General features: G+C 47.7%; 1 protein-coding gene across 4 annotated transcripts; it reads right to left on the bottom strand.

The window, feature by feature from the left end:
• Window positions 1–64,772: 64,772 nt before the first annotated feature.
• Window positions 64,773–174,703, bottom strand: IGSF9B (immunoglobulin superfamily member 9B). Of its 4 annotated transcripts, XR_012231200.1 has the most exons (21): window positions 174,410–174,703; window positions 160,367–160,558; window positions 160,139–160,285; window positions 159,241–159,392; window positions 155,713–155,830; window positions 155,322–155,463; window positions 154,524–154,669; window positions 154,174–154,316; window positions 153,324–153,464; window positions 152,227–152,343; window positions 126,151–126,301; window positions 125,718–125,841; window positions 125,095–125,270; window positions 122,880–123,106; window positions 121,798–121,882; window positions 121,465–121,626; window positions 94,234–94,279; window positions 92,049–93,536; window positions 89,043–89,085; window positions 82,416–82,522; window positions 71,227–71,242 (listed from the first exon to the last, which is right to left on the bottom strand). XR_012231200.1 is itself a non-coding variant. In XM_073570026.1 (20 exons), the coding sequence occupies exons 1-20, from the start codon at window positions 174,471–174,473 to the stop codon at window positions 71,028–71,030; spliced, it is 4,143 nt and encodes a 1,380-aa protein (XP_073426127.1). In that variant the 5' UTR covers window positions 174,474–174,703; the 3' UTR covers window positions 64,773–71,027. The 4 variants fall into 4 exon arrangements, 3 of the variants coding, with proteins under 3 accessions (XP_073426127.1, XP_073426128.1, XP_073426129.1); XM_073570026.1 differs by lacking the exon at window positions 89,043–89,085 and having other exon boundaries at window positions 64,773–71,242; XM_073570027.1 differs by lacking the exon at window positions 89,043–89,085 and having other exon boundaries at window positions 64,773–71,242; window positions 125,730–125,841; window positions 174,410–174,702.
• Between the last annotated feature and the right edge of the window lie 113,655 nt (window positions 174,704–288,358).

Below are 288,358 nucleotides of genomic sequence, written 5' to 3'. Positions count from 1 at the left end.
GGAGATAGCAAACCGCAGCGGAATCCGCAGAAAGAATTGACATGAAAAATCCGCACCGTCTGCACTGCGTTTTTTTATTCCCATAGGGAATAATGGTACTGTACACCGCTGCGGACCCGCAGCGGCCAAATATGCTGCGGAACCGCAGCAGAATCCACAGCGTGTGCACACAGCCTTAGGCTATGTGCACACACTGCGGAATCACCTGCGGGTTTTTCCCCGCGGAACCGCAGGTAAAATGACCTGCGGTTTTCCTGCGGTTTCACACCTCTACTATGTTAAAGGTGTGAAACCGCTGCGGAATCCGCAGAAACAATTGACATGCTGCGGTTTATAAACCACAGCAAAACCGCGCGGAAAAAACCGCAGCATGAGCACTGCAGTTTTGAAAACCCATAGGGTTACATAGTACTGTACCATGTCTGCGGAACTGCTGCGGTTCCACAGGGCCAAAACCACAGCGGAACCACAGCAAAAACCGCAGCGTGTGCACATAGCCTTAGGTCACACGACTACACCTATATACATCCCCTGTACACAATGTATGCATTCCTTATACACAATGTATACATCTCCTATACAGGGACGGTTTTAAGCAAAGTTTAAAATGGGGCCCCAAGGTCCTCAGTCCTTGCTACAACTGAGTGTTAACACACTCCACCGTCTCGCCACCACCCCACATAGAGCGACCGCTCTGACCCTGGCTAACCTAAAGGCATAAGTGACCATTACCTAATTCAGGAGAGCCCTTAGTTCAGAACTACTATGGCGACTTATGTGATCAAGGTCTTGAATGACCGAAACGTCATTCTGTCGCAATCACTATAAGAGCACTTGTTTTCAATAAATTTCACTAATAAGCAAATACTCCTTAAGTGTATGTGTGCAGTGATTCTAATAGACATATAGTATAATATACTCCCTATAGTCCTCCATATAATATGATGTGCCCATGGTCCTCCATATATAAAAATACACTGCTCAGTCCTCCATATAGTATAATACACTCCTCGTAGTGCTCCATATAGTATAATACACTGCCAGTCATCCATGTAGTACAATTCACTTCCCATAGTATAATGCACCCCATAGTTCTTCACATTGTATAATGTATTCCCCATAGTCCTTGATACAGTATAATGCAGCCCACATATAGTATAATGCAGCCACCCCACAGAGTATAATGCAGCCCCACCATACAATATAATGTAACCCCCATAGAATATAATGCAGTCCCCCTCTTATAGTGTAAAGCAGCCACCCCTTATAGTATAATGCAGCCACTCCACAGAATATAATGTAACCCTCCATAGAATATAATGCAGCCCCTCCATAGACTATATGGCAGCCCCCTCATAGAGAATAATACAGCCCCCCATAGAATATAATGTACCCCCCCATGGTATATAACACAGCCACATAGTATATAACACAGCCGCATAGTATATAACACAGCCCACATAGTATATAACACAGCCCACACAGTATATAGAACAGCCGCATAGTATATAACACAACCCACATAGTATATAACAGCCCATATAGTATATAACACAGCCCCACATGGTACAGTATATAGCACAGCCCACATGGTATATAGCACAGCAGCACATGATATAGAGCACAGCCCCACATGTATATAGCACAGCACCACATGGTATATATCTCAGCCCCACATGGTATATAGCACAGCCGCACATGGTATACAGCACAGCGCCACATGGTATATAGCACAGCCCCTCCCCCCGAGAATGGCCCCACAGTCCAGTACTCACTGTTACATTAAAAAACACTATCCTCACCTCTCCTCGTGCCCGCGCTACTCCCGGCTCCTGTCTCAGCCTGCTCTGCCTGGTACACAGTGAGTGCGCAATGACATCATCGCGCACCCGCAGTGTCAGAGGCAGAGCGGGGAATGATGGGAGAGAAACTAGGTCAGAGCTGAAAAAGTAAATTAATGTGTATGCAAAATGTAAATGCATATAAACACATGACCTTTACACAGAGAAAACAAAACACAAAAAAATCCTAAAGTAAAAAATAAATAGCAAAAATTGCATGAAGGTAGTAATAATAATAAGGGTATTTAGTAAACATAATTTTGATCAAAAGAATGTACAAGCCATCCTGCCACGTCAAGGCAACCCTTGTGGGACAGTCCTAACTCTTGTATTTAAAACCTTTCCACTTGTCAAGTGACATAAATGTGAACAAGGACCGAGGGACTGAACAACCAGTAAAGCATAGGCCATACAGGATGGATTTTCCAACTCAGAAACAGGGCGGTCAAACCCTTATATGCACAGAATGCACGTTGAACTAAATGAGAAACTAGGTCTGAGCTGAAAAAGTAAATTAATGTGTATGCAAAATGTAAATGCATATAAACACATGACCTTTACACAGAGAAAACCAAAAAAACAAATATCCTAAAATAAAAAAGTAAAAAATAAATTGCAAACATTGCATGAAGGTAGTAATAATAATAAGGGTATTTAGTAAACATAATTTTGATCAAAAGAATGTACAAGCCATCCTGCTACGTCAAGGCAACCCTTGTGGGACAGTCCTAACTCTTGTATTTAAAACCTTTCCACTTGTCAAGTGACATAAATGTGACAAGGACCGAGGGACTGAACCACCAGTAAAGCATAGGCCAGACAGGATGGATTTTCCAACTCAGAAATAGGGCGGTGTGATGCAGTGACCACTCTGACAGCTAGGGGGCGCTGTATGGGACATGCATGCAGGCGTTTCTTCATTGTAATAGGGAAAATGGTGAGATGGGTGGGACCAGTCACCTACAAGTCCTCCCAGGGGCGTGTGTCTGAACGCCCAGGATAAAGCCTGTGTGTGTGGCTGTGTGAAATAGAACCTTTAGTGAGGTCATAACCATGTGATCCCTACTGTACCTCTCCTGTGGGTGTGGTTATGGACCATATAATGTGCCTGAGGTCTGGTCACATGGGGGAGAGTGTATGGACCTGATTGGTTCATGTGGAAGGTCCTGGAATTATTACTACCTTCATGCAATTTTTGCAATTTATTTTTTACTTTAGGATTTTTTTGGTTTTTGTTTTCTCAATTGGAGGAGAGGGAGCGTCAGCTGACGCTCTCTCCTCCATCATTGCTTTTAACTGTACCTACATCTATGTCGTCGGTATAGTTCAATGCGGCGGCGAGGGGAGTCCGCACTGGTGGCAGGAGGACCCCCTGCCTCATGGGCCCCATAGCGGCTGCGTGATGTGCCACTAGCTGGGGGCCACTGGGGGAACGGGGGCCCTAAAGGTGGCCCTGCCCCTATATACAATGTATACATCCCCTATACACAATGCACACATCCCCTCTACACAATGTATACATCCCCTATGTACAATGTACACATCCCATAAACACAATGTATACATCCCCTATACAAAATGCACACATCCCCTATACACAATGCACACATCCCCTATACACAATGCACGCATCCCCTATATACAATGTATGTATCCCCTATATATAATGTACGCATCCCCTTTACACAATGCACACATCCCCTATGTACAATGTACACATCCCCTATACATAATGCACACATTCCCTATACACAATGCACACATCCCTTATACACAATGTACGCAACCCCTATACACAATGCACACATCCCCTAAACACAATGCATACATCCCTATTCACAATGTATACATCCCCTATATAAAATGTACACATCCCATATACAGAATGCACACATCCCCTATACATAATGCACACATCCCCTATACACAATGCACACATCCCCTATACATAATGCACACATCAACTCCGATCCCACGCCGTCTCTGCATACTCACCCGGCCTCCTCTCCCACGCCGCAGCCTCTCGCCACCCGAGAGCCACGGCGGCCACCTCTGACAGGCTCGCGGCCGACGCCATCTCTGCATGCAATGCGCCATAGGCCACGGCCGCGCCTTCCTTCTGCTTCTTGTGCTCCGGCTGTGCCCTGACCCGGAAGCACCTTCGGACCAATGGCAGACCAGACAGGGCCATATCAGGCCAGGTCGCTTCCCCCTGAGGGAGGCGCCAGATCGTTGTGTTACCTTGCACACTGGGCCCTGCTTCCTCCTGTGCTCTCTGCAGCCTCTCGGTTCCGTCCTCAGCATTTCCTGCAGCAGCCTCGCAGCCCAGTCATCCGTGTTCCCTGCAGTCTTCTCCGTCCTGCTCCAGTGTTCCTGTTCCCTCCTGCTCTGTTCCAGCATTCCTACAGTCCTACTCCAGTCCTGTTACAGTGTTCCTGTTCCCTCCTGCTCCTGCTCTGCTTCAGCGTTCCTACAGTCCTACTCCAGTCCTGTTCCTGTGTTCCTGTTCCATCCTACTCCAGTCCTGCCTCCGGTGTTCCTGCTCCATCCAGCTATCCACATTCCTACAGTCCTACTCCTGTCCAGTTCCTGTGTTCCTGTTCCATCCTACTCCAGTCCTGCCTCCGGTGTTCCTGCTCCATCCAGCTATCCACATTTCTACAGTCCTACTCCAGTCCTGTCCCTGTGTTCCTGTTCCATCCTACTCCAGTCCTGCCTCCATTTTTCCGCTCCAGCCATCTCTCCACGTTCCAGCCTTACAGTCTACACTTCAGTCCCGCATTCCTACTCCAGTCCATCCTGAGCCGCCCCTCTCGGTACCGGCTACCGTGGTACTTGAACCCTTGGGCCTGCTCCTAACGGTCCCTGTATAGGGGTCGGTTCCACCTGACAGCTCGCCCGGGGCCCCTTGATGCCACGGTCCAGAGGGTCCACTCCTGGAGATTCCGGCTCCTGACCACCCACGCTAACACCGTAATCTGCAGGGGGTCCTTCCCAGCCGATGATGTGTCTCTGCGGCCTGAGGACTTGCCGGACTTAGACTTCTGACTGGACTTAGCTCCTGTAAGGCGGTTACTGTCACTAGACCGCCGTTGGGAAGCTGATCCATAGGGATTCTCAGAGAGAAGCTGCTGCGGGTGTACCCCGAATGCTGCTGCTATTGCCGCTGCGCTGCGGTGAGTCCATTATATGGAATGGACCTGTCTGCGGGGGTCCCCCTGGACACCATTGCAGCTCCTTTAAACAGCCGGCCTCCCCCAATGGTTCCCACCCCGGCTGGGGCCAGCCGGCGAATTCAGGTGGCCTGCCTGGTACTGTAATGTGCGCTGGGAACACCTCCTCCGCCCCCGCGAGATCGCGCCTTCACTAGACGACGCCCGCTCACCAGGCCACATCCCCCCGCCGGCATCCGCCAGGTCTGGTGCAGCGTCACGCTACCCGGGAGAGAACTGGCGCCGCAGCCCCCACAACGCACGCCCGGCCGCGTCATCAGCAAGACGCCGAGACCGCAACTGCCGCCTCCACCGCACAGCGAGAGCTCCGCACGGCCGTCAACACCCCTGAGAGGCAGGAGTACTCGCCCCGGACGCCGCCAGCTGGCACAGACCTGAGGAAGAAAAAAGGTCCCCCCGCGCGTATACTCACCAGTACACGCGGCGATGGGCCCCTTAAAGTCCACCCCCCCTTGGAAGGTGCGTTGTCATGCTGCCGCCTCACCAGCAGTCCCCCTGCCGTGGGTGCCTCCAGGACACCGCACAGGCCAAGGCAGGGGCCCTCCTGCTGCCTGAGTCGACCAGCCAGGCCTGGGAACATCTTCGGTCTTCTGCAGGTATGTCTGAAGAGGCTTCCCTGTCAGGGACAGGAAACCAATTGAGGTGGGAGAGAGGGCCGCCCTTTTTATGACTGTAGGTTTCCTGTCCCTGAAGGACAGATCCCCTCTCTCGTGGCACTGTCATGGTGACTGAATAAATTGGGGGTTTTCCACTGTTTAGGCACATCAGGGGCTCTCCAAACGTACATAGCGTCTGATCTCAATTCCAGCTAATTCTGAGTTGAAAAAGTCAAATGGTGCTCCTTCCCTTCCGAGCTCTGCCATACGCCTAAACAGTGGTTTACCCCCATATATGGGGTATCAGCATACTGAGGACAAATTGCACAACAACTTATGGGGTCCTATTTCTGCTGGTATACCTTGGGAAAATAAAAAATTGGGGGTGAAAAGATCATTTTTGTGAAAAAAAATATGATTTTTTATTTTTACGGCTCTACGTTATAAACTTCTGTTAAGCACTTGAGGGTTCAAAGTGCTCACCAAACATCTATATAAGATCCTTAGGGGGTCTAGTTTCCAAAATGGTGTAACTTGTGGGGGGTTTCCACTGTTTAGGCACATCAGGGGCTCTCCAAACATGACTTGGCGTCTGATCTCAATTCCAGCCAATTTTGCACTGAAAAGTCAAACGGCGCTTCTTCCCTTCCAAGCTCTGCCATGCACCCAGCCAGTGGTTTACCTGCATATATGGGTTATCAGCATACTCAGAACAAATTGTACAACAACTTTTGGGGTCCAATTTCTCCTGTTACCCTTGGTAAAATAAAATAAATTGGATCTGATGTAATTTTTTTGCGAAAAAAAAGTTAAATGTTCATTTTTTTTTAAACATTCCAAAAAATTCCTGTGAAGCACCTGAAGGGTTAATAATCTTCTGGAATGTGGTTTTGAGCACCTTGAGGGGTGCAGTTTTTAGAATGGTGTCAATTTTGGGTATGTTCTATCATATAGACCCCTCAAAGTGACTTCAAATGTGATGTGGTCCCTAAAAAAAATGGTGTTGTAAAAATGATAAATAGCTGCTTAACTTTTAACCCTTATAACTTCCTAACAAAAAAAAATTTGGGTTCCAAAATTGTGCTGATGTAAAGTAGACATGTGGAAAATGTTATTTCTTAAGTATTTTGTGTGACATATGTCTGTGATTTAAGGGCATGAAAATTCAAAGTTGAAAAATTGCAACATTTTCAAAATTTTCGCCAAATTTCCGTCTTTTTTATACAAATAAACGCAAGTCAAATCAAAGAAATTTTACCACTATTATGAAGTACAATATGCCACGAGAAAACAATATCAGAATCACCAGGATCCATGGAAGCGTTCCAGAGTTATTACCTCATAAAGAGACAGTGGCCAGAATTTGAAAAGTTGGCCTGGTCATTAACATGCAAACCACCCTTGGGGGTAAAGGGGTTAACAGAAGAACTTACTACACCGATCGCAGAGACAACTCAGTTTAGCCGAAGGAGAGCGCTTCAATTGGTCTGTCGATAACGGGGCCCCTACATACATGAAAATGTAACTCTCTTGTACGAACTGATAATTAGGATCGATCTTTTATCAGACCCACCCAAACACCCCTCTACTATGACCTCAATAGGTCCCGGTTGTGGGCTAGACTCAGCTCTCCATAATTTTAGGGAATCCCAAATCATGTAATAACTGCTCATAAGATGACCGCAGAAGTTTGAGATCGATGTCATCTTTTCTATCAGAGTTTTAGCTATGCTTAAGAGACCAAGCATGGCCTAGCTGCTGGTGGTTATATGGCCCCTATCAATTTGGGGCTTTTTAGTGGGGGTTATGATTATGAGAAAATCTAATATATACTAACCTTGTAATGTCTTAACATCCTGTTCCGTCCAGATGTGTCCGGATTCCAGAATTCCAAGCGGCGGAAGTTCACCGACCGCCATATTGGGACACCCAAGTGATGGGCGTCTCAATATGGAAACACCACACACACACACTGTATACGCCATATGTACCACACACTGAATACGCTGTACACACCACACACACACACACTGTATATGCTGTACGCACCACACACTCACACGCACACACTCTGTATATGCCGTACGCAGCCTATTGAGCGGTACCACCAGCGGAACACCGTCACGAGCACACCGCCGCCAGGATCAGCTGAATGGTTCACTGACCGCCGCCGTCTTTGTACAGGAGAAGCGCATGGCAGTTTTAAAGTGACCGCCGCTATCTGTCTGCACAAAGATGGCGGGGGTCTGATTTACTGCATCTGCGCAAATTTTGCACAGGCGCAGTGAGTCATTCAGCCGATCCCAGCGGCAAATGCTCAACATGTCTACAGTCAGAGGAAGTCGGTCACATTAAAAAGGTTTTCCCACGAACAAAAGTTAATTTTAAAAATTGTCTGTGTCTGACCGTGTACGGAGCATACCACATCTCCTGGGCAGGGGAGGAAGCAAAAGACAATACTGACATTACAGTAGGGGATCACAGAGGATTCATTTTGTGAGGTAAAATATTTCACTGACTATTTTTAAACAATATTTTACCTCACAAAATGTATCCTCTGCAATCTCCTGCTGTAATGTCAGTATTGTCTTTTGCTTCCTCTCCTGCCCAGGAGCTGTGGTATGTTCTGTACACGGTCAGACACAGACAATTTTTAAAATGAAGTTTTGTTCTTGGGAAAACCCCTTTAAAAAGCAAATATCAACGCCAACATGGCTCCTCCTAAAAAGTACGCCAATAACAATGAAATGAAAGCAGCAAAGGCACGTTGAAGACAACAACGGGCAAATGAGACTCTTGAAGAGCAACAGCATCGCTGGGACAAAAACAATGCATATTAGCATAGGCGTCAAGCACATGAGTCCCCTGATACAAAAGTCATTAGATTATCACAGGATGCCATTAGGCAACAACAGCGCCGCAAACAGAAATTTGCAGTCTTAACAGCAATACCATGCTCACAAGATGACCCATTGGAACTGGAAAGACAGTAATTTTGCCATCATCTTTTAAGGCAGTCCAGGAAACATGCAACAGAGCTACCAGAATGCAATGTGTGCAGTAACAAAGTATTGTCGACCAGATCTGTTTGTCACCATGACATGCAATCCCAAGGGGGATAGCACATGGGGTAGAGAGGTCAAAAAAGAGAGCACAGACGGGAGAAGTCAGCACATGGGGAAAGAGAGAGTGGATAGGTGGGTGAGCACACGGGGGAGAGATTCTCAATGCTGCAAAGCATGCCCCCATCGTGACATTACTGCCCTCCTGATGCGATAATATAGGGCCTCCATCTAGTATGTGTATAATTGCCTAGTTATCCCGGTGCCAACAATATACGTCTCATTAATATTGGATGGATAGAAAATCCGATATTCCTTATTTTCTCCCGGAGACACAATGACTGCTTGCTGTCTCATTGTACTGCAGAGATCACAGCAGATACAGTATTATATATATACATCTCTGGCAAAAATTAATGAGACCACCGCATCAAAACCCTGTCATGGGCAGCCCATTCTCCATATCTGAACCCCACTGAAATCCTCTGGAATGTAATCAAGAGGATTATGGATAGTCACAAGCCATCAAACAAAGAACAACTGCTTAAATTTTTGAGCCAGAAGCAGTGTGAAAGACAAGCATGCCAAGACGCATGAAAGCTGTTTTTAAAAATCATGGTTATTCCAAAAAATATTGATTTCAGAACTCTTCCTGAGTTAAAACATTAGTATTGTTGCTTCTAAATGATTATGAACTTGTTTTCTTTGCATTATTTGAGGTCTGAAAGCACTGGGGTTTTCTTTTTAATTTTGACCATTTCTCCTTTTCAGAAAAAAAAACTAAATTTATTGCTTGGAAATTCAGAGACATGTTGTCAGAAGTTTATAGAATAAAAGAGCAATTTACATGTTACTCAAAAATATATCTATAAAGAGAAAAATCAGACAAACTGAAAATTTGGAAGTGGTCTCTTAATTTTTGTCAGAGCTGCATATAGTGTACACTATAGATTACATACACTCAGTGTCGGACTGGCCTGGCGGGGTATCGGGGAAATCTTCGGTGAACCCTTGGCAGCGCGAACAAGGAGAGGAGAAAAAAAAGAAGAAAAAAAAGGTCTGCGGTTTTTCGGGGTGCGGGCCCTTTAAAAGTGCAGACAGAGAATGTGCAGGGGCACGCGCACGCAACGTTCATTACCTGAAGCACGGCATCGCACGTCCCGATCGTATCTGTCAAGTGTGCGCCCGTCGTCACCGGCGTATGACGTCAGTGTCATGCGCCGCATTCGACGGGCACACATTAGCCGCCGGCCTCTGCTAGGTCGGTGGCCATTTTACTATTTGCACCGGACCTGCAAAGAGGAGGCAGACGCCCGGCACTGGGAGCGCAGGAAGGTAAGAGGAATTTCTTCTTCCTCTTCTTTTTATTCTTCTTCTTCTCACAAGAGACATAGGGGGCCAGGCTGGGGCATATTATAAAATAAAGGGGGCCAGGCTGGGTGAGATTATTAAATAAAAGGGACTAGGATGAGGGACTTATTTACTGTTTCGGGGACAGAATGAGGAACATACTATATTAGTTTATGGTGACAAGTGGGGAGCATAATTTCTCTAGAGTCCAATTAGGGACATTATTACTACTGTAATATAATTTACTTTCTAGGAAACTGTTTTCCATGGAGGGAACAAAAGGGTTACTGTTACTGTAAAGGGCGGCACTACATCTCTTTTTTTCTTCATCTGACATAGTGTAGAAGTCAGGGGAAAAGTGTGGAAAGTCCTCTGGAAGTGATCAGCTATTGATGACTGTGTGCTATTTTTTGCAGAGATGAGTCCTGGCTGGAAGAAGTGATGCTGGTCTGTGCTTGATGAAGAAAAGTGAAGAAGGACTTCAACTAGAGACATCACCAGTGAGTCAGTGTATTACATGTACATGCACACTATACACTATATACTGTGTACAGAGCTCCTGTGTATAATCTCACTGATGATCACTGTATTACCTGCACACTATACCCTATATACAAAGCTCCTGTGTATAATGTCACTGGTGATCACTATATTACCTGTACACTGACACTTTATACAGAGCTCCTGTGCATAATGTCACTAGTGATTCGACTAATCCATTTCTCTCCTTGCTAATCCCCTGTATCTCCCCTCTCCAAATCCCTCCCCTGGCTCCCAATTCCCCAACGAATCCAGTTCAAACTACTAACACTGACCTACAAGGCCATCCACAACCTGTCCCCTCCCTATATCTCTGAAATAATCTCCCAATATCTTCCCTCATATAAACTTTGATTCTCCCAAGTCCTCCTTCTCTCCTCCACACTTATTTGTTCCTCACACAACTGCCTCCAAGATTTCTCCCGAATATCCCCCATCCTCTGGAATTCCATGCCTCAACACGTCTGATTATTCCCCACGCTCGGATCCTTCAGACGGAACCTGAATACCCATCTCTTCAGGAAGGGTTACAGCCTGCAATAACCATTCTGCCGCCTCACCACCACCCGTGCTGCTGCACCGCCGACCTTCTGTCTCTTCCCCATTATCCTGTAGAATGTAAGTCCACAAGAACAGGGTCCTCTCCCCTCTGTACCAGTCTGTCATTGTAAATTCATTTACTGTAAAAGATATTTATAACTTTGTATGTAACCCCTTCTCATGTACAGCACCATGGAATTAATGGTGCTATATAAATAAATAATAATAGTAATAGTGATCCTTGTATTACCTGTACTGTTATGATTGAGTCACCGTAGGAGGCAAAAAACAGAAATGCTAGCTAAGTCCAGAAAACCAGAGAAGTTGGCAGCTATCGGATTGCAGACCCCTGAACCTATCAACACAACTAGCAGTAGCCGTGGGGGGTTCCTACGATGCCCTAGACCCCTCGATCACAGCCGGAGAATTAAATAGGCCTAAAGAAAGAAAGGGGAAATCTAAACTGCCCCAGAGCAGACCCCAAAGCAATAGGCAGCCCCCAACATATAATGACGGTGAAGCAAGATGAAAATACTAACACAGACAGAAAGATAGACAGAGCAAAGAGGGGCCCAGGCTAACTAGATAGAAAAGGACAGGAAGGCTGCTGTCTGCAATCCGTGAAAAACCCTATGAAAATAAGAGCCAACAGACTGACAGTGAAAAAGGCCCTGAAGACGCTAGGCTTCAAAAAAGCTATTTCAGTACTCAGGAATATACTGAAGACAGAGCTACAGGCAAAAGAAGATTCAGCTCACCCCAGCAGGGAATGGCAGAATACTGAAAAGCAAGGAAAACAAAAAACAAAACCAAAAGCTAACAGGCAAAACAGAAAACTTAGCTTGAGAGGAGCAGGAATCAGACTGGTGTCCTAGAAGTCCACAGAGAAATCACCCGCAGGGCAGAAGGGCGTCGGCAGCCTTATATCCAGTCCGTGACTCCACTCAGCTAGTCATCGTCATTAGACTCAGGTGCCTGATAATCAGGCTCATTACGTTCCTTTACCAGAATAGGGAGTTCACCAGACCCCAGTGATGAAGGGGAAAATGAACTCACAACACTGTACACTGACAGTATATACAGAGCTCTTGTGTATAATGTCACTGGTGGTAATAACAGTGTTGTTAGTATTGTGGTTTGTATTCATGATCATTATTGTAGTATTCAGTTACTATGTGATGGTAATATGTGGTCTGGTCATGGTGTGGTGGTATTTATCCCCTATATGTGGTATTGTTCGGTCACTATGTGGTGGTAATTTGTGGTCTGATCACGGTATTTATCCCCTATATGTGGTATTATTCTATCACTATGTGGTGGAATGTGTAGTCTAGTTATGGTGTGGCAGCATTTCTCCTTGTATGTGGCATTATTTGGTGCCTATATGCTGGTAATATGTTGTATTATTTGGTCACTATGTGATCTGTTCATGGTGTGGTGGTATTTCTTCCCTGTATGGGGTATTATTAATCTTGGCATAGTGGATTGTGTTGTGTATGGCAGTCATCTGTTCTCTCTGATATTCATTAGAAGATTCTTTATTTCCATTAGAGATTAGATACTTGGAACAAAGCGTCAGAGATGCACTTACAGGGGTTCTCCTGTGAAAAAAGTAATCACCTCTCCACAGGATTACATATTGATTGGTGGAGGGGGGGGGGTCTGACTGCTGGGACCCAGTCGGCAGAATGTGGAATTTTTATCCCCATTAGACTGGAGTGGCATGTCCGACTTGACCACTGATCCATTCATTCACTCTGTGGCTGCTAGCGCTGCTCTTGTTTTTTTCTGGGAGCCCCAAAGAGAATGAATGGATCTGCGGTCAGACATGTTAACTGCTGCTGCATTTTAAAATGGGGATAAGAGTTCTGTCATGGATATAATTTCCCCATTCTTACGATCGGTGCAAATTCTAATGGTCGGACGTAAGTGATCACCTATCCTGTGGAGCCCATGGATCGGTGATACCTTGTTTTAACCATACAACCTTTAATGTAAAATACCGTAATTATACCGTGCCCCCAACCACACCCATTTCACAACTAGTCACACCCATGTCCATGCCCAAACAGCACCCATTTAGCACTGCTGATCACACTGACTGGTACTGAGGGCACAGTGGCTGGCATTATGGGCACAGTGGCTGGTACTGTGGGCACACTGACTGGTACTGAGGAAAAGAAAGAAAGAACAGAGAGAGAGAAAGAAAGAAAGAGAGAAAGAAAGAAAGAGAGAAAGAAAGAAAGAGAGAAAGAAAGAAAGAAAGAGAGAAAGAAAGAAAGAAAGAAAGAAAGAAAGAAAGAGAGAAAGAAAGAAAGAAAGAAAGAAAGAAAGGAGAGTGTCGCGTAGACTTGTCCTGTGTGACACGACCCGCAGGTTGGTAACTGAAACAACAAGACAGACAAGGGAACACCGGGGACACAGTTACAATGGTGGGCCCTACAATAGGTAACGGGGACGTGGAGACCTCCTGCACCCCCCTGAGGCAGTGTCTCTGAACACTCCTAACGTTCCCTAAACAGACTCTCCACCTGTCGCCGACCAGGATACCTGAATCCCTCACTAGCCCTGCACCTACCCCTTACTAGGGAACTGGGTAGTGCGGACACTGGTCCTACCGCAAAACCCATTAGCAGCAACTAGGTTGTAATAACCCCAGCGGCCACCGGGGGCAAAACCCATTAGCAGTCACCAAGGTGGTAATAACCCCAGCGGCCACCGGGGGCAAAAACTAACATTAAGCCAGAGGCTTGAAGTAAAAAAAAGGTTATATGTGAGCCAGATCTGCCACAATCCAGACATGGATTGTGACAGTACCCCCCTCTCAATGAGGGCCTCTGGACCCTCAAGACCGCACCTCACTGGAAAATCACCTACAGTGAGGACGCCCAAATCCAGAGTTCGCCTCAGCAACTACCCGACTCTCAGGGTTATGGCAAATGTGCACAGATGGAAGTGGCAATGTATGCTCCGGAGACACCACAAATCTCCAGAGCGCCGACCTGGGGAACGAGTTGTGTATGGGCATATTTGGGAGTAACTGCAGCTGGTAAGTCCCCGGGCCGAGGATGGCCGACACCTGATATGGCCCGATCACCTGAGAACTCCAGACCCCCGCAACACACTTCCACTGGATGTTTTTGGTGGCCACCCATACATACTCGTTTATTGCCACACATTCATTTGCCACAAGACGGTGAACCCTTTACGGAACTGACAACAGAGGCGTCCCCCTGTGTCACCACATTCACACCCCCGCAATTCACAGAGGGAACCACCACCCTCTGACCCCTCCTACCCTGCGCCTCTAAGGGTTGGCTAATGGCGAGGATTGAGACTTTCCCCTACTCCCCGGCAGCACCTCTGCTGCCCCCACTGGAGAGGAAGGGGACGGCTGTAGAGAGACGGCAGAGACAGTAGTCCCCAGGCAGCAGCCCTCACACGACTGATCCCAGCTGACTACTTCCCTAGACCGCCAATCTATTACCGGGTTGTGTTTTTTCAACCAAGGGAGGCCTAAAACGATAGGTACTGGCATTCCCTCCAAGACGTAGTGTGGCACCCCTGAGGCTTCAGTCGCCACAGAGGTACTGCACCTTCTCCTAAGGTGTGGTACCACACCATCCAGGTAGGGTGGGAACTCCCTTTCGCATTCCAGCACCTGTACCCCACACACAGGATAGTTCAGCAGGGACCCATCCATGCTTTATGCAGGAAAGGTCATAGGGTGCCTTTTGTGGTCCCTGGCTTCGTAACACGAGAGGTGCTGGGGAGGCGGGTGGAGTTAGATATAAAAGAGAGGGAAGGTGTAGGATTTCAGGGCAGTCTGACAGGGTCAGAGAGGAGAGGACAGCCACTCGGTGAGGAGTGGGGGATGCCTGGAAGAAGGGATGGAGGAAGGAGTGCTGCAGCTGCCCCAGTGAACTGGGCCAGCTGGCACGGGAAGGAAGAGAAGGAGAAAGAGACATAGACTGGAGACTACAGATTCCATAAGAGAGATAGAACAGATCGGAACGAAGGAAAATAGAAGGACGGAGGGAAGCAGGTTGAGAAAGAGAGAGAACCCTTCCAGTGCAGAGCGCAAAGGCCGGGGCTCTGTCCCCGAGGTTGATTGGATCTTTATGTCCGGCAACAGACACCGGAGGAGTAGTGAGCCACTAACGCCTTACTCCCATCATAGACTTGGGACACAACAGCAACTGGATAGTGAGCCGGGACGCAGAGAGGAGTCCCCGAAGCAGGCTACAGCTGTCTGTCATACAAGTAGAGACTAGGAACACCTAGTGAGAGGCATTCCAGGGTAACTAAGTACTGGAGTGCTTCGCACCTAAAGGCGCATTGGAGGAGTCGTTCAGTAAGGTACATATTGGCGGAGTGTGGAGGGGAGAATCCTATCCTGCCTGGAGGTTGGCTGGGGCCCTGACCTGAAGAACACAGTGCGGAGGCAGGCATGTGTGTGAACTGCAAACAGTGAGTAAAGATTTGGAACCGCATACTCTGGTGTCCTCCAGTTATTCCAGCACCGCTACACTTGGGTACCAGCATCTCTACCCTTCTGTGCCTCTCCTCATCCATTGCACCTACACTGCCCTGGGACTACAGCTCCACCTGTGGGGAGCTACACCATCTTTGCTGCACCACACCATCAGTCCCAGTGGATCTGCATGCAGCGTTGGCTCAACATCTTACTTACCAAACACCACGGGTGGCGTCACGAACTATCCAAATAAACTATTACACCATTAACATCACCGCCATTGATATTGGGCGCCCAGGGCCACGGACCGGGTCACCGCTGCTGTGACACACATTCCCCCTGACACCGGCCCGGTACCGAGTACCCCACTGCCCTGGGTGTGAGGGGCGACCCAATTTTGGCGTCACGAACAGGATGACGAGACCCAATACCATCGGGTTCTGTGTACCTTGAATTTACAACTTTTGAAAATGTGCAAAAGACCAAATTTAATAGACTGTGACATGAATCTCAAAGATGGCCGCTGGCACGGAGAAGAAGGGCGTGAAGAGATGGGAGGTCCTAAGAAAAGACCGCGAAGAGTATTGGGCCTTCCCTGCCTGAATTACTATGTGACAGATGCATGGCCCACCCCCCGAGGGGTTCGTATACTGGCTTGGTATGGAGGCGCTGGAAGAAGACGCCACCCCCGGAAGGAGGGGCAGAGGAAGCCAGTGGCGAGCAGAAGGGCGGAGCAGGAAGAACGCCAGAACGCCATTTTGGAGAGTGAGGGAAGGAGGCCTGCGGAACGCGAGGAAACGGATCTCCCTGGCACCATGGCTGAAGGCTCCGACCAGATCACAGAGATGAACCGCCAGCAGCTGGAGGACAAAAATCGCCCAACTGACGTGCCGTCTGCGACTGAGGCAGGAGGCCTTATGGAGACTGAGCAGGCCGCACGCCCAGGAGGGGCCTACATCTGCGGTGACTGCCGCCGCTGCATCGGAGCCGATACCACACCGCCAGGAGGCCCCAGGTACGTCTGATGCCCCGACAACTGGGAAGGCTCTGGGGTGCACCACGGTCGCAGCGGCTGGCTAGGTTGTGCTAGATCTGGTCTGGGACCGGGATACCAGCCCCTGGAGGGGAGCAGCACTAGTAACCTAAACTAAATCTCGTTACCCAGGAGGGTTTGTTTGCACCAGTTGTGCTTTGTTGTTTTTGCTATCATGTTTTTTTTTCTGGTAGCACTTTTGTTGCCTAGTTTTCGCAATGACATCCATTGCACCTACACTGCCCTGGGACTACAGCTCCACCTGTGGGAAGCTACACCATCTTTGCTGCACCACACCATCAGTCCCAGTGGATCTGCATGCAGCGTTGGCTCAACATCTTACTTGCTAAACACCACGGGTGGCATCACCAACTATCCAAATAAACTATTACACCATTAACATCACCGCCATTGATATTGGGCGCCCAGGGCCACGGACCGGGTCACCGCTGCTGTGACACACATTCCCCCTGACACCGGCCCGGTACCGAGTACCCTACTGCCCTGGGTGTGAGGGGTGACCCAGTAGCATGACAGGGACTCCTCATGATGTCCTATATGCAGATGCATGTTATCCACGACTTGGGTCAACCTCCCTGGCTCAGCGGGACAGAGTCAACGGCCTGGACGCTTAGGGGATTGGCTAGCGTCCTACACCTCAGGCCATGAGTCTGGACAAAGCGTACATCCACCAGGCTGACTCCTGCTCCACTGTCCACAAGCACCGGTATGCCCTTGGGTACCCCGCCAACCACCACTTCTGCTGACATAGTACCTTGAGAGAGCAAAATGGAGGAAATATACACTTCCTGGTTGTCTCCCTTCACACGACCAGGGGAACGCAGCTTCTTAGCTGGAACATATAATTTGGCACGCGTTGGGCAAGCCTTTAGGACATGATCAGTCTGCCCACAGTAAAAGCATGCCCCCACCACTCCACGAACCGTAGGCAACACTGTATGAAAACTAGCTCCTCCTACTTGTATGGGTTCGTCTGGAGGTTTGGCACGCACTGGGCAGGCTCCTACGAAATGGCCAGGCTTCCCACAGGAAAAAACATACCCCCACCCCACGGCGAACCGCAGGCAACCCCTTTTTAGCACCAACTACTCCGAACTGCATGGGTTCCTCAGTCCGCACTAGTGTGTCCTCCTCCCTAGCGCGGACTATAGGGGGCACATTTGGTGTATGTCTCTCCCTGAGGCATCTATCCACCCGAATGGCAAGGGACATGGCAGCCTCCAGCGACCAGGGGCGGCGTACTGCACCAGAGTATCCTGCAACTTTGGAGACAGACCCTGCACAAAATGACTCCTAATTGCAGGGTCATTCCACTGCGTGTTAGTGGCCCACCTCCTGAACACTGAGCATACTCCTCAGCAAGCCGGGCTCCCTGCTTGATTCTACGGAATCGGGTTTCCACCAAGGAGATGCCATCAGGATCCCCATACACTAGCGCCAATGCCGCAAAGAACTTGTCCACAGATCATACGGATGGTGAATGGACCGGCAGGGAGAAGGCCCAGGATTGGGGATCCCCCTTCAGAAGGGACATAATGATTCCCACCCGTTGCTCCTCACTCCCTGATGAACAAGGACGAAGCCTAAGTATAACTTGCAGGCTTGCTGAAAAACCAAGAATTTATCTCTCCCTCCAGAAAACCTGTCAAGGAGGGATATCTTGGGTTCTGGCTGAGCCTGCACCTGGACCAAGGCCCAAAACCCCACCAACTGCTGCAGCTGATGCATCACCTCACCACGCAGCACCCTAAGCTCATCAATGAGGGTCTGAAGCAGTTGGGTAGAGACCTGTATGTGGGTCATGGCTCACCAGAAAAATTGGTAAGGGTTGGTGATAATGTCGCGTAGACTTGTCCTGTGTGACGTGACCTGCAGGTCGGTAACTGTAACAACAAGACAGACAAGGGAACACCAGGAACACAGTTACAACGGTGGGCCCTACAATAGGGAACGGGGATGTGGAGACCTCCTGCACTCCCCTGAGGAAGTGTCCCTGAACACTCCTAACGTTCCCTAAACAGGCTCTTCACCTGTCGCCGACTAGGATACCAGAATACCTCACTAGCCCTGCACCTATCCCTTACTAGGGAACTGGGTAGTGCGGACACTGGTCCCACCGCTGTACTAATATAACATTAGGGAAAATAACAAACATGGAAAAACAAAAAACTTAGCTTTCTCTGTTGCCATGCTCCTGAGGCAACAAAATACGGCACCCGGACACAGCTTCCACCTGAACAGCTCATACACCAAAGCTCTGGATGAGCTGCAAAGCACTGCTCCCAATAGCTCCTCTCTCCTCCAAGGTTGGTTGCGGAATGAACAATATCACCAACAGTGATTCAGAGCGCCCGACACCCTTTTATAGGAAAGAGGGGAGTGTTAACACCTGCTGGCTAATTTAACGTTTAGTAACCCCAGCGGCCACCGGAGGCAAAACCCATTAGCAGCAACTAGGTTGTAATAACCCCAGCAGCCACCGGGGGCAAAACCCATTAGCAGCCACCAAGGTTGTAATAACCCCAGCAGCCACCGGGGCAAAAACTAACATTAAGCCAGAGGCTTGAAAGAAGAAAAGGTTATATGTGAGCCAGATCTGCCACAATCCAGACATGGATTGTGACAGAGAGAAAGAGAAAGGAAGATAGGAGAGAGAAAAAGAATGAACAGAGAGATAAAGAACGAACAGAGAGAGAAAGAACGAACAGAGAGAGAAAGAATGAACAATCAGAGAGAGAAAGAAAGAAAGAACAGAGAGAGAGAAAGAAAGAGAAAGAACAGATAGAGAAAGAAAGAAAGAAAAGAGAGAGAAAGAAAGAGAGGAAAGAAAGAAAGAAAGAACAGAGAGAAAAAGAAACAAAGAAAGAAATAACAGAGAGAGAAATAGAAAGAGGGGAAGGAGAGAAAGAAAGAACAGAGAGATAAAGAACAGAAATAGAGAAAGAAAGAGGGGAAAGAAAGAAAGAAAGAACAGAGAGTGAAAGAAAGAACAGAGAGAAAAAAAGAGGGGAAAGAAAAGAACAGAGAGAGAAAGAAACAAAGAAAGAACAGAGAGATAAAGATAGAGGGGAAAGAAATGAAGAACAGAGAGAGAAAGAAACAAAGAACAGAGAGAAAAGGGAAGAACAGAGAGAGAGAAAGAAAGAGGGGAAAGAAAGAATAGAGAGAGAGAGAAAGAGGGGAACGAGCAGAGAAAAAGAAAGAAAAAGAACAGAGAGAGAAAGAAAGAGGGGACAGAAAAGAGAACAGAGAGAAAGAAAAAAAGAAAGAAAGAAAGAAAGAAAGAAAGAGAAAGAAAGAAAGAAAAAGAGGGGAAAGAAAGAACAGAGAGATAGAGAGAAAGAAAGAAAGAAAGAAAGAGGGGAAAGAAAGAACAGAGAGAGATACAGAGAAAGAAGAGAGAGAGAGAAAGAAAGAAGTCAAGAAAGAACAGAGAGAAAGAAAGAAAGAAAGAAAGAAAGAAAGAGGGAAAAGAAAGAGAACAGAGAGAGAAAGAAAGATTCTATAAAGATACTATAGCAGCCCAGCTCCCATTGTGGTGTCCACCTGAGCCTCCTGGTGCAGGACATATCATGATCCGCTCACATGGCCGGCATCCCCAATTCCAAGGCGATTCCGCTGTCTGCGCTGTCGGAGGAGGACACGGTGATGGATCTGAAGCATTCCCTGAAGTGTCTCCATGGTTCTGTCACAATCTCCTCCCAAAATTACCTAATTTTCAGCACATCACTTCCAGTGGAACGTCATGTGCAAGTTTTAAAGCGCTCCTCGGGGCTCCAACGTGTACTCCTGTGTCTGCGGGAAAAGTAAGCTCCTGGCTGGGACAGCGGGGTAGACTCTCAAAACCATGACTGTCCCGCTGGATCTGGGACGGTTGGGAGGTATGAATGCTCCCCACCATACACCTTGTACACGCATGGCTCCGCACACTTCATACACACACGGCTTCGCTTTGCATGCCTCGTACACACACGGCTCTGCTCCGTACACCTCGCACACACATGGCTCCATTCAGTATACACATGGCTCCACTCCATAAACCTCGTACACATATGGCTCTGCTCCGCTCCGTACACACACGGCTGAGCGCCGTACACTTCGTACACACAGGGCTCTGTTTCGTACACCCCGTACACAAGCAGCTTCGCTACATACACCCTGTATACACACATGGCTCCGTACACTTCATACACACAGGGCACTGTTCCGTACACCTCGTACACACTGGGCTCCGCTCCGTACACCAAGTACACACATGGCTCCGCTCCGTACACCTTGCACACATGCGGCTCCGTTCCGTACACCCCATACACACGCGGCTTCGCTCCGTACACCCCGTACACACTCATGCCTCCATACACTTCATACACACAGGGCTCTGTTCCGTACACCTCGTACACACACAGCTCCGCTCCGTACACCTCTTACACACACAGCTCCTTTCCGTACACCGAGTACACACATGGCTCGTTGAAGCGCAAGTACGTGAAACAGCCGTTGTCCACTCTCTGTACATTCCTCCCGTGCCAATGCCTTTTAATTAATAAAGAATTTTCACGATAGAACAATCACTTTTTTTTCTCTTTTGTACAAAATCACACATGGCTCTGCTCTGTACACCTTGTACACATGCGGCTCCGCTCCATATATCTCATACACACGGCTCCTCGCCGTACACCAGGTACACACATGGCTCCGCTCCGTACACCTTGTACACATGCGGCTCCGCTCCACACACCTCGTACACACACGGCTCCGCTCCGTACACCTTGTACACATGCGACTCCGCTCCGCACACTTCGTACACAGGTGGCTCTGCTCCGTACACCAAGTACAGAGACGGCTCCGCTCTGTACTCCTCGTACACACACGGCTCCGCTCCATACACCTCGTACACACGTTGCTCGGCTCCGCACACCTCGTACACACACAGCTCTGCTCCGTACACCTCATACACACACAGCTACGCTCCATACACCTTGTACACACACAACTCTGCTACACCCACCTTGTAAACCCCTCCTGACCCCACACATAAACACAGAGCAGCCCAGCGATGTCATTGCTGGGAGTTATCAGTGAGGGGCTGCAGTGGGTCTCTCTGGGAGGGCGAGGAATGGATGGGGTCGGTGGATGGGGGGGGCATGGCGGCTCAGTGGAGTGCAGGAAAGTAAAATCCCGGTCGGTACAGGGGGGCAGGCTGTGAATATCGGGACTGTCCCGCTGGATCCGGGACGGTTGAGAGGCTTGCTTGTTATTCCAATAACTATTAGCTACTGCCTATTAACTCCCTGCGAGGAGATTACTTTAACTCTTAGGCCGGGATCACACATGCGAGAAACATGGCCGAGTCTCGCATATTAATACCCGGCACTGCTACCAGCACTTGGATCGGAGCATGTGGCCGCATAGCAATACATGGAGGGGACGCAGTCATGTCCAGTGACCATAAACGGAGTACTGGCATCAGGATTCTTGGACTCAGGGAGCTAGGTGACCCTGATAAGGGCCACGCTGCCCCACTTGTTGATCACAGAGACATATGTGGGTGTCCGCTGTATGCACGGGGATGCTAAAGACTACCCTGTTGCCAGAGTGTTGATTAAAATGAGCCATGGTATGGAGTTCCACGAGGTCGGGGTAATCAGAGACTTTCTACACCCCATTATAATCGGGCGGGACTTCAGCCTTTTCTGGGACTTTTTGGGGAAAAGCAGGGGTGCCAAGTGTCTCAGGCAGGAGGCAGCGCATCCCTGATGAATCCCCATTGCAGATGGAGGTGGAAGAGTTCCCCTTGTGTGTCCGAACTGGTGATGAAGACGAACCGGTGACCAGCGAGGCCAAAGTTCCTCAGCTGGGGGTATCTGGGGAAAATTTGGGACTGCTCAAATGCGGGATCTTACCATAAAAGGGGACTTTGAAAATGAGTCTGTGATCGATGGGGTTACTCAAGAGACGGGGGCTGACAACAGGTACCCAAACTTTGCAGTCAATAGTGAATTGTTGTTTTGAGTGACCACACTGAGGGGAGGGGAAATAGTGGTTCCAGGTCCCTACCGGTGGAGGGTTCTAGACATGGCACATTCACATGTTTTGGAGGGACATCTGGGGGTGGATAAAACAGGAGAGAATATTGCAGAGGTACTATTGACTGGGATGTTACCGGGAGAGCCTGAATTATTGTAGGTCCTGCCCCACCTGCCAGATAACCGCTCCCTCTTCTCACTTCCAAAGTCCTCTAGTCCCTTTACCGGTAAAAGAGATCCCATTCGAGCGAATTGCCATCAAAACTAGTAGGCCTTTAGTTAAGTCTGCACAAGGGCACCAATATATTGTAGTGGTCATGGACTATGCAACCAAGTACCCTGAAGCAGTACCCCTAAAAGTATTGCCCGAGAACTTGCCCATATTTTTACTAGGACAGGCCTGTCAAAGGAGATTTTGACAGACCAGGGAACCCCCTTCATTAGCAAGGTGATGAAAGAACTGTGTAGGGTCCTCCATATTGCCCAGCTGTGAACCTCAGTGTACCATCCACAGACCAACAGCCTAGTAGAACGCTTCACTAAAACCTGCTTCCGTTTTTGCTCTTTTTCATCAGGGAAGTTCCCCAGACCACTACTGGCTTCTCGCCGTTCGAGCTTCTGTATGGTTGACATCCGCGAGGGCTCCTGGACATCGCCAAGGAAACCTGGGAAGCTGAGGTCACGACACAGGAGCATGTCAGTCAGCTGCAGAAGAGAATGGCAAAAGTGATGCCTATTGTGAAGGAACATCTTCTCCAGACAAAGGCATAGGAGGCACAGGCAAGGGTATATAACCAATCAGCGAGGCTGAGGCAGTTCAAGCTCGGGAAACGCGTGCTAGTACTTATCCCCACGGTGGAGAGCAAGTTCCTAGCCAAACTGGGCGAAGCATCAGGTCTATCACATAAACTTGCTCAAGCCCTGGTGAGACCAAGAACCACTGGACACCCCTTGCCTGGTAGCCAGTCCCAAAGTCACAATTGCAGAGACTCTGACGCTGACCCAGAGGCAACAGTGTTGGAAGCTGTTGCAGCAGAACCGGAACCTATTCTCAGAGTTGCCGGGGAAAACACGGGTGGTCCAGCATGACGTGTTGATGGAACCGCTTGTAAAGCCCTGTAGAATTCTGGAAGCATGGAGAGAGATGATATCCAATGAGGTGAAGAGGATGCTAGACCTTGGGGTGATAGAGGAGTTGAAAAGTGGATGGTCGAGTCCCATCGTCCTCATACTGAAGCCTGATGGTGAGTGGTGGTTTTGCCACGACTACCGCAATCTGAATTAAGTTTCTAGTTTTGACTCTTACCCGATGCCTCGTGTGGACAAACCCATTGAGAGACTTGGGCCCGTGAGATACATTACAACCTTTGACCTGACGAAGGGCTATTGGCAGATCCCCATGTCCCAGAGTGCCAAGGAGAAGAAAGCCTTCTCAGCGCCTGATGGGTGTTTTCAATACACCACGATGCCCTTCGGTCTGCAGGGTGCCCCAGCCACCTTCTAGAGGGCGATGGATTGGATCCTGGCTCCGCAAAAGATGTATGCTGCAGCGTACCACGATGACATAGTGGTCTTTAGCCCTGACTGGGCTAGTCCTCTGCCAAAGGTACAGTTAGTTCTGGATGCTTTAAGAAGTGTGGGGTTCATCATAAATCTGAAAAAGTGTGCCATAGGGAAGGAAGAGGTCAAGAACTTAGGCTACGTCGTCGGAAGGGGTGAAATTAAACCGCAGATAAATAAGATTTAGGCGATTCAGAAATGGCTAAAACCGCTTACCAAGAAGCAAGTGAGGGTGTTTCTCGGAATTGTGGTCTATTACTGGCGGTTCATCCCACGTTTTGCTCTAATAGCGGTACCATTGATGGATCTTCTTAAAGGTACCAAGTCCACAGTAGTTAAATGAACTGATGACACAGAGATAGTGTTCCAGAAGCTTAAGCAGGCTCTGTGTAAAGTTCTGGTGGCGCCAGACTTCAGCAAGGAGTTCATGATCCAGACAGATGCCTCAGAAGTCGGGTTAGGAGCCGTGCTGTCTCAGGAGAAAAATGGGGAAGAGAAACCCATCCTGTATCTGAGCCGGAAGCTCTCGTCATACGAGAAATATTACGCCATTGTGGAGAAAGAATGTCTGGCCATAAAATGGGCAGTGGATACATTGAGGGATTATCTACTAGGCCGGAGGTTCAAACTGGTGTCCGATCATGCCCCTCTGAGATGGTTAAGGGAGAAACAGGGTAGGAATGCCCGGGTGACTAGATGGTTCTTAGGCCTCCAGGATTTCACGTTGCACATAGAACACAGGCCCGGGAAGCTTCACGTGAATGCATATGCCCTCTCCCGAATTCCCTGTTTGGTGTCCGAAGGTGCCAAAGCCCCCAGCTTTTGGCAGAGGGGGGGAATATGTGACAGGGTCGTACATGAGGGGAGATATGAGTCACAAAGTTTGGTGTATGTGTGGTGAAATGTGTGCTGAGGGTGGTATATGTGTTGAAGCACGTGGTAGTGTGTGGTGCATTTTGTGTGTGTGTTCATATCCCCGTGTGTGGCGAGTATCCCATGTCAGGGCCCCACCTTAGCAACTGTACGGGTATATACTCTTTGGCGCCATCGCTCTCATTCTTTAAGTCCCCCTTGTTCACATCTGGCAGCTGTCAATTTGCCTCTCACACTTTTCCTTTCACTTTTTCCCCATTATGTAGATAGGGGCAAAATTGGTGAATTGGAACGCATGGGGTTAAAATTTCGCCTCACAACATAGCCTATGCTGCTCTCGGGGTCCAGACGTGTGACTGTACAAAATTTTGTAGCTGTAGCTACGACGGTGTAGATGCCAATACATACACTTTTTCCCCATTATGTAGATAGGGGCAAAATTGTTTGGTGAATTGGAACGTGCGGGGGTTAAAATTTTGCCTCACAACATAGCCTATGACGCTCTTGGGGTCCAGACGTGTGACTGTGCCAAATTTTGTGGCTGTAGCTGCGACGGTGCGGATGCCATTCCCGGACATACATATGTGGCGCCCCGGAGGGTTCAGTCGCCACAGAGGTACTGCACCTCCTCCTGAGGTGTGGTATCACACTCTCCAAGTAAGATGGTAACACCTGACCAGCCTCCAACACCTGCATCCCACACAACATAGTAGTGTAGCAAAGCACCTTTGGTGGCTCCCTGCTTGGAACACGAAGAGTGCTGGGAGGTGGGTGGAGATTAGACTGCACAAGGGAGCGGGAGAATATTAGGAAAAGGTCAGTCTGTGAGAGAAGATCCCCATAAAGGGATGGAGTGAAGGACTCCTGTGACCTGGAGCTGCTGGCACGGGAATGAGCCATAGAAAGCCTGATTCTTCAGAAGGAAGAAAGATTAGTATGGAACGAAAGGAGAAGAAGAGAACTAAGGATTAGGGTTGGAGCGGAGCCCTTCCTCAAGTTCGAAGCGCAAGGCCGGGGTCTGGTCCCCGAGGTTGTATGGATACTGATGGTCCTGCAGCAGACACCGGAGGAATAGAAGTTGTTACCACTTTATTCCCACCTAAGACTTGGGGGCAAAACAGCAACGTGAGTGAGCCGGGACTTGATAGCAAGGAGTCCCCGAAGCAGGCTACAGCTGTCTGCTGTACAAGTAGAGTTCTAAATAACATCAAGAAGGAGGAACTTGGGTTTAACACACAACCACAAGTACTTCAGTGCAAGCGCTAGAAAGGAGACATTCAGAACAGGCACACAAAGGGAGAGCTGGAAAGGTTAATTCCATCTGCCTGGGAGTTGGCTGAGCCCCTGATCTGGAGACCATAGGATTGAAGCGGGCACCTGTCTGTGCCAAGAACGTAAAAGAACTGGAACTGCATTCATCTGTCTCATTGCCTTCTTCCTGTGCCAACCCACTCAGCACTGCTACATCTCCGTGCCTAACACTGCACCATCTACTTCTCACTATCTTCTCATTTGCCAACCTCATCAACTCTGCCCTGGGACTACAGCCCTACCTGTGGAGGGCTACAACATCATTGCTGCACCACACCATCTGTCCCAGAGAAGCAACCCTGCAGTGCTGGTCAAACTGACCAGAAACCACAGGTGGCATCACGAATCATCTCAATGACTTTATCCCCATCATTCTACCCCTTTTACATGGACGCCCAGGGCCACGGACCGGGTCACCGCTACAGTGACACTTCCCTCTGAGATACCGGCTCGGTACCGAGTACCCCACGGCCCTGGCAGGCGACCCACATGCATACATACATACATACATACATACATACACACCCACATTGAGCTTTATATATTAGATAATATATACATTTCAATTTGTCATGAGATATATAACCCCACAACTTTTGTTTCCACTTTCAGTTCCGGTTAGGAGCTCGCAGCTCTCTGGCTCCCCCCTTATCCTCAGGTCAATCGGGGAACTGCACCTAGGATAAGTAGTCGCCGGAAAGGCTGACTTGTGTGTACTGGCTATCATGCACACTGCGGTGAGGGCGGTGTGTATATCGCCAGTCCCAGGCAACGAATACACACATAAACCTCCAATCCGTCACTGCCAGAGTTACCCAATACCACATCCGGGTCAGGAACTGACCCACAGGTAGCGAGATTTGGCGCGGAGTACGTGTCGGTTTGATCATAGAGCAAGGAGAACGAAACTAGTAAATTTATAAGTTTACTCCAGAAAATATAGGCAGTGTTTACAAAAATACAAAAGATATATTATAAAAGGAGACAAAATACAGTATGTACAAACAGATACATATAAACAGGATTAAAATAAGAAACTTACTCTATCTCAGTCACAGATATGACGTGTCAATAAAGAGGAGGAGGGCAATCCCAAGGAAAATGGTTAATCTGCACAGCATCTTAGCTGGCTCTCCTGGCATCAGACACCTCCCCAATTGAGCATCTCAGCATTATGCTTTTGCCCTGAACCAAGGGACTCCACTCTTGCTGACCTCACTTGGTGGGCTAGGTAATAGGATGTACGCCCCTTTTGAAAAGTTATTAAAACTCCTATCTTTCCATATCATTGGTTGGGGGCTCACAGGGTGATGATGGGCATTACCTTTTAGCCTGCGGCGTGACCATTGTTTTGAAAAGGAGGGGGGATAGGATAGCGTTTCATAGAGCAGAAAGAGGGGGCTGCAGCTGCGAGGGGGAATGCTTGTGAAACTTGCTCTTTACAAACCTAAGGGGGAAGGGCAGTAATTCAGCTGCATGTGTACCTGCGATATCAGGAAATAACTCATATTTTCCTGACAGTAAGGTTTTGCAAAACCTGGACAAGTTCACACTGGCTGACAGTCAGTTGCACCACAAGTCCAAGCAGGTTGTCCATATCCAAAAGAAATGGTGCTATTGAAAATATAAAAAATCATTCTTGGCACCCACCATGATTGAGGGGTACTAGTTGCTGAGTCTTCCCTTATCTTCCATCTAGTCAAGCTGATATTTAGGGAATACTTCCAACTATATACCTGTCCAAACAATCACCTGACAAGCCAGCAAAACGTTCATTCTTTGGGTGCAATTATATTTTACGCTTCATTTAAAATCGTCGTTACTGACAGCAGATAATTTTGTATAAACAAGTGCTGCCGAGAACAAGTCATGTGCTGCCAAGAACTATGATATTCTACAAGCAAAGAAAGATTGTATAAGACATGTGCCACATACACACACTAGACATATGACACATACAACAGTCACACGATAGACACAGGACACCTACACACCGGTCACACACTGGACACAGGACGCATACACCCTGGTCACACGCTAGACACAGGACACATAAACACCGGTCACACGCTAGACACTGTGGTTGAGCATCTCTCTCGGCTGCACACGGGTACCTGCGGCTTTAAGAACTTCCTTTGGTTTATTATAGGCAGCATAAACCAAGGGGGTAGTAAAGAAAATACAGCCCTCTGGGCCAAACAGGGAAACAAAACAAAATGGTGGCAGAACAAACACAGTTGTTCTGTGAGCGAGGTCCCTCCCGCTCACGGCTGACAGAACACACACTGTTCAGGTTCTCTAGTGCATGGAGCACACTCCTGTAGTTCTCCTTCTCCAGGCGAAAGAACACTGAGGCTGTGTGCACACGCTGCGGATTTTGCTGCGGTTCCGCAGCGGTTTTGGCCGCTGCGGACCCGCAGCAGTTTTTGCTGCGGTGTACAGTACCATGATTCCCTATGGGAATCAAAAACCGCAGTGCAGACGGTGCGGAATTTTCCGCGCGGATTATCTGCGGTTTTCAATCCGCAGAAAGAATTGACATGTCAATTCTTTCTGCGGATTCTCCTGCGGTTTGCCATCTCCTCCATTTGATTTTACAAAATCCGCGCGGATGAATCCGCACATAATCCGCAGCGTGTGCACACAGCCTGAAAGTTCTTTCCTTCAGCCATTTAAGCTTAGGCTCTGTGACTCCTCAACCACGCGATTGATTACATGACTGTGACCTCACCAAGGTCCTGTCAGCACACAGTGGTGCTAGTGGGTCGCCCTCACACCCAGGGCAGCGGGGTACCTGGTACCGGGCCGGTGTCAGGGGGGAAGGTGTCACAGCAGCAGTGAACCGGTCCGTGGCCCTGGGCGCCCAATAGCAATGGCGGGGATGTTAATGGTGTTAAAGTTTATTTGAATAGTTCGTGACGCCACCCGTGGTGTTTGGCAAGGGAGATGGTAAGCCAACGCTGCATGCAGATCCGCTGAGACCGATGGTGCGGTGCAGCAAAGATGGTATAGCTCCCCACAGGTGGAGCTGTAGTCCCAGGGCAATGTAGGTGCAATGGATGAGGAGAGGCGCAGAATGGTATAGATGCTGGTACCCAGATGTAGCGGTGCTGAAGGTGTTAACGGCGAATGAATGGAGGACACAATCAGGATTTTCTAACACTGATACCATTAGGTGTAATAAAACATATCTCCCCTATATTACATTACCAGTGACTGTCACATATCACCCTCGGTCCAAAGCCAGGGGTTTTGGTACCTTCACTGACTAAGCATTGGAGTCTGGACAGGGCATCTGCGTTCCCATGCAGCTTCCCTGGCCTGTGCTCGACATGTAAATTAAAAGCCTGCAGTGCTAAATACCATCTAGTCCCTCATCCATCTCAGGGTCGCATGATCTGATACTAGCCTGAACTTCCAGCCTAGTAGGTAATACCTCAGGCTGTCAATCGCCCATTTGATGGCCAAACACTCTTTCTCCACGATGGCATAGTTCTTTTCACAGGAGGATTTTCCTACTCAGGCATAGGACTGGGTTTTCGTCGCCATCTATCTCCTGGGACAGCACAGCTCCTAAACCGACTTCAGAGGTCCATTTGGAGCACAAACTTCTTAGTGAAATCTGGTGTGACCAAGTCTGTCTGTCTGCACAGGACGAGCTTCAACTCCTGGAACGCCATCTCAGCTTCAGAGGACCATTTGACTATCGTCGATTTTGTCCCTTTAAGGAGGTCCGTCAGAGAGGCGGCTGCAGTGGCGAAGTTTTGGTATAAACCGGCGGTAATATCCCAGAATGCCCAGGATGCTCTGACCTGCTTTTTGGAGACGGGCTCTGGCTGTGGCCACTTTTGGATTGCCTCCACTCTGTCTATTTGCGGCTTTATTTAGCCCCTTCTGACAATGTACCCCAAGTATTTTGCCTCTTTCCCGATGGTGCACTTCTTTGGGTTTATGGTAAACCCTGCCTTCCTCAGTGCGTTCAGTACCGCCTGGACCTTCTGCAGGTGACTTCCCTATTCCAGGCTAAAAATCACAATGTCTTCCAAATAAGCAGTGGCGTACTTCTTGTGAGGGGCTAGGATCCGGTCCATAGTCCTCTGGAGGATAGCTGTGGCTCCTTGTAGACCAAACTGCATTTTGGTATAATGGAAGCATCCATCAGGTGTAGAGAAGGCCATCTTCTCCTTGGCACTTGGTGACAGGAGGATCTACCAGTAACCCTTCGTCAGGTCGAGAGTGGTGACGTATCTGGCTGACCCAAGCCTCTCAATGACCTCATCCACCCGGGGCATTGGATACGCGTCAAACTTAGATGCCTCATTCAGCTTCCTGTAATCGTTACAGAAGCGCCACTCTCCACTGAGCTTTGATACGAGGACAATAGGGCTGGACCAATCACTCTTTGATTCCTCAATAGCGCCCAGACTCAACATTCTCCTTACCTCCTTGGAGATCACCTCACGGCGGGCTTCGGGAATCCGATCGTTTCTGATTCACCCTCACATGTGGTTCAGTCAAGATTTCGTGCTCCACAACCTGCGTACAACCTGGTAGCTCCGTAAACAGGTCCCGATTCCGCTGAAGCAACTCATGGCCCTATTGTTTCTGGGCCAGTGACAGTGTCTCTGCAACTGTGACATCCTCGACCTTGGTTTCAGGACTGGCCCCTAGGCATGGTGCTTTTACCATATCCCTGTCTCGCCATGGTTTCAGCAGGTTGATGTAGTACACTTGGTACAGTGTTACGCCCACAGGATGTGAAGATGTATAGTGGACTCACTAGACCACTAATGGTGCAGTGGTAGCTGGATACACGATACACAAGAGACAGGAGAATGAGCTTCAAAAAACCAAGGATGTTTATTAAAGGAAGCAAACAAATGGAAAAGGTGTCTGAGGGAAGAACCCTCTGGACCACGACACAGAACCACCTAGTGGAGCACCGGGCAAGGTTTACCCCTATACAGGGATTCCCCAGTCGCAACACCAGGTAACCTTAATGCCGCGATACCCGGACCAGAGGGACGACTCATACAGACCGTATAGAGGAGGTGATGAGAATCCCAGAAGCTCTGTGTAATTTCAGAAAGGCTGGTCTAGCCGGCAAAAATATCTGGATGGTTCTGACAGGAGAGCCTTGGTTAGCCTGGGGTAGAAACTGGAATGTCCGGAAGGATCCAGGACAGGGAACGGCCAGCAGAGGTTTCTGAGGAGGCAGAGTTATTAGTATAAAGATAAAACAAGACTTAGCATGCAGAGCTCAACAGTGTGGCCTGAATGGGAGACAACAATCCCACAGAATAAACACGTTGCTCAGGCACCTCCCTAAATGGGAGGATGCCTTTTATGCACAGAATATCACAGCACAGACAGCCCTAATAGAGAACAGGTGCCCTGCTGTTTTAAGTATGTGCAGGAAGCGGGGCACGCCTGCAAAGAGCATTACTAGAAGACCTGCCAAGAGGATGCAGGTTCTTAGGAGAGAAAGGAGCCGCTGATCGTTTGGAGCCATGGACACGGTGAGTAGTACCAGTGGAGCTGCGTGATAGGTGCCGGTCTCCCTGCTCAGCGGCTGAGGGCATGACATGCAGCTTCCTTCTCCCTGGTTGGTGGTCCTTGTAGTTGACGTTACTCAACTTCTAGACCACCTCGTATGGCCCTTGCCACTTGGCCAGGAATTTAATTTCCACGGTGGGAATCAACACCAACACCCGGTCTCCAGGGTTAAACTGTCTCAGCCTTGCAGCTCGATTGTAGACCCTCGCCTGGGCTTCTTGTGCTTGAAGGAGGTTCTCCTTCACAATCGGCATCACCCTTGTGATCCGGTCCTGCATTTGGGCCACATGCTCAATAACGCGCCAGTGGGGTGTAACTTCTGCCTCCCAGGCCTCCTTTGCAACATCTAGAAGTCCACAAGGGTGTCGTCCATACAACAGCTCGAACAGTGAGAATTGTGTAGAGGACTGGGAACTTCCCGGATAGAGAACAGCAGTAGGCAATCCCAGTCTCTGCCATCCCTCTCCATGACCTTCTTAAGCATGGACTTCAATGTCTTGTTGAATTTCTCCACCAGGCTGTCCGTCTGCAGATGGTACACTGACATGCGGAGCTGTGCAACCTGAAGAGCCTTGCACAACTCCCTCATCACTTTGGACATAAACAGTGTGCCTTGGTCCATCAGGATCTTTTAGCAAGCCCGTCCGAGGAAAAATATGGACTAACTCTTGGGCTATGCTCCTGGCGGAGGAGATTCTAAGGGGTACTGCCTCTGGTTACCGTGTTGCATAGTCCATCACCACTAGAATGTATTGATGCCCCCTGGCGGACTTAACCAGGGGCCCCACAAGGTCCATGGCAATCCTGTTAAATGGGACCTCTAAAATGGGCAATGGCACTAGCGACTTAGAAAATGGGACACGGGGAGCTGTAAGCTGACAAGTAGGGCAGGAACAGCAATAGTTAACAATCTCCAGGTGTCACACAGGCCAGTAGAACCTCCTAAGGACCCATTCTTGTGTTTTGTCTACTCCCAGATGTCCACCCAAAATATGGAAATGGGCCAGGTCTAAAGGCCCCATCACACATAGCGATCTCGCTAGCAAGATCGCTGCTGAGTCACAAGTTTTGAGACACAACAGCGATCGCACCAGCAAGATCGCTGTGTGTGACAGCGATCAGCGATCGGCCCCCCTGCTGGTATCGCTGATCGCTCTTGGAAAGCCCTGGACATTTCTTTGATCGCTGGTCTCCCGCTGGCCAGCACGCATCGCTACGTGTGACAGGCGGGTGACCAGCGATCAGCTGGTAACTAACGTACACATCGGGTATCTAAGGGACGTGCGTCACTTAGAAACCCGATGTGTACCTTAGTTACCAGTGCGCTGATGCAGGGAGCTGGTAACCAAGGTACACATCGGGTTTCTAAGTGATGCACTTCCCTTAGAAACCCGATGTGTACCTTAGTTACCAGCTCCCTGCATCAGTGCGCTGGTAACTAAAGTGCACAGCGACGCCGCATGCTCGGCGTCGCTGGTGCTGATCGCTGGTGAAGCTGACAGCTCACCAGCGATCATGTAGCGTCTCACCAGCGATCCTGACACGTTGATATTGTTGTCGGGATCGCTGGTGAGTCGCTATGTGTGACGGTACCTTAAGACCCTCAACCTATAGGAACCTTTTACTAATAACTGCACTACTACTTCATCTCTTAGCTTAGTGGCCCGATACAACAGCTCTCCATTAATGCAAAATGTGGATACCTGGTGTCAGCCCCTGGCTCTTGGGCAACCCCTTTTGTCACGGTCACATTTTTCAAAGCCCCTTGTAGGGTAAGATCCCGCATTTGAGCAGTCCCAAAATTTCCTCCAGAAATCCCCAGTTCAGGAATCTCTGGCTCACTGGTCACCGTCTCGTCTTCATCACCAGCCACGACACACAAAGAAAATTCATCCACTTCCAACTGCGATGGAGTTCTCTCAGGGTTGGACAGGATCCTGTCTGAGGCTAGTTTCACATTAGCGTTTACGGCCGCAGCGTCGGGCTGCGCACGGCCGCCGGTAAGCCCCGCCCCCTGCCGCGCCTCCGCCGGTAGCTCCGCCTACGGACGCTTGACGCTGCATGCGCCCTGCGTCCCCTATCTTTGCAACAGGTTGCAATTTGGTGCGCTCGGCGCAGCGTCAAAAGGACGCATGCGCCGCCAAACGCATACTGCGCACGGCCTGCGTCCCCAGTGCTAAAGATAGGGGATGCAGGACGCCAAATGGTGGGGGAGCGTGGCCCTTATCAGGGTCACCAAGCTCCCGGAGTCTAAAGGGCCTGTCACACTAAGCGATATCGCTAGCAATATCGCTATAACTTGTGACGTTATAGCGATATTGCTAGCGGCATCGCTGTGTGTGATACTTACCTACGACCCGCTCCCCCGCTGGTTATTGCTGATCGCGCGAGAACATCCAGGACTGTTTCTTGTCGTCAGCTTCCTGTGGAGAGACGAGCGACGAGCGTGGAGCCGGGCGGGAGGACGCAGGATCGCCTAGTGTGACAGGTAAGTAGCAACCCCCGTCCCCAGCGATGTCGCTGGTGAGATCTGCCTGTGTGGCAGCTCACTAGCGACCACTTAGCGATGCACCAGCGATCCTGGCCGCGTCATATCGCTGGTCGGGTTCGCTGGTACATCGCTAAGTGTGACAGTACCTTAACAGTCCTGACACCAACACTCCATTTATGGTCAGAGGACATGACTGTGACCCCTCTCCGGGCTGATAGTCCACACTGCACCCTAGGCTGCAGTCCATCTCTTCGGAGGACAACGGGTGGCTATATGTCCTGGACCGCGACATCTCCAGCACAGCAAGTCTCTCCCCGTGGCCTTTGACAACCCCTCAGCTACCCATTGGGATCTAGAACTCCCCCAGTAGTGGCTCTACTACCCCTCTTTTGGGGCTTAGGTTCCCTCTGGGTACCCCAGTACGGGGATGCACCACCCCCTGGTTTCCTTAGGGACCTTTCGACCTCCTGAAACATTCCACAAGGCCCACTAGTTCGTCCACATTTCGGGGATCTCCCTGGGCAACCCAGGTCTGCACCGGCCTAGGAAGTGAGTGCACAAATCTGTCCATTACCACCCACTCGACAAACTGGGCTGGAGAGGAGGATTATGGCTGCAGCCATTTTTGCACCAGATGCAGGAGGTCAAACATCTGGGACCGAGGCGGTTTATCCCCATAATATTCCCAGTGGTGAACCCTTTACGCTCTTCCTAACAGTTACTCCTGCTCGTGCCAAAATTTCCATTTTTAACTTACTCTTTTAACATACTCTTTCGCGTCCTGTAAAGCCAGATCATAATAGGCCTTCTGGGGCTCACCAGTCAAATAGGGGGCCCACTGCTCTTGTGGTAGTTTCTCACGCTTCGCCACCCGCTTATACACTGTCAAAACGCCTCCACATCATCACCCGGGGTTATTTTCGGCATTGCTCGTCTTACCATCTTCCGGACGTACATGTCGTCACCTGGATTTGGGGTAGGGGCTGTCAGCCTTCCACGAACCACCTCTGCAAGCAAGTCAATCTGCTTCTGGTGCTGCTGCATCTACTGTATAAGCAGCTTGCTTGTTTCTTGCGGCGCCATCTGCTGCTGCGGTAATTGTTGGTGCTGCAATTGCTGTTGCTGCTGTGCTTGTAGTAGATTTTAGCAGGTCCTACATCTTGCCTGACGTCACACGCTGGCTTGTGGCCATTCCACGTGTTCACTGGAAACGCTGACCGCATTCTCCACTACCTGTGGCAGAGCGGCTCACTCGGCTGCACACGGAAGTAGACATGGGTACACTGCGACTTTAAGAACTTCCTTTGGTTTATTATAGGCAGCATAAACCAAGTAGTAAAGAAAATACAGCCCATTGGGCAAAACAGGAAAGCAGAACAAAATGGTGGCAGAACACAGTCGTTCTGTGAGCGGGGTTCCTCCCGCTGACGACTGACAGAACACACACGGTTCAGGCTCTCTAGTCCATTGATCACTCTCCTGCAGTGCTCCTTCTCCAGGCGAGCACACTGAACACTGAAAGTTCTTAACTTCAGCCATTTAAGCTTTGGCCCTCTGACTCCTCAACCACGTGATTGATTACGTGACTGTGACCTCACAAAGGTCCTGTCAGCACACAGTGGTGCTAGCTATGTAGGGGGAGATATGGGGGGACACTTTCCCACTCGCTCTATGAATGTCCCCCTAAAATCCAGCCCATAACATAACTTAACCCTCGCAACACTTACTGTGCTGGAGGAAATACAACTCACTGCAGTTCACTCTGAGAAATTTCTCGAGGTGAACTCACCGCTGCAACGAGAGGCTTTTACTCACTCCCCCCTTCTCCAAAAAGCCTGTCATCCCCCCTCATCATCTCCCCCTTCTCCACACAGCCCCTCATCATCAACCTCCCCTTCTCCACACAGCCCCTCATCATCACCTTCCCCATGCAGCCACACTCAAGTTACATCAACCCTTTTAAAAATACATTCTCAGAGCATTCACACTGAGTCCTGGGTCCTCATTCCCTTCTGTACATAGGTCCATTGCGCAGCCTCTCAGTCCTCTCCTCACACGGCTCCATGATGCAGACCCTCCCTTCCCTCCTCTCCAGTAGCAGGAGCATAGCGCTGCTTCCTGCTATTGGGTCTTCACTGGACTGAAGGAGGCTCCGCCCCTCCCAGTGACATCATTTCTGCAAAAAATCAACTTCATTCTAGATGCTCCCATGCTGTGTGTGTGTGTCTACAGTCACAGTCTGTGACTGTGCTGGCTTTGCTGTGCATGAGTATGAAGGGTGACAGCAGGTACGCGGGATGCAGTGAAGAGCAGGAGGCTGAGCAAGGGTTAACAATAGCTTTATGTAGCAGTAGCCTCTGCAGATACTACATGCCCCAGGTACTCGATTTGGGTGCGGAATAGGTGACATTTTTGAGGCTTCACTTTCAGCCCGTGCTTCTGCAAGCAACTCAACACTTGTTTCAGGCGTTGTGGGTGCTCCTTGAACAAAGCCACGTATACTATGATGTTTTCCAGGTAAATGAGGGTGGCTTCGAAGTTTAGATCTCCCAGACATCGTTCCATAAGACGTAGAAAAGTCCTGGAGGCATTGGCCAGGCCGAATGGCATGCGGTTGAACTCGAATAAGCCCACAGGCAAGATGAAGGCAGTCTTGGCACAATCCTGTTCCGACATGGGAACTTGCCAGTATCCACTTGCGAGATCTAAGGTGGAAAAGAATTTGGCCCTTCCAAGTGCCGACTGGGACTCATCGATACGGGGGAAAGGATAAGAGTCTTTTACGGTGTTTACGGTGCAGGCGTTTAACTTCCGATAATCCACACAAAACCGCAAACTGCCGTCCTTCCATATCAGCACTATCTAGGCAGCCCAGGGGCTTTGGCTCTCGCGGATAACGCCGTTCTGCAGTATCTGTCCCAGCATTCTCTTTACTTCTTGATATATCTTGGGGGGGAAATTGCCGATACCGCTCTTTGAAGGGTGCCACATTTTCTGTAGAGATTTCGTGAGTAATAGCCGTGGTGCTGCCAAAATAGTCTTCGTGGCGAGCAAACACATCTCTGTATCTTCCCAGGAGGGCTCCCACCTGTACAACCTGATTCGGCGCAAGCTTCGTCAGTTCGGAACGCATTTGTTGTAAGATCACTCGCCCCTCTGGGATATGTTGCGGCTCTGACAGTTGCTCAGAATTTACGGGCACAGTCCAAGGGTCCCCGGCAGACGGTGATGTCCTGATCTTCCAGGTTGACACAATGTATGAGCACAGCCCCATCCCGCATAGTGGCCAGTACCTGGGCCACCAACAATCCGGCGAGCAGTCCTTCGGAGAAAGATGGCTCGATCTGTACCTCAACCCCCTCCAGGGGAATGTGAGCTTGTACCGGCAGAGTGAGCACCGTTTGTCTGGGTGGCAGTATGAGTTTGGACGCAGAAGGCACTATCACTTTTCCTAGTACTCCCCTATCCTGAAACGATTATTGAGCGTGCGCTGCCCGTGCTGACTGTTGGAAGATCTTTCTCTGCAGAGTGTGTGGGATCCACTGTCTAAGAGTCTCACTAGCGGGCTCCTGGATGAGGAGACTCCCAAATTCCTTTAGGACGTTCATTCCCAGGGTGACTGCGTGCCCCTCGCTTACTTCTCCTTTGGTGAGCACCACACCCATCCGTCCAATATTTTTGCTACAGATTGAGATCTGCATCCATGCCACACCCATGACTGGGATAGGCAGGTGGTTAGCAACCTTCAGCTTTATCACAGGGCCCCACTCAGGTTGTCTGCGTTCAGGAAAATTTTGCCTAAAATACATTTCTGGTATTGTGGTAACCTGGGAGCCAGTGTCCACCAAACAGCGCACTGAACGACCCTCAATTTCAGCCCAGACCATGGGGCAGGTTGACACCAGGTTTGTGGACTTCCACTACTCCCTCATTGTTCTGGCTCCAGGTGGCGGGCTTGGTTCCTCCCGTGAAGCGTAAACTCTTGCGTAAAATGCCCGCTACCGCCACAATTGAAACACGTGAGAGGTCTCTGTGGGCGAAATGTTCTGGACCCCCGATAAGCCTCGGGACCCTCCCTGGCCCCAGCAGCGATAGTCTTCTCTGACTTCTTCCTGACCTGAGCCAATTCCCCTCTTATGTGTTGGAGCTCTTTTCTCATTTCTTCCACCCATTGGGGTTCAGCAATGAAATTAACAGACACTTCCATGCTCTGGACCTTCCCTGCTGGGACCGTCACCCCCTGCGCCTGCTCGCGCATGTGCGCTTCACTTCCTATTTCCGAGAAAGTCAAACGGGGATTCACCCGCACACGTTCGCGCAGGGCCTGCTTGGTCAAGGCATCCCTTAAGCCGGTCACTAACAGATCTAGCAACATTATGTTCGTCGGCCCTATGCCCATGCCATCCTTCCATAAAATCGTCATGTGCAGCTCTTGCAAAGCGTTCATATACTGTGTCACAGTCTCCCCCTCCCTCTGCATGCAGCTAAAGAGACGTGTTCTCAACTCCCCTACGTCTGTGGGGTCTCCGTGTGTCTCTTCTAATATCTGGAGCACTTTACTAAAAGGTATCACTTTTTCCGGGGGCCCTTAACATAACTGAGTCTCTGGCCTCCCCATTTAACAACATAATAGTCACTTCGGCTTCCAGTGCAGGGGTCATGGGGTGCATCCTCATCATGCCCCGTATGCGTTTGTTCCAGCTCCATAACGTGGTATTACTGCCAGAGAATTTCTGTAAATTGGACAACATTGCCCCTAATGAGATGCTGGACCTGGGGCCACCCCAACTGCTTGGCCTGCCACCTCCGTGCTACCGGACTGCAGGCTGCCGATTACGCCAAATGAAGGGTGACAGCAGGTACGCGGGATGCAGTGAAGAGCAGGAGGCGGAGCAAGGGTTAACAATAGATGCGTCCTTTAGTAACGCGCGGTGAAGTGGCTCTGCGGTGCGACACGCACAGGGACCAGTCAGGGATGCCGGCAGGCAGGGGGAGATACAGACTTCAGCCACCGGCAAAACAAAGTCCCCACGAGAAGCAGCAGCAGGCGCACAGGTGAGGGAGGCGCCCTGGAGGAAAGCACTGTCCGGCTGTGTTGGGGGAGCACTGTCAGGCGGTGTTGGGAAGGAGTCAACCTTCTCCCTTTCAGTCAGCTCAGTTCCCTCCAAAAGCCTCGCAAACCTGCGCTCCCTTCCTCTTATAACCAGGCCGCCCCCTCGAGTCAGGTGCTCCCGTCTGTCCAGGTCACAAAGGTTTCCCCCCTGCCACGTGGGTGACAGTCCTGACAGTTCCAGCCCAGGAACGCAAGAAATCGCCCTGGCCCGGTCCATCCTACAAGTACGTTATTCCATACCCAGTGCCGGCGGGCCGCCTACACTTCTCGGCAACAAGTGAGGTGAAGTGAGTGCTTTCTCATCATCTGCTGCTGCCTGCTTTTATTGATCTCATTAAGCACTCCATAGCTGAGAGCACAATGAGATTGATAGATGCCGGCAGCCACAGGTGATGAGAAAGAACTCACCTCACATCACTTGTTGCTGACCAGTACAGATGGCCCGGCCGCCTTGACTGGGTATGGATTAATGCACTCACTGTATGTGAGTGGAATACAGGGCAGAGCAGGCACTAATGTGAAGGACGCAGGAGTTGTGCTGGTCAGGGGGCGGCCCCCAGAGGATTATCTGATTTCTCCTTGGGCCAGTCTGACCATGTGTGTATAGGACTAAGCAGTCAGTCACATTGGAGCACATCAGCCACTTACATACAAAGCATGGCACGAAGCACAAGAGAGTTGAGCAGACATGGTTGAGGGGAGCAGAACCCAGACCTAGAAGAGGTTTGTAACAGTAGCCTCAAAAAACTACCTTCCATCCTGTAACATCCCTGCCGGCCTCACTGCATGGCTTCCCATCCCCCACCAGGCAAATACACTGACTTACCACTCTTGGCCATGCAGTGAGTTCTGTCTTCCGTTTGCTGTGAGCTCCATGCCCTGTGCTTGCTGTGTGCATACTTCCTGGTTGTATTCATAGGGGCTGCTCTTTCTTATTCTTAATAAGACAGTGCGCGCATTCCTAATGTGTCCCCAGCCTATTGCTAAGGCCTGTTTCACACTTCAGTTTTCTGCTGTCAGTCAAAATCCGTCATTAGCAGAAAAAAACGAATCCGACGGATTTGCCTGGCAGATCCGTTTTTTTCCCCATAGACTTGTATTAGCAACAGATTGTGACGGATGGCCATCCGTTTCGTCTGTCGTGCGATGGTTCCGTCGGAAAACAGGTGTCCTTCGGCCGGAAACAACATCCATAGGAACGTTTTTTGTCTCCGTCAAAAAGTGTGACAGTGACGGATCCGTTGCCATCCGTCGTCTGCTAGAATGGACGCCTATGGGTGACGGATCCGTCGCCGTCTGTCATATGACGAAATCCATCGGTGAACTCCGTTTTTTCAAACTGAGTATGCCCAGAACAATTTCTCTTTTTTAATTTAACCCTAAAAGTCGTTCTGGCATAAAAAAAAGTCAGTCTCTCTCTCTCTCTCTCTTTTTTTTGCAATCTGCACCGGATCCATTTTTTTAACACTTTGACAGATTGTGACTGAAGCAAAAAAGACTTGAGTGTGAAACAGGCCTAAGAGGCACTTGGTACTTAAGGCATCTCAGCCAATGGGAAGATGACAGAGCAACACTCTCATTCAGTCTATGTTTAACTGCTGAGTTGCCAGGTCATGTCCTGTTTCTGATCTTGCCTGGTCCTGTCTCTGCCACCCTGGGGGCTGTATACCCAGGCCTGTATCTTGAGTCTGTACCTGTATCTGACCTTTCCTGAGTCCATCACCCTGAGGGCTGAGTACCCAGGCCTGAAGCCTGAAATCCCGAACCAGTATTTGTGTCTGTCCTCATCTGAATTAGTACTATTCCTTTACCTGTTTGTATCCAAGTCTGGATCTTTCCCTTCCCTGCGGTCCCTTTTCCTGCTCCTATTCTTTAAACATGCAGTGTCTGAATCTGCTTCTATCTCTAAAGACCTGCAGTATATGTACTGACACTTTTCAGCATCTATATCTCTTGTTGTCTCTGCACAATATTAGTGATCTATGTGTATACTTGCTACTTCATAGTAAGTACCTGTGTGAATCTGATCCTGTCTGTCCTGCTCGTACCTGTCCTGGTATTGGTCTACTGTGAATTCTATCCTGTCTGTCCTGTGTGTACTTGTTCTTTGATTGACTGTGTCTCTGGTTTCCTTGTTGTCTGCACCTGCAGCTCTGCACCTATGTCGCATCTGCGGCTCTGCATCGGTTCCACACCTGCAGTTTAACATTGGTTCCGCACATGAGACTCTACATCAGTACCGCACCTGCGATTCTGCTTCGGTACCGCACCTGCGGCTCTGCATCTGTTCCGCACTTGTTGCTCTGCACCTGTACCGCACCTGCGGCTCCTTGTCTGTCTAGTCTGAACTGGTTCCTATCTGTTCTTGTATTCGAGTCGTATTCCAGTCTTTCCTGAAACTGTTCCTGTTTCTCCCGTCTGAACTAATGCCTGCACGCCTGTCAGATTCTCATCCATGCCCACCTGCCTGCCAGAGTATCAACATGTCTGCCAGAGTATCATCTGTGTTCGCCTGCACGGAATTGCCTGTGCATCACCCATATCTGCCAGTGCTTGCCTTTATATCAGCTGAGCCAGACAGTATATCCACAGACCACAGTACTAGTCTGCACCTGTCATTACAGTGTCCTGTCCCTTTAGGAGTCAGCTGCTACTGCCAGATGCTGCCCTGGAGTGGTACCTGGTAGCTACCTGCCGCACAAGCCTGACCTCACCACTAGAGGCTCCAGCGAACACCAAGGTAGCTGCTTAGTCACGCCCCACCAGGTTAAGTCTGATTTGTGGCACAGTTACTCGCTCGTGCCAATCAGTCTGGGAGCGAGTGTTACATTACATTATATAGCCCACATTACATCACCCAATTATAATATATAGCCACCATTATATTACATTAGATTTGATTATGTTATGTTTCATCCACTACATGATATTACATCCCCATCACATAATAATATACTACATAAGCAATACGGACAACAAGAGAATGGCACCAACATGATAGAACAACACAAATATACAATATTAGCAGGAAGGGGGGACAGGATCCAGCCAAAATGATGGCAAAATACTTGACAAGAGAATGTCAAGAGACCACTTATAGGTACAAGGGTGAAAAACAAAACTTCCTATGGCACACAAGATTAGTAGTGGTTACTCCTCAGCCCCATGACGACGTGCCACATTTCATTTGTCACTGTTACGCAACTCCACGCACTGTTTAACCCCTTAAGCCCCAAGGGTTTTTTGCACGTTCATGACCGGGCCAATTTTTACAATTCTGACCACTGTCCCTTTATGAGGTAATAACTCTGAAACGCTTCCATGGATTCCGGTGATTCTGACATTGTTTTCTCGTGACATGTTGTACTTCATGTTAGTGGTAAAATTTCATTCAAATAACTTGCGTTTATTTGTGAAAAAAATGGAAATTTGGCAAAAATTGTGAAAATTTCGCAATTTTCCAACTTTGAATTTTTATGCCCTTAAATCACAGAGATACGGCACACAAAAAACTTGATAAGTAACATTTACCACATGTTTACTTTACATCAGCACAATTTTGGAACCAAAATTTTTTTTTGTTAGGAAGTTATAAGGGTTAAAAATTGACCAGCGATTTCTCATTTTTGCAACACCATTTTATTTTTACGGACCACATCACATTTGAAGCCACTTTGAGGGGTCTATATGATAGAAAATACCCAAAAGTGACAACATTCTATAAACTGCACCCCTTAATTTGCTCAAAACCACATTCAAGAAGTTTATTAACCCTTTAGGTGCGTCACAGGAATTTTTTGAATATTTAAAAAAAATGAACATTTAACTTTTTTTCACAAAAAAAGTATTTCAGGTTCAATTTTTTTTATTTTACCAAGGGTAACAGGAGAAATTGTACTGCAAAATGTATTGTGCAATTTGACCTGAGTACGCTGATACCTGATATGTGGGGGGTGAACCACTGTTTCGGCGCATGGCTGAGCTCAGAAGGGAAGGAGCGCCGTTTGACTTTTTCGATGCAAAATTGGCTGGAATTCAGATCGGACGCCATGTCACGTTTGGAGAGCCCCTGATGTACAATTAAAAAATCATATTTTTTCCACAAAAATGATCTTTTCACCCTCAATTCTTATTTTTCCAAGGGTAACAGGACCCTAAAAGTTATTGTGCAATTTGTCCTGAGTACGCTGATACACCATATGTGGGGGTAGACCACTATTTGGGCGCATGGCAGAGCTCGGAAGGGAAGCAGCCCCATTTGACGTTTTTGGCTGGAATTGAGATCGGACATCATGTCGCGTTTGGAGAGCCCCTGATGTACCAAAACAGTGGAAACCCCCCACAAATGACACCATTTTGGAAACTAGACCCCCTAAGGAACTTATCTAGATGTGTGGTGAGCACTTTGACCCCTCCAGTGCTTCACAGAAGTTTATAACGCCCGGGCGTGAAAATAAAAAAAATCGTATTTCTTCCACAAACATGATCTTTTAGTCACCAATTTTTTTATTTTCCCAAGGGTACCAGGAGAAATTGGACCCCAAAAGTTGTTGTCCAATTTGTCCTGAGTACGCTGATACTCCATATGTGGGAGAAAACTACTGTATGGGCACACGTCGGGTCTCGGAAGGGAAGTAGTGACGTTTTGGAATGCAGACTTTGATGGAATGGTCTGCGGGTGTCATGTTGCCTTTGGAGAGCCCCTAATGTACCTAAACTGTGGAACCCCCCCCACAAATTACCCCATTTTGGAAACTAGACCCCCTAAGGAACTTATCTAGATGTGTGGTGAGCACTTTGAACCCCCAAGGGCTTCACAGAAGTTTATAATGCCCGGGCATGAAAATAAAAAAATCATATTTTTTCCACAAACATGATCAATTAGTCCCCAATTTTTTTATTTTCCCAAGGGTAACAGGAGAAATTGGACCCCAAAAGTTGTTGTCCAATTTGTCCTGAGTACGCTGATACCCCATATGTGGGAGAAAACTACTGTATGGGCACACGTCGGGGCTCGGAAGGGAAGTAGTGTCGTTTTGGAATGCAGACTTTGATGGAATGGTCTGCGGGTGTCATGTGCGTTTGGAGAGCCCCTGATGTACCTAAACTATTGAAATTCCCCACAAGTGACGCCATTTTGGAAACTAGACCCCCCACGGAACTTATCTAGATGTGTGGTGAGCACTTTGAACCTCCAAGTGCTTCACAGAAGTTTATAACGCCTGGGCGTGAAAATAAAAAAATCATTTTTTTTCCACAAAAATGATATTTTTGCCCCCAATTTTTTATTTGCCTAAGGGTAATAGGAGAAATTGGACCCCAAAAGTTGTTTTGCAATTTGTCCTGAGTAGGCTGATACCCCATATGTGGGGGTAAAACACTGTTTAGGTGCATGGCAGAGCTTGGAAGGGAAGGAGCCCCATTTGACTTTTTCAATGCAGAATTGGCTGGAATTGAGATCAGACGCCATGTTGCATTTGGAGAGCACCTGATGTGCCAAAACAGTGGAAACCCCCAATTCTAACTCCAACCCTAACCCAAACACACCCTTAACCCTAATCTCAGCCCTAACCCTAGCCCTAGACCTAGCCCCTAACCCTGGCCCTAACCCTAGCCCTAACCCTAATGGGAAAATGGAAATAAATACATTTTCTTTTAATTTTATTATTTTTCCCTAACTAAGGGGGTGATAGCGGGGGGTTTGATTTACTATTTATGGCAGTTTTTATGTTTGGCAGCTGTCACACGCTAAAAGACGCTTTTGTAAAAATAGTTTTGCATCACCACATATTGAGAGCTATAATTTTTCCGTATTTTGACCCACCGAGTCATGTGAGGTCTATTTTTTGCGGGACGAGTTGACGTTTTTATTGGTACCATTTTCGGGCACGTGACATTTTTTGATCGCTTTTTATTCCGATTTTTGGGACGCAGAATGAACAAAAACCAGCGTTTCATGAATTTCTTTTGGGGGGGTGCGTTTACACCGTTCCGCGTGCGATAAAATTGATAAAGTGGCTTTATTCTTCGGGTCAGTACGGTTACAGCGATACCTCATTTAGGTCTTTTTTTCTGTTTTGTCGGTTTTATGCAATGAAAACAATTTTATATAAAAAATAATTATTTTTGCATCACTTTATTCTGCGAGCAATAACTTTTTTATTTTTTCGCTGATGATGCTGTATGGTGGCTCGTTTTTTGCGGGACAAGATGACGTTTTCAGCGGTACCATGGATATTTATATGCGCCTTTTGTTCGGCGGTATGATAATAAATCATTATTTTTTGCTTCGTTTTTTATTTTTATTTTTTAAGGGGTTAACTATTGGGACAGTTTTATAGGGCAGGTCGTTATGGACGCGGCGATACCAAATATGTGTACTTTTATTGTTTTGGGTTTTTTTATTTCCAAAAAATGAATTTATTGGGGGAATATTTTTTTTTTTTCCAATTTTATTTGGCGATTTTTTTAAATTATTTTAACACTTTTTTTTTTTTTTAACTTTATTACATTGTCCCAGGTGGGACATCACTGTCCTGTGACAGATCGCTGATCGGTCACATCACAGATCACAGTAACAGATCAACGATCTGTCACAGGCAGTGCACAAGGCTTCCTCATGCCTGCGCTTTGCAGGCACTGAGGAAGCTGGCTCCCTGTAGGCCCCTGAAGGTCCCCGTCGCCATCTTGGATTTGGGGGCCTGCAGGGAAGGAGCCCCCCACAGCAGCGCTGCACATTGCGCTGCCATGGGGGGCTCAGGGAAGCACGGAGGGAGCCCCCTCCCTGCTGATGCTTCCTTTTAACCCCCGGTACACCGCGATCGTGTTTGATCGCGGTGTGCAAGGGATTAACATGTCGGGGGTGGTCCGTGACCGCCCCTGACACATTGTGCCGGGTGTCAGCTGTGATAATCAGCTGACACCCGGCCGCGATCAGCGTCGCTCACCACGTGGACGCCGTTGATCGCTATGACGTACTATCCCGTCCCTGGGAATTAAGTCCCAGGGCACATGGACGGGATAGTACGTCTGATGGCAGAAAGGGGTTAATACTGCACACTACGCTGTGCGCAATTGCTCATTATGTGCATAGATCCAGGTGGACGTCTACATCTCCTGGAGAACCTGCTGTCCAGGTGTCCTGCACCTTACTGCATAGGTGAAGACCCCATCTCAGCATGACCATTCCTCACTGGGGATGAGCATTCCATGCCATGTGTGTCACTCCCCAGGATAGTGTGCTGCAACTTTATTTCTAGATATTTGCTGCCATCTTCTGGCTTCTGAAGATTATGGCAATGACCTGTAAGTATTGTAGCCTCACAGATATTGAAGTTGTAGATATTATTATTTATTTTTAGAGCACCATTGATTCCATGCTGCTGTACATGAGAAGGGATTACATACAAAATACAAATATAAATTACAATTAACAAACTAACAATTACAGACTGGTACAGTGGGGAAAGTGTCCTGATGCCATATGAGCTTACAGTCTACAGGATGATGAGGAAGGAGACAGTAGATTGGGGGTCGCTCCGGTGGTGGTGAGGCATCGGCTTTGGTGTTGGTGAGGTGGGTTATTGCAGGTTGTAAGCTTTCTTGAAGAGATGCATTTTCAAGTTCTATCTGAAAGTTCCGAAACTGGCAGATAATCGGACATGAGAAATACTCGGGAGAAGTCTTGGAGGCAATTGAGAAAGGATATATGCAATAAATGTGGAGGAGAGAAGGAGGTCTTGTGAGAATGAAAATTACACATTGAAAGATTTAGGAGGTTAGTTTGGAGCTTTATGGAGGAGACTTTGGACAACTTTGTAGGTCAATGCTAATAGTTTGAACTCGATACGTTGGGGAATTTGGAGCAAATGAAGGGTTTGCGGAAGAGAGAGGAGAGAGATGGATTAGACAAACAGCAGAGTTAAAGGGGTTGTTCGGGCTTTTCACATAATCTCAGTACATATCTGGACTGCAGAATTATGACAATAAGTAATTTACTTTCTGTCACTAGTTTGCACGGTTTTCTAGATATTCTGAACAGAACGTCCAAGGGGGGGGTGTTATGGCATTGAAATGAGAACTAGTCGTAACCTCCTACTCTACTACAAACATGCCCTCTATAGCAACAACCCCACACTCAAAGCTACAGGCCCTCCCTGTCCACATGAAGAAGCCCTCATCACACAGTAGCAAATCCTCCCCCTCTAGCAGCCTCACTGCAGAGAGCAGACCACCCAGCTGCTCCTCCAGACACACACTGAACAGTGATCTATGGAAAGTGAAACTAGTGAGGAGTGAAAATCGTCCTGTATTCTGGGACAGGCTGCTCCCATCAGTATTTGCGTCATTAGAGACACAGTGCACACACATACACTGCACCAAATCTCCTGCTGTGTGAAGACATCAGTGACACAGAGCTGTCTCATTCACACAGCAGAGGCTTTGTCACACAACAGATTACATCAGTGACTGCCATCCCCTGTGCAGATTAGAAGCTGCAGACCCCCATCACTGGCCATCACACAGTCTGTTCTCACTGCTGCCAGCAGCCTGGGACAGTGTGGGAAGTAATTACTGATGAAGAGTTATGTATTGTAATCATGGAGTGGCCCAGAATACAGGACGATTTCCCCTCTCTAGTTTCACTTTCCATAGATCACTGTTCAGCGTGTGTCTGGGGGAGGAGCAGCTGGGTGGTCTGCTCTCTGCAGTGAGGCTGCTAGAGGGGGAGGATTTGTTACTGTGTGATGAGAGCTTCTTCATGTGGACGGGGAGGGTCTGTAGCTATGGAGGGTGGGGTTGTTGCTATAGAGGGCATGTTTGGAGTAGAGTAGGAGGTTATGACTAGTTCTCATTTCAATGCCATAATACACCCCCCCTTGGACGTTCTGTTCAGAATATCTAGAAAACCGTGCAAACTAGTGACAGAAAGTAAATTACTTATTATCATAATTCTGCAGCCCAGATATGTACTGAGATTATGTGAAAAACCCAGACAACCCCTTTAAGGATGGACTGGAGAGGTGTTAGCTGTTAGGCTATAGAGGAGGATGTTGCAGTAGTCAAGGCTGGAGATGATAAAGGCATGCACTAACATTTTAGTAGATTCAGGTTTGAAGAAAGGACAGATTCTTGAAATATTTTTGAGTTGGAAGAGGCAGGAGGTGGCAAGAGCTAGGATGTATGACGTGAAGGACAGGGAAGAGTAGAGAGGGTTACTCTGGAGCAGCAGAATACAGACTTCTGGCACAGGGGAAAGCTTCATGTAATTTACTGAGATAGATCAGGTAGGAAAGATAGGTGAGATGGAGGAAAGATGATGAGTCAAGTTTTGTCTACATTGAGCTTTAGCAAGAGATGAAGGAGGATATGGCTGATAGACACTCTGAGGTTCTGGACAGCAGAGAGGTGATGTCTGGGCCACAAAGGTTGATCTGAGAGTCATCAGCGTATTGATGGTAGTGGAAGCCATAGGTCTTTATGAGTTGTCTCAGACAAAAGGTATAGATGGAGAAGAGTAAAGGTCCCAGAACAGAGCCTTTAGAGACACCAACAGAGAGGATGAGGAGGATGTATGGGAGTAAGAGACACTAAATGTACAGCTAGAAAGGAGAGGAGATCTAGGAGAGGGAAAGGTCTTTGACACCACGAGAAGAAAGACTCTGTCTGTGTCATGGGGTGAAGATATGGAGGACAGTGGAACAGTTAGCCAATGTGTGAATGTCTAGTTGTACAAGGCTTCTGGGTGTGGCGGGTGGTAGTTGCTGGATCGGGGGGGACCCGGGTGAGGACAGAACACCAGGATTGGCAAATTCGTCACTGGCACCCTGTGCTCTTCACAGATGAAAACAGGTTCACACTGAGCACATGTGACAGACGTGACAAGTCTGGAGACGCCGTGGAGAGCGATCTGTTGCCTGCAACATCCTTCAGCATGACCGGTTTGGCAGTGGGTCAGTAATGGTGTGGAGTGGCATTTCTTTCGAGGGCCGCATGGTGTTGGGCTGTGAGCACAACCCCCATCTGTGGACGTCAGGCACTCAGACCATCCTCATGGAGTCGGTTTCTAACAGTTTGTGCAGACACATGCACATTTGTGGCCTGCTGAAGGTCATTTTGCAGGGTTCTGGCAGTGCTCCTCCTGTTCCTCCTTGCACAAAGGCGGAGGTAGCAGTCCTGCTGCCCTTCTACGGCCCCCTCCACATCTCCTGGTGTACTGGCCTGTCTCTTGGTAGCGCCTCCAACCTCTGGACACTATGCTGACAGACACAGCAAATCTTCTTGCCACAGCTCGCATTGATGTGCCATCCTGGATGAGCTGCACTACCTGAGCCACTTGTGTGGGTTGTAGAGTCCGTCTCATGCTACCACGAGTGTGAAAGCAGAACCAACATTCAAAAGTGACCAAAACATCAGCCAGAAAGCATTGGTACTGAGATGTGGTCTGTGGTCCCCACCTGCAGAACCACTCCTTTATTGAGGGTGTCTTGAAAATTGCCAATAATTTCCATCTGTTGTCTATTCCATTTGCACAACAGCATGTGAAATTGATTGTCAATCAGTGTTGCTTCCTAAGTGGACAGTTTGATTTCACAGAAGTTTGATTTACTTGGAGTTATATTCTGTTGTTTAAGTGTTCCCTTCATTTTTTGAGCAGTATATTTAATGGCCTGCTCTGAATGAAAATAATAAAATCTGATGTTACTCACCCCATATTTATCTCTACCATTTCGCCACTGCACTGATCTCTATTTACAGGCTGCAGTAGTGAAGCCCAACTATAGCTCACATCACTGCTGCTGCCAATCACAGAGCTCAACAGCTCATGCTGTATACATGGCACGGAGTCGCTGAGCACATTGGCTGTGGAGGTGATGTCTGCTGCACTCGTGACGTCACCACTACAGTCAGTAACCAGAGACCATAGCAGAGGCAGAGATGCATCCATGGAATCGGAGAGGGTGTATAACATCTCATTTTATTATTATAACCTACTACTGCCTATTAGAGGCCAAAAACCTATATCTGGAAAATATCATAAAACAATAACGTAGACTTTCTTCACTGGCACCGTTCTTCCACTCTGAGACCCGTGTACCCATGTCATTGTCACATGACGGCTGCAGTTTCCGCAGCCACAAGAGACGCATGGTTGAGAGCAGCTGAATGACAACGGTGTCATTTTTTTGTTATTATTATATGCAGCTGTTTACTGACATATAGACAGGTTCACCATTATTGAGGCTATCCACAATGAGCTGGAACTGTTTGGCTGCAGCATTCACAATTTTATCAGAACAGATATCCAGGCTGACAGAATACTGATCAGCTGCAGCCATGGCACATTAGCCTCCGCCAACAGCAGTAGGGAGTATTCATTATTTGAATTTTAGGGGAACCTGTCATGCCAGATAATGCTGTTTACCTGCAGGTATGTGGCTAATCTGCAGGTAAATTGCTTTAGGCTATGTGCCCACAATCCGGACGTTGCAGCACTTTGGCGCTGCATCCAAAGCTCTGTCATCTATTGAACTCAGGTGAATCCGAATGCGATCACTGAACCGTGCGGATTCACCGCGTCCAATAAATTGTATTGATGTAATTTCTGTTATGGAGGCTCGCATCTCCACAAGACAAAGTGATATATTGCGGTCCTGAACGACGCGCCCTATGTCATTGTCAGCGTGTGATCCATGGGTGTCTGTGTACGCATAGAGGGCATGAGATTTCTTAAAATCCCATCCACTATGCTGTAACATCTGGACGCTGCATAGGTACACAACGTCCAACCCGCAGCTGTTACTGATTATCTGCACATACCCTTAGAAAGCCATTCAGCTGCTACAATGACAGCCCAGCAACCGGGAAGAAATTAACTTTAGTCCTACCAGCAGTGTCTGACATTCAGTCACTGCCCAGTACAGGGTGAGCGGCAGATGTAAGCAGTATAGCCAGGTGTGTACTGACGCACTGCAAAGCAAGCTGTCAAAATTTCAGGCATGCTTACAGCTGCTGCTATGTACTAAGCGGTGACTGTAGCCGTGTCTCAGCCTAAAGCTGCTGGGAGGATTAAGGCTACGTGCACACGCTGCGGAATGGGGTGCGGATTTGGCCGCACGGATTTTGTAAATTCCGCAGGTACAGGTCAAAAGACCTGCGGTTTTACCTGCGGATTGCTCTGCGGTTTTTCATCTCCACAATGGAGGAGATGGCAAACCGGAGCGGAATCCGCAGAAAGAATTGCCATGTTAATTCTTTCTGCGGTTTCAAAACCGCAGGAAAACTGCGCGGAAAAATCCGCACCGTCTGCACTGCGGTTTTTTATTCCTATAGGGAACAATGGTACTGTACACCGCAGCAAAAACTGCTGCGGACCTGCAGCGGCCAAATCCGCTGCGGAACCGCAGCAGAATCCACAGCGTGTGCACACAGCCTAAAGTTCAATTCTGCTCATAGCTGAGCTTTCAATATGGCTGCACAGCTGTAGAACACCTTTATCTGCAGGTTAATAGCATTTATACATTATGAATGTCAGTTATGTACATGTGCCTTATTTAAAGGGGTTGTCCAGGCTTCGGGCTCCAGTGTACAGTTACTCTATGTAACGGTGTAGGCATTGTCAGGATTCTCTGTGAGCAGGCAGTGTGTGACCGCAAGTACATTATTTGCATACCTCCGGCCACATTTTGGCTAGATGTGAATGACTTGCATTAAGCGAGGCTGTGCCCATCTAGTTGGAATGTGGCCGGGGGTACGGAAATCACATACTTGCGGTCACACAACTGCCTGCTTGCTGCTGGAGAACTGCGCACACAGCACTATGTGAGGATTCACATGTAGAATTCTGTATAACACAGCGTGACTACAGACTTTTTTATTTTTAAATTCTTTATTTAGGATTTTCAAATTACAAGGAAAATAAAACATACTAGGACTTACATCTGTGAAAAATCACGATAATGGAGCAGCGAGGTTATACAAACCCGCCAGTGAATTGAGATAACAGCAGATAGAAGTCAGTGACTACAGACTTTAATCCCAAGTCTGGACAACTCCTTTAACTTGTAATACAATATATAGGCCTCATGCACATGTGGATCCGTGCACTCTACATGTCTCTTGTGTATGAAGCCCAATATCTTGCTCTGTTCTTACCTGGGACATGCCTTTAATAAAACTACAGATTTGTGTAGTGGGGGTGGACTGAGGCTGGTGGGCTCACTTTGACAAGTCAGGACTCGGAGAAAGTCAAGCGCAGCGCGCTGTGGTCATCTGACCTGTGTCTCTATGTAGATGTATGCAGGTCAGATGCACACAGACATGTTCAGGACCTTGAAAAGCTCTTCCCTCCACTCCGCTTCCATCTGAATCCTTATGCTGACTGCACCATGTCCGCTCTGTCTCTTCTGAACCCTTATGCAGGCTGCACCATGGCCGCTCGGCCTCTTCTCCGCCCTCTCCTGAATCCTTAGGGTATATGCACATGTTGCGGATTGACCTGCAGAATTTTCCGCACAGAATCTGCATCTCTTGGCAGAAAACGCAGGCCAAAATGCTTGCGGATTTCACGCGGAATTGATGGGGAATTCTTGCGGATTTGTTGTGGATTGTCATGCATTTTTTGATGTGCGGATTTGCCTTACTCAATGTATAGTCAATGGGTGAAGAAACCCTGCGTTTCCGCACAAAGAATTGACATGCTGCTGAAAAAAAACACGAAGCGAATCTGCGGATTTTTCCACAGCATTTGCACAGCAAATCTCAAATTCCCATTGACTATCATTGGTACTGTAATACATTGTGGATTTGATGCAGTTCTGCGCGTCCAAAAACGCTGCTACCCGGAACGCACGCTCCGGAGAGCTGTCACTGCTGGAGCATTCAATCGAGTCTCTTTGCCTGTGTCTGACAGAGTGGACCTACAAAGATGGGAAGATAAATGAGGGTACTGGGGGGATAACTTGAAAAGCACATTTTGCTGAAAGGAGAATTCCAATACCTTCACCTGGTCTGCTGTCAGGTCTGCCGGTATGTGAAAAATGTAGGCCACCATAAGCATATGAGAGAGCAGCAGCAGCGGTGGTGTCCGGCTACTGGATTAAGGTTTCAGTAAGAGCCAGAAGGTTAAGGTGAGTTTGAAAGGTTAGAGTCATGGATGTAGGAAAGTTTGTTACATGCTGATTATGAGTTCCAGAGGGCACAGTTAAAGGAGACTAAGGGCATGCAAGGAATATTAACGAGATTTGCAGGGTTTCTGAGTGTAGGAGGAAAGGAGTGTCATGGGGTCCTTCTCCGGTATCACACAATCAACAGAGCAAGGGAAGACTAAACAATACCAAGGCCTTTATTTTAGACAATAAAAATGAAAGGTCCATATACAATCCACCACACAAAGGATAAAATAGTCCAGAACCGGAATGCAGTTCATTAACAGGATAAAAGCCCTGGGAGATGAGAGTCCCACAATCCAGCAGAGGATAAAATAGTCCATATACTCCCTTTCTCTCTGAAGTGCTGTGTTCACATCATCGCCCCACACGGGATCTGATCTCTTGTCTCTCCTGATATTTTGAGTCTCTCTTCATTCCCAGGTCAGGGGGGAAAGGTCGCAGGAGCTCATTGTTGGAGCATTTTATCAAGTTGCATTGTGTGTCTTCCATTGCTTTACAAAATCAATAGGCTAGTTCAATATGTCATTAGCATATTAGCAAACAACATTATACACTGACTCTGTGGAAAGATAACAGTACAGTACTGTGGGGGCAAATAGATGGCAAATAACAGCTATTGATCTATTAACAAATATCAACTCCTCCTACAAGAGAACACTATGAAAAATGATACCCACATACCATATCCCACCATTACAACCTCTCCCCCCCTTAATAAGTGAGTATGCCATGAGGTCTACACAGACGTCTGACCTGCTCACTTTAGTCCACATTGCTTCACTGTTTATAGTTCCTTGTACAGTGGAAGGGGTAGGGCAGCCTGAGGGAGCCTATGGTTCCTCTTGTCGGGACAGTCCATCGGTGTTCTGGTGTTGGCTTCCCCGTTTGTATTGGAAGGAGAAGCTGTAGGGTTGTAAGGACAAGCTCCACCTTAGCAATCTTCCATTGTTCCCGGATACATGGTTCAGCCATGTGAGGGAGTTGTGGTCTATTACAATTGTAAAGTCTCTACCATACAAGTACATCTGCAATGTTTTCAGTGCCCATAAGATGGCAAGGCACTTCTTTTCAATGGTGGCATAGGCAACTTCCCAATCCAGTAGTTTCTGACTGGCGAAAGCAACAGAATGCTCTTCTCCGGCAGCGTTCACTTGGCTAAGTACTGCCTCAATCCCGAAGGTTGATGCATCTGTCTGCACGAGAAACCTGCACTTATAGTCAGGGGCAGCCAAGACATGAGCAGTGATGACGGCGGTCTTTAACGCTGAAAAGGCATCTTTGCCTATGGTCATCCACGTCACAGTCCTAGGCATGTTCTTGCGGGTCAGGTCAGTTAGGGGCTTGGCCAAGGTGCTGAATTTAGAAACAAATTTTCTATTGAAACCAGCAGTTCCTAAAAATGCAAGTACCTGCTTTTTAGACTAGGGTCTTTGCCTGTTGCTAATGGCTTCTACCTTGGCAGGCTCAGGCCATAGGGTCCCACTCCCTACTCTATGCCTGAGGTACTGCACTTCAGCCATCCCCAACTGGCATTTATGAGGGGGAATGGTCATTCCTGCAGTAAGGATACAGTCTAGCACTATGCCCAAGTGTTTAAGATGTTCCTCCCAGGTTGTGCTAAAAATGGCAATGTCATCCAAGTAGGCACAGGCAAAGTCCTGACATTGTTCTAACAGTCGATCTACCAGTCTCTAGAAAGTAGCAGGAGAATTTTTCATCCTGAAGGGCATTCTCAAGAACTCAAAATGCCCAAGTGGAGTAATGAAGGCTGAGGGCTCCCGAAAGTACTCCGTTAAGGGTATCTCCCAGTACCCCTTGCTGAAGTCTAACATGGTTACAAATTGGGCACTGGCTATACGATCCAGTAGATCATCAATCCTGGGCATGGGGTAAGCGTCACTCTTCGTGGCATCATATAATCGTCTGTAATCAGCGCAGAACTGCATTGTACCATCCTACTTGGGAACCAGGACGACAGGAGAACTGTGAGATGGCTGGATAACTCCCAGTTGTTTCATCTCCTCCAGGTCTTTCTTTGTCATGCCTTGAACAGCCTCCGGAACCCGGTAGGCAGCCTTCTGGATGGGGTGTTGTCTGGAGGTTTTCACATGGTGACTGGTCAGAGTAGTATTTCCCTGCTTGGAGGAGAAAGCAGCAGCCCTCGGTCTTACTACGGAGAAGAAGTCTTACTTTTGTATATACAATAAATGGGAGCCCAGGTGCACTTGTTCCAGGGATCGTCCTGCTTGGGCGACCTGGAGAAGATTGGAGAGATACTCGTCCTCAGCGGCATCACTAGGGGGGTGGCAGACGGCTGGAACAGGAAGAGATTGGTTGTGATATTCTTTCAACATGTTGATGTGGACTCCTGTAGTCGACTACTAGAGTCCAGGGCAATAACATAGTGTCATTAATTTTCTTGAAAACCTGATAAGGGCCTTCCCACGTTGCTTGAAGCTTGTTGGCAGGGGAAGCAATAATCATGAGCACTTGTTGACCTTCCATAAATACCCAGGTCCTGGCGTTACGGTCATACCAGGTTTTTTGCATGGACTGGGCCATTCGCTACCCATGATTCTAGTTAGCTAAGGTAGCAAGCTGGGCAATATGGTCTCTGAACTCTAGAACATAGGGAATGATGGGTGTTCCGATGTCTGCGATATCTCCCTCCAAGTGTTCTTTCAGAAGGGCAAGAAGCCCACGGACCTTCAGGCCAAACAGTAGTTCGAAGGGAGAGAACCCTGTGGACTCTTGGGGAACCTTCCAATAAGCGAAGAGATATGGCAGGTATTTTTACCAGTCCTGTTCAACATCAGCAAAAGCCTGCAGCATATTTTTTAGGGTTCCATTAAAGCGTTCAGATAGTCTGTTGGTCTGTGGGTGGTATTGGGTAGTGTGAATGGATCGAACATCACAGGCACAGGTATGCCATAGGGACTGGACCAGATCGTTCCTCACAGGATCTGATCTCTTGTCTCTCCTCACTGATATTTTATAAGTCCCTCTCCTCATTCACAGGTTGGGGGGAAGGTCACAGGAGCTCATTCTTTGAGAATTTTTTCAAGTTGCATTATGTGTCTGCCATTGCTTTACAAAATCAACAAGCTAGTTCAATATGTCATTAGCATATTAGCAAACAGCGTTATTCCCTGAACCTGTGGAAAGATAACAGTATAGTACTGTGGGAGCGGATATCAGATAGCAAATAACAGCTATTCATCAATTAACAAATATCAAATCATCCTACAAGAGAACACTAAAAAATGATACCCACATACCATATTCCACCATCACAGGAGTTAAGCTCACTACTGTATTACAAGAATGGTTGGAGTTAGGAGAGATATCTTCCGCAACTAGGAGAATAGAGAGTGTGAGCAGATGGTTAAGTGATTTATGAGAGTGTCTCTTGTGTTGTATGGTGGGAGTGAATGGATCTGTGTGGTTTAAGATTGTAGAAAGAACTTGGGAGCTGTACATCGGAGAGGGGAAGAGAGAGGGGCTGATATGTATGGGCTGCGCAGAGTAGGTGAAAAACCTGTAGATATGAATGTCAGCAGTGATAGTAGTCAATACTAAAATAACAATACTCACTGGCGCGTCACGCAAAATATGCTGTTGAAGATGCTGGCACCTTGGCAGGCTCTGTGTGCAATCTAGCCACACAAGAAAAATATCAAAAAGGCTGCCGAGACACTAATATAAAATCACAATGTGCATAAGTGAAAATCTGCTGCAGAGGAATGAATAGCAGCTACAAGCTTTACTATATATGTGGATGATGTAGCACTTACTCTAGAGTACCTGGAAATAATGTCCATCTTGTTGTCCCAATGAAGGCGCAGAGCTTGAGCAGCTTGTAGTGTCTTCCCGTTGCTAGGTAATCCCCCTGCACTCGTACTAGCACGAAGTGATAGTGGGCTCCCGCCAGAAGCGCCGCCGTGCAGTAGCGAGGTGAGCGGGGTGCATGGTTAGCAGTGATGTCACCTGTCCTAAGAGACGGACTCGTGTATGGGACAATTACCGACGTGTTTCACCAAGGAAAAAGGACTGAGTCCTTCGAAAGGCATCAGTAATTTTTTGATAACCTGAACTAGTCTTCATCTTACCATTTTGTTTCTTGATATCACAAATTATAATGAAAGGAAAACTCCCAAACAAGAGTTATCATCTCAGAATCTCACGATGGGTCTCTTAGTCTTTACCTTGTAACTGCTCCACGTATCCATGCAATAACACCAGTGAAATGGGAAATAACATTCATTATTTCATTATAATGGAACTTTTTGAGATGTGTTTTGTATTAGGATCAATGCATTGGAAGCAGGAAAAATGGGAAAATATAAGTATTCCAGCAATATTGGCCAAACCGTGATGCCAAGATGACTGGATCAGATCATGAATTGCCATGCATCTGTAACGCTTCAGAGTACGTATGTTGACACCTGTCTATCTCCAAAAATATGTACAATGGCCCTTACAGCAGAACCAGAGACCAATGGAAGAAGGTGGCTGTGGGGAAACGGGGGGGGGGGGGGGGGGGGGGGGTCGGCGGGCGCCCAAGTCAGCTAGCTGGAACCACATGGATCAGGGATTGTCCCGCCTGACGCCCGCTCTTCCATTAACGTGGGCATAGCGCTACTCAGACAACGCAGGGAGAGGGTAAAAGTGTGGCAATGCTTTATTGAACCACAGAACAGGCAGATAACACATAGAACAGTACCAGCAAAATTCCCCAAGATGGTGCACATTACGGAGTCTTACCTTTCCGCTGGGATAATGGCAGATGTTACGTCAGAGCTCCCAGGGTCGGCTACCCCACCTCTTATTACACACACAGAGAGGAGGTAACGACAAGTGCAGGGAGATGACAACCCATAGAGTCCATACAAGGTCCAGGAGATGTGATCGCCATGCTGTCCTGTCTGTATACTCTCCTGCCCAGGAAATGTGATCGCTATGCTGTCCTGTCTGTATACTCTCCTGCCCAGGAGATGTAATTGCCATGCTGTCCTGTTTGTATACTCTCCTGCATCCTCCCCTGCGCAGGAGAGGTGATCCTCTGTTGTCCTGTCTGTATACTTTCCTGCATCCTCCCCTGCAAAGGAGAAGTGATCCCATGATTTAACGTCTCTATACTCTCCTGCATCCTCCCCTGCACAGGAGATGTGATCCCCCTGCTATAATATCTGTATACTCTCCTGCGTCCTCTCGTGCTCAGGAGCTGTGATCCCAGTGCTGTAATGTCTGCATCCTCTCCTGCCCAAGAGATGTGATCCCCTGCTATATCTATATACTCTCCTGCATCCTCCCGTCCAGTAGTTGTGATCCCTTGCTGTAATGTCTCTATACTCGTGTTCTCCCATCCCAAGGAAATGTGATCCCCGTGCTGTCCTGCCTGTATACTCTCCTGCGTCCCCCCTGCTCAGATGTGATCCCATGCTGTAGTGTCTGTATACTGTCCTGTTTCCTCTCCTGCCCAGATGTGATCCCATGCTGTAATGTCTGTATTCTCTCCTATGTCCTCCCTTGTCCAGATATGATCCCCTGCTGTAATATCGGTATACTCTCCTGCATCCTCCCTTGCCCAGATGTGATCCCTTGCTGTAATGTCTCTATACTCTCCCGTGTCCTCCCCTGCCCAGTAGATGCGATTCCCATGTTGTCCTGTCTCTATACTCTCCTGCCCAGATGTGATCCCCGTTGTCTGTATACTTTCCTGTATCCTCCCCTGCTGTAATATCTGCATACTCTCCCGCTTCCTCCCCTGCTCATGAGATGTGATCCCCTGCTGTTATATCTGTATATGCCCCTGCGTCCTCCCCTGCTGTTATATCTATACTCTCCTGCATCCTCCCCTGTCCAGATGTGATCCCATGCTGTACAGTAATGTCTGTATACTGTCCTGTGTCCTCCCCTGCTGTAATGTCGGTATACTCTCCTGTGCCCTCCCCTGCCCAGGAGATGTGATCCCCGTGCTGTCCTGTCTCTATACTCTCCTGCGTCCTCCCATGTCCAGGAGATGTGGTATGATCAGACCATGGTCAGACATGGTCATTACACAGTACACAGCAAGGGCATATTTTTAAGATAATCTCAGCACAGGAACATTTTATTTATCACATCCAATTGTGGAAATTATTATTATTCCAAGATCTAGTGATTAAAATGAACTTTGTAGGTGGGACAACACCTTTAAGCAGTGTGGATGTTCTCCATTACTAAATCTATTTTGCATGTGAATACGGCACAAAGCAGCTACATTAATATTGTACATTGCCGTGTTCATGTCAGTGGATTCCCTACTGGCAGTGACTCTTTAAGCAGTATAATTAGCTACCTTGCAAGTACCATCTTTGAGGGGTAGCAACACTAGAAGGCAATGTTTGTCCCTAATAGTGAGTTTTTTTTCTATTTTGAGAGCTAATTTCTACTCTTTTCTCCCATGGAATATTGCCTGTAAGAATCCATACTCATCTGTTCTCTTTAAGAACGAGTACTTTCCTTCTGTGGTTTTACCTGAATAATGGTAAGGAATGATGGAGGCGATGACATCTCCGAATTTCAAGATGTCAGATAGATCATCTGGGGGCATGCACATCCATTGAGGCAGCGCAGAAGCATAGAACCTGGTACAAACGTCTTAAGATGCTACCGCACACCTTCTGATGTCTAATGGAGCTCAGTTCTCAACAGATCAGAGAGGGAGGAAATAGACAAGATGAGGAAGGTGGTTCCATGTTATAACCCATCAGTGTATGTTCTTAGAGAACAAACTTACAGAATATCATATGAAGAAGGCTGTAGTCCTTTCCATGATGGACATGCCTCTAGAGCAGTGGTTCCCAAACTCCAGTCCTCGCGGACCCCAACAGGTCATGTTTTCAGGATTTCTTTAGTATTTCACAGGTGATGGAAATATCATAAAGGCATCAGGAATTCTTTCACGTGTAACACTATGGAAATCCTGAAAACATGACCTGTTGTGGTCCGTGAAGACTGGAGTTTGGGAACCACTACTCTAGAGTTTATGCACTTAGAATTTTTGTTCAGCTATCTGCCATAAATTCATATGGAGGGGAAACTCCTGCCCTGTTCTGGTCACATTTTGTAGATTGATATGATCACGTACAAGACACTTTGTGAGTTACCTGTGGGTTTTTTTCTGCTCTTCCACCATAATTATTTTTAGTAATTTTGTGACTTTATGGGAAAAAAAACCAGGAGAATGAGGAATATAAAACAGATTTGATATCTTTATTTTTTTTCGTTTCATTAAATATGCATTCACTTGTACAAATATTTCTTGAAAATGACCTGTAGATGCTCGTCCCGACGTCTACATGTGAGGCGGTCATCACGTGGATGACGGTGATAACAATCTAACTTACCCTTTAGTGAACAACGAGAAGGTTTCACACGTCATCAGAATGTTTCTACATTCTGGGCTTTAGTTTGTAAGTAGAAAAAGCCAATAAGTTGTAACTCCACTGAATTGTTTATAGCTCATGGCAGCTATGTGCCATTATTTCTGTACTAGGAGGAGGCGCCTTATTTTAAGAAGGTCAACCAGAATAAACCTATGAAAGACCCCATTAAATGTGCTTTGTCTCGTTCAATAGTTTTGAGAAATGATCAATTTGTAAGCCCAGAGCCTAAGGCTGCACTGCGTAGAGAATGTGTAGTCACCAAATCCGTCAATGTTCACACATATCGCCACTACTGCGCAGGCGCTAGTCTGAAACTATAAATAATTGCCACATACTAAGAAATGTTAGTTATTTCAGCTAAATCCCATTTACCGTAAGTTGGTAATTAAACCAAAACCCGCACCTGCTTTAACAACCGCCACAACCTCTGCAAAGCCTGAAAGCAGCCTCCTACAATCCAGACTGTTAGCATTTTTATACCAGCCACGCTTATTGGGATGGAAAGCAGCCACCCAGGCTTCATTACAGCTTGGGCAGAAGGTAGGGTAAATTATTATAGAAAATTCCTACTGATGAAGATTTCATATCGCTCCCACTCGATTGACTAAAGATGTTCCTGTTGCCTGTCTTGATGAATCCCCTCCAAAGACTTTTTCTTCAATGGCTTCTGTGTGTTCCTTGCAGCTTGACATACATTGCAGCTTTATACTTGAATACGAAGTACAAAAGCTGTAGGCAAAAAGTAAGTGCTGTGGTGGAACCCAAAAATCACCAAAGAAGAATACATTACATCATCAAGTGGAGGCAATCATTGGAGCATTCCCATGATGACATTGCAGTGATAGAAACCTCGCATAATTGAAAGAGTATCATTTTCTCATTTTGGACATTTCCATCCTCTTTAATGGAGGATGATACAATTTATCTACTGCCAGGATGATGATTGCTCAGAAGATATCGGCAGAGAAGCATCCCTATAACATTCACATTACACCATGAACCCTAAAGGACAGATCTGAGTATTTGCCAAGGTCAGTAGATCACCCACAATACACTGACTTAAGTGACCTGTCGCTGACAATAAGAACAGGTAAGTCCTACAACCAGTCTACCTCAGGAAGGTATCCGTCTATGCTAGAGGCCACGTGTCTCCATCAGTTGTATTTTGTGAAAGGCATAGTTAAGGGTAGTTAAGGACATTTCTTTATATAAGGTTTTGGTTTCCATTATTACATGTAGCAGCTAGAAGAACTCTTCATGCCCTCAGTGACTCCTAGAGGCCAGATGTATAAAACTGGAGTCATTTCAGGTTTGGTTGGTTTATGTTTGGATAGTTTTTGAATTTACATGCGGAGTCTAATGTCCTCTAACTTACGGGAAAATGGTCGTCAGTGGCAGAGACATTCAACTGTATACAGTTATGTAGTCTACAGCCAGTCAGCAGTTAACTCTGAAAGTCGTGTGAACAGAACACAACATTTATTCCACTATTGTGAGATCAGTTTTCAAAGTAAAAACTCATTAATATACAGTATCTATGGTTGAAAGTGATCTAGATAACTCATTGATATCTCTATGGTTTAGGGTTGGAAGTGATCTAGATCACTGTGAACTGATTATTATCTCCGGTTATGGCTAAGTTCACACGTAGCGGAATTCCCGCGGAAGTTACCGCGAGAATTCCGGAATTCCATTCCGCAGCAAAATCACATTTTAAATTCCCGCAATTTTCCCGCGGAAAAATTAGCGATTTGCAAGCGTAATTAGCTTGCAGAATGCTAGCAATTTCCATGCGACCTGGAGCATCGCTTGGAGAACTGATTGACAGGTTAGTCACACTCGTCAAACACAGTGTTTGACACGTGTGACCAACTTTTTACTACTGATGCTGCCTATGCAGCATCAGTAGTAAAAGATAGGATGTCAAAAATAATTTAAAAAAATATTGTTATTCTCACCTTCCGGCATACCGCGCAGCCTTCCCGCCTCTCTCCACGCTCCCGGCATCTTCCGGTCCCAGTAATCTTTTGCGCGAATGACCGCGAGACGTCGTGCTCCCGCGAAGTCATCGCGAATGACCGTGAGACGTCACGCTCCCACGAGACAGCGACGTCATCGCGGTCACTCGCGCAAAGGATTACTGGAAGGTAATCCTTATCTCCCGAGATTTCAATGCCGAGATCTCCATCTGCGCTTGCGCGGCGGCCATTTTCCAGGAAGCAATCCACCGCACAGGCATGGATGGAACGGCAGAGCCCCCGACGCAGCACGGGACAGAGCCCGGCAGCAGGCACCGGGGGACAGAGCGTGGCGGCGGCAGCACCCGAGGGACCCAGCGCGGTGGCACAATAAAAGGTACATTTGCATTGTAAGACGCACACCTATTTTTCCCCCCAAATTTTTTGGGGAAAAAAGTGCGTCTTACAAAGGGAAAAATACGGCTTCTTCCTCAGAAATGACCACATGGGCATTCTCTGTATACATGTGGTCAATCCTGAGGAAAATGTAATTTTGTACTTAGAAACACATCAAATAATCCACTACCTTTTCACTTATTATACCGGAGTATATGTCTCAATGTCATCTAGCAGCACGGAAACCATCCACAAATATCCATTTATTTACAGTTTAGGGTTGGAAGTGATCTAAATCACTGTGAACTCATTGATATCTCTATGGATTACGATTGTGATCTAGATAATTGTGAACTCCTTGATATTTTTACAGTTGGAAGTAATAAAGATTACTGTGAGCTCATTGATATTTCTACGGATTATACCTGAAAGTGATCTAGATCCCTGTGAACTCATTAATATCTCTTTGGTTTAGGGTTGGAAGTGATCTAGATCACTGTGAACTCATTAATATATCTTCAGCTTATGGTTGGAAGTGATCTAGATCCCTATGAACACTGATATCTCTTCGGTTTAGGGTTGGAAGTGATCTAGATCACTGTGAGCTCATTAATAGCTCTTCGGTTTATGGTTGCAAGTAATCTAGATCAGGGTTCTCAAACTCCAGTCCTCAAGGCCCACCAATAGGTCATGTTTTCAGGATTTCCCTTGTATTGTACAGGTGCAGCAATTATCACCTGTGCAATACTAAGGAAATCCTGAAAACATGACCTGTTGGTGGGCCTTGAGGACTGGAGTTGGAGAACCCTGATCTAGATCACTGTGAGCTCATTAATATCCCTTCGGTTTATGGTTGCAAGTGATCTAGATCACTGTGAACTCATTAATATCTCTTCGGCTTAAGATTGGATGTGATCTAGATCAATGTGAACTCTGATATTTCTATGGTTTAGGGTTGGAAGTGATCTAGATCACAGTGAACTAATTAATATATCTCTAAGGATTACGGTTGGAAGTGATCAAGATCACTGTGAACTCATTGATATCTCTATAGTTTACAGTTGGAAGTGATCACTGCATACAGTTACTTGCTATGGATTTAGATAACTATAAATATTAAAATCTTTCCTAATCTGAAATCGTTTCTCATCAATGAGGTTAACATATTTAAGAAAACATGAAAGGGCATTATAATGGTGTCCTAAGGTTTAATCACATGTGGTAGTTCCACCTCAGTGTTTTCAGTGAGAAGATTCACAGGAGTTACCCGAGGGAGGAAATATGCTGTGATTACATGACATTTTAAAAGTTTCAAAAAAGAAATCACTAGTGCAATCAGTGATAAATGCTGTTTCCAATTGGATGCAGCCATGTATACATTGCACCCTTCAGCATAACTTCACCAGGTAACCCAAGCAGAGATGATAAATTCCCGCCTCATGTTGCACTACAAGATAGGGCTTGAGCAGGTCTGTTTTCAGATGACATATGTGCTTCTGATGGCAATAAGGCACTGAAAGGGCAAGGTTTTCTACAGAATTCCTCTTTTTGAGGGCTGAACATGCCAGTCTATCCCATAGATAATAAACACATCTCAATCACTGGAAAGACTAGAGTGAATAAATGAATAATTGGTTGAAATTATGGGACCAGAAATGTGCTTCTTCCAAACATCTCCTGCCTGTCCTGTGACTTTTCCAACCTTACCAAAAAAAGTCCTTCATTGCACATTCACAATTGTCTCTTCCATCTAAAGGGTACATACCACATCGCCCTTGGCTTGTTACAGACAGTGCAGTATGTTGAGGTTTCATGTCATTAAAAAGGCAAGAGAACATTAGTAAAGCTACCAGCCAAACAACCTCCACGGGTTTGGTATTCATGGCCTTATGGTGGCCAGGATTCGTACAATAAATGAATGTTTTGATTTCACATTAGTTGCACTGGTATATAAGCACCATTGTTTATCGCCAGGCTTGTCCGAGTCTTCACCCTAAGTGGCCTCCAGCTGACCTCCCAGCAGCGTCTCTACCAGACAGATACACAGCACAATGAAGACATCCTAACACCACCCATTGTGAATACCTATCCGGTTAGGAATCTGCACCATTAGATCTAAACTATGACCAGAAATCTATAGCACCAATGGCCCATTCCAACGTCGGAGGTCAGACTGCCATCCCCAAAAGGAAAACTAGGAAATTATTACTAGATGACTTTCCAAAGCAGCCATTGAAAACTGGATCCACATTGAGCCTGCGGCTAATAGCATCTCCATATAAAAATAAAAGATACATCTATCTATGTATAGATATAGACGTTTTGCTCTCTTTACTAAATATTTATTTCTCTCTCTCTCTCTATATATATAATCATTACATGTTATTTGTATAAGTAGAATTGTATATCGGCACCAAAACTGTATGAGAATACGTCTTTCCATAGAAAGGAAACGGCTTCCAAGATAAAGTAACAAATAAGTTATGTACAATGGGAAAACCTTCCCTGAAAATCCAAAGGACAATTGTATTTACCAGGTCCATTGTAGCCAATAGTTCCTACAGCATGGAGCCTCCAGCTGGCCCTGGCCACAAGTCCATAATTCTGGCATTATACAAGGGAGCAAATATTTGCAGCAGGTGTTGTGCGAGATGCCAAAAGTTGCGGACCCTGTTCACATTTGTTCATATCATGTTTTTTTTTTCTGATGCCTCTGTGTTTTTTTTGCTAAATGAGGCCAGTCTTTAAAATTACCAGAATTTGGATGGGGAAGTTAACAAGAATAATACAGCTTAGCAACAGGCTTCAACACAACCTTGTAGAGCTGCAGTCTACGTACAAATATTCTCTGGAAAGTCTCAGACATTCAATCAAAAGCCTACACTGGTGAGTACACAGTCCCAGGACTCCCAATGCTTTATACAGCTCTAGCCGTAGATCCGGAGAAAGAAGTAAGGCCTGGGACGAACAACCCAAGTATCCGCCTTCATTTACAGGAATCAGGCCAACATCTCACTACAAATAATACCATTCTGCGACCTTCTTCAGCATTAGCAGCATGTGCTTTTTCACACAGAATAAATTAACACTGGACTAGCTCTTTGGGGTTATCAATCAGTAATGAAAAATCCAGAACAGGAGACAAGTTACAGACAGTGAATGGTCAATTACATGCAGTTCTGTGATCCAAATTCTCATTTTGCTACTCGCCCATGGTCTCTTAAAATTTCCATCTAAGAATCCTGCACTCTAACTCAGGCAACGATCATATCAGGTTTCCATCCATTCATGATAAGATATGAAAGTCACGCCATAGTGTAATACTCTGATAAAGCACGATCACTGCAGGCGGAGGCCTCACAAACTGCATCAATATGACATTTCGCCATCAATATGGCGGGGGAATATAACTACTAAAACATGGAAAGCTGTTCTTGAGAGCAGACACTACAAACGCCCTGACTGTTCAATAGGTAGAAAGACTTATCTACTGCGGCCTAAAGGACTCTGTGGCACTTCCATGCAGGAGATATACAAAGCATGATTAAAGTTTTTGTCCCCTGTGATGTGAGAGAAGAAAGCACAAACCAACATCAGTCCTAACGCCATTATGCTACTGCCTCACTACTTACACATGGGTGTCAGTGAGAACCTCATCTCAGTGCTCAAATACTTCTGTTTTGGTTCATCCTTACCAAAGACTGACGGTTCTGCTCTTCCCATTAGTTCCCAATGTATCCAGGAGTTCGAGCTTCTTAAAATCTCATTAGATACAAGATGGGGATGGCTATGGAATAAGCACAAGTAAGCCCCAGAGAGAATATGACAGCCAGAAGGAAGAGCCTATGAGAGAGGAGTTGATGCAAGCTATGACACAACGCAATGAATAAATGGATATTCACGTTTGTCTCACTGTCTTTTCATGAACATCCCAAGTACAATATGATGCATACCTCACTGATTAAATACAAATTTAATTCTCTTTCACAAATGTCCGCATCTGTCAAAAAGGGTCACAGTAATAGTACATGTCACAGTACTGTACCACAAAGCTGAAAGAACCGAGCTCCATGGGGTATGAATAATATGACTACTATGCATGGTGACCTCCAGGTAGAATGAACTCCTACTCACCACAAGCTCCACAGGGACTGAATGATGAGACTTCTCTGTGTGGTGACCATCATGTACACTGAACTCGTACTGCCCACAAGCTCCACAGAGACTGAATGATGGGACTTCCCTACATGGTTACCACTAGGTACAAGGAACGCCTATTGGCCACACGCTTCACAGGGACTGAATGATTTCACTTCTCTGACCAACAGGTACAAAGAACTCCAACTGACCACAAGTTCCACAGAGACTGAATGATGGGACTTCCCTGCATGGTGACCACCAGGTAGAATTAACTCCTACTGACAACAAGCTCCACAGGGACTGAAGATGAGACTTTTCTGTGTGGTGAACACAAGGCCCCACTAACCACAAGCTACACAAGGACTGAATTAAGTTGATGGACAGGTTGACTTACTGTGTGTTCTTCTCTTACATACAATGAAGTTGATAAGGCGATTCCCTCAACGCCCCGGTAATAATTAAGCCTGAATGTAATGTGGCCAGACGAAAACAGATAGGATGCTTGTCTGTTATTGATGCGGTATTATTATTACCACTATCATCCTTCCATGCTTGGCTACACAAATAGACAGTCTTGCCTCTGGTCTTGATAAATGATTGCGCCCTCACCCAATATAAAAAAAATGAAATATATTGCTATATTACTCAGACCAACAACAGTCCTGTAGAAATCTGCTACTAGAAAACGCCTTTAGCTGGCCATCACAAAGTGCACAGAGCTTCTGTTTCCACATACTGTATGTGAGATTGTGGTTCTTCGTTACTAACCAATATATGAAGAGAGGCAGATTGGTGAACAACATACAGTGAGCGATGCGGAGAAAGTGCGAGCCACTGATTTCTGTCATGTATATGCTCTTATCATTGGCACTAGTGTTACCTACCGCAGACAAAATGATGCCATTCACAGAAACGGCTGCAGCAATAGACGCTATGGAGCGGAAAAATACTACAAAACCATGGCAGCAGTTTCCGAAAACATGGAAATTATTGCTTAAAATAACCCCAAACACTAAATTATTCTGAACTTCCTACATTATCCCTCAAGAATCCACAACACTCTTCATCTATCGGTTACCATGAAAGCCCACTCCAACTGTCCACATTACTCTCCATCACAGCGTTACTCTACATTACTCACCTTCACACTTTTACTCTCCATTACACTACCTCACTTTTATTCTCCATTACTCTACATTATTGTTCTTCACTTTACAGTACTGGTCAAAAATGTGGACCTCCCCTGTTCATGTAATGGTTTTCCTTGTTCTTGTTGAAATGTACACATTGTAGATTCAGACTGAAGGCAGCAAAACCAGGAGTAGAGAAACATGTGACACAACCTGGAGTATGTGTCAGATTATTCCTGGTGCCCCCGATACCGATGACAGCTTTATGCCAATACTCATTCTCTTTGAAGCGTCATCAGTCGTCAATGGAATGATTCCATCAGTCCTGAAGGATTTCCCAGATGTGCCGAGTGCTTGTCGGCTGCTTTCTCTTTACTCTGCGTCCAAATCACCCAAACCGTTTCTATTGAGTTGAGTTTGGTGGTTGTGGAGGCCATGTTCTCTGATGCAGCCTCTATCTCTCTTCCTTTTGGTCACATTGCCCTTCCATTGCCTCGTCGTGTGTTTTGGGTCATTGTTATTACACAAATGATGGTCCCACTAAGTATAAACCAGACGGGACTGCTGCCGCTGCAGAACGCTGTGGGGCCAAGCTGGATAAATGTTTCTATGAATCTGAAACCAAACCATGCTTCAGGGCGGGCACCACACATTTAGAAACCATTCACTTCTCCTGTGTCTCACAAAAACAAGATGGCTGGTACTGTACCAAAGATATCCAATTCTGTCTCATCAAAGCACATGACAGATTTTCACCAATCTGTCCACATAGGTCTCTTATTTGTGGTCATTTGCTCTTCTCTTCAGTTGTTCGACCATAGAGGCTACTTTTCGTAGTTTCATCTGAGCAGCTGATGTGATGCATCTGCTACTTGATGTCTGTGCTTCATTTCTGAGAGCTGTTACCAGAGGTGCTATGAGTTTGCAGTGCCTGACACTGGTAATTCTGATGAGCTTATCCTCTGCAGCAGATAGAATGCTTTGTTTTCCTATTCTGGAGCGGCCCTCATGAAGGCCAATTTCATCGCAGCAACTGTTTTTCATGACTGAACTTAAGAATACCTTCAAAGTTTTACCAATTTTCGAGACTGACTGACTTTCACGATGACCTTTCTCTTTAATTAGATGTGTAGAGCTGGGCATCATCACTGCTTCTGCAATACACACCTGATAGTCACAAACACTGAAGGCCAGTGATAACACAAATAAACTCACTGAAGAGGCCACTTGGAAGACATTTTATGTGACGATAGTCATAGTCTGAATCTACAATGTGCACATGCCATGGAAACAAGGGAAACCATTACATGAACAGAGGTGTCCAAACTTCTGACTTCTGACCGCGCTGTATGTTACAGTCCAGGATTCTCCTTCCTTTTATGCTGCATGCCATGTTTTTTTTATCTGGTTGTTGGATCAGTCTGACACAATGACAGATATGCCAGCGGTCAGAAATGATCCCACAGAAAGCGAAGAAATTAGTTCTGGTATCTGTTTCCCTCCAATATTTCAGCAACATGCCAGAGGAAAAAACATGGCCGCATCAATAAAAACAAGGCTGTGCTAGACATCACGATTCACCCTGTGTATTACACCGGACTTTTACATTGATCACAAGGAAACAACTTGTGAGTGTCAATCGGAAAAAAAACCCCAGAGGGTGACAGAGCCCCAAGCCCCACAAATAAATCTGCCTACAAGGAGAACACACCAAAAGCCACATTCACTGACATGTAACTTGTACTACCTTCTCCAAGCCCCAAAAGCCCAGAAGGGCCCTTCCTTCACCTTTTCAATGTGACAGAGATCACATCTACTTTTCATTACTCACTTTGGTAGTACAAATTAGAAGATGGTGAATAGATGCAGCTTTTAGTGGTGCTAATCTCCTACAAGCAGAGCATTGGTCTCCAGTATACTCGGCCTGTGAGCCACCCATAGAGACCATCTAGCATGGTTGCCATGTAGTCGTGCCACGCTCTGGTCTATGCATCCAGCAGTCTTAACACTGTACGTTGCTCCAAAGTGTGAGGCGTGAGCATTCGCTCGGCACACACAGGGTTGGTGAGGTAGGCAATGAACGCACAACTCGCTGCTCACGATTCAGTAAAAGGGAGGACGGGGGGAGGCAGCACCAAGAGACAGGAAGGGACTAAAACAGGTCTGTCTCCAAAGATGGTCACAGAAGAGTGGCATGGCCACTGCAGTCATCGGGTTCTGTGCTGGTCAGGATGGCGGCCCGATCATCAGACAGTGAACGGTGACATAGCTCATCCCTCAGGGCAGAGAGACGGGAGAATGGGTCTTGTCGAGCTGGGCGTTTCTTCCTACGGATACAGCGAGTGTCCGTGTACATGGCTGGGGCTGGCTGGTGGACCTGTGAGGTGGATCCATCTGTAGAGAGAACACATCCTGCATTAACCTCATCATTCAGCTGCGATAATTACGCCTGGAACACAAAGGGTAAAGCCCAACATGATGGCCCTGCCGCCACCGCAGCGATGCCTTCTGTGGTAGTGACTTCAGAGTTTTTACACAATTACTTCATGAGCTTTAAGGGAATCGGTAACCAAGTTTTTGCCACTTAATCTGACAGCAGCATCATGTCGGGGCAGACACCCCGACTACAGCGATGTGACTTACTGCATTGCTTGCTGTAGTTTTATCAGCAGGAGAAAATCACCAGAGGACAAGTAATCATGCTGCCATGTATCCTCCATATTCATGAGCCCTGTGTAACCCAACCCCCACCACCGATTGGCAGCTCTCTGTATATAACACCATCACTGACAGGCAGTTCCCTGTATATAACCCCACCCCCACAGCTTTATGCCTATGCACAGTGTATAGAGAGCTGCCAATCAGTGGAATGGACAGCGTTATATACTCAGAGCTGCCAATCATTGGTGTGGGCGGGGTCATATGTAGAGAAAGCTGCCAATCAGGGGTGTGGGTGGATTTATATACAGAGAACTGCCAATCAATGCAGTGGTTGGGGTATTATACCGAAGAGCTTCCAATCAGAGGTGTGGACAGGGTTATATGCAGGGAAACTGCAAATCAGTGGCGGGGGCAGGGTTATATGTAGAGAAAGCTGCCAGTCAGGGGTGTGGGTGGATTTATATACAGAGAGCTGCCAATAGAGTGGGTGGGGTTAAATAGAGAGCGCTGCCAGTCAGAGGTGTGGGCAGGATTATATGCAGAGAAAGTTGCCAATCAGTGGTGTGGGCGGGGTTATATGCAGAGAGCTGCCAATCAGTGGTGTGGGCAGGTTTATACAGAGCTCAGCATTCACAAAACGGCTCTATCTGCAGCAGATGAAACCAGGATTTTATCACAACTGCCGCAAGCAGCCCAGTAAGAGTACATTGCTGGAATCAGTCTCTCTGCCCCTATATTATACACTTAAAACGTGATGACAGATTCCCTGTAAGAATCACAATGGCCGCATGTTGGTGTTGTAGTGTCTGTTTTCTGGCATATTTTATGCCAAAATTCTGCTTCAATGTTTTTAGAATAAGTGTTCTGGCCACCTCAACACTTGAGCAAAGACTGAAAGAGAAAATCTTTGTAAATGAAAACAAAAATCCTCCAAAACCATTCACATCCTTACAAAAGAGATGTAAGCAGAGAGTGCTGACCTCCAAACTAAACTGGGTTAATCTGGGTGTAGGGCGGAAAAGACATTTCAAATTCATGTTGTCTTCTCTGCAGGAAAATCCTATGACAGGTTACATGATCAGTAAGTGTATACTGTATATACAGTGGCTTGTGCAAGTATAAGACCCCCTTTACTTTTTACCCATTTGTTACATTACAACTTGTGTGTTAATAGTTTTCTAATTCAATTTGTGTGATGCATCAGCAATAAAGTCTAAGTTAGTGAAGTGAGAAAATAGAGGCATAAATTAATTTTATGGGATGAAATAACTAAAAATTGTCATGTGCATATGTATTCACCCTTTTGCTATGAAGCCCCTACAAATTTCTGGTGCCAGCAATTCCTTTCATATATCCTATACTTAGTGGCAGGATGTCCCCCTATGTGCAATCTAAGTGTCAGTATATACACTTTACCTTCTCTGAAAAGCCACAGAGGCTGCTAAACTATTAACAAGAGGCAATACTAACCAAACACCAACATGAAAACCAAGGAGATCTCCAAACAACACCATGAAGACCAAGGAGATCTCCAAACAACACCATAAAGAGCAAGGAGATTTCCAAACAACACCATGAGAGCAAGTAGATTTACAAACATCACCATGAAGATTAAGGGGATCTCAAAACAAGTCAAGGACAAAGTTGATGAGAAGTACAAGTCAGGATTGAGTTATAAAAGAATCTCCCAATCTCGGATGATTCCCCATAGCAAAATCAAATCCATGATCATCAAATGGAAAGAATATTTCACCACAAGAAACCTGCCAATAGAAGGCTGCCAACCAAAACTCTCAGCCCAGGCGAGGGCATTAATCAGAGAGGCAGCACAGAGATTAAAGGTAACCCTGAAGGAGCTGAAGAGTTCTTAAGAGACTGAATTATCTGTCCATATGACCACAATAAGCCGTACACTCCGTAGAGGTGGCCTTTATGGAAGAGCGGCCAGAAAAAAGCCTTTACTTACACACAAAAATTGTAAGGCTTGTTTTGAGTTTGCCAAAAGACATGTGGGAGACTCCCCAAATGTATGGAGGAAGGTGCTTTAGTCAGATGAGACCAAAGTTGAACTTTTTAGGCACAAAGGTAAATGCTATGTATGGCATCAAAACAACACAGCTTATCACCCCAAGCACACTGTCCCAACAGTGAAACATGGTGGTGGCAGGATCATGCTGTGGGGATGTTTTTTGGCAGCAGTCAAATGGAAAAAGGTCTGAGTTGAGGGGAAGCTGGATACTGTAAAATACAGTGATATTATTGAACAAAATCTGTTTCAGTCTGTCACAAGGTGAACCTCCATCCCAATCTCAAATCACTAACAAGAAAATGACCCAAAGCATACTGCTAAAGCAACACTCGAGTGGTTTAAGGGAGAATGTGTAAATGTTCTGGAGTGGCCTAGTCAAAGCCAAGACCTTAATCCAATGACGAATCTGTGGTCAGACCTGAAGATCGCTGTTCACCAGAGGAAACCATCTAAGCTGAAGGATCTGGAGCAGTTTAGCCTTGAACAATAGGCAAAATCCCAGTGGCAAGATGTGGAAAGCTCATAGAGACTTATCCAAAGTGACTTGTAGCTGTAATTGCTGCAAAAGGAGGTTCTACAGTGCACTGACTTTGGGGGGTGAATAGTTGTGCACACTGAAGTTTTCAGTTATTTTGTCCTATTTGTTGTTTGCTTCACAATAAAAGAAAGAACAAAATGTTCATAGTTGTAGGCATGTTCCTTACATAAATTGATGCAAACTCTCAAATAATACCCAGTATGAGGTAGCAACACAAGAAAAATGTCAAGGCGATGAATATTTTCGCAAGCCACTGTAGACCAGACCAATGCAAGTACGAGGGAGTCATGTATATAAGAACCGGAGTGAGGACGAGGATATCATGTATATAAGGACCGGGGTGAGGAAGAGAATGTCGTGTATATAATGATTGGGGTAAGGACGAGTGTGTCAGGTATATAAGAACTGGACCAGGGTGAGGACGAGGGTTTGATGTATATATAGATCGGACAGGTGAAAGGACAATGGTGTCATGTATACAAGGACCAGACCGGTGTAAGGACGAGGAAGTCATCTATTTTAGGACCGGTGTAAGGAAGAGGAAGTCATGTATATAAAAGGACCGGAGTGAGGACGAGGAAGTCATGTGTACAAGGACTAGACCAGGGTGAGGACGAGGATGCTATCTATATATAGACCAGACCGGTGTATGGACAAGAATATCATGCAAAAAAGGACTAGACCAGCGTGAAGACGAGGATGTCATTCATATAAGGACTGGACCAGGGTGAGGATGAGGATGTCATGTATACAAAGACTAGGGTAAGGACGAGGATGTCATGTAAATAAAGACCTGTGTAAGCATGAGGATGTCATGTATCCAAGAACAGGACTTTTGTGAGGACGAGGATGTCATGTATGCAAGGACTGGACTGGTACAAGGATGAGGGTGTCATTTATATAAGAACAGGACCGGTGTAAGGACGAGGATGTCATGTATACAAGAACAGAACCGGTGTAAGGATGAGGATATCATGTATACAAGGACTGGACTGGTACAAGGACGAAGGTGTCATTTATATAATAACAGGACTGCTGTAAGGACGTGGATGTATATAAGGACCAGACCGGGATAAGGACAAGGATGTCATGTATACAAAGACCAGGGTAAGGATGAGGATGTCATGTATACAAGAACAGGACCCGTGTAAGGACGAGAATATCATGTATATGAAGAATGGAACAGTGTAAGGACAAGGGTGTCATGGGTATAAGGACCAGGAGGTCATGTATATTAGGATCAGACCGGGGTAGGGACGAGGATGTCATGTATACAAAGATCAGGGTAAGGATGAGGGTGTCATGTATATAAGGACCAGGGTGATGACGAGGGTTTGATGTATAAATAGATCGGACCGGTGAAAGGATGAGGGTGTCATGTATACAAGGACAGGACCGATGTAAGGACGAGGATGTCATGTATTCAAGAACAAGGCCGGTGTAAGGATGAGAATATCATGTATATAAGGACTGTACTGATATAAGGACGAAGGGTGTCATGGATATAAGGACCGGAAAGAGTTAAGGACTAGGTGTTCATGTCTATAAAGACCGGACCGGGGTGAGGATGTCATGTATACAAGGACAGGGGTAAGGACAAGGATGTCATGTATACAAAGACCAGGGTAAGGATGTATTTAAGGCCTGGAATGTGTAAGGACGAGGATGTCATGTATACAAGAACAGGACCGGTGTAAGGATGAGAATATCATGTATATAAGGTCTGGTCTAAGGATGAGGGTGTCGTGGATACAAGGGGAAGAATGTATTTAATGCCCAGAACGTGTAAGGACGAGGATTTCATGGATACAAGACTGGTGAAAGGACAAGAATGTCATTTATACAAGAACAGGACCGCTGTAAGGTGTCATGTATATAAGGACCAACCTGGGGTAAGGAGGAGAATATCATGTATAAAAGGACTGGACGGATGTAAGGACGAGGGTGTCATGGATATAAGGACTGGAAAGGGGTAAGGATCATGTCTATGAGCACCGGACCAGTGTGACAATGTCATGTATTCAAAGACCAGGGTAAGGATGATGGTTTCATGTATTTAAGGACCAGAACGTGTAAGGGCGAGAGAGTGATGTATTCAAGGACAGGACTGGTGTAAGGACAAGGATGTCAAGTATACAATGACCGGATCAGTGTAAGGACTAGGATGTCATGTATATAAGGACCAGGCCAGTGTAAGCACTAGGATATCATGTATACGAGGACTGGACCAGTTTAAGCACAATGACGTGATGTATACAAGGACCAGACCGAGGTAAGGACGAGGGTGTCATGCATTTAAGGACCAGAAGTTGTAAGGGTATGTTCCCACGGTCAATAAATGCTGCGGGTCTGACGCTGTGTACATCCGCAGCGTCAAACCCACAGCGGCCAGATGTTACAACATAGTGGATGGGATTTCAAGAAATCCCATGCCCACTATGTGTTGAGATGCCCGCAGCATCCCTGCGCAAATGTACATGCGTCGGTATCTTTCCAGACCGCACCATGTCTATTTATGTTGCGGAGGCGATCAGTCTCCGCAGCGCAAATTACCCATAGGATTTAATTAGATGCGGTAAAACCACATTATCCTTATAGTCACACGCGTATTAAGTGCGGGAACGCAGCTTACTACGCATGTGAACTAATTTAAAGGCGTACCTTGTGCCACACACGGAAAATCGCGTCCACTGCAGTTCTCGTGATGAGCTGAGCTGACCGCAAGAACTGCCGTGCACATGACCGCCGGGGATTGGGTTAGACGGCAAGAACTGGAGTGCATGTGACCGCCGGTGACCGAGTTACCTCCGGTCATCATCTTCAAGCTCCGCTGTGTCTGAATGTCAGGCTGGATTGTGGCATAATGCCACTGTTCAGCCAAAGGGATCCAGATGTAGCAGAGCTGGACTCGTCGTGGGACAGTAGCGTTTACTAACCGTGGGAACATAACCCAATATATCTGCAAACAGGAAATCACTTTTTTTTCTTCTCAGAAGCCAACTTTCAATTAGCTTTATTTCAAGTGACAAAAAAAACACATGCAAAAAAAAAACGCATCAAAAACGCATGTAAGGCCGGTTTCACATTAGTGCATTTTCAGCGCGCGCACGGCCGGGGGTAGCTCCGCCCCCGAGCCGGCTCTCTGCCCGGCGTGCCCGCCCCTTGCTTGTAGCGCCGCCTACTAGCGGACAGCGGCGCCTGCGATCGGCGCACCCTATCTTTAGCATAGGGTGCGCAGATCGTGCGCAGGCCGTGCGCTAGTTGCGCTTTGACCTGCGCTGCGCACTTTTGACGGTGCGCCGTGCGCGCCAAAATCAAACTTTTCGGATTTTGGCGCGCACGGCGCACCGTCAAAAGTGCGCAGCGCAGGTCAAAGCGCAACTAGCGCACGGCCTGCGCACCCTATGCTAAAGATAGGGTGCGCCGATCGCAGGCGCCGCTGTCCGCTAGTAGGCGGCGCTACAAGCAAGGGGCGGGCACGCCGGGCAGAGAGCCGGCTCGGGGGCGGAGCTACCCCCGGCCGTGCGCGCGCTGAAAAAGCGCTAATGTGAAACCGGCCTAAAAAATGCAGGTGACCTGTCAGTGACCTCAGATGCAGATTTCACCCGCATCAAATTCTGAGCAAATACTGAGCCATTCCTGATCGTGTACACATACCCTAAGGAGCAGGGTGTCACGTATATGAGGACAGAGTTAAGGACAAGGATGTCAAGTATACAAGGACAGGAACACTGTAAGGACACGGATGTCATGTATACAAGGTCAGGAACACTGTAAGGACACAGATGTCATGCATGTATACAAGGACAGGAACACTGTAAGGACACAGATGTCATGCATGTATACAAGGACAGGAACACTGTAAGGACACAGATGTCATGCATGTATACAAGGTCAGGAACAATGTAAAGACACAGATGTCATGCATGTATACAAGGTCAGGAACACTGTAAGGACACAGATGTCATGCATGTATACAAGGACAGGAACACTGTAAGGACACAGATGTCATGCATGTATACAAGGACAGGAACACTGTAAGGACACAGATGTCATGCATGTATACAAGGACAGGAACACTGTAAGGACACAGATGTCATGCATGTATACAAGGACAGGAACACTGTAAGGACACAGATGTCATGCATGTATACAAGGACAGGAACACTGTAAGGACACAGATGTCATTTATGTATACAAGGACAGGAACACTGTAAAGACACAGATGTCATGCATGTATACAAGGTCAGTAACACTGTAAGGACACAGATGTCATGCATGTATACACGGACAGGAACACTGTAAGGACACAGATGTCATGCATGTATACAAGGACAGGAACACTGTAAGGACACAGATGTCATGCATGTATACAAGGTCAGGAACACTGTAAGGACACAGATGTCATGCATGTATACAAGGACAGGAAAACTGTAAGGACACAGATGTCATGCATGTATACAAGGACAGGAACACTGTAAGGACACAGATGTCATGCATGTATACAAGGACAGGAACACTGTAAGGACACAGATGTCATGCATGTATACAAGGACAGGAACACTGTAAGGACACAGATGTCATGCATGTATACAAGGACAGGAACACTGTAAAGACACAGATGTCATGCATGTATACAAGGTCAGGAACACTGTAAGGACACAGATGTCATGCATGTATACAAGGACAGGAACACTGTAAGGACACAGATGTCATGCATGTATACAAGGACAGGAACACTGTAAGGACACAGATGTCATGCATGTATACAAGGTCAGGAACACTGTAAGGACACAGATGTCATGCATGTATACAAGGACAGGAACACTGTAAAGACACAGATGTCATGCATGTATACAAGGTCAGGAACACTGTAAGGACACAGATGTCATGCATGTATACAAGGACAGGAACACTGTAAAGACACAGATGTCATGTATACAAGGACAAGAACACTGTAAGGACTAGGGTGTCATGTATATAAGCTCCTCACCAGTGTAAGACAAGGGTGTCATGTATATAAGGAATGGACAGGGGTGAGGACGAGGATGTGATGAATATATAGACTGGACCGGGGTTAAGACTAGTATGTCATGTATATAAGGACCGGACTGAGGGCGAAGATGTCATGTATGTAAGGACCGGACCAGGGTGAGGACGAGAATGTCATGTATATAAGTAACAGACCGGGGTAAAGACGAGGATGTCATGTATATAAGGACCAGACAGGGGTAAGGACAAGGATGTCAGTCATACAAAGACCAGGGTAAGGATGAGGGTGTCATGTATCTAAGGATCGGACCAGGGTGAGGACAAGGCCGTGAAGTATCTATAGATCGAACCTGTGTAAGGACAAGGATGTCATGTATACAAGGACCGGACCGGTGTAAGGATGAGGGTGTCATGTATACAAGAACAGGACCAATGTAATGACGAGTATGTCATGTATACAAGAACATGGCCGGTGTAAGGACTAGAATATCATGAATATGAGGATCGGACCGGTGTAAGTACAAGAGTGTTATCTGTATAAGGACCGGACAGGGGTAAGGACCAGGAGGTCATGTCTATAAGGACTGGACTGGAGTAAGGACAAGGATGTCATGTATACAAGAACAGGACCGGTGAAAGGACAAGGATGTCATTAAGGACCGGAACGTGTAAGGAAGATGGAGCCATGTATTCAAAAACAGGACCAATGTAAGGATGAGGGTGTCATGTATGTAAGGACCGGACCTGTGTAAGGACAAGGATATCATTTATACAAGAACAGGACCGATGTAAGGACAAGAATGTCATGTATAATAAGGACCGGGCCGGTGTAAGGACTAGGATGTCATGTATACAAGGACGTGATGTAAACAAGGACCAGACCAGGGTAAGGACGAGGGTGTCATGCATTTAAGGACCAGATCGCGCAAGGAGCAGGGTGTCATTTATATGAGGACAGGGTTAAGGACAAGAATGTCATGTATACAAGGACCATACAGCACCATCCTGCAGGGTCACACTGACCCTACAGCGCCATTCTACGGAATCACACTGACCCTAAAGCGCTATCATGTGGGGGTACACTGACCTTAGAGCACCATCCTACGGGGTCACAATGACACTACAGCGCCATAATGTGGGGATACACTGACCCTACAGCGCCATCCTATGGGGTCACACTGACCCTACAGCGCCATCCTATGGGGTCACACTGACCCTACAGCACCATCCTATGGGGTCACACTGACCCTACAGCACCATCCTATGGGGTCACACTGACCCTACAGCACCATCCTACGGGGTCACACTGACCCTACAGCACCATCCTACGGGGTCACACTGACCCTACAGCACCATCCTACGGGGTCACACTGACCCTACAGTGCCATCCTACGGGGTCACACTGACCCTAGAGTGCCATCCTACGGGGTCACACTGACCCTACAGCGCCATCCTACGGGGTCACACTGACCCTACAGCGCCTTCCTGCGAAGTTACACTCACCCTACAGTGCCATCCTCCGGGTCACTGACCTTACAGCACCATCCTACGGGGTCACACTGACCCTACAGTGACATCATGTGGGGATACACTGACCTTACAGCGCCATCCTATGGGGTCACAATGACTCTACAGCGCCATCCTACGGGATCACACTGACCCTACAGCACCATCCTGCAGGGTCACACTGACCCTATAGCGCCATCCTGCAGGGTCACACTGACCCTACAGCACCATTCTACGGAATCACACTAACCCTAAAGTGCCATCATGAGGGGATACACTGACCCTACAGCACCATCCTACGGGGTCACACTGACCCTACAGCACAATCCTACGGGATCACAATGACCCTACAGTACCATCCTATGGGATCACACTGACCCTACAGCGCCATCATGTGGGGACACACTGACCCTATAGTGCCATCCTACGTGGTCGCACTGACCCTACAGCGCCATCCTGCAGGGTCACACTGACCCTACAGCACCATCCTATGGGGTTACACTGACCCTACAGCATCATCTTATGGGGTTAAACTGATCCTACAGTGCCATCCTACGGGGTCACACTGACCCTACAGTGCCATCCTATGGGGTCACACTGACCCTACAGCACCATCCTATGGGGTCACACTGACCCTACAGCACCATCCTATGGGGTCACACTGACCCTACAGCACCATCCTAAGGGGTCACACTGACCCTACAGCACCATCCTACGGGGTCACACTGACCCTACAGCGCCATCCTACGGGGTCACACTGACCCTACAGCGCCATCCTACGGGGTCACACTGACCCTACAGCGCCATCCTGCGAAGTTACACTCACCCTACAGCGCCATCCTCCGGGTCACACTGACCCTACAGCACCATCCTACGGAATCACACTGACCCTACAGCACCATCCTACAGAATCACACTGACCCTACAGTGCCATCATGTGGGGATACACTGATCTTACAGCACTGTCCTACGGGGTCACACTGACCCTACAGTGCCATCATGTGGGGATACACTGACCCTACAGCGCCATCCTATGGGGTCACAATGACCCTATAAGCGCCATCCTACGGGATCACACTGACCCTACAGCGCCATCCTACGGGATCACACTGACCCTACAGCGCCATCCTACGAGATCACACTGACCCTACAGCGCCATCCTACGGGATCACACTGACCCTACATCACCATCCTGCAGGGTCACACTGACCCTACAGCGCCATCCTGCAGGGTCACAATGACCCTACAGCACCATTCTACGGAATCACACTAACCCTAAAGTGCAATCATGAGGGGATACACTGACCCTACAGCAGCATCCTACGGGGTCACACTGACCCTACAACGCCATCATGTGGGGATACACTGACGCTACAGCGCCATCCTAAAGGGTCACACTGACCCTACAGCACCATCCTATGGGGTTACACTGACCCTACAGCGCCATCCTACGGGGTTACACTGACCCTACAGCACCATCCTACGGGGTGACACTAACTCTACAGTGCCATCCTATGGGGTTACACTGATCCTATAGGGCCATCCTACAGGGAAACACTGACCCTACAGCACCATCCTATGGGGTTACACTGACCCTACAGCGCCATCCTACGGAGTCACACTGACCCTACAGCTCGGAGGCACTGCTAACGAACCATGTTTGACCGTGTCTGTATAGAGCGGGGTCTTTCAGTCATGACGCCCATTCCCACCTCTGTATTTTACCTCTAAGTGGTCTGGTGCTGAGAAACAGGAGGAAAAACAGAGAAACATTGTTACTTCGGTTCTTGGCAGCCTGGGATGTGGAGGCATGTTCACACTGGGATCGGGGGAGCTCTTACCGGAGTGCTTCTGGGACTTAGATCTGCCCTTGGTGGACTTTTTGGGCTTAAGAACACGATCTTCTCTCACAACTTCTGACCTCTCAGGTACAGCAGCTAACCCAAGCCTGCAGAGGAGAAGAAGAGACGGAGGTCAGGATCACCACAATGTAAGGAACAGACGGTTCCCTCAGCTATATGCCAGGCATCACACGTTGGGAGGTCATAAAATCCTTGCCAGCCTTAGGGCCCCGTACACATTAGACAAATGTCAGCCGGACAAGCTAAAGTGTATGGGGCGGCAGCCGACTGACAGTCAGGAGAGATGTTGATAGTGAATGTCTATTTTGGGACTGCTGATCGCATTGTTCTCCCAGAGATAAGCCACTGGCGGATGTGTCAATCAGCTGCTTTCTCATAGAGAACACAGGAGTGTATCGGAATATCGGCTGAGACGGCAGAAGCATTGATCTGTCTACAGACATTTAAACCTTCCTCAGGATACAAACGAAGGAGCGTCAAAGGGAGCAGGAAAAGTTTGCGGGTACCACAGTTCGTACCGGCAGCAACACAGGAAGCCCTGCAGGAGGCGCCATGTACAGATATATCCATTGGCCATGGTGGCATGTTGTCTGGACTTGGTGGATACTAACAGGTTATCCTCTTTAATCTTTAGGTTCTAACAGATCACAGAGGTGGATGCAGTTGCGGGCTCTCGCTGAGGATTGGAGTCACTGCATAAGTCTCATGTAGCTCCAGTTTGATAGTCTTATTTCATGTGATCATGGAGCCATGATGGAGCGATAACCACAATATAAACTATAAAATAACGGTTGTCAGACCACCCTCAGGCCATTCAACCTTTTGTGTCACCTTGCACCATGAACACATGACCCACCAACTTGTTTTCTACCAGGTACAGCAGAAAGTTTTGTGTGCACCATAGCGGGGGCACGTACAGTGGGGGCTGCTACGGCGGGGGCACATACAGTCTCAAGCACGGATTGGTTATTATTATAATACCCCTTTAGTAACCAGCAGCAGATCACAAAACTCTCAGATCAGCAATGGTAGATTCACTAAGTGCTTCTGCAAGACATGAGCGCCATCCACTGTAACGGAGCAGATCCCATGCTAGGAGTCATGATGAAATGGATGAATGAATGTCTGCTAAGACCATGTCACCATGGTCGTCTCTCCACCAGCTAAAACTTACACAGCAAGAAAGCCTGGATGGGGACAGACTGACCTGGGAATGGATGCTGTAGAGGTCTTAAGTCAGAAAAGTCCCTGCAGCTTAGAAGATGTAGAATGTCATCATACAGAAAGAATAAGCAAAAAAAACCACTCATAGGGAGAAAGGAGACACTAGATAGGACCAGCGAGAATCATAACCGTGAATGTGAAGAATAAGACCATGAGGCAGAGCTGGAAACATGTAGACATGACAGGTGTAGTCCCTGGGACAGCGAGCAGGCCAGTATAGCACCGGGACCTAAGTCCATGTCCCAATGAAACATCATTTATCAGGGACGACCTGTGAGTCCATGTCTCACTCTCCGAGACGTCTCAGAACAGGAAGAAACAATGCACACCATTCACTTTAACCACTATAGATGGTAAAGGAAACGATGAGAATTGGAGTCAGCAAGGTCCAAATGTGAAACAGAAACAGAAGACACCAAAGGAAAGAGATAACTGAGGACTCATTACTGAAGGACGAGACAGTAGTGATGACACAGGGGAAGAAACTGCACCTACAGCTGCAAAGAAGGAGGCAGATGTACGCCACTACTAGACTGCATGAGGGTATCACCATGACAGGGAAGGAGGAAGACGGAGGTTTCTACAGTCACAGGATTAGATCAAAGCTTTATCATGCATTAGAGTTGCAATGGTCTCCTTTAAAGGGGAACCTGGCGTCCAGAAAGAAGCCCATAGCTCAGCACAGTCCAAATACGCAGTCCTGTTTTTTCACAATGAGCATGTTGTCTATACTTAATGCGGCAGGTTTTTCAATACTACCAGAAGACAAAAAAGCCATGGACGAAGCAGGCGGAAGATGGGACAACTTCCATCACATTGATGGGCGCCATGTAAGTGTTCTGGTGATTCTGTCTTGACAACTCAGACGCTTCTCTTCCTTGGATTATTTTACACCAAACTATGGTGCACATCCTAAAATTTATATATTTTATGACTTAGCTACTAACACTTTCTAGATCTTTTAGAAAATGTGTCTCTAATTAGATAAATCTATAGGGTGCACACCGCTTTCTACCCCAGAATGGCAGCAGCTCAGGATCCTCTTTCCTTCTTAGATCCCAAACGTCTCACAAAATACACTGCTCAAAAAAATAAAGGGAACACTTAAACAACATAATATAACTCCAAGTAAATCAAATTTCTGTGAAATCAAACTGTCCACTTAAGAAGCAACACTGATTGACAATCAATTTCACATGCTGTTGTGCAAATGGAAATTATTGGGAATTATCAAGAAACCCTCAATAAAGGAGTGGTTCTGCAGGTCCGCATCTCAGTACCAATGCTTTCTTGCTGATGTTTTGGTCACTTTTGAATGTTGGCTGTGCTTTCACACTCGTGGTACCATGAGACGACTCTACAACCCACACAAGTGGCTCAGGTAGTGCAGCTCATCCAGGATGGCATATCAATGCAAGCTGTGGCAACAAGGTTTGCTGTGTCTGTCAGCATAAGTGTCCAGAGGCTGGAGGCGCTACCAGGAGACAGGCCAGTACACCAAGAGACGTGGAGGGGGCTATAGGAGGGCAACAACCCAGCAGAAGGACCGCTACCTCAGCCTTTGTGCAAGGAGGAACAGGAGGAGCACTGCCAGAGCCCTGCAAAATGACCTCAAGCAGGCCACAAATGTGCACGTCTGCACAAACGGTTAGTAACCGACCCCAAGAAGATGGTCTGAGTGCCGTTCACCGATGGGGGTTATGCTCACAGCCCAACAATGTGCGGCCTTCCAAAGAAATGCCACCCCACACCATTACTGACCCACTGCCAAACCGGTCATGCTGAAGTATGTTGCAGGCAGCAGATCGCTCTCCACGGCGTCTCCAGACTCTGTCATGTCTGTCACATGTGCTCAGTGTGAAACTGCTTTTCATCTGTGCCAATCCTGGTGTTCTGTGGCAAATGCAGACCATCCTCATGGAGTCGGTTTCTAACCGTTTGTGCAGACACATGCACATTTGTGGCCTGCTGGAGGTCATTTTGCAGGGCTCTGGCAGTGCTCCTCCTGTTCCTCCTTGCACAAAGGCTGAGGTAGCGGTCCTGCTGCTGGGTTGTTGCCCTCCTACAGCCCCCTCCACATCTCCTGGTGTATTGGCCTGTCTCCTGGTAGCGCCTCCAGCCTCTGGACACTACGCTGACAGACATAGCAAACCTTCTTGCCACAGATCGCATTGATGTGCCATCCTGGATGAGCTGCACTACCCGAGCCACTTGTGTGGGTTGTAGAGTCAGTCTCATGCTACCACGAGTGTGAAAGCACAACCAACATTCAAAAGTGACCAAAACATCAGCCAGAAAGCATTAGTACTGAAATGTGGTCTGTGGTCTCCACTTGTAGAACCACTCCTTTATTTAGGGTCTTGATAATTGCCAATATTTTCCATCTGTTGTCTATTCCATTTGCACAACAGCATGTGAAATTGATTGTCAGTGTTGCTTCCTAAGTGGACAGTTTGATTTCACAGAAGTTTGATTTACTTTGAGTTATATTCTGTTGTTTAAGTGTTCCCTTTATTTTTTTGTAAATTGTTAAATCTGTGGAAAGTGATATATGGCTGGTGTCCATCCACATGTGCCGCCCCTAAATGGAAAAGTGGGATCCACAAATGTGTGACGCCCGCAAATGGAAAGGTGGGGTCCACCCTCATGTGCCGTCACACACTGATAGCTGAGGTCCACCCTCATGTAATCCCCATAGATTGATAGCTGGCAGTACGCTCATATGCTCCACACAAACTGATAGCTGGAATTCTCCCTCATGTGTTCCCCATGGACTGATAGCTGGACTCATGCGTTACCCTCAGTCATGGCCTAGGCTAGAGTGTTGGAACCCAGGAAATTGTCCGAGAAAATTATTGCAGTTGCACCTGTGTTTTTTTTAACACACGCTTATTTCCTTTGTGTGTATTGGGACCACAAAAAAAACAAAAAAACAAAACTGAAATTACGTTCAATTTCCTTTTTCTCACACAACCCCAAAAATAAGCTGACAGAATTGTTGGCACCCTCAACTTAACATTTCTTTGCACACCATTTGGAATAAACAACCAAAATCAATCGCTTCATATAATAATCAACAAGCTTCTTACACCTCTCAGCTAGAATCTTGGACCACTCGCCTTCTTACAAACGGCTCCAGGTCGCTCATATGTGAAAGAGTCTTCTCCCAGCAGCAATTTTAACATCTCTCCACCCTTAAACAATGGCATTTACATCCGGTCTCATTGCTGCCACTTCAGAACTCTCCAGATCTTTGATTCTATCTGTTTCTGGGGTCTTGTTGACAAATGTTCGGGGTCATTGACCTGCTGGAAGACCCATGACCTAGGACGCAAACCAAACTTTCTGACACTGGGCAATACATTGCCACTCAAACTCCTTTGGTAATCTTCAGATTTCATGATGCCTTGCACCCAGTACGAGAGGCAGCAAAACAACCCCAAAATATCTTTGAACCTCAACCATATGTGACTGTAGGTATGGTGTTCTTTTCTTTGTAGGCCTCAGTTTTAGGTAAACAGTAGAATGCGGAGCTTTACCAAAAAGCTTTATCTTGGTCTCATCTGACCACAATTCGCTTTCCCAGAAGGATTTTGGCTTATTCACTTGTATTCTGAAACTGCAGTCTAGCTTTTTTAAATCTCTGGGTCAGCAGTGGGGTCCTGCTGCCATGGCATTTCATTTCATTCACATGTGGATGGATAGTTTGCGCTGACATTGAAGTACTCAGCCTGAGGAACAGCTTGAATTTCTTAGAAACTTGATTGGGGGCTGCTTATCTACCATCTGAACTATCCTTCATGGCGCCCTTTCATCAATTTTTCTTTGCTGTCCACGTCCAGGGAGGTTAGCTATAGTGCCATGGGTTGTAAACTTCTTGATTTATGTTGCTCACAGTGGATAATAGAACTCAAATCTCTGGAGATGGACTTGTAACCTTGAGATTGTTGCTATTCAATAATTTGGGTTCTCAAGTCCTCAGACAGTTCTCTTCTCCTCTTTCTTTTCTCCATGCTTAGTGCCGCACACAGACACAATGCACAGATTGAATCAACTTCTCCCCTTTTTATCTGGTTTCATGTGTGATTTTCATATTGCCCACACCTAATACTTGTCAAAAGGCGACTGTGAACGAGCATCACATATTTGAAACAAAGTTGTTTACCAACAATATTTTCCGGCCCATTTTTGGAGTTTTGTCTGAAATTATGTCTAATTTGCCTTTTTTTCTGTTCTTTTTTTTGTGTTGTTTCAATGCACACAAAGGATATAAAGTGTATAACAAAACATGTGTAACTTCAATAATTTTCTGGGAGAAATACTTTATTTTCTGGAACATTTTCAAATGGTATCAACACTTTTGGACATGACTGTAGATGAGGTCCACTCATGTTAACCCCATAGACTGACAGCTGGCGTTTACGCTGTTGCGTCCCCCCACAGACCGATAGCTGTCACTTACCCTATGTACCCCCACAGACGACTAGCTGGAGTTTACCCTCATGTGTCCCACATAGCAAACTCCTATTAATTGAGTGGTGTCATCAGGTAGAAAGGCTTTCACATGAGAATAATGGGCCTTGGGTCCAATAGTTAAGGAGCAGTCCTGAATGCATGAGGAGATGGAGATGCTATTTAAGATAGATGAAGAATTGCATTGTCCTTGCTGCAATGAAAGCTGTGGACATCTCAGCATGTGGCCTTTCTACCAGTATGAGGAGATTTCTTCCTCTACGGGTCTCATAATAAGTCCCTTGGGTTTTCTAGCAATCATTTATAGCTATTGATCCATCACACAGAATACAACCTTATAGCAGACCATGATGTCGTGTCACCAGGTATAAACTGTAGGCATTTCCGTTTTCTTTACAGGCCTGGAATTTAGTGTGAAGCTTGATTCCTGGTAAAAAGCTTGACCCTAAACCACCGACAATCTACATGCGCTGTAGTGCGTGTGAGTGTAGCTATGACTGCACATGCCATGATGACATCATCATGTGGTTAGTGTGATGTAATGTTGCAGCATTCAGTGCTTCTCCTCTGATGTCACCCCACCGCCATACCGCTGTGACTACCCCCTCTGTAACTTTGCCAGTGATTTTGAGAGGAAGCACAAGATTGTGGCTGGTATGGATGCCGTAGACAGGACAGAGTTCAGGTCATCAGCTTCTAATGTTCACAAAACTGTGAATATCTTATGACACAATATCATGAATCCGTGTCATGTGACTCCGTGGCCTTACTCTGAGCATTGTGCACTGTTCCCCTTTAAAATAGGCCAGGGTCATAAAAACAGATGCAAAGGACCCCCGATGTTTTCCCTCCCTCCAGGAACCCACCCCTCACTTCCCTCTTCCCCCTTCAGACATGGATCACCCTTACCTATTGGATGGAGGAGTTCATGACATCAACACTGCTCAGATAGCTGAGATCAATCAAAAACAGACACAGTTATTGAGGACAGCACTAGGAAAAGAAAGCAGGGTGGGGGCTGTACTGGGGAATCATAGCAAGACCTGATACTATTAGAGGGGCTCCAACACTCCTGCAGGTGGGAAAAGCATCTAAATTATACATAAAACCATCATGGTGTAAAAATAACCCTGCCCCGTCATTGTGATGCCGTACACAACACTGACGACAACGACACATTACTAAAAGACATTGCCACTATACTGAGACACTGGAGGAAAGACCAGAACACTGTCGGCCAGGACTCCAGAATGGCAGGGCCGCAGAATATGCCGAGGTCACAGACAGTCTTTTTCTAGATTTTGGAATTTGCCTTTTTTTTTTTTTTTTTTTTTTTACTGGGAAGGTGTTTTTTTTAATATTGATCATTATATGTTCATCATTGTATGTTGATTCCTATTTGAGCCGATTTTTTCCAAAGTTTTTTGATCTTTCTTGATATGGCTAGTTTTTTTGTTGGCCCCCATTAACACTGATCTCTGGGCACAAGATGTCAATCAGGTTTTCTCCACAAACTCATCCCCAGAGAACACAGAATCCCTCTTTAGAAACTCTTTTTAAAGAACTCTATCTTGGAAATAAAGAGAATATCAAATTGTGGTGGGAGATAAGAGGTCTTGAGAGTTATATTAAAAATAAGATTGTACCCAAGGGTTTACATATAAATATACAACCCTTGCCCCGAACTGCTAGTTCTCATCTCTTAGCAGCTTGGACAAAGGAATCTATTGAGGCCTCTTCGCTTTATGCAGCTTCTTCTTATTGAGGAGAAAAAAATAGTTTGAGGAATCTACTAAAAAAACTTAATTATCTGATTGAGAAGGTCCAAAAATGTAAGTCTGACCATGAGTTTGTGAGAAGGGAGAATATCCTACAAACTTCAGTGGAGAAATCTTAAGGACTAATCTTAAGGACAGTAAACACGCTCAGTTTACGCATGACTTTGCTGGGCTCCAGAATGGAACAGGGCCGCAGAATATGCCAAGGTCACAGAATGGAATAAGGCCACAGAATATGCCGGGCTCCAGAACTGAACAGGGCCGCAGAATATGCCGCAGACTCAAGAATGCGACAGGGCTGCAGAATAAAACAGGGTGCAGCATTGAACAGGGCCGCAGAATATGCCGGGGTCACAGAATGGAACAGGGCCGCAGAATATGCCAAGGTCACAGAATGGAATAAGGCCACAGAACTGAACAGGGCCGCAGAATATGCCGCAGACTCAAGAATGCGACAGGGCTGCAGAATAAGCCAGACTGCAGCATTGAACAGGGCCGCAGAATATGCCGGGGTCACAGAATGGAACAGGGCCGCAGAATATGCCGGGGGTCACTGAAAGGAACAGGGCCGCAGAATATGCCGGGGGGTGTCACAGAATGGAACAGGGCCGCAGAACATGTCGAGGCCGCATAATGGAATAAGGCCACAGAATATGCCAGGGTCACAGAATGGAACAGGGCCACAGAATATGCCAGGCTCCAGCATTGAACAGGGCTGAAAAAATATGCTGGGGTCACTGAATGGAACAGGGCTGCAGAATATGCCGGGGTCACAGAATGGAACAGGGGCGCAGAATATGCCGGGGGTCACAGAATGGAACAGGGCTGCAGAACATGTCGAAGCTTCATAAAGAAACAGGGCCGCAGAATATGTCTTGGCTGCAGACTGGTACAGGGCCGCAGAATATGCCGAGACTGCAGAAAATGCCAGGGCCACAAAATGGAACGGGGCTGCGGCCACAGAATGGGCAGGGGCCGCGTAATATGCCGGGGACGAGTAATATGCCAGGGCTGCAGAATGGGCAGGGACCACAAAATATGCCGCAGCTGCAGAATGGGCAGGGGCCGCAGATTTGACCAACTGACGTACACACAGCAACATTACAGGGCTATTTCTTTTCTGGAATCAAAAAACTCATTGTCAATGGACTTGGGAGCAAATCTGTAGACGAAATCTTGGACACTGGTTACCTGGACACTTTAAGAAGTGAGTGATTCTGCTAGTTTTAGGATAAAGTATAATACCTTCCTGTCTGGTCATTCCGGTGTAGGGCACAGTCTCTATAGAAAGGTTTGCTCCTCCATTCAGGCTGCATCATAATCATCTATGGTTTCTCAGGCCTTCAGATCTTTCCCCATTTCACAGGAGCACTATTTGATTATGCCTTATGGTTTTGGAAGCAGCCTCAATTCACAGGGCAGACTCATACAGACATGTGCCAACAATCCTGTAGTTCATAGTGGTATGCCCATGGAAGGAATGGAAAGACCCAGAGAGCACAAATACACTTTATTTAATGTGCACATCACAATTCATTACTGATGTCTTTTATTGGCAGAGAACAGACGTCCTTGGCCTTACTCCACAGAGCAGAAACTTCTCGGGGGGATTGGCATTTCTGGATTGCACTCTGCCTTGTATTGGCAGGTAATCGGAGCAGCATCAAGACTGCCATTAATAACCACTGACTAGAGTTCCTCTCAATGTGCTCCAACACGCGGTCACCCTGTACGACACCAGGGTGTGAACTGCGAACAGAGACCTAGCTCTATTAGTCCATAGATTGGCTGGAAATCATATCCATCAAGAAGCAATCCTACAAGCACAAACCTGATAAACATGGCGGGGCAGAAACGATTTGTGAGGTATGAATTGACAGGTTCTAGTTTACAAACCCTCGTGTGTCTGGCCCCAACAGATAGATTTCAGTAGGTGGCAATGTTTTTTAGAATATTATCCAATTATCTTAGTTCCCCTTTAAAAAAAAAAAAAAACCATAAATGTAAAAGTAGCTGGAGGAGACTCAGGATAATGTTGAGACAGGATCTACCTAGAAAAGTAAATGGTCACTGAAAACTTCGAGTCCAAACCCCCACCCTCAAGCAGCAAGTCTGTCCCTCATCTCATCACACTCACCCTGCAGTACACAGCACCGCTGTCTCTGCGTGTATTCGCTCTTCTCTCCTGCGTCCTTCTGCATGAGGGGATAAGTCAGGTGGAGCAGGGCGGTAGCTAGGACTCTCATGACTGCTTTTTGCTGGCGACCCAGAAGACGGAGGAGATTGGTGTAAAAAGCTAGGCGGCTGCAGGGCAATGCTAGAGCAGTCTGGAGGTGGGGGAAGCAGACCTGGGCGAGGCCGGGCTCTGACACTGAGCTCAGGGGATCCATGTCTGGAACTTAGGGGACTTTGGGTCAGTGGCGAAAGGCGTGAAGGCTGCAGCACCACTTGATGTAAGCTTGGTTCCAGTCTTCGATGCTGTCTGGGGCTCATCTGTGGACGTGCCCGACTTTCAAACCATCGAGCATCCATTCCAAAAGGCCCTGGTTCAGGGATGTCTGGGTATGGAAGCACTGGGATCCCCATCCCTTGACTAGTGTGCCGAAGCTGGCCTTGCGCAGCCAGTTGCATAGCTGCATCCTGCCACGAAGTTGGGTGAGGAGGATGTGGACGACTTGGTAACCTTCCTGCCCAGCCTGAATGTGGTTCCAGAGGTAAGATGGCTGCATAAGATGGGACCTGTAGTGAGTTGGGAGGTGGACGCCCCCGAGGAAATGGGGCTGGGGGAGGTGGAGGTAGAGGACGCCTCATCTCACCAGCTTCATACCGATGCTGGACAAACATGGAAGGAGATGAAGGAGCTTCTAATCCACCAAAAGGGAAGTCTGGCCCTCCCCACTGATCTGGAGAACGCCCCCCAGTTGGAGTGTGTGTAAGAGGCAATGTACTGGTGGAGCTGTTCTCCCCATTCTCTTCTGGAATAGGTGGAAAAGAGCCTTCAGGAAGCAAAGGTGGAGATGACATAACAGAGCTTAGTGGGCTGACTTCTGGCATATAAAAAGGTGGAGGTGGATCCGAGTCCCGAGGACTACTGCTCAAATAGCCATACAAGTGGCTATGATGGTAGCTAACAGGTCTTGATTGACCTGAGGCCTGCTGCCTTACTTCTGGAGATTGATGTTGAAAACGTGGACTGTAGGCAGGAGGCTGAAGCGGAGAGTCCTGACTAGATGATAATGGGGTAAGCTGGGACTTTAAACCTGATGGCTCGTCATTTTCCTCATCAGACTGTCGGAACTCTGGGTACATATCAGTTTCTTCTGCAAATGGGAATCCTTGAATTCTTCGACTACGCAGAGCTGGCTCCTGGTCAGGGCCACCTGTAACAAAACGACCATCTGGACCCCTGCTGATTAATTCAATGGGAGTAGTCACTTCTGCTTCTGCCTGACTGACGCTATACTTCTTACTGGTCATGGCACGTTTGGTCTTCTTGTATAATGACAGTTCCTTTTCTCGGCCTGGACTCAGGGGCCTTTTTGGTGGAAGGCCCTGATCCTCTGAAGACTCTGAGGGAGCACGAAGTGTTCGAACACTCTCTGGACTGACCTTTCCAGAAGATAACCTAATAGAAATAGAAAGTACCTTGTAAGGATATTTTAGATTGACCTGGAAGAAAATACAGCAATTCGATCAAGGAGCTGCATCCGCAGATTACTGATTTCTCCTTAAACTGTCCATCTACAGCTCTCCATCATGGTTAACAAAAGCCCTCACTGCAGGATGTGGATCTCTTGTTGGAGACACCTTGGGCTTCTTACATGTCCTTTATACATGTCAAGTGGACTCTAGAACATTAACTACTGGCAACAATAAATGCCCACGGAGAAGTCTCAATCCACAAGTTAAAGCGATCAGAGCTGGTACAGAGGAAGGGTTGGGAAGAATAGTCTAGAATTAAGGATGACCAGGATGCTACTCTTCTTCTTATACCATCGGTCCTGGTCTCATGACTCAGTCCTGGACCTCGGGCATAGGACTGAGATTAAGCTAGCCATGTATTGGGGTTATTGATCAATCAGTGACTTATTTAAATCGACATCTCAGATGAGATGCTGTCATCATTATGATGTAGCAGAACAGCTATTCTATGAAAATCTGCCTTTCATTGGCATTGCTTGAAAATGTTGCAGAAATCGGTCTAAATCTGCCTTTTTGGACAACCAAAATTTCTAGTGTATGACCAGCCTTAGAAGAGCACATCAGTGCCATCCCAAGCCCCCTGAATTCAGCCAAGCATGAAGAAGTGAGAGATTACTTACGGAGACTCCATGCTTTTCCGGCAGTGTGTGATGGAGAGCGGTGGATCTGCAGAGAAACAATCACAAGTTATATTTTAACCACAGTGCATCATCTCACCAATCTCATCCTTATCCCAAAACTCCAAGGGATTATACCCTTTTATCTGCCCAGAGCACATCTAAGTAAGGGAAGCACTTGCTAAGAGCAGAGTACAGCAGACATCTGACATGTCCTTAGCTTTTGATTGCAGCTTGGTGAAACTTTCAGGGTTAAACTTTAAACCAGAACTAAGATGGTTGTCTTTGTCAGGCTGTCTGGAGAAAGCAAGGAAGATACCCTGGCACAATCTGTAATCATTCACATAGCTTAATATGACCTCAGGGGAAGCGTAACAGGAACTTTATGCATGCAATCTCCTCCAAATATCATCCGCTACTTCTTTGTTGCAAGTTGCATCTGCCCATAATATTACTACTACATCGGCTGTCCCAGGAGGACAGCTCCTCAGGATGACACAGATCAGCTCATCTGATACAAAATTTAAAATGCAAGGTAAAGATCTAAGATCCAGATTGTAGAAAAGAGGGTATAGTCAGAAATGTATGAAGCAGGGATACAGAAGGGCCAAAATGACTCCACCAAAACGGCTCTTACATCATCCGGGTAAACGTGATAACCTTGACGGGAAAAATCAGTTTCATTTCCACTTTCAATCATGGCAGACTATCAAGTTTATTTTTTACAAAACATTGGTCTACCCTATGTACACAACCTTCCTTAGAGGCACACCATAGGACGTTCCACTGACGACACCAAGACATAACAATCTTAAAAGACATACTTGCCAACAGTCACTACGTACCACGACCACCTCATGCTTTTGGATCTAGAGGTCCTAGTCATGGATGTTTTTCTTATGACCACTGTCTTGCCTGCACCAATGTCTCTCGCATGGATACTTATGATTTATCACAAATGTAATACACTGCGCTAAATATATGTGGGACGATATTTGCTTGGCCAGGACAGTGAGAGACATTACATTTTTGAAAACCATCCCAGACCACTGTGACATCAGTCAGGCCTGTAATCCTATGTCCTTCGTGGCATGTGGTATCTGGGGGGAAACATTACAAAACTAAAAAAAGAGAAACTAAATGGAATGTAGGAATCATTGCTTTAGGTACTAAGATCCCAGATGGATTAAGTGAGACACTTGGTTTTGCATCTTTCCTGTAGAAGGATTTCTTTGTTTTATCTTTAGCTTGTTTTTATTTTAGATTTTATGAAATAAGAGCGGATAATAGGGAGAAAAATGGGAAGCGCAAGCTTCTAAGTGTAGTAGTTAATTGTCAAAGGTATATGCTCAGTGTGAATACACTCACCTATTTGGTGTCTTGAGATACTGCATGTAGATCCAATCCCTGGATCACTCCATTCCTCTTTCCATTCAGTTTGCTGCAAAGATCTGGGAACTATTGAGAGCACTGGAGAGTGCTTTCATAGGTTATAACACTTGGTGAATGTTTTTCCCAGCAATATGCACATATTGCTGGGAAAAACATTCACCAAATTTTTAGATTTTAATCATTTATTATTGCCTATATGATTACAACATTGCTTTTCTTTCCCACAGCCTTTTACTATTATTTATTATTACAGCGCCATTTATTCCATGGCGCTTTACATGCGAGAAAGAGAGGATATTTCATCTATTGGTCTTTGGAAAACAGATTGAATTAATTAAATTGAAAGTGAAATAATGTGCTGCATACATCAATGACGTATTACCGGTATTTAACACAATAACAGATTATTTTGTTCAGGAAGCCTTCATTAGCCGAACTCTTCATCTATGTAATTATTTACACCCAACACCGCTTGTTCTTTGTATTCAGCATGTCATGTTTTGTGTTTTTATTGTATCTGTTCAGATGAAGAATGCATTTAGTGACGTGACTGTACTTTGTGTATATAATGATTGTGGACAATATTGCACACTCTAGCACTTAACTTCTGTGTTTGCACGTTTGGCAGCTTCCTTTCCAAGTTTCCATTTGCAGATGCAGACATACAACTCATTAAAGCTCAATGGGATTAGAGGTCCACAAGTGTTCTATTGGATTAAGGTCTGGTGATTGGGCTGGCCACTCCATTACCTCAATTTTTTTCGACTGGAACCAAGATTTTGCTGGTTTACTGGTGTGTTTAGGGTAGTTGTCTTGGTCAAAACCCCATTTTAAAGGGCATAACCTCTTCAGCGTAAGGCAACATGACCTCTTCAAGTATCTTAATATCTGCAAACTGGTCCATGATCCCTGATATGTGATAAATACAGTAGGTACGGAAAGTATTCAGACGCCTTTAAATTTTTCACTCTGTTTCATTGCAGCTATTTGGTAAATTTAAAAAAGTTCATTTTTTTTCTCATTAATGTACACTCTGCACCCCATCTTGACAGAAAAAAAAACAAATTAGAAATTTTAGCAAATGTATTAAAAAAGAAAATTGAAATATCACATGGTCATATGTATTAACACCCTTTGCTCAGTATTGAGTAGAAGCACCCTTTTGAGTTAGTACAGCCATGAGTCTTGGGAATGATGCAACAAGTTTTTCACACCTGGATTTGGGGATCCTCTCCAGTTCTGTCAGGTTGGATGGTGAACGTTGGTGGACAGCCATTTTCAGGTCTCTCCAGAGATGCTCAATTGGGTTTAGGTCAGGGCTCTGGCTGGGCCAGTCAAGAATGGTCACAGAGTTATTTTGAAGCCACTCCTTTGTTATTTTAGCTGTGTGCTTAGGGTCATTATCTTGTTGGAAGGTGAACCTTCGGCCAAGCCTGAGGTCCAGAGCACTCTGGAAGAGGTTTTCATCCAGGACATCTCTGTACTTGGCCACATTCATGTTGCCTTCAATTGCAACCAGTCGTCCTGTCCCTGTAGCTGAAAAACACCCCCATAGCATGATGCTGCCACCACGTTTCACTGGTGGGATTGTATTGAGCAGGTGATGAGCAGTGCCTGGTTGTTTTCTCCACATATACTGCTTAGAATTATCACCAAAAAGTTCTATCTTTGGCTCATCAGACCAGAGAATCTTATTTCTCATAGTCTGGGAGTCCCTTATGTGTTTTTTAGCAAATTCTATGCAGGCTTTCATATGTCTGGCACTGTGGAGCTCAACATATAAGAAAGAAAAAAGAGAAACCAGCTCACCTGTTGTGGCGTGTTGTCAGCACGGACTGCAAGAGGACCACTTGGAAACAATGAAAAGAGGAGGAGGTCCAGCTGATAAAAGGCTGTTTATTGAAAAATTCAAATTAAGATCAGCATGCCGCAAACATTACCGCTCATTGTTTGCGGCATGCTGATCTTAATGTGAATTTTTCAATAAACAGTCTTTTATCAGCTGGACCTCCTCCTTTTTTCACTGTGGAGCTCAGCTACAGTGATCTTTGGGTTCTTTAGCTCTCTCACCAAGGCTCTTCTCCCACGAATGTACAATTTGGCTGGACGGCCAGGTCTAGGAAGACTTCAGGTGGTCCCAAACTTTTTCCATGTAAGGATTATGGAGGCCACCCGTGCTCTTAGGAACCTTGAGTACTGCAGAAATTGTTTTGTAACCTTGGCCAGATCTGTGCCTTGCCACAATTCTGTCTCTGAGCTCCTTGGCCAGTTCCTTTGACCTCATGATTCTCATTTGGTCTGACATGCACTGTGAGCTGTTATATAGACAGGTGTGTGCCTTTACAAATCAAGTCCTATCAGTTTAATTAAACACAACTGGACTCCAATGAAGGAATAGAACCATCTCAAGGAGAATCTCAAAGAAATGGACAGCATGTGACTGAAATATGAGTGTATGAACAAAGGGTCTGAATACTTATGCCATGTGATATTTCAATTTTTCTTTTTTAATTAATTTTGCAAAAATTTCTACATTTGATTTTTCTCATTCAAGATGGAGTGCAGAGTATACATTAATGAGAAAAAAATGAACTTTTTTGAATTTACAAAATGCCTGCAATAAAAAGAGTGAAAAATTTAAAGGGGTCTGAAGAATTTCCATACCCACTGTTTGTCCAAACACCATAGTAAGAGACACCTGTCCATATCATGATGCTTGCACCACCATGCTTGACTGGCTTCAGAGTGTACTGTGGCTTGAATGCAGAGTTTGGGGGTCATCTGATGAACTGTTCGCAGCCCTTGGACCCTAAAAGAACAATTTTACTTTCAACAGTCCACAGAGTGTTTCTCCATTTCTCTTTAGGCCAGTTGATGTGTTCTTTTTTTTAATTTTTCTTAACAGTGGGACTTTGAAGGGACTTCTTGGTAAGAGATTAGCGTCACACAGGCATCTTCTGTCACAGTCCTCACAGGTAACTTGAGGTTGTCTGATTGTCCTGGAGCCGATTATTGGATGAGCCTTTGTCATGCTGGCTATTCTTCCCAGGACTGTGGAGTTGGAGTCGAAGTCGGAGCCCATTTTGGTGGAGTTGGAGTAAGAGTCGGTATAAAATGGACCGACTCCTAAAATATATAATAAATTGGGTACAGAAGTTCAATGTAGTTTGTGGGGAATAATTTTTTCATAAGGATTTGGGAAAGTTACAAAATGTCCTATAAATGTCTGTGCTATTCCTGATCTAAGGTCTAGACTTTGAGCTGAGATGAATCTGTGCTGCAGTTTATGTTCATGATAAGTAGGGAAGCACCTCCTCTACAGATAGGCTATGGGCCCACGTTGCAGAAATGCTGCGAAATTGTCCGCAGCATTTCCACAACTCCCCGCCGCAGGTAAAACGTATGCGGAATTTGCATGCGTTTTGCAAGCGTTTTTCGCTTGCAGAATGCTAGCGCTTTTCCAAGCATCGCTTGGAAAAGTGATTGACAGGTTGGTCACACTTGACAAGTGTGACCAACGTTTTACTATTGATGCTGCCAATGCATTCCTGGGAACGGAAGTTGCCAGCAGCGCCGCGTGCACCACTGAGGACTCCAGGGGCCGACAGAAGGTAAGAATATTCCTATTTTTTATTTTAATTCTATTTTTAACAGGAATTTGGTACCCAGGGCATGGAGGAGAGTCTCTTCTCCTCCAGATCCTGGGTACCATCCGCACAAGAAGAGCTCACTTTACGCATGGTGGGCATGGCCACATGCGTAAAGTGAGCGTTTCAATGCAATCCTATGGTGGCGGAATCGCCGCGATTCCGCAAAATTAATGGACATGCTGCGGATTTTACACCAATGCAATTCCGCAGCGGAAAAATCCGCAGCATGGGTACAGCAACTGTGGAATCCCATAGGATTGCATGGGATGCTTTTTAACTAGCGTTTTTTAAAGCATTGCCGCTGCGGAAACGCTTAAAACACAACGTGGGCACACAGCCTAGGGAAAAAAAAATAAAAACACACTGTGAAGGAATGTCTGCATTCATCTCAGAACTTCGGAGTGAACAGAAAAGCAGGATTAATGTAAGTACTTCTTAAAGAATATCTAAACTTTCAATAAACTGTGCATAAATCAATAGTCTGGTATATGTGGTCTCTGTATGCTTGATGTTTTAGTTTGTTTTTCTTCTTAGCTCTTGTTTGGAGAAATTAGCTGCTCTGATGACTTATATACACTATACATAGAATATAAGGGGAAAAACTGTTTGCTAACATCTCAAATTTGCAAATACAGTAACAGGATCTATGAGGGTGTGTCTGTGTGTGTGTTCTGGAATATTATTCAGCACAAACATGCTCCCTCCCTCCTCCCCTCTTCATTGACTGTGAAGAAAGATGATGTGAAATATTTAATGAGCTTTACCCTGAGACAAGCCTGACATTAAAAGTTCAGAGTAAAGCTATCTAACAATATATTTCACAAACTTTATACTTATCTGTCCTATTGATTTATGCCTAGATTGTTTCATTTCTATCCTAAATTATACAGTGCATGATTCCCTATTCTTGCAAGAAATTCAATATACCTTTTTTTATTTACAGGACAAGATTTTTGAGAGCGAATTTACATAATTACAAAAGGTCTAAGAAGCATCTTATGAAGTCAGCTGTATTTGAGCATTTCACAGTGACTCAAGATAAAAAACATTTTGTGTGTGTCAGTGTATAAGTGACCCAGATGAAAACAAATGCTGATGCCAAAAATCAGTGCATACTCAGGCAGTGATAAAAATGCTCCTGCAAGAGTTTCCAATCTAAAAAGATTTACAACGCTGGCACCCAAAAGTTTACAAAGTTGTGATTGAAAGAGATCACAGCAGCACCAAGAAACCAGAATCCAGCACTTCCCGCCAGGCAAAGGATGAGGAAAGAGCATCTCAAACATCAGTTACAAATTATCTTTTAAGTGACAGTTACTATAACAATGACAGCAGATGTGTTTAAAAGACAGCTCATCGAGCTTGTTGTGAAGGACGGTGTACCATTATCGTTATTTGCACGACCAGCTTTTACAGCTCTAAATGGAGAAATGGCCTGCAATCTTGGTGTTTCTTTGGAAAGAGAAAGTATTAGAAAATTAGTGATTGAAGACGCCCTTAACCAAAAGGAAGATCTTAAAAAGACTCAAGAGAAGCTTTGTGTTTCTTAAAATGGATGCCTGCACATGTCACAGAGTGAACTATTTTGCAATCAACGTTCGATGTTTGTGACAACAAAGAAAACTGTTACCAAGACACTGGCAGTAGAAGATACTAAAGCTCATCATAGCAGCTAGTTTCTCCAGACCTTATTGGAAAAAAGTACAGCAATATTATGAATTCACAAAAGAACAGGTTCTTGCTATTGTAACGGATAATGTTTCAAACATAAGTACAATTAAACTGATGAATGAAAATAATGAAGGTGAACAGCAGCTTGCAGAACATTTCACATTCAGTATGTTGAGATGGAAGGCCACAGTCCTGTTCCCATAAGGAACAAACAGATACTATGAAAGAAGAGCAGCAAAATGATTCTTTACAATTAGATAATCTGGTTGAAGGTGCTTCACACCCCTTTGCTATTCACCACATGCGCCGTTTTTGTGCACAAGCTACAGCTGGCAATAAGAGATATTCTGCAAGAGGGACAGGCTGGAACTCTGATTAGCAAAGTGAGGAAATTGGCTATTTTTGCCAGAACCCCCAAAATTGATTCCATCTTGAAGAGACGTGCTGGAAAAGGGGCAATTGTGGTTCAAGCCACTAGGTGGGGCAGCACCTATTTAAATGATTGAGAGATTGCATATCTATATGGAAGAGTTTCAGCTCAAGCAATCAAAAGGAAAAATAAAAAGCAAAACTGTGAAAACGTCTTTTATTGAAATCCTGCTTACCAGGATTGGTCACGGACTACTAATGAGAAGGACCTTCATCCATTTTGCTCACAAGGAATCATCTATGGGATTACCGCCCTTTCATGTGACTTTTGACTACAAAAAGGTAATTCACTCCTTGCCTAGACCTGTATAGTATTGGGGCGTTTTTTACTAGCCCTGCTCTATGCTTGCTGTTCCACAGCTTCTATCTTTTGGGTACATATATTAGCGCAAGTTTTCACAGTTTTGATTTTTATTTCTTTAATGGACAAATTAAGTGGTTTTTGTCCTAATACTTGCTGCTTTTTACCGTATTTATTGCGCTTAGCGCCGTTGGCTCTGTATTCATTACAAAAGGAAAAATATGCCTAGATCTGTGGCAACCTCCAAATATCAAGACATCATATAAACAAATCAGGAAGTTATATTGCCATAAAAATATACAATTTTTATTAATTATTTAAAATAGTTAAAAAATGGGGACAAACAAAGCAAAAGAACGGCTGTTGGAGGAAATGAGAGGAGTTGTATGGTATACAATAACAAGAAAAATGATGCAGGGGGTGCCACGGCTAGCTTGGAGATATGACACATCATGCTCCGTTGCCATTTCTTACTTACCTTACGATTCGTTCCTTATGTCCTGCCCTTACATTATTAGAATATAACCTGGGATACTTGGGCATCAAGATAATTTGTGTATAGGCAATATAACTGACTACCTTTAATATGGTTCACATATGGGCAATGTCTCACTGCTGCTCTTATTGGATTTAGTATACTATGGTTTTTGTCATATTCATGCAAAAATCCTAAGCATTGTAAAAACCAAATCTTTGGCTTCTCATGCGCTTTTTCACTTTGTTCACAAGCTTTTTTGGCTGCTTGATATACTTGTATACTTATATTATTGGCACCGTGAGATAATCTGCATAATTTTTCTTGTTATTGTATACCATGCGACTCCTCATTTCCTCCAATAGCCGTTCTTTTGCTTTGTTTGTTCCCATGTTTTAATTATTTTAAAAAAGAGGTTTTTATACCATTTTAAATAATTATCTAATAAAAATTGTATATTTTTACAGCAATATGACTTCCTGATTTATTATAGATATGGCCAACCCTCAGGTAACATTACATGAAGGTCAATGGACACAGGTGGCTGAATTGAAGGAATTGCTTTATCACCCATTTACAGTGACTAAAAAGTTACAAGCTGATTTAACTCCTGGCATTTTCATAAGGGAGTGGAAGAACTTGCTATTTTGCCTGTCCCAAGGAGGAGGTTTAATCACAGAAGGCATTGCTGCTTCAATGAAACGGAGAGAGACACAGCTATTAGAAAATAAAATTCTTCTGGCAGCTGTTTATGTGGACCTGAGTCTTTGTATATTGCTGGATGATCACAGCTTACTAAAGGAAAAGAAGCTCTGATTGAGGTACCAGTTAGGATGAGTGGGCTACAGGACGGCCAAGAGTAAGAGGACTTGGGTCGTGACAGTGCTGCTGCTGCCATTCCTTCATACTCATCAGATGATGAGCTTTATTTTGAAAAGTATTTGGATGACATGGAGCAGGCAAAGCGTTGCCGCAAGGAAAAAGATTCCACTCCCATAGAAAACAGATTGACCATATTTCAGCAACCTTTTTTCACTTGCTCTCAAAGAAGTAGAAAAGTTCAATCGCTCATCAAAACTGACTGTGCATAAGGCAATTCCTTTACACCCTCAAATTGTTAGAGATGTTGCCCATGTGGTTACAGCTTTTCCACAAACCCAAGTTACTGTAGAGAGCTTGTTCTCTAGCCTTAACCCCTTTCTGTCATGTGACGTACTATCCCGTCTATGTGCCCTGGGACTTAATTCCCAGGGACGGGATAGTACGTCACAGCGATCAGGGGCGCCTACGTGGTGAGCGCCGCTGATCGCAGCCGGGTGTCAGCTGATTATCAAAGCTGACACCCGGCACAATGTGTCAGGGGCGGTCACGGACTGCCCCCGAATCGTTAACCCCTTGCACACCGCGATCAAACACGATCGCGGTGTACCAGGGGTTAAAGGGAAGCATCGGCAGGGAGGGGGCTCCCTCCGTGCTTCTATGAGCCCCCCACAGCAGCGCAATGTGCAGCGCTGCTGCGGGGGGCTCCATCCCTGCAGGGATGGAGTCCAAGATGGCGACGGGGACCTTTGGGGGCCTGCAGGGAGCTGGCTTCCTCATGCCTGCAAAGCGCAGGCAAGGAGGAAGCCTTGTGCAGTGCCTGTGACAGATTGCTGATCTGTCACAGTGATCTGTCAGATCAGCGATCTGTCACAGGACAGTGATGTCCCACCTGGGACAATGTAATAAAGTAAAAAAAAAAGTAAAAATGTTTAAAAAAAAAAAAATAAAAAAAAAAATAAAAATCGCTAAATAGATTTAAAAAAAAAAAAACCCTAATAAATTCATTTTTTAGTGAACCCCTTAAAAATAAAAATCGAAGCAAAAAATAATGATTTATCATACCGCCGAACAAAAAGTGCAATAACGCGCAATCAAAAAGACGCATATAAATATCCATGGTACCGCTGAAAACGTCATCTTGTCCCGCAAAAAACGAGCTGCCATACAGCATCATCAGCAAAAAAATTAAAAAAAAGTTATAGCTCGCAGAATAAAGCGATGCAAAAATAATTTTTTATATAAAATTGTTTTCATTGCATAAAAGTGCCAAAACATAAAAAACGACCTAAATGAGGTATCGCTGTAACCGTACTGACCCGAAGAATAAAACCGCTTTATCAATTTTACCGCAGGCGGAACGGTGTAAACGCACCCTCCAAAAGAAATTAATGAAACGCTGGTTTTTGTTCATTCTGCTTCCAAAAATCGGAATAAAAAGCGATTAAAAAATGTCACGTGCCCGAAAATGGCACCAATAAAAACGTCAACTCGTCCCGCAAAAATTAAGACCTCACATGACTAGGTGGGTCAAAATACGGAAAAATTATAGCTCTCAATATGTGGTGATGCAAAAACTATTTTTACAATAAAAAGCGTCTTTTAGCGTGTGACAGATGCCAAATATAAAACCCCGCTATAAATAGTAAATCAAACCCCCCATTATCACCCCCTTAATTAGGGAAAAATAATAAAATTAAAAAATGTATTTATTTCCATTTTCCCATTAGGGCTAGGGCTGAGATTAGGGTTAGGGCCAGGGTTAGGGCTAGGGTCGGAGTTATAATTGGGGGGTTTCCACTGTTTGGGCACATCAGGGGCTCTCCAAATGCAACATGGCATCTGATCTCAATTCCAGCCAATTCTGCGTTGAAAAAGTCAAATGGTGCTCCTTCCAAGCTCTGCCATGCGCCCAAACAGTGTTTTACCCCCACATATTGGGTATCAGCCTACTCAGGACAAATTGCAAAACAACTTTTGGGGTTCAATTTCTCCTGTTACCCTTAGGAAAATAAAAAAATGGGGGCAAAAATATCATTTTTGTGGAAAAAAATGATTTTTTTATTTTCACGCCCGGGCATTATAAAACTTCTGTGAAGCACTTGGGGGTTCAAAGTGCTCACCACACATCTAGATAAGTTCCGTGGGGGGTCTAGTTTCCAAAATAGGGTCACTTGTGAGGAGTTTCAATAGTTTAAGTACATCAGGGGCTCTCCAAACGCACATGACATCCGCAGACCATTCCATCAAAGTCTGCATTCCAAAACGTCACTACTTCCCTTCCGAGCCCCGACGTGTGCCCATACAGTAGTTTTCTCCCACATATGAGGTATCAGCGTACTCAGGACAAATTGGACAACAACTTTTGGGGTCCAACTTCTCCTGTTAGCCTTTGGAAAATAAATGTTTGTGGAAATCATGTTTGTGGAAAAAATACGATTTTTTTATTTTCACGCCCGGGCGTTATAAACTTCTGTGAAGCACTGGGGGGTTCAAAGTGCTCACCACACATCTAGATAAGTTCCTAGGGGGGGTCTAGTTTCCAAAATGGTGTCATTTGTGGGGGGTTTCACTGTTTTGGTACATCAGGGGCTTTCCAAACGCGACATGGTGTCCTAGCTCAATTCCAGCCAAAAACGTCAAATGGCGCTGCTTCCCTTCCGAGCTCTGCCATGTGCCCAAATAGTGGTTTACCCCCACATGTGGGGTATCAGCATACTCAGGACAAATTGCACAATAACTTTTAGGGTCCTGTTACCCTTGGAAAAATAAGAATTGAGGGTGAAAAGATCATTTTTGTGGAAAAAATATGATTTTTTAATTGTACTGCTGTACATTATAAACTTCTCTGAAGCCCTTGGGGGTTCAAAGTTCTCACCCCATATCTAGATAAGTTCCTTGGGGGGTCTAGTTTCCAAAATGGGGTCACTTGTGGGGGGTTTCCACTGTTTAGGTAAATCAGGGGCTCTCCAAACGTGACATGGCGTCCGATCTGAATTCCAGCCAATTTTGTATTGAAAAAGTCAAACGGCGCTCCTTCCCTTCTGAGCTCTGCCATGCGCCGAAACAGTGGTTCCCCCCCACATATCAGGTATCAGCGTACTCAGGACAAACTGCACAATAACTTTTGCAGTCCAATTTCTTATGTTACACTTGGTAAAATAAAAAAAAATTGAACCTGAAGTATTTTTTTTGTGAAAAAGAGATAAATGTTCATTTTTTTTTTTTTTAAATATTCAAAAAAAATCCTGTGAAGCACCTGAAGGGTTAATAAACTTCTTGAATGTGGTTTTGAGCACCTTAAGGGGTGCAGTTTTTACAATGGTATCACTTTTGGGTATTTTCTATCATATAGACCCCTCAAAGTGGCTTCAAATGTGATGTGGTCCGTAAAAATAAAATGGTGTTGCAAAAATGAGAAATCGCTGATCAAATTTAACCCTTATAACTTCCTAACAAAAAAAAATTTTGGTTCCAAAATTGTGCTGATGTAAAGTAAACATGTGGGAAATGTTACTTATCAAGTTTTTTGTGTGCCGTATCTCTGTGATTTAAGGCTACGTGCACACGTTGCGGATTCCGCTGCGGGTTTTTCCGCGCAGAAACACAGGTAAAACCGCAGGTAAAGTGACCTGCGGTTTTGCCCTGCAGTTTCACACCTCTACTATGTTAAAGGTGTGAAACCGCTGCGGAAACTGCCCAAACAATTGACATGCTGCGGTTCGTAAACCGCAGCAAAACCGCACAGAAAAAAAACGCAGCGTAAGCACAGCGTTTTCGAAAACCCATAGGCTTTCATTGTACTGTGCCATGTCAGCGGAACTGCTGCGTTTCCGCAGGGCCAAAACCACTGCGGAAACGCAGCAGAATCCGCAAAGTGTGCACATAGCCTAAGAGCATAAAAATTCAAAGATGGAAAATTGCGAAATTTTCGCCAAATTTCCGTTTTTTTTCACAAATAAACGCAAGTTATATGAATGAAATTTTACCACTAGCATGAAGTACAATATGTCACGAGAAAACATTGTCAGAATCACCGGGAGCCATGGAAGCGTTTCAGAGTTATTACCTCATAAAGGGACAGTGGTCAGAATTGTAAAAATTGGCCCGGTAATGAACGTGCAAACCACCCTTGGGGGTTAAGGGGTTAAAATAATTAGGTCAGATTTGAGGTCATCTATGAAGGAGGATCTGATGGAGGCAATTCTATTTCTCTGAACAAATTCATAGACTGCACAAATGTTATTTAGTATGTTTTTGCTGAAAATTGTTCTCCCCCCCCCCCCCCCCACTTACTGCATAACGTATAATAAATTGTTAGAAAAGTAGTTTTCCATTATCTTCCACGTCTCTCCGGTTTGGCTTTCCATTATAAAGCATTGGAGATCATTTTAGCTGAATGGCCCATCGTTGTCTGCACTTCTTTATAAGTGTTCACTCTCTCCAATAAATTTTTTACTCAAAGTACTTTGTTCTTCTGAACAACGTCTCCATGACCCCAACGACCCCTATTTCTCAGGCTTTCAAGGAGAAATGCATGTTCAACATGTCCTAGCATAACCCTTAACCACTTGAGGACCAGGGGTATTTTTGTTTTTTCATTTTTTGCTCCCCGTCTTCCCCGAGGCATAACTTTTTTAGTTTTTCATCAAAATGGCCAAGAGAGAGCTTGTTTTTTTGCGAAACGAGTTGTACTTTTGAACACCATTGGTTTTACCATGTCTTGGAACAAAAAAAAAAAAAAAAAAAAAAAAAAACAGTAAAAAAAGATTCCAAGTGCAGTGGAATTGCAAAAAAAGTGCAATCCCACACTTGCTTTTTGTTTAGCTTCTCCAGGTCATTACGAGTTCATAGATTTAAAAAAAAAAAAAAAAAAAAGGTTGCCATTTTCCGAGACCCGTAGTGTCTCCATTTTTCGGGATCTGGGGCTGGGTGAGGGCTTATTTTTTGCATGCTGATCTGACGGCTTTACTGATACCATTGTGGTGCAGATACATTCATTTGATCGCCCGTTATTGCAATGTTACAGTGACCAAGAAAACTTAATTCTAGCGTTTCGATTTTTTTTCCTCGCTAAGCCGTTTACCAATTGGATTAACATAGTAAGATTTTTTTTATGTTGAATGGGGCAAAGGGGGGGGGGGGTGATGTGAACGTTTATATTTTATTTTTAAAAACATTTTTTTTTTTTTTTTTCACTAGCCTCAATAGTCTCCATTGGAGACTTGAAGCTGAAGAATTACAAAGAGGTAAGAAACCTAGGGAGGGACCACAGCCTGAAGCACCCTTCTCCTAAATGTGAGATCGGAGGAGGCAGCCATATCAAGCCTATAATGCTTATAAAACGTAGACTAAAGACCATATAGCCACTTTACATATTTTACATATCTGCTCAAATCGACACCTCTGATCTCTCCACGGCTCGTGTGGAGTGAGCCTTCAGACCCTCTGGAACCGCCTTACCACTTGCTGAAGAGGCTAATGAAATCACTTCCCTGATCCATCTAGCTCAGAGGTCTCAAACACGCGGCCCCTGAGGCAGTCATCTGCGGCCCGCAGTGCACCACATGTCTCCCCCCTGAGGCAGGTAGAAGGGGGAAGGCACGCAGCCATCCACGAGCACAGCGATGGCTGTGTGTTCTGTGTGCACAGGACCTGTGATGAGGTCACAGAAAGGGGAGTAGTTAGGGGGTCACATGATCAGGGGCCTCAGTGTATGCAGAGCGCTGCTTTCTAAGTCTGCGCTGGTTGCCATGGCGCTGGGTAAGTTTCAGTGTGGGGTCAGGAGGGGTGTACGAGGTGCGCGGAGCCGAGCGTGTACGAGGTGCGCGGAGCCGAGCGTGTACGAGGTGCGCGGAGCCGAGCGTGTACGAGGTGCGCGGAGCCGAGCGTGTACGAGGTGCGCGGAGCCGAGCGTGTACGAGGTGCGCGGAGCCGAGCGTGTACGAGGTGCGCGGAGCCGAGCGTGTACGAGGTGCGCGGAGCCGAGCGTGTACGAGGTGCGCGGAGCCGAGCGTGTACGAGGTGCGCGGAGCCGAGCGTGTACGAGGTGCGCGGAGCCGAGCGTGTACGAGGTGCGCGGAGCCGAGCGTGTACGAGGTGCGCGGAGCCGAGCCGCGTACGAGGTGCGCGGAGCCGAGCCGCGCACGAGGTGCGCGGAGCCGAGCCGCGCGTGTACGAGGTGCGCGGAGCCGAGCCGCGCGTGTACGAGGTGCGCGGAGCCGAGCCGCGCGTGTACGAGGTGCGCGGAGCCGAGCCGCGCGTGTACGAGGTGCGCGGAGCAGAGCCGCGCGTGTACGAGGTGCGCGGAGCAGAGCCGCGCGTGTACAAGGACCGAGGTGTACGGAGCGGAGTTGTGTGTATGAAGTGTATGGAGCGGAGCCGCGTGTGTACGAGGTGTACGGAGCAGAGCCGCATGTGTACAAGGACCGAGGTGTAGGGAGCGCAGTTGTGTGTACGAAGTGTATGGAGCGGAGCTGCGCGTGTACGAGGTGTGCAGAGCCACGTGTGTACGAGGTGTGCTGAGCGGAGATGTGTGTGTATTTTGGCATGGGGTGGGCCCCATTTGAAAGTTCGCACAAGGGCCCATAACTTTGTAGTTACGCCACTGCTCATGCTAGAAGAGAGTGCGCCGCTCCGTAGAGGCTGTGGCCATGCGTGATGACATCCCTCTGGCGCTGTGTAATGACATCACGCCAGCGTGCAGAGAGCGGAGGCGTGACTTTCCCCCATTGCTGGATTTTGCAGGTGACTGTGGCTGTACGTGTACAGCGAGATGATAGCGCCAGCTCACATGCAGAGCCGACACTTTCATCCACTGAGGTAAGCTGTACATCGCAGCTGACAACCTATTACGGCCACGATCGGTATTAGCACCGATCGCGGCCGTTTAACCCCTTAGATACCCCTATCAATTGTGACTGTATTAAGTTTGAAAGGAATGCAGCGCGCCAGCCTAAATTTTTTTTTTTTATTTCTTTTTATGTGCAGCCCATTTACTCTGCCGAGTTTGAGACCCCTGATCTAGCTAAAGTGCATTTTGAAACCTTAAAGGGAATCTGTCACCCCTTTTTTGAGATATCATATAATGATATAATTCAATTGTGTGTCACATAAGGATTTTCTTAGTACTTTTGCTTCCCCCTGACCCCGCACCTCTCATGCATAAATACCTTTTTTATATCGGTTCAGATGTATGTAAACTGCCGCTGTCCGGTCCGCTGGGCGGTGCTTATTCACCTGCTCCCCCCTCCCTGTCTTGCTCTACGTATTTCTTCTTGTGGATAAAAAGAAATTCAAAGATGGATTAAAATAAAGAACACCAGGATAAAAAAGGTGTAACAATGATAGTGAGAAAATAATAACAATAATAATAATAAATAATACAATCTGTTAAAAATGCCTTTATTAAAATATTGGCACAACAAATAAATGCATTAAAAATGTATATGTATATGTATATGTATATATATATATATATATATATATATATATATATATATATATATATATATATATATATATATATATATATATATATATATATACACACAATAAAATAATGACATAAACAACCACATGAGCAATATATTTATGGACAATGGAAAAACCAATCCATAACAAAAGGCTTAATTAATAATCCAGGTACAAAAAAATGAATAAAGTGACACAAAATATCTAATAAGTGTGCCCAAAGTGCAAAAGGTGCTATTGTGCAAAGAAATAATGTATACAGATCGCCATAAGGCGTGTGCAAAATATAAAATACCTGTAAGCCAATTGGCGCTATATGGCTTGTATAAGAACGCGCCCCGACGCACGTTTCGGAAATAGAATTTCCTGACGAAGGAGATTCTATTTCCGAAACGTGCGTCGGGGCGCGTTCTTATACAAGCCATATAGCGCCAATTGGCTTACAGGTATTTTATATTTTGCACACGCCTTATGGCGATCTGTATACATTATTTCTTTGCACAATAGCACCTTTTGCACTTTGGGCACACTTATTAGATATTTTGTGTCACTTTATTCATTTTTTTGTACCTGGATTATTAATTAAGCCTTTTGTTATGGATTGGTTTTTCCATTGTCCATAAATATATTGCTCATGTGGTTGTTTATGTCATTATTTTATTATATATATATATGTACACATTTTTAATGCATTTATTTGTTGTGCCAATATTTTAATAAAGGCATTTTTAACAGATTGTATTATTTATTATTATTATTGTTATTATTTTCTCACTATCATTGTTACACCTTTTTTATCCTGGTGTTCTTCATTTTAATCCATCTTTGAATTTCTTTTTATCCACATCCGGATGGTTTGCCATCCTTTACTTGGGGGATTGGTTTCATCACACTCTTGATATTGATATTTGTATTTTTATATACTTTGTTGAGATTATTGTTTTATACACAGGAATCGTGTGATTGTTTCCTTTCCCTTGTTTATTCGTATTTCTTCTTGTGTAGAGCAAGACAGGGAGGGGGGAGCAGGTGAATAAGCCCCGCCCATCGGACCAGAGTGATTGATATGATATTATATGAGATCTCAAAAAAGGGGTGACAGATTCCCTTTAAGCCTCCTGAAAGAACACAAAGAAATATCCCTTTTCCAAGGGTCAGTCACAGAAACATATGCTATAGAGCAAAGAATTAGTTTGCAATCAGCCTTGAGAGACCAAATGAAACAGCATGATGATATGCAAAGGAATATTGAAGCTTAAGTGGTTAAAAATGTGAATAAGAATAGGCGCGGGAGGAGACAGCGGCCAGTGTCAGATATTTGTACTGCACAGATTAGGACCATGATTGCACAGGAGAAATGTTCTAGAATGGGAAGGCTCTGACAGCGAGACAATTGGGGAAGACAGGCATGCCAATCTGACATTTCCTTCTCCGTGGGTGGTACCACAATAACACCCCGGCAGCAGGTGCGCTGTCTGGGTGTTATGTTTGACACCAATCTCTCCTTTACATCCCATATACAATCCCTTGCCCGCTCTTGCCGCTTACACCTAAAGAACATCTCTAGAATCCGCCCTTTTCTCACTATGGAAACAACAAAAACCCTCACTGTTGCATTGATCCACTCTCGCCTGGATTACTGCAACGCTCTATTAATTGGCCTCCCCGTCACTCGACTATCCCCTCTCCAGTCCATACTCAATGCAGCAGCCAGGATCGTCCATCTGGGTAATCGGTACTCGGACGCGTCCGCTCTTCGCCAGTCCTTACATTGGCTGCCCATTCATTATAGGATCCAATTCAAAGTACTTGTTCTCACCCACAAAGCTCTCCACAGTGCGGCACCCCCTTACATCTCTTCTCTCATTTCTATCGGCCTAGCCGATCGCTGCGCTCTGCAAACGACTTTCGACTAACCTCTGCACTAATCCGTACCTCCCACTCCCGACTCCAAGACTTCTCCCGTGCTGCTCCTATCCTCTGGAATGCTCTACCCCAAGAAATCAGGACTATCCACAATTTGCATAGTTTTAGGCGCTCCCTCAAAACACACCTGTTCAGAGCGGCCTATCACATTCACTAATCAAAGTCATTCTCTGTGTAAGTGTGCGTGCGTAGCCCATTCACCATCTCCATCCATCCTTCACTCCTGCAAGATGGCTGGACCTTCATTGTAAATACACCATTGTAAATACACACCTGTACTCTGTATCTTCCTCACCTCACTGTAGATTGTACGCTCTCACGAGCAGGGTCGTTTTATTTCGTCTTATTTTGCTTTAATTATTGTATTGTTAGCGTTGTTACTTATGACTTGTGTTTTGAAACTGTTAAACTGTAAAGCGCTGCGGAATATGTTGGCGCTATATAAATAAAGATTATTATTATTATTATTATTATGCCAGATCAATTGTATTAAGACCAAGAGAGAAAAGTCACACAGCGGAGTGGAGATAGGATGGATGCAGGAAATGCAGAAATTGGAGCACAAGCCGCCATGACAGAGGAAACTGGGGGTTATAAAGCAGGAGAGCTAACAGAATTAGCTACCAGGTACAGGCAGCAGGCAGGAGAACATTTGTTAACATGGATTCTCAGATTATGGGATCAGGGAGCCGATATGATAATTTTGAACCGTCTTGAGGCATTAAGAATTGGTAGTATTTGTATTGATCCTATGGTACGTCTAAAAATGAGACGTGCAAGGGACACTGCAGAGAATTTCTCTCTGTTGCATTTGGTGAGGGATTCTGTGCACAAGTGTATGACTCTCCTATTGAAATAATACCACAAACTCGATGGGAATCTCTTGCAGATGGAGTTCAGAGATTGAGAGAAAATGGCATGCATAGATGGTATAACTCGCAATCCTTTGCCGGATCTGAATTATCACTTTGCTGTTGTTGAGGACTGGAAGGGACCAGATGCTGCAATATTGACAATTGCAATTTAATCTCCCAGCTATCTGCTCTAGAGAGCAAAAGTGTCAAAAAATAGTACAGTAGAGAGTGTGGATCAAGGAAAGAGAAAAGAAGATGATACTCAAATTGAAAGAGCAGGAAGGAGTTGTTTTGTGACCTGATAGCTAGTGGAGTTCCATTCCAGGAGATAGATGGGATCTCTTCAAGTGACCTGGTGAGAAGATGGCAAGATCTGAGGAGGAAAAGTAAATTGCAGATCGCCAGGCCCAGGAGGGTGGTGACAAATGAGATAGGGGTTGGGAAGATAGAGGTGGGACACCTGATGGAGGCATGCAAAGCCCGCACTGTAACCGCCCCTTACATTCCTCCAATACCCTGGCATACTACACCCCCTGCCAAGATTCCCTCATGGACTAATCTAATTGCAGATTTTAGATAAAAGTTGTTGAACATTCCCTGAGAATTGGGTTTGAACAGTTTTGCCATTTTTTGAAGTCTACTGATGCTCGTTTTCGTTCTAGAGTTTTTAAGAAGAGAAATATTCCTGTGAGCATACTATGAAGTGAGATATATGATGAATTGGGTTTGGTCTTGGTGATGCATAAATGTGCATTACTCACTTGAGGGTTTGTAATACTGACAGGCCGCTGTTATTTGGTGCTAGACCTTGAGGTTTTTAAATGGCTAAAGACCACAACAGATGTAAGAGGATTCTGTATGTGGGCAGCATGTGAGACAAACATACAATGAAAAGAAGGAGTGACATTACAGACCATGAATTTAAGACTAGTGTGAGATGACTGGCCATATACTGGGGGTTGACTAAAGAAATAGATGACACATTTGTACTACGTGTTTTTTGTCACTATGTTCTTTGTGTAACCCCTGTATTTGTCATGGATATCCTTTGTTAAATTGATTCACAGCCAAAGAAAAATCCATGTGGTATTTAAATTTTTATTTTTTAATGAGCACATTCATTCTATTTTGTTTGTACTGTGTTTGGTTTTAAAAGGAACTGTTCTCTCCTTCAGTCTACTAAATATTGGATTGGGGTGGGATATGTAATTAACTCTTTGTTTGCAGGAATGAAAGAAGAAATCTTGGCCATTTAATCAACATGTAATTACAGTGCACAGTGAATAGCTTTTTTCAGCAGTATTAAAACAGGAGTCCATGTACCTAAATTTAGATGATGATATTTTATTTGACTTTTATTTTGAGTTTTTCACATTTTTATTTTTTGGGAGCTCCCGTGCATATTGGGTTTTGAAGAACATATACATTAAAGAAATGATTTCAGTGAATGTTTGTAAATGTCGGTCTTTTGCTCTTGGTATAGCTTTGTTCACCTACACCTGAATACAGTATTAGGCTAGTTTCACACTAGCGTCTATTCGACGCAGCGCATGGCGCCGCTAAGCCCCGCCCCCTGCCCACCCCATCCGGACATCGCCACCTACTATCGCACATGGACGCTTGCGATCTGCGCACCCCATCTTTAGCATAGGGTGCGCAGATCGTGCACTGGCCGTGCGCGAATAGGATTTTGGCGTGCGCTGCGCACTTTTGAAGGTGCGCCGTGCGCGCCGAAATGCAACATGCTACGTTTGGCGCGCACGGGCACACCTTCAAAAGTGCGCAGCGCTCACCAAAATCCTACTAGCGCACGATCTGCGCACCCTATGCTAAAGATAGGGTGCGCAGATCGCAAGCGTCCATGTGCGATAGTAGGCGGCGATGACCGGATGGGGCGGGCAGGGAGCCGGTAGGGGGCGGGGCTTAGCGGCGCCGTGTGCTGCGTAGAATAAACGCTAGTGTGAAACTATCCTTAGCCTGCAATACAAATGTGTGGTTACCCAAAGTGTGTGTTTGTTTATATGTAAATGATAATCTTTCCTGCTTACTGAATGAATGCATTAGGTGAAGCCAGGGACAGTGTGTGTAGATGTAATGTGTATGTTATGATAAAAAAGTAATAATTTGCTATAATTGGGTTAACAACATATTGGCTTGGGTTTTGTTCTCCCTAAAAAATGTGGAGACATGTAATTGTACTGATTCTGACTAGTAGTAACATTATTTTGTAAACTCAATTAACATGATTGTACTGGTAATTATGATCATCATTATTATGCAAGTGTGATTGACATGAATTTGATGCGTTTGATAACTGATGTTTGATATTCTGGAGTTAGGATTTATTTCAGTGTATAAATCCATACATATATGACATACATTTTAATTATTAGTTAATTATCTAGAATAGCAATATTTGTTTGCTACAGTAGAAAATTTCAAAGGTCGTCCTGCGCACAGTAAATTGGACCAACAAATTTAAAAGTTCAGTAATTTTGTTTTACTCATTTGATGAAGGGGTGGAAAAACAAGCCACCAGGATGAGGACTGTGATATATCATGGACTGAGTTTTCTTGAACTGTTGCTTTGGACCGAGTTAGCTCTGACAAGACTTTGGAACTTTCTCAAGTGTGATTTTGAATTTCACTTTCCCACAGTGCAGGCTGTATCTGCAAAATGTCCAATTGAGCGCTGAGACTGAGCTCAGATGCTGCTAAACTATCACCAGGGTGCACCTCATAGCCGCCAGCTGATGACAAGCAAGGGGGAACTAACCCTAGAAGTTTCTTCCTGGAAACCGTACAATCCAAATGGCCCTGAAGAGCTGCAGCAATAGAAGATGAAGGGACTCTTAAGTTCAGCCATGGACACCTGCACTACACTCTCCCATTGCTATGGAGAAAAGAGGGGTTAATGTCATAAAAGGGCTGGGATAGATTACTCTTTAGAGTCTGTTCTTTTGCTATCCAGTGAAAATAGTGAAGTCACCTTGGCATAATAATCCCCTTGCTTCCCTGCATCAGAGACCAATTTAGATTTGTGCTCTAAGAAGATCCGAAGAAAGAAGATTTCTACAAAGACATTTGATATTTCAGTACCTGTTGGTCCAATGTTTTTTTGTTTTGTTTTCTCTTTTGATCCAATGTTTGTTTTTGTTTTTTTTCCTTTTTAAGCCCAGGTTATTTTTTTGTACCAAAGTGGTTTTCTATTGGTAGCAAAGAAATATATATTGTGAACAATGCAATAAATGTTAAATGGTTTAGGAAGAATTAGTATAGCTTAGTGGCAGTTGAATTAAAGTGGTTGAAACCAGGGGTGGAATGTAGTAAGAGATATTTTTAATGGTTTCAATACTCCAATTAATTAATACTAATTATTTATATGGTTTCAACCAGTTTAATATAGAATATATCCATATTTCCAGGGAGGGCAGCAGAAGGTCATTTGTTGTTTGCAACTGACCAGTGACTTGTTATTAGTAATTGTATTTGTTGTTAGTAACTGACTGGTTAAAGAGGTTTCTCCCTGGCACCCCAAGGAAGATCAAACTTTTCACTGAGATACATTGGATGCTTTAGGATATAAAAGACGACCGAACTCTTGGGAGGGCATGTGACATACAGGACACACAGAGATGGACTTTCCACCTTAATAATGTAATGTATGTAATGCTTGTTTTGAGGCACATGTATTTATTATTATTCAATCTTCTCATTTATTAAGTAAATCAATTCAGTTTTACTCAATTCTTGTGTGAGCATTTTCTTATTCATTACAATCCTTTGAATCTGTTACAATAAACTATTTCAGCCTATATTCCGTCAGAATAAATTCCCAGGTCTACCTCCTTCTAAAGAACCTAACAATAACTGTAAGATACAATATTGTTATGCTCCAGGAAGACATCCAGGCCTCTCTTGAACCCCTCGACTGAGTTCGCCATCACCACCTCCTCAGGCAAGGAATTCCAGATTCTCACTGCCCTAACAGTAAAGAATCCTCTTCTATGTTGGTGGAAAAACCTTCTCTCCTCCAGACGCAGAGAATGCCCCCTGTATCTGTTGACAGTTTCACCTTTATAACTTGTTGACACTTGTATTTTTGAAATTATTCTTACTATACAAAAGTTTTCCACACCAGCCTAAAACATTTGCACAGTACTTTATCTGTTAAACCTGCTCGACCTCCTGTGCCTCATACACTGTACACTTAATAGCAATAGAGGCCGTGAATTAAGTGTCTCACAGCTACACTTCTCAGTACTGCTGCACAATGTCCACCAAGCTATAGCTGCATCTAGTAATGGTTTTCTCTCACCCAGAGTTGGATTTACAGCTTGTCGTACGTAGTGTACTTCCTCTAAGTGCTGGATTCACAATGTCCCAAAACCAGCTGATGCTCAGAAAAAGTATTTAATCTAATCTCAGAACTGGATCCTCAGATCTCCACTGCTCACTACCTTTGTGTAATATCATGGATAATGCAGAATAAACTGTCAGTACAAATTTTAGCAAAATATACTAGCTAAAATGAAAATTATTTTTTTTTTTTCAAATAAGTGTTTCATCTCATACCAGTACCAGTTTTACAGCTCTCCATTGCTCACATCTACTATAGAACATTCTGCATCTAAGCGTCATGTTACACTTCATTGCTGGATTTGCAGCTCTCCACTGATGAGAAATGTGTTACAATATCCTCCATGATTGTACCAGAAGCTTGCGCACTTCCTGTATCCCACAAGATTTATAGTCTACACTGCTCAGTGCTGATGTGTATTAGTCAGCTGCTTTCTAGATTTATCTAATCCAGTGCAGGATTCACACTTAAGGCCCCGTTACACACAACGATGTCCCAACGATCCCACCAACGATCCGACATGGATGGGATCGCTTGTGACCTGTCACAGACAGACTCACCAGCGATCAGGACCAGCAAGCAAGCTGGTATCTAGGGTAAACCGCAGCGCGGCTTAGTTACCCACTGTTTATCCTAGATACCAGCGTGCATGGGTATCCAAGAGCCACGCGGCTCTTAGTTACCCGCTGTTTACCCTAGATACCAGCGTGCAGCGTCGCTGATCGTTGGTCTCCCGCTGCCACATGCAGCGATGCGTGCTGGCCAACGGGAGACCAACGATCAAAAAAATGGCCCAGGACGATCCTGCACGATCAGCGATACCCGGCGGGGGCGGTCGCGGATGGATGTCACACACAGCGAGATCGCTGGAGAGATTGCTGATGCGTCACAAAATCAGTGATCTCGCTAGCGATCCCGCTGTGTGTGACGGGGCCCTTACACTGCTCAGTACTACTGTATAAATCCACCTTCTCTCTTCATGTTGCTACAAATTCTAGTAAGTAAGGTGTCTCACCCGAGTGCAGAATGTAAAGCTAAACTGCAGGATAAAGTCATCTACCTACAGGATACTCCTAGTACCACATTTTTTGGACTATAAGACGCTAAGATTTAGAGGAGGAAATTAGGTGAAAAAAAATGAAGCAAAAAATGTGGTCAATTCTGTACTTTATATCCCCTATCCTGGTAACTATGGTCCCCTCATCCCCATCCTGATACACGATGCCCCTCATCCCTATCCTGGTATGCATGGCACCCTCATCCCTATCCTGGTAGGAATGGTCCCACTCATACTTATCTCGTCCAAGTATGCATGGCCCCATCCTTAACCTAGTATGATTGGCCCCATCTCAGTCCTGGTATGCATGGCCCCATCCCCATCCTAATATGCATAGTCCCATCAGAAAAGATGAAAAAACCCAAACCATTACACTTACCTTCCTCTGCTCCCTTGCAGTGTCCTGGTCCAGTGATAGCAACTGCTTAATGCTTGTAAGCAGTGCATGGCAGGGACGTCATGCGCTGCTCACAAGCAGAGCACAGCTGCCGGAATTTCACCGGGACTGTTAATCGCATAGAGCAGCTAGTATTCACTGCTCTTCAGTAGCGCGCAGTGTCAGCCGGAGTCTTCCTGCTACTGCTGGCAGTCACGTGTGCCGCTACTTAAGGCTGTGTTCACACACAGCGTTTTTTAGCGGTTTTTACCGCGGTTTTCACTATAAAACCGCTATAAAACCGCTAAAAATAAGCTGCACAGTCATTTCTATGCATTTTGCACTGTGTGCACATTGATGCGTTTTTTACCGCGAAAAAACCGCATCGCGGTAAAAACCGCAGCATGCACATTAATTTTGCGTTTTTTTCCGCGGTTTAGGCTTCTCCCATGCTTTTAGAAACCGCTGCGGTAAAAAATGCATCAAAAACGCATCAAAACCGCGCAAAAACGCACAAAAACCGCCGCGGAAAAATAGGTGCGGTTTCTGGGAAGGGATTCAGGTTTTTGTGCAGAAATTTTCTGCAACGTGTGCACATACCCTAAGAGAAATGGATATTCAGAAAATTTTATTTTTAAGTAGCGGCACATGTGACCGCCGGTAGATAACAGCAGGAAGCGGGTGACTGACATTGCACGCTACTGAAGAACAATGAATACTCACTGCTCTCGACTGCGATGAACAGTACCGGTGAGAATTTCGGCAGTTGTCCTCTGCTTGTGAGCAGCACATGATATTCCTTCTATGTGCCCAGTACAAGCATTAAGCAGCTGTTGGCAACGGAGCAGGACACTGCGAGGGAGCGGAGGAAGGTAAGCGTAATGGTTTGTTTTTTTTAATCTTTTCTGATGGGGCCATGCATACCAGGAACGTGATGAGGCCAATCATACCAGAATAAGGATGGGACCAATCATACCAGATTAAGGATGGGACCACGCATACCAGGACGGGGCCAATCATACTAGGATAAGGATGGGGCCAATCATACCAGGATACCAAAAAGAAATGAATATTCATTGCCCTCCATGAATGCAGTGAATATTCATTTCTCTTTAGTAGCAGGCACAGGACTTAGCTGGAGCCGCCAGCTCCTGCCTCTGTGACCCGCTGCTCCGCTGAAACTGCTCCCCCAGCTCCCCACAGCCAGAGCTGGTACATCTGGACTATGAGACGCACCTGTTATGAATAGGTCACCGAGGAGAATGGCAGGAAAAGGCTAGGCCACCAGGAAACCAGAAAGGTTGGTAACTTAGCGGACTGCAGACCCCTAATCCTAACACCACAACTAGCAGTAGCTGTGGGGCGTACCTACGATGCCCTAGACGCCTCGGTACAGCCGGAGAGCTAACTAAGCCTAAAGCATGAAAGGTGAAATCTAAACTGCCCAGGAGTAGAACCCCAAAGGAATAGATAGCCCCCAAACATATATTGTCGGTGAGACAAGATGAGGCACAAACACAGGCAGAAAATAGACTGAGCAAATGATGGGGCCCAAACTGTCTAGACAGAATACGACAGGAAAGACACTGTCTGCAATCACGCAAAAATCCTAAAAAATCCAACATGTCTGATGTACAAAAAACACTGAGGTCTCACGACCTCTCCCCCCACTATATCAGCATTCTGGTGTGAACTCGCAGCAAAGCAAAAGAGACTAATATAACCGGGGACTGAACAAACTGATACAAGCTGTAATATATGGAGCTGGGTCCAGCTCTGCCCCAGCAGGAAGCATGCTGAACCCTCACAGCAAAGCAGAAAAAGGCAATACTAGATCAGATGCAAAGGATTAGCAAATGAACAACTTAACTGAAAAATGCAGGATCAGGTAGGAGACAGCAGACCTCAAAATGCACAGGAAGAAACCAAATCACCAGTAGCAACTGAGGGAAGCCTGCTCACTTAAAACCTCCCAGTCAGTAACCCCTGACTTCCAATCATCGTCGTCAGGTGGCAGACTTCTGTCATCCCGGCTAGCTCCACTACCAGCAGTAACCACCAGAGGGAGCCCAGACTCAGAAGTCAGATCAAGAGAGTTCACAATACACACCCCGCCTTTTGGGAGGAAAAAAAGTGCGTCTTCTAGTCCGAAAAATACGGTATTTGTTTTGGCTAAAAACAGACGTGGATTTACAGCTTCTCATTGCTCAGTAAAACTATGCAATATTCTTCATGCAGCTGCTTTTTCTAGTATGTGTTGTATCACACTCCAAAGCTGGATTCACAGCAAAACTGTACACTACACTATACCACTGCGTAGTCTAAGTAGATGAGCAGATAGCTTCGCTTGATAGATTGTAAGCTCTTGTGCACAGTGTCCTCTGTCCTCATAGATTGTAAGCTCTTGTGCCCAGTGACTATTCTCCTCATAGCTTTCCAGTCTCCACTCACCTTTCTTTTTCTTGAGTTTGCGCTTCCTCTGTCGGTTCACCACACAAGCCGCCAATGTGCTAAATAAAACCGCGGCAGCCAAGAAGCAGATGGTAGCGACTATTCCAGCTAGGACGGGACGAGCAAAACCTTCATCACTCAGTTCTGGGGATGGAAAGACATCTGAAAGCAGAAAGCAAATATACATCACATAGGACAGTCCGAGGTCTGGAGGGGGAAAGAGCGAGGGACAGAAAAGGGAGAGCCCTGCTGAGCAAACAGGACAGAGGAGCCTCTGCAACGCTAGGAATGACGGCAGTGCTTGTCACTTTTGTGGACTCATATGGCCCGTACCTGTACTGGACACCCCGGCGATGTTACTGGGCTCACTGATGAGATCCTGCATAACCGCCAGGACCCGGAATTCGTACCATGTGTCCTAGAAAGAGAAGCACAATGATGGAGCACACGTGAGGCACAGCTGGATTATACTACAGGATGGAAAAAGAAAGACGCAGAGTCAGCAATATTTATGAGTGTGAACAAGAGCCAAGTTGTCCATACTTATTTCTCATGGTCCGACATGACGACATCACAAAATGACTGATAATGCAGAGCAAAATGTTCACAGACTAATACGGAGCTAAAGTACCGTATTTTTCGCTTTATAAGACGCTCCGGATTATAAGACGCACCCCAAATTTTGAGGAGAAAAATAGGAAATAACGTTTTTTTAATAAAATGGTGGTGCTTCTTATAATCCAGGCGTCTTATTGCTTACCGCTCTGTCCCTTGGTACTGTCGCCCACTCTGTCCCCGGGGTGCTGCCGCTACCGCGCTGGGTCCCCCGGTGCCTGCCGTCGGGCTCTGTCCCGTGCGGCGTGGGGGGCTCTGCCATTCCATCCATGCCTGTATGGTGGATTGCTTCCTGGAAAATGGCCGCCGCGCAAGCGCAGATGGAGATCTCTGCACTGTAATCTCGGGAGAGGAGATTTCAGCGCTGAAATCTCATCTCCCGAGATTTCAATGCCGAGATCTCCATCTACGCTTGCGCGGCGGCCATTTTCCAGGAAGCAATCCACCGCACAGGCATGGATGGAACGGCAGAGCCCCCGACGCAGCACGGGACAGAGCCCGGCAGCGGCAGGCACCGGGGGACACAGCGTGGCGGCGGCAGCACCCGGGAGACCCAGCGCGGTGGCACAATAAAAGGTACATTTGCATTGTAAGACGCACCCCTATTTTCCCCCCAAATTTGGGGAAAAGTGCGTCTTACAAAGCGAAAAATACGGTAAGTGATTAGTGGCAACAACTCCCCAAATATCAGCCCCCTCTCCTATTTGTACTAACAATCCCCCAATAAAACCCCCAGTTTTAGCCAGTGGCATCATTATTAACCCTTGCCTGGCTGCAGTTTCCCCTGCAGAGTGGCTTACCTGGGACAGCTCCTTCGCCAGGATCTCTGTCTCAGCCCCGGTGATAGAGTCATCTAAGATCTCCCATCGCTCTGCTAAGCGAAACTCCATAATGTACCGATCCAGCGGGAAGGTGTGATTGGCCGGCGGGAGCCAAGACAGAAGCACGCCCTGCTGCGTGCGGTTGGCGATTAGACAGCGCGGAGAGGTCAGGACCAGCAGCGGCTCCGGGGTGGTGATTGGGAAAGCTTTGAACACAGGAAGAGAAGAAACGTTATAAGGAGGTGAGGGTATAAATTACACTGGGAAAATAAGTATTTGATACATTACCAATTTTGCAAGTTTTCCCACCTACAAAGAATGGAGAGGTCGATAATTTTTATCATAGGTACAATTCACCTGTGAGAGAATCTAAATATAAAACAGAAAATCACATTGTAGGATTGCTACATAATTAATGCATTTTATTGCATGAAATAAGTATTTGATATATCCTGGTATGCTGTGGGCACCTTGTGCATCATCAAAGCTTTGCAGACATTCAACCTTTGTGTTGGACTCATTAAACACTGGTATGTCTCTGTAGCTAAGATTATTTTCTTGGTAGTGGGCCATCATGGAGATAGGGTCCAGCATTGGTGATAGGGGTACTGGAACTCACAAAACTGTTTCAATAACACAAGCCCGCTCCTCACTTGAGGCTCCGGGTCCCAATGCATATCAACAATTTCTGGATTCGGGCTGCTGGTAACTGGATAGTGAATTCCAGACTACCGCTGGATCCTGGATTTGGCAAGCAGCTTAATTCCTTTGGGTCCTCTTCAGCGTAGTTTTCATCATCCTCCATGACGTTCTGGACATCCCAAAGGACCAATTCCTTGATCAAATCTGTTGAAGCTGGCACAACCCCTGTAGTTGTCATTTCTTCTCGAGACTATACATCCACTCTGGTCCTCTTAACAAGGCTGAGTTGGTGGCGTTGGACATGGTGGCGTGCGAAACCTGCTGTGTATGCCTCACCTATGGTCTGCTGGGTCTGTCAGTATGCCTCCCTGGTTGTGGAGCCCTGGGCGTTGTCTGAGAACACCAGTCCCCTGCAGCTCCCCCGGTTCCGAAGGACTGAGTAGTATCCCACTGCTGCCAAGTGTGGAGACACATAGGTCAGTGTGTGCTCTCGTCTGCTGGCCCAGTTGTCTTTAGAAAGACGGCATGGACCAAGTCTCATACCAATACACACTCTCTCTCTCCCCGTGGGAAGAGCTCTACTCACACAAGGGTAAAACAGTGTGGCAATAATTTATTGACCCACTAACACACAATAGCATACAGAACAGTCCCAGCAAACACCCAAGATGGTGCAAATTACAGAGTCTCCCCCTTCCGCTGACTCGCTGAGCTTAGAGCCGTTTCCAGTGCCGCATACCCCCACCAGTGGCTCCACACTCTTGGCAGGCGCCCACAGTGAGGAAGTAACGACAAGCTTAGGAAGCTAACCGAGAGAAGCGAGCTATGTGCTCAGGTGACCTGACTGTCCCAATTTGGATTTTTTAAGAAGTCTCTGGGGTTTCAGTGATGGTCAGTGAAGCAGCTCTGTATTTCTTCAGTAGGAGCCATGACTTCTGTAATGTAAACTCTGAGCACAGGCAGAACCTCATTTTTATAGGTCACAACTTCTCATTCAGTCATTCCACCACAGGCTTGGGGCAAGGCAGTAGGAGGCCATCCCTCACTGATTGAGTGTTCATGCATAGATTGTCCTTCATATTGCAGAGCACCAATGGGTCATCAACATATTAACCACATTCAAATTTTGTGCCTTTGTTTCCCAAAGATTGAGAACAATACTAGGACTGCAATACTAGGACAGATACAACAGCTAATCATCAGCCATTCAACAAATGGCGGCCATTGTACATTAATTTAGTGACAATAAGGGCCAGCAGCCATTCTTACTTGAACTCAAACTCATGTCCCTGGACTAATAATAATAATATTATTATTATTATCTGAAATATGTTTGGATAATTCAGATTAAATGCGATGTAGCCACAACTTACAATGTGATTGTTTTTTTTTTACTTTTAGATTTTGTCTCTCACAGTTGAAGTGTACCTACAATAAAAATAACAGACCTCTCCATTCTCTGTAGATGGGAAAACTTGCAAAATCAGCAGTGCATGAAATACTTCTTTTCCCCACTGTATACATACACACTATGCTGCAGAACTCGCCTCACCCAGGGTCCGCACCGTTACCACCTCGCTGAATGAGCTTGTCCCCAGTTTATTCTGAGCCAGAACACTGAACTGGTACTCAGTCTCCGAATCCAGGGAGTCCACGAAAAGCGAGCTTGCCACACCGGCCACCGGCATGGACACCCAGTCATGAGGCCCAAACTGGGCGCGCTTCACCCTGTAGGGGCCACAGAGCAGACATATCATGACCATGGGACCCCGGCAGAGAAGAGACTGGAGCTCAGGACAGACGTCCACATTAACAGAGAGTATAAAGAAGAAACAAACAAAAGAAAGTGCAACCATCACCTCCTAGTGTAGAGCGCACACATCAATCATCACTTCCTAGTGTACAGCGCACACATCAGTCATCACTTCCTAGCGTAGAGCGCATATATCAGAGTGTCATCACCTTATAGTATAGTGCTCACACATCATTCATCACCTCCTAGTGTAGAGAGCACACAGCAGTCATCAATTCCTGGTATATACTTTTGGATAGCTATACAACCAGCGGTGTCTATGTGAGTGTTTGGGGGGGGGCTTAGGGTCACATCCCCTTCACAGTAAAGAAGTCACATGACGACAGAGGAGAGAAAGCTGCAAAGCATGCTGGGTGACTCACAGAGCGCCGTACCAAACTGAGAAGGTCTGCTCCAGTCCTCCGTCGTAGCCCGGCTCCCAGGACACATTAGCCGAATTCATGGACACCAGGACACGAACACTGGAAGGAGCATGAGGACTGGTGCCTGGAAAGGAGGGTCCACAAAAGGTCATAAAGCACCCAGAAGAAGCAGAATTGTCTGTGCAAGGGAGGCATATCGGAGCTCCAGGGAAGGCCAGAGATGAAGATAGCGGGGGCTACAGGGCGATTTAAAAATGTTGTCGACGAGACCTGTGTTGGAGGAGGCTGCAGACTGAGCAGCGTCCAGGCTTCTCACAGATATCAGCCCGGATAAGAGAGATCTGACCAACTGTCATGAAAGAATTATTTGGTGACCAGGAACAATCTTCGAATACACTGACATAAAGGCCCTCAGAAAGAACCTTGTACTCACCAATGACAGTGAGGTGGGCGCTGGCAGTGATGCTGGTCACCACATTACTGGCCACACATTCCCATTCTCCATGATCATCCTTACTGAGCGAGCGAAACTGTAAGGAGCCACTGGGCAGCACGCTGTGCTTACTGGAAGAGGGGCGCCCCACCTGCAAAGAGACCGCACAGAATAAGACTGGCGGAGCACAAGATATGCAACAGAGTAAAAGAAACTGATTTCTAGAGAACACCGCCCTGAGAATTAATATTGCACAGACCAGCGAAAGAGCACCACCCTGAGAACGAATATAGTACAGACCAGCAAGAGAGCGCCGCCCTGAGAACCAATATAGTACGGACCAGAGAGAGCGCCGCACTCAGGGCTGCCACTAGGAATTTGGGGTTCCATACTGGCAAAATTTTTGGGGCCCGCTTGAGACTCCACCTCTCGAACCTTCCACAGTCCTCCCGCCCTCTCCACTCCACTCATGCACCACATCCTCACCAATCACACACATAGCCAGCGGCTTTTGTTTTGGCCAAACCATTTTTTAATCCGCCTCCACGACAAGGTAGACTCTTCTGACCGGGCTCTACGCTAATATAAATTTGTTAAAATATCCAATACAATTTAAGGTATATTTTTATTTTTCAATTTTAAAATGACCAATAATATCACATACAAGGAACAAACACCATATTACCACCACAGCGACTGAATATCATCACGTACAAGGAACAAGTACCCGCTACACCATGTCCAGACCACATATTACCACCACACAGTGACTGACTACTACAATACTGTTCAGTAATAAAAAAACAAAAAAATACAATACTAAATTCACCATAAGTGCAGTTCTACACAGGAGATTCTGCCCCATCTGTCTCCATCTTGCCTCAAACACAGGTTCAGTTACTGCTCCGGCCAGGGTCGGACACTGACAGCTTGGAGCCCCTGTGCAAGAAATGGGTCTGTGCCTCCCCCTGGCACACTGCTTATGATGAGGGTAATTTGGTTATGGGACCCCTGGAGCCTCAGACTACGAGCAACAAGCCAGATCGCAATCATTATCAGTGCGCTGCTAGCAGGGGCATGCATAGAAATCATAGGACCTCATAGCAAAAGTTCAATTTGGGCCTCCCCGCAACTTTAAAAAAAATGAAATAAAATATATATTTTTGGAGATAGATATATATATATCCCCATTAGCATTCCATTCTGCTGCCTTCAGCGCAGTCAGACTTACAGTCAGGTGACAACTAGCGTCGGCTGTCAGTCATCAGTGATTAGGACACTGCAGACATGGCAGAGCGCCTCCTCGTGGTTACATAACTGCTGGAATCGGCAGAGCCCGAGCATGTATATGTTATGTCATATGCATTTACCGTATATACATTCGCAGATGTACAGACACATACATACACATGTGGATATCTACTGTACATAGATAAACAGAGATTATATATATATATATATATATCAGAAAAACCCACAATGGTGACAGAAATCACTTGAATCTGACAAAAGTAATAAATATAAAAATCTATTAAAACGAACAAATAAAAGTCAGACATTGCTTTTCAACCATGCTTCCACAAAATTAAAAAAATAACTCATAAAATAAAGCCTGAACAGAAATGATGGTACCCCTGAAAACAATGTGACAAAAGGGACATGTTAAATCAAGGTGTGTCCACTAATTAGCATCACAGGTGTCTACAGTCTTGGAATCAGTGAGTGGGCCTGTATAGAGGGCTACAGATACTGGGCTGTTTGGTGACATGGTGTGTGAGTATCACACTGAACATGGATAAGAGGAAGCAAAGGTAAGAGTTGTCTCAGGAGATTAGAAAGAAAATTACAGACAAACATGTTAAAAGGCGAATGTTATAAGACCATCTCCAAGCAGCTTGATGTCACTGTGACTACAGTGACACATATTATTCAGAAATTTAAGCTCTATGGGACTGTAGCCAACCTCCCTGGACGTGGCCACAGGAGGAAAATTGATGACAAATCAAAGAGATGGATAATACGAATGGTAACAAAAGAGCCCAGAAAAACTTCTAAACAGATTAAGGCTGTGTGCCCACGTAGCGTTTCCGCAGCGCTTTTAGACAAGCGTTTCTGCTGCGGAAACGCTTAAGAAAAGCATCCAATTAATTATAATGGAATCCGCACATGTTGTGCTAATGGTGCGTTTTTTTCCGCTGCGGAAATGCTAAGCGGAAAAAAACGCAGCATGTTCATTAATTTGGTGGAAACGCACGCGTTTCCGCATACATTCAATTGTATTGCAAAAACGCATATGAAAACGCATGCAAAAACGCTTAACAAAAGCGCTTCATAAAACGCATGCGTTTTCCCGGGAAGAGGGTGTGCGTTTCCGCTCAGGAATATTCTGCAACAAAAACGCTATGTGGGCACATAGTCTAAAGGTGAACTTCAAGCTCAAGGAACATCAGTGTCAGATCGCACCATCCATCGTTGTATGAGCCAAAGTGGACTTCATGGGAGACGACAAAGGAGGACACCATTGTTGAAGAAAAAAAAAAAAAAAATCAAAAAAGCCAGACTGGAATTTGCCAAACTACATGTTGACAAGTCACAAAGCTTCTGGGAAAATGTCCTATGGACAGATGAGACAAAAATGGAGCTTTTTGGCAAGGCACATCAGCTATATATTCACAGATGGTAAATGAAGCATATCAAGAAAAGAGCAATGTCCCTACTGTGAAACATGGAGGAGGCTCGGTTATGTTCTGGGGCTGCATCTGGCACAGGTTGTCTAGAATCTGTGCAGGGTACAATGAAATCTCAAGACTATCTAGGGATTGTAGAGAGACATGTGCTGCACAGTGTTAGAAAGCTTGGTCTCTGTCGCAGGTCATGGGTTTTGCAACAGCATAATGACCCAAAACACAGCTAAAAACACCCAAGAATGGCTAAGAGGAAAACAATGGACAATTCTGAAGTGGCCTTCTATGAGCCATGAACTAAATCCTATTGAGCATCTTTGGAAAGAGCTGAAACATGCAGTCTGGAAAAGGCAACCTTCAAACACGAGACACCTGGAGCAGTTTGCTCTTGACGAGTGGGCCAAAATACCTGTCAAGAGGTGCAGAGGTCTCATTGACAGTTACAGGAATCGTTTGATTGCAGTGCTTGCCCCAAAAGGCTGGTGCAACTAAATATTAAGTTAAGGGTACCATCATTTCGTCCAGGCCTATTTCATGAGTTTTTTGTTTTTTTTAGTTCTGTGGATGCATGGTTGAAAAGCAATGTGACTTTCATTTGTTCATTTTCATAGATTTTTGATTTCTTATTACTTTTGTCAGATTCAAGTTATTTCTGTCACCATTGTGGGTTTTTCTATCATTAAAGGAGGGGCACCAACAATTTTGTTCACGTGTGTAAACACACATACATATATTGTACATACTGTGGGGATGTGACTCGCTCAGGTGCAGCGGGAGACAATCAGGAGACCGGTTCTTCCAAAGTTCATGAGGTTTATTTCTGTCATAAACCATAAAACAGCGTATCACCAAAAATAGCCTCTAGCTTAGGCAAACAAAACATAAACCTTCGTGGTTGCAGACTCAGACCGCGAGTCTCAGCACATGCTGGGAGGTGTAGTCCTCCCCACATACAGTGCCTACAAGTAGTATTCAACCCCCTGCAGATTTAGCAGGTTTGATAAGATGCAAATAAGTTAGAGCCTTCAAACTTCACACAAGAGCAGGATTTATTAACAGATGCATAAATCTTACAAACCAAAACGTTATGTTGCTCAGTTAAATTTTAATAAATTTTAAACATAAAAGTGTGGGTCAATTATTATTCAACCCCTGGGTTTAATATTTTGTGGAATAACCCTTGTTTGCAATAACAGCTAATAATCGTCTTTTATAAGACCTGATCAGGCCGGCACAGGTCTCTGGAGTTATCTTGGCCCACTCCTCCATGCAGATCTTCTCCAAGTTATCTAGGTTCTTTGGGTGTCTCATGTGGACTGTAATCTTGAGCTCCTTCCACAAGTTTTCAATTGGGTTAAGGTCAGGAGACTGACTAGGCCACTCCAACACCTTGATTTTTTGCCTCTTGAACCAGGCCTTGGTTTTCTTGGCTGTGTGCTTTGGGTCGTTGTCTTGTTGGAAGATGAAATGACGACCCATCTTAAGATCCTTGATGGAGGAGCGGAGGTTCTTGGCCAAAATCTCCAGGTAGGCCGTGCTATCCATCTTCCCATGGATGCGGACCAGATGGCCAGGCCCCTTGGCTGAGAAACAGCCCCACAGCATGATGCTGCCACCACCATGCTTGACTGTAGGGATGGTATTCTTGGGGTCGTATGCAGTGCCATCCAGTCTCCAAACGTCACGTGTGTGGTTGGCACCAAAGATCTCGATCTTGGTCTCATCAGACCAGAGAACCTTGAACCAGTCTGTCTCAGAGTCCTCCAAGTGATCATGAGCAAACTGTAGACGAGCCTTGACATGACGCTTTGAAAGTAAAGGTACCTTACGGGCTCGTCTGGAACGGAGACCATTGCGGTGGAGTACGTTACTTATGGTATTGACTGAAACCAATGTCCCCACTGCCATGAGATCTTCCCGGAGCTCCTTCCTTGTTGTCCTTGGGTTAGCCTTGACTCTTCAGACAAGCCTGGCCTCGGCACGGGAGGAAACTTTCAAAGGCTGTCCAGGCCGTGGAAGGCTAACAGTAGTTCCATAAGCCTTCCACTTCCGGATGATGCTCCCAACAGTGGAGACAGGTAGGCCCAACTCCTTGGAAAGGGTTTTGTACCCCTTGCCAGCCTTGTGACCCTCCACGATCTTGTCTCTGATGGCCTTGGAATGCTCCTTTGTCTTTCCCATGTTGACCATGTATGAGTGCTGTTCACAAGTTTGGGGAGGGTCTTAAATAGTCAGAAAAGGCTGGAAAAAGATAATTAATCCAAACATGTGAAGCTCATTGTTCTTTGTGCCTGAAATACTTCTTAATACTTTAGGGCAGTGGTCCCCAACCTTTTTTGCACCAGGGACCGGTTTCAAGCAAGACCATTCTTCCGTGGCCCGGCAGGGCGGGGATGGAGGTGTGGCAGGGGCGGGGCTTTAGTCATAAGGGGGCGGGGCTATGGACGCGGTTGTAGTGTAACAGCGCATACTTATAATTAAATAACATTTATAATGTGACTCAACTCACCATAGGTTTTGAATAAGTGCTCCATCACCCCCTTCTCCCCATCATTGCCTTCACCCCATCACTCCCTTCTCCCCATCATTGCCTTCACCCCATCACTGCTGTCTCCCCATCATTGCCTTCACCCCATCACCCCCTTCTCCCCATCATTGCCTTCACCCCATCACTGCCATCTCCCCATCATTGCCTTCACCCCATCACTGCCATCTCTCCATCATTGCCTTCACCCCATCACTGCCATCTCTCCATCATTGCCTTCACCCCATCACTCCCCTCTCCCCATCATTGCCTTCACCCCATCACTCCCTTCTCCCCATCATTGCCTTCACCCCATCACTGCCGTCTCTCCATCACTCCCCTCATGGCCTTCTCCTCATGTCCCCATCTCCTCCAGGGCCAGGCTACACAAACACAGACCAACACACACACACACACACATTATACACACACACACACACACACACATACATGTACACACACAGACAGACATACATACACACACACATTATACATACACACACATTACACATACACACACACACACACACACAGACATACACACACACACCACCTCTCTCCTCTCACCTGTCGCAGCATCGCCCGCGCTTCCTTGCTCTCACACAGCAGCGGCCGCGCTCCTCTCTGTGTCAGAGACAGGAAGCGCGGGCGGCGGGCAGGAAGCTGGACGGGTCCTTGCAGCTCTGCTCCTGCTATTCCCTCTTGCAGGCAGCGGAGCTGCTTGGATCGCTCCCTGGCCGCCGCTAAGAACTGCTGTGCGCCGCCCCAGCCCCCGCTACGCCACTGACCGCCCCTGGCTCCCCTTGTGTCCGCGGACCGGCAAGGGCACTGCAGCGGCCCGGTGCTGGGCCGCGGACCGGCGGTTGGGGACCCCTGCTTTAGGGGAACCAAACAGAATTCTGGTGGTTTGAGGGGTTGAATAATAAATGACCCTCTGAATAAACTTTTCACAATTTAAAAAAAAATTAAACAAAGAAATAACATTCTCTTTTGCTGCAGTGCATTTCACACTTCCAGGCTGATCTACAGTCCAAATGTCACAATGCCAAGTTAATTCCAAATGTGTAAACCTGCTAAATCTGCAGGGGGTTGAATACTACTTGTAGGCACTGTACAGCTCCCTGGTTCAGGAGCAGGTCACATTATAAGGCTGTAGCCACACCCACGTTCCCAGCAGCTGACTGGTCACATGACTGTGACCTCACCACAGGTCCTTCAAACAAAAACAATAACAATATCTGGTATGCTTTACTTCTGCCTTACATTATGGAGATAAGCCATTTATGAGACACATATCTCCCATCAATTACACGACCCTTAGCCCTGCCACATACCTCCCCCCTCTGCCTAAAGCCGTGGGGCTTGGCACTTTCACCTACCAGGCAAGGGATTCTGGAGAGGGCATCGGCATTACCATGTAGCTTCCCGGCCCTATGCTCTACATGGAAACTGAAGTCTTGTAGGGCTAAGAACCAGCGGGTGACCCTAGCATTCTTGCCCTTGGTTTCCCTCATCCACCTGAGTGGGGCATGGTCGGATATTAACCTAAACTTCCGTCCCACCAGGTAGTACCGTAATGTGTCCAATGCCCATTTTATGGCCAAACACTCCTTCTCTACAACTGAGTAATTTCTCTCACAAGAAGTCAACTTCCTACTCAAGTAGAGAACAGGATGCTCCTCCCCACGTATCTCTTGGGAAAGGACTGCACCTACCCCGACATCTGAGGCATCTGTCTGGAGGACAAATTCACGTTTAAAGTCTGGGGCCACCAAAACGGGCTGCTTACAAAGAGCTCCCTTCATTTCTTGGAAGGCTGACTCTGCTTCTTCGGACCAGCTGACCATCACTGACTTTGTCCCTTTAAGCAGATCAGTTAGAGGTGTAGCCATTGTGGCGAAGTTTGGGATAAACCTCCTGTAATATCCCACAATCCCCAGGAAGGCTTTAACTTGCTTCTTTGACAGAGGTCTCGGCCATGTTTGAATTGCCTCCACTTTATTGATTTGGGGTTTGATCTCGCCACGCCCCACTACATATCCGAGGTACTTGGCTTCTTCTCTCCCCAAGGCACACTTCTTCGGGTTTATTGTAAACCCCGCCTCTCTTAGAGCGTCAAACACTGCTTGGACCTTTTCCAGGTGAGTCTCCCAGTCCGGGGTAAAGATGACGATATCATCCAGGTATGCGGCAGCGTATAGCTTATGAGGTGCAAGGATTCTATCCATCGCCCTCTGGAAGGTTGCTGGAGCTCCCTGTAGGCCAAACGGCATCCGGACATACTGGAAGCACCCGTCTGGTGTGGAGAATGCCGTCTTCTCCTTGGCTTCCTGTGCCATGGGGATCTGCCAATATCCCTTGGTCAGATCCAAAGTGGTTATGTACCTGGCAGGTCCAAGTCTCTCGATGAGCTCATCAACGCGTGGCATGGGATAAGCGTCGAACTTGGAGACCTCATTCAGCTTCCGGTAATCGTTGCAGAACCTCCATTCACCATCAGGTTTTGGGACCAGGACAATCGGGCTCGACCAGCCGCTCTTGGATTCCTCAATGACCCCGAGCTTCAACATACGCTGCACCTCCTTGGAGATTACCTCTCGCCGGGCCTCAGGAATACGATATGGTTTCACGTTCACCCGCACATGTGGCTCGGTCAGAATTTCGTGCTCCACCACCTTCGTGCACCCCGGCAACTCTGAGAACAGGTCGCGGTTTTTCTGGAGTAACTCCCGGCACTGCTGCTTCTGGGCCTTCGATAGAGTCTCCGCTATGGTAACGGCTCCAACCTCCCCTTCTAGGTTGCCCAGCAAGCACGGAGTTACCGCTGGCTCTCTATCTTGCCACGGCTTGATAAGGTTAACATGGTAAACCTGGTATGGCTTCCGTCTTCCGGGTTGGTGGATCTTGTAGTTTACGTCTCCCAGTTTCTCCACCACCTCATATGGCCCTTGCCACTTGGCCAAGAACTTACTTTCCACCGTCGGGATTAGCACGAGAACTCGGTCTCCCGGATTGAACTGCCTCACTCTGGCTGACCGGTTGTAGACCCTGGCCTGAGCCTCTTGTGCCTGGCGGAGATGTTCTTTAACAATGGGCATCACCTTCGCAACCCTCTGCTGCATCAGTGCCACATGCTCAATGACGCTTCTGTGGGGCGTGACTTCGGCTTCCCAGGTTTCCTTGGCTATATCTAGGAGACCTCGCGGATGCCGGCCGTACAGAAGCTCGAAGGGGGAGAACCCCGTGGAGGCCTGGGGAACTTCACGGATAGAAAACAGTAAATACGGTAAGAGACAATCCCAGTCTCTACCATCTTCCTCTATGACTTTTCTCAGCATGCTCTTCAGGGTCTTGTTAAACCTCTCAACAAGGCCATCTGACTGTGGATGGTACACTGAAGTCCTCAGCTGGGAAATTTGCAAGACTCTGCACAATTCTCTCATCACCTTGCTCATAAAAGGTGTCCCCTGGTCGGTCAGGATCTCCTTCGGCAAACCCGTCCGGGAAAACACATGGACCAGCTCACGGGCTATACTCTTCGCAGAGGAGTTTCTCAGGGGAATGGCCTCAGGATAGCGTGTGGCATAGTCCAGGATGACTAATATATACTGATGGCCCTGAGCTGATTTAACTAAGGGACCGACCAAGTCCATGGCAATTCTCTCAAATGGCACCTCAATAATGGGCAGTGGCACAAGAGGGTTCCGAAAATGAGATGTGGGGGCAGTTAACTGACATGTCGGGCAGGACCTGCAATAGTTTACTATTTCCCGGTGACACCCAGGCCAATAGAACCTCTGTACAATCCGTTCCTGGGTTTTTTCCACCCCCAGGTGTCCCCCCAAGATGTGTGAATGGGCCATGTCCAACACTTTTCGTCTATAGGGGCCTGGTACTATTAACTGCTCTGCCACCTCCTCCCTTATTTTCGTGACCCGGTACAACAATTCCCCACTCAACATAAAATGGGGAAACCTTGTGTCTGCTCCCGGCTCTTGTGCAACCCCATTAATGACGGTGACATTGTTAAAGGCTTCCCTTAGTGTGGGGTCCCTATGTTGGGCAGTCCCAAAATTCTCCCCGGCCACCCCTAACTCCGGGATGTCAGGTACAGGGGACCCTTCCTCTTCATCCCCAACAAGGACACATAAAGGGAACTCGTCTGCCTCTGGTGGTGGCGATACCTCAGTGGGGTGGATTGGTTCCCTGCTCTTGCTAGCACACTCAGAACCCATCCCCCACAGATCCCAAAACAGACAGAAATCCCGGCCAATAATTATGGGATGCAACAAGTCTCGAACAACGCCAACTTCATGCGACTCGGTGCCATGCGCCGTTTCAATCTTCACCCTAGCCATAGGGTAGTCCTTTGCATCGCCATGTATGCACCGAACACCAATCTTTTTACCCGGGAGTATGTTTAGAGGAAAACTGGCCCTCACAAGGGTCACCAAGCTCCCGGAGTCCAGAAGCGCCATTACTGCTCGACCGTTCACCTTCACGGGACACGCTTGTGGCCCCTTGTTAGGTAGCGAGTTCACACTGCAAGCTGGATATGCGTAGTATGAACTACGGCGTCCCATGCTGCAGTCCATCTGCTCGGTGGTCTGGGGACAACGGGCCGCTATATGTCCTGGCCCATGACACTTCCAGCAAATAACACCCGAGGGGACCTTGGGCACCGCCTCCCCCGCCCCTTTTGACCTTGGACGCACCACCCCTTTTTGTGACTCCGCCCCCTGCTGGGACCCCCAATATGGAATGGGCTGCTTCCCCAAGGAACCTTCCATCCCCTGGTATCTCTCGACCAGCCCAACCAGTTCATCAGCATTTTGGGGATCACCATGGGCAACCCAAGTCTGTAGAGGTCTCGGCAGAGAATGCACAAACCGATCCATCACAACTCGCTCTACCATCTGTGCAGGGGAAGCCGACTCTGGCTGCAGCCATTTCTGGACCAGGTGCAACAGGTCAAACATTTGGGAGCGCGGGGGTTTGTCCCGGTGATAGGCCCAGCGATGAACTCGCTGTGCCCTGGTAGTCATTGTTACCCCCAAGCGTGCGAGAATTTCCGCTTTTAATTTGGGATACTCTCTGGCATCTTGTACCGTCAGGTCAAAGTACGCCTTCTGGGGCTCCCCCGTTAGGTAAGGGGCCAGTACGTCCGCCCACCGCTCTGGCTGAAGTTTTTCCCTCTCAGCCACCCTCTCAAACACCGTCAGGAAGGCCTCCACATCATCCTCAGGGGTCATTTTTTGTAATGCGCGTCTTACCGCCTTCTCGACGTCGGTGGCATCAGCCCGACCTGGGGTTGGGGCGCTCGTCCTGCCCTCCTGGATGGCGGTTGCCAGAAGCTGCATCTGCTGCCGTTGTTCCTGCTGGCTCTGCTGGAACTGCTGCCGCTGCTCCTGCTGGCTTTGCTGGATCTGCTGTAACAGCTTGTTGGTTTCCTGCTGCAGTGCCTGGGACTGGACCAGGTGTTTCATGAGGTCCTCCATGATTCCAGGCAATGCTTGTTGCCCCGCTGCAAACTTCACCCAGGACATGCAGCAACTGTCTCAAGTCTCTGCTGGGACCGCTGCCCGCACGTGTACCACCAATTGTGGGGATGTGACTCGCTCAGGTGCAGCGGGAGACAATCAGGAGACCGGTTCTTCCAAAGTTCATGAGGTTTATTTCTGTCATAAACCATAAAACAGCGTATCACCAAAAATAGCCTCTAGCTTAGGCAAACAAAACATAAACCTTCGTGGTTGCAGACTCAGACCGCGAGTCTCAGCACATGCTGGGAGGTGTAGTCCTCCCCACATACAGCTCCCTGGTTCAGGAGCAGGTCACATTATAAGGCTGTAGCCACACCCACGTTCCCAGCAGCTGACTGGTCACATGACTGTGACCTCACCACAGGTCCTTCAAACAAAAACAATAACAATATCTGGTATGCTTTACTTCTGCCTTACATTATGGAGATAAGCCATTTATGAGACACATATCTCCCATCAATTACACGACCCTTAGCCCTGCCACAATACATACATACACACCAATTTATAACCTCAGGTGTTCAGATGAGCCGTGGAGAAGGTCGGCCACATAGTGCAGAGATCAGCTGGAGAAGGCTGCAGAACCCATTGTGGGGGATAGGGACACAGCAGAGATATCAGCCCTCTGCTGCTGCCGTGCTGTCCCACACAGTGAGCTTCCTCCCCTGACCTCTTCTATGTGAGGAGATGCTGCAGCCTGCTGGGAATAGAATAGTGGAGGAGGCAGAAGGCCCCCCCCATAAGTCCTGCTCTTCCTCCACTGCTGTCTCCTGTGTGCTGTGCGGCCTCGGCCCCTGACTACAGGTGAGCACTCGCCATTGGGACGTGCCATGCAGGACGACAGACGGCAGCCAGTGAGTGCTCTTCATCGGTCTGTTGGGGAAAGTGTTCATTGGCCAGCAACTCTCTTTGCATGACATGCCTCCTTTTTGAACTCCTGCACTCTATGCGCCGCTCTCTCCCCAGCTCTGGATAGTGGCATGATTACAAGAGGGAGTGAGAGGGGCCCGATGCTGCATGATACGGGACCCCTCTCACTCACGCCTCCAATTTTGACTCAGTGGCCCCATAGCGGCTGCATACTGTGCCACTATGGGCAGTACACCGCTGCCTGCAGGCCCCCCCGCCGACCTTCGGGCCCCAGTGCAGTTGCACCGGCAGTTTGTACGCCCCTGGCACCGGCATAATCCTGCTGCTGGGTCCCATGAGCAGATGAGATGGTGTCCGCTCTGGGACTCCTCTGCTCAGCAGGCCCCATGCGCCAGTCAAGTAATGCTCTGATCGCGGCCATGGCCGCAATGAGAACGAATATCATACAGACCAGAGAGAGCGCCCCACACTGAAAAGGAATATCGTACAGACCTGCGAGAGAGCGTTGCACTAAGAAAAAACATGGTACAGACCCACGAAAGAGTGCTGCACGGAGAAAGAATATAGTACAGACCCGTGAGAGAGCACCGCCCTGAGAATGAATATAGTACAGACCTGCAAGAGAGCGCCACCCTGAGAACAAATATAGTACAGACCTTCCAGAGAGCACCGCCCTGAGAACAAACATCGTACAGACCCACAAGAGAGCGCTGCACTGAGAACGAATATAGTACAGACCCGCGAGAGCGCTGTACTGCGAATGAATATAGTATAGACCCACGAGAGAGCGCTGCCCTGAGAACAAATATCATACAAACCTGCGAGAGAGGAGGGGCGTGGCTATGTAGCGAGCAGGAGAGGACGCTGCTGTGAGAGCTCCTCAAAATCCTGGACTAATCCTGGCATCTGGACCCCTTTTTGAGTGACCTACTGGCGGCGATCTAGACCCCCTGGAAGTGGGGACCTCCCGGTACCCTGCAGGAGGACGTGAGGTGGTTTCTGCGGGCAGGCGGCTGAGGAGACCGAAGCGGGCGGCTGATCCTGCTCCTCCACGAGGAGGCGGCCATCTTGGGCGCGCGGCTCTGCTGCTGAGAGCTGCTGCGCTGACCCACACCGCTGCACCGTGCTCAGTGAAGACACCGGCAGACCGATAGAGGGGACACGCGGTGAGTGTCCTGAAAAATTGGGCCCTGCATGTTTCCCCCTCCGTTAACCCCTCACTGCGCCAGCTGGTGCCATTACCGAGGGAGGCTTTGAGCACCCTCCTCCACTCCTGCTGTCTCTGTGGGGCTTCTTCTCCCTCCCCTGGCCGCAAGAGACTTTCCTGCACAGTGCTTACAATTGTATGTGGCCTATCTACGGTCTGTGCAGGAACTATAAATATCTATTAATAACCCTGCTGTGATTGACCTCTCCCTCCCCAGGCTGCAAGAGACTCTCCTGCATAGTGCTCACAATTGTGTGTGGCCTCCATCTCTGGTGGGTGACACCTAGACCATGCATTTTAGTCGCTCCATTTGACCGTGCTGCAGATAACTATGAGCCGTCTAAAAGGGGCAGGAGCGGCAGCGGAGAAATTGAAGGAGATTGCTAGACTGGACCCCGCTGAAAGTGCATGACATGATAGGAGCACTTCCTCTCAGGCTCAGCGCAAAAATCGCCCTTCTGGGTGTGAGGAGGTGGAACAGGAGGAACTGACCCTTAAACAAGCATCTGAGCAATTGATGCAGGCTCTCCCCTTGACCAGGACATCCCTGACGAAGAAAACTGAGGATGTTTATAAGGAGGTGGGGAGACTTCGTCAAGACATGCAGGCCATGAAGGGACGCATTACGGAGGTGGAGACAAGGGTGTCTAGGGTAGAGGATACCATTACACCCATGGAGGCTAAGTTAACAAAGGTGGCGGGCTCCATGAATGCTTGGAAGCAGAAGGCGGATGACCTGGAAAACAGAATGCGCCGGAATAATATCCGTATCGTTGGTCTGCCTGAGCGCTCGGAAGGTCAGCATCCTGAGCAGTTTTTGGAGGATTGGTTTAAGACCTCTCTGGGGGATGAATTCTCCTCAATGTTCGCTGTTAAAAGAGCTCACAGGGTCCCTACAAGACCACTGCCTCCGGGAGCCCCACCTCGACCTTTCCTGGCACGCTTGCTCAATTGTAAAGACAGAGATACCATTCTACGTCTTGCACTACTGAAAAGCCCTATTAAGTTCGACAATGCTGTCGTTTCCATCTTTCCGGATTTCTCCATGGAACTGCAGAAACAGCGGGCACAATTCACCGAGGTCAAGAAAGACTCAGGGACAGGAACATTGTATACTCGATGATGTATCCAGCTCGACTTCGAGTTATTCATGAAGGTTCCTCTGTATTTTTTACAGATCCGACGGAGGCGACTGAGTGGCTGCGGTCCCACAGGGGATCCCCTGCGAAAGAATCCTAATGTGGCGGCTGTCACTTTAGATCCTCTCAATTAACGGTCTAATTGGAGCTCTCTCGGCGAGTTCCCAGATACCAGCTATACCGGACACTGTATTCAGTGATGGTATCCCCTTGTTTATTTTTTGATAAGGGCGTAAGACTGTACGCCTCTGTTACTAGGTTCCTGTTTTGCTTTTTCTTTTTCAAAAGTTTTAATTTTTATAGTTGTTTAGATGTAGGCCGCAGCCGACGCCAAATTCTGTTATCTGTGTGGGGTCTCTGCACCATGTTCAGATAGGGAGGAATGGGTTCTGAGCTGATTTGTATGACCTGGAATGTGAGAGGCATAAAAACCCCTCTGAAAAAAATTAAGGTGTTCTCACAAGTTAGACATTACCGTCCTCACATTGTGGCCCTTGTAGAGACGCACCTGACTAGAGATACGGTTCGGTGGGTACAGAAACCGTGGGTGCAATGGTTTATACATGCTCTTCACACCAGCTACTCAAGGGCAGTTTCACTGTTAATTCATAAGGATGTTCGGTGGGAGGCCAGGAAGGACCCCGAGGGACGATTTGTGTTCGTGCATGCGCTGATTAACTCTCAGAAATATGTCATTCTTTGTATTTATAATCCCCCTCCGGCCAATATGTCAATTATTCAAAAGGCCCTGAGCTTTGCTTTAAATTACCCGGACGCACATGTCATCTGTATGGGAGATTTTAATTTGGTCATGAATAGCCATCTTGATAAATTGAGACTGGGTGATGGAGTACAGGGTGGGGTCCCCCCTCCGGGCACATCCCAACTGTCACAATTCATGGCGGGTAGTGGGTGGCTGGATCTATGGAGAGTGCGCCATCCAGAGACGAGGGAGTACACTTGCCATTCCTCCACTAAACGCTCTGTCTCGCATAGATTACATTTTCGGGTCCAGTAGTCTGGCAGCATGGGTGGATGATATCAAACATGGAAGCAGGGGGATTTCGGATCATAGTCCAGTTATTCTCAAGCTTAAATTTGGGCCATTGACTAATAGGATGGCATGGAGGCTGAACCCTTTTTGGCTGAAGTTGATAACATCCCCTGATAGAACGATAGATCAGTTACGTTGCTTCGTCTCGTCCCACCCCGAACCCCGAAATATTAATGTATTTTGGGATGCTCTTAAAGCCTATTTACGGGGTTGTCTATCCTCTACAATTTCTCACATTAAGCGGGTGACATCGGAGGAGGATGGCGAGATGGAGCGATGTCTGAAAGACTCGGAGGCAGCCTATATATCGGATCAAACTAACAGTAATAGGGTAGAATGGCTGGCCGCTCAAAGGTTATATGCTCAGTACACTGACACCAAGACGAAACGTAAATTATTTTTTGCCCGGCAGTCTTATTTTGAAATGGGGAATCAGGCAAGTAAATTTCTGGCCTACTAAGTGCGGCAGCAGAATGCAACCAACACAATTCTACAGATTCGTGATTCAGGTGGTACTTTGGTTTCCTCAACTGAGGAGATATTAGAGTGCTTTTCTGACTATTATGGTTCATTGTACAATTCTAAGACTGATGTGGACGGCCCGGAGTGTCTAAATTATTTGTCAGATATAGGTTCCCACGCTAAGTCCTTCCCAGCGGGCCTTTATGGATGCGGAGTTTACTCTGGAGGAGGTAGAGGATGCCATAAAAGACATGGCCTCCGGGAAGGCCCCCGGGCCGGATGGATTTCCTGTGGAGTTATATAGGAAATATCAGGATATACTGGCACCCCTTTTTTGACAGTGTTTCGTGGGATCTGGGAGGGGGGATGCATGCCGGAGTCCTTTTATGAGGCCAATATAATAGTTCTTAAAAAAGAGGGGAAGGACCCTTTAGATTGTGGATCTTACAGGCCTACATCACTAGTAAATGTGGATTATAAAACTTTTACAAAAATTTTGGCCAAAAGAGTAAATTCAGTTATATTAGATCTTGTACACGCCGATCAGACGGGTTTTATGCTGGGGAAGAGCACCTCCATAAATTTCAGACGAGTCCAGTCAGTGGTTCAATATAGCTCTCTGGTACCGGATAATGAATGGGCACTGGCATCGCTGGATGCGGCTAAGGCCTTTGACTCGCTTGAATGGCCTTTTGTCCGTGCATGTTTGCAGAGGTATGGATTTGGCAATAGATTCCAAGAATGGGTTAATGTTTTATACATGAAGCCCAAAGCCCGGGTCATCGTAAATAACTCCATATCTGAATCATTCTCACTGTATAGGGGAACTCGTCAGGGGTGTCCTCTTTCCCCAGCCCTTTTTGCTCTTTGTATTGAGGCGCTGGCAATTCGTATAAGATCTTCCCCTAATATTGTTGGTGTAGAAATAGCAGGTTGGATGGATACCATAGGCCTATATGCTGATGATATGGTGATATTTATGGACAAGGCGGAGGAGACCCTGACAAGAGTAATCACTACCATAAATAAATTCAGTAAATATTCTGGCCTATACATAAATTGTGAGAAATCTGCTTTGATGCCTCTCTCCCATGCTCCAATGCCACGACTGGAGACTCTCTCCTTACTGCCCATTGTAACCAATTTTAAATATTTGGGTGTTCATATCTCTCAAGGTAGTAAATTTGATCTGCAACTCAATATACAACCATTATTGGAGACGGTCAAAGGTAAATTTGCGATTTGGGGTAAACTTCCACTGTCTGTAGCCGGACGTATTAATCTAATTAAAATGATATTACTCCCCAAGCTTGTCTACTTTCTTCAACATAGTGCGGTGGTGATGCCCAAATCCTTTTTTGCTAATCTGAATTCCCAAACCATATCCTTTATTTGGGGGAAAGCCAGGCCTAAACTTAGACTCGCCACTCTGCAGAGGCCCAATAGGGGAGGAGGGGCTGCGTTACCCAATTTCTTTTTATATTATTTAGCTGGACAGGCTAAGGCCATAAGTACATGGATGCCTGGAGGTCACCTCCCGAATTCTGAGAGTCATCTACTTCATGCTACAGGAATTAGTTGCCCACTGGGTTTTTTGGAAATTAAAAAAATAAATGTCCCGAAACTGCTACCTCTGCTTCGTCTGGCACGATCGATATGGAGACAGATTAGGGGGGTGGTTAGATTTGGGGATGTTCTAGCTGAAATGCCCCTATGGAATAATTACTACTTCCCGGTGCTACTGGAGAATCCATCCGCTGAGTTCTGGGTTCAGTATGGTGTCTCTACGGTAGGTGATCTATATGATCGTGGAACATTGGTATCCTTTGAGCAATTACAAGTTAATCGTAGTGTCCCGAGATCCCAGTTTTTCCGTTATTTACAGTTAAGATCAGCTCTCCAGTCGCACATGAGATGTACGGGTATAGATAATGCCATTTCGTCTCTACCCCTGATAAGGATTCTCAAAATCACAGGGCCCTCAGGGTCTCATCTCCTCTTTATATACATATTTGTTGTCAGTGGGGACAGAATGTACCCTAGATTCAGTTAAGAAGAAATGGGAGAGACACATCCCAGATACACAGGGTGAAGAATGGGAAGAAATCCTGGAGTCACCAATCTGGGTATCTCTGTCTGCCAACAATAGGATGATACAATTGTATATTATTAATCAATCGTATTTGACTCCAATTCGACTCTTTAAGATGGGCCGATACCAGTCATCGGAATGTTTGAGATGTCATTCAATAGATGCAGACTTTATCCATATGATCACTGAAAGAGTGCATTGTACCTCAGTGTTGGAAAAGTTCCACAATTATCCCTGTCCCCAAGAAAGTGGGATCCTCTGAGTTGAACGACTATAGACCAGTAGCACTCACATCTGTAGCTATGAAAGTCTTCGAAAGAATTATGATGTCCCACCTGATAAAATTCACACAGAAGCTATGGGACCCGCTTCAGTTTGCCTATAAGGAGAATCGTTCGGCAAACGACACTGTCAATCTGGCACTGAAGTACATTTTGGATCATACAGATGAACTGCACTCATATGTCCGGATTCTTTTCATGGACTTTAGCTCAGCGTTCAATTCCATTGATCCGAATTTACTTCATAAGAAAATGGTAGCTCTTGGAGTCCCTCTCAACTTATGCTTGTGGATTTATAACTTCCTGACAGCCAGGATACAGTGAAAAGTTGGACCATTCTCTTCGGACACCTTGGTCACAAACATCGGGGCACCTCAGGGGTGTGTTTTGTCCCCGTTACTGTTTTCTCTCTATGCGAATGATTGCATCTCTTCAGCAGACTCAGTAAAAATCTTGAAATTTGCCGATGATATGACACTGATTGGTCTCATCAGGGGAAATGCTGAAGACTTGTATCGGAGTGAGGTGAAAAGAATATGTGACTGGTGTAAAGCCAATAATCTTGTACTCAACACTAGAAAAACTGCTGAGATGGTTGTGGATTTTAGGAAAGATCAACATGAGATACTTCCAATCTACATCCATGACGAAGTGGTTCTTAGGGTCACAGAGACCAAATTCCTTGGTGTTATCATCTCTCATGATCTTAAATGGGAGAAAAACGTGGATGCTGTTATAAGAAAAGCACAACAGAGGATGTTCTTCCTGCGTCAGCTGAAAAGATATGGTTTGTCTAAGAATCTGCTGATCTTATTCTTTAATGCTGTCATCAGATCTGTGATTTGTTCCTCTCTGATAGTCTGGTATGGGGGAGCCACTGCGCATGACAAACTCCGCTTACAAAGGACTTTCAGAACAGCAGAGAGAATTATAGGTTCCCCCCTGCCTAAAATCCAGGATCTTTATGATAAGAGTATTCGATCCCACGCATTGAAAATTTCATCCGATCCCTCTCACCCGGGACACTCCTCATTCCAACTACTCCCTTCAGGACGTCGCTTCAGAGTCCCCAAATGCAGCACCAACCGCCATATGAACAGCTTCTATCCACTCTCTGTTCAACAATTAAATCGTCATGTGTAGACTATATACTGTATCTGTCTTGTTAGAGGTTACTTGTTGTATCTGTTGTTATATATTATGTTGCCTCTTTGCCACAAAGAATTCCTTGTATATATGTAATATGTACTTGGCGATAATAAATTTGATTGATTGGTGCTGTCCTGTTGTTGCGAAATACTGGAGGGGGGTGACGTCATTATTAACATCCTTGGTACAATCCCCTGTTCCCCTTGAACCACTGACCTGTCTGTTTGGACTGTGGGATGAGGAAGTATGGGGTCATTATGTTGGGGTTTTTCTATGGGAGACTATTCACGGCACGGAAGATACTAGCATTACTTGGGTCCTGGATCACTCTGGTAAATTCGATTATACCATATGAACGTACACTGTATCAGAATAGAGGGTGCCCGGGTAAATTCCAGAAGATTTGGGAGAGGTGGAATTCCTCTCGTCTCACTTTGCAGAGCGGAGATGTCGCACAGTAAACTGCTCATTGTATAGATGTAGGCTGCGGAATAGTTTAATGTTTTGGTAGATGTAGGTAGGGTTTAGAAGCTAGGCAGGTTTTATTACTGGTATAATACCATGACACAATACTACTGTGATTTAATTGATACTATGTTTGCTTTATTTACACACGGTTGGTGTACATGTTATGCATGTGTGTATATATATATATATTATATATATATATATATATATATATATATATATACATACACACACACACACTTTGTATCAAGCTTGGTACCTTGTACCAAATGTGTGTGTTATATAACTGCTTATGGTTAATAAGCGAATTTAAAAAAGAAAACCTGCGAGAGAGGGCCATCCTGAGAACAAAACATCGTACAGACCCGAGAGAGCGCTGCCCTGGGAACGAATATAGTACAGACCTGAGAGAGAATGCTGCACTGAGAAAGAATATCATACAGACCCGCGAGAAAGCCCCACCCTGAGAACGAATGTCATACAGACCCGCGAGAGAGCGCGGCACTGAGAACAAACATCGTACAGACCCGTGAGAGAGCACCGCCCTGAGAAAGAATATTCTACAGGGCAGCACTCTCTAGCGGGTCTGAGAACGGATATCATACAGACCCACGAGAGAGCGCCGCTCTGAGAATGAGTATAAGGGCTCATACTCACTTGCAAGAGACTCGCATGATTCTCGTGCAAGTCTCTCGAAAACCTGGCACTGCTGCTGGCACTCGGACCGGAGCATGCGGCTACATGTATTTCTATGCAGCCGCACGCTCCGGTCCGAGTACTAGCGGCAGTGCCAGGTTTTCATGTGAGAGACTCGCATAAGAATTATGCGAGTCTCTCGCAAGCGAGTATGAGCCCTAATACAGACCCACAAGAGAGCGCCGCCCAGAGAACGAATATCATACAGACCTGCGAGAGAGCTCCACCCTGAGAACTAATATCATACAGACCAGACAGAGAAAACCGCCCTGAGAATGAATATTGTACAGACCCGCGAGAGAGCACCACCCTGAGAACGAATATCATACAGACCAGAGAGAAAACCGCCCTGAGAACTAATATCGTACAAACCCGCGTGACAGCGTCGCCCTGAGAACAAATATTGTACAGACCCACGAGAGAGCGCCGCTCTGAGAACGAGTATCATACAGATCCGCAAGAGCGCTGCCCTGAGAACGAATATCATACAGACCTGCAAGAGAGCGCAGCCCTGAGAACTAATATCATGCAGACCAGAGAAAACCGCCCTGAGAACAAATATCGTACAGGACGAGCATCATACAGACCTGCGAGAGAGCGCCACCATGAGAACAAACATCGTACAGACCCGCAGGAGAGTGCCACCGTGAGAATGAATATAGTACAGACCCGCGAGAGATCGCAGCACTGAGAACGAATATCATACAGACCCAAGAGAGAGGGCGCCCTGAGAACGAGCCCTGAAAACAACTAATGTACAGACCAGCAAGAGTGCAGCCCTAGGAAAGCAGGGCTGTGGAGTTGGAGTCAGAGCTCATTTTGGTGGAGTCTGTATAAAATGGACTGACTCCTAAAATATATAATAAATTGGGTACAGTAATTCAATGCAGAATATGCTGAATATTTTTTCATCGGAATTTGGGAAAGTTATGAAATGTCCTATAAATGGCTGTTCTATTCCTGATCTAAGGCTACATTCACACACAGCGTTTTTTGAGGCTATGTTTTTCAGCTGCAAAAGCAGATCAGATTTTTAAAAAACCTGAAAGGTTTTTGAGCTCATAATGTTTTCAATAGCAAAAGCAGATTAGAAATCTGCTCCATCCATTTATCCATATCTGTCTGTCCATATCTTATCTGTACCAAAAACAATGAAAGCCGGGTAGCACAAAGACTAAAGCTGGAGTCACACATAGCGATTCACCAGCGATCCCGACAACGATATCAACGTGTCGGGATTGCTGGTGAGTCGCTACATGATCACTGCTGAGCTGTCAAACAGACAGCTTAACCAGCGATCAGCACAGCGACGCTGAGCGCACGGCGTCGCTGTGTACGTTAGTTACCAGTGCGCTGATGCAGGGAGCTGGTAACTAACGTACACATTGGGTATCTAAGGGACGTGCGTGCCTTAGATACCCGATGTGTACGTTAGTTACCAGCTCCCTGCATCAGCGCACTGGTAACTAACGTACACATCGGGTTTCTAAGGGACGCACGTCCCTTGGATACCCGATGTGTACGTTAGTTACCAGCTGATCGCTGGTCTCCCGCAGCGATGCGTGCTGGCCAGCGGGAGACCAGCGATGGAAGAAATGTCCAGAGGTTTCCAAGAGCGATCAGCGATATCGGCAGGGGGGCCGGTCACTGATCGCTGTCACACACAGGGATCTCGCTGGTGAGATTGCTGTTGTGTCACAAAACTTGTGACTCAGCAGCGATCTCGCTAGCGAGATCGCTATGTGTGACGGGGCCTTAACACTCTTTTAGCACCAGTCATGTACACCTCATAGCTGCCCAATAGGACGCCCAGGACAGGCATTGCTCGCCTTCAGTAACACATCAACATCAATTGATAGTTGGAATAAATAGACTGCATTTATCACCACATATTAAGGTGCAGGCTTTATTTTCAAGTGTAGAGGCATGCAGTATGAGGTTCTGCAGCAGCTGAGGTGTCAGTGGTGAACTCTAGCACCAGTGAAGCTCCTCCTCTACAGACAAGGGTACAACACAGACAAGTAAACATATTCAGAAAGAAGGAAGGCACTTATCTCAGAAGAATTGCTAGAGTGAACAGGATAACAAGATTAAGGTAAATTTAAACAAATTTAAACATTCACTAAACTGTGCATAAATCAATAGTCCAGTATAATGTATGTTCTCTCTGTATGCTTGATGCTTGTTTGTTTTTCCTTTGAGCTCATATACGTTTGGGAAGCTAGCTTTTATACAATATACAGGGAAAATACAGCAACAGGATTGATGAGGACTTATATGACGACTTGTATAGGTATAGAAGCCAAAACAAAGTTATTAGCTCTGTTATCAGTTTCTTTGCTTCTGGAGTATGATACACAACAAACTTGCTCCCTCCCTCCTCCTCTCTTCATAGACTGTGAAGCATTTAGTGAGCTGTACCCTAATAAGAAAAGCCTTGGAAATTCAAAGTAAAGCTATCTAATAACATATTTTACAAACTTTATATTTGTCATCTGTACTATTGATTTATGCAAAGTTTGTTTTATTTCTATCTAAAATTATACAGAGGGGAAAGTATGTATTTGATACACTGTCGATTCCCACCTGCAAAGAATGGAGAGGTCTGAAATTTTCAACTGAGAGAAACAGAATCTACAGGAAATGTCTGACCTCTGTAATTGCAAACAAAGGTTTCTGTACCAAATATATTAAGTTCTGTTTTTCTATTGTATCAAATACGTATTTCATTCAATAAAATGCATATTATTTAAATCATACAATGTGATTTTCTGGATTTTTTTAGTCTGTCTCTCACAGGTGAAGTGTACAATTGTAGACCTCTCCATTCTTTGTAGGTGGGAAAACATGCAAAATTGTCAGTGTATCAAATTCTTATTTTCCCCACTGTACATGGTTGCCTGTTCTTGCTGGAATTATAATATACATTATTTTACAGGACAAAATTATTTTGAGAGTGAATTTATATAATTACAAAATGTCTAAGAAGCTCCCCATGAAGTCAGCTGTATTTGAGCATTTCACAGTGACTCAAGATGAAAAATATTGTGTGTCAATGTATGACAAGTGATCCAGAGGAAAACAAATGCTGTGATGCCAAAATCAGCGCATACTCAGGCAGTGATAAAAATGCTCCTACAAGAGCTTCCAATCTAAAAAGACTTTTACAACGCTTCCACCCAGAAGTTTTCAAAGCTGTGACTGAGAAAGATAACAGCAGCACCAAGAAACCCGCGCCCAGCACATCCTGCCAGGCAAATGAGGAGGAAAGAGCATCTCAAACATCATTAACAAGATATTTTGTAAGTGACAAAGTTACTGTAAGAATGACAGCAGATATGTTTAAAAGACAGCTCATACAGCTTGTTGTGAAGGACGGTGTACCATTATCACTATTTGCACGACCAGCTTTTACAGCTCTTAATGGAGAAATGGCCCGCAAACTTGGTGTTTCTCTGGAAAGAGAAAGTATTAGAAAATTAGTGATTGAAGAAGCCCTTAAACAAAAGGAAGATCTTAAAAAGACACTCAAAAGATGCTTCATGTTTCTTAAAATGGATGCCTGCACACGTCACAGAGTGAACTATTTTGTCATCAATGTTCGATATGTTTGTGACAACAAAGAAATTGTTACCAAGACATTGGCAGTAAACGATACTAAAGCTCATCACAGCAGCCAGTTTCACTTTCTCCAGGCCTTAGTGGAAAAAGTCCTGCAAGATTACAAACTCAAAAAAGAACAGGTTCTTGCTATTGTAACGGACAATGCTTCAAACATAAGTACAATTAAACTGATGAATGAGAGTAATGAACAACAGCTAGAAGAAAATTTAGGATTCAGTATGTTTGAGATGGAAGGCCACAGTGCTGTTCATGTAACTGAGGAACAAACAGATATTACAACAGAAGAACAGCAAAATTATACTTTAGAAATAGAGGATCTTGTTGAAGCTGCTTCAAAACACTTTCCTATTCATCACATGCGTTGTGCTGTGCACACGCTGCAGCTGGCAAGAAGAGATAGTCTGCAAGAGGGACATGCTGGAAATCTGATTGGAAAAGTGGGGAAATTGGCTATTGCCGCCAGAACCCCTAAAATTGATTCCATCTTAAATAGACGTGCTGGGAAAGGGGCAATTGTTGATCAAGCCTGTCTCGGTGGGGCAGCACTTATTTAATGATAGTTCAAGCAATCGCTCAAAAAACGTTTCTTACAGATATGGCGAACCCTCAGGTAACCCTAAATGAAGGTCAATGGACACAGGTGGCTGAATTGAAGGAACTGCTTAACCACCCATTTATCGTGACTAAAAAAATTACAAGCTGAGGATTTAACTCCTGGCATTTTCATAAGGGAGTGGAAGAACTTGCTATTTTGCTTGTCCCAAAGAGGTGGTTTAATCGCAGATGGCATTTCTGCTTCAATGAAACTGAGAGAGACACAGCTATTGGAAAATAAAATTTTTCTGGCAGCTGTTTAAGTGGACCCAAGTCATCGTCTACTGCTTGATGATCAACAGCTTACTAAAGGAAAAGAAGCTCTGACTGAGGTAGCAGTTATGATGAGTGGCCTACAGGAGGACTGCCAGGTGCAAGAGGACTTGGGTCCTGACAGTGCTACTGCTGCCATATCTTCATCCTCATCAGATGAGGAGTTTGACTTTGACAAGTATTTGGATGACATGGAGCAGGCAAAGCGTTGCCGCAAGGAAAAAGACTTCACTCCGTCTCCTATAGCAAGCAGATTAACCATATTTCAGCAAAATGTTTCACTTGCTCTCAAAGAAATAGAAAAGTTCAACCGTTCATCAAAACTGACTGTGCATGAGGCAATTCCTTTATACCCGGAAATTGTTAGAGATGCTGCCCATGTGGTTACGGCTTTGCCTCCAACCCAAGTTAGTGTAGAGAGGTTGTTCTCTGGCCATAAAATTATTAGGTCAGATTTGAGGTCATCTATGAAGGAGGATCTGATGGAGGCAATTCTATTTTTTAGGACAAATTCATAGACTGCACAAATGTTATTTAGCATGTTTTAGTTGAAAACTGTTTTTTGCCACTTACATAGTTTATTACACAGTGTTATATATGTAATCGATATTACAGTGTATTAGATATTTACAATTTATTGCAGTTTTTTGTGTTCTAAAGTTGTATTCCAATAAATATATATTATGTTCTATCTTGATTATTCTATCATAAAAATGATTAAGTGTCTGATGTTCACATTGTACTACAATAAATTTTTCACTTGAATATAAGCAATATATGTGGGAGTCGGAGTCGTGGTCGGAGTAAGGGAAATTGAGGAGTCGGAGTCGCAGGTTTGGCTTACTCCACAGCCCTGTAGGAAAGGAGTGAGTAACGTACAGACCTGCGAGACAGCACAGCCCTGAAAACAAATATCGTACAGACCAGAGAAAGGGTGCCGCCCTGAGACTGAATATCGTACAGACTCACAAGAGCGCAGCCTTGGGAGCGAAGAAATAGTGTACAAAATGCATGATGTCACCACCCTGAGAATGAGTAAAGTACAGACCAGCTGAGAGAGTGCCGCCCAGAGCACGGAGAAAGTGTAACAAACAAACCGTAAGACAACGTGAAAAAGTACGACAGAGAGCGCTACAATGAGAACTGGAAACGAGTAACTTACAAAACTGAGAGCACTGCCCTGAAAACAGAGAAATAGTAATGTACAAACCTGCAAGAGAGCGTGAAAGAAAGCGTCTGGGGGCAGAAACTGGATACCACTGCCCATCTACCTGCTGGGACATCTTTGGTGGAGAGGCAGTAGATCACTTTGGAGTGCCTCTTGGGGCGAGATGATTAGCTCTGATTGCATGTTTTCACTCATGCATTAACCCTATCCAAACAGTACGTGCTATACGGCGTTTGGCCTGGCGGTACCTTTCTCCAGGAGATGGTGGGGAAGGGGTCTCCAGCAGCGGCACAAGGAATCAGCAGCTCCCTGCCAGCTTCTTGCCTATACTCCCAGCCAGGCAGCACCGTAAAATAGGGTGGGTCCTAAAGGTGAGAAACAGCATTATTATTACTCCGGTCTGTGTCCAAAGCGAGTGCAGACAGGACCAGAAAACTATCAAGCGGCAGCAACATAAGATGCAGCGCTGTACAAAGATGGTCACCACTCACATCTGGAAGAAGTGGCAATACTCCTAAAAATATTGCAGAGAAATATTACTGTTAGTTTATTGTCTTGTCTTTTCCTTATGGGGTTTATTCAATCCCCAAACATATCGAAGAGACACGACACTGTTAGTTTAGTTTATATTTCCCCTCCCTACCTTTCCTTTTGTTTTACCCCTTGTATGTCTTAATAAAGCAACTTAAAACCTATTCCGTACCCCTTATCCTTCCCATCCCTTTGTCTTATTGTAACCTCTACATTTGAATGCAAAATATTACTGTTATTTTTAAAAATTAATAAAGTTATTTGGAAAATGGAAGAAGTGGCAAGAGCAAGAAGATAGACACTGCCCTTAATGGGATATGAACCCTCAAGCCAACCTCCGAGCTAGCATGCCAACCCCTAAGCCAACACTCCCTGTCCTGAACAAGCACCAACCCCCGAGCTAGCATGCCAACCCCAAAGCAGGCACTCCTAGTCCCGAACCAGAGGCAACCCCCAAGCTAGCACTCCCAGTTCCGAACCAGAGCCAACCCCCGAGTTAGCATGCCAACCGCCAAGCCAGCGCTCCTAGTCCTAAACCAGAGACAACCCCCAAACTAGCATGCCAACCTCCATGCCAGCACTCCCTGTCCCGAACCAGAGCCAACCTCTGAGCTAGCATGCTAACCTCCAAGCCAGCACTCCCAGTACTGAACTAGAGCCAACCTCCGAGCTAGCATGCTAACCCCCAAGCCAGCACTCCCAGTCCCGAACCGCAGCCAACCCCAAAGGCCAGCACATTAATCCCCAAGCCTGTACCTCAACCCTACCAAGCAAGAGACCGAAACTGAAAAATTGTGTTATTTTGGGATCTGACCTTCAGAAGCAGCCGAGCAGGAGGGGACTGGCCCATGGTCCCCAACGCATTGTAAGGCACACAGGTGTAGGTGCCCAGTAACTCCTCTGTCGCCTCCTCAATGTGAATAGAGCCATCTTCCAGGAGCTTCCAGCCTGATAACTGCGAGCAAAAGAGCATAAACAAAACCACATAATGGGCTCACTGGAAATCACAGACCCTTCCCCCACAAAACACATTCCAGAGCAGTCTTCTGCTGCCCAACGGTACACCTCACCCCCAGTGGAGCAGCCTCCACACACCCAGAGATACATGTCACCCCCGGTGAAGTAGCTTCCATCTACCCAGCGGTACACGTCACCCACGTTGAAGCAGCCTCCATCAACCCAGTGGTACAATTAACTCCCGATAAAGCAGCATCCTTCCTCCCAACGATACACGACACAACCAGTGGAGCAGCCCCTTTTCTCCCAGCAGTACACGTCACCCCCGGAGGAGCAGCCTCCTTCCTCCCTCCCAGCGGTACACGTCACCCCCGGCGGAGCAGCCTCAAACTGCCCAGCAGTACAAGTCACCCAAGTTGGAGCAGCCTCCATCAACCCAGCGGTAGAATTCATCCTCAATGAAGCAGCCTCCTTCCTCCCAACGGTACATGTCACCCCCGATAGAGCAGCTCCATCCGCCCAGCAGTACACATCACCCCACGGTGAAGTAGCCTCAATCGGCCCAGCAGTACAAGTCACCCCTGGTGGAGAAGCCTCATTCCTCATAGCAGTACATGTCACCCATGGTGGAGCAGACTCATTCCTCCCAGCGGTACACGTCACCCCCCGGTGGAGTTGTCTTCACCCGCCCAACCTGAACAACGCACCTTATCAGTCCGCAGGGGACGGCCATCTTTATTCCATTTTACATGTGTGACAGGCGGCACAGCGTCCACAGGGCAGCGAATGTGACCATGAATACCAACAGGGACATAAATGATAGGGGGCATGTTGACCACTCGCGCCGGGTCTATAAAAGACATAAACATGGTCAGTGCCAATAATCCTTTGCAATCATAATGTGCAGCATTAAGGTTTGTGTTCAATAACTCCCAGTGGTATCGGACCGTGGCCAACCTCGGTCACCGACAAGACTGGCGACTGTGCCCAAGACGCAGGCTATGGCTTGGCTCAGAGCGTGACACACTTCAAGCTGGAGCCTTCTGTCATTACTTACATTGCACAGAGAGGAACGCAGCTGCAGAAGGTGAGCGCCCAAGGCTGTTGCTCGGCACACAGGTGTACTTCCCCGCATCCTCTGGTTTCACTCTGAATATGATGAGCGTGCCATCAATCAGGATCCGAACCCGCATCTTCAGATCACTGCGGGTGAGAAGAGAGGAAGATGCCAGAGGATGCCGAGTCTGCTCTCAGGGGCCCCCGAACCCAAATACAGGGGATAATGCAGAGTCTGCTCACAGGGGACCCCGAACCCACTGACAGGGGATGATGCAGAATCTGCTCACAGGGGGACCCCAAACCCACTGACAGGGGATGATGCAGAATCTGCTCACAGGGGGCCCCCCAAACCCACTGCCAGGGGATGCAGAGTCTGCTCACAGGGGGCCCCCGAAATTGCTGACCAGAGCCTGCCGAATCTGCTGCCTGCCTCTCCACCCTGAGCCTGCCAATAGAGGCCTGCCAAGTCTGCTCACAGGGACCCCCTCCAGCCCGAGCCTGCTCACAGGGGACCCCTGAACTGGCCAACAGGGGCAGCAGAGTCTGCTTACAAGGGTCCCCGAATCCACTGACAGGGGACTGATGAGTTTGCTCACAGGGTCCCCTGAACCCACTGACAGAGGCCTGCCGAGTCTGCTCACAAGAGGCCCCCTGAACCCATTGACAAAGGCAACCCCAAAACAGATCAAAGGGGGCACCTCCGAAACAGCTCACAGTAGTTCCCCTGAACCCAGTCATAAAGGGACCCCCTGGTTACAAGCAGCACATAAGGGGTGGACGGCTCTCAACCACTTACTTTTTAAAGAAGACATTGTCGTCCTGCCAGAGCCAGGTGTAAGTGAGGTTCCCAGGATACGCCTCCGCCTGACAGGTGAACAGAGCGTCCTGGGAGATATTCACTGTGATGTTCTCAGGAGGCGAGACGATGAAGGGCGACCCTAGGAAAGAGCACAGATGAGCTGGTGAAAGAGCACAGATGCAGACCGGGTGCAGCAGAACGACACCCCACACGGCGGCACCCAGAACGAGACCCCGCACCACAGAGGCAGAAAAGGGCCAGGCCTGACAATGCGAAGACCACAATTGAGTGGGCCCCACACCACAAAGCAATTTGTACAACAATACTAACACCATAGACTGGAGTACACAACAAAACTGACACAATGGAAAAATACAGGACACATTACCTTGTACCAACAAGCGAGTACTGTGGACGGCCTCTCCCTGAATACTGGTAGCGCGGCAAGTGTACGACCCCCGGTCTTCACGTCCAATGGAAGAGATAGTAAGACTGCCATCATTAACCTAAAGAAAGGATAAAGTCAGCAGGAGCACCAACGCCACACAGTACAACATACTCAGTGCGCAGAATGACAAGGCAGAGTATGTATCTTACTAGATCACCAATAAAGACGGCCATATTACTATATCACACTGAAGAGAAGGGCGGACATATTACTATATCACACTGAAGAGAAGGGCGGACATATTACTATATCACACTGAGGAGAAGGGCGGCCATATTACTATAAATATATATATATATATATATATATATATATATATATCACATTGAGGAGAAGGGCGGCCATATTACTGTATATATTACGATATCACACTGAGGAGAAGGGTGGCCATATTACTATATCACGCTGAGGAGAAGGGCGTCTATATTACTATATATATATTACTATATCACATTGAGAAGGGCGGCCATATTACTGTATATATTACTATATCACGCTGAGGAGAAGGGAGTCTATATTACTATATCACATTGAGAAGGGCGGCCATATTACTATATCACACTGAGGAGAAGGGCGGCCATATTACTATATCACACTGAGGAGAAGGGCGGCCATATTACTATATCACACTGAGGAGAAGGGTGGCCATATTACTATATCACACTGAGGAGAAGGGTGGCCATATTACTATATCACGCTGAGGAGAAGGGCGTCTATATTACTATATCACACTGAGGAGAAGGGCTGCCATATTACTATATCACACTGAGGAGAAGGGCGTCTATATTACTATATCACACTGAGGAGAAGGGCGGCCATATTACTATATCACACTGAGGAGAAGGGCGGCCATATTACTATATCACACTGAGAAGGGCTGCCATATTACTATATCACACTGAGGAGAAGGGCGGCCATATTACTATATCACACTGAGGAGAAGGGCAGCCATATTACTATATCACACTGAGGAGAAGGGCGGCCATATTACTATATCACACTGAGGAGAAGGGCGGCCATATTACTATATCACACTGAGGAGAAGGGCAGCCATATTACTATATCACACTGAGGAGAAGGGCAGCCATATTACTATATCACACTGAGGAGAAGGGCGGCCATATTACTATATCACACTGAGAAGGGCAGCCATATTACTGTATATATTACTATATAACACTGAGAAGGGCGGCCATAGTATTATATATATTACAATATCACACTGAGGAGAAAGGTGGCCATATTACAATATCACACTGAGGAGAAGGGCGGCCATATTACTGTATATATTACTATATCACACTGAGGAGAAAGGTGGCCATATTACTATATATCTATAATGTAACGGGCTAAGCGTCACTCTGTCTGAAGCCTCTCTAGACTGCGCAAGCGCGACGCGCCTGCGCAGTCTAGACCCAGAGTGACACATCCCCCACAGAGTGACGCAGACCCCCCCAGGAGTTTCGGTAATGCGTAAGCACTGAACGCATACCGCGATCTCCGCAACACCTTACCGAACCCGGTGTTGCTGCTGCCGGCGGGGTCTTACGTCTTCAGGTGCCTGGAGTGGGCGTGTTGTAGCGCTGGAATCGGCACCTGCGCAGTCCGCGCTTACCACCGCCATTTTGTTGAACACACACTGCATTGTGTCTTCAAGAACATGGCGGCGGAAAGCAACGACTACGCAGGTGCCAAATCCGGCACCACATCACGCCCAGGACAGCGCTGGACACAGTGAAGATAGGCGAGTATAAATGTGTTTTTTTTTAATGTGCAGTTTAATAGGGGTGGGTGAGGGGGGACCATTCATATCAGGATTGGGGGGTGAGGGGACCATGTATACCACGAAAGGGGGGGTGAGGGGGGCATGCATACCAGGAAGGGGGGGGGGGGGGGTGGTGAGGGGACCATGCATATCACGATAGGGATAAGGGGGTGTACCATGCATACCACGATAGGGATGAGGGGGTGCCATGCATACCAGGATTGGGGGGGTGAGGGAACCATGAATACCAGTATATGGATAAGGGGGTACCATGCATACCAGGATAGGGATGAGGGGTGCAGCACATACCAGAATGGGAGACCATCTAATATATAAAGCTCAAGTGTGTGTGTGTGTGTGTGTGTGTGTCCAGGATTGTGTGTGTGTGTGTGTGTGTGTGTGTGTGTGTGTGTGTCCAGGATTGGCATCTGCACCGTCGCAGCTACAGCCACAAAATTTGGCACAGTCACATGTCTGGACCCCGAGAGCGTCCTAGGCTATGTTGTGAGGCAAAATTTTAACCCCGCACGTTCCAATTCACCAAACAATTTTGCCCCTATCTACAAAATGGGGAAAAAGTGTGTGTATCAACCCCCGCCCCTCATTATGATGTCATAATGGTTGCCATGGCGACGCTGATGTCATCATAGGTTGCAAGCCCCGCCGCTCATTCTGATGTCATAATGGTTGACTATGGGATGGAGGATGTGTGATGGGTATATGGGCACTGGACTATGGGATGGAGGATGTGTGTATGGGCACGGGACTATGAGATGAAGGATGTGTGATGGGTATATGGGCACTCGACTATGGGATGGCGAATATGTATGATGGGTATATGGGCATGGGACTATGGGATGAAGGATGTGTGATGGGTATATGGGCACTCGACTATGGGATGGCGAATATGTATGATGGGTATATGGGCATGGGATGGAGGATGTGTGATGGGTGTATGGGCACGGGACTATGAGATGAAGGATGTGTGATGGGTATATGGGCACTCGACTATGGGATGGCGAATATGTATGATGGGTATATGGGCATGGGACTATGGGATGGAGGATGTGTGATGGGTATATGGGCACTCGACTATGGGATGGCGAATATGTATGATGGGTATATGGGCATGGGACTATGGAATGGAGGATGTGTGATGGGTATATGGGCATGGGACTATGGGATATCGTGGATATGTATGATGGGTATATGGGCACGGGACTATGGGATGGAGGATAATTATAATTTGCTATAACTAACCACAGCTAGTTACTATGCCCGGGCAGCGTCGGGCTCTTCAGCTAGTATACCAATAAAAATGCCCGCCACCTGGGCGTAGAACGGGTTCATAGCTAGTATTACTACATCACACTGAGAAGGGTGGTCATATTACTATAAAAAATATATCTCTATCTAAATATATATATATATATATATATATATATATATATATATATATCTCTATCTCTATCTCTATATATATATATATATATATATATATATATATATAAAACACTGAGATCTGAGGAAATATTAGCAATAGATTTTGTACGTTCTTGTTTGGTTCCTATTCTTGCTGTAATAGACAAAGAAATAGGCGAGATGGAAAAGTCCGGTTTTCAAGGAGCTTCCCGGTAATCCTGCACACAGTGTAGACTCTGCACAGCACCAATGACTCCGACCCTCGTACACGGCAGCTTCACCTGGTATTTGGTGGTTCCCCCAAGAAAGTCCCCCTCTCTCAGCCATGTGACGGTAGGTTTAGGATTCCCGAATGCCGTGCAGGTCAGGGTGACGCTGCTCCCCTCCTTGGCCTCCAGGTATTGGGGAGGGGTTTCAGTGAAGGTGGGAGGGGCTGAGGAGATAGAAGAAAAAAATTGAGGGGGGGGGGGGGGGGTCACAGCTCATCTATTGCAGGGTCGTGGTTGCAGCCTAAAATAGCAGGAAGGGCGGCGTCACTGCTGCGGATTTGGAGTGATTGACATTTGCCCAGGTTTCATTTTAATAAACAAGCCGTGACTAAAGGTCAACAGGAGATCCTGCAGCATGGGGGAGAGTTTGGTTCCTGGACAGACAGCTGGAGAATAGAAGAATGAGGGGCTGTCGGCTGCAGCAGCATTGAAACAGGACATTTGGGGGGGGGGGGGCAGGCAGCTTCTCCTTGCGTTCTACACCAGCTAAAGCTGAGAATTAGAGTTGAGCGACTTTGGTCAGATCGGGTTTCAAATGAAACTGGTCCGACTAGGGCAAAAAAAGTCGGCGTTTCGTCCGAAACCCGACCCCAATGCAAGTCAATGGGAAATAAAAGTCGGCATTGAGCGGATGACATTCATCCACTCAATGCCGACTTTTATTCCCCATTGACTTGCATTGGGGTCGGGTTTCGGACGAAACGCCAACTTTTTTTGCCCTAGTCGGACCAGTTTCATCTGAAACAAATTTTGTTTCATGAAACCCGATCTGACCAAAGTCGCTCAACTCTACTGAGAATGGCTATTCCTAGCCACAGCTCTAGAGACCCTGGTGAAGGGCACAACAGAGCATGCCCAGCACTTCACAGTGAGACAAGCAGAGGCACGCGTCAGGTTCAGTATCTCTCACCGTTCACCGTCAGATGGACCCAGCTGCCATTGTGAAATGTATCATATTGCTGCTCCAACATCAGAACTTTACACTCGTACCAGCCCTGATCCTGCGAGCGAGTTTGATCGATGCGCAGCGATGCCTTGTCATGGAGGTTGGCACGACCTGCCAGCAGGAACACAAGAATATACTACAATGGTCATACGAAGTCGCCAACAGCATCTCAGCTATTGAAGCCTCACTCACCTACGTATTCTGGGTCTACGTGGGGGGGGTAGAAACCAAACTTGATGAAGATGGGGATGGGCACTCCAAACTTGAACCATTCAACCACATAAGGAGGAGGCTGGGCAGTAAGGGGATGGATGACACTGCACCCCAGGATCACGCTCTCGCCAGCACGTGCAGTCACAAACTGCGGCTCTTCCCGTGAACCACCTGCAACACATTAACACCAAGAATCATCACTCACCGCTAAGAGCAGAAGACCATGAGTAAGAGATTTACATATAGAAGAAAATCCCCCCCGCCCATAGACATAAACGACAAGCACATGGGTACAGCGCTCTTACCAACCACCAGCCTCGTCCTCTCACAGGAATGGGGGTAGAGCGCTCTTCTCCCACCAGCAGCCTCGTTCTCTCACAGGCATGGGGGTAGAACGCCGTTATCCCCACCACCAACCTTGTATCCCAGGCATTGGGGTAGAGCGCTCTTATCCCACCATCAGCCTCATTCTCTCACAGGTATGGGGAAGAGTGCTCTTATCCCACCACAAGCCTCGTTCTATCACAGACAGGGTGGTACAGCACTTTTATCCCACCACCAGCCTCATTTTATCACAGGCATGGGGTTACAGAGCATTTATCCCTCCATCAGCCTAGTTCTCTCACAGGCACGTGGAAGGGGGGTTTAGAGCCTTCTTATACCACCACCAGCCTTGTTGTGTCACAGGCATAGAGAGGGGGGTACAGCGCAGTTATCCTACCACCAGCTTTGTTGTGTCACACGGGGTAGAGAGCACTGATTACACACTTACAGCCATGGCTACAGATCCATCACACTCTCGCTCCCTTGGCAGAGGATGACTGTTTTTGGATGGATGTTTCTCGATAACAGGTCAGATATGACGTATAGAGGGTGATTTACTTGGAAGGGTTTGTCTGCTCTATGGAGGTAAGGAGTTAACAGCCAGTGGCAAACAATGAAAGAGTTAACTGGAAGGAGAAAACCTGCACATCGCACTGCGTCTGCAGCGAGCGCCGTCTCTCAGCAATGGGATTGGCTGATGATGACATCATTAGCTCTAGGGAGAGACATCAGTGGATATTTCTGACATACATAGAGCAGAGTGGGGGGCAGGGTGACCCCGAGTGACAAATGCAGAGAGATCCAGATGGTGGCCCCCATGTCAGCAGCAGGGCAGCGCTAGGTACCGTCACACGGTCGCCTGTGCCGCTCTGCATGTATTTGAGGCTGTGTAACCTGTATGCGGGGGGGGGGGGAGCACGTGCATGTGTGCCTCACGTGTGTGTGGGGGGGGGGGGGAGGGGGGGGGGGGGCGTGCCTCACCTGTATGCAGCAGGGGGGGCATGTGCGTGCGTACCTCACTTGTATGCAGAGGGGGAGGGAGCGTGTTCCTCACGTGTGTGTGTGTGTGTGTGGGGGGGGGGGGGGGGTGGCGTTGTGGAGTCAGTGTCCATTTTGGTGGAGGTTGAGTCAGTATACAATGGAGTGATGGAGTGACTCGGACTCCTATCATCTGTAACACATTGGGTGTAGTAGTTAAGTGCAGGATGAGCTGGAAATATTTCCATAATAACTTGGGGAAGTTATGAAATGTCCTATCATCTTCTACTTTCTAAATACAAAGATAACAAAACTTGAATTTGAAATGTCCTTTAGTGGAGATGAATCTGTGCTGCACTTTATGCACATGCTCAGTAGTGACGACGGCTGTGGAGTCGGGTGGAAGGGAAATTGAGGAGTCGGAGGTGTGTTTTGGCTTACTGACTCCACAGCCTTGTGAGGCTGTACATGGGAGTGTGTCACCTGTATATAGAGAAGGAGGAGGGGTGCAACCAGTATACGGAGGGAGGCGACTTCCTACAGGGCATTAATGTATGTAGCCTGTATCCGCTGGGGACGTGGGGGTGTCAACATGTACATAGAAATAGAGGGGTGGGCATGTGACCTATATACGGGGGAGATGACCTCTAAAAAAAGAAGGCTGGGGCAGTTGAGATTATGTGACTGGTGTGCAATTGGGGGGGGGGGTGACCTGTATATTGTGTGTGTCCTATATAAGGGAGGGTGGGGTGCAGTAGTTACAAATGTGTGCCCTGTATACGGGGAGTGTCCTCCATTTCGGAGGCTGGGGTGTGGCCATTGTGAAAATGTGCCCTGTAAACAGGGGGTGACCTGTAAACTTGGTGTGTACAAGACCTGTATGCTGTGGCGAGTGTGTGACCCATGTGCAGTGTGGGAGGTGATCTGTATACAGTTGCGGCCAAAAGTATTGACACCCCTGCAATTCTGTCAGATAATACTCAGTTTCTTCCTGAAAATTATTTCAAACACAAATTCTTTGTTATTATTATCTTTACTTAATTTGTCTTAAATGAAAAAACACAAAAAGAATTGTCCTAAAGCCAATTTGGATATAATTCCACACCAAACATAAAAAAAGAGGGTGGACAAAAGTATTGGCACGGGTCGAAAAATCATGTGATGCTTCTCTAATTTGTGTAATTAACAGCACCTGTAACTTACCTGTGGCACCTAGCAGGTGTTGGCAATAACTAAATCACACTTGCAGCCAGTTGACATGGATTAAAGTTGACTCAACCTCTGTCCTGTGTCCTTGTGTGTACCACATTGAGCATGGAGACAAGAAAGAAGACCAAAGAACTGTCTGAGGACTTGAGAAACCAAATTGTGAGGAAACATGAGCAATCTCAAGGCTACAAGTCCATCTCCAAAGACCTGAATGTTCCTGTGTCTACCGTGCGCAGTGTAATCAAGAAATTTAAAGCCCATGGCACTGTGGCTAACCTCCCTAGATGTGGACGGAAAAGAAAAATTGACAAGAGATTTCAATGCAAGATTGTGCGGATGTTGGATAAAGAACCTCGACTAACATCCAAACAAGTTCAAGCTGCCCTGCAGTCCGAGGGTACAACTGTGTCAACCCGTACTATCCGTTGGCGTCTGAATGAAAAGGGACTGTATGGTAGGAGACCCAGGAAGACCCCACTTCTTACCCCGAGACAAAAAAAAGCCAGGCTGGAGTTTGCCAAAACTTACCTGAAAAAGCCTAAAACATTTTGGAAGAATGTTCTCTGGTCAGATGAAACAAAAGTAGAGCTTTTTGGGCAAAGGCATCAACAGAGTTTACAGGAGAAAAAAAAGAGGCATTCAAAGAAAAAAATCACGGTCCCTACAGTCAAACATGGTGGAGGCTCCCTGATGTTTTGGGGTTGCTTTGCTGCCTCTGGCACTGGACTGCTTGACCGTGTGCATGGCATTATGAAGTCTGAAGGCTACCAACCAATTTTGCAGCATAATGTAGGGCCCAGTGTGAGAAAGCTGGGTCTCCCTCAGAGGTCATGGGTCTTCCAGCAGGACAATGACCCAAAACACACTTCAAAAAGCACTAGAAACTGGTTTGAGAGAAAGCACTGGAGACTTCTAAGGTGGCCAGCAATGAGTCCAGACCTGAATCCCATAGAACATCTGTGGAGAGATCTAAAAATGGCAGTTTGGAGAAGGCACCCTTCTAATATCAGGGACCTGGAGCAGTTTGCCAAAGAAGAATGGTCTAAAATTCCAGCAGAGCATTGTAAGAAACTCATTGATGGTTACCGGAAGCGGTTGGTCACAGTTATTTTGGCTAAAGGTGCCAATACTTTTGTTTGGCCCATTTTTGGAGTTTTGTGTGAAATGATCAATGTTTTGCTTTTTGCTTCATTCTCTTTTGTGTTTTTTCATTTAAGACAAATTAAATGAAGATAATAATACCAAAGAATTTGTGATTGCAATCATTTTCAGGAAGAAACTGAGTATGACAAAATTGCAGGGGTGTCAATACTTTTGGCCACAACTGTATGGGGTGGATATGTGTCCCAAGGGCGGGTGGGGGTTGTTGCTGGTATATTACCTACCCGTATATGTGATGTCACTACCTATTTTGTATATAGAAGTTCATCCTTCACTCCAGAATGAGGCAGTAAGTGGTTCTGATGAGGTTGTGTCCCCTACATCAGATGTGAACAGGCCGACGGAGGCTCGCCAGAGGGAGCACTCACAGGCCGACGGAAGCTCGCCAGAGGGAGCACTCACAGGCCGACGGAGGATCGCCAGAGGGAGCACTCACAGGCCGACGGAGGATCGCCAGAGGGAGCACTCACAGGCCGACGGAGGATCGCCAGAGGGAGCACTCAAGTTCCAATCCACAAGTGATCGATGTTAGTCAAGCAATTTAGTTTTACATAGCGGAACAGGACGCTGTGTAATAGAAGGGAGACCTCACATATATGTACACCCCACTATACAGATCTGTATGTAACAGGCACTAATAATGGATGCATAGATGTATACATAATGTACTAGTAATGGGGGGGGGATGATATATAGATGTATATGGAATATACTAATAATGGGGGATATAGAGATGTATACGTAACGTACTGATAATGGGGGGAAATATAGATGTGTAAATATACTAATAAAGGGATATGTAGATGTATATGTAGTGTCCAGATAATGGGGGATATATACTGTAGATGTATATGTAATGTACGGATAATAGGGGATAAATAGATGTATAGGTAGGGTGCAGAATAGAGATGAGCGAATTTGTTCAGATTTTGGCCCCGAATCTGATTTTGACATATTCTGCCATGTTCAAACAGCTATCGTGCTGAATGTCTTATCGGTTCTGAACATATTCGGTAATTTCCACTTCCATTGACTCTAATGACGTTCGGCTTTGTTCAGCAAATATTGCAAAAACAATATTCGGTTCTGATCGTATTCGGAACCAAATCTGAACAAATTCGCTCATCTCTAGTGCAGACATGTGTTCTCTACTGATGTTCTCATCATTTCTCTCATTGTTAGAGCTTATGCTAGTTTTGAGAGAGCAGAACATACCGTACAAGACGCCAAGATCAGCACATATAGGGCCCCATAACAGGGCCCACTAAAAAGTCATACAACAAATATCACAAAGTGAACAGCACCAGACCCTCAGCTGTGCATCAGCCGCACCACAGACATTGGGTGATCTGGGAGCTGCCCCTGGTGCTGAATGGAGCTGCAGGCCAGATCCAGAGGTTGCGCGTCACTGTCCTCCCAGGGACACATACGGCCATCTCACCTAATCTTATGCATCACATATAGAGGATCCGTGCCAGCACACCCCAAACATCTGCACGACCCTTGTCCTCATGAGAAGCCCTGATAGGCAGTCGCAGGTGAGGAGTGGCCTCTGCAATCCCAGACTCTGTGCACTGCTCTTCGCTCCGAGCGTTCCCACATTCTCCCTCTACCACGGTGACTTCAAGAAAAGTAGATTTTTCACATGGTTTTTGGCTCCATGACGGAAAGTGACAAAGTGTTCATGAGAACTTTCAAGAAGTTTGCTGTCAAAACATCAGTGTGTGGGGGTCCGAGTGCGCGGTGGAGCCGCCATATCTGCTAATTGCCCCTCACATCCATCTACTAAGAGAAAACAGCCAAACAAAAGAATTCCTCCAAAAGTCCCAACACTGGAAAGATCCAGAATACACAAGCAGCCTATCCAGTAGGCTCCTCACTACCTGGTGGCAGATTATAAGCCTCGCGGATGACTGAGCAGCACCAATGAGGGCCCTGGGATAGACAGGACACTCCACACACCACACCTGTAGAGTATTATATCTGGGCCCGTTCCCACAGATACAAGGTCAGAGTGAGGGGGTGAGGAGTCCCATCATGGTCACATGTTCCACAATAGTCAAATGGCTGCAATTCTCTGAAACCGACAGATATGCAAGGAGGAGTGCAGAGAAGTAGAACTTCCCATCACCATGGACAGATTTGCCAGCACTTACACTGCACACAAGCAGAATGTCCGCACTCAGAGGCACGACTGCTGCAAAAGCTCAATCCAACATCTCACTCAGGAGTTCTCTGTCCCTTTAAGGCCGCAGCCGGCAGCACGCTCTCAGGAGGTGACTTGAGGTGAAGGCTGCAGGGAGCCGCTCTGCCAGGGAACATCGGAGCCATGTAAGGTCAGCAGATGCAAAGGGAACAGGAAATCAACCACATCACTGGTGGTAAGCATCCAAATCTAGCCACACTGCAGGCCACCACTACATCTACTGATACCCCAGGACCGGCACCCCTAACTACAAGTCCTCATATAACTTCTCGCCTGCAGCAGCCAAACAGGAGGATTGCCGAATTACAGAAGCCAGTAGTAAGTAGCGGACATGATTCTGGGGCATATGGCCTCCAAGCGGTCACCAGGACACTCCATGGTACCCAATAATAGACATAGAACACCTGCAATACGGAGAGAAGCTAGGGACTTACCCACCACAGTGCCACCACCAGGGCCACATCACCGCGGTGTCACCTCAGAACCGCCAGGGCGACCTCAGCACCGCCAGGGCCATTTCACCTCCACATCACCTTAGCGTCGCCAGGGCCACTTCAGCACCACATCACCTCATCTCCACATAATCTCAGCGCCACATCACCTCACCTCCAAATCACCTCTGTGCCGTCAGTATCACCTCAGCACCGTCCGGGCCATCTCACCTCCAAATTACCTCAGCACCGTCAGTGCCACCTCACCTCCAAATCACCTCACGGCTGCCAGTGCCACCTCACCACATCACCCTCAGGACCACCTCACCTCAATGGTGCTGAGGTCACGTGGCCCTGGCGGTGCTAAGGTGATGTGGATGCGAGGTGGCCCTGGCAGTGCTGAGGTGAGGTGGCCCTGGCAGCACTGAAGTGATGTGGTGCTGAGGTGAAGCGGAGGTGAGCTGGCCCTGGCGGCACTCAGGCGATGCGGATGTGAGCTGGCCCTGGCGGCACTCAGGCGATGCGGATGTGAGCTGGCCCTGGCGGCACTCAGGCGATGCGGATGTGAGCTGGCCCTGGCGGCACTCAGGCGATGCGGATGTGAGCTGGCCCTGGCGGCACTCAGGCGATGCGGATGTGAGCTGGCCCTGGCGGCACTCAGGCGATGCGGATGTGAGCTGGCCCTGGCGGCACTCAGGCGATGCGGATGTGAGCTGGCCCTGGCGGCACTCAGGCGATGCGGATGTGAGCTGGCCCTGGCGGCACTCAGGCGATGCGGATGTGAGCTGGCCCTGGCGGCACTCAGGCGATGCGGATGTGAGCTGGCCCTGGCGGCACTCAGGCGATGCGGATGTGAGCTGGCCCTGGCGGCACTCAGGCGATGCGGATGTGAGCTGGCCCTGGCGGCACTCAGGCGATGCGGATGTGAGCTGGCCCTGGCGGCACTCAGGCGATGCGGATGTGAGCTGGCCCTGGCGGCACTCAGGCGATGCGGATGTGAGCTGGCCCTGGCGGCACTCAGGCGATGCGGATGTGAGCTGGCCCTGGCGGCACTCAGGCGATGCGGATGTGAGCTGGCCCTGGCGGCACTCAGGCGATGCGGATGTGAGCTGGCCCTGGCGGCACTCAGGCGATGCGGATGTGAGCTGGCCCTGGCGGCACTCAGGCGATACGGATGTGAGCTGGCCCTGGCGGCACTCAGGCGATACGGATGTGAGCTGGCCCTGGCGGCACTCAGGCGATGCGGAGCTGAGGTGGCAGTGAGATGGCCTTGGTGGCACTGATGGTGCTGAGGTGAAGTGGCGTTGGTGGCACTGAGGTGAGTTGGCCTTGGCGGAGCTGAGGTGGTCCTGGCGGCACCTAAGCACCGCCAAGAACATCTCAGCTCCGCCAAGGACACCTCACCTTGGCACCACATCAACTCAGTGCCTCCAGGGCCGCCTCACCACGACATCAACTCAGTGCCACCTCACAGTGTCACTCGATGACTTCAAGTCAGTGTTGCTATGAAACATTATCTCGTCATTTACCTGCAGTGTTAACTCAGTGCAACCTAAGAGAACTGAAGCAAGTTTTTGTGAGGTGAAGCTGGCACACTGTTATGATAGCGTAGCAATTCACTCAGGGAATATAGGCAACACCAAAACCTGCAACTGACCCTGCCGCTTCCTGTACAGACTAGAGATACTGACCCCGAAGTCCCTAGTGGTTCCTGCAAGACCAGAGAAAGCCCAAAACCACAGAATAGAATTTGGCAGCTCGGACCTATGCTGCCCGAAAGGACATCGAGCGCTTCCCCTTTTCCTAAAGAACTGGAGGGCAGAGCAGAGTGCAAATTACCTACAGAAGGAAAAGTGTCTGGAAATAGAAAGATCCCAGGGTGAGTAAAGCAAACTACGGAAAACAAAATAAAGGGTTTAAGTATGTACAGTTAGATAATATGCCACCTAATTCCAAAAAAGAAACAGAAGCTGGTGCAGGGAAAAGAGCAAACAGCTGAGGGATAAACCCTAGCTAGTCTTTCACTAACTAGCTTAAAGCAAACCTGTCAACAGGATTTTGCTAAATAAACTATAAACAATGTCCGGTTGGTGCCGATACACTGATTAAAATTATACCAGGGGTGAAGAAATCTATCTTGTGGTTGTTGAGTTACCTGCTTTTGCAGTTTTGCGTTAGTGTCATGCTCGAGCTCCGGAGTGGCCTGTGGGCAACTCTTTTCGTGCTCTGGCCTCATCGCCATCATTGCGGCTTAAATGACAGGTCACTGAACCTTCAGCGACCCGCCTCCCATTTTAAATACTGTGCACTTAATATTGCGCTTTAAAAAAAAACGTGTGAGTTCAACAAAATGGCACCGATGCATGCGCAGTAGCATCTATTGTCAAGCGATGTTCTTAATCTGTGCAAGCCCTGCACCGGAGCACAAGCATCGCATTAACGCAAAACTGCAAACACACAGTACAAAAGTCGGATTTCTTAACCCCGGTAGCATTTTAATCAGTGCAACAGCGGCAACCTGACAATGCCTGTAGTTTACTAGTAGTAAAATTCTGCTGACAGGTTCCCCTTAAACTACAGTAGTGTGTCTGGACATCCAGGAAACACCTGCAGGGGGAAAGTATCGTATTTTGAGGATAAGACGCACCGATTATAAGACTAACTGCAAATTAAAAAAATTTAATAAAATGGTGGTGCATCTTATAATCAGCTTTTACAGTAGCTTACCTGAGGTGCAGCAGAGGTGGTGAGGGGTTACAGGTGACCGGGTCGTTGCTGCAGGGAGCTGCTGGCCCCAGGCTGGTAGGAGGTGCTTGGCAGTGGGGGGAAAATGTGATGGACTCCAGGAAAATGGCTGCAAGCTTAATGCAGCAGCAACCCCACTTCACTGCAGCCTGTACGCCACGCTTTGATTATAAAACACACCACTGCCCCCCCAAGTTTGGAGGAAAAAAAATGCATCTTATAATCCGAAAAAAACGGTATATAACGCTGCACTCGACTGGTGATAGGACAGACAAATGAGTAAATGGAAACTAAAACCTGGACAAAATGGTGAATCTGCTGTGGCTCGGCGGACAGAGACGTCAACCACGAAGAACAGAATCACAAGGTCTGAACCCAGACGTCCGGCACACACATTGGTAATATCTGGGCTCAAGAACACAAATATTTTATAAGACACAATGGAGCTTCCAATTACAGGCACCCTGGACCAACATCTCAGTGCAGCAAATTGCGAGCGATCCCACTCAAACAGTACGTGACAGTCATCTTTCGAGGTCACATAGCGGAATCACTTCAAAATGTCATCACACAGTAAGATGACCTTATCTACAGATAACTACCATAACATCCTCCACCATCATCACCACCACAAAATCCTCCACCAGCATCATCACCATAAAATTCTCCATCACCACCGCAAGTTCACCACCACAAAATCATCCACCATCACCACCATTCCATCCTCCACCAGACCCGTCGTGCCCCACCCCTCACTAGATCTTAAGTACAGTTGCTCCTTCCCCAAGTCCTCAGTCCCGCAGCCTCCCCACCAGGTTCTCAGGTCATCAGTTGCCCTCCCCCACCAGGTCCTCAGTTCCGCCACTACTCCCAGGACCTCAGTCCCTTTGTTTCCTCCGCACCACCAGGCCCTCTCACTCACTTTGTCCCAAATATATCCAGTCCCCTTTCTCTGTCAACCCCCCCCCCGTACTCCCTTCTTGTATCCTCTCCTTCAGCCCATTTTCCTCCACTCAGTCCCTCTCTCCATCTCCCTCCCTGATCCCACCCCCTTTTCCTCCCCATTGCCCTCTCTTCACATCCCCCTTCCCACCCATCCCTTTTCCTCCGCAGTCCTCATTCGCTCCCCCTTTCCGTCCTCTCTCCCCTGTCTTCTCCATCAATCCCCCTCCAGTCCTTTCCCTCCGTCAACCTCCGGTCCTCTCTTTCTCCCCCAGTCCCCCCCCATCCTCTCCGTCCCCCTTCCCCTCCCCCCTATCCTCTCCATCTCCCACCGGTCCTGTCCTCTCCACCCCTCTCCGGTCCACTCCGTTCAGTCCTCTGTTTCCTACGTTCCTCTCCGTCCCCCCTCCATTCCCCATTGGTTCTCTCAGTCCCCCCTCGCTCTCCCCGATCCTCTCCGTCCGTTCCTCTCCTTCCCCCTACGTTCCTCCTCTCCGTTCCTCTCCTTCCCTTCCCTCTGGTTCTCTGTCCTCCCCATCCCCCCTACGTTCCTCTCCGGTCCCCCTCTGGTTCTCTGTCCTCCCCATCCCCCCTACGTTCCTCTCCGGTCCCCCTACGTTCCTCTCCGTCCCCTCTCTCTCTCTCTCCGGTCCCCCTACGTTCCTCTCCGTCCCCTCTCTCTCTCTCTCCGGTCCCCCTACGTTCCTCTCCGTCCCCTCTCTCTCTCTCTCCGGTCCCCCTACGTTCCTCTCCGTCCCCTCTCTCTCTCTCTCCGGTCCCCCTACGTTCCTCTCCGTCCCCTCTCTCTCTCTCCGGTCCCCCTACGTTCCTCTCCGTCCCCTCTCTCTCTCTCCGGTCCCCCTACGTTCCTCTCCGTCCCCTCTCTCTCTCTCCGGTCCCCCTACGTTCCTCTCCGTCTCCCCCTCTCTCTCCGGTCCCCCTACGTTCCTCTCCGTCCCCTCTCTCTCCGGTCCCCCTACGTTCCTCTCCGTCCCCTCTCTCTCCGGTCCCCCTACGTTCCTCTCCGTCTCCCCCTCTCTCTCTCTCTCTCTCTCTCTCCAGTCCTCTCTGTCCACCTCGGGTTCTCTCCGCCCCCCCTCACGTTTCTCCTTATGTTTCTCTGTTCCCCCGTACGCTCCTCTCCATTGCCCCTCTCTCTGGGATCCTCTCTGTCCCCCTCAGATCTTCTCGGTCCCCCTCTGTCCCCATCTCGCCAGTCCTCTCCGTCCCCCTCGGGTCCTCTCCCCCTTCTCCTTCTGTTTCTCTCCATCCCCCTCAGATCTTCTCGGTCCCCCTCGGGTCCTCTCCGTCCGTTCCTCTCCTTCCCCCTACGTTCCTCCTCTACGTTCCTCTCCTTCCCTCTCTCTGGTTCTCTGTCCTCCCCATCCCACCTACGTTCCTCTCCGTCCCCCTCTCTCTCCAGTCCTCTCTGTCCACCTCGGGTTCTCACCGCCCCCCCCCCTCACCCGGTCCTCCTTATGTTTCTCTGTTCCCCCGTACGTTCCTCTCCATTGCCCCTCTCTCTGGGGTCCTCTCTGTCCCTCCCTACGTACCCATCTCTCTCAGTTCTCCCTCTCGCCAGTCCTCTCCGCCCCCCTCGGGTCCTCTCCCCCTTCTCCTTATGTTTCTCTCCATCCCTCTCAGATCTTCTCCGTCCCCCTCGGGTCCTCTCTGTCCCTCCCTACGTACCCATCTCTCTCCGTTCTCCCTCTCGCCAGTCCTCTCCGCCCCCCTCGGGTCCTCTCCCCCTTCTCCTTATGTTTCTCTCCATCCCCCTCAGATCTTCTCCGTCCCCCTCGGGTCCTCTCTGTCCCTCCCTACGTACCCATCTCTCTCCGTTCTCCCTCTCTCCAGTCCTCTCCGTCCCCCTCGGGTCCTCTCCCCCTTCTCCTTATGTTTCTCTCCATCCCCCTCAGATCTTCTCCGTCCCCCTCGGGTCCTCTCTGTCCCTCCCTACGTACCCATCTCTCTCCGTTCTCCCTCTCGCCAGTCCTCTCCGTCCCCCTCGGGTCCTCTCCCCCTTCTCCTTATGTTTCTCTCCATCCCCCTCAGATCTTCTCCGTCCCCCTCGGGTCCTCTCTGTCCCTCCCTACGTACCCATCTCTCTCCGTTCTCCCTCTCGCCAGTCCTCTCCGTCCCCCTCGGGTCCTCTCCCCCTTCTCCTTATGTTTCTCTCCATCCCCCTCAGATCTTCTCCGTCCCCCTCGGGTCCTCTCTGTCCCTCCCTACGTACCCATCTCTCTCCGTTCTCCCTCTCGCCAGTCCTCTCCGTCCCCCCTCGGGTCCTCTCCCCCTTCTCCTTATGTTTCTCTCCATCCCCCTCAGATCTTCTCCGTCCCCCTCGGGTCCTCTCTGTCCCTCCCTACGTACCCATCTCTCTCCGTTCTCCCTCTCGCCAGTCCTCTCCGTCCCCCCTCGGGTCCTCTCCCCCTTCTCCTTATGTTTCTCTCCATCCCCCTCAGATCTTCTCCGTCCCCCTCGGGTCCTCTCTGTCCCTCCCTACGTACCCATCTCTCTCCGTTCTCCCTCTCGCCAGTCCTCTCCGTCCCCCTCGGGTCCTCTCCCCCTTCTCCTTATGTTTCTCTCCATCCCCCTCAGATCTTCTCCGTCCCCCTCGGGTCCTCTCTGTCCCTCCCTACGTACCCATCTCTCTCCGTTCTCCCTCTCGCCAGTCCTCTCCGTCCCCCCTCGGGTCCTCTCCCCCTTCTCCTTATGTTTCTCTCCATCCCCCTCAGATCTTCTCCGTCCCCCTCGGGTCCTCTCTGTCCCTCCCTACGTACCCATCTCTCTCCGTTCTCCCTCTCGCCAGTCCTCTCCGTCCCCCTCGGGTCCTCTCCCCCTTCTCCTTATGTTTCTCTCCATCCCCCTCAGATCTTCTCCGTCCCCCTCGGGTCCTCTCTGTCCCTCCCTACGTACCCATCTCTCTCCGTTCTCCCTCTCGCCAGTCCTCTCCGTCCCCCTCGGGTCCTCTCCCCCTTCTCCTTATGTTTCTCTCCATCCCCCTCAGATCTTCTCCGTCCCCCTCGGGTCCTCTCTGTCCCCCCTACGTACCCATCTCTCTCCGTTCTCCCTCTCGCCAGTCCTCTCCGTCCCCCCTCGGGTCCTCTCCCCCTTCTCCTTATGTTTCTCTCCATCCCCCTCAGATCTTCTCCGTCCCCCTCGGGTCCTCTCTGTCCCTCCCTACGTACCCATCTCTCTCCGTTCTCCCTCTCGCCAGTCCTCTCCGTCCCCCTCGGGTCCTCTCCCCCTTCTCCTTATGTTTCTCTCCATCCCCCTCAGATCTTCTCCGTCCCCCTCGGGTCCTCTCTGTCCCTCCCTACGTACCCATCTCTCTCCGTTCTCCCTCTCGCCAGTCCTCTCCGTCCCCCCTCGGGTCCTCTCCCCCTTCTCCTTATGTTTCTCTCCATCCCCCTCAGATCTTCTCCGTCCCCCTCGGGTCCTCTCTGTCCCTCCCTACGTACCCATCTCTCTCCGTTCTCCCTCTCGCCAGTCCTCTCCGTCCCCCTCGGGTCCTCTCCCCCTTCTCCTTATGTTTCTCTCCATCCCCCTCAGATCTTCTCCGTCCCCCTCGGGTCCTCTCTGTCCCTCCCTACGTACCCATCTCTCTCCGTTCTCCCTCTCGCCAGTCCTCTCCGTCCCCCTCGGGTCCTCTCCCCCTTCTCCTTATGTTTCTCTCCATCCCCCTCAGATCTTCTCCGTCCCCCTCGGGTCCTCTCTGTCCCCCCTACGTACCCATCTCTCTCCGTTCTCCCTCTCGCCAGTCCTCTCCGTCCCCCTTGGGTCCTCTCCCCCTTCTCCTTATGTTTCTCTCCATCCCCCTCAGATCTTCTCCGTCCCCCTCGGGTCCTCTCTGTCCCCCCTACGTACCCCTTCTCCTTACGTTTCTCCTCTCTCTCTCCGGTCCTCTCCATTCCCCCTCTCCTTACGTTTCTCTTCGGTCCTCTCCCTCTTTCTCCAGGTGCAGCCTACCGAGCAGTGGCGGTGACAGTGCGGACGACACGTCCTCTCTCCCCGGTCTGCACTCACCTTGAGCAGCGAGTCCCCCGGCGCCGGTCACACTCGCCATCACAGCGAGCACATAGCGAATCATAGTAGAGCAGAGCACCGCTCAGGAGCCGCCTCATATCTCACACGTCCGGTCCGCCCCGCAATGCAGAGTCCGCCGCTTCCCGCTCGCCTCGCCGCTCCCCGGGTCATACCTCGGCACCGGCCCGCCGGCCGCTTTCCATCCCGGCCCCGCTCCGGACAAGCCAGGCCAGCGCCGCAGCCTAACCCGGCTATTACAACCGCGCAACGCCCACGGACATTTCTGATTGGCTGCACTTCAGAAATGTGGAAGCTGATTGGCTACGCCCTGAAAAAAGGGAGGCACTTGCCAAGGACCGGAGAGTGGGAGGAGACTGGGCGGAGTCAGCCGCAATCTAGTTGAGAGCTCTCATTACGAGCTGTCGCGCACAGAAGAAGCCGCAGGATCATGCGCAAAACCGGGGCAACCGGTGACTAAACTGGCACTGGACTCTACGGGATAAATGACTGGGAATGGTACCGGGTACAACGGGAGACTAAATGGGGGCAATACCGGTCACAACCGGAAAGAAAACTGGAGCCTGTACTGGACGTAACTAAAACCGATACTAGAAACAGCTGGAGACTAAACCGGGACCAGTACCTGCAATCAAACTAGGGCTGGTACCAGAGACTACATCGGGGCAGGTACTAAACACAACCAGAGCCTAAACCGGAACCAGTAACTCTCATTAGATTAGGGCTGGTACCGGAGACTAAATCGGGGCCGGTACTAAACACAACTGGAGAGACTAAACCGGGACCAGTACCCGTGATTAAACTAGGGCTGGTACCAGAAACTAAACCAGGGCCGGTACTAAACACAACCGGAGAATAAATCTGGACCAGTACCTGTGATTAAACTAGGGCTGGTATTGAAAACTAAACCGTGGTCGGTACTGGAGTCTAAACCGGTACTTTTGATTAAACTAGGGCTGGTACCAGAGGCTAAACGGGGCCGGTACTAGGCACAATCGGAGACTAATCCGGGACCAGTACCTGTGATTAAACTAGGGCTGGTACGGGAAACTAATCCGGATCCGGTACTGTGCACAACTGGAGACTAAACCATTACCTGTGATTAAACTAGGGCTGGTAACGGAGACTAAATCGGGGCCGGTACTAGACACAACTGGAGACTAAACCGGGACCAGTTCCTGTGATTAAACTAGGGCTGGTATTGAAAACTAAACCGCGGTCGGTACTGGAGGCTAAACCGGTACTTTTGATTAAACTAGGGCTGGTACCAGAGGCTAAACGGGGCCGGTACTAGGCACAATCGGAGACTAATCCGGGACCAGTACCTGTGATTAAACTAGGGCTGGTACGGGAAACTAATCCGGATCCGGTACTGTGCACAACTGGAGACTAAACCATTACCTGTGATTAAACTAGGGCTGGTAACGGAGACTAAATCGGGGCCGGTACTAGACACAACTGGAGACTAAACCGGGACCAGTTCCTGTGATTAAACTAGGGCTGGTACGGGAAACTTAACCAGGGCCGGTACTAAACACAGCTGGAGACTTAACCGGAACCAGTAACTGTCATTAAATTAGGGTTGGTACCAGAGACTAATTCGGGGCTGGTACTAGTCATAACTGGAGACTAAGCCGGGACCAGTACCTGTGATTAAATTAGGGCTGGTACTAAACACAACTGGAGACTAAACTGAGACCAGTACCTGTGATTTAACTAGGGCTGGTACCGGAGACTAAAATGGGGCTGCTACTAGTCACAGCTGGAGACTAAACCGAGACCAGTAACTGTCATTAAACTAGGGCTGGTACCAGAGACTAAAACGGGGTCGGTACTAAACACAACTGGAGAGACTAAACCGGGACCAGTACCCGTGATTAAACTAGGGCTGGTACCAGAAACTAAACCAGGGCCGGTACTAAACACAACCGGAGAATAAATCCGGACCAGTACCTGTGATTAAACTAGGGCTGGTATTGAAAACTAAACCGCGGTCGGTACTGGAGTCTAAACCGGTACTTTTGATTAAACTAGGGCTGGTACCAGAGGCTAAACGGGGCCGGTACTAGGCACAATCGGAGACTAATCCGGGACCAGTACCTGTGATTAAACTAGGGCTGGTACGGGAAACTAATCCGGATCCGGTACTGTGCACAACTGGAGACTAAACCATTACCTGTGATTAAACTAGGGCTGGTAACGGAGACTAAATCGGGGCCGGTACTAGACACAACTGGAGACTAAACCGGGACCAGTTCCTGTGATTAAACTAGGGCTGGTACGGGAAACTTAACCAGGGCCGGTACTAAACACAGCTGGAGACTTAACCGGAACCAGTAACTGTCATTAAATTAGGGTTGGTACCAGAGACTAATTCGGGGCTGGTACTAGTCATAACTGGAGACTAAGCCGGGACCAGTACCTGTGATTAAATTAGGGCTGGTACTAAACACAACTGGAGACTAAACTGAGACCAGTACCTGTGATTTAACTAGGGCTGGTACCGGAGACTAAAATGGGGCTGCTACTAGTCACAGCTGGAGACTAAACCGAGACCAGTAACTGTCATTAAACTAGGGCTGGTACCAGAGACTAAAACGGGGTCGGTACTAAACACAACTGGAGAGACTAAACCGGGACCAGTACCTGTGATTAAACTAGGGCTGGTACCGGAAACTAAACCGGGACCGGTACTAGGCACAACCGGAGACTAAACCCGGACCAGTACCTGTGATTAAACTAGGGCTGGCATTGAAAACCCGGGGTCGGTACTGGAGACTAAACCAGGACCAGTACCTGTGATTAATCTAGGGCTGGTATTGAAAACTAAACTGGGGTCGGTACTGGAGACTAAACCCAGAGCAGTACCTGTGATTAATCTAGGGCTGGTATTGAAAACTAAGCTGGGGTCGGTACTGGAGACTAAACCCGGACAAGTACCTGTGATTAAACTAGGGCTGGTACCAGAGGCTAAATCAGGGCCGGTACTAGGCACAATTGGAGACTAAACCGGCACCAGTACATGTGATTAAACTAGGGCTGGTAACGGAGACTAAATCGGGGCCGGTACTAGACACAACCGGAGACTAAACTGGGACCAGTTCCTGTGATTAAACTATGGCTGGTACGGGAAACTAAACCAGGTCTGGTACTAAACATAACTGGAGACTAAACCGGGACCAGTAACTGTCATTAAATTAGGGATGGTACCAGAGACTAAAGCGGGGCCGGTACTAGTCAACTTTGGAGACAAGGCCAGGACCAGTACCTGTGATTAAACTAGGGCTGGTACTAAACACAACTGGAGACTAAACTGAGACCAGTAACTGTCATTAAACTAGGGCTGGTACCAGAGACTAAATCGGGGTCGGTACTAAACACAACTGGAGAGACTAAATCGGGACCAGTACTTGTGATTAAACTAGGGCTGGTACCGGAAACTAAACTGGGGCCGGTACTAAACACAACTGGAGACTAAACCGGGACTAGTACCTGTGAATAAACTAGGGCTGGTACGGGAAATTAAACCGGGGCTGGTACTGGACACAACTGGAGACTAAACCGGGACTAGTACCTATGATTAAACTAGGGATGGTACCAGAGACTTAACCGGGGCCGGTACCAGACACAACCAGACACTAAACTGGGACCAGTAACTCATTAAACTAGGGCTGGTTCCGGAGACCAAATTGGGGCCGGTACTAGTCACAACTGGAGACTAAACCGGGACCAGTACCTGTGATTAAACGAGGGCTGGTACCAGAGACTAAATCGGGGTCGTTACTAAACACAACTGGAGAGACTAAACCGGGACCAGTAACTGTCATTAAACTAGGGCTGGTACCAGAGACTAAATCTGGTCGGTACTGGATGCAACCAGAGACTAAACCGGAACCAGTTCCTGTGATTAAACTAGGGCTGGTACGGGAAACTAAACCGGGGCCGGTACTAGACACAACCGCAGAATAAACCAGGACACTTATCTGTAAGAGCTGGCAAAGCGCCAGAATTGGCGCATCTAATTGATGTGCCTTTTCTGGGCAGCTGCGAACAGCTACATTTTGGGCTGGGTGGGGCCTAATATCCATGGCCCCTTACCAGCCTGAGAATACCAGCCCCCAGCTGTCTGCTTTAGCAAAGTTGGTTGTCAAAAATGGGGGGGATCCCACACCATTGTTTTTATTTTTTTAAATAATTAAAAAATATGGCGTGGGGACCCCTCTATTGTTTATAACCAGCCATGCTGAAGCTGACGACTGAGGGTTTCAGCCCCCAGCTGTCCGTTTTGCCTGGCTGGTTAACAAAAATACAGGGGACCCACATTGTTTTTTCTTCTTTTAAATTATTTGTTTACTGCTCAGGCGCTGTCTGATGAAAGCTCTCATCAGCCGCAGCCTGCTCTCGCTGTTATTAGCGGCAGCAAGCGTAAGCTTAAGGGAGCAGTAGTCCCATCAGCTGGAGGTAAACTGTATACCTCTATTCACAGCTGAGTGCGCACGCTGTCTTTTTACAGTGTGGGAACCGCGTCTCTCTGACCGGCGGTGATGATTTTACCGCTGATCAGAAGCAGTGTTTGCCGGACTGTCTTGCACATGATAGCGCGACAAACACCCGGCTGTTTTTGGGGGCAGAACCTGAACAGTAATATAGACTTCCTAGTGAAGTCCATGTTCGTTGTCCGTGCCCGAACAGTAGGTGTTCGGTATGGACGCCGAACTTTACTGTCCGGGTTCGCCCATCTCTGCTTGTCATGCATTATGTTCCCATGTATTGTGCTGATCATGGATCGATAATTCCACTCACAGGTTAATGTGTGGGAATGCTTAGCACATCTCCTCTGATACCTTTTGTACAAGGCCATGATGAAGCACGCGAGGACCCTGGCTTGTGCTCCCCCACACATTCTGTGCACAGAGCAGAGTGTAGGTGGTGGCTGAGCAAGGACCTGAGTGAGACATCCAGGTGAGTCACCGCTAGGAAAGTTCTGCTCAAAGAGACAAAGTTGAAGATTCTAGCAGATGGTGATGACGAGTGATATTCCCCCAGCACAGCTGCCCGGGACCGTCCATCATCAAAACTTTAAATAGTGTCACAAATAATGAGATGACTTTACTCATTAATTACAGGCAAATCTTTATATTGCAGAAGAAAGGAGAAACACGGCATTCCCTGGGACGCCAGCTCTCAGGATTTGCATCCATATGCGCCTGGCAAGGTCTCTAGTCCTTCACACTGTGCGGGGAGCATTGTGTAGCATTGTTCTACTCTGCTCCTGGCTTTCATCAATACACAACCCAAACACTGTGGCCAAACACTGAAGGCTGCTAGAGACAGGGCATGACTTCATGGACCTTTCCAACACTTTATTAATGGATATTCTAAAGGATACATATAGGTTAGTTATGCACATACCTAATGACCGGTGAGCTGATCGCTCAGAGCAAGCCATAATAAAAACAGCCCATATTTTTAGGTTTGTTGTACTGTCTTGGAAGGATGTTAGTGTCATGATCCATGCGGGATCCGGACATATAAAAGCACAGGTAACCTTTTTTTTTTTTCTCAAGCTGTGCTTAGAGATGTTTTTGCCCCCGGTGGCCATTTGGATTATTGCACTGTGGTGTTGTTTGTTCTAAGTTTGCCCCCGGTGGTGGTGAGCGTCATTGCACTCTGTTTCTTTAGTTAAGTGCACATTTATAATGTAAGTGTGATTGCTGGCTCTGCTATAAGAGAGTCACAGCTGTGGCAATCAGCGTTGGTGATAGTACTCATTTCAACCATCCCTGGTGGAGGAAGGAGCTGGAGAGCGTTCCTTGCAGCACTGTCTTAGCCCTGGTGTGGAAGGAGTCATAGGGGATTTCCTTGTAGCTCTGACAGAGCTTGGTGGCAGCGTTTCAGGAGGAGAGCTGCATTCTGGTGGTGGACTCTGTTGCCGGGAGCAAGTACAACAGAGTAAAGCTAAGTGGTGTTCTCCTGTTTGTGTTTTCCCTTCGTGTGTATTAGTACAGCAGTGGGGCCAGTGCCTGCGCCACCCAGCTCCCTAGCAAGGGATAGGTGAAGGGTGTACTAGGGCGACAGGTATCCTGAGCGGCGCCCGGTGCGTAACCGGCATAGGGAACGTTAGGAGCGTTAGGGACACTGACTCAGGAGAGTGCAGCAGGTCTCCACGTCCCCTTTCCCTATCGCAGGGCCCACCGTTGTAACTGTTTTCCCTCCCCCTTGTCTTGTTGTTTACAGTTACCGGCCTGCGGGCCATGTCACACAGGACTGTATCACGTGCCGCGTCTTGTTGTTTACAGTTACCGGCCTGCGGGTCGTATAACACAGGATGGGTCCACGTGACATTATCACCAACCGACAACTTTTTTTTCTGCTGAGCCATGGACCCAGTTCAGCCCTTTGCCGAAATGCTGCAGATCCTTACTAATGAGATTAGGGGGCTGCGCGGAGGGTTGGTGCGGCAGCTTCGGCTATTGGTGGGCTCTGGGGGCTTGGTTCAGGAACAGGCTCAGCCAGAACCCAAGATATCCCTCCCTGACAGATTTTCTGGAGGTAGAGATCAATTCTTGGTGTTCCAACAAGACTGCAAATTATATTTCAGGCTGCGCCTCGTTCATCAGGGAGTGAAGAGCAACGGGTGGGAATCATTATGTCCCTTCTTAAAAGGGAACCCCAATCCTGGGCCTTCTCCCTACCGGACGATTCTCCATCATTGGTGTCTGTGGACGAGTTTTTTGCGGCTTTGGCGCTTGTGTATGGGGATCCTGATGGCCTCGCCCTGGCGGAATCCCGACTCCGTAGGTGTTAACAGGGAGCCCGGGTTGCTGAGGAGTACTGCTCAGAGTTTAGGAGGTGGGCCACTAACACTCAGTGGAATGACCCTGCACTTAGGAGTCAATTTGTGCAGGGTTTGTCTCCAAAGTTGCAGGATACTCTGGTGCAGTACGCCGCCCCCAGGTCGCTGGAGGCCGCCTCAGGGAAAGACATATACAAAAAGTGCCCCCTGATGTCCTCGCTAGGGAGGAGGACCCACCAGTGCGGACGGAGGAACCCAGTCAGCCCGGTGTTGATTCAAAAAAGGGGGTGCCTGTGGCTCGTCGTGCGCCACCCAGCTCCCTAGCAAGGGATAGGTGAAGGGTGTGCTAGGGCGACAGGTATCCTGAGTGGCGCTCGGTGCGGAACCGACATAGGGAATGTTAGGAGCATTAGGGACACTGACTCAGGGGAGTGCAGGAGGTCTCCACGTCCCCTTTCCCTATCGCAGGGCCCACCGTTGTAACTGTTTTCCCTCCCCCTTGTCTTGTTTACAGTTACCGGCCTGCGGGCCGTGTCACACAGGACTGTATCACGTGCCGCGTCTTGTTTACAGTTACTGGCCTGCGGGTCGCGTCACACAGGACGGGTCCACGTGACAGTTAGGCTGGCGGAATGCACCAAATAATAAAATAATAATGAGGTGCGTTCGCAGCCTGGGTGTCATGATCCCAGTGCGGGTTTTTGAGCTGCACACCGGGGGTTAATGTCTGGAGCTCTGTGCAGGTTTTGACCTGCACACTTGGGGTTAATGATTGTGGCCTCTTTCTGGTTCTGGGAGAGCTTCATAAACCCCTGGGTAGCTTCAATCCCTGCCAGTTATACTTTTGCCATTGGCCTAGTGTGCTGACCCCCGTGTGCCTGTTTGTTGCTATAGCTTGTTTATATGGTTCTGACCCGATTCTGTTTCCCGTTGTGAGTTTGCCTGTTGATTTTGTACTGCGTTATTATCTGTGTATGACTCATTGCATGTGACCTGACTACTCTCTGCTCGCCCCTTTGGTACCCTACAGCTATCTCTGTGTATGACTCATTGGCTACGTCCTGACTATTCTCACTGTCTATGCCCCTTGGTAACTTTGTCTCGCAGTTACTCTGCTAGGAATTGTCTTTCAGCTCCTAGCTCTGTGGAGTTTAGGCCACGCACCCAGCAGTCACGTGCTTTAGGTCCTGCAGCTCTGAAGTATGCATCTATTCGGTTGCTGCCCGCTCCACAGGTAGCTTTGAGCACTGTTCGCTTTACTCAGGACACGTGCACTGGCTCAGTGAGCAAGTTCAGTGCGGTGTCTTTGACATTATAACTGGCCTACAATTTTTTTTTCTCTCCTCACTTCTGCAGCATGGACCCAATGTGTGCTTTATCTGAGCAGGTGAAAAGCTTGACTCAGTCACTGCAGAAGCTTTGTTTGGAACACCAAGCTCTGGCCCAGTCCCAACGGCGGGTTGAGGACTCAGTTCAGGGGGTACTTTCCGCAGGCTTCCAGCAGGTGGGGAATAGAGATGTCATTTTAATCCCACCTGAATCCCCAGTTAAATTGCCAGATATATTTTCTGGTAACAAGGATGAGTTCAGGGCATTTAAGGAGGGCTGTAAGCTTTTTTTTTCTTTGAGACCCCGCTCCTCTGGGGATGAGAAACAGAGGGTGGGGGTGGTGATGTCCCTGCTTAGGGGGTCCCCACAAGCCTAGGCGTTCTCACTTTCCTCTTCTGCCCCTGAGAGAATGTCTGTGGATGCATTTTTTGAAGCCTTAGGGCTTATTTATGATGAGCCTGATAGAGTGCGGTTGGCTGAGGACAAAGTAATGAGTGTCTGTCAGGGGGAGCACTCGGCCGAATGGTTCTGTACTGAATTCAGACGTTGGGCAGCGGAGATTTCCTGGAGTGATGCCGCCCTTCGGGGGCTGTTCCACAGAGGCCTGTGTGAACGTCTGAAGGATGCTTTGGCACTCCATCCTCCGCCTGACTCCCTGGAGGATGCCATAGTCCAAGCGGTTCGCATGGATCGCAGGCTGCGGGTTAGAGGCATTATGCAACTGGAATCGCCCTTATTCTTCAGTGGAGATGAGACCCAGTCTCTTCCTATGGCTATGGAGGTGAGCGCTGTCACCTGTGAGGGAAAGGAAAGAAGACGCCGCTGGGAAAAGCAGTTGTGCTTCTATTGTGGGAAATCTGGACATTGGAAAAAGGACTGCCCCTCCTGTCCGTCATCCTCCAAGATGGCGGGAAACGACTAGGTCTGGGTAGTAATCGAGGAGGCAACCCAGACCTTCAGGTACAATTTTCATCATGTGCAAAAATGGTGCTGCAGGTGGAACTGGAACTTGGTTATGGTCCTGTTCAGACTACTGCTTTTATTGACTGCGGTTCGGCTGTGAACCTAATTGATACCAAGGTTATGACTCTTAATAAGATAGGGACAGCCAGGCTTCATGATCCTGTTAAACTTGTGGCAATTGACTCATCTCCTCTTAACCAAGACGGTATCTGTTGCAGGTCTGAACTTTTTTCTCTAAAAGTGGGTTCCACTCATGTGGAGAAACTAAGTTGTCTGGTGCTAGATAACTTGCCTGCAGGACTGGTACTGGGGATGCCTTGGCTTCAACGCCATAATCCTACCATTGATTGGGTTACAGGGAAATCACTCAATGGGGATGCAATAATAAATGTGGTAACCGGGGACATCTTGTTAACGCTGTTAAATCCGTGTCTGGGTCGTCTGTCGATCTGGAAGGTATTCCGGAGTACTTGAAAGATTTCGAAGACGTGTTTTCCGAAAGTGAGGCTGAGGCGCTGCCACCACATAGACCCTATGATTGTGCCATTGATTTAGTACCCGGAGCCAAGTTACCTAAGGCTCGATTGTTCAATTTGTCTGGGCCTGAGCGCCAAGCCATGAAGGAGTACATAGCTGAGAGTCTCCGCAAAGGGCATATCAGGCCTTCTGTGTCACCTGTGGCAGCAGGGTTCTTCTTTGTGAAGAAAAAAGATGGTGGTTTGCGGCCGTGCCTCGACTTTCGGGAACTGAACAAGATAACGGTAAGGAACTCTTACCCGCTTCCCCTCATCCCAGACTTATGTAACCAGTTAGCTGGGGCCCAATGGTTCTCCAAGTTAGATCTGCGGGGGGCCTACAATCTGATAAGGGTTCGGGAAGGGGACGAGTGGAAAACGGCATTCCTCACATCAGAAGGACTCTTTGAGAACCTGGTAATGCCATTTGGGTTAACTAATGCACCCGCTATTTTCCAAAATTTCATCAATGTTGTGTTTTCTGATCTGATATGCCGTTTTGTTATTATTTATTTGGATGATATTTTGGTGTATTCCCCGGACAGTCAATCTCACTTGCAACATCTAAAGACAGTTCTCCAGAGACACAGGGAGAACCAATTGTTCGCCAAATTGGAAAAATGTTCGTTTTTTGTACAGGAGCTGTCTTTTTTGGGGTTGATTGTGTCCTGTGAGGGGTTTTGTATGGATCCTAAGAAGGTGCTGGCCATCGCTGACTGGGTTCAGCCTCGAGATCTCAAGGGGCTCCAGCGCTTCTTAGGATTTGCGAACTATTACCGGAGATTCATTAAAGGTTTCTCACAAGTGGTGAAACCACTCACGGATCTTACCCAGAAGGGAGCTGATGTAAAAAATTGGTCTGTACTCGCTAAGGAATCCTTCTCAACGATTAAGAAATGTTTTATGTCTGCCCCGGTGTTGGTGCAACCTGACCCGTCCAAACCATTCATTGTGGAGGTGGATGCTTCTGAAGTGGGGGTGGGGGCTGTGCTGTCCCAGGGTCCGGCCACCCTTACCAATCTCAAACCCTGTGCCTTCTTCTCCAAGAAGTTCTCTTCAGCTGAGAAAAACTATGATGTAGGCAATAGAGAACTTCTTGCGGTCAAGCTGGCGTTTGAGGAATGGAGGCACTTTTTGGAAGGGGCGGCTCACCCTATCACGGTTGTCACGGATCACAAAAATTTGGCATACCTTGAATCTGCTAAGAGGCTTACTCCTAGACAGGCCCGTCGGTCACTTTTTTTTTCACGATTTCAGTTCTCAATTACTTTTCGACCGGGGTCCAAAAATGTTAAAGCGGATGCCCTGTCCAGAAGTTTTGATCCAGTGTCTCCCCCTGAGCCGCCGTCCTCCATTCTTCCCCCATGGGTGGTAGTGGCGGGGGTCTCAACTGAGTTGGAACAAGAAATCCTAAGGGCTCAGGCCCTAGCTCCGGCAACCAGGCCAAGCGATAAACTGTTTGTTCCAGATTCATTGCGGCCTAGACTTCTGCAGGAGTTTCATGATTCTAGGCTGAGTGCTCATCCAGGTATCACGGCCACTAGAGAGGCAGTAGCCAGGGGTTTTTGGTGGCCTTCATTAAGGTCCGATGTCAAGGAATTTGTTTCTGCTTGTGGCATATGTGCCCGTTCCAAAAGCTCGCATAACCGACCGGCTGGGGAACTCATACCTTTACCGGTTCCTGATAGGCCATGGACTCATCTTTCCATGGATTTTATTACCGGCCTTCCACCTTCCAGAGGCAATACCGTGATCTGGGTGGTGGTGGATAGGTTTTCTAAACAGGCCCATTTCATTCCCTTGGCAGCATTACCTTCAGCAGAAACGTTGTCAAGATTGTTTGTGCAGCATGTGGTCCGATTGCATGGGGTACCCCTGAATGTTGTGTCTGACAGAGGTGTGCAGTTTGTGGCCAAATTTTGGAGGGCGTTCTGTATGAAATTGGGCATCTCACTCTCCTTCTCGTCGGCATATCACCCGGAGAGTAATGGTCAGACAGAACGCACCAATCAATCCCTGGAACAAATTCTCAGGTGTCTGACCTCCGCCAGACAGGAGGATTGGTGTGATGCTTTACCATTGGCTTAATTCGCTTTTAACAACCGGGTGAGTCAGTCCACCAACATGTCTCCATTCCTGATTAACTATGGCTTTAATCTGCATTTTGGGGAGTTTTCTCGGGTGGATTCCGGTTGTCCAGGAGCAGAGGGGTCCGTTCAACGGTTAAAAGACCTCTGGGCTGAGGTCCAGCGTAATATCTCTCGAGCCCAGGGGAGATACAAATATTTTGCGGACAAAAAGAGAGCCTCGGGTGACATGTTTCAGGTGGGAGAGAAGGTTTGGCTCTCCATGCGTAACATCAACTTAAAGGTACCATCAGTTAAATTGGGACCAAAGTTCATTGGTCCGTACGAGATTATGGAGATAGTCAACCCAGTGGCATATAGGTTGCATCTCCCCGCCTCCTTAAAAATATCTAATGTGTTCCATAAGTCTCTGTTGAAACCAGCAGGATCTGTCAAAGAGAACTCTGAGACTGTTGTTCCTCCAGTGCTGGTGGAGGGTCAATTGGAGTATGAGGTCGGACATATTGTGGACTCTCGGCGGGTGCGCCGCTCTTTGCAGTACCTGGTCCACTGGAAGGGATATGGACCAGAAGAGCGCTCATGGGTCCCTGCTCGCTCGGTACATGCAGATCGCCTGGTTCAGGCGTTCCATGCCAAGTACCCGGGGAAGCCTGGGGGTCCGGAGGCCCCCCGTTGAGAGGGGGGTACTGTCATGATCCCAGTGCAGGTTTTTGAGCTGCACACCGGGGGTTAATGTCTGGAGCTCTGTGCAGGTTTTGACCTGCACACTTGGGGTTAATGATTGTGGCCTCTTTCTGGTTCTGGGAGAGCTTCATAAACCCCTGGGTAGCTTCAATCCCTGCCAGTTATACTTTTGCCATTGGCCTAGTGTGCTGACCCCCGTGTGCCTGTTTGTTGCTATAGCTTGTTTATATGGTTCTGACCTGATTCTGTTTCCCGTTGTGAGTTTGCCTGTTGATTTTGTACTGCGTTATTATCTGTGTATGACTCATTGCATGTGACCTGACTACTCTCTGCTCGCCCCTCTTGTACCTTGCAACTATCTGTGTATGACTCATTGCATGTGACCTGACTACTCTCTGCTCGCCCCCTTTGGTACCCTACAGCTATCTCTGTGTGTGACTCATTGGCTACGTCCTGACTATTCTCACTGTCTATTCCCCTTGGTAACTTTGTCTCGCAGTTACTCTGCTAGGAATTGTCTTTCAGCTCCTAGCTCTGTGGAGTTTAGGCCACGCCTCTAGCAGTCACGTGCTTCAGGTCCTGCAGCTCTGAAGTATGCATCTATTCGGTAGCTGCCCGCTCCACAGGTAGCTTTGAGCACTGTTCGCTTTACTCAGGACACGTGCACTGGCTCAGTGAGCAAGTTCAGTGCGGTGTCTTTGACACTGGGGTCCACCGTACAGAGATGGAATACTGATACTATATGGCGGTATAATAAGTGAACACACGAGGGTTAACGTCACCCGGTGTGTATGAGGCGGACTCTGTTGCCTCACAGAGCCGCACTACCGCTAAATATAAATGCCAAAGCCTGTTATGCTCGCAGAGCTCGGCCTAGTGAGCGCTGGTGTAAAGCCACAGGACTCTGCCCCAAGACACAGGGTTGGAGTCCCTCTAGTCTCACCAGCACTCGCGCCGCAGTAGATGCGGCACTTATGTGCCTATCTGAATGGCACAATATGGCGCTCAGAGAGGTGCTGTGAACTGGGAGCACTGTGGCACTAGACTCAGCCACTACAAGGCGCTGACTCTGACTCTAAAACCCTAAACCATACGTATCTAAGGGAGGGGAGTCTTAATGAGTCAGTCACCAGATACATGCATCCATCATCACTCACACACAATACCATAAGAGTCTATACTAGTGCATGGCCATGCAGCTCTTTTATAGCAGCGTCCTTACTGGACCTTCCCAGTAGTGGACCAATCAGAGCAGGAACGGGACCTGCGCATGTGACCCCCGACCTCCAATGAGAGGTTGTCCCACGGGCATGCTCAGTAGGCAAAATACAGGATTTAGTCCCTGGAGCGTCTGTTTGCTGCTGACTCAAGCATGGTGTTACAGCAGAGCCTGAAGGAGCAACCAGACGCCTAGCATTAGCCTGGGCAAGACGCCTGGACCAACGTCTTTGCTGAGCAGGAATCTCTGTGGCCGCAGAGGACATGGCTTGAGATTCCCCCTGTGCAGTGGGGGAAACTCGACGCCTAACAAAAAGGGTATGCACCTATTCACACTAGTCTGGATTTGCCAGTCAGTTTTTTGTCATTTGTATGTTAGCTTACTGACCGAGCACTCCGCTCTTTAACATGTGGTGATTTTAATTATAGCAGGGTCCTTCTTACCCATAAATGCAGGCATTGCTGAGAGAAGAGTCCACATTCACCCAGGAATTCAGACATCAGCTTAGGAGAGGTATTCACACACGTAGGGACCCATCAGTTTTTGAGGCCACCTTAACGATGGTTGATGGGCAGCTAAAATTTGGCCAAATTATATGCTAAGCGTCTCAAAATATTTTTCCTAATATTGAAAAGCTGTATTGCTATTCATATTTCATATATTTCACATTGACATGCTTTAGCTATGGAGGTATCTCCTCTGGGTATACACCTATTCACACTAGTCTAGATGTGCAAGTCAGTTTTTTGTCATTTGAAACAGGAAGAAATCAGAAGCAGGATCCAGGCGTTGCAGAGGAAAATGACAATCTCCATCTGATACGCCACGAGGATCCTAGGCCTGATGACATCCTGCAATCCAAGAGTACGTTGGAGTCAGGCTCATTCAACACAGTTTCAGGGTTCGGTACTTACGTCCTGGAACAGGTATCATTTGGGCCTGGATAGAAAGATGAGAATCCCCGCCAGTTTGAGTAATACCCTGTCATGGTAGACAAACAGGAACAATCTCAGAAGAGGAGTGCCATGCAGTGGCGTAGCTACAAAGTTATGGGACCCGGTGCGAACTTTCAAATGGGCCCCCCAATGCCAAAATACATGCACATCTCTGCTCCGTACACCTCGCACACGCGTGTGTCATGCCCGCCATGTCGTTCTGCTTGTCATGTCTGTTATGCCTGTCATGCCTGCCATTAGTAGAAAACACCGTGTGCACTACTGTAGTGGTGCCAAGTTAGGTTCCCAAACCATATAAGATAAAATGAAAACCTGGCACTCAACTTAATGCTTGGTGAGGCAGTTTATTGTAGTACCAGAAAACGTTTCGGTCGATATAGACCTTCATCAGTTACGTGCTAGTATGTTTGAAAGTAGCTTGAAGGAGGGCGCTTTTTATGTTATTCACTGCTAACGCCAGTAATCAAATGGTCAGAAAGCTGCTGTAACGCAGGATAATCTTAATAGTTGAAAATATCAGCGCAGCCTGTTCCTCCTGGACGTGATAAACACCACTTGTCAAGTAACTGATGAAGGTCTATATCGACAGAAACGTTTTCTGGTACTACAATAAACTGCCTCACCAAGCATTAAGTTGAGTGCCAGATTTTCATTTTATGTCATGCCTGCCATGTCTGTTATGCCGCATGACCCCTGGAGCAGTGTGCACGTGCACCGAACTATCATGCCCGCCATGTCTGGTATGTCGCCTGACTCCTGGAGCGCTGTACACGTGCACTTAATTCTCATGCCCGTTATGTCTCGTGCTGCAAGATGCCTGGAGCGGTGTGCACGCGCGCCTTACCTCATGGCTGTACACCGTTGCTAGGTAACCATCCGTCTCTGCTCTGATTCTGCAAACCTCTGTATTCCTGGAGCCCCCTGGTCATGTGACCTTTCCTATGTTCCAGCACTGTCTGATTCTGCTATCCTCTATGTATTCCTGGAGCCCCTGATCATGTGACCTTTCCTATGTTCCAGCACTGTCTGATTCTGCAATCTTCTATGCATTCCTGGAGCCCCTGATCATGTGACCTTTCCTATGTTCCAGCACTGTCTGATTCTGCAATCCTCTACGTATTCCTGGAGCCCCTGATCATGTGACCTTCTCTATGGTTCAGCCCAGTCTGATCTAGCAACGCTCTCTGTGATCCTGGAGGACTGAACCGGAAGTCCTTCCCTGATCCTGACCCGGAAGTCCAGGTGCTATGGTGCTATATCAGACCGCCCCTTCCTATGGTCGGGGCCTGAGTATCGTGTTGCTTCCCTGCATGGCTGCTTTGTCTGCTCGGTCGCGCTCTGTATTCTGTGCCCCTGCACTCTGCTCTGTAGTGCGTCTCTGCACATGCTCTGTGCTTGTACTCTGCCTCTTGTTTCGTGCCTTGTCTTGTGTTGTCTCTCGTGCCATGTTTTGTCTGTGTCATGCTTGGACTTGTAGTCCTTCCGATGTTCTCTGCCTTGCATGTTTTGCCATGTCTTGCCTTTGCTATGCTTTGCCTTGTGGTCCTTCCTATGTTCTCTGTCTTTGCTTGTTCTTCCTTGCTCTTACCTATGGTGCTCTGTTGTGCCTCCTGGTACACGCACCATTCCTCCTCTCTTACCTATGGTGCTCTGTAGTGCCTCCTGGCACACACACCATTCCTCCTCTCTTACCTCTGGTGCTCTCTTGCACATTTCCACGCTAGTCTCAAGGTTCTCCCTTGACCCTGCTCTGGGCTTCGGCCTACGCTCCGCTGCTAGCTCTGTTCTCGCTCTGACCTGGCTCTGTGTTTCTGCCTACGTTCCGCTCCTTGTTCCGTATCCTGCTTAACCTTGTCTTGTTTCTTGCTTTGCCTTGCCTTGTTGCTTCGTGTGCCCTTTGCATGCGCCTGGCCTTCCTAGCCTCCTGCTTGTGCCTCAGCCGTGCCCGCCCTAGCCGTGCCCGCCTGCTTGTCCCTCAGCCGTGCTCGTCGGTCAGTGACAGCTGTCGCCTGCTATGCCCCAGTCGGGTTCGCTGGAGTCTTACCCACCTGTTGGTGCTGCAGCCCGATCAGCTAGCCAGTGCCCCAGCCGTGTGTGCTTCCTTGCACTCACGCTGTCTCTGCACTGTGTTTACGTGCTCCTCTCTTAGCACGTGCAGGTCCTCGCCTGCCCTGTGGCATACCTCCCCGTGCTTCTGTAAAAGTACACGTAGGTCTTGCCATGTACCCTGTCGTGCCCTCTCGCACGCACAGGTCCTAGCCTGTACTCTGTCCCTGGGGTGCCCTCTGCACGCGCAGGACTCTGCCTTGAACCCTGACCCTGGCGTGTCTCTCTGCACGCGCAGGACTCTGCCTTTAACCCTGACCCTGGCGTGTCTCTCTGCACGCGCAGGACTCTGCCTTGAACCCTGACCCTGGCGTGCCCCTCTGCACGCGCAGGACTCTGCCCTGACCCTGGCGTGCCCCTCTGCACGCGCAGGACTCTGCCTTGAACCCTGACCCTGGCGTGCCCCTCTGCACTCGCAGGACTCTGCCTTGAACCCTGACCCTGGCGTGCCCCTCTGCACGCGCAGGACTCTGCCTTGAACCCTGACCATGGCGTGCCCCTCTGCACGCGCAGGACTCTGTCTTGTCTCTTGTGCCTTTGTCTGTCTCTACATACGCATTCTGTCTTGTATGTTGAACTTGGAACCCTGGCGTATCCCCTACACACACACCGTACTTTGCACATTGAACCTGGCATGTTCCCTACACACGCACCTTGCCTTGCACCTTGCTCTTGACCCTGGTGTGCTCCTAGCACGCACCCTGCCTGGAGCCCTGCCTTGGACCTCGGCGTGTTCCCTAACCCGCACCATGCCTGAAGATCTGTCGTGCCTCCTTGCCTGTACCCTGGTTTGCCTGCTGGAATCCTGGAGCCTGCCATCACTGCCAGAGATCGTAAGCATGAAGTCTACAGCCTGATGCCCTGATCCCTGCCAGCTGTCCGGAGTCCGATGCCATCGTGTCCTTGTCGGTAACCGGGCTTGCCTTCTAGCACGTACTATTCCATGGACCTTGGCGTGCCACGCACGCACCTTGCCGTGTTTGCTTGTTACCACGTTTTGCACTGAATGTTATCCTGAATTTGTCTTAATGAAGATACCTTGAACTTACACTTGTCCTGTCTTGTTTCCTGCACATCTGTTGTCGTCAGACACTCGTACCTAGTGTCTACCTGAGCCGGCCGTCTGGTGCCAGCAGTCATGGTGGCTCACCCCCTTGGTCTTGCCCCTGACACTCCCTGTATAGGGGGTGGTTCCTCCCAAGGTCAGCTCGCCCTAGGTGGGTGGGTGTCACGACCCAGAGGGTCCACTCTAAAGAAATCGACTCAGCGTAAGCTGACCTCGTCACAGCGTGGCTCCGCTCTGTACATCTCGTACACATGCGGCTCCGCTCTGTCCACCTTGTACACACACACGGCTCCGCTTGGTACACCTCGTACACACACGGCTCTGCTCTGTCCACCTTGCACACACACGGCTCCAATCCGTACACATTGTACACACTGCTCCGCTCCGTACACCTCGTACACACGCGGCTCCGCTCTGTCAACCTTGTATACACACAGCTCCACTCCGTACAACCTCGTACACGCGCGGCTCCGCTTTGTACACACACGGCTCCGCTCACCTCGTACACACGGCTCCGCTCCATACAGCTCGTACACACGGCTCCGCTCTGACCACCTTGTACACACACTGCTCCGCTGCGCACACCCCGTACACGCGTGGCTCTGCTCCGTACACCCCGTACACGCGTGGCTCTGCTCCGCTCACCCCGTACACACACGGCTCTGCTCTGCTCACCTTGTACACACACGGCTCCGCTCACCTCGTACACACACGGTTCCGCTCACCTCGTACACACACGGCTCCACTCCGTACACTTCGTACACACACGTGTTGTGAGTTCATTTTCTGGTTCACCAGTTGTGAGTTCTCCTGTCAGGCTCTCTCTGGTGGTAACAGGAGGTAGTGAGGCTGATTTAATGAGTAGAGATCTGCCACCTGATAATGAGGATGACAATTGGACCTCAGGAATCTCAGACTGGATTTAAGACAGCCGACTCCCTATTCTGGTGCTGGTGATTCCTTCTGGCTTGTCAGGTCTTTGTTTTCAACTCTGTTCCAGTCATTTAAAGCTAAGTTTTTCTGCTAATGTTCACACTTGATTTTGTTGGTCTATTCAGTTTTTTGTGTGGTCAGCCAGCCCCGGCTGGGGCTGTGCTGAATTTCCACTCTTATTTACCTGTATTTGCCAATTTGCTTTTTGTCCCTTATTAGAGTGGCCTCTTTTTGCTCTGTCTCAGAATATTTCAGAGTGCTGATATAGTGGGAGAAGTCTAGTGACTTCAGGGTTAATTTTGCTATCAGAAGTGTTGGACATTATTTTTGTAGGGTTTTTGCAGATTGCAGACAGTGTCTTTCCTTTCTTATCCTTTCTAGTTAGTTTGGGCCCCATCGTTTGCTCAGCCTATTTTCCTGCCTGTGTTTGTGCTTCCATCTTGTTTCACCATCAATACATGTGTGGGGGCTGTCTTTCCTTTGGGCTCTGCTCTGGGGCAGTTAGTTTTCCCCTTTTCTTGCTTCAGGCTTATGTAGTTCTCCGGCTGTGACGAAGCGTCTAGGATCATCGTAGGTACGCTCCACGGATGCTGCTAGTTGTGTGGTTAGGATCAGGGATCTGCAATCTGCATAGTTACCAACCTCTCTGGTTTTCTGTGACTCAGCTTGTTTTGTTTTTTTCTCCTCGGTGACCCATTCATAACACACACGGCTCCACTCCGTACACTTTGTACACACACGGCTCCACTCACCTCGTACACACACGGATCCGCTCCGTACACTTCGTACACACACTGCTCCGCTCCATACACTTCGTGCACACACGGCTCCGCTCACCTCGTACACACACGGCTCCGCACCGCTCACCTCGTACACACATGGCTCCGCTCACCTCGTACACACACGGCTCTGCTACATCCACCCTGTAAACACCTCCTGATCCCACACAGAAACTTACCCAGCCAGCACCATGCATACATCGAGGCCCCTGATCATGTGACCCCTGACTCCTCCCCTCCTGCGACCTCATCACAAGTCCTGTGCCACAGAACAGCCATAACGTCTGGCCAATTGCAGCCTGGCAGACAATCAAACAACAGAGCTGCACAGCCAATGAGCGGCTGCACTCCGCAATCGGGCCCCTAAGGACTCCGGGCCCCTTCGCAGCTGCGACCGCGGTAGTCCCGCCCCTGGTGCCATGGATCCTCTCTCCCTGTGTCCGTATTACCACCGATGCAAGTTTGAAGGGATGGGGCTCAGAGGTGGAGGGTTGTTTCCTGCAGGGTACATGGTCCCCTGAAGACCAGAGAAGATCCTCCAATTACAGAGAGCTAAAGGCAGTAAGGGAGACTCTGCAACGTTGTCGGGATATGGTCAGAGCTCATCATGTGAAAGTGCTGTCGGACAATATCACAGCAGGTCCAGGGGCCAGCTCCTACAGACCTTAGCAGAAAGTATATTTCTTTGGGCATCACCGCGTTGCACTTGAAGAGCTCCGAGAACATAACAGCGGATTTTGTCAGCAGAGAAAAGCTTTGATCCGAGTTGGAACTAAACCTGGAAGTATTCCACCAGTTGACCAGGAGATGGGGAACACCATGTATAGACCTGTTTGCGACCCAGAAGAACGCAAAGGTGGCAAGATTCTTCTCCATTAATCCAGGGGACAACCCAGAAGGCATAGATGCCCTATCAGAGTTGGGAAGAAGGTCTTCTGTATGCATTTCCCCCCCTTTCCCCCCTTCCGAGGGTACTGAGGAAAATCAGAGAAGAACAGGCCACAGTGATATTGGTAGCTCCCTTCTGGCCCAAGAGAAGTTGGTTTCAAGTATTACACCACATGACTTTGGAAGATCCGGTTTCCCTTCCAGACAGACGCCACCTGCTATCCCAGGATCCCCTCTGGTACCAAGACCCTTGTCGTCTGCGCTGACGGCCTGGATCCTGAGCGGAAAATCCTAAGCTCCAGGGGGTAATCAGAAAAGGTGATAATTACCATGCAGGCGAGTCGGAAACCAGTGATGTCAGCGATCTATTCCAAAATATGGAAGACGTTCTGTTCTTACGTGGGGGAATCTACTTCGAGCGCAGCCTGCTCAGACATTCCCATAATATTGGACTTCCTCCAGGGAGGATTTGAGATGGGCCTAAGGCCTAGTATGCTAAAGGTAAAAGTCTCTGCCCTTAACTCCTTTATGGACTTTCCTTTAGCGGACCACCCTTGGGTGGCAAGGTTCTCTTGAACCATTACCAGGTTACAACCCCCAGTCAGAGAGACCGTTCCACCTTTGGACTTAAACCTTGTGTTAGGTACGTTGTGCAGATCTCCCTATGAGCCCCAGGAAGAATCCAGCATCATCTTTCTCTCTATGAAGACGGCATTCCTGGTGGCAGTCACCTCGGTGAAGCATTTGGGTGAATTACAGGCACTGTCAGTTAGGGATCCCTATTTGCAGATCCTAGAGAATCGGTTAATAGTTAGGCTTGACCCATCCTTTTTGCCGAAGGTAGTGTCAGAGACAAATTTGAGCCAACAGATCGTTCTTCCAACTTTTTGTCATCTCCCAAAGAATGAGAAAGAGAGCCTGTTTTACACACTAGAAGTGAGAAGTGCAGTGATGCGCTATGTAGAGGTCACAGCTACGTGGAGGCAGGACTCAAATCTATTAATTCAATATGCAGGAAAGAATAAGCGTAAAAAAGCCTCGCAATTAACTTTGTCTAGGTAGATCACATCAACCACAGCACTAGCATACGAGTCAGGAAAAAAAGATCCCACGCTTAAAATTAAAGACCACTCCAGAAGGGTGATTTCTGTATCCTGGGCCGAAAGAGGAGGGGCTTCCATAGACCAGATTTGCAGGGCTGCAACTTGGTCTAATATAACAACCTTTTGTAAACACTACAGGTTAAATGTGATGTCAGGTCAACAATTGACTTACGGACGAAAGGTCCTACAGGCAGTGGTCCCATCCTAGAATGCCATTAATTTGGTATTTCTTCTGTCATGCTGTCATGAGGGACAACCTGGGAAAAATAGAAATTAGACCTACTGGTAATTCTATTTCCAGGAGTCCATCATGACAGCACCATTACATTTACTCCCCTGAATTCTGAAACTGATGTGAGTTTAACATTTGTATGTTAAGAGTTCAATAAAATCCATCCTGGTGTAGTGATTGGTAATAAAAGACACCCCGGGGGGGGGAGGGGGGGAGGTGGAAGGGGGGGCTTTTAACCTCTTGTGTGTTTCCTGTCCCTAGAGGATAAACAGGACTACCTCCTGTCGTGCTGTCATGATGGACTCTTGGAAATACAATTACCGGTAGGTCTAATTTCTCTTTTCCCCAGGACATCCCTCATGACAGCATGACTATTTTTTGGGATTGTTTTCTCATTATTTTTAGTAGTTTTATGGGAACAAAAAAATCTGACTTTTTTCACTTTTATAATACAGGTACATAGAAATACACTGCTATATACAGATGTATCTCTATAATTTGCCTGTAGGCAGCTTCAAGTATACCAAATTCTCCTACCCTAATAAATGCAGTCTATGGCTCATAACTTTAGCTGCTAGCTCCAGTGTAAGAGATTATGGGATCGATTCCTGGGGAAACCAGATAGGAAGAGAATGATTTATTCAATTAAAGCACCACACCAGATTTTGTTTCATTTTACCACTGGAGTGATGCTTCTAATATAAGGTCTCTGACCTATTCTTACATGCCACGTCTTTCACCTTTTATCACTGCTGCTCCTGTCATTCTCTAGCAGTTTGTGACCTTCTGGATCATTCCCGTGATTCATAGCGCAAGACAGAGGTCACAACTCTATACAGATTATGAGAACCTTATTCTGGTTCTCATGGACTTGCATTGGGAGCTTGTGACGTAGCATCGAACTTCTGTCCAGTCAGAAGTTGCAGTCACAAGATGGCACCAGAGTGTCTCTGAAAAAAGGTGACACTGGAGAGTGAGTGTGAACGAGGGCAGGAACCTTACATTAGAATCACCAGTCCAGAGCTGGAAAAACCCATCGGAGTGGTTCTTGAATGTAATATTATCAGAGCAGAGATACTGGCCCCACCCCTGAGGAGGAGAACCTATGGAATGATGAAAACATCGGAGAGAAGAGAGGAAGTCGTAGGACAAAGCCATGACCTGCTGGGACAGCAAGGACTCGGCCATTGAATTCGGACAGTTTCACTGATTCTGGGACAGTTGAGAGCTATATTGATTCATGAAAAGTTAGTTGAAATGACAATGACCATTTAAAGGGACTTTACTGTAAAAAAAACAAAAAAAAAAAACCCTGCATTAATTAGTGGTACAGATGAATATAAGAAGCTTTGTAATAGATCTTACCAGAGACTTCACATACAAAATCGGCTGCATATAGCTTTAAACTAGAGTCTTTACTTTTCAAGCAACTAGTAACAGTTCTACTAAAAAGTGTTTTCTTGCACAAAAAAAAAAACATTTCAACATAGCTGCCACGATTCCCCCACTGTCTCTTTGACCCAGCGAGTGACAGTTGAGTCGTCCACTCTGGAGCAGGGGCGTGCTGAGCTGTCAGTGTTGTAAGTGATAGTCCAGCCGTCCAATCGGGGCCAGGGTGTGCTGGGTTTCTCCAGGTGTCTCCCGTCTTGCGTTATTACCTGGCTATTTAGCTGGATTTCTGTATCTGATTACTGATAGTCGTAGCCTTAGCTTGGTGGTGTTTGTGTGCCTTGTTTTTCTGTTCTTTGTTTCTGATCTATTGGTGCCTGACCTCAGACCTTACTTTTGACCATATGTTTGCCTAGCCCCCTTGTCTTGATGTGCTACCTTCCTGGAATTCTGACCTTGACTTGACTGCACCTTTGTCTTTCCCCTTAGTTTACAACTTGCTCTCTTGGTATCTGACCCTAGACCTCTTGACCACCCTGCCTCACAACTTGTCCTTGAGTAGTGACTAGCGTCACATAACAACTGGCCTTATACTATTTTTTACCCCCAGTATGGACTCAGTATGTACCTTTTGATGTCAGGTGGCGAATGTGAACCAGATGGTTCAGGATCTGGCCAGTGAGCATAGGAAACTTGAATTGTCACAGTTCCAGCTGCAGGATCAGTTTTCTAGCATGATAAGTGCTTCCCAGTGCTCTACGCTCGGGCAGTAGCTATGACATCATCATGTCACATAGAGTTGGCTTCTCTTGAACCAGTAGTGGCTCTTCCAGCTAATCTTTCGATGGAGAAAAAATAACATTTAAAATTTTCAGAGAGAACTGTAGACTAATTTTTAACTTGCAACCCTGGTTTTCAGAGAGTGAGTGTTAGGGAAGGTGGAACGCACTAAATATAAATAATAGGAAGTGCGTTCGCCGCCCGGGGTCCACCGTGCAGTAGGTGTAACAACCACTGCTGAGTAATGGCGGACTCACTATATGGCGGTATACTGCGCTCGGGTTAAACGTCACCTGGGGTGCGCAGAGCGGACTCTGTTAAACTCACACAGGCCCAAAAGCATAAACGCCGAGCCTGTTAGCTTCACAGGTCTCAGCTGGCGTGCACACACGGTATATGGTCACAGGACACGGCCCAAGACAGAGGTCGGTGTCCGTCTTGACCTACCGTGCGTGCGGCGTCGCTACCGCGGATGCCGGTAAGTGCTGCTAACTGCAGCACGGCGGTAACTACTGCTGCTATAAGATAGTGCCGTGAGGTGTGACACCATCGGACGCTAGTGCAGAGGTGCGGTATGCACTGTGGCCTATAGCTTGCCACTGACTGGCGCTGACTATCTCTCTAGTTCCCTATCCACATGTGTAATATCAGAGGGAAGGGGTTTCAAATGAGTCAGTCACCAGAATCATACATCCGTCACCATTCACACATAGCAAGTATAGTCTATACTAGCGTATGGGCGAGCGGCCATGTGGGCCTTTTATAGCCATGCGCTTCCGGGACCTTCCAGACCTCTGAGATGGGCCAAACAGATCAGGACAAGGAACTGGGCACGTGACTCCCGATCTCCACTGGGAGATCGTCTCATGGGCATGCCCAGTAGCGCGGCGAGAGGACTTGGCCTCTGGAGTGGTTTCCTGCAAAGCAGGTTGCGCTACCATTGCTGGTCCAGAGGTGGCAGCAACATCCAGACCCAGAGAGCTGGTCTGAGCAGGGTGCCTGGATTGCTGAGATTGCTGTGCAGGTCCCTGAGCGGGCGGAAAGGAATGGGAGACCGCTGGATGTATGGCTCTGGATTCCTGCTGTGCAGCTGCAGGAATGCGACGCCTAACAGTGAGTCCCAGTGGGTAGGAATAATCTTGTCTCTATTGCAAGGAGGCCCTCAGACCTGAGCATTTTTTTTGTCCCCACAATTTCCAGAATGGTCTTATTTTGACGCCTTTTTTTGACACCTTAGGATTGATCTATTATGAACCTGAAAGGATCCAGGTCGTAGAGGCAAAGATCATGAACTTGACATAGGGGGGAAGCAATGCTGAGGATTATAGTTTTGAGTCCCGGGCATGGTGCACTAAAGTTCTGTGGAACGACGCATCTCTCAGGTGTCAGTTCCCCAGAGGCCATTCTAATACACTTAAGGGTGTTCTGGCTCTGCATACTCCACCTTGTTCCTTGTGGAGACCATGAGCCAGGCCATTCAGATGGATCGCAGAATTCAGGAGAGGCGGGATGAGCGACAGGTACATTTCGGTCATTATTCCCGAATCTGTTCACTCATTTGAGGCGGAACCGATGGAAGATGGAGCTGCCAGCTGTCAGGCCATGGAGAGGAGACAGCGGCAAAATTTTGGACTCTGCCTCTATTGTAGTCTTGCTGGACTTTTCTTTAAGGACTGCTCAAAACACCCTCAGGCAATCAAGCCATGGGGAAACGCCTAAGTCTATGTGATTGTCGTGTTGGTCACTCAGATTTCCAGTTTCTGTTTTACTCCTCAGATAAAATACTGCTAATCTTTGAACTACTTTTCAAGAACCAGTTGTTACCTACGTTAGCTTTCATTGACTACTGGTCTGCCGCCAACCTTCATTGATTCAGCACTGGTTCTGAAATTAGGATTACGAACAGATAAGTTGGAAAGACCCATTCAAATTTTTGCCATTGATGGGACACCGTTACACCAGAGTTTTGTTCAGATGGTAATAGAGGAATTCCTACTATGAGTGGGAACACTTCACTTTGAGTCAGTCTCCTGCTTCGTGTTGGACAATTTACCAGCTGGGTTGTTATTGGGGTTTATTTTAGCCAAAGTCCTCAAAGCAAGAAGCACAGAGGAGCAGTGTCAGACTGAAAATCATTGGGCCCACCAGAGAATTTGATTCTGAGGGCCCACCTTTCTCCCCCACTGACGAACCCCATAGTAACTGCAAGGTTTGCACTATGAACTCTCCTGAAGGAGAAGCCAGGGCCCACCAGAGGATTCTCTGGTGGGCCAGTCCAACCCTGCAGAGGAGGAAAGTAGAGACTGATGAGACATATCACATGCAACCACTTTAGTCTGTCCTGTAAGTCTTCCCATTTAGATTGTTTTGCCAGAGCATCTGAGGCTGCTGGATATGTCCAATTGACTTAATATGGAAAATCCAGCAAAGATCTGGTCTTCACAAATGATTTAACCCCTTCACTACATTTGAAATACCTATATGTCATGGTCGGATAGGGGTTCTCGACCGCTGACATATAGGTACAGTATGTCATGGCGATCGTGCCAGGCACAGAGGCTAGGGGAGAAAGGGGGCTTCCTCTCCCTTCTGATCGGTGCAGTCTGGGTTGGTATTGGAGTTTTCATGGTTATGAATTCACAATCCTGTTCTCGATCGATGTTAAAGGATATTGTTAAGTGAAGCACCAATTGTCATAAGAAAGGTCTTAGTACTGTAACATTTGCTCTGCTACTCTAGAGGGTGTGCCCTGATATCTAAAAGACTTCGGAAATATCTTCTCGAGAAATTAGGCAGAGATATTACCTCATTATCGTGATTGTACTCGCTGCATCTTATCCCTAATGTGAAATTACCTAAAACTTGTCTGTTCAATTTGTTGGCACCTGAATATACCGCCATGAAAGATTATGAAAACGAAAGTTTACGAAAGGGTCATATCCGTCCTTCCTCCTCACCTGTCACGGGTGTGTCGGACCAGTGGATTAAGTAGAAGAGAGAAGATGCATGCTCACGCAGGTGGGAACCACATCAGAACATGTGAAAATATTATAGCGCATATAATGTAACAAAAGTGTCATGCTCGCCATGTCTGTTATGTCCGTCATGTCTGTTTTGCCTCATGACCCTGGAGCGGTGTGCACGCGCATCTCATGTCTGCTATCCTGCTTGTTCCCTAGAGCAGTGTGCACACTCACCTCATGTCTGCTGAGCTGCAAGATGCCTGCATTTCTGCTTTGCCTTCTGTGATCTTCTCGTCATGTCTAGAATACCTGATCATGTGTCTTTCCTAGGATCCTGCACTGTCTGGTTCTGCAATCATCTCGTCATGTCTGAATCTCTGATCATGTGACCTTTCCTAGGATCCTGCACTGTCTGGTTCTGCAATCATCTCGTCATGTCTGAAACCTTGATCATGTGACGTTTCCTAAGATCCTGCACTGTCTGGTTCTGTGATCATCTCGTCATGTCTGAAACCTTGATCATGTGACGTTTCCTAAGATCCTGCACTGTCTGGTTCTGTGATCATCTCGTCATGTCTGAAACCCTGATCATGTGATTGCGCTCTGTGATCCTGGAGCATCTGCACTAGGAAGTTCTCCCCTGGTCCTGACCCAGAAGAGGAGGTGCTATGCCCTATATTAGACCGCCCCTTCCTATGCTCAGGGCCTGAGTATTGTGTTGTGTCCCTGCATGGCTGCTTGGTCTATGGGGCGCTCCCTCTATTCTGCGCCCTTGCACCTAGCTCTGTCGTGCGTCTCTGCACACGCTCCGTGCTCGTACTCCATCTCTTGTCCCGTGCCTTGTCTTATGTTTGTCCGTTGTGCCGTGTTCGTCTTTGTCCTGCTTGGACTTGTAGTCCTTCTGTTATTCTCTGCCTTGCCTGTTTTTGCCATGTCTTGCCTTTACTATACTCTGCCTTGTTCCTCCCTATGGTCTCAGTCTTTGCTTGCTCTGCCTTGCTCTCTCCTATGGTGCTCCGTAGTGCTCCCTGACACATGCACCATCCCTCCTTTCTTTCTTTTTGTGCTCTTTTCCATGTCTAGACCCAATGGCTCTGCCTTGGCCCGGCTCTGGGCTTCGGCCTATGCTCCGCTGCTAGACTCTTTCCTATTATGCTCTCTTGCACGTTTCTAGGCTAGTCCCAAGGTTCTCCCTTGGCCCGGCTCTGGGCTTCGGCCTACGCTCCGCTGCTAGCTCTGTTCTTGCTCTGACCTGATTCCGTGTTTCTGCCTATGCTTCCGTCCCTGGTTCTGTACTCTGTTTAAGCTCTGCCTGGTTTCTTGTCTTGTCTTCCCTTGCTGCTTCATGTGCTCTTTGCATGCGCCTGGCCTTCCTAGCCTCCTGTTTGTGCCTCAGCCGTGCCCGCCCTAGCCGTGCCCGCCTGTTTGTGCCTCAGCTGTGCTCGTCGGTCAGTGACAGCTGTGTCGCCTGCCATGCCTCAGCCGGGTTCGTCTGTCAGTGCCGCAGCCGGATCAGCTAGCCAGTGCCCCCAGCCGTGCCCTCTGTGCTCCCTTGCACTTTACGCTGTTTCTGCACTGTGCTCTGCGTGCTCTCTAAAGCACGCGCAGGCCCTCGCTTGCCCATGGCATACCTCCCCGTGCTTCTGTAAAAGTACGCGCAGGCCTTGCCATGTCCCCTGTCGTGCCCTCTTGCATGCACAGGCTCTAACCCTGTCCTGGAACCCTGACCCTGGCATGCCTCTCTGCACACGCAGGACTTTGCCTCGCTTGACCCTGGCGTGCCTCTCTGCACCCGCAAGACTCTGTCTCACCTGACCCTGGCGCGCAGGACTCTGCCTCACCTGACCCTGGCGTGCCTCTTTGCACGCGCAGGACTCTTCTTTGTTACCGTGTGCCTTGGCGTGTCTCTACACACGCACTCTGTCTTACCTTGTGCTTTGGCGTGTCTCTACACACACACCCTGTCTCGTTTTTTGAACCCTGGCGTGTCCCCTACACACGCACCTTGCCTTGCACCTAGCCTTGAACCCTGGCGTGTCCCCTACACACGCACCTAGCCTTGGACCTTGGCGTGTTCCCTAACACGCACCATGCCTGGATATCTGACATGCCTCCTTGCCTGAACCCTGGTTTGCCTGCCAGATGCCCGGAACCTGCTGATCATTGCCAGAGATCGTAAGATGGATGACTGCGGCCTGATGTCCGCAGCCTGATGCCTTGATCATGTCGATCGTTGCCAGTGGTCCGGAGTCCGATGCCATTGTGCCTTTACCTGTACCTAGGTGTGCCACGTACTATGCTATGGACCTTGGCGTGCCCACGCGCACACCTTGCACGTTTTGCTTGTTTTCATGTTTGCACTGAATGTGATCCTGAAGATCTTAATGAAGATACCTTGCACTTACCTCTTGTCTTGTTTCCTGCCTGTCCCTGGTCATCAGACACTCCCGTAGTGTCCCCCTGAGCCGGCCGTATGGTCCCAGCAGTCGTGGTGGCTCACCCCCTTGGTCTTGCCCCTGACACTCCCTGTACAGGGGGTGGGTTCTCACTAGGTCAGCTCGCCCTAGGTGGGCGGGTGCCACGGCCCAGAGGGTCCACTCTAAAAAGGAAGATGGGCTCGGCAAAAGCTGAGTCCGTCACAAAAAGTGAATAGGATGGTAAGAAATGTGTGAGAAAGGCATTGATTTGTGTTAAACGTTTGCGTTGTCCAGTGCCTACTAAGTTCATAGAATCATAGAATTGTAGAGTTGGAAGGGACCTCCTGGGCCATCTGGTCCAACCCCCTGCTCAAAGCAGGATTCCCTAAATCATCCCAGTCAGATGTCTGTCCAGCCTCCGTTTGAAGACTTCCATTGAAGGAGAACTCACCACTTCTCGTGGCAGCCTGTTCCACTCATTGATCACTCTAACTGTCAAAAAGTTTTTTCTAATATCTAATCTGTGTCTCCTCCCATTCAGTTTCATCCCATTGCTTCTAGTCTTTCCTTGTGCAAATGAGAATAAAGTTGATCCTTCTACAAGTTTATCATACACTTACAACATGGCGGTGACCATGCTGGACAGATGTGGTTCTCCCACCGGCCGATAATCACTGTTCAGCATTGTTTAATTACTTTTTCTTCCCCTGACAATGCATATACAGTCATCTGTTAAAGTTTGGGCACCCCTATTAAAGTTGACCTTTTTTCTTTATAACAATTTTGGTTTTTGCAACATCTATTTCAGTTTCATATATCTAATAACTGATGGACTCAGTTATATTTCTGGATTCAAATGAGGTTTATTGTACTAACAGAAAATGTGCAATCTGCATTTAAACAAAATTTGACCGATGCAAAAGTATGGGCACCCTTATCATTTTCTTGATTTGAACACTCCTAACTACTTTTTACTGACTTCCTGAAGCACTAAATTGGTTTTGTAACCTCATTGAGCTTTAAACTTCATAGCCAGGTGTATCAAATCATGAGAAAAGGTATTTAAGGTGGCCACTTGCAAGTAGTTCTCCTATTTGATTCTCCTATGAAGAGTGGCATCATGGGCTCCTCAAAACAACTCTCAAATGATCTGAAAACAAAGATTATACAACATAGCTTTTCAGGGGAAGGATACAAAAAGTTGTCTCAGAGATTTAACCTGTCCATTTCCACTGTGAGGAACATAGTAAGGAAATGGAAGAACACAGGTACAGTTCTCGTTAAGCCCAGAAGTGGCAGGCCAAGAAAAATATCAGAAAGGCAGAGAAGAAGAATGGTGAGAACAGTCAAGGACAATCCAGACCACCTCCAAAGACCTGCAGCATCATCTTGCTGCAGATGGTGTCACTGTGCATCGGTCAACAATACAGCGCACTTTGCACAAGGAGAAGCTGTATAGGAGAGTGATGCGAAAGAAGCCGTTTCTGCAAGCACCCCACAAACAGAGTCGCCTGAGGTATGCCAAAGCACGTTTGGACAAGCCAGTTACATTTTGGAAGAAGGTCCTGTGGACTGATGAAACAAAGATTGCGTTGTTTGGTCATCCAAAAAGGCGTTATGCATGGAGGCTAAAAAACACAGCATTCCAAGAAAAACACTTGCTACCCACAGTAAAATTTGGTGGAGGTTCCATCATGCTTTGGGGCTGTGTGGCCAGTGCCGGCACCGGGAATCTTGTTAAAGTTGAGGGTCGCATGGATTCAACTCAGTATCAGCAGATTCTTGACAATAATGTGCAAGAATCAGTGACAAAGTTGAAGTTACGCAGGGGATGGATATTTCAGCAAGACAATGATCCAAAACACCGCTCCAAATCTACTCAGGCATTCATGCAGAGGAACAATTACAATGTTCTGGAATGGCCATCCCAGTCCCCAGACCTGAATATCATTGAACATCTGTGGGATGATTTGAAGCGGGCTGTCCATGCTCGGCGACCATCAAACTTAACTGAACTGGAATTGTTTTGTAAACAGGAATGGTCACAAATACCTTCATCCAGGATCCAGGAACTCATTAATAGCTACAGGAAGCGACTAGAGGCTGTTATTTTTGCAAAAGGAGGATCTATGAAATATTAATGTCACTTTTATGTTGAGGTGCCCATACTTTTGCACCGGTCAAATTTTATTAAAATGCAGATTGCACATTTTCTGTTAGTACAATAAACCTCATTTGAATCCAGAAATATAACTGAGTCCATCAGTTATTAGATATATGAAACTGAAATAACTGTTGCAAAAAACAAAATTTTTATAAAGAAAAAAGGTTAACATTAATAGGGGTGCCCAAACTTTAACATATGACTGTATACCCACCACATGCAATGCGAAGCAGACACAACCCCTGAAGAAGCCACAAAGGTTGGTGGCGATACTCGTGGGTCTACCCCTCCACCCAGACCGGTACCTTGTATCTTTATACCAGCAGGTTTGAACCCTGATCATTCCCTACAGATACCATTTACCGCAAGCAACGTTTCTTTGCATGCAATATTCTCTATATTTCCCTGCATCTGGGATTATTTTTCAGGTTAACCTTTACACAGCCCATACAGCTGCACTTATGCACTTTAGGACTATTTGCTTTGCAACAAACTACTATCTGTTTACTTACAGAGTTATAACATGGTGCTGTGAATAGGGGCATTTAGCTTTTGGCTGTTTAATATTTTGATTTTTTTTTTTGCATAGCCATGGGTTTATTGGCTTACCCATAGATTGCATGTATATGTTTTTTTCTGGTATCTTGTTTTCTAAAAATTTTTTCTTCTGTTTTAACTGGAGCCATATACTGATATTTTGCCAGTTGAATTTAGTGGAGTTGGTTATTGTCACATCATGGGCGTAATCAGGTATTCAACCATTTTTTTTAATGTTTTTATTACTCTGCTTCGTTGCAATGTGTTGTTGCTTATAATAAAATATTTTGTTAGTCAATTTTCGGGTGTTCCCCAGGTGCATCTTTCAGGTGCATCTTCACTCTTCTACTTCATCCATTGCTATTTAGCATGCTCTGGGAGAACCCCTTATTTAATTATTGCTTAGTGGTGCCCTCCATTTCTATTTTCTAAAGAAGCTGCAGATCGTCGCACTGCAGAAGGCCTCAGCAGTTTGCTTTGCAGACTTATTTCTGGTCCTTCTGACTCCACGGCCCAGTGGCAACCTTCCTTCTACTCTGATGGACACACCTGGACTGGGGTGTTTATAACTCTCAGATTGCTGCTGGGTGTTGGCGGAAATATTTTCATTTCCCTGTTGAGGGTTAGACCTATAGCAGTTGGCTATCTTCCTCTTTGGTGTTTGGAGGACGTCTGTATCAGGATCCTGTCAGTGCCGGCGAACTGCCATGGCTGAGCAGGGTGACTCACCCGCACTGCAGGAGGTCCCGGGATCAGATGCTGCAGGGGAAGTGCAGGCAGATGGGACCTGGGACGCTGAAGGTAGCAGGAAGCAAAAGGACCTACTATCATGTGACCACAGGGGGCGGTGCTTAGCGTCCTGCTGGAGATGAGTGCAGGATGCTACAAAGACCCTGGGGTAGAGGAGAGGGGAACTCAGGCCGGACAAGTGGGGCTCATACACAGAGAGGGCTGCGCGGTACAGGAGAGGGAGCAGAGAATAGTCAGAACGTAGGCAAGGAGTCATACACGGAGACAGCAACGCAGTACAAGAGGGGCGAGCAGAGAATAGTTAGGACGTAGGCAAGGAGTCATACACGGAGATAGCAGTGTAGTATAGGAGAGACAGGTACAACTTGTAACGGGAACAGAACCAGATCAAAACCAAGCAAGCATAAAGTAGCACAGGCACACCAAGGTCACACACACTTGGCCAAGGGTCAAAGTATAAGCGGTCTGGAATGACCCCACAATGAGGCTATAAGAAGCCTCCCAGAATCCCAGAGTGAGGCTGTCCAGATTAACCTCTGAACTACCTAATCCCACAAACTAATCATGTCATGACTGTGTTTCTCTCTGAGTCTATTCAAGCTAAGTGTTCCCGTTGTTTGTCTTGTCTATCCCATCTGTCTTTAGTGATAGTGGGGATTGACTAGTCCTACCCTATGCAGGGCTAAATAATAAAAATAATAGTTATAATAATAATCTTTTATTTATATAGCGCCAATATATTCCGCAGCATTTTCCAGTTTGCACACATTATCATCACTGTCCCTGATGGGGCTCACAATCTAAATTCCCTATCAGTATGTCTTTGGAATGTGGGAGGAAACCGGAGTTCCCGGAGGAAACCCACGCAAGCACGGGGAGAATATACAAACTCCTTGCATATATTATACTATACTTCAGCGCTGCAAGGCTGCAGTGCTAACCACTGAGCCACTGTGCTGCCCTTACTGCTAGGGGCAGGCAGGGATTAGGTATCCTACTCGGCGATAGGTGCAGAACCTATATAGGGACCCCCTTCCCTAGTGTTGGCTTCCCTTCCCCTTATCCCTTCGTGTTGCACTTAGTCTTTCCTACACTGTGCGTGACATCACTTGTAGCTGCTGGGTTTTTCTTTGGTAAAAAGAAAGATGGTGGTCTCCATCCTTGCCTTAATTTCCGTGAATTATACAAAATTACGGTTAAGAATACTTACCGATGTCATAGAAAAATTAAGATCCACAAAATCTCCAGGAGAAAGAACTGAAAAAATAAATCCCTAGTTTAACTGCGACCACATGTTTAACATATGGGAAGAGAGTAAATTACGTATAGCTAAGAAGTGACAAAAAAACTAATTAAAATCCCCTTTGAAGCAGTGGACTCTTGCAGTGCCCAAGTGATTAAAGCAGTTTGTTTCGAACAGGATATCTTCTGGGAAAATGACAACCAGGTTGAAATGTGTTTACTCATGGGAGAAGAGTTATGCTTTCTCAGGGATAAATTACAGACACGTCATGTCCGATAGTCAGATATGAATATTGGGGTTTGCGTCAAGCCAATACCGTATTTTTCAGACTGTAAGATGCACTTTTTTACCCCCAAATTTTGGAGGAAAATGGGGGTGCGTCTTATAGTCGGAATATACTTACAAATACTGTGGCGGTAGCAGGAGTCAGGCGATTCTGTGATGCCGCCGAGCGATGATCACTCTCCCTTCTGTTGTGAATTCGCTTTCTGGCCTACCTCTGGTTACTAGTGAAGGTAGTGGAGCTGGTTGTATTGACAGAGGGGTCATGAGTTCTCTTCCCGAGCTCCCTCTGGTGGTTACTGGAGGTAATGGAGCTGATCTAGTTAACAGAGGCCTACCACCTGATAATGAGGATGACTGGAGATCTGGAGTTTCTGACTGGATTTAAGACAGCTGACTCCCTGCTGGTGATTTTTCCTGCCTCCTGAGGTCTTAGTTTCCAGCTCAGTCCCTGCATGCTCAGCTAAGTGTTCTTTTGCTATTGTTCACATTTGATCTGGTTTTGTCTATTTCAGTTTTGTGTGTTCAGCCAGCTCCGGCTGGGGCTGTGCTGAATTTCCATCCTTATGCTACTGCTTGTGCCAGTTTGTTTTTGTCCCTTATTAGATTGGCCTCTTTTTGCTCTGCTTTCAGAATATGCCAGAGTGCTGATATAGTGGGCGAAGTCGAGTGACTTCAGTATTTTTCTATCAGACGTGTTGGGAATTTTTTTGCAGGTTTTTTTGCGTAATTGCAGACAGAGTCTTTCCTTTCCTATCTAGTTAGTGTGGGCCCCATCATTTGATCAGTCTATTTTCCTACCTGCGTTTGTGTTTTCATCTTGTCTCACCGACAATATATGTTGGGGGCTATCTATTTGTTTGGGGTCTGCTCTGGGGAAGTTTAGATTTTCCCTTTCTTGCTTTAGGCTTATTTAGTTCTCCGGCTGTGTCGAGGCGTCTAGGATCGTCGTAGGTACGCTCCACGGCTACTGCTAGTTGTGTGGATAGAATCAGGGGTCTGCAATCCGCTTAGTTACCAACCTCTCTGGTTTTCTGTGGCTTAGCTTGGTCATGCTTTCCTCCTCCTCCGTGACCCAATCATAACACCCTTCCCAAGCTGGTGCGGCAGGTTCAGAGGTGATGCTTTGAGGAGTGGGGGTGGCTCTGCTGGCATTTTGTGAAAGCTTGGAGTCCCCACACATCCATTACTGCGATGCGGTGGCCTCTGAGAAGATGGCCGCCGGGGGCGGCGCATACTCAGATTGAGATCTCTACAACGAGATCTCGTTGCCGAGATCTCAATCTGCTGCGATGCGGTGGCCTCCGGGAAAATAGCCGCCGGGGGCGGCCATTTTCCCGGAGGCTACCGCATCGCAGCAATGGATATGCGGGGCCTCCGGGTTTTCACAAGATGCCGGCGGAGCCACCCGCACCATAGAGCACCACTGCCGAACCAGCCTGGGATGGGATTTCCTGGAGGTCACTGCATCGCAGCAATGGATATGTGGGATCTCCGAGCTTTGACAAGATGCCGGCAGAGCCACCCGCACGACATAGCACCACTGCCCCACCAGCCTGGAATGGGATTTTCCGGAGGCCACCGCATCGCAGCAATGGATATGCGGGGCATCCGGGTTTTCACAATATGCCAGCGGAGCCCCAAGCACCACTGTCAAATCTGCGGCACAGTCTGGGATGGGATTTCCCAGAGGCCACTGCACCAGCCTGGGATGGCAGTCATATCGCTGGACCACCGAACATCTCCTGTGACCCCGCTTCATCAGCGCTGCTGATCCCCCTTTCCCGGGAAAGCTGAATTCGCACTGTAAGACGGACCCTCATTTGACACATTAATTTTTTTCCCTCTTTTCCATCTGAAAATTTGGGGTGCGTCTTATGGTCCGGTGCGTCTTATAGTCCGAAAAATACGGTATTTATGAGCATGTGAATTACTGCCAGAACTTTTCCTTTGTCTACCTTGTGAAGTAGCCGAGTGAGTCAACCCCTCACATGTGGTGGTTCGAGTGCGAGCAGAGATCCAGGAACCCGGATAGAGGCTGCGGACGATCACATGTCCTGGGTGAAATCGGCCATCCAGATCGAGACGTCCGGCAACATGGAGGAGCTGGTGAAACATCTTGTGCAGGCGCAGCAACAACACCAGCTTGCTAGTCCGCAGGCACAGCTAGCGCATCAAGAAACGAATAAGCTGTTGATACAGCAGCTTCAACAATCTCAACAGCAGGAGGCGCTAATGGAACAAATGGAGCTCCTCCAACTGGCAGTTCGGGTAAGGCTGGCGGTCTCTTCATCTTCGGAAGGTGATGTACACGCACAGTGCGGTAACACCACTGTCGGCTGCACCCTGTGTTTGCTAACAGGGCACCGCGTTTCTCTAGGGTTAATCCCTGGTGCCGCAGTAGCGGTTCCTTTAGCCGTAGCCTGTGAGGTAACAGGCTTCGGCATCTCTTTCTGTGGATCTGTGCTGTAACAGAGTTCGCTCCTGTGCACACCGGGTCTGTGGTCACTCCGCCGGTGTTCAGTTGACGTCCGCCATTACCGAGCGACAGTTTGTCTTCTCTGCACGGTGGACTCCGGGTTGCGATCGCACTTTATTATATTTTATATTTAGTGCGATCCGCAACCCTAACAGTCTATTCCATTTGCACAACAGCATGTGAAATTGATTGTCAGTGTTGCTTCCTAAGTGGACAGTTTGATTTCACAGAAATTTGATGAGTTATATTCTGTTGTTTAAGTGTTCCCTTTATTTTTTTGAGCAGTGTATATATATATATATATATATTATACATGTATATATATAATATATATTTAATAGAGTTCTACATAGCATAATAGCCGCTAAATCAATTGTTGGCTTCTGTAAAATCATTACAAAACCCGACAAGAAATGACACATGGTTTACATACAGTAAACCATTTCATTTAGTTTTTTATAGGTCTTTGACTAATAATTAGATTAGGGTATGTGTGTAAAATTTGGGACATGTAGTTGTTAAATTAAGCCGTTAATTCATTGAAAAAAATTGCGTGGGATCCTGCAGTAATTTCTCCACCAGAGAGGGAAAGCCAGTGAGTGGGGGCAGGTATTAATAGCCTAGAGAGGGACCATTGTTTTTGCCCCACTCTGGCTAAAAAATCTGCCTCCAGCCACTCCAGAAAAGGCGCATCTATAAGATGCGCCTTTTCTGGCACTTAACCTCTCTATTCCCATTGCCTTAGCGGTGGCTAATGGGTTTATAATAATGGGTTAATGTCACCTTGTTCAGAAACTTTCCCACGTTTATTAGTTCATCTCTGGTCAGCCGGGGCGCCTGCGCAGACATGATTTCATTCATTCTGCAGTGGTTTACAGCAGGGCCGGTAGCATTAGCACCAGTCCCTGTTGTAAACTAGTTAACCCCTTGTGATGGATTGCAGCGGGGGACCTGACTGAAAGGCGGAGAGGTATGGATATTGTTGTTTTTTTATTTTATTTTTTTTATCAGGACAAAAAGGGATTCTGTTGGATTAGCAGAATAATAAATTTGGTCAAAAACTGTGTGATTATTTAATTAAAATAATTTTTATTAACGTGTGTTTTTTTAACCCTTTACTACTGTAGGATTAACAATGGATAGGTGTCTTATTGACACCTCTTCATTACAAACCCGGCTTAATGTCACCTTTCAATAACACGGTGGCTTTAACCCATTATTATTAACCCATGAGCCACCACTAAAGGCAATGGGAATATAGAGGCTAAGTGCCAGAAAAGGCGCATCTTATAGATGCGCCTTTTCTGGGGTGGCTGGGGGCAGATTTCTTTTAGCCGGGGGGGGCAAAAACAATGGTCCTTCTCTAGGCTATTAATATCTGCCCTCACTCACTGGCTTTCCCTCTCTGGCGGAGAAATTACCGTGGGAGCCCACGAATTAACCTCTTAATTTAACACCTACATGTCCAAAATTTTACACACATACCCTAATCTAATTATTAGTGAAAGACATATAAAAAACTAAATGAAATGAAATGGTTTACTGTATGCAAACCATGTGTCATTTCATGTTGTAATGATTTTACAGAAGCCGGCAATTGATTTAGCTGCTATTATGCTATGTAGAACTCTATGAAATATAAATATATATATATGTGTCTCAATGACATGTGTATATATATATATATATATATATATATTCTATGTGTCTATATATATTCTTTAGTTTGTGCTTTAACCTGTCATTGATATTATATGTCCATTTTGCAAGACGGCAAGAAAATCTCGGCGTACGGATGCAATACGGATGTCATACGGATGTTTACATGCCCAAAAAGCGCATCCTAGCCTTGCCAACGGATGACATACGGATCACTGTTCAGGGAACATTTCTGCGTATTACGACCGTAAAATACGGACCATATTTTTATATGTTGTGTCTGACTCCGGCCTTAGCTGAAGAGTTTCTCAGTTGCACTGCTTCAGGGTATCGGGTCTCATAATCCATAACTACCAATATGTAGTGATAGTCTCGTGCCGACTTAACAAGAGGACCCACTAAGTCCATAGCGATTCTCTCGAAGGGAATTTCTATCACCGGCAATGGAACTACGGGGCTTCTGAAGTGAGACACAGGGGCAGTTAGCTGGCAGGTAGGGCAAGACCTACAATAATCTAGAATCTCAAGGTAACAACGTGGCCAATAAAATCTGTGCAGTACTGTCTCCTCGGTTTTCTCTACCCCTAGATCACCCCCCAGTATGTGTGCATGGGTCATATCTAGGACCTTCCGCCGGTACGAACAGCTGTTCCACAATTTCTCCACCCATCAAATTTAGTCACCCGATACAGTAGTTCGCTAGTCACGACAAAATGAGAGAACCTGGTGTCAGCCCCTGCTCTTGAGCAACCCCATTACATATGGTGACATTTTCAAAAGCATATTTCAACGTGAGGTCTCAAAGCTGAGTAGTCCCAAAGTTCTCTCCGAGCACCTCTAAGTCAGGGAAGCTGGGGCTCCTCCATTGCAGTCTCGTTCTCTCCAGCGAGGACACAATGGGGAAACTCCATCCCCTCCACTTCTGACAGAGTTACCTTTAGAGGGGCCTGGCTTTGAACCAGGACACTCGGTACAGTCCTCTTCTGCGACATGTCCCAGAATAGAGAAAAGTCACGACCCAGTATGACAGGATGGATCAAGTCTCTCACTACCCCAACCTCATGGGTTTTATCACCACAGTCTGTCCCCATGGTTACTCTGGTGACAGGGTAGTCCTTAGCATCTCCATATATACAGCAGACACCCACCAACTTATTAGCGATTAACTGGTGGGGTAGTGCCACGCTGATCAGTGTCATCAGACTTCCAGAGTCCAGCAGCCCAATGACCCTCACGCCATTGACAGAGACGGCACATGCCTGGGGACCTTCGCAGGGTTTACAGTCCACACCGCAGACCGAGTAAGCATAATACGAGCACCGTCTACCGAGACTGCAGTACATAGGTTCAGGGGACATATTGCACCAGGCGACTACGTGCCTGGGATTGTGACACCGACAATAGACTAACGTCTTTCATCCCAGTCTTAGAGGTCCCCTGAGCAGGATTGGGTCATCCCCCAGTTGTGGGCCTAGCCACCCTCTTCGGTGATTCCACCCTCTCCCCTTTTGGGTATCCCAGTACAGGAACGTAGTAACATCTGGTCTCCCCAGGGATTTCTCCACCACCTGGTACCCCTCAACCAGTCCAAATTGTCTGCATTCCGGGGGTCGCCCTGGGCAACCCAGGTCTCTATTGGCCTGGGTAAGAAATGAATGAATTGGTCCATCACCACCCGCTCAACCATCTGGGCTGTAGTGGACGACGCTGGCTGAAGCCACTTTTGGACCAGGTGTAACAAGGCAAACATCTGTGTGCGAGGTGGTTTTATCGCCAGCATATGACCAACGTTGGAATTGCTGAGCCCTTAAAGACATTGTACACTGCCCCTATTGCCTTATTGCCCCTATTGGTTAAACAATCACTAGATTTGGTTTCCAGTATCATCTCTATGCTGATGACACCCAATTATACGCTTCTTCTCCTTACATCACGCCAGCCTTTCTCGAAAATACCGGCGATTGTCTAAACGCTGTGTCTAACATCATGTCTTCACTATATCTGAAACTGAACCTGTCAAAGACTGAACTCCTTGTGTTTCCTCCCTCTACTAATGTACCTATACCCGACATTGCCATTTCTGTGTGTGGTTCCACTATTACTCCCCAGCAACATGCCCGCTGTCTTGGGGTCATCCTTGACTCCGAGCTTTCCTTTGCCCCCCACATTCGATGACTGGCTCGCTCTTGTCATCTGCACCTCAAAAACATTTCTAGAATTCGACCTTTTCTTACTTTTGACTCTGCAGAAACTCTTACTGTTTCTCTTATTCATTCTCGTCTCGACTATTGTAACTCTCTTCTAATCGGTCTCCCTCTTAACAAACTCTCCCCTCTCCAATCTGTCTTGAATGCTGCAGCCAGGATCATATTCCTCACCAATTGTTACACCGATGCCTCTACCTTGGCTACCCATCCACTCCAGAATTCAGTATAAACTTATTACCCTCACCCACAAAGCTCTCCATGGCTCAGCACCACCCTACATATCCTCCCTTATTTCAGTATACCACCCTACCCGCGCCCTCCGTTCTGCTGATGACCTGAGGTTAGCATCCTCAATAATCAGAACCTCCCACTCCCGTCTCCAAGACTTTACACGTGCTGCGCCAATTCTTTGGAATGCACTTCCCAGGTCAATACGATTAGTCCCCAATCCCCACAATTTAAAGCGTGCCCTGAAAACACATTTATTCAGACTGGCCTATCGCCTCAACAAATTAACCTAATCTATCCCTGGGTGGCACAACCAAAAGTTTTACCATAACCAGGTTCCCCGCATCATGTTCCAACATGCTTTATGCATCCATTAGCCCTCTGTGTCTGTACTGTTACACACTTAACATTATGGCTGGTCCATACAATCAGGGCAACTGTTACCACCCACCTTTCGTGTCGACCTCTTTCCTCATTGTCTGTAAGCTTGCGAGCAGGGCCCTCATTCCTCTTGGTATCTGTTATAATCTATGTGATTATTGTTATGCTGTAATGTCTATTGTCTGTACAAATCCCCTCTGAAATGTAAAGTGCTGCGGAATATGTCAGCGCTATAGAAATAAAATGTATTATTATTATATTATTGTCACCCCCAGGCGTGTCAGTATCTCAGTTTTTAACTTCTCATACTCCTTGGCATCCTGGAGGGGTAAGTCATCATATGCCTTCTGAGGCTCCCCCGCCAGATATGGCGCCAGTACCTCTGCCCACTGCTCCCGTGGAAGTCTCTCCGGTTCAGCTACCCACTCAAATACTGTCAAGAAGGCTTCCACATCATCCCCCGGGGTCATTTTCTGCATAGCTCGCCTTACCGTTTTCTGGGTACAGCGCTGCCCTGGCGGATGCCACTAATCAGTTCAAGCTTAGCGCTGGAAAGCGAAATAACTGCGCATGGCACCCCTGAGATGGACACTGCGGCGTATGCGGTACAGAGGTGTCTTGTGCAGAGGACCCTCTCTGGCTGAGCGTGTAATAGGTGCTGGGAGCACTGCGGCGCTATACAGTGTCACCGCATGGCGCTGACTCAAGACCCTAAACCATATGTATCAAAGGGAAGGGGTTTCTTAATGAGTCATTCAGCGGTTCACAAGCATCCATCATCACACACAACACTATTCATAACTGTCTATACTAGCGCACGGCCGAGCGTCCATACGGCTCTTTTATAGCGGCGTCCTTCCGGGACCTTCCCAGTAGTGGACCAATCTGTGCAGGAACGGGACCTGCGCCTGAGACCTCCGGCCTCCAGTGAGAGGTCGTCCCAAGGGCATGCTCAGAACCCAAAAGACAGGACTTAGTCCCAGAAGCGTCTACTTGCTGTTGACTCAGGGATGGAGCAACCAGCCGCCTAGCATCAGCCTGGGCAAGACGCTTGGACCGACGTCTTTGCTGAGCAGAAATCTCTGCAGCTGCAGAGGAATGGGAGACCGCAGAGGACATGGCTCGAGATTCCCCCTGTGCAGTGGGGGAAACTCAACGCCTAACATTAGGGCCCCTTCCCTCCTGCTCCTCGCTATGCTCAAAGGCCGCAATGAGCAGGGGAGCACAAATATTCTCCATAGGCTCCCCAGGTCCTATCCTCTGGGCCATGACCCTTCCAGTCCACTAGATAATATTTTTTGCCCTGTACCACCTTACACCCCACAATGGTGTTCACCTTGTACTCGTCCGAGGACAAGCTTGATGTCCCGGTAGATGACTGTCAGTGATACCCAGGTGTGGAAGAAGGGCCAGACGGTTAACCTGCTCCAGGACCTTGAAGGGACCTATAAAGCGAGGTGCCAACTTAGTGGACTCAACCCGCATCCTGATGTTACGAGCAGAGAGCCACACCAAGTCGCCGGGAACAAAGGTGGGAGCGGGGCGCCGGTGTACATCAGCGGAGGACCTCATTCTCTCCTTGGAGACCTGGATGGCATCCTGAGTGCGGTCCCAATTGTCATGTGCCTCCACCACCCAGTCTGCCACCCTAGAGTCGGTGGACGACACGGGCATGGGCACAGGAACGCGCGGATGCTGGCCGTAATTAAGGAGGAATGGGGTCTGACCGATGGAGTCGGCCACAGCGTTGTTCAAAGCGAACTCCGCCCATGGCAGCAAGGATGCCCAGCCATCCTGCCTGACCAAGACAAAATGTCGCAGATATGTGGCCAGGGTCTGGTTGGCCCTCTCTACCAACCCGTTTGTCTCGGGATGATAGGCCAAGGAGAGATTTAGCTCAATGCTGAGCAGGGTACAGACCTCTCTCCAGAACCGAGATACAAACTGAGGACCCCGGTCGCTGACAATCTTGTCCAGCATACCGTGCATTCGGAAAACGTGCTTAATGAACAGCGCTGCCAAGCCCCGTGCAGAAGGTAACCGAGAGAGTGGTATCAGGTGCATCATCTTGGAGAAATGATCAGTGACATCCCAAATGACAGTGCTGCCCCTGGACTTGGGCAGTCCCACCACAAAGTCCATACCGACCATCTCCCAGGGCCTGTCTGTTACCGGCAGGGGGTAAAGTAGCCCAGCGGGCCGCTGCCGAGGGTGCTTATTCTGGGCGCAAGAGACGCACACCTGAATATAGTCCCTGACGTCACGGACCATATGCGGCCACCAGTACGTCCTCGCCAGAAGCTCAGAGGTCCGTTTGGTCCCAAAATGTCCACCCACCCTGGACGAGTGAGCCCAAGAGAGGACCTCCGGTCGCAGACTGGCAGGGACAAATGTCTTGCCCGGAGGGACTGACTCAAGGGCGACCGGAGCCACGGTCCTTAGGCTCTCGGATGGGACAACCAGCTGAAGCTCCTCCGATGACACCACGGAGCGAGAAAGAGCATTGGCGTGGACGTTCTCCCCGGAGAGAAAATGTAGGGTAAAGTGGAACCGGGAGAAGATCAGGGACCATCCAGCCGGGCGAGAGTTCAGCCGCTGGGCCGTTTGCAAATACACCAAGTTCTTGTGGTCGGTGAACAACTGGAAAGGGTGGCGAGCCCCCTCCAGGAGGTGTCTCCACTCCGGAAAGGCCAACTTCATCACTAGAAACTCCCCTGTCCCCAATGGAATAATTCCTCTCCGCCGGTGTGAAGGTCTTGGAGAAAAAGAAGCATGGCTGCTTCCGACCTTGCGTATCCTTCTGAAAAAGGACCACTCCAGCACCGACGGAAGAGGCATCCACCTCCAGTATGAAGGGCTTATCTACATCGGGGCGATGTAGAATGGGAGCACTAGCGAAATTAGACTTAATGGAGGAGAAGGCCTCGGAGACCTGCACCGACCACAACTTGGGATTTGCGCCCTTCTTGGTGAGGGCCACCAAGGGGGCTACCAAAGTCGAGAAGTGGGGGATGAATTGGCGATAGTAGTTTATGAACCCCATAAAGCGCTGCACCGCTTTGAGAGAATGGGGCTCTTGCCAATCCATCACCACCTGTAGCTTGGCAGGATCCATAGCCAATCCCTGGGCCAATCTGAGCAGGAACGGGACCTGCACATGTGATTTCCGGCCTCCAATGAGAGGTCGTCCCACGGGCATGCTCAGTACCCAAAAGACAGGACTTAGTCCCAGAAGCGTCTACTTGCTGCTGACTGGAGTTATAGCAGAGCCAGAAGAAGCAACCAGATGCCTAGCATCAGCCTGGACCGACGTCTTTGCTGAGCAGGAATCTCTGCGGCTGCAGAGGAAGGGGAGACCGCAGAGGACATGGCTCGAGATTCCCCCTGTGCAGTGGGGGAAACTTGACGCCTAACATAGACAACAAATGGAAATTATTGGCAGTTATCAAGACACCCGCAATAAAGGAGTGGTACCACAGACCACATCTCAGTACCAATGCTTTCTGGCTGATGTTTTGGTCACTTTTGAATGTTGGTTGTGCGTTCACACTCGTGGTAGCATGAGACAGACTCTACAACCCACACAAGTGGCTCAGGTAGTGCAGCTCATCCAAGATGGCACATCAATGCGAGCTGTGGCAAGAAGGTTTGCTGTGTCTGTCAGGGTAGTGTCCACAGGCTGAAGGTGCTACCAGGAGACGTGGAGGGGGCCGTAGGAGGGCAACAACCCAGCAGGGCTGCTACCTCAGCCTTTGTGCAAGGAGGAACAGGAGGAGTACTGCCAGAGCCCTGCAAAATGACCTCCAGCAGGCCACAAATGTGCATGTGTCTGCATAAGCGGTTAGAAACCGACTCCATGAGGATGGCCTGAGTGCCCGAAGTCCACAGAAGGGGGTTGTGCTCAAGACCAAAACATCGTGTAGGACGCTTGGCATTTTCCACAGAACACCAAGATTGGTAAATTTGCCACTGGCACCCTGTGCTCTTCACAGAAGAAAGCAGGTTCACACTGAGCACATGTGACAGAGTCTGGAGACGCTGTGGAGAGTGATCTGCTGCCTGCAACATCCTTCAGCTTAACCGGTTTGGCAGTACGTCATTAATGGTGTGGGGTGGCATGTCTTTGGAGGGCCTTCACAGCCCTCCATGTGCTCGCCAGAGGTAGCCTTACTGCCATTAGGTACCTAGATGAGATCCTCAGACCCCTTGTGAGACCATATGCTGGTGCGGTTGGCCTTGGGTTTCTCCTAATGCAGGACAATGCCAGACCTCATGTGGCTGGAGTGTGTCAGAAGTTCCTGCAAGATGAAGGCATTGAAGCTATGGACTGGCCCACCCATTCCCCAGACCTGAATCCGATTGAAATCATCTGGGACATCATGTCTCGCTGCATCCACCAATGTCACGTTGCACCACAGACTGTCCAGGAGTTGGCGGATGCTTTAGTCCAGGTCTGGGAGGAGATCCCTCATTACAACATCTGCCGACTTACCAGGAGCATGCCCAGGTGTCCTAGGGAGGTCAAACAGGCACGTGGAGGCCACACACACTACTGAGCATCATTTCCTTGTCTTGAGGCATTTCCACTGAAGTTGGATCAGCCTGTAATTTGATTTTCCACTTTGACTTTGAGTATCCTTCCATATCCAGACCTCCATGGGATATTAATTTTGATTTACATTGATCATTTTTATGTTTTCTTGTTCTCAACGCATGCCACTATGTAGTGAATAAAGATAGGCAGCTGCGATATTTCATTCAGTAATATCTACGATGTGGTATCTTGGTGTTCCCTTTATTTTTTTGAGCAATGTATATGTGTCTCGGTGACATGTTTATATATATACAGTATATATATGTATTCTATGTGTATATATCTATTCTTTCTATTCTTTGTTAAACATTTCAGTGTGATTTTACTGTATCCCAAAATGAATTGCCGGCTTTTGTTAAAGGACACCGGTGCGTATTTCTTGCAAGTCACATGTCTGGTCCGTGAGTAATCCGTAGTTTTCTCACCCCCATAGACTTGCATTAGCATATTTGTGGCGCCCCTGAGGGTTCAGTCGCCACAGAGCTACTGCACCTCCTCCTGAGGTGTGGTACCCCACTATCCAGGTAAGGTGGAGACACCTGACCACACTCCAACACCTGCACCCCACACCACAAAGTAGTGCAGCAAAGCACCTTCGGCGGCTCCCTGCTTGGAGTGTAGCATAGCACCCCTTGGTGGCTCCCTGCTTGGAACACGAAACGTGCTGGGAGGTGGGTGGACTTTAGTTCACATAAAAGAGCGGGAAGAGTTGAGTCAGTCTTTCATTCAGTCAGTGAGTGAGGATGTAGAAGGACAGAGAGTGAGAAAGAGAAGATCCCCGGGAGAGGGATGGAAGAAGGAAGTGCTGCAGCAGGCCACAGTGATCTGGGTCTGCTGGCACAGGAAAGACACAGAGAAAGGAAGCTTGATTCTCCATTGGAAAGAAGGATTAGTACGGAACATAAGGAGAAAAGGAGGCCTAAGGATCAGGGTTGGAAGAGAGAAACCTTCTGTCACGGGGTCCTTCTCTGGTATCACACAATCAACAGAGCAAGCGAAGAGTGAACAATTCCAAGACCTTTATTCAGGCAAAAATACGAAAAGGTCCATATTCAGTCCACCACACAAAGGATAAGATAGTCCAGAATAAGAATGCAGTCCAGTATCAGGATAAAATGTCCAGGGAAATGAGATTCCAAAACACTCTAGCACCAGAGGATAAAAATGGATCCTTCTCTCTGAAATGCAGCCTTTTCACCATCTTGTCTCTACCGGAACTGACTTGTCCAGCTGCCGTTCTTCCCCCCACCCCCTTCCTTGTCCAGGGGTAGTCAAACAAGTTGCCTCCCAGAGGAGAACAAAAGGCTTTAGGGATTAATGCACTACAGGGGGTCATCAAGAGACAAATACAGTGAGGCTGTAGACTTACAATGTAATAAGAAAAACACTATGAAAATAACTGGAATTGTTAAAAATAGGAATATACAAAAAATGACATCCACATAACATATCACACCATCACAACCTCTCCCCCCCCATAATAAGTGAGCATGTCATGAGGTCTACACAGACCTCTGGCCTGCTCACTTTAGTCCACATTGCTCAGTTATTTATAATTCCTTGTACAGTGGCAGGGGTAGGTCAGCCTGGGGAGCCTATGGTTCTTCTTGTCGAGACAGTCCATCGGCGTTCTGGTGTTGGCTTCCTCGCTTGTATTGGATGGAGAAGCTGTAGGGTTGTAAGGACAAGCTCCACCGCAGCAATCTTCCATTATCCCCTGATACGCGATTCAGCCATGTGAGGGGGTTGTGGTCTGTAACAATTGTAAAGTCTCTGCCATACAAGTAGGGCTGCAATTTTTTTAGCGCCCATACGATGGCAAGGTACTCCTTTTCAATAGTGGCATAGGCAACTTCCCGATCCAGTAGTTTCCGACTGGCAAAAGCAACAGGATGTTCTTCTCCGGCGGCGTTCACTTGGCTAAGTACTGCCCCAATCCCAAAGGTGGATGCATCTGTCTGCACGAGGAACCTGCGTTTATAATCCGGGGCAGCCAAGACGGGAGCAGTGACGAGGGCAGTCTTTAACGCTGAAAAGGCATCCTCGCATGCCGTCGTCCACGTCACATTCCTAGGCATGTTCTTGCAGGTCAGGTCAGTTAGGGGCTTGGCCAAGGTGCTGAAATTAGAAACAAATTTGCAATAGTAACCAGCAGTTCCTAAAAACGCAAGTACCTGCTTTTTAGTCTGGGGTCTACACCAGTTGCTAATGGCTTCCACCTTGGCAGGCTCAGGCCTTAGTGTCCCACCCCCTACTCTATGCCCGAGGTACTGCACCTCAGCCATCCCTATTTGGCACTTATCAGGGCGAATGGTCAGTCCTGCAGTAAGGATACAGTCCAGCACTATGCCCAAGTGTTTAAGATGTTCCTCCCAGGTTGTGCTAAAAATGGCGATGTCGTCTAAGTAAGCACAGGCAAAGTCCTGACATTGTTGTAACAGTCGATCCACCAGTCTCTGGAAAGTAGCGGGGGCAGTTTTCATCCCCAAGGGCATTCCCAGGAACTCATAAAGCCCAAATGGAGTAATGAAGGCTGAGCGCTCCCGAGCGTCCTCCGTTAGGGGTATCTGCCAGTACCCCTTGCTCAAGTCTAACGTGGTCACAAATTGGGCACTGGCCAGACGATCCAATAGATCATCAATCCTGGGCATGGGATAAGCATCACTCTTGGTGGCATCATTTAGTCGTCTGTAATCAACGCAGAATCGTGTTGTACCATCCTTCTTGGGGACCAGGACGACAGGAGAGGCCCAAGAACTGTGAGATGGCTGAATAACTCCCAGTTGTTTCATCTCCTCCAGTTCGTTCTTTATCATGCCTTGAACAGCCTCTGGAACCCGGTAGGCAGCCTGCTGGATGGGGCGTTGTCCGGGGGTTTCCACATGGTGACTGGTGAGAGTAGTCTTCCCCGGCTTTGAGGAGAAAGCAGCAGCCCTCGGCCTTAGTGCGGCGACAATATCGTCCTTTTGTATATCCGATAAATGGGAGCCCAGGGGCACTTGTTCCAGTGATCCTCCCGCTTGGGCAACCTGGAGGAGATCTGGGAGATACTCGTCATCGGCGGTATCACTAGTGGGGTGGCAGACAGCTAGAACAGGAAGAGATCAGTCGTGGTAGTCTTTCAGCATGTTAATGTGGATGGTTTTCTGTCTTCGACCACTAGAGTCCAGGGCAATAACATAGTTAGTGTCATTAATTTTCTTGACAACCTGATAAGGGCCTTCCCACACTGCTTGAAGCTTGTTGGCAGGGGAAGCAGTAATCATGAGCACTTGCTGTCCTTCCATAAATTCCCGGTTCCTGGCATAACGGTCATACCAGGTTTTTTGTCTGGACTGGGCCATTCGCTGATGTTCTTTAGCGAAGGTAGCTAGCTGGGCGAGACGGTCTCTGAGCTCTAGAACATAGGGAACGATGGGCATTCCGGTATCTGAGATGTCTCCCTCCAAATGTTCTTTCAGAAGAGTGAGAGGCCCACGGACCTTCCGGCTAAACAGTAGTTCGAAGGGAGAGAACCCTGTGGACTCTTGGGGAACCTCCCGATAGGCGAAGAGGAGATGTGGCAGGTACTTTTCCCAGTCTTTTTCAACGTCAACAAAAGCCCTCAGCATATTTTTTAGGGTTCCATTAAAGCGTTCACATAGTCCGTTGGTCTGCGGGTGGTATGGAGTGGTGCGAATGGCTCGAACACCACAGGTATGCCATAGGGACTGGACCAGATCTGACATGAACTGAGTGCCTTGATCCGACAATATTTCACTAGGAAACCCTACCCGGGTAAAGATGGTAACAAGGGCCTCGGCTACCTTTACTGCTGTAATACTGGACAGGGCCACAGCTTCAGGATACCTAGTGGCATAATCCACCACGGTCAGGATATATTTTTTCCCTGACCTGCTGGGGTGGGCCAGAGGACCTATGATGTCGACGGCTACACATTGAAATGGTTCCTCAATTATGGGCAGGGATTGCAGGGGTACCTTATGTCGAGCTCCTGGATGCCGCATTCGCTGGCACACATCACAGGTGCGGCAATAATGGGCTACCGACTGCGAGACGCCCGGCCAGTAAAAACTTTGGGTGAGCCTCTTTTCAGTCCTTTTTTTCCCTTGATGCCCAGCCAAGGGGATGTCATGGGCCAGTTGAAGTAGCTGTGCCCTGTTCTTCTGAGGGACAATGAGTTGCCTGGTCATGCGTCAGGGTTGCCCTGGTCACTGCCCTTTGTTACACGATAATACAGTCCGTTTTCTCGAGTGAAGCCATCCCCATTATCTCCCATGTGCCCAGTTTCTGCCTTTCGCCTAAGGGCTGCTAAGGTAGTGTTACCCTCTATTTCTCTCCTAAACTCCTCTCTGTCCTAAGACTCTCCCAATGTAGTAGCAGCGAAAGTATTGCTTACCGATTCTGATGCAGTTCGTGGTGGTTGCTCCCCGGTGGGGTCCGGATGACGTAGTGCTTGAAGGGCCTGTAGTCGGGTGACTGCTCCCACAAATTGGCACTGTAACTCCCCAATGTCGTTCCCAAGGAGGATATCTGCAGGAAGTCCTCCCATAACTCCAATCCAACACAGTTTTTCTCCACAACCATAATCCAAACGCACAGAAGCTCGCTGTATATATTTGCGGCCACCGCCTGCCAGGACAATGAGAATTCCCGGACCCTGGTAAATTGCCTCGGGTCGAACCACACGGGGGTCAGCGATAGTCAAGAATGCCCCCGTGTCTCTAAATCCTGACACTTTCTATCCATCAATAAAGACATCCTGCAGGTGGCGTTGCCGTTGCTCTGAGTAGCTAAAGGACAGAGGCCGGAGGCCGTACACTCTAGGAGGGGTATCTATGGTGCCGTGGTCGGTGGTCCACTCTGGTGGGGGTGGTGGTAGCTCTTCCTCAGGTGTGGTGGAATGTACAAGATGCACTGGACGAGGTGGGGCTCCCTCCGAATCCTGGAGGGACAGCCAGACTGCAAATGTCCAGGTTGCCAACACCCATAACACCTCCTCTCTGTGATACCCCCAGGTCGTGGTCGGAACTTTTGAGGCCTAGGATTGTGAGGCGTGATTGTCATCGGCTTGCGACTAGGTGGAAGGGCAGATATAATTGGAGGGGGACGGGGCGCAGGAGCAGGTCGTGGTTCATTGTCCAGAAGCCTCCTCCATTGCGGCCGGATAGTAAGGGCTTCATCGGCCAGGGCTGCAGCTCTATCCACGGTACACGGCGTGCGCTCCCGGACCCATTCCTGTACCTCTGCAGGGCACTTGGCAAGAAATTGTTCTATAAGGAACGCCTGTATAACATCTTCCACAGTAAAGGCGTTTTCTGCTTCCAGCCATCTCCGACATGCCTCGGACATCTTATGTGCATACCTCCTAAACGATCCCCCCGTGGTGCATGGGAGGTCTCGGAACTTGGCCCTATATGAGTCTGGGGTGATAGCATGGTAATCCAGGATAGTCCGCTTTACAATGTTATAATCCCTATTCCGCAGTGCATCAATGGTTCGGTAAGCCTCCGCCAAGCTTCCGTTCAGGAGCCCCACTAACAAACGCATCCAGCTAGAGTGGGGCACCTCCATCACAGCACACTGCTGCTCAAAGTCTTTGAAGAACCCCTCCTCATCTCCAGAAGCCTCATCAAATGGCTTAAACTCTGTCCGGGTGATCCGTACAGGCTCCCGGATTGTTGGGGTTACACTCCACATTGCGTTACTCCCTTTTTCAAGCTCCATTGCTTCCTGTCTCCGCTGTGCCCGGCGGGCAGCCTCCTCCTTGTACTCCTGAGAGACGCCGGGGCCCAGAACCGCCATCTCTTCTTCATACCACACCAACCACTGGCTTTTCTGGATGGGGATCCCTGTCTCCAGTGCTCGTCCTTCAGACATCTGGGAGGAGGTGGCCGGGCTAGCGCCCACCAGTAGATCGATTAAGGCCTCTTTAGTCAGTCCCTGGTAGTTCAGGCCCAGGTCTCTGGCTCTCTCCTGTAAACTGCATACAGTCCAATTTCTGTACTCACTCTGTGGGTGGTTCTCCATTGGGTGACGCTCTGTTGATCCCACTGCTGCCACCAGTTGTCACGGGGTCCTTCTCTGGTATTACACAATCAACAGAGCAAGCGAAGAGTGAACAATTCCAAGACCTTTATTCAGGCAAAAATACGAAAAGGTCCATATTCAGTCCACCACACAAAGGATAAGATAGTCCAGAATAAGAATGCAGTCCAGTATCAGAATAAAGTGTCCAGGGAAACGAGATTCCAAAACACTCTAGCACCAGAGGATAAAAATGGATCCTTCTCTCTGAAATGCAGCCTTTTCACCATCTTGTCTCTACCGGAACTGACTTGTCCAGCTGCCGTTCTTCCCCCCACCCCCTTCCTTGTCCAGGGGTAGTCAAACAAGTTGCCACCCAGAGGAGAACAAAAGGCCTTAGGGATTAATGCACTACAGGGGGTCATCAAGAGACAGATACATTGAGGCTGTAGACTTACAATGCAATAAGAAAAACACTATGAAAATAACTGGAATTGTTAAAAATAGGAATATACAAAAAATGACATCCACATAACATATCACACCATCACACCTTCCCAAGTTCTAAGCGCAAGACCGGGGTCCGGTCCCCGAGGTTGTATGGATACTAATGGTCCTGCAGCAGACACCGGAGGAATCGAAGTAGTGACCACCTTATTCCCACACAAGACTTGGGGCCACAACAGCAACGATAGTGAGCCGGGACTAGGTAGTAAGGAGTCCCCGAAGCAGGCTACAGCTGTCTGCCGTACAAGTAGAGTTCATAGGAACATCTGACAGGAGGAACTCCAGTGTAACTCAGTACTGTGAGTACTTCACTCAAAGGCGCTATAAGAGGAGACATTCAGAAAAGGCACATATGTTGGCGGAGTGTTGGAAAGGAGTACTTCATCTTGCCTGGAAGTTGGCTGAGCTCCTGACCTGGAGGACACAGCACCGAGGCAGGCACCTGTGTGCACACAGACTGTGAGTAAAGCTTTGGAACTACATGCCCTGGTGTCCTCCACTTATTCCTGCGCCAACACGCCAGCACGGCTACATCCCTTGCGTCCGACACTACACCATCTAAGTGTCACTTCACCTACTCTGCCATGGGACTACAGCCCTGCCTGTGGAGGGCTATAACATCATTGCTGCACCACACCATCTGTCCTGGAGGATCTGTCTGCAGCGTCGGCTTACGTCTTCATTGCCGAACACCACAGGTGGTGTCACAAATCACTTACAAACTTTCCCCCTTTTACAATGGGCGCCCAGGGCCACGGGCCGGGTCCCAGCTGCTGTGACATCTCCCATTGAAGCTCATAGGGCCCGGTACCGAGTACCCCACAGCCCTGGGAGGGCGACCCATATTTATGGAGGAATACGCCGACAATCGCAGCATGCTGCGATTTTCTCAGCCCGTAAAATACGGCCGAGAAAATAAATTGGCTGATTGGAGCTGCGCCATAGATTAACATTGGTCCGAGTGCAATGCGTTGTTTTAGCGCTTCACACTCATCCGTATTTCTCTCTAGTGTGACTCCGGCCTTACTGCAGGACTCCTACATTCAGTGCCTTGTGCACACCTGCTTCACATTACTGTTGGACTGGTTCATATTAGCGGTCGCTCCCCGCTCTTCATTTATTCTGCATCATTCTGTATTGCGCTGTGTTTTCGTTACTATTGCAGGAAGTGTTCTGCTAGTGTTACTTTACATGCTTCACTCTATATTGTGCTGTGTTTTTGTTACCATTGCAGGAAGAACTCTGTTAGTTGTGTTACTGTGGCGCCCCTGAGGCTCAGTCACCACAGAGGTACTGCATCTCCTCCTGAGGTGTGGTATCCCACCATCCAGGTAAGGTGGAGACTCCTGACCACGCTCCAACACCTGCACCCCACACCACAAAGTAGTGTAGAAAAGCACCTTCGGCGGCTCCCTGCTTGGAGTATAGCAAAGCACTCATTGGTGGCTCCCTGCTTGGAACACGAAATGTGCTGGGAGGTGGGTAGAGTTAGATTACATTACAAGGAGCGGGAAGAGTTTAGGATGAGAGGTCAGTTGGTTAGAGAGTTGGAGAGAAGAAGATCCCTGGAGAGAGGGATAGATGGATGGAAGTGCTGCAGCAGATCCCAGTGACCTGGGTCTGCTGACACAGGAAAGGAAGAGAGAGAGAGCAACATAGACTGAAAGCCTGATTCTCCATAGAAAGAAAGATTAGTATGGAACGTGAGGAGTAAAAGAGAACAGAGGACGTGGGTTAGAAGAGAACCCTTCCTAGAAGTTCCAAGCGCAAGGCCGGGGCCCGGTCCCCGAGGTTGTATGGATACTAATGGTCCTGCAGCAGACACTGGAGGAATAGAAGTAGTGACCACTTTATTCCCACACAAGGCTTGGGGGCACAACAGCAACTGGATAGTGAGCCAGGACTTAGTAGCAAGAAGTCCCCGAAGCAGGCTACAGCTTTCTGCCGTACAAGTAGAGTTCATAAGAAAATCGGACAGGAGGAACTCCAGTGTAACTCAGTACAAGGAGTACTTCATTTAAAGGCGCTATAAGAGGAGACGTTCAGAAAGGCACATGTTGGCGGAGTGTTGGAAGGGAGTATTCCATCTGGCCTGGAGGTTGACTGTGTCCCTGACCCGGAGGACACGGCACGGAGGCAGGCACCTGTTTGTACAACGGACTGTGAGTGAAGCTTTGGAACTACATGCCCTGGTGTCCTCCACTTATTCCCTGCGCCATCCCGCCTAGCACAGCCACCACCTCTGCGCCTGACACTACACTATCTGTCACTTCACCTACACTGCCCTGGGACTCCAGCCCTGCCTGTGGAGGGCTATAACATCACTGCTGCACCACACCATCTGTCCCAGAGGATCTGTCTGCAGCGTCGGCTTACATCTTCATTGCCGAACACCACAGGTGGCGTCATGAATCACTTATAAACTTTCATCACTATAAGCACACTGCAACGACCCCCTTTTACAATGGACGCCCAGGGCCACGGGCCGGGTTACAGCTACCGTAACATCTCCCATTGGAGCTCATTGGGCCCGGTACCGAGTACCCCACAGCCCTGGGTGTGAGAGCGACCCATTACCCTTATTAAATATACTTATTTGCATCAACTTTGGTCTCAGTCTCATATTATCACATGCAATTAGATTCCGTAGTACCCATATAGTTGTTACAGGGGGCCTCTAGTTAAATCTGCATAAGGGCACCAGTACATCTTAGTGGTCATGGACTATGCGACCCGGAAGCCATGCTGTTGTGAGTTCATTCTCTGGTTCACCAGTTGTGAGTTCTCCTTCCGGACTCCCTCTGGTGGTAACAGGAGGTAGTGAGGCTGATTTGATCGGTGGAGATCTGCCACCTGAGAATGAGGATGACGATTGGACCTCAGGAATCTCAGATTGGATTTAAGACAGCCGACGCCCTATTCAGTTGCTGGTGATTCCTTCTGGCTTGTCAGCTCTTGGTTTTCAGCTCTGTTCCAGTCATCTAAAGCTAAGTTTTTCTGCTAATGTTCACACTTGATTTTGTTGGTCTATTCAGTTTTTGTGTGGTCAGCCAGCCCCGGCTGGGGGCTGTGCTGAATTTCCACTCTTATTTTGCCAATTTGCTTTTTTGTTCCTTATTAGTTTGGCCTCTTTTTGCTCTGTCTCAGAATATTTCAGAGTGCTGATATAGTGGGAGATGTCTAGTGACTTCAGGGTTAATTTTGCTATCAGAAGTGTTGGACATTATTTTTGTAGGGTTTTTTACAGGTTGCAGACAGTGTCTTTCCCTTTCCTTTCCTTTCTAGTTAGTTTGGGCCCCATCGTTTGCTCAGCCTATTTTCCTGCCTGTGTTTGTGCTTTCATCTTGTTTCACCGTCAATACATGTGTGGGGGCTGTCTTTCCTTTGGGGTCTGCTCTGGGGCAGTTAGTTTTCCCCTTTTCTTGCTTTAGGCTTATTTAGTCCTCCGGCCATGCCGAGGCGTCTAGGATCATCGTAGGTACGCTCCACGGCTGCTGCTAGTTGTGTGGTAGGATCAGGGATCTGCAATCTGCATAGATGCCAACCTCTCTGGTTTTCTGTGACTTAGCTTGTTTTGCTTTTTTTTCCTCGTTGACCCATTCATAACACCGTGCCCCTCAGAAACGACTCGGCGAAAAGCATAGCCAGGGAACTTGTTCATACTTTTGCATGGACGGGTCTACCGAAGGAGATCTTGACTGACTCTTGACTGACCAAGGGACCCTGTTCATGAACAAGGTGATGAGGGAATTGTGTAAAGTCCTTCAGATTGCCCAGCTGCGAACCTCAGTATACCATCTGCAGACAGATGGCCTAGTAGAGCACTTCAATAAGACCTTGAAGGCAATGCTCAAGAAGGTCGTGGAGAAGGATGGCCAATATTGGGACTATTTGCTCCTGTTCCTGTTATTCACAATTAGAGAAGTTCCACAAGCCTCTACTGGCTTCTCACCATTCAAGCTCCTGTATGGTCAACATCTGAGAGGGCTCCTGGTCATTGCCAAGGAAACCTGGGAATCTGAGGTCACGCCATACCGGAGCGTCATAGAGCATGTCGCCCAGTTATAGGAGAAGATGGCGAAGGTGACGCCAATCGTGAAGGAGTACCTACTGCAGGCACAGGAAGCCCAGGCAAAGGTGTACAACCAGTCAGTAAGAGTGAGGCAGTTCCAGCCTGGCGACCACGTGCTAGTGCTTATCCCCAAGGTAGAGAGCAAGTTCCTAGCCAAGTGGCAAGGCCCCTATGAGGTAGAGGAGAAGCTGAGTGAAGTGAATTACAAGGTACACCAGCCAGGCCAAAGGAAGCTGCACCCAATATACCACGTGAACTTGCTCAAGCCATGACGAGAACAGAAAACACTGGAAACCCCTTGCCTAAGGGTCAGTCGCCAAGCCACAGTGGATGATGTCATGGTTGCAGAGACTCGGGAACTGTTGCAGCAGAACCATGACCTGTTCTCGGAGTTGTCAGGGCGTACGCAGGTGACAGAGCATGATGTGTTGACGGAGCCTCATGTAAGGGTGAACTCAGGCCATATTGAAATCCCAAAGAACGTCGGGAGGTAATAGCCAATGAGGTGCAGAGGATCTTTGGACCTTGGGGTTATCGAGGAGTCGAAAAGCGGACGGTCGAGTCCCATAGTCCTCCTTCCGAAATCTGACGGAGAGTGGCGGTTCTGCAACAATTACTGCAAACTGAATGAGGTTTCCAAATCGGATGCATATCTGATGCCCTGGGTCGACGAACTCATCGAGAGACTGGGGACCGCAAGGTACATTACCACCCCAGACCTTACGAAGGGCTATTGGCAGATCCCCATGTACCAGAGTGAAAAGGAGAAGACGGCTTTCTCAATGCCTGATGGATGTTTCCAATACACCAGGATGCCTTTTGGTCTACAGTGGGTACAGAAAGTATTCAGACCCCTTTAAAATTTTCACTCTCTGTTTTATTACAGCCAATTGGTAAATTAAAAAAAAGTTCATTTTTTCTCATTAATGTACACTATGCACCCCATCTTGACTGAAAGAAACCAGAAATGTACGAATTTTTGCAAATTTATTAAAAACGAAAAACTGAAATCACATAGTCATTAGTATTCAGACCCTTTGCGCAGTGTTGAGTAGAAGCAACCTTTTGAGCTAGTACAGCCATGAGTCTTCTTGGGAATGATGTAACATGTTGTTCACACCTTGATTTGGGGATCCTCTGCCACTGTTCCTTGCAGATCCTCTCCAGTTCCGTCAGGTTGAATGGTGAACATTGGTGGACAACCATTTTCAGGTCTCTACAGAGATGCTCAATTGGGTTTAGGTCAGGGCTCAGGCTGGGCCAGTCAAGAATGGTCACAGAGTTGCTTTGAAGCCACTTCTTTGTTATTATAGCTGTGTGCTTAGGGTCATTGTCTTTTTGGAAGTTGAACCTTCGGCCCAGTCTGAGGTCCAGAGCACTCTGGACGAGGTTTTCATCCAGGATATCTCTGAACTCGGCCGCATTCATGTTTCCTTCACTTGCAACCAGTCGTCCTGTCCCTGCAGCTGAAAAACACCCCTATAGCATGATGCTGCCTCCACCACGTTTAACTGTTGGGATTGTATTGGGCAGGTGATGAGCAGTGCCTGGTTTTCTCCACACATACCGCTTAGAATTATCACCAAAAAGTTCTATATTCGTCTCATCAGACCAGAGAATCTTATTTCTCATAGTCTGGGAGTCCTTCATGTGTTTTTTTTAGCAAACTCTATGCTGGCTTTCATGTGTTGCACTGAGGAGAGGCTTCCATCAGGTCACTCTGCCATAAAGGCCCAGCTGGTAGAGGGCTGCAGTGATAGTTGGCTTTGCAGAACTTTCTTCCATCTCCCTACTGCATCTGTGGAGTTCAGCCATAGTGATCCTGGGGTTCTTCTTTACCTCTCTCACCAAGGCTCTTCTCCCACGATTTTTCAGTTTGGCTGGACGACCAGTTCTATTAAGACTTCTGGTGGTCCCAAACTTCTTCCATTTAAGGTTCATGGAGGCCACTGTACTCTTAGGAACCTTGAGTACAGCAGAAATTCTTTTGTAACCTTGGCCAGATCTGTGCCTTGCCAGAATTCTGTCTCTGAGCTCCTTGGCCTGTTCCTTTTACCTCATGATTCTCTTTTGGCCTGACATGCACTGTGAGGTCTTCTATAGACAGGTGTGTACCTTTACAAATCAAGTCCTATCAGTTTAATTAAACACAGCTGGACTCCAATGAAGGAGTAGAACCATCTCAAGGAGGATCAGAATGAAATGGACAGCATGTGACTAAAATATGAGTGTCTGAGCAAAGGGTCTGAATACTTATGACCATGTGATATTTCAGTTTTTCTTTTTTAATAAATTTGCAAAAATGTTTATATTTTCTGTTTTTTTCAGTCAAGATGGGGTGCATAGTGTACATTAATGAGAAAAATAAATCTTTTTTGAATTTACCGAATGGCTGCAATCAAACAAAGAGTGAAAAATTTAAAGGTGTCTGAATACTTTCCGTGCCCACTGTACAAGGGGCCCCAGGATCCTTTCAGAGGGCTATGGATCGAGTACTGGCTCCACATAAGAAGTATGCCGCTGTCTACATGGATGACATTGTGGCCTTCAGCTCGGACTGGCGTAGTCATCTACACTGTCTGAAATCACGCAAAAAACCCTGCAAAAAGTCCAACACGTCTGATGCACAAAAAACACTGAAGTCGCACGACTTCACCCCCACTATATCAGCACTCTGGTATATTCTGAAAGCAAATCAAAAAGAGACCAATATAACAGGGGACAAAACAAACTGGCACAAGCAGTAACATATGGGCATTGATTCAGCACAGCCCCAGTCGGAGCTGGCTGACCCACACAAAGCTGAGATAGACAAAACCAGATCAAATGCAAACAGAATAGCAAATGAACCACATAGCTGAACCATGCAGGGAAAGAGCAGGAGACATCAGACCTCAGAAGGAACAGGAAGAAAATCATCAGCAGGGCTAGAGTTAGCTGTCTTAAATCCAAATCAGAAACCCTAGATCTCCAATCGTCTTCCTCATTATCAGGTGGCAAGCCTCTGTCAATCAGATCAGCTCAACTACCTCCAGTAACCACCAGAGGGAGCCCAGAAAGAGAACTCGCAACCCCTCTGTCAATCTGACCAGCTCCACTACCTTCAGTAAAGCCAGAGAGAGAATTCACAACACAGCTTCCAGCATCTGCTTACAATGCTGGGAGCTCGCTGATCGTTGGTCTCCTGCTGTCACACGCAGGGATGCGCGCTGGCCAGCGGGAGACCAACGATCAAAAAATGGCCCAGGACATTCGTGCACAATCAGCGATACCCGGCAGGGGGGGGGGCGGTCGCTGATGCATGTCACACACAGCGATTTCGCTGGCGAGATCGCTGATGTGTCACAAAATCAGCGATCTCGCTGTGTGTGATGGGGCCTTTAGACTTACTCAGATCATACTAACCCTTTCCTGCAGGGCTTTTATCACAGAAACATGTGGCTTTCAGCCACATGGAAAACCTGGGTCCAGAATGGAACAGACTGCAACACTATCATACTGCAACCTGTTTCATACACAACATCCAGAGCAGGTTTTCCCTACCTCTGTCTTGGACACAAACATGTCCAAGACTGACACTTTTAATATCAGTCTGCATTGCAGTCACAGCTATGCCTCTGACTGCCATGCACACCTGTAGCCTGCACATCCTCGGGAGAACACACAGCGACCCCTAGCTGTAACAGGGGTCACTGCCCCACACTAGCCAATAAAATATCATCTGATTTAACATCAGAGATACTTAGTTCTTTGGCTATATAACCCTCTTACTCGAAATTGGGTTAAGTATCCTCTGAAGGAAGCACCCTGAAACTTCTTTGTTCCCGTTTTAGCCCGAAAGGCTGATTTTTGTTCCCATGAGTTGGTTTATGCTGCCTGATAATAAACCAACAAGGACTTAAAGATATGGTGTTCCCATTTTTCTTAACTCTGTGCCGCTACGTGAGTGAACTACCACACGTCACACAACTAATTATGACATCATACGTCTAATAATGACGTCACAGAATAATGTCACACTACTAATAATGACCTCAAACAACTAATAATGATATCACACTACTAATAATGACATCACACAACTAATAATGACGTCACATAACTAATAATGACGTCTCACTACTAATAATGGCATCACATAACCAATAATGTTAGTAATAAGGACACATACGGCAGAGGCTCAGTATTGGGGTATCAGGTGTAGTAATAAGGACACATACGGCAGAGGCTCAGTATTGGGCTATTAGGTGTAGTAATAAGGACACATACGGCAGAGGCTCAGGATTGAGGTATCAGGTGCAGTAATAAGGACACATACCGCAGTGGCTCAGCATTGGGTGTGACAGAGTCACTGGCATAGTATGTGTAGGGAGAAACATGTCACTGCAGTCAGTAATGTAAAACCAGTGTTTTTACCTCCAGCACGCTAAGTGCTGAGAGGGTTAATAGGAACCTATGTTATGGGCTGGTTTTAGTGGACCTTCATAAAGCGGGTTGGAGAAGGTCCACCGTATCTCCACATGCAGAGTCCTGTCAGGCCCTGTGTAAGGTCAAGGTCATGTGACCATCACATTGGTGTTAAATACCTGGCCATTAGATTCAGTGTGTGTTTTGTCTTTGGAGAGCAGGAACTCCCACATTGTTCCCAGAGGAGCTAAGGACTGTTCGGGATAACTGCAGGTGAACCCTGCAGGGAATGGACTCATACAGACTGTTTATTTTGCTGAAACCTGTCAAGGTTTATGTCATCCCCAATAAACCTAATATCAAAAAACTGACCGTCACATCCAAACATAAATTGAATTGCATTACTGCACAAGAAATGTAAAAAATTGAGAATGCTTAGCGCATAATTAGCCAATTTATATGTACCTGGCAGCCACGATGAGGCGATTCTCGTTGCCAGGGACCTAATGTCAATCCTATCCTAGACAGTCTACACTTCTTCTGGGAACCTAATGTGAATCCACTCTTACACTAAAGTCTATATCTCTATGAAGGGGTATGATCCTGTTGCAATTAAAAACACCTGAGGCAAAGGGGCGGAGTGCTCAGTCAGAAGGCCAATGCATACAAATCTAAAAACTGACCGTCACATCCAAACATAAATCAGGTCTGAACAGGTGCTTACCTAGAGTAGCCAACTCAAATCCAATCAAACAAGGCAGCACTCTGTAGCACTATAGCCATGGGCGTACTCACCGTGGGGCAGGGGGGCAACTGCCCCCCCAGAACAGCTATGGCAAACCTGCACGCGTGCCAGAGAGGGCAGGCAGAGCTCTTTCTGATGGCACGCGGCATCACTGGCCCTAACCTGCTCCGTCCTTCCTCACATGGCATTCAGCGGCGCAGCTGGATGACATTATTCAGCTCCGCCCCGCTATGTGCCAGTGAGAGGAAGCGCGGGAGGAGAGGAGGAAGCATGGGAGGAAGCTGCCAGCGCTGGAGAGCTGAGCAGTGGAGAGCAGCTGTGAGGTGTGTGTGATGGGAGTGATGGGGAGGGCAATGATGGGAGTGATGGAAAAGGCAATGATGGGGATGATGGGAGTGATGGAAAAGGCAATGATGGGGATGATGGGAGTGATGGAGAAGGCAATGATGGGAGTGATGGAGAAGGGGATTATGGGAGTGATGGAGAAGGCAATGATGGGAGTGATGGAAAAGGCAATGATGGGGATGATGGGAGTGATGGAGAAGGCAATGATGGGAGTGATGGAGAAGGCAATGATGGGAGTGATGGAGAAGGCAATAATGGGGATGATGGGAATGATGGAGAGGGCAATGATGGGGATGATGGGAGTGATGGAGAAGTCAATAATAGGGATGATGGGAGGGATGGAGAAGGGGATGATGGGAGTGATGGAGAAGGCAATAATGGGGATGATGGGAGGGATGGAGAAGGGGATGAAAGGAGGGATGGGGAAAGGGATGATGGCAGTGATGGAGAAGGCAATAATGGGGATGATGGGAGGGATGGAGAAAGTAATGATGGGAGGGAAGGAGAAGGCAATGATGGGGGTGACGGAGAGGGCAATGATGGTGATCGAAATGGCACTAATGGGGTGGTGAGGAGGAAATGATGGAGGTGATGGAATGGGCAATGATAGGGGTGGTGGGGGAAAAGGTAATGATGGTGGTAGTGGAAAGGACAATGATGGTGGAAAGGGCAATGATGGGGTAATAGGGTAGGAGGAGATAATGGAGGTGGTGGAATGGGCAATTTCAAAATTTCTACATGAAGGTGATCAGGATGGGGCACATTTCTACAAGAAGGGGATCATGATGGGACATTTATACATGGAGGGGATCATAATGGGACATTAGCACAAGAAGGGGACCATGATGGGGCACATTATTAAAAGAATGGGACAATGATGGCGCATCTTACTACAAGAATGGGACAATGATGGGGCATATTTCAGGGTGGAATCTACTTGCATTCCATGCTAAAATCTATCTATCTAAAAAGAAGAAAATTAGAGCAGCACAAAGAAAGAGTCCAGGTGCAGAGCCTCCCAGGCAAATACCAAACCTCAATTACAGAAATCCAGAGAAATTGGAGGCAGCACACCATTTGTAGTGGAAAAAAAAGCTGTTTAATAAGGTTCAAAAGGCGACGTTTCGGTCCAAACAACAGGAACCTTTCTCAAGGCTTGAGAAAGGTTCCTGTTGTTTGGACTGAAACGTCGCCTTTTGGCCTTATTAAATAGCTCTTTTTTTTCACTACAAACGGTGTGCTGCTTCCAATTTCTCTGGAAATCTTTCTATCTATCTATATATCTATCTATCTATCTAATATTCTGCACTTTTTTCCCATAAAGATCAATCCAACTGCTGTGTCTAGAAAGGGCAGTGTGAGTGGCTCAGTTTCAGTGTGTGATAAGCACGCAAGAGCTTGAAGTCCCCCTGCTGAACAGAAGAGAAGACTGCAAAGGTAAGTTTAAAATCAATGAATTGGTTACATAATAGAATTGATCATGGCGGTATTTCTCCTTGTATGTGGTATTATTCAGTCACTATGTGATCTGTTCATGGTGTGGGGGTATTTCTCCCCTGTATGTGGTATTATTGGTCTTGGTATAGGGGATTGTGTTGTTTATGGCGGTCATTTGTTTATTTTCGTTTCGTTTCATTCACCTTTTTTGTTCTAAAATTTTACAACCTGAACGACCATGGCTTGCCCCCCCCCCAGTGTGGATTCTGGGTATGCGCATGGCTATAGCATAATGTGAATCCACTCTTAGACTTTAGTCATTTTATGCGATAACCATTCTCAATTTTTCATATTTCTAGTGCAGTAATGTAATTCAATTTTCATATTTCATATTTGCATGCTATAGAGCTACAGAGTGCTGCCTTATTTGTTTGATTGTATTTGAGTTGGCTAGTCTAGGTAAGCACCTGTTCAGACCTTATTTATGTTTGGATGTGACGGTCATTTTTTTTATATTTGTATTAGCCTTCTGACTGAGCACTACGCCCCTTATCCTCAGGCGTTTTTAATTGCAACAGGATCCTACCACTCCATAGCGATATAGACTTTAGTGTAAGAGTGGATTCACATTAGGTTCCCAGAGAGATGTAGACTGTCTAAGAGAGGATTGGCATTAGGTACTTGGCAACGAGAATCACCTTATCGTGGCTGGCAGGTACACATGAATTGGCCAATTTATGCGCTAAGCATTCTCAATTTTTCATATTTCTAGTGCATTAATGCAATTCAATTTTCATATTTCATGTTTGCATGCTATAGCGCTACAGAGTGCTGCCTTATTTTTTTGATCCCAGCAGGTGATTCACTACCAGAATGGTTACTGTGTCTACTTGAGGAAACAGCTAAGCGTGTCAACCCCTTACATGGGGTATCAGGTGTAGTAATAAGGACACATACGGCAGAGGATCAGTATTGGATATCAAGTGTAGTAATAAGGACACATACGGCAGAGGCTCAGTATTGGGGTGTGGTATGTACTAATAAGGACACATATGGCAGAGGATCAGCATTGGGGTATCAGGTGTAGTAATGACACATACGGCAGAGGCTCAGTATAGGGGTATCAAGGGTAGTAAGGACACATACGGCAGAGGCTCAGTATTGGGTGTGGTATGTACTAATAAGGACACATACAGCAGAGGCTCAGTATTGGGGTATCAGATGTAGTAATAAGGACACACGGCAGAGGTTCAGTATTGGGGTATCAAGTGTAGTAATAAGGACACATGGCAGAGGCTCAGAATTGGGGTATCAGGTGCAGTAATAAGGACACATACGCAGAGGCTCAGTATTGGGGTATCAGGTGCAGTAATAAGGACACATATGGCAGAGGCTCAGTATTGGGGTATCAGGTGCAGTAATAAGGACACATATGGCAGCGACTCAGTATTGGGGTATCAGCAGGATGAGAGGTTTGTGCAGATTAGGTATAGATAATTCTTTGTATAGAGATTTTCAGTAACAGTGCTGTCATCTGCTGAGGTTCCCCTATATTGTGGTACCAGTTACCTGCGGACAGCCAGTAGTGAGCTTGTGTGCGATGACTTATAGTCATTTTGTTCCTTATAATTATAAAGCTGAGAGATCTCGTCATTCCCCTTGCCATAATAGTGTTATAGGACTAGAAGGAGACATGTCCTCATCCTATACGCTGCAGAACACGTGAGCCAGGAATACAGGGCGCGAACTGCGTCATGTCTGATCTCTGGCAATGTGTTATGTGAGCAGAAGTGTGAAAGCGAGCTTAACCCTCTGAGTGCTGCACAGAACAATGCAGAGCCTGGGAGCTGCATCTGTAATAGGCCCTCGTTCACACGACGGCCCTGACTGATTGTAGGGCACACAGTACGCAGCTAGATATGGGCTATTGAATTACAATTTTGTGCTCCGCATGGGGGTTATGTCTGTGAGCAGCGGTCAGAAAAAGCAATCCTGTCAAAGACGACAGTGACGTCTCCTCTCCTTTCTCTGTAATATGTTATTGGAGGACAGCAACATTTCCTCTGTAATATATGGTATTGGAGGATGATGACGTCTCTCCTCCCTCCTCTGTAATATGTGGCATTGGAGGACAGTGACGTCTCCTCTCTCTCCTCTGTAATATGTGGTATTGGAGGACGTTGACGTCTCCTCTCTCTACTCTGTAATATATGGTATTGGAGGATGATGACGTCTCCTCTCCCTCCTCTGTAATATGTGATATTGGAGGACGGTGACGTCTCCTCTCTCTACTCTGTAATATATGGTATTGGAGGACGATGACGTCTCCTCTCCCTCCTCTGTAATATGTGGTATTGGAGGACGGTGACGTCTCCTCTCTCTACTCTGTAATATATGGTATTGGAGGACGATGACGCCTCTTCTCCCTCCTCTGTAATATGTGGTATTGGAGGACGGTGATGTCTCCTCTCCCTCCTCTGTAATTGTTGCGCCCCCAGGAGTATGGTCGCCACAGTGGCTTTGCCTTCCTACAGGGGAGGGTAATGCCAGGCTTGGAGGCAATGATGGGTCTCTCTCGCAGTCAATCCATACATGCAACACAGTTCCACTCCAGGGCAGCAGGGGGAACTCTGAACCAGGATTAAGGGGAGGGGTGCTCTCTGAGGGCCAAGAGGAAGGAGTGGTCAGATAGTCTGCGTAGGGTGAAGTGTGCAGACGCGTGGAAGGAAGCTGGAGGTTGAGCTAGGAAGGAGAGCTCCCTCAGCTTGAGAATGCACGAACTGGAGCCTGGACTCCACGGCTGTACGGATACTAAAGGTCCTACAGCAGATACCAGAGGAGTAGGAGGCTGTAAATGCCCTAATCCCATCTAAGACTTGAGGCACAACAGCAGCTTGAATAGAGAGCCAAGACTAAAGAGGAGTCCCCGAGAGAGGCTACAGCTGTGTGCCGTGCAAGTGAGATTCTTGGGAACATCTGACAGGAGGAACTTCAGAGTAACTAAGTACTGGAGTGCTTCACACCACAAGGCGCTAGGAAGGAGACTGCACAGCCCGTCTGTGAGAAAGAATCCCTGAATTGCTTCCAGGCTAGCCTGCTCCGTTACCATCTGTAATCAGGACCCTGGACTGCAGTTATCAAGTCAGGCTGTATGCCCACGATGTGATTTTTAAGCGTTTTTGCTGCAATTTTTGGCGCGAAAACGCTGCAAAAACGTTTAAAAATCTTGTACATGACGCACCCCATGCATTCCTATGGCATTCCGCACATGCTGTGATAATGCTGCGCTTTTTTCCGCGGCGGAATCGCATCGCGGAAAAAATCGCAGCATGATCATTCTTTTGTGCGGAATCGCAAAGAATTGCCGCGATTCCGCACCCATAGGAATGCATGAGAATCGCTTACTTCCCGCATGTGGCTATGCCCACCATGCGGGAAGTTAAGCGTCTCGTTCGGTTGGTACCCACGGTGTGGAGGAGAGGAGACTGTCCTCCAGGCCCTGGGTACCATAACCCTGTAAAAAAAGAATAAAAAATAGAAAATCGGGGTATATTTACCTTCCGACATCCCGCGCTGCATTCCCGGGCCTCAGCGTTCCCAGTAATGCCTTGCGGCAAGGTCCTGTGATGACGGTCTCGCAAGATCGCTATAGTAACGTGAGACCAACGTCATCACAGGTCTCGCAAGGCATCGCTGGGAACGCTGAGGCCCGGGATGGCAGCGCGGGACGTCGGAAGGTAAATATACCCCGATTTTTTATTTTTTTTATCATTTTTAACATTTTATCTTTTACTATTGATGCCGCATAGGCAGCCTCAATAGTAAAAAGCTGGTCACACTTGTCAAACCCTATGTTTGACTAGTGTGACCAACCTGTCAATCACTTTCCAAGCGATGGTTCAAATCGCTTGGAAAGTGCTTGAGAAAATTGCGGTGAAATCGCGCGGAAAAAAACGCGCGATTTCTGGGAAGGAGTCTGGTTTTCATTGTGTGTTTTAAAACGCTACGTGGGCCCATAGCCTTAAGGTACAGAAATTGCACCCCGCTGTGTCTTGTCTGCTTCCTACCCTTACGGCACTGCTACATCACCGTGCCAACCACCGCTACACTGCGCTGGGATATTAGCCCTGCCTGTGGAGGGCTATACCATCACTGCTGCACCACACCATCTGTCCCAGCGGAGCTGTCTGCAGCGTCGGCTTAACATATCCCTTGCCGAACACCACAGGTGGCGTCACAAACTATTCCATTCCATTAACTACATCCTCCATTACTTGGGCGCCCAGGGCCACGGACCGGGTCACTGCTGCTGTGACACATCCCCCTGACACCGGCCCGGTACTGAGTACCCCACAGCCCTGGGAGGGCGACCCAATTTGGCGTCACGAACAGGATTACGGAGCCCGGTATCCCCGGGTCCTGTGTACCATAGATTGTGATTGTGAACTGTGTGAATTTGGCGCCAGTTGCCGCCATTGCCACGCTGCTTGGCGTGCGCGGGAAGAAAGAGGCGGACCCTCGTGGGCGGAGCCTGCCGCAGAGCGCGAAGAAGTGAAGTGCCGCGTGGGGAGAGAGGACAGCACGTGAGAGGAGGAGGAGCTGAGGCCTACAGCCCGGAGCGTCGGGCCTGTGAATCGGCCGCCGGTGAGCTCACACAACCCCCCAGCCCTGGCTAACGTTAACTGGGGGGGGAGAAGATGTCCGCACCGCAAGCCAATGAAGCGGCGGACGCCGTTGCTAACCCCGCAGCACCGCAAGGAGGAGCGCCCGCCACAGCGGTCCCCATAATGCCGCTATCCATGCCCTACATACCGGGAGCGGCCTGGCTACCGCAGTACTCGGGTGAGTCGCACACCCTGAGAGAATTTAAAGAGAGACTGTGCAGTTTGTTCAAAGTCTACCCTCTGTCTGAAAGCCAGAAAGTAAATATCCTGATTGGACAGCTAACGGGTGCAGCACTGAGAGAAGTGAAAGCCTGGCAGGACACTGATAAAGAGACTGTTGCAAAGGTCCTGGCCAAACTGAAGAGCACCTTTGACACCCGAACTGCAGCTGAAATCAAGATGAGGTTCTTTGGTTGTAAACAGAAGGTGCAGGACAGTATCAGGGACTATGCTCTCAACCTGCAGGAGGCGCAGCGAGCAGTCAAGCAAGTTGATCCTGACAGCGTAAAGGAAGAAGATAAACTGTTGAAGGAGCAATTCATTGAAGGACTGCTGTCCAGTACCCACAGAGGACAGTTGCGTATCATAACCTTGCAAAACCCTGATCTGGACTTTGCTGAATTTAAGGACAGGGCTATTCGGGTACTGCAGGAATCCAATGACAGCCGTCCAGCGCCCCCTAGGCGCCTAGCGATCACCTACCATCAGGAAGCCCCATCTTTCCCTTCCATCCCTGTGGAGGCTGATGCCCAAACTCTGGATAAATATCCCACTGAGGAGCTGCGTCTTCAGGTCCAGGAGTTGACCAAAGGAATGGCTGCACTCACCAAAACCGTGCAGTCCCTACAAGTGTCCTCCAAAGAAAAGATCCAGCTTGCTTCCAGTCCAGAGGATGTCCCGTGGCTCCAGAGGAGGAGAACCCCGCCACTTCGAGAAAGGAACAACGATCGCTATGACCAGGACGGACGTCCCATCTGTCGTCGCTGCTACAAGGCAGGTCATCTTGCCAGGTACTGTCCTTTAAAAGAGCAACCCCTGGGGCAAAGGGCCAACCCCCAGGAGTAGGATCCCCAGGCCCAAGGAACTGGAGAGCCAAGTATGTGGGAGGGAGACCAATCCTTCCAGTGGTGATTGACGGCATCCCCATGAAAGCTTTGCTGGACACTGGCTCCCAGGTGACCACTATGCTGTACATTCTGTACAAGAGATATTGGGCTGATTCAGAACTTACCCGTGGCCCAACTGATGAACTGACAGTAGTTGCTAGTAATGGTCAGTCTTTACCGCAGATAGGATGTAAAGAAATTACTGTCAAAGTGGGGCGGGTAGAGCTAAAGTCTCAAGGGTTAATAGTTGCTGATATTGACCGAAGTGAATGTAATCCCATGATGATTCTTGGTACAAATGTAATTGAAAACTGTCTGTCCGAGGTTATTGTCTTGTTGCAACAGGTGGCTGAGACTGCTGGTTCTGGAGAACAACGAGTCCTGCAGAAGGAGATCCGAGCCCTGATGCAAAGACAACAGGTGGAACTCTCTGGCGGAGAGATTGGCAGCGTCAGAGTGAGTGATGCCTTCCCCATTGCAATACCCCCCAGATGTGAAATGTTGGTTTGGTGTCGGGCAGCTATAGGTCTTAGAGGGAGAGATTACCAGGCGTTGGTAGAACCAGTATACTCCGAGAGCAGGCCCACTGTCCTGACAGCCAGAGGAGTGGTTGATGTCAAAAAAGGGAGAGTACCTGTACGCCTTTTGAATTGTGGGGAAGAGGAAGCCACAATACCTCGGTACGCCACAGTTGCTAAGCTGCTCACTTTTAATAACAACTCTTTGCAGGCAGCAGAGCCCTTGGTCTCATCTGATCAGGTGGAGGACAATGGCTCTGTGAAGCAGCCAGATGAGTGGTGTCAGCAACTACAGGTGGGAACTGACTCTACACCTTCATACCAGAAAAATGGGGTTTACAGAGTGACACAAGAGTATGAGCGGGTATTCGGCAAACACCCACTAGATTTTGGGATGGCAAAAGGGGTTCAACATCATATCTTTATGGGAGATCATCCACCCATAAAGGAGAGGTACAGACCTACAGTATACCCCCAACACAGTACCAGTGTGCTAAGAGTATGTTGAGGGAGATGAAGGAGGCAGGGGTCATCAGAGACAGTTGTAGCCCCTGGGCAGCTCCAATAGTGTTTGTAAAGAAAAAGGATGGTACCATGAGAATGTGTGTTGATTACAGAAGAATTAACAGCATTACACATAAAGATGCCTACCCATTACCCAGAATTGAGGAATCATTGGCTGCACTTAAAACTACTAATTACTTTTCCACCTTAGATCTCACTAGTGGGTATTGGCAGGTTCCTGGGCAGAGGCAGACAAGGAGAAAACCGCATTTGCCACTCCAATGGGTCTCTGTGAGTTCAATTACATGCCATTTGGGCTTTGCACTGCTCCTGGAACATTTCAACGGCTGATGGAGTGCTGCCTGGGACACATGAACTTTGAGACGGTCCTGTTGTACTTGGATGATGTCATTGTTTTCTCCAAAACCTATGAAGATCATCTGGAGCACCTGGCTGAAGTGTTTGAAGCTTTGTCCAATTTTGGCCTGAAGGTGAAGCCCTCCAAGTGCCACCTCCTGAAGCCCAAGGTACAGTACCTCGGTCATGTGGTCAGTGCAGAAGGAGTGGCACCAGATCCTGACAAGGTCACAGTCATCAGGGACTGGCCGCAGCCCAGCAACCTCCATGAAGTATGCCAATTCCTTGGACTGGTAGGCTACTACCGAAGATTCATCAAAGGCGTTACTGAAATAACCACCCCTATGCAAAATCTCCTAGTGGGGCAGTCCAAGAAGACAAAACAGAAAAATTCCACCTTTGAATGGACTGAAGAGTTGGAAAGGTCCTTCACCAGATTGAAGATGGCTCTCACAGGAGACGAAGTTATGGCCTACCCAGATTATGACAAGTCATTTGTGCTGTACACGGATGCCATCAACGTGGGACTAGGAGCAGTTCTGTCGCAGGTACAGAAAGGGAAAGAAAGAGTGATCTCCTATGCCAGCAGGAAGCTGCACCCCACTGAAAGGAACCCTGATAATTACAGTTCTTTCAAGCTGGAGTTCCTTGCCATAGTCTGGGCTGTCACCGAAAGGTTCAAACATTACCTAGCCTCTGCCAAGTTCACTATCTTCACAGACAACAACCCGTTTGTTAGGGACGGCGGAACGCACCAAATATAAATAATAAGAGGTGCGTTCACCGCCCGGGGTCCACCGTGCGGTAGGTGACTAGACCGCTGCTGGACAATGGCAGATGCACCAGAAGGTGCCGTAGTGCGCATGGGTTAACGTCACCCGAACGCTAGGAGCGGCTCTGTTCAGACACAGAGACGCTTGGCAAAAATATATTCAAAGGCGCTGGCCCTGTTAACGTCACAGGAGCCGGCGTGTGGCGTCACAGCCACGAACACCAATAGCTGCTGGTATTGTAGCGCAGCGGCAGCTTAGGCCGCAAGCGTCGGCGCCGAGAACTGGGCGCCGACGGATGCTAGTGTAGGCGTGGAGCAAGTGGCGTGTAGCTTGCCACAACCCTGGAGCTGACTATACACACTCAGTCACCACTCATAATATCAGAGGGTAGGGGCTTCATAATGAGTCAGACACCAGTCCATGCATCCATCACCATACACACACAGAATAATATGCTACACTAGCGCATGGCCGAGTCGCCATGCGGGGCTTTTATAGCCATGCGCTTCCGGGACCTTCCAATACTTTAGGAAGGACCAATCAGATCCGACACAGGACCTGCACATGTGACCCCTGCTCTCCACTGAGAGGGCACGTTTCGGGCATGCCCAGTAGCATGGCACGAGGACTTAGCCTCTGGAGCGGTTCCCTGCAAAGCAGGTTGCGCTACCATTGCTGCACCGGAGGTGGCAGCAATATCCAGGCTCACAGAACGAGTCTGAGGAGAATGCCTGGCTCGCCGTGATTGCTGAGCAGGAGTCCGAGCGGTCGGAGGAGAATGGGAGACCGCAGGATGTCTGGCTCTGGATTCCCGCTGTGCAGTGCCAGGAATCCGACGCCTAACATTACCCCCCCTCCTAGGGCCCCACCCCCTCTGAGCCTCACTGCGCTCAAAGGCTGCGATCAAGAGCGGTGCATGAATGTTTTCCACCGGCTCCCAGGTCCGAGCCTCGGGACCATGACCCTTCCAGTCCAGCAAATAAATTTTTTTGCCACGGACAAACCTGCGCCCCACGATGGCGTTAACCTCAAACTCGTCAGACGATAAGTCTGATGACCCGGCAGATGACTCAGAAAACCGGATCATGTGAACTGGTTTGAGGAGGGACACATGGAACACGTCCGAAATGGCCAAATGTGGAGGAAGAGCCAGGCGGTAGACCACTGAGCTAAGTCGCTCGAGGACCTTGAATGGTCCAGTGTATCGCAGTGCGAACTTGGGAGACTCGACCCGCAGTTTAATATTTCGGGTAGAGAGCCATACCATGTCGCCAGGGGAGAAGCTTGGCGCGGGCCGCTGATGCGTGTCGGCGGACGCCCTCATCCTTTCTTTAGATGCCCGGATAGCATCCTGAGTGCGATCCCAAATGTCCCGGGCCTCCACTGCCCAGTCTGCCACCCTGGAGTCAGTGGAGGACACTGGCATCGGGACAGGGACGCGTGGATGTTGACCGTAGTTTAAGAGGAAGGGCGTCTGTCCAGTGGAATCAGCCACCGCATTGTTTAGGGCAAATTCAGCCCAAGGTAGCAAGGATGCCCAGTCATCCTGCCTGGCAGAGACAAAATGCCGTAGATAGGTGACCAAGGTTTGATTGGCTCTCTCGACCAAGCCATTCGTCTCGGGATGGTAGGCGGAGGACAGATTTAGCTCGATGCTGAGTAGGCTGCAGAGCTCCCTCCAAAACCGAGACGCAAACTGGGGACCTCGGTCACTCACGATTTTGTCCGGCATGCCATGCAAACGGAATACGTGCTTAATAAACAAAGTGGCCAGACCTCGAGCGGAAGGCAGACGTGCGAGTGGCACCAGGTGCACCATTTTGGAAAAATGGTCGGTGACCACCCAGATGACCGTACTGCCACCAGACTTGGGCAGGCCAACTATGAAATCCATGCCAACCATCTCCCACGGTCTATCCGCCACTGGCAGGGGATACAACAGCCCCACCGGCCTCTGTCTAGAGGGTCTGTTTCGAGCACACGAGATGCATGCTTGCACGTATTCCTTGACATCTCAAGCCATATGTGGCCACCAATATGACCTTGCCAGGAGTTCGGTGGTCCGTTTATTGCCAAAATGACCACCCACCCTGGAGGCATGTGCCCAGGCGAGGACCTCCGGCCGTAGCTGAGGAGGCACCAAGGTCTTGCCTGGTGGCACTGACTCGAGAGCGACTGGAGCCACGGTTGTAAAACTCTCCGGTGGGAGAATTAACCGAGGCTCAGCCTCTCCTTCTTCCGCCGAGACCACCGAGCGTGAGAGAGCATCCGCACGGACGTTCTCTCCAGAAAGGTAGTGCAGGGTGAAGCGGAAGCGGGAAAAGAAGAGCGACCACCTAGCCTGACGGGAGTTCAGGCGCTGGGCAGTCTGTAAATAGACCAGATTTTTATGGTCCGTATATACCTGGAAGGGAAACCGAGCCCCCTCCAGGAGATGTCTCCATTCTAAAAAGGCCAACTTCATGGCTAGCAGCTCCCTGTCACCGATGGAGTAATTCTTCTCTGCCGGTGAGAAGGTCTTTGAGAAGAGGAAGCAGGGATGCTTCCGACCTTGAGCGTCCTTTTGGAAAAGAACTGCTCCTGCACCGACAGAGGAGGCATCTACCTCTAGTATAAATGGCTTGTTCACATCGAGACGATGTAGGATGGAAGCGCCAGCAAAATGAGACTTTATAGCCGAGAAGGCCTTGGAGACCTGTTCAGACCAAGCGTTGGGGTTAGCTCCTTTTTTGGTGAGAGCAACCAAAGGAGCTACCAGGGTGGAAAAGTGTGGTATAAACTGGCGGTAATAGTTCACGAACCCCAGAAAGCGCTGCACCGCTTTGAGTGAATGAGGTTCTTGCCAGTCCATTACCGCTTGCAGTTTGGCAGGATCCATGGCCAGCCCCTGGGCCGAGATGATATAGCCCAGGAACGGCAAGGACTCCTGCTCAAACTGGCACTTCTCCAGCTTGGCAAAGAGGGAATTCGCCCGCAGACGGTCGAAGACCCTGCAGACGTCCCTCCGGTGGGTAGTCAAATCTGATGAAAAGATGAGTATATCATCCAGATATACCACCACCGAGGTAGAAAGCATGTCGCGGAAGACGTCGTTGACAAAATCCTGGAAGACAGCTGGCGCATTACAAAGGCCAAAAGGCATAACCAGATATTCGTAATGGCCATCCCTGGTATTAAAAGCTGTCTTCCATTCGTCTCCTTCACGAATGCGGATCAGGTTGTATGCCCCTCGCAGATCCAACTTAGTAAAGATCTGGGCCCCTCGCAACCTGTCAAACAACTCAGAGATCAACGGTAGAGGGTATTTGTTTTTAACCGTGATCGCATTGAGACCTCTGTAGTCAATACAGGGGCTTAACTGTACCAGCCGGTGACACCGACTTTCTGATAAAGCCTCTAGCCAGGTTCTCCCGGATGTATTGTGACATAGCTTCAGTCTCAGGGAGAGATAGTGGATACACACAGCCTCTAGGAGGTTCTGTGCCTGGCATGAGGTCTATCGGGCAGTCGTAAGGACGGTGCGGCGGGAGCGTCTCTGCAGATTTTTTGGAGAAGACGTCCGCGTATTGGTGGTAGGGTTTAGGTAGTGCGAAGAGATCCGCAGGCACTTCGGTGGAAGCCACCTGAAGACTGCCCCTCAGACTCGCAGTCCTTGCTCCAGGCCAGTATCTTCCCTGTCGCCCACTCGATATGAGGAGAGTGGCACTGAAGTCAGGGAACCCCAAGCAGCACCTGATCGATGCCGTCTGGCAGGATTAGCAGGGACAGAGTCTCATGATGAGAGGGTGAGATAGTGAGCCCTAGAGGAGCTGTCTGATGGGTCACCTGAGAGGGTAACGGTGCTCCGTTAACCACCCTGATGGTCAGAGGCTGAGGTAATAATACCAGGGGAATGGCGTGTTTCTGGGCGAAGGTAGAAGACATAAAGTTCCCCTCGGCCCCAGAGTCCACGGTAACCTCTGCCTCCCAGGTGGAGGACCCACTGTCTAAGATGCCCCGGAATACCGGTTTGGGTGAGAAGGGTTTCATATTGGACTGCCCACTACCTACGGCCACTGGGCGTGGACGCCTTTTCGCCCGCAGAGGACACGTGCTAGCCGGGTGACCAAACTGTCGGCACTGATAGCAACGTGCAGAGCTTCGCATCGGTCGTGGCTTAGAGCCGGTGCGAGACACCTCCATAGGTTCAGAGGGTGAAAGCTCCTGTGCGGGGTATATTAGTGGTTCGGTGAATGTGGGAGCCAAGTTAACCCTACGTCTGGACTGTGCCGGTTCCAGCCCGCGCTCCGTAAACCGGAGGTCAATGCGGGTGGAAAAGGGCAATCAAATCCTCCAGACTTGTGGGAACCTCTCTGGTAGCTAGAGCGTCTTTAACGTGCTCAGCCAACCCTCTCCAAAACACCGGGACTAAGGCTTTGTTCGGCCACTCTAACTCGGAAGCCAATGTCCGGAACCGGACGGCATAATGGCTGACCGAGAGTGACCCCTGTGTTAGGGAGAGTAATTGTAAAGAGGTGTCGTGCGTGATCCGTGGTCCCAAAAAGACCTGCTTCAGGGCCGCAAGGAACTGTGCAGCACCCTGAACCACGGGATCATCACATTCCCACAATGGCGTGGCCCACTGTAATGCTCTGTCAGACAAAAGTGACACAATAAACCCCACCTTAGCCCGCTCTGTAGGAAACCGTGCAGCCAGTAACTCAAGCTGAATTGAGCACTGACTGACGAATCCCCTACAGGTGGCGCTGCCACCCGAAAATTTGTCGGGAAGCGGGAGGCGAGAAAGTGTCGGCATGGGCAAAAGAACGGGTGCACGTGAGACAGCCTCGGCGACTGTCTGGGCAGCAGCTAGCGCGGTATTCGCTGCTGAGTTGGCGCTCTCAATAGCCGCCAACCTGCTCTCCAGCTGCCGAATATAGCGCTGCAACTGCTGCACGTCTGCCATTGCCAGCCAGACCCTGGCGCTAGTGTAATGTTAGGGACGGCGGAACGCACCAAATATAAATAATAGGAGGTGCGTTCGCCGCCCGGGGTCCACCGTGCGGTAGGTGACTAGACCGCTGCTGGACAATGGCAGATGCACCAGAAGGTGCCGTAGTGCGCACGAGTTAACGTCACCCGAACGCTAGGAGCGGCTCTGTTCAGATACAGTGACGCTTGGCAAAAATATATTCAAAGGCGCTGGCCCTGTTAACATCACAGGAGCCGGCGTGTGGCGTCGCAGCCGCGAACACCAATAGCTGCTGGTACTGCAGCGCAGCGGCAGCTAAGGCCGCAAGCGTCGGCGCCGAGAACCGGGCACCGACGGACGCTAGTGTAGGCGTGGAGCAAGTGGCGTGTAGCTTGCCACAACCCTGGAGCTGACTATACACACTCAGTCACCACTCGTAATATCAGAGGGTAGGGGTTTCATAATGAGTCAGACACCAGTCCATGCATCCATCACCATACACACACAGAATAATATGCTACACTAGCGCATGGCCGAGCCGCCATGCGGGGCTTTTATAGCCATGCGCTTCCGGGACCTTCCAATACTTTAGGAAGGACCAATCAGATCCGACACAGGACCTGCACATGTGACCCCTGCTCTCCACTGAGAGGGCACGTTGCGGGCATGCCCAGTAGCACGACACGAGGACTTAGCCTCTGGAGCGGTTCCCTGCAAAGCAGGTTGCGCTACCATTGCTGCACCGGAGGTGGCAGCAACATCCAGGCTCACAGAACGAGTCTGAGGAGAATGCCTGGCTCGCCGTGATTGCTGAGCAGGAGTCCGAGCGGTCGGAGGAGAATGGGAGACCGCAGGATATCTGGCTCTGGATTCCTGCTGTGCAGTGCCAGGAATCCGACGCCTAACACCGTTGACGCATTTGGATACTGCAAAACTAGGTGCTATGGATGGCTCGGCTATCGAACTATGAGTTTACCATCAAGTACCGGGCAGGGCACAAGAATGCTGATGCACTGTCCAGAATGCCTAACCTACCAGATGCAGGAGAATACCCTGAGGCTCTTGAAGAGATAGAGCTACCTCCCTTCCACCGGCCGCTTGCGGCCCAGCATGCTCAAGGAGTGAGAAACAGACGGTCTGGCTTGAAGGAGGTCACCCTGAACCCATTGCCCCATCATGATTGGGAAGAAACGCAAGATAGTGACCCTGCAGTCTGCCTGGTGAAGGAGCTGCTGACACAAGCTGACTCATGTCCAGAGTCAGATGCTCCTGAAGAAACTCAGCAGTTGTGCAAGGAGAGAGGCCAGCTGTTCATTTATGAAGGGAAGCTGTGTCGGAGGAGTATCAATGCCCGCACTCATGAGCTGGTCTGGCAGGTGATAGTCCCAAAGAGAGAGGCATCAATGGTCCTGGAAGCATACCACAATGGAGCTGGACACTTTGGATGGAAGAAATTGGAAGTATTGCTCCGAGAGAGGTTCTACTGGGCTGGTATGAGGAAAGCCATTGAGAGGTGGTACTGGGAGTGTGGATAATGTAACCTGTGCAGAAAGGATTGAGATAGCCAGAGAGCCCCTCTACAGCCAATCATCACCAAACAGCCCCTTGAGTTGGTAGCCCTGGACCAAGTGATACTGGTTCCAATCCAGTCAGGCTACATCTATGCACTTACCATTGTGGACCACTACTCAAGATTCCTGGTAGTTGTGCCTGTCAAAGTTCAAACTGCCAGAGCATTCCAGCAGCACTTCTGTAGACCACATGGGTATCCTGAAAGAGTGCTGACAGATCAACGTCCAGCTTTCGAGGCAGAAGTGTTCCAAGAATTCTGTAACCTGTATGGTTGTAAGAAGATCCGGACAACACCGTATCACCCACAGACCAATGGCATGTGCGAGAAGATGAACCAGGTAGTGATTGAACTCCTGAAGACTTTGCCCTTGGAGGAGAGGAATCTGTGGCCAGAGAAGTTGCCCGACCTGGTAGATCTTTACAACCATATTCCAGTGAACTCCACCAACTGTACCCCAGCTTACTTAATGAGAGCAAGACCTGGTAAGCTGCCTATTGACTTGGACATGGCAGTCCTGACCCCAGAAGTGACGTCACCAGATGCTGACTGGGACACGGAGAGGCAGCAACAGTACAGGAGGGTTCAAAAATGTGTGGAGAAGAGTCTGGCCCAGGCAAGGCAGAAGCAGGAGAAGCTTTACAATCAAAATGGACCTGCCGCTCCTTTGTTGCCTGGAGAACAGGTCTTGAAAAGAAAGAGAAGATTGCACAAATTGGATGATCAGTGGGAAGCTGAACCTTATACCATTCTGCCCTCGAACTTTGATAATACTAAAGTATGCCTTGTGAGTAAAGATGGAGGAGAGACCTCATCAGCGTTATCAAGAGATCACTTGAAGTTGTGTCCTGACCAGTTGAAGGAAAGAAAAGAAGGACCAGATAACATCCAGCCCATAGTGGAAGAAGAGAAGGTCAGTACCGTGCCTGGGGAATTCCCTGCGAATTGGACTAGAGTGAACGATGCTATAGTGGTGCCAGTGTTGCTGTTTCCTCAAGTGGTGGCACAAGAAGAAGTGAATCAGGAAAATCAGGTAGCAGATGCCACACCAGCAGTGGAGCCAGAGAACCCTCGCCCTGCCAGTGGTGAATCTGCCATACCCCTGGTGAGTCTAAGAGTCGGTAGGAGAATGCTACCCAGTTTGCCCACACTAGAGTTACGCAGGTCTACCCGCACCACACAAGATATCACCACACACTTAGATATCGCATATAGCAAAGTTAATGTAAATGTTGAAATTTTGTAAATATGTAACTGTTTTTCAAGCTTTTGTGTCTACAGGTAACCTGTAAGAGTTCCTCTTTTGATTTTACCAGCTTTGTTTCATGGACACTGAACCACAGGACTTGTGTGTGGTCAAAAACTTTTGCCATTTGCCCAGGAATGGACCATGGACATTGATGCTGGACTTATCATCATAGGACCATTTTTGAGCTCTTGGTTTTTGTACATTTTTCCCTTTTTCAAATCTTGTACAAATTATTATTGTTCAATTGTTAATATGTTATTCATACTTTCTTTTGTTCAGCCCAGGAGTGCTGACTTGCACTAGGAGGGAATGTGGCGCCCCCAGGAGTATGGCCGCCACAGTGGCTTTGCCTTCCTCCAGGGGAGGGTAATGCCAGGCTTGGAGGCAATGATGGGTCTCTCTCGCAGTCAATCCATACATGCAACACAGTTCCACTCCAGGCCAGCAGGGGGAACTGTTATGAATGGGAAACCGAGGAGGAAAAAAAAGACAAGCTAAGTCTCAGAACACCAGAGAAGTTGGTAACTATGCAGATTGCAGATCCCTGATCTTACCCGCACAACTAGCAGCAGTCGTGGAGTGTTCCTACGTTGGTCCTAGACGCCTCGTCACAACCAGAGAACTACATAAGCCTAAAGCAGGAAAAGAGGAAAACTAACTGCCCCAGAGCAGACCCCAAAGGAAAGACAGCCCCCCACATGTATTGACAGTGAAACAAGATGAAAATGCAAACAAAGGCAGGAAAATAGGCTGAGCAAACGATGGGGCCCGGCTAACTAAAAGGGACAGAAAAGGAAGACACTGTCTGCAATCTGCCAAAAAAAAAACAAAAACAAAAATATTGTCCAACACTTCTGATAGCAAAATTAACCCTGAAGTCACTAGACTTCTAAACCTATATCAGCACTCTGAAATATTCTGAGACAGAGCAAAAAAAGAGGCCAATCTAATAAGGGACAAAGAGCAGATTGGCAAATACTGATTAATAGGAGTGGAATTTCAGCATAACCCCAGCAGGGGCAGGCTGATTACACAAAAAACTGAATTGACCAACAAGAGCAAGTGTGAACATTAGCAAAAAGCAAACTTAACTTGAGAAGACTGGAAGAGAGCTGAAGTCCAGGACCTGAGAAGCAGACTGAATCACCAGCACCCGGATAGGGCGTCGGCTGTCTTATATCCAGTCTGATACTCCAGAGATCCAATCGTTATCTTCCTCATCAGGTGGCAGATCACTACCACTTAAACCAACCGCACTACCTCCTGTCACCATCAGAGGGAGAAAGGAAGGGGAGCGCTCAACTGGTGGAGCAGAAAATGAGTTCATGACAGGGAACTCTGAACCAGGATTAAGGGGAGGGGTGCCCTCTGAGGGCCAAGAGGAAGGAGTGGTCAGATAGTCTGCGGAGGGTGAAGTGTGCAGACGCGTGGAAGGAAGCTGGAGGTTGAGCTAGGAAGGAGAGCTCCCTCAGCTTGAGAGCGCACGAACTGGAGCCTGGTCTCCACGGCTGTACGGATACTAAAGGTCCTACAGCAGATACCAGAGGAGTAGGAGGCTTTAAATGCCCTAATCCCATCTAAGACTTGAGGCACAACAGCAGCTTGAATAGAGAGCCAGGACTAAAGAGGAGTCCCCGAGAGAGGCTACAGCTGTGTGCCGTGCAAGTGAGGTTCTTGGGAACATCTGACAGGAGGAACTTCAGAGTAACTAAGTACTGGAGTGCTTCACACCACAAGGCGCTAGGAAGGAGACTGCACAGCCCGTCTGTGAGAGAGAATCCCTGAATTGCTTCCAGGCTAGCCTGCTCCGTTACCATCTGTAATCAGGACCCTGGACTGCAGTTATCAAGTAAAGGTACAGAAATTGCACCCCGCTGTGTCTTGTCTGCTTCCTACCCTTATGGCACTGCTACATCACTGTGCCAACCACCGCTACACTGCCCTGGGACATTAGCCCTGCCTGTGGAGGGCTATACCATCACTGCTGCACCACACCATCTGTCCCAGCGGAGCTGTCTGCAGCGTCGGCTTAACATCTCCCTTGCCGAACACCACAGGTGGCGTCACAAACTATTCCATTCCATTAACTACATCCTCCATTACTTGGGCGCCCAGGGCCACGGACCGGGTCACTGCTGCTGTGACACATCCCCCTGACACCGGCCCGATACCGAGTACCCCACAGCCCTGGGAGGGCGACTCAATTTGGCGTCACGAACAGGATTACGGAGCCTGGTATCCCCGGGTCCTGTGTGCCATAGACTGTGATTGTGAACTGTGTGAATTTGGCGCCAGTTTCCGCCATTGCCGCGCTGCTTGGCGCGCACGGGAAGAAAGAGGCGGACCTTCGTGGGCGGAGCCTGCCGCAGAGCGCGAAGAAGTGAAGTGCCGCGCGGGAAGAGAGGACAGCGTGCGAGAGGAGGAGCTGAGGCCTACATCCCGGAGCGTCGGGCCTGTGAATCGGCCGCTGGTGAGCTCACACAACCCCCCAGCCCTGGCTAACGTTAACTAGGGGGGGAGAAGATGTCCACACCGCAAGCCAATGCAGTGGCGGACGCCGTTGCTAACCCCGCAGCACCGCAAGGAGGAGCGCCCGCCGCAGCGGTCCCCATAATGCCGCTATCCATCCCCTACATACCGGGAGCGGCCTGGCTACCGCAGTACTCGGGTGAGTCACACACCCTGAGTGAATTTAAAGAGAGACTGTGCAGTTTGTTCAAAGTCTACCCTCTGTCTGAAAGCCAGAAAGTAAATATCCTGATTGAACAGCTAACGGGTGCAGCACTGAGAGAAGTGAAAGCCTGGCAGGACACTGATAAAGAGACTGTTGCAAAGGTCCTGGCCAAACTGAAGAGCACATTTGACACCCGACCTGCAGCTGAAATCAAGATGAGGTTCTTTGGCTGTAAACAGAAGGCGCAGGACAGTATAAGGGACTATGCTCTCAACCTGCAGGAGGCGCTGCGAGCAGTCAAGCAAGTTGATCCTGACAGCGTAAAGGAAGAAGATAAACTGTTGAAGGAGCAGTTCATTGAAGGACTCCTGTCCAGTACCCACCGAGGACAGTTGCGTATCATAACCTGGCAAAACCCTGATCTGGACTTTGCTGAATTTAAGGACAGGTGTTGTGAGTTCATTTTTCCCTTCACCAGTGAGGTCTGATGAACTCCCTCTTCTGGCGAAGGAAGGTAGTGAGGCTGATTACCAAACAGCTGAGCAGGTAGATGATGACTGGGTCACAGGAACTGATGACTGGATATAAGGCAGCCGACGCCCTGCTGCCTTGCCGGTGATTTTCCTGCTGGATTCTTGGAGACCAGTCTGATTTCTGCTTCTCAAAGCTAAGTTTTGCTCTGCCTTTTGTACACTTTAGTTCTGGTTTTGTTTGCCTTGTTTTTTGGAGTTCAGCCATCCCCGGCCGGGGGTGAGCTGAATTCCATTTTTGTCTGTGATCTGTTTATCTCTGGCTCTGTCTTCAGAATATACCTGAGTGCTGATATAGTCTTTTTGAAGCCTAGCGACTTCAGGGCCTGTTTTTCCTATCAGTCAGTTGGATAGGGTTTTTGCGGATTGCAGACAGCAGCTTTTCTATCCTGTCCTATTTAGTTAGCTTGGGCCCCATCATTTGCTCAACCTATCTTTCTATCTGTGTTAGTGTTTTTTCATCTTGCTTCACAGTCATTATATGTTGGGGGCTGCCTATTGCTTTGGGGTCTGCTCTGGGGCAGTTTAGATTTCCCCTTTCTGTCTTTAGGCTAATTTAGTTCTCCGGCTGTGATCGAGGGGTCTAGGGCACCGTAGGAACCCCCCACGGCTACTGCTAGTTGTTGGGGATAGGTTCAGGGGTCTGCAATCCGATAGCTTCCAACCTCTCTGGTTTTCTGGACTTAGCTATTATTTTTGTTTTTACCTCCTTCGGTGACTCATCCATAACAGACAGGGCTAATCGGGTACTGCAGGAATCCAATGACAGCCGTCCAGTGCCCCCTAGGTGCCTAGCGATCACCTACCATCAGGAAGCCCCATCTTTCCCTTCCATCCCTGTGGAGGCTGATGCCCAAACTCTGGATAAAGATCCCACTGAGGAGCTGCGTCATCAGGTCCAGGAGTTGACCAAAGGAATGGCTGCACTCACCAAAACCGTGCAGTCCCTACAAGTGTCCTCCAAAGAAAAGATCCAGCTTGCTTCCAGTCCAGAGGATGTCCCGTGGCTCCAGAGGAGGAGAACCCCGCCACTTCGAGGAAGGAACAACGATCGCTATGACCAGGACGGACGTCCCATCTGTCGTCGCTGCTACAAGGCAGGTCATCTTGCTAGGTACTGTCCTTTAAAAGAGCAACCCCTGGGGCAAAGGGCCAACCCCCAGGAGTAGGATCCCCAGGCCCAAGGAACTGGAGAGCCAAGTATGTGGGAGGGAGACCAATCCTTCCAGTGGTGATTGACGGCATCCCCATGAAAGCTTTGCTGGACACTGGCTCCCAGGTGACCACTATGCCGTACATTCTGTACAAGAGATATTGGGCTGATTCAGAACTTACCCGTGGCCCAACTGATGAACTGACAGTAGTTGCTAGTAATGGTCAGTCTTTACCGCAGATAGGATGTAAAGAAATTACTGTCAAAGTGGGGCGGGTAGAGCTAAAGTCTCAAGGGTTAATAGTTGTTGATATTGACCGACGTGAATGTAATCCCATGATGACTCTTGGTACAAATGTAATTGAAAACTGTCTGTCCGAGGTTATTGTCTTGTTGCAACAGGTGGCTGAGACTGCTGGTTCCGGAGAACAACGAGTCCTACAGAAGGAGATCCGAGCCCTGATGCAAAGACAACAGGTGGAACTCTCTGGCGGAGATATTGGCAGCGTCAGAGTGAGTGATGCCTTCCCCATTGCAATACCCCCCAGATGTGAAATGTTGGTTTGGTGTCGGGCAGCTATAGGTCTTAGAGGGAGAGATTACCAGGCGTTGGTAGAACCAGTATACTCCGACAGCAGGCCCACTGTCCTGACAGCCAGAGGGGTGGTTGATGTCAAAAAAAGGAGAGTACCTGTACGCCTTTTGAATTGTGGGGAAGAGGAAGCCACAATACCTCGGTACGCCACAGTTGCTAAGCTGCTCACTGTTAATAACAACTCTTTGCAGGCAGCAGAGCCCTTGGTCTCATCTGATCAGGTGGAGGACAATGGCTCTGTGAAGCAGCCAGATGAGTGGTGTCAGCAACTACAGGTGGGAACTGACTCTACACCTTCATACCAGAAAAATGGGGTTTCCAGAGTGACACAAGAGTATGAGCGGGTATTCAGCAAACACCCACTAGATTTTGGGCAGGCAAAAGGGGTTCAACATCATATCCCCACGGGAGATCATCCACCCATAAAGGAGAGGTACAGACCTATACCCCCAACACAGTACCAGTGTGCTAAGAGTATGTTGAGGGAGATGAAGGAGGCAGGGGTCATCAGAGACAGTTGTAGCTCCTGGGCAGCTCCAATAGTGTTTGTAAAGAAAAAGGATGGTACCATGAGAATGTGTGTTGATTACAGGAAAATTAACAGCATTACACATAAAGATGCCTACCCATTACCCAGAATTGAGGAATCATTGGCTGCACTTAAAACTGCGACCCATAATATGTGGTATTGGAGGACGGTGACGTCTCTTCTCCCTCCTCTGTAATATGTGGTATTGGAGGACGGTGATGTGGCGCCCCTGAGGCTCGGTCGCCAGAGATACTGCACCTTCTCCTAAGGTGTCGTGCCCCACCATCCAGGTAAGGTGGGAACTCCTTTCTACACTCTAACACTCGCACCCCACACAACAGGGTAGTTCTGCACAACCACATTGCGGCTCAGTGCTTAGAGAGTAGCAAAGCACCTTTGGTGGTTCCCTGCTTGGAACACTGGATGTGCTGGGAGGTGGGTGGAGTTTAGATACATAAAAGAGTGGGAAAGTGTAGGATGGGAGGTTCAGTCTGGCAGAAGGTCAGGCGGGTAATAAGTCACTCAGACAGTGAGGATCCCTGGAAGAAGGGATGGAGGAAGGAGTGCTGCAGCTGCCTCACTGATCTGAGCCAGCTGGCAAGGGAAAGGGAAAGAAGGAGAAAGACGTAGAACTGAAACCTAAGCTTCCATAAGAGAGAAAGACAAGTACGGAACGAAGGAGTTGGAGAACAGAGAGGACGTGGGTTGGAAGAGGAACCCTGCCTATAGGTTGTTAGCGCAAGGCCGGGGCCCGGTCCACGAGGTTGTATGGACACTTATGGTTCTGCAGCAGACACCGGTGGAGTATTTGGCTGTAAATGCATTACTCCCATCTAAGACTTGGGGCACAACAGCAATCGGATAGAGAGCTGGGACTCAGGAGAAGGGAGTACCCGAAGCAGGCTACAGCTGTCTGCCGTACAAGTAGAGTTCTTGGGAACATCTGTAAAGAGGAACTCCACGGTTCTGGAGATCTTCACACTTTAGGGCGCAATAGAGGAGTCGTTTAGGATAGGTTCATGTTGGCGGAGTGTTGGAGAGGAGCTTTCCATCTTGCCTGGAGGTTGGCTGAGTCTCTGGCCCAGAGGACACGGCCCGGAGGCAGGCACCCTTGTGTACCGCAGACTGTGAGTAAAGCTTTGGAACTACAAGCCTCGGTGTCCTCCATTCATTCTTGCTCCAACCCGCTCAGCACTGCTACATCTGGGTACCATGCTTTACACCACCTGCGCCTCTCCTCAACCATTACAACTCCACGGCCCTGGGGCTACAGCTTCACCTGTGGGGAGCTACACCATCTATGCTGCAACACATCACCAGCCCCAGAGGATCCGCCTGCAGCATCGGCCTAACATCTCACTTGCTGAACACCACAGGTGGCGTCACAAACTATTCCATTCCACTTAAACTACATTACATTCCCCCATTACTTGGGCGCCCAGGGCCACGGACCGGGTCACCGCCGCTGTGACACATTCCCCTGACACCGGCCCGGTACCGAGCACCCCACAGCCCTGGGAGGGCGACCCAACTTGGCGTCACGAACAGGATGACGAGACCCGATGCCATTGGGTTCTGTCTGCCTGAGATTTGTTGGACTTTGAGCTTTTGAAAATGTGCCAAAGACCCAATTTAATAGACTGTGATATGAATATTAAAAATAGCCGCTGGCGCGGAGAAGAAGGGCGTGAAGAGATAGGAGGTCCTAGGAAAAGACCGCGAAGAGTCTTGGGCCTCCCCTGCCTGAATTACTATGTGACAGCGACATTGCCCACCCCCCAAGGGGTTCGTATGCTGGCTTGGTATGGAGGCGCTGGAAGTAGATGCCGCCCCCGGAAGGAGGGACAGAAGAAGCCAGTGGCGGGAAAGGGGCCGAGGCAGGAAGAATGCCAGAACGCCATTTTGGAGAGTGAGGGAAGGAGGTCTGTAGAGTGTGCGGAGGTTAAGTCGGATCTCCCTGGCGCCATGGCTGAAGGCTCCGACCCCGTCTCTGAGATGAGCCGCTAGCAGCTAGAAGATGACATCACCCAGCTGACGTGCCGTCTGCGACTGAGGCAGGAGGCCTTATGGAGGCTGAGCAGGCCGCACGCCTAGGAGGGGCCTACACCACCGGCACCTCTGGACCTGGTACCTGCGACACCGGTACCTGCCACCACTGCATCGGACTGTCCCCAGGCAGCGTCAGTGTACACCTCCACGCTGTCCAGACAGCTGGTCGCTGCCTGTCCGGAGGAGTCACCGGAGACCCTGGGAGCCGAGGCCGTGCTCTCGCCTGGGCCTGACGCGGCTGCGCAGGTCCCATCGAAGGCCCCTGCGGACCCGAAACCATCACCCGTTCCACCACCGCCAGCACCTGGACATGCCATTCCGGTGGATATCCCTGCAGCGGTCCACCGTCTCAGGCCTGTACCGGAGCCGGAGCACCGCCAGGAGGTCCCAGGTATGACTGCAGCCCCTGCACCTGGGAAGGCCCTGGGGTGTACGCCCGTAGTAGTGGCAGGACAGGTCGTGCAGGACCTTGTCTGGGACCGGGATGCTAGTCCCAAAGGGGAGACATCTGAACCCCTAACGGTGGTGCCGCGGGCCCCAGTGGGTAAAAGCAGGTCCCGGGAGGAAGAAGAGAGGACTGAGGCCTACTGTCAGCGGACCATTCGACAACTGGCAGCCGAACACCGGGAGAGGGAGCAGCACCGGCTAGCGATATTAGGCCCAGATCTGGATGGGAAGGAGAAGGCCCACGCAGGTCGCTACGGTCCCCGGGACTCGGTTGGATGGGGACAGGTCCTCAACGTGAACCGGGAACGGGGGTTTGGATTCATTGCAGACCCCCAAAGAATCTCAGATTTGTTTTTCAGCCGTAGGGATGTGGAGTCTCACCTCCGGAAGGGACACCCAGCGCGAGACCTGCAGCCAGGGGAAAATGTCACCTACACCCAGCATGAAGGACTTCACGGCTGGTACGCGTTAAACATCCGCCGCATACCAGAGGACTTACTGTCCACCTACCTGAAGGAGAAAGTGCATGTTCCTTCCCTGGTACCTGTTGCCGCCCCTGTTGTACCTCAGGCAGCAGTGGATCGGAAAGTCATCAACCCACTAGGAGGTGGTAACCCAGAGCATCTCCCCTGGAAGCAGCCTAAGCCAAAGGTACAGAAAACAACAGGCTTCACCTCACTGGAGGAGGAATATTTGAGGACTGTAAATGCCTTCTTTGCACCTGGTAGCAGTACCCAGTCGACTTCCAGAGCCCCAGGAGGGGACCAGCATTAAAAATTACAGTAACTCTCGTGACCCAGGAGGGTTTATTTAGCACCGTTGTGCCTTTTTGTTTCCATATCATGGCAGCGTTTCTACATTTGGAACTGAGGAGATCATGAACGCTGTATGATCCAAAACTTTTATTGTAAATAGTTGCACCTCTTTAGGTGCCCTCTCTTGGTTTTACATAAGGACACGTTTCGAAGATGATGTCTACCTCAAAGGACACTGCAAGAGATCCCGGCTGGGAGCGGTGTCCCCAGCACTTACAAGAATAACTGTTGAAAGTTTTAATGTGAAGTATTTTGATAATGATGTATCTTATGAGAGTATTAGTAACTAGGAAATGGCTTTTATATAGAGTGAGAAATGTTTTGATAAAGAGAAGAGCGATTTGAATAAAGAGTTGAAAATGTAAGGCTGAGTTCACACGTGGCGTTTTTTTCGCGTTTCCGCGGCAGTTTTAACCGCGCGATTTTGCCGCGAAAACGCGAAAAATAAGCATCCCATGCATTCCTATGGGATTCCGCAATGCTGTAATAATGCTGCGTTTTTTACCGCGGCGGAATCGCTTCTCGGTAAAAAACGCAGCATGCTCATTAATTTGCGGAATCGCGGCGATCCCGCACCCATAGGAATGCATTGTTCCGCTTACTTCCCGCATGTGGCTGTGCACACCATGCGGAAAGTAAGCAGAACAATTGCGGATGGTACCCACGGTCCGGAGGAGAGGAGACTGTCCTCCGGGCTTTGGGTACCATATCCCTGTAAAAAATAGAATTTAAAATAAAAAATATTGTTATTCTTACCTTCCGGCGTCCCGCGCAGCATTCCCGCCTCTCTCCACGCTCCCGTTCCCAGTAAGCCTTTGCGAAAATGCCCGCGATGGCGTCCGTTCTCGCGGGATCGCGAAGTCTCGCGGTCATTCGCGCGACGTCATTGCGAATTACCGCGAGACATCGCGATCCCGCGAGAACGGACGTCATCGCGGGCATTTTCGCAAAGGATTACTGGGAACGGATGCGCGGGACGTCGGAAGGTAAGAATAACACCATTTTTTTTACATTCTATCTTTTACTACTGATGCCGCATAGGCGGCCTCAGTAGTAAAAAGTTGGTCACACTCGTCAAACAGTGTTTGACGAGTGTGACCAACCTGTCAATCAGTTCTCCAAGCGATGCTACAGATCGCTTGGAAAACACTAGCATTTTGCAAGCTAAATACGCTTGCAAAATGCTAGTTTTTCCGCGGGAAAATCGCGGGAATTTAAAATGCGATTTTCCCGCGGAATGGAATTCCGGAATTCTCGCGGTAATTTCAGCGAGAGTTCCGGTACGTGTGCACTTAGCCTAAATGGTGAACCAGGTATCACAGGTGTCACTTGAAAGAAAGTAGAAAATGTGCACTAGAAAGAGAAGAAATGTGTACTAGAGAAGAAAAGATGACTAGTACTGAAGTGATAGTGAGTCACAGATGATAGCACTTAGAATTACGTAAAGTATGAAGAATTGCACTTTTGACTTGAAGTTTAGATAGTTAATTAAGAATTGTTTGCAACGTTCAAGAAACAATGCCTTCTATATTAGAAAGTTTAGTATAAGAAATGTTTATGCAGCATTATAAAATTTTGTATGTTCCTGTACTGTCAACTTTGTTTGTCTTGCAACCCGCTGACGTGCTGTGTTTAAAGGGGGGTATGTGGCGCCCCTGAGGCTCGGTCGCCACAGAGGTACTGCACCTTCTCCTAAGGTATAGTGCCCCACCATCCAGGTAAGGTGGGAACTCCTTTCCACACTCCAACACTCGCTCCCCACTCAACAGGGTAGTTCTGCACAACCACATTGCGGCTCAGTGCTTAGAGAGTAGCAGAGCACCTTTGGTGGTTCCCTGCTTGGAACACTGGATGTGCTGGGAGGTGGGTGGAGTTTAGATACATAAAAGAGTGGGAAAGTGTAGGATGGGAGGTTCAGTCTGGCAGAAGGTCAGGCGGGTAAGAAGTCACTCAGACAGGAGTGAGGATCCCTGGAAGAAGGGTTGGAGGAAGGAGTGCTGCAGCTGCCTCAGTGATCTGAGGCAGCTGGCACGGGAAAAGGGAAAGGAGAAAGATGTAGAACTGAAACCTAAGCTTCCATAAGAGAGAAAGACAAGTATGGAACGAAGGCGTAGGAGAACAGAGAGGACGTGGGTTGGAAGAGGAACCCTGCCTATAGGTTCTCAGCGCAAGGCCGGGGCCCGGTCCCCGAGGTTGTATGGACACTTATGGTTCTGCAGCAGACACCGGTGGAGTAGTTGGCTGTAAATGCATTACTCCCATCTAAGACTTGGGGCACAACAGCAATCGGATAGAGAGCCGGGACTAAGGAGAAGGGAGTCCCCGAAGCAGGCTACAGCTGTCTGCCATACAAGTAGTGTTCTTGGGAACATCTGTAAAAAGGAAATCCAGTGTACCACAGTTCTGGAGATCTTCACACTTTAGGGCGCAATAGAGAAGTCGTTCAGGATAGGTACATGTTGGCGGAGTGTTGGAGAGGAGCTTTCCATCTTGCCTGGGGATTGACTGAGTCTCTGACCCGGAGGACCCGGCCCGGAGGCAGGCACCTTTGTGTACCGCAGACTGTGAGTAAAGCTTTGGAACTACAAGCCCCGGTGTCCTCCATTCATTCTTGCGCCAACCCTCTCAGCACTGCTACATCTGGGTACCATCCTTTACGCTACCTGCGCCTCTCCTCAGCCATTACAACTCCACGGCCCTGGGGGCTACAGCTTCACCTGTGGGGAGCTGCACAATCTATGCTGCAACACATCACCAGCCCCAGAGGATCCGCCTGCAGCGTCGGCCTAACATCTCACTTGCCGAACACCACAGGTGGTGTCATGAACTATTCCATTCCACTTAAACTACATTACATTCCCCTATTATTTGGGCGCCCAGGGCCACAGACCGGGTCACCGCCGCTGTGACACATTCCCCTGACACCGGCCCGTTACCGAGTACCCAACAGCCCTGGGAGGGCGACCCAGTGACGTCTCCTCTCTCTCCTCTGTAATATGTTGTATTGTAGGACGGTGACGTCTCCTCTCTCTCCTCTGTAATATGTGGCATTGGAGGACGGTGACGTCTCTTCTCCCTCCTCTGTGATATGTGGTATTGGAGGATGGTGACGTCTCCTCTCTCTACTCTGTAATATATGGTATTGGAGGACGGTGACGTCTCTTCTCCCTCCTCTGTAATATGAGGTATTGGATGACGATGACGTCTCCTCTCCCTCCTCTGTAATATGTGGTATTGGAGGACGATGACGTCTCCTCTCTCTACTCTTTAATATATGGTATTGGAGGACGATGACGTCTCTCCTCCCTCCTCTGTAATATGTGGTATTGGAGGACTGTGACGTCTCCTTTCTCTCCTCTGTAATATGTGGTATTGGAGGACGGTGACGTCTCCTCTCTCTCCTCTGTAATATATGGTATTGGAGGACGATGACGTCTCTCCTCCCTCCTCTGTAATATGTGGTATTGGAGGACTGTGACGTCTCCTTTCTCTCCTCTGTAATATGTGGTATTGGAGGACTGTGACGTCTCCTTTCTCTCCTCTGTAATATGTGGTATTGGAGGACGGTGACGTCTCCTCTCTCTCCTCTGTAATATATGGTATTGGAGGACGATGACGTCTCTCCTCCCTCCTCTGTAATATGTGGTATTGGAGGACTGTGACGTCTCCTTTCTCTCCTCTGTAATATTTGGTATTGGAGGACGGTGACGTCTCCTCTCTCTCCTCTGTAATATGTGGTATTGGAGGACGGTGACGTCTCCTTTCTCTCCTCTGTAATATGTGGTATTGGAGGACGGTGACGTCTCCTCTCTCTCCTCTGTAATATGTGGTATTGGAGGACCGTGACGTCTCCTCTCTCTCTTCTGTAATATGTGGTATTGGAAGACGGTGTCCTCTTCTCTCTCTCCTCTGTAATATGTGGTATTGGAGGACGGTGGCGTCTTTTCTCCCTCCTCTGTAATATGTGATATTGGAGGATGTTGACGTTTCCTCTCTCTCATCTGTAATATGTGCTACTAGAGGACAGTGACATCTCCTCTCCCTCCTCAATAATCTATGGGAATAGATGACAGCGACGTTTCCTCTCCCTCCTCTGTTTCTATGTGGTATTGGAGGACAGTGACGTCTCCTCTCCCTCCTCTATGGTATTGGAGGATGGTGTTGTCTCCTCTCCCTCCTCTGTAATATGTGGTATTGGAAAATGGTGACATCTACTCTCGCTTCTGTGTAATATGTGGTATTGAAGGATGGTGACGTCTTCTCTCCCTCCTCTGAAATATATGGTATTGGAGGACGGTGACATCTCCTATCCCTCCTTTTGTAACGTGGTATTGGAGGGCTTTAACGTCTCTTTTCCCTCCTCTATAATATGTCGTATTAGAAGACGGTGACGTCTCCTCTCCCACCTCTGTAATAAAAGGTATTGGAAGATGGCGGTGTCTCCTCTCTCTCCCCTGTAATATGAGGTATTGGAGGTTGGTGACGTCTCCTCTCCCTGCTCTGTAATATATGTTATTGGAGGATGGCAACATCTTCTCTGTAATATATGGAATTGGAGGACGATGCCGTCTCCTCTCCCTCCTCTATAATATGTGGTGTTGGAGGACCATGATTTCTCCTCCGTACTATATGATAGTGGAGGATGGGATGGTGACGTCTCCTCTCCCTCCTTTTGTAATATGTAGTATTGGCGGGCTTTGACGTCTCATATCCCTCCTCTATAATATGTCGTATTAGAGGACGGTGACGTCTCCTCTCCCTCCTATGTATTATATGGTATTGAGGACTGTGACGTCTCCTCTGTAATATGTGGCATTGGAGGACTGTGACGTCTTCTTTCCATCCTGTGTAATATATGGTATTGGAGGATGGTGATGTCGTCTCTCCCTCCTCTGTAATATACGGTATTGGAGGACTGTGACGTCTCCTCTGTAATATGTGGTATTGGGGGACCTTTGTATCTCCTCTCCCTCCTCTGTAATACAACCCCTGGCAAAAATTATGGAATCACCGGCCTTGGAGGATGTTCATTCAGTTGATTAATTTTGTAGAAAAAAAGCAGATCACAGACATGGCAGAAAGCTAAAGTAATTTCAAATAGCAACTTTCTGGCTTTAAGAAACACTAAAAGAAATCAAGAACAAAAATTGTGTTAGTCAGTAAGGCTATGTGCACACGTAGTTTGGAGAGCTGCAGATTTGTCCCCGCGGATTTGTAAAAATCCGCAGGTCAAAAGTCCTGTGGTTTACCTGCGGATTAGCCTGCGGTTTAGCCCTGCTGTTTCACACCTCACAATGGATAAGGTATGAAACCGCTGCGGAATCCACACAAAGAATTGACATGATGCGGATTGTAACCCGTGGAAAAATCCGCAGCAGTGCACAGCGTTTTTGGTTTTACCATTGCGAGGAATGGTACTGTACAACGCAGCAGAATCTGCACCATATGCACATAGCCTTATAGTTACTTTTTCTCACCAAGCATAGGGGAAAAATTATGGAATTACTCTATTCTGAGGGAAAAAATTATAGAATCATGGAAAACAAACCAACAAAAAAAACACTCCAACACATCACTAGTATTTTGTTGCACCACCTCTGGCTTTTACAATAGCTTGCAGTCTCTGAGGCATGGACTTAATGAGTGTCAAACAGTACTCTTCATCAATCTGGCTCCAACTTTCTCTGATTGCTGTTGCCAGATCAGTTTTGCAGGTTGGACCATTTTCTTCAACTTCCACCAAAGATTTTCAATTTGATTGAGATCTGGACTATTTGCAGGCCGTGACATTGACCTTATGTGTCTTTTTTCAAGGAATGTTTTCACAGTTTTTGCTATATGGCAGGATGCATTATCATCTTTAAAAATGATTTCATCATCCCCAAACATCCTTTCAATTGATGAGATAAGAAAAGTGTCCAAAATATCAACATAAACTTGTGCATTTATTGAAGATGTAATGACATCCATCTCCCCAGTGCCTTGACCTGACATGCAGCCCCATATTATCAATAACTGTGGAAATTTGCATGTTCTCTTCAGGCAGTCATCTTTATAAATCTCATTGGAACGGCACCAAACAAAAGTCCAGCATCATCACCTTGCACAATGCAGGTTCACGATTCATCACTGAATCTGACTTTCATCCAGTCATCCACAGTCCACGATTGCTTTTCCTTAGCCCATTGTAACCTTGTTTTTTTCTGTTTTAGTGTTAATAATGACTTTCATTTAGCTTTTCTGTATGTAAATCCCATTTCCTTTAGGCAGTTTCTTACAGTTCGGTCTCAGACGTTGACTCCAGTTTCCTCCCATTCGTTCTTCATTTGTTTTGTTGTGCATTTCCTGTTTTGGAGACATATTGCTTTAAGTTTCCTGTCTTGACACTTTTATGTCTTCCTTGGTCTACCAGTATGTTTGCCTTTAACAATCTTCCCATGTTGTTTGTATTTGGTCCAGATTTTAGACACAGCTGAATGTGAACAACCAACATCTTTTGCAATATTATGTAATGATTTACCCCTTTTAAGAGTTTGATAATGCTCTCCTTTGTTTCAATTGACATCTCTCATGTTGGAGCCATGATACATGTCAGTCCACTTGGTGCAACAGCTCTCCAAGGTGTGATCCCTCCTTTTTAGATGCAGACTAACGAGCAGATCTAATTTGATGCAGGTGTTAGTTTTGGGAATGAAAATTTACTGGGTGATTCCATAATTTTTCCCCTATGCTTGGTTTAAAAAAGTAACCATTACTGCCTACCACATTTTTTGTTCTTGATTTCTTTTAGTATTTCTTAAAATAGGAAAATTGCCATTTGAATTGATTTTAGTTTTGTGCCATGTCTGTGATCTGCTTTTTTTCTACAAAGTTAAACAACTGAATATTCTCCAAGGACGGTGATTCCATAATTTTTGCCAGGGGTTATACAGTATGTGCTGACATTATCATACAGACATCTAATTGGCTAAGTTAACACTGGTAACACCCAGCCTCTAAGTTTTGTTTCTCTGATTTTTATGCCTTTACACAAAGACATTCCTGAGCCCCCTTATCTGATCATGGACTCCATCTCGGAAGGAAAGAATTACATGTAGAAAAAAAACTAAAATGAAGTCAGGATAGATCAAATATAACTCCTGCTCTTACATTTCCCTTCTCTTGTGGCAGTTGGTGGCTGTTCCAGCCAAATTGCCCGTCTACAGACTCCCCCAGGTACGATCTGCTTCCCTAATAGAAGATGCCGGGCTTCCTACACCACTGCACCGGAGTGGTCAACAGTTGGTCGTAATAGATATAATTTATCTAGTCCACATTTTTATTTGCCGTAATGTTGGGGAATAGCGATTTTAATCACGCTGCTACTCGATCTCTGGATTTTGAACTCGTCTGGTACTCCTCTTGGGACTCCAATAGCATCATGTACATGTGAGGGTCAAAGGGTAGGAATACTGGTGTCTCTGGTTTTTTGTTGCATATTTGTGGATCTTGTCTGTAGTTGGAGTCACAATCTGGAGTATTGTCAGAAATTTAATGATAGCACATGTACCCTCCCATGCCACTGGAAGTCCTGGATAAAAGTCAGTCACAATTTTCACACATCCACAAGTCAGCCCTAGCTACCGCCTGATTCAGGAGGGCATGGCCTTTTGCCATGTTGCTGTTGGTGGTGGGACTGCAGTATGAGGAACATAAGTGCTTTAGGTCAATGGTATCTGTTAAACTCTGGCAACACGTCATTTTCGGGATGTGTGCTAACTACATTGGCCTTTATGTTTTAAGGGTTTATGAGGTAGGGCTCCAGGAATGAGTCTTTGGAAGTATTAGGTTGCAGGGGTCTCAGTCTCATTTAGAATAGGTCGGTCCCTTATATCTTTAAGATAAGTGTCCTAATCAGCCATTGTCCCATCACATATAGTCCGTAACAGAGGGGTTCTCTCTCCTCAAGTTTAAAGGAAAACGGTTGTCAAGTACTAGTAAGACAGGACTGTACTGTACAGTGTTTGGTCATGTATTCTGGTGGTAATAATCATTTTAGTAAGGAAGCTTCTACCCTTACTCTCTGTCTATTCTCAGGCTACAGTAGGGTTGTAGGCCCAGTCTTCCTCAGTGTTCCACACCACCACACTTCAGGACTCACAATCAGACCCATAATCAATATTAGCAGTGTTGACACATACTGTATATACTTTTGGGTGAGTCTATAGCTGTCCCCATGCTACTACTCCACCCTAAGGCAGGAGACCATGTTACACAGATCAAATTTATAACTGACTACAGTGTCTGAGTTATTAAACTAGAGAGTGGTAACTGTCTCCCCATTGTTCAAACCAAAAAGGATAAGGCACAGGGTGTGCGTCCACATCATTCGGTGGCTTTCTTGGGTCAGCTGTCTTCCTGTAGTATGAGGCATGGATCCAGTTGGGCATTCTCTTTAGCATTACGGTGGTCTCAGATATCAGCAGAATTTGGAAGGGTCCATCAAATCGAGGCTCAAGGGCTCTCCTGACATGTCTTTTACCATCTCCCAGTCTCCAGGTTGCAGGGGGTGGCTTCCTCTCATAGAATCTGTAAGAAAATAGTAAACTCAAAAGCATATGTTAGACAAGCGTTTTGTAAGTGCAATAACATAAGACAGTCTATCATGCTGCATCTGGAGCTGAGGTGGAACATACAACCATAGCCTAGGGACTGACCCAACTAATGGGCTTAGGCCTGTCTTTTTGTTGGGAGCATATCTGATTGAGAAGAGTGCAAGGGAAAAGAATTCTGTCCATAGTCTGCATGTTTCAGCCATGGCTTTCTGGATTTTCAATTTCAGGGTCCCATTCAATCTCTCTACTGTACCTCTACTTTGTTGATGGTACACAGCATGAAGGCCGCTCCACTCCCAGGGGCAAACATTATTTCCTGCATTACTTCTTCTGGTAAAGTGGGCGCCTCTGTCAGTCTCTGTGGTCTCTGGTACCCCGTATCTGCAGACGGCCTCTGAGATTAGTCTCTTCGCTGTGGCTTTATACACGCAGGATACGCCTCTGCATCTCATAGACGTCTTAGTGGTGCGTCCCACGTTGTTGAGTGCACAGGTCAGACAGGCATGGACGTGTTTGGCTGCAGTGACACTGAACCCAGGAGCATACCAATCGTGGTGGACGAGGTCTGTCATGGCAGCCTTTGGTGGGTATTGTCGTGGGTGACTTGAGCCATCATGGGATACAGAACCTGGGGAAGGCAAACTTTGTCCCTATGTGCCACAGTCTTTCTGGTGACTGCACAGCTCCCTACTTTTGCCATCTGGCGAATTCTTCAAAACAAGCTTGTTGTAGGTTCTGGAGAAGGTCGTAGGCCACAGATGGGTCCATGGCGGATACCACTTGTGCAGCTGCCATACTGGCAGGGTTGTCTCTTGGTTGGGAAGCTGCAGATTTTGCCGCCAGATCGACCAGGTGGTTTCCTTTTAGCAGTAGTTGAATCATCCTTTGCACGGCCTTTGAGTTTCACAATGGCAACTTTCTTGGGTAAAAGTAGGGCCTCCATCAGGCGTTGGACGGATTTATCATTCTTGATAGGTTTACCTGCCACTGCTAGGAAAGATCAAGCTGTCCATAAAGGTCTATAGTCGTGAAAGCATAGCAGCTATCTGTATAAATAGTGGCAGTTTTGATCTTCATCATGCTCAGACTTTGTTTAGGGCACTGAGTTTGGCTTTCTGGATGGAAATATGTGGGGGGAAGAGGTTCTGCTTTTATGGTTTCATGGAGGATAACAGCAGAATATTCGGTGTAGAACAGGCCGTTTACCCCATACCGCGATCCATCCACAAAGAACTCATGGTCTTGGTTATCTTTGTTATATTTGTACACAGTCATGGTCTTCTTGTGATTCAATTAGCAGGTCACCCAAGTTACCACTACCATCCACTCCCCCTCCTCCAAAGGCAACAATCAGTAGTGCATTGAAACCTCAGATGTCAAGCAGTACTGAGAAAAAATATTTGTAACATCATGAGAGACAATCATTGAGGGAGAAAGTTGAAGCAATTACAGCTGGACATTAAAAGGTATCAACCCCTAAGGACTCTGAAACCCTAATATTTTTCTATCTACTGGCAAACATGGTACGATTTACCGTATATATTTTTCATATATATTTTTCCTGTTACAGCTGCTTAGCATTCATGACCTTGACTCCCCCGAGGAGACTGGAGAAGGGAGAGGAGGGGAGTTATCATGCTATGCTCTGATGCAGCTTCTGTGTGCATACTTTACATAATCATAACATGTGAAATTTCTTTGCCCTTGCCTGGTCTACATAAAAGGGGCTCTGGATCTGGTTTTTGCCTTATTATTCAGGGCTTTGGTTCCTTCCACACTCTTGGCTACTCAGAGTATCACAGCTTGGGACATGGCTTGATACTCCGGGAGGGACACGATTAGTGGCTCTATAATCACGGTCTTTAAACCTTCAACAAAGGCACAGGACATTAAACAGGTGTCGACCTCGGATGTGCTCTCGTAAGTTCTACCATCTTTGCTAGAGATGGGTATATATTTCTACTGACTCTGCGTTATCTTCTCTGTTCCTTCAATACACTTCCAGAAACCCTCATTAAACCTTCAATCGGTGGACATCCAGACACTGAACAAAACCTATGCATTTTCTGCATAAATTTATTTTCTTCCTGTTTCAACAATTTTCAACAGCACCTCAACCATGTTCCATATGTAAGGGGTGTGCCAGGTTCACTTGATGCTCCCCTCCCTTTTTCTATATTGTTCGTGTATTGTATGCTGTTATGTATAATATATATATATATATACAGTATATATGTATATATGTGTATATTGTGTAGTTATAGGGTTAACCACTAGAGTGGGGGCATAGTAGGAATAAGAATAGAAATCTAGTGTAACAAATATTTAACTTAGGAGGGGCCTACTGTGGGTAAGCCAGGAGTATTTCCTGATTGTAGTCAGTAGGGACAGGGAGTCCAGACAGTTCTGTAGGGCTTTAGAGCCACGGACAGCACAGTGACCCCTCAGCGTTTACAAGATAGGAGCCCAGTTGTCCAGGGCTTGGGAACTGGAGAATACAGCAACCGTGGAATGCAGGGAAGCACCAAGCTGTGGCAGCTATACTACATGGGCAGGTGCCCTTATGTCTGGGGCGAAGCAGACAGGGCAAATCCTGAAGGTAGTAAAGCTTGACAGTCAAAGGAACGCTGCGGTACCGGATGAAATGGTACGACCAGAGAGCATTCTAGAAGAGATAGGGAAAAGCACAGGAACTGACAAGGATGTGTACTGTGATGTTCCCTGTGAAGTTGCTTTAACTGAACCGGACGTACTGCGAAAGAATAACCCCGCTTCTCCCACTCTTTACACACTGATAGAAACACGGCAGAAGAAATGCTAGTCTAAGGGGGTCAGATTCCTTGTAGGAATGCTCGGACCTGCCACCCATAATGTGGTGGTGCACCATCTTGCTGAAAAAACTCTGGGAAAGTGCCATCTTCGGTGCATAAAGAGGGCAACACATCATCAAGTAGCAATTTCAGATATCCAGTGGCACTGAGGCAGGGCCGGTTTTAGGCAAAGTGGGGCCCTAGGCAAAGTTTAAAATGGGGTCCCAAATAATAACATATTGCACATCACATAGAAGCATTTCGGTTGTCTTTATGTGCGCTGAGTTCAGGCCGCTAAACGAGTGTGATCGACAATATTGAGGTCGTTCAACACTTGTTTCACGGCCTCTTTCCACCGTCTGAGAAAGAATGATGGGGACAGAACAATCACTAGTAGATCGATCTGTCCACATACATATCATGTTATCAGCAGCACATGTACAGTTTACATCGGCAATGTGCTGCTGAGAACAATGATTTCTGTTCCGGCATAAAAAATCCAATCACTTGATGAATAGGCAGTATTTTACTTGTTTAGTATAATACACCCCATAGTCTTCCATGTATTATAATGTGCACCACAGTTCTCCATATTGTAAAATGCACACCCCATAGTCCTCCATAGAATATAATATGCCCCATAGTCCTCCATATAGTATAATACACTCCCCATAGTCCTCCATATATTAAAATACAGTCCTCAATCCTCCATATAGTATTATACACTTCCTATAGTCCTCAATATAGTATAATACACTCCTCATAGTCCTCCATATATTAAAATACACTGCTCAGTCCTCCACATAGTATAATACACTCCTCATAGTGTTCAATACAGTATAATGCACCACCATAGTCATCCATGTAGTACAATTCACATCCCATAGTATAATGCACCCCATAGTTCTTTATATAGTATAATGTATTCTCCCATAGTCTTCGATATAGTAAAATGCAGCCCACATATAGTATAATGCAGCCACCCAATAGAGCATACTGCAGCCACCCCACAGAGTATAATGCAACTACCCCACAGAGTAAAATGTAACCCCCCACAGAATATAATGCAGCCCCCCTCATGTAGTATAATGTAGCCCCCTCATAGAGTATGATGCAATCACCCCTCATAGAATATAATATAATACAGCCCCCCAGAGAATATAATGTAGCCCCCCCATAGTGTATAACACAGCCTCTCCAATAGAATATAATGTACGCCCCATAGTATATAACACTACCTCCCCCAGAGAATATAATATACTCCCCATAGCATATAACACAGCCTCCCCTATAGAATATAATGTACCCCCATTAGTCTATAACAGCCAGATAGTATATATCACAGCCACATAGTATATAACACAGCCACATAGCATAGAACACAGACTCCCCCATAGAATATAATATACCCCAATAGTATATAACCCAGCCTCCCCCATAGAATATAATATACCCCCAAATAGTATATAACACAGCCCACATAGTATATAGCGCAGCTCACATAGTATATAGCGCAGCCCCATAGAATGTAGCGCAGCCTACATAGTATATAGCGCAGCCCAGATAATATATAGCACAGCCCACATAGTATATAGCACAGCCCACATAGTATATAGCACAACGCAACCTCCCCAAAGAATGGCCCCATAGTCTAGTACTCACTGTTATATTAATAAACAAAACCAAAAAAAAACAATCCTCACCTCTCCTCATGCCCATGCTGCTCCGGGCTCCTGTTTCAGTGGCTGCATTGCTGGCACACAGTGAGTGCGCAATGACATCATCGTGCACCCTCAGTGTCAGAGGCAGAGCGGGGAATGATGGGAGAGGGAGCATAAGCTGACGCTCTCTCCTCCATCATTGCTTTGAACTGTACCGGCAGATGCTGGTATAGTTCAATGCAGCGGGGGGAGTCGGCGCTGTCAGCAGGAGGCCCCCCTGCCTCACGGGCCCCATAGCGGCTGTGTGATGTGCCGCTAGTTGGGGGCCCCTGGGGTAGCACGGGCCCTAGGCAGCTTCCTTGTCTGCTTGCCCCTAACGCCAGCCCTGCATTGAGGTTTCCACTGATGAAGAATGGCCCCACTATCTTTGTACCCCATATACCACACCATACCATCAATTATGGGTGTCAGGTCCGAGCATTCCTACATGAACTGTTTCCTGAAAAGTGGATTATTCATTGCGGGCCAGTTGAATGGCCACCAAGGTCTCCCGATCTGACCCCCTTAGACTTTTATCTTTGGGGTCATCTGAAGGCAATTGACTATGCTGTGAAGATACGAGATGTGCAGCATCTGATACTGAAAGCCTGTGCTAGCATTTCTTCTGCGGTGTTTCTATCAGTGTCAAGAGTGGGAGAAGAGGGTTGCATTGACAATCCAACACAATAGGCAGCACTTTGAACACATTTTATAAGTGGTTATAAACTTGTAAATAACTGAAGAAAGAACAAAGTTACATTAAAACTAAGCACAACATTGTTTTACTTGTGAAATTCCAGGAAGGATGGGAAATCTTGAAAAATGAAATTCTCAAAGCACAGTTGTTAAATGCTTCCTATTCTTCCCTCTTTTTGGAATTGTTAAGGAAACCAGGATGGATGAACACAGAACTTAAGCACATGCTAAAAAGGAAGAAAAAAATGTTTATAAAATGGAAAGAGGGAGGCATATCTAAAGAAGAATATAATGCTGTCTGCAGAACCTGCAGGGCACAAATCAGATTATCTAAAGCTGAAAATGAATTGAGGCTTGCAAGAGATGTCAAAAGCAATAATAAAGGATTTTGGGGATATGTCAAAAGTAAAAGAAAAGTCAAAGATGCTATAGGATTTTTACAGGATGAAAATGATGAAATGGTAAGACAGGATGTTGAGAAGGCTGAACTTTTAAATTCCTATTTTGCATCTGTTTTCTCTCAGAAAGGAAATGTAACATCAACTGTTATTCACTGTCCTATTAAGGGAATAGAAGAATCCAGGATATCTATAAACAGAAAGATAGTGAGGAAACACTTAGCTAACCTAAATGAATTCAAGTCTCCAGGTCCAGATGAATTACACCCCAGAGTACTGAAGGAGATAGCAGAAGAAATTTTTGAACCCCTCTCCATAATCTTTGAAAATTCTTGGAGAACAGGAGAAGTGCCAGAAGACTGGAGAAGAGCAAATGTTGTTCCTATCTTCAAAAAGGGGAAGAAGGTGGACCCAGGCAACTATAGGCCGGTGAGTCTGACTTCTATACCAGGAAAGATCTTTGAACAAATTATTAAACAACATGTATGTCAATACCTGGATAAGAATGAAGTGATTAAGCAGAGTCAGCATGGGTTTGTAACTAATAAGTCATGTCAGACTAATTTAATTTCCTTCTATGACGGTATTACTGATTGGGTGGATCAAGGAAATGCTGTAGATATAGTATATCTTGACTTCAGCAAAGCATTTGACAAAGTCTCTCATACAATCCTTATTGAAAAAATGACTAAGTATGGAATGGACAAGGCAACTGTTAGGTGGATTCATAACTGGCTTAGTGATCGGACCCAAAGAGTGGTCGTAAATGGCTGCACATCCAGTTGGAAGAATGTCTCAAGTGGGGTACCACAGGGCTCTGTCCTGGGCCCTGTATTGTTCAACATCTTTATCAACGATTTAGATGAAGGAATTGAGGGTAAACTGATTAAATTTGCTGATGACACAAAGCTAGGAGGGATAGCTAATACTAGAGAAGAGAGAGAGAGGATTCAAAAAGATTTAAATAAACTGGAGAAGTGGGCAGCAACTAACAGAATGGTTTTTAACAGGGAGAAATGCAAAGTACTACATCTGGGCAATAAAAATGAAAAAAGCATATATAGAATGGGAGGAATAGGGCTAAGTGACAGCACATGTGAAAAAGACTTGGGTATACTAATAGATCACAGACTGAATATGAGTCAACAGTGTGATGCAGCAGCAAAAAAGGCAAATGCAATTCTAGGATGTATTAACAGAAGCATACAGTCTAGATCACGTGAAGTCATTATTTCCCTCTACTCCTCTTTGGTCAGACCTCATTTGGAATATTGTGTCCAGTTTTGGGCACCACATTTTAAAAAAGACATCAACAAACTGGAGCAAGTTCAGAAAAGAGCGACCAGAATGGTGACCGGTCTGCAAACCCTGTCTTATGAGGAAAGGTTGCAGGATTTGGGAATGTTTAGTTTGCAAAAGAGAAGAATGAGAGGAGACTTAATAGCGGTCTACAAATATCTAAAGGGCTGTCACATTGTAGAAGGATCAACTTTATTTTCATTTGCACAAGGAAAGACTAGAAGCAATGGGATGAAACTGAATGGGAGGAGACACAGATTAGATATTAGAAAAAACTTTTTGACAGTTAGAGTGATCAATGAGTGGAACAGGCTGCCACGAGAAGTGGTGAGTTCTCCTTCAATGGAAGTCTTCAAACAGAGGCTGGACAGACATCTGACTGGGATGATTTAGCGAATCCTGCTTTGAGCAGGGGGTTGGACCAGATGGCCCAGGAGGTCCCTTCCAACTCTACGATTCTATGATTCTATGATTCTATGAGTCTTAATAAGTTTGATGTGTCACATGACCCTCTTCCCATTAAAAAAATAGTTGGTTCCAAAATGGCCGACTTCAAAATGGTCGCCATGGTCACCACCCATCTTGAAAATCTTCCCCCCTCCCATATACTAATGTGCCACAAACAGGAAGTTGATATCACCAACCATTCCCATTTTATTTAGGTGTATCCATATAAATGGCCCACCCTGTATATTTAAGTCAGAACAAAAACATCGGTCCCTACGTCTAGGAGCTGAAACCATATGGGTTTCTTTAGCAATACAAGAGGCTACTGCTGACAATCACCAACGTCGGCTCCACCGGATACAATCAACTAATAGTTACAAGCTAACCTCACGTACAGATGACCAGTGAAATGCCAAATCCACACTCCCCATACGACAGACAACACAGAAACACAACACAGTTCACAAGGTCTCACCAGGGTTCGTTTGTCCAACAATAATGGACCCACTTACTATGAACAGATCAAGTGACCTGCGGACCAAATTATCCAAACTCACCAAGGCTAAGACAATGAGACAAGTTCAGGTAGCGTAAGAATAAAACTTCTTGCCTTGCTGCAGCTGTCCCGAGTTGTCTGTTTGTCTAAGCGCCAGCAAAATGCTTGGCTCAAGCGGTCCTTTGGTCCGTTGTTAACACCCAGCTTGTGGTTTAGGGGTCGTACTAGCCTCTAAGTTTCGTTTCTCTGATTTTTATGTCTTTAGACAAAGACATTCCTGAGCCCTCTTATCTGATCATGGACTCCATCTTGGAAGGAAAGAATTACATGTAAAAAGAAACTAAAATGAAGTCAGAATAGATCAAATATAACTCCTGCTCTCACAATGGTATTGGAGGACTGCAACATCTCCTCTCTCTACTCTATAATATGTGGTATTGGAGGACTGCGACATCTCCTCTCCCTCCTCTGTAATATATATCTTATTGGAGGACAGTGATGTCTCCTCTCGCTCCTCTGTAATATGTGTTATTGGAGGACAGTGGCTGTCATGTCCTCACTAAATGAAAGGGATTCATATAACTTAACAAGCAGCTAAACCGCTATGTCGGGGTCCAATAAGGGAGTGTCATGATCACGTGTCTCTGGACGCAGCGGTTACCGCAAGGCGAACCCATAACACACGTGACCCTGGATACACCGCCTCCAGTGGGGCGCATTTAAATAATAAAACGTGCAGGTGGATACGCCGCCTCCACCTGGCGAATTTAGGTATTACACGTTATACAATAATTCTGGAAACCCCGCCTCCAGTAAGGCGAATTTAAATAATAAAGGGGGAACCTGGGAAACTTTAACAATGGTGGGCCCTGCGATAGGGAATGGGGGACGTGGAGACCTCCTAAGCTCCCCTGAGCCAGTGTCCCTGCACTCCTTACGTTCCCTATACAGGCTCCGCACCTGTCGCCGCACGCGTACCTTAAAACCCTTGAACACCCTGACCCTAAACCCTCACTAGGGAATAGGTCGGTGCGGAGACTAATCCCACCACTGCACTAACAACACACATGAGGAAAGAAGACAATACAGGGGAAACACCACTTAGCTTTGCTCTGTTGCGTAAGCTCCTAGCAACAGAGCCCACCACCTGCGTGCATCTTCTCCTCCACCTGGATCCATCACCATAACAGGATCCTTCACCTTAGTGCAGCCTTGGAGCAGAGTCCACCACCAGTTGCTGCTGCTTAATAACAAAGTCCCCAAGATGAGTCCAGCTTCTGCCACGAAGTCAAGCATGCTTGAGTCCAGCTCAGCAGCCAAGTCCCACATGGTGAGTGCCACTCTCCATAGTCGCCACTCCACCAGTCCATGCAGACACTTCCCGCTGACACCATCACTGCGACCCCACCACGCCATGCCAGCCCTTCGTCCAGAAACCATAGCTGACACACGTCCCCCCTGGCTAAGCTGCGCAGGACTCCTCTCCAGCTCCATCCTTCCACCAGGCTCTCAAACTCAGAATGAAACCAATCTCACAATATCACAGGCAGTAATTGCACACCCCTAGCACACCTTTATAGGGTGTCACACCTGATACATAATTACGTGCACAAAAACCTAAAGTGCAATACCACTAACCACCACCGGGGACAGTCAAGACACCTTGGAACTTTCCAAAGTAAAAAAAGTTCACCCAGTGCAATTTAAAACTGTCAGATCATGACAGTACCCCCTCCTTAATGAGGGGCCTCTGGACCCTCAAGACCACCCCTCATTAGGGAAACACCTACAGCGGGGACGCCCAGACCCTGAGTTCACCCCACCATTACCTGACACTTCAGGTTTATGACAAACACACCGCTGGTATTGGCAATAAAGTTCGTTTTGGAGGCACCACTCATCTCCACAGTGCCTACCTGGGGAACGAGTTAATGTATGTGTATGTTTGCTAAGAGCTGATCAGACTCCACAACACATTTCCACAAGATGTTTTTTGGTGGCTACCCATACATGCTCGTTCACACACAGGTCCGGACCTGAACGTTTATTGCACACATTCGTTTGTCATAAATTTGGTGAACTCATTCTGGACTCGACAACAGAGGCGTCCCCCTGTGTCACCACACTCACACCCCCGCTATTCACCAAGGGACACCACCCTCCAACCCTTTCACCATGAGGTCTGCGCCTCCAGGGTTGGTTAATGGCGAGGGTTGAGATTTGTCCCTACTCCCCCGCAGCACACCTGCTGCACACACCAGGAGGAGATAGGGATGGGAAATGGAGGAAATATACACTCGCTGGTCGCCTCCACACAACCAGGAGGGCGGCTTCTTCGGTGGTATTGAAGATTTGGCGTAAACCCCGCGGACTATCACACCAGTCAGCTCACCACAGGGGCGTACCCCTTCACCTCGGGGAATACCAGGCAGCTCCGTGGGGCACCAGTCCTCCCACCTGCCTGGGTGCGCCCGCATGCATGAACCAGTCCCGCTCCCCAGCAGCGACTCTAGGGGGCTTTTAGCCAGACAGCAGCCGCCATTTTTTGATTTTCCGGTTACTTGAGCAGAGGCCCCAGACCCTGATAACTGCTGCTGCAGCGGCTCTAACACACCATGCCGCTCCCCACTCACCTCAGTGAGGCCCGGCAGCAATTACTAACAGGTCTCCACATGGCCAAGGCTCACCAGAAAAAAAAAAACTGTAGGGCCTGTGATAATGTCACGATTACGTGTCTCTGGGCACACAGCGGTTACCGCAAGGCGAACCCATAACACACGTGATCCTGGTACTGTCATGATCTGACAGTTTTAAATTGCACTGGGTGAACTTTTTTTACTTTGGAAAGTTCCAAGGTGTCTTGACTGTCCCCGGTGGTGGTTAGTGGTATTGCACTTTAGGTTTTTGTGCACGTAATTATGTATCAGGTGTGACACCCTATAAAGGTGTGCTAGGGGTGTGCAATCACTGCCTGTGATATTGTGAGATTGGTTTCATTCTGAGTTTGAGAGCCTGGTGGAAGGATGGAGCTGGAGGGGAGTCCTGCGCAGCTTAGCCAGGGGGGACGTGTGTCAGCTATGGTGTCTGGACGAAGGGCTGGCATTGCGTGGTGGGGTCGCAGTGATGGTGTCGGCGGGAAGTGTCTGCATGGACTGGTGGAGTGGCGACTATGGAGAGTGGCACTCACCATGTGGGACTTGGCTGCTGAGCTGGACTCAAGCATGCTTGACTTCGTGGCAGAAGCTGGACTCATCTTGGGGACTCTGTTACTAAGCAGCAGCAACTGGTGGTGGACTCTGCTCCAAGGCTGCACTAAGGTGAAGGATCCTGTTATGGTGATGGATCCAGGTGGAGGAGAAGATGCACGCAGGTGGTGGGCTCTGTTGCTAGGAGCGTACGCAACAGAGCAAAGCTAAGTGGTGTTTCCCCTGTATTGTCTTCTTTCCTCATGTGTGTTGTTAGTGCAGTGGTGGGATTAGTCTCCGCACCGACCTATTCCCTAGTGAGGGTTTAGGGTCAGGGTGAGCAAGGGTTTTAAGGTACGCGTGCGGCGACAGGTGCGGAGCCTGTATAGGGAACGTAAGGAGTGCAGGGACACTGGCTCAGGGGAGCTTAGGTCTCCACGTCCCCCATTCCCTGTCGCAGGGCCCACCATTGTTAAAGTTTCCCAGGTTCCCCCTTTATTATTTAAATTCGCCTTACTGGAGGCGGGGTTTCCAGAATTATTGTATAACGTGTAATACCTAAATTCGCCAGGTGGAGGCGGCGTATCCACCTGCACGTTTTATTATTTAAATGCGCCCCACTGGAGGCGGTGTATCCAGGGTCGCGTGTGTTATGGGTTCGCCTTGCGGTAACCGCTGCGTCCAGAGACACGTGATCATGACAGGGAGACTGTAGTTGAATCTGTGGTTTATTGAACGTAGGTATATAGATGTGTGGTAAAACTACAAACAGAAACAGATATATAGGATCAGTACTGGGTTCATGGAAATATACAATATACACAGCATACAATCTGGAGTACTAGCTGAGCAGGGAGGTGTAACTAAGCTAGCTAATATAAGACAGAAATCATATACAGAGAGGGTGATTACATACCACCGATGCTGACACAAGGGGAGTAAAGTGATGAGGTACTTCCAATATGCAAATATGCAGACTTGAAAGAAATAGCTGACTGAAGAGAGAAAAGGGGCTGGGATAGACCATGATACCTTGCAAAGTTACCCAGAATACATTAGGAATTGGAGGGAAATAATACAGGAAATACAATGCATAACATCATGCAGTTATAACTTTTGGCCACTAGATGGAGCAGGAAACAATAAACATTAAAACATGTGGTAAACTGAGCATTATACTGAATTTATGTTATAGAAACGAACAGTTAAGAGTCATTGATTGTGTCGGAGACAGAACACTCCCCGTCTGACATCAAACGGATGTCACCATTCTTATTCTCCGAAGGCAACAATAGGACCAGCTCAGTCACTGGTCTGGAGAATGTCTTAAGTTCATCTCCCTTGGCCATTCTAAGTTCGACTTTACGAACATTGCCATCTTTACTCGGAAGTGTAGCAGTCACTAGTCTAAGTTACCACTGGTTCCGATGGGTTTGGCAGTCTTTAACAAGGACGAGGTCACCAATCCGAAGATTAGGCCTGGTAGATTGCCACTTCCTCCGTGGCTGCAGGGTAGACAAGCGTCGTTTGCACCACCTGTCCCAAAATGCATTAGCAAGACTTTGTACCTGCCTCCATTGGTGCTTGTAGAGGTCCTTAGCGTCGAATCCTCCTGAAGTGGCACTGGATAGTAATTTTTTCTGGGTTAGGAGAGTAGCTGGAGTCTTTGTATGAAGTATAGACACCTGAGGGTGAATTTCAGCACCTGAGTCCTCTCTCACAAGTTTAAAGGTGTCTCGACAATGTTCCTCAGTGTACAATAGTTTTGGTCCTGAGAGCCATGTTCTGCTCTCTAGAACTACTTTGCTGTCTGAGTAGAACTTGGCTTGTGTCAGGTCGATATCCATCTCGGATGTGATGAACTCTGTTAACTCTACGGCTAAGACTGCAGCACAAAGTTCTAACCTTGGTATGGTGTGCTAAGGTTGTGGAGCAAGTTTGTGGCTCTGACATTTGGAGTCCACAGTTTTGAGATAGGCAACAGCAGTAATTGCTTTGACAGAAGCATCCACAAATACATATAGTCTTTGGCTCTGTATCTCTATAGACAGTACAGGGGTGTATGGCCTTGACACATTCAGGTTGGAGAGAGCTGCTAAAGAGTTCTTCCATACTTTCCACTGGATTCTCTTCTCAGGTGGCAGAAGTGCATCCCAGTCAGAAGTCTCCTTGGTTAAGTCTCTTAGTATGGCTTTGCCTTGTATAGTAACAGGAGCTGCAATACCTAAGGGATCATACAGGCTGTTGATGGTAGACAGGACACCTCTACATGTGAAAGGCATTTCTTCCTGGCTGACCTGAAAGGTAAAAGTGTCTGACTGTAGATTCCAGAGAAGCCCGAGGCTGCATTGCATTGGTGTAGGGTCTGACCCCAGGTCCAGGTCTCTGAGACCGTTACACATGTCTTGTGAAGGGAAAGCTTTCATGAGTTCTTGGCTGTTTGAGGCTATTTTGTGAAGCCTGAGGTTAGAGCAAGCAAGTATCTCCTGGGCTCTCTTGAGAAGACTGATGGCAATCTCATTCGAAGGCATGGCTTTCAGACAGTCATCAACATAAAAGTCTTTTTCTATAAATTGTCTGACATCTGATCCATATTCTGTTTCTCCTTCTAGAGCTGACCTTTTGAGTCCATAGATGGCGACTGCAGGAGAAGGGCTATTGCCAAAGATGTGCACTCTCATGAGGTACTCTGTGACTTATTTAATAGGATCATTGTCTCTGTACCAGAAGAATCTTAGGAAGTGCCTGTCTCTCTCTCTCACAAGGAAACAATGGAACATTTGCTGGATGTCAGCGATGAAGGCAATGGAATACTTACGGAAGCGCATAAGTACTCCCAGTAGTTTGTTATTGAGATCTGGTCCTGTCAGTAGAACATCATTCAGGGAGACATCATCAAACTTAGTACTGGAGTCGAACACCACTCTAATCTGGAGCGGTTTCTTAGGGTGGTATACTCCAAACATGGGTAGGAACCAGCGTTCTCCAGAGTCTTTGAGAGTGGGAGCTAGTTCTGCATGGCAGTTCTCAAATATATTTGACATGAAGGAGAAGAAGTGATCTCTCATCTCTGGCTTCTTTTGCAGATTATGTTTGAGAGAGGAGAAACGTTTGAATGCCTGAGCTCTGTTGTTTGGTAGACGTGGTCTGTGGGTTCTGAAGGGAAGAGGTGCGACCCAGCTGTTGGTCTCATCTTTTATGAGTCCTTTGTCCATTACCTCTAAGAACTGCTTATCCTCTACTGACATTGCTACCTGATTGTCTTGCTTAGTTCTCTGGAAGACTGTTCACCCCAGCTGATCCTCATAGCTTCCTGACACCATACAGCTGTCATGAGTAAAGTTTATTAAGTGATTGGGTAGTTGGATGCTGTGTGGTAGTTCCTTGACATGGAACTCGTTGTTGCAAGGTTGAAACAGAAATGGGCGCCCTTTCTCCAGTATATTTGTTAGCATGCTTGTCACAGAAGATGGGGCGTGCAAGTGTCCCAAGCATACGTTTCCTATTATGACCCATCCTAGGTCTAGGTTTTGGGCATAGGGAGCATTGTTGAGTCCATTGATATGACTTCTCACTTTATGAACCTGCAGGATATCTCTTCCCAACAACAGTATTATCAGTGCCTGAGGGTCGAGTTCCGGTATGAGGTGATATGCGTTTTAAGTGAGAATGATGGATTGCCACATCTGGTGTAGGGATTTCAGACCTGTTGTCTGGGATCTGATTACACTCGATGATTGTAGGTAGTGGCAGGCAGAATTGTCCGTCTAAGGACTCAATTTGGTAGTCAGTCGCTTTCCTGCCCGCTGTTGTCACAGTACCTGCACATGTCTTTAATGAGTAAGGAGTGCTTGTCCTTTAATGTTGAATAGGTCAAAGAAGGTTGACCTAGCCAGGGATCGGTTACTTTGATCATCCAAGATAGCATACAGTCTCACAGCTTTGTCTCTATGGCCCTTTGGGTACACTCTGACGAGGCATATTTTTGAACAAGACCTACTGTCTATTGTCCCTTTACAGACTTCAGTACATTGTGAAGTGATCTCTGGCGTAGCTGCATCAGTGCTCTTTTCCTCCCCGCCATGCTCACTGTCAGCTGGCGTGTTTTGTGCACTCCATGGAGCTGGGCCAGGGTGTAGGGCGGTGTTATGATCTGTGGTACCACTGACCTTACAATCCTTGTTGAGATGAGTGGTGGATGAGCAGCACTTGTAGCAGATACTGTTATCTTTCAGGAAGCTTTTGCGATCTGGCATAGATTTCCCTCTGAAGGCTCTGCATTTAAGGAGAGGATGAGGCTTCTGATGAAGCGGGCACTGCTTGTCAGGTTCTCGTACCTTTGTCTCTGATTGAGAGCAGCCAGCAGACCTGTAATTGGAACTTGGAGAGGAAACATTAGTCTTGTGCACTGCCACAGATTTTCTGCGTGGGTTTGCAGCTGGTGGTGGTGCGGCATATGACATTGTAAAGTCAAAGCTGGGATCATTTCTGATTGCTACTTGTTCGTGTATAATGTTTGTATTTGTACGTGGAGCCACGTGTGAGCCACCTCTCCTGTAGATTGTAGGGCAACTTTTGGACTATAGGGTTAACACATTTGGCTGTGTCAAGGTATGCAAGTCCTGGTAGGTCGCCATCACATTTGGCAACTAGGACCTCTTGTAGCAGTTCACCTAGCTCTCTAAGTTTTGGGAGACCTTTGTTAGATATTTTAGGAAAGTCATCGATTCTTTTGAACAAGGCTCTCTCTATTACCTCTGCAGAGCCGTAACACTCATCTAGCCTCTTCCAGATCTCTTTAAGGCCTATTTGAGGGTGTTTTTTATTAATGTCTCTGATCCTTACTGCATGTTTGACTGACTCTTCTCCCAGGTATTTGACTAAGAGGTCTATCTCTTCCCTGTTTTTTAGCCCCAAGTCTCTAGTAACATTTTGGAAGGAAGCTTACCAAGCTCTGTAACCTTCAGCGTGGTCAGTGAATTTCATGAGTTCCTTGGCAACTAGATCAAGTCGTGTGAAGATCCTAGCAAGTTCTGATGTGAACCAGTTGTCAGCAGAGTATACTGGTGATGGGTCACCCTGATAGTGATGTGAGGTGCGTTCATACCTGTTAGTATCCTCAGGGTGGCGCCAGCCGGTGTCAAATTGCTTCGGTCTGACATGCGGTGTGTCAGCAAGGTGATTCACGTTGGTTATCTGGTGAGGGGCAAGGAAGACAGGAGAGTTGCTTTGCTTCACGTTTTCCTGGAGCTGAGCCTCATGATGACTCTCACTCGTTTCACTGGATGTGTCGTGATCTTGGTTATAGTTTGGATTAGGAAGTTCATTAACATATTGAAATGTGCGTTGTGGTGAATCTTGCAGCGGCAACTTCAGACTTGACGTACTGCTGTGACTATGCAGCTCAGGGTTGTGTGCGGCTTCCAGTGCTTCTGCCTCTGCCAGTGCTGCAGCTGCTTCCTTTTTTGCAGCTAGGCTCTCTAAGGCAGCATCCACACGTGCCTTCTCTAACTGCGTCTTTTTCTCTTACTCATCTCTTTCTATGCGTGACTTTCTCTCTTGATCTTCTAGGCGTGCTTTCTCTAGTTTAAGTTGCATCTCTTCTTCAGCATACCTTGCTCGCATTTTGGCGGCCTCAGCATTTGCACGGGCAATGGCGACCGTGCTGCTAATGGATACAGTCTTTGAGGAGACGGATGTAGCAGATTTTGTCCTGTGTGATTTGTGGGACATGGTGTCTTAGAGGGATGCTTGGCTGTGCAGAGATTGCTATAGCTGTGTTAGTCTCTGTGTAGCCGGTGACTTGAATCTCACTAGATGGATTTCTGCAGCATCACTAGTTTCTGCAAGCTGGATGAAGGGGTGTCTTTTCCCTGAATTGCACTAGCTGGATAGCGCTGTGTAACTAGCCTCTGCAGGATGGAAGGCTGTTCTCTCTGTATTCCCACTAGCTGGAGAGCCAGTATTTTACTGTCATGTCCTCACTAAATGAACGGGATTCATATAGCTTAACAAGCAGCTAAACCGCTATACCGGGGTCCAATAAGGGAGACTGTAGTTGAATCTGTGGTTTATTGAACGTAGGTATATAGATGTGGGTCGCCCTCCCAGGGCTGTGGGGTACTCGGTACTGGGCCGGTCTCTCAGAGGGAGATGTCACAGCAGCGGTGACCCGGTCCGTGGCCCTGGGCGCCCATGTAAAAGGGGTTTGAGTGGTGAAATAAAGTTTATGAGTGATTCGTGATGCCACCTGTGGTGTTCGGCAATGAAGGTGTTAAGCCGACGCTGCAGACAGATCCTCTGGGACAGATGGTGTAGTGCAGCAATGATGGTGTGAGGGCTGTTGGTCCCAGGGCAGTGTAAATAGGTGTTTAGGAAGAGGGTGCAATGTTTGGCACAGAGATGTTGCAGTGCTGAGGATGTTGCAGGAAGGAGGCAAGGACACAACAGAGTGCAGTTTCTTTACCTTTACTTGGCAAACGCAGTCCAGGGTCCTGGTTACAGATGGCACAGGAGCAGGCTAGCCTGGAAGCAACTCAGGGATGTCTCTATC

Source organism: Dendrobates tinctorius, unplaced genomic scaffold (assembly GCF_039654945.1).
Source record: "Dendrobates tinctorius isolate UK_male_01 unplaced genomic scaffold, ASM3965494v1 ptg000028l, whole genome shotgun sequence".
Lineage (NCBI taxonomy): Eukaryota > Metazoa > Chordata > Amphibia > Anura > Dendrobatidae > Dendrobates > Dendrobates tinctorius.
Note: the sequence above shows the minus strand (reverse complement) of the source record. Positions and strands in the feature narration are given on the sequence as shown.

Bases quoted from the DNA above. Each gene is read 5' to 3' on its own strand.
- IGSF9B (XM_073570026.1), bottom strand. From the start codon at position 174,473: ATGATTCGCTATGTGCTCGCTGTGATGGCGAGTGTGACCGGCGCCGGG. The intron at 160,286-160,366 runs GTGAGTGAGGCT...TCCTGCTGGCAG, and splicing joins CGTAGACCCAGAATACGTAG to GTCGTGCCAACCTCCATGAC. The intron at 155,464-155,712 runs GTAATGTGTCCT...GCTCTTTCCTAG, and splicing joins TACTCGCTTGTTGGTACAAG to GGTCGCCCTTCATCGTCTCG.